We start from the raw sequence: 288358 nt of genomic DNA, 5'->3' as shown, positions 1-288358 counted from the left end.
AACATCACAGTTTGAGTCAAAGAAAAGAAAAAATAAATGCAGTACTAGTTGCCAAAATTTGGAAAATAGGCTGTTCGTTCTTCCTAGATTTATTTTGAGAGGTCTATGTTTATTTTAGTTTTTCCAGAACCTATTGAAGCAACAAATAAGAGATAGTCACAGCTTACTTATATCCAAACATTTCTGGGTAAGCACCACGGAGTCAGTGCTGGCTGGAACAGAAGGGAAGTGGAAAACTTGTTGTAGGCACTGTATATGTTTGTGGCTTTCACAATATTTCCCAACTCAAAGGCTCCTACAAACTTCACACACAAATGGCCTGAGACAATAAGAGCTCAGCATCAAGTCAGCTCCCCTTCTTTGCAGTGAAGTAGCTCTCTAGGAAAACTTTGACCCACAGGTTAAATCTCACAAGTTCAGGCATTAGCTTCTTGGATGTCATTAAGCTAGCTTTGTTTTTGTCTGCTTCAGTTTTGTTCTCCTTTCCAGTACTATGGTTAGAGCGGCAGCCAGTTCTCCTTTCCCTGTCAAAGGACCACATCTGAGCTTGGGTATAGCCATTAGTTTAGGGAACTGTTAATGGGACTCTCAGTTTTCAGTTTAATCATATAACCTCCTATCTCAAGGACCACAGAATTACAGTGCGGCTGAGGCTGGAAGGGACCTCTAGGTCCATCTGGTCCAACCCCAGCTCAGGCAGGAAAAACCAGAACAGTCTGTCCAGGACCATGTCCAGGCTGTTTTTTGGAGATCTCTAGGGAGGAGACTCCACAGTCTCTGGGAAACCCTTGCTAGTGCTCTAGCACCAGCACAGCGCAGATGTGCTTTCTGGTGTTTAGATTGAACCTCCTGTGCGCTAGTTTGTAATTGTAAAATTACAATTTTACTTTTTGTATGTAATCGAAGTTATAGAAATATTTTCGAGAAATAACAATTACGGTATCTGCTGCTCTCAACACCCAAACAGCTCAGTTGTTTGAAATGAACAAAGTACTCTGCGTACAACTTAGGGTGCTTGACAATATCATGTGGGCAGGCAGACCTTGTTCACTGCCATCAGGAAGAGCTCACAATGAACCCAGCTCCCAGCTCCATTCCCACTTCCTAAATAATTCTCATTTCCAGGAAACACCCTAAGAACTAATTCAAATTAGCACAATTTACTATTGCAGAAGAACCAGTAGAGATAGTTATCTCCTTTTAAATGCTGAGGAGCAGAACAGTATGCAACAAACATTACTGTGAAAGAATCACAGAAGAGATTTCCCTGTCAGCAGATATAGTTCCACTTCAATGCTTGAGAGAAATCACCTGCAAGCTACTGCAAGTCTGGTATGGTGTAACACAAAGGGGAACAAATGGAAATAGCAGTATATTTAAAAACTATTTCCATCTATCAGCAAAAATTGTAAAGTCTTGGCAGGGTTTAGACACAAGGTTAGAAGCTGTCCTGCCAATGTCCTCCCTTATTTCTCTGCTTTGACACATACCTTCTCCATTTGGCAGGGACCATTCCCCACCACATGCTGAGATCAAAGCAGGGGCTAGACTGCCGCCCTCTTACTTGTTTTCCTGTTTGTTAAAGGCACCATCAATAATGTAGGCAGATCTCTGGGAATAAGATTTATTATTTAGCTTGTAGCTTTTTTTTTTTTTTGCAACTGAATCCAAAAATTGTAAAACATCATAGAAGATTTTCTGCAAGTGAATAAGAAGTAGCTACTGCCTTCTGGATGTTTTGGCTTAGGATTGAAGCCTCTCTGAAGAGAGGAATTCTTCATTTTTCTTGTGGGGGATAGGGAATGCTTCACACCAGATTAGACAGTTTTAAGGTAAATAGAGATGTAACAGGCCAAATGGTTTAGTCTTGACATACACATCAAGCAAACGCAGGCAAAAAAAGAATAAGGTATATCAGGATATTACACTGTCATATTTCTCAACACAACACATGGAGTCATAGAATAAATACGGTTGGAAAAGACCACTAAGATCATTTAGTCCAACATCTAGTCACCACCATGTTCTCTAACCATGTCCCTCAGTGCCATATCCATTCAGTTCTTGAACACCTCCAGGGACAGTGACTTCATCACTTCCCTGCGCAGCCCATTCCAGTGCTAATCACTATTTTTGGAGAAGAAATGTTTCCTAACATCCAACCTGAACCTCCCCTGGCGCAACTTAAGATCATTCCCTCTCATCGTATCACTGTTACTTGGGAGAAGAGGCCATCCCCCACCTACTTTCATGCAGTTGTAAAGATCAAAGAGGTCTCCCTTGAGCCTCTTCTTCTCCAGACGGAACAATCTCAGTTCCCTTAGCTGTTCTCCATAAGATTTGATCTTTTTGAACTTTATAACAATGGCCTCAACTCATTGATCCAGACTATCCAGATCCCTCTGCAGGGCCTTTCTACCATCAAGAAGATCAACATCCCAACCTGGTGTCATCTGCAAACTTATTGAGGGTGCACTTAGTTGCCTTGTACAGATCATCAGTGAAGATATTGAACAGGACAGTCCTCTATACTGACCCCCAGGGAACACCACTCATGGCCGGTCATCAGCTGGATTCAATGCCATTCACCACCACCTCTGGCCCAGGCCTCCAGACAATATTTTATTTACTCAGTGAAGAGTGTACCTGCCAAGCTACGGGCTGCCAGCTTATTCAAGAGAATACTGTAGGAGACAGAGTCAAAGGTAGTCACTCTGCAAAAAGAGATCAGATTGATCAAGCAGGACGTCCCTTTCATGAAGCCATGCTGGTTAGGCCTTATTCCCTGCATGTCCTGCACATGCTGGGTGACTGCACTTAAGATGATCTGCTCAATAACTTTTCCCAGTACAAGGTCAAGCTGTAATTCCCCGGATCCTCCTTCCAACTCTTCTAGCAGATGGGCTCACTTTGACAAGTCTCCAGTTATCTGGGATCTCCTCAGTTGATCAAAACTGTTAATAAAGCAAAGTGGCTTGGCAACCATTTCTGTCAGCTCCTTCAGTAAACGATGCCAGTTTTCTTAAAAGTCGTGGTGTATCATGTGTTCTTTTAACTCAAAGGAAAAAGGTATTGGAGATGTGGAAAATAACAGAAAAGTTACATTCATTTCAGCCTGAGGAAACTATCTCAATCTGACAGTTTTAAAGAACTGTCTGCCAAAAAGAAGTAGGACTCTCTCAAGCTGTTTGTCACTTAAGAACATGGAAGTTGGCTACCCCTGCTCTACAGCTAACAAAAGAACACAGTATTCACTCAGCTGTGGGGTGTTCGTGGATCCAGTGCAAAGGGGAGCAGCCAGCACCACCCTACCAGACTCAAAAATACCTTCTTGGATGACTGCTACTATTTGGTTCTGTAACAAAGCTGGGTCCTAGAATGCTGAGTTATTGGTTTTCTTCTATCATTTTTTTTATTTCATTATGAAAAGCAATTGAATTGGAAATCACAATAGGATTTGCAAGCATTTTGATTCATTTAGTCTTGACCATTGCTTTGCTAGTATCTACCAGCTGAGTTCATAGGTGATGACTTCCAAAATATCATGTCTTTACCAAAGTATGAGCCTGTGCACCATTAACAAGTATCTAAACAATTCAAGCTTAACTCAGTGTTAGGCACCTACTTCACCTCCCTGAAGCAGTTATGCAGACCCCCACAGCACCCATCGTCCATGAGTGGGAAAAGGTGTAAGAAGGAGATGAGAAGAAACATAACAAAGCTCCTGGCCTTTCTCTCAATCCTGCGCTCAAGGGGATGGCTGTTACCTGCACACAACCTTCAGGCAGGTGCAGAGAATAGGGACTACAGGTCTAGGGCTGGGAAAGTGCCTTGAGTGGTGCAGCCCTAAGTTGCTGGAAGAAATGATGCCCAAGAGTACCATTCTTTCACTGGTGAGACCAGAGATATAGCTATTGAGAAGGTCTTTCTTTGTCTGACTTAGGGCTGCAATTTTGTTGCCTGAGGCAACTACCTAATTTTGCCTATGCCCAAAGACCATTCTGTTTACCCTGGAGATGCAATTAACAGTTTCCCCTGTGCATCAACTATTTGAGTATCAGTTTTTGATTGTTCTTTCTGCCTGGTGGCTTAACATATGCTTTCTTAACCTTTACTGAGTTTTTAAGCTAGCAGTGGCTGTATTCTAACTAGCACATGTAATGCAATTGCCATGGCAGTTAGTACTCTTTGCAGCAAAATTCAAATTATTCTATGAGTAATTCAAACAACCAAACCTGAAAAACTCATCCTAAAGGCTGATAAGGGAACAACACTATTTCTAATAGTCCTCATTCTTGATAAGGATCCTAAAAGCAAATGCAGACAAAATAAAGATTTGAGACCTTTCCTATTCTTCCTCTGGTTCCAATCATACACCTAGCTCAGAGAATATCTACTGAGGTCAGTTTGGTGAGTGCTTCCCCAGCTCCTTCCAAAGGCTGCATACATTTCCAGGGAAGTTCATTAAAACAAGCAGCTGAAATGGAAGCAAAGAGCTACAATAATTTTCATGGACAGAACTTGCAGCTGCAAGATGCTCTGTGAGAGCACAGAGTTGGCTTCCCACAGGCTGCTGAGAAAGGCGCTTTTCAGAGCCAGAACAATATTCATCTTTAGAAGTTCATCTTCTGTCTAACAGGCATTAAAAACAAACAAACAAAATACCTCTCACTACTGGTGTGCCTAAGCTTTTATTCCTCTCACAGAGTAAACAAGAGTATTCAAGGTACAGTTTCTTTACTGCTTGGTACCTTAGCATCAAGAATTTCCCTCTGTTGAACACACATGGCCAGATGTGTGTAGAATAGCATAGAAATTGGTAGAAAGTGATTAAGATAAGCCCAGAATTAAGCTGCATTAGCATACCCAAGCTAAGCCAGGTCAGTTTAGGGTTTTCCTTATACTTCTAAAGGTAGTCTACAAGCAGTAGAATAACTTTCTTCTGAACAAACAGCTGATACAAAATGCCCACTGTATCCTTTACCATGACCCCAATACCACTGTCACCATAGCCTTGCTACCACATGGCAGCTTTCTCCAAATGAGAATGATGACTAAAATGTCTAGGTTGTTAGCAACCTGTATGCTAAGCACGTTTCTCCATGATAATACCAATAGCTAGGTCAATTTGCTTGGTTGAAATGAGCAGCTTTTTCAGGAGTTGCAAGCATCTCATCAAATGTTATATCCTTAAGCAAACCAGCAAAGGTTAAAACAGCATTAACATCGATGACTTTCTTATGAATTGTTTCTCACACACAAAATGTAAGCAATTCAAAATACTCTGCTAATTCAATAACTAGGTTAGCTGGGAATCTTGTACTAGGTTATATTTTTAAATTAATTGCTTCTGCATCAATCTTAAATGTCAAGCACCAGGTTTCTATGAGCCTTGCACCATCCATGAACATAACAGAATTGGCAGATATAATGCATCATATCTTGCACACTAATAAAAATACTGGCTGCTATGTTTTATAAGGTCATGGCTTACTGCTGTCTCTCAACAAAAAAATCTTAATGCAACACTGGTCTCTGCATGATCTCCATAGTTAGACTTAATGAGGAAGAATCACAATTAATGGTTTTCTACAAGCCCATGGATCACAAGTGACAGGAGCTTATTCACAATTTATGAAGACCTGATTTTTCTCTTGGTGGGAAAAGGGCAAGAAAATTGCAAAGCGATAATGAAAAATAACTATTACACTGAATATGGTAATGCAGGTGTATAACCAGAGCCTGCAGACTAGTGGGGGCACTAGCAGGATTCAGCCTCAAAGCTCCTGCAGGGATAAAATTTAAAGCAGGCTGCAACCCAACAGAGAAGTAAGTGGGGGTCCTTGGGGTAGCATTTGAGAGTAAATCACCACTGTATAAAATGAGTCTAGTGGGTAAATAGGGACCTTGGGGCTTATGCAGCCATCCATTCATAGAATGGCTTAACATATAGACAACATCCTTCACAGGACTCCTCCTAAAGGTCATCTAGCTGTGCAAGTCCCTGAGACACAAAGCACTGCCACCCCAGAGCTTACACCAGGAGCCTGAGCTTCTCAGTGCTTGTACACCTCCAGTTCATTAAAATCATGTGTGCCAGAAAAGAAAAGGAATGTGAAACCCTTTATCAGCTTTAGCTAGAAAAAGACAGAAAAATAGCAATGGAAAAACACTGCTGAAGTACTAGTAGCAATTAGGACAAGCAGAGGTTTGCTGAGGTTGAATAGCTCCATTAGTTCTATCAGCTATCACAGTTAGAGAGAATTAAAACACCTAATTTAGTAATTACGACTCACATAAAGGCTCTTGTGCAAGCAAACATCAATGCCTACAGGCTTTTCCCCTCATCACTTACAGACAAAACAAGCTCGTGTTACAGAGGCAACAGAACAGCTCACAGCCACACACAGCAGCAGCTCGAGCGTCTGTACACCATGCCCTGGAGAAGCCTGCTGCACTTCTGGGTGGTGCTGGAGGAAAGATGGCTCATGGCACAGTGCTCCTGAGGGGGTTGATCAATTTACTCAGTAAGACATGCTACGCTTGCTTACCATTAAAACAGAAGCTGCAATGAGCTTGGAAGGGTTTTGTGTAAAACATGGCGTCAATGTGAGCACCACTGGTTCAAAGCTTCCGTGTACTCTCCCCTTTTGTACTTCTCCCCCAAGAAAACATTTCTAGCATACAACGTTAAATGTGCTTTCCATCCTAATATTTAAGTTAGGCAAACCACTGGCTTTTTTGCCTGTCCGAGCCAGTTACCAGGGAGATACAAATGAAGGCAGAGTTATGAAATCTGGCACAATAATTCTAGCTATGACATAGATTGTACACTCTTAGATTAATTATTGAATTGGAGTGATTAGCTACAAAGAGAACTCCTGTTTTCCTTCTGCAGCAATGCATGCAAATGGGAGCAGGCAGCTGCTGACATCAAAAGGCCCGGCCAGCACATCTGATCTTCTTCTCGCATCTGCATAAGCCTACCGACTTCAGGTTTAGACTGGTGTGGAACAGAGAATAATCAAAGCCAGTGCGCGCTATTTGAGTTAGGGTGGAAAATGTCAGCAACCTTAATCTTTATAAGAAATCAATCAAGCAGGACTTTAATCTAGTCTTGATGTTGTACCCAAATCTGCTATTGCATAATGATAAATGCATGGTAGGTAACGCAGATTGAAGGCTGAGAAGAGATAATTGAAATACACGTGTAAACTATTAGGCAATTACTCCCTATGGAGAGGGTGGGAGGGAGCGGAGGCAGAATGGCTTCCAGGTGAAACTCATGGAGCTGCTGAATTGCCGTAGTCCCTGGAGAAGGCACGTGGCAGGGAAGAACAATATGGCTCATTTATTGACCTAAAGTAAATAAAAATAAAGCTACAGAGGCACCAAATGTAGTCACAAATAAAAGTCGTGATGCAGCAGTGGAGCAGATCCTGGTTAGGATCCTGGAGCTGACTGGCTGCTTCCCTTCAGATGGATGGCAGAAGGCAGAGAGAAAGGGAGAGGATGGGAGGAATCAAGGTGTCAAGGTTGAGCAGATACCCAGCTTGCAGCTTGTTAGCAACAAAAGTGATTCTAAACTGAACATAGTCCATACTAACCCAGCACTACACCCCTTCACTCCTTGTAGCAACATGGAGCCCACTGGCTGAGCCAAATATGCTGGTAATTCTGCTCTGATGGGAAGAACCATTATGGCGCCAGTGCAAAGAAATGAAATCAGTAAAACTTAGGCAGTGTCTCATGGATTTTCAATTACCATAAGAGCAGAAAAACACCTTAAAAATCCTCAGTGCATCTGCTTCTATAATACACCTGAGGATCCAACTCTTCATTTTCACGCACATGGTTATTTTAGCCTCCGATGTCTGAGCAAAGGAACTTCAGAAGTCATTCTATAGAGCACCAAGGAAGCCACTGGAAAGCAGATAAGTTCTCAGGGACCTGTTTAGCATTGTGTCTAATTAACAGAAGTGACAGAAAATGGGGCTGCATCTTTCTTTATGCATGAAGATAAACATCAGAGCTGTTCTTAGCTGCCAGAGGATAATTAGCTCAAGATACAAAGCTGGAATGTTCCACACAATCACTGAAATGCGCAAATGGAGAATTTGCTGTAAAACTGTGCACTTGTTGCAATGCCATTAAAAGTAACGACACAGACATAATTAATCTCTGTTATAAATACACAAAAATCTTGTGCATTTACCTGCCAGCCACAGCATATGGTCTGCTGGCAGTTGTGATTTCCTCCTCCATGCTGCAGGCTCAAGCAGATTCTGTTCTTCCCCTGGCCAGTTCCCATAAAACACAGATAAATGCTTGACCTCTCTCAAACAATCATTCCAGCAAGTTTGTTTCTGCTTTATGCCCCACAATGGAAATAGAGCTGAGTGACACTGTAAGTGATGACATCAGCATTAGTATGGACTCAAATTTAGATTATGTATACAACATTTCTTCGGCAGTTTCCCCAACAGCATCTTTCCTGGCCTCTGGTTGCTGCGTCTTAGCCAAAAAAGATTAGTTTCATTGATGCACTTTAAGAAAGCGAATTCTGGAGATTTTAGTACCAGTGATCAGTTGAAGCCTTATACAGTGTAATCCCTCTGCGCAAGGGGACTGGAACACTGCAAGCAAACCTGCCACCTGCTCCTTTCCTCCAGCACCAAATGTTGACATTGATCTCCACAAACCCATTTCCATCCTTCACCTCCAGTTTCTCCCATCCTTCACAGAATGGCTAAGTTTAAAGAAAAGGAGAGACTTGCCAGACTTTCCCCAGTGCTCACAGGATTCACATCCCACAAGGGCTGGCTGCCTCTACTGCAAGCTGCCTATTGTATAGGCAGACAGCAGCTGGACAGCCACAACAGCAGGGGATCCAGCCCCAGCCCATCCCAACTTTCAGGAGCATGCTGGCAGGTTTAATCTGAAGATGTTCTGTATTTGTAGAAAAGTGCTTTTGTCAAGATTTGGGCTATTTGATGCACACATGGTTCTCATTAACAAGGGATGGTTTGGACCCTATGAAATGATTAACTTTGGTGAACTTGCTCATTGGGTAAAAAACAACTTTCAGATGCAGAACTTCTGTGATCCTTACTTACCCAGGATGATTTTATGATATGAAATAAACCAGTTGCAAAGTCAGACTTGCTTCTCGCAGACTCTGGGAGTGAACAGCAATAAAGGGCATATTCATCAAAGGTTGGTGCTCAGAGTGAAGGACTCCATATGGCCTCAGACTGGAGGCGGAGGGGGAAGAGGCCAAAGGAGAGGGAACAGGGGAAAAATTCACTGAGGCCAAAAGCCACAAGAGCTGCTGAATGTCTGAATGAGAGCACTGCATCAGGAGGCCTGAATACTATTTCCAGAGATAAGTCCAACAGACAGCGACTTTGTCAAATACTCTGAAGGGAGAGAGGAGGACTCTCAACATATCTGGTAGGGCATTTACTATGCTCACTGGGGTTGCTGAAGAAGTCAGATGAGAGTGTGAATGGAGCCATAAAGAAATTCTGAAAGTTGAAATAGAGAATATTTTATTTCAAAATATTCTAGTCTCATTATGTACCTATTTCACAGAGATGTTCTGGATTTTGCAAAACTGCAAGAACAAGACATTAAGTAAGTTCAGTACAAGTGGGAGAAACAGTATTGTCCTCGAAGGTTCTTCTAGCTATTCCAAGGTTGTGTAGCCTGTACCTTGAACAAATGTTGAGCATTTTGCTGCAAAAAATGACCTAAAGCCCTGGGTATTAAGGCAGGATTTTAAAGTCAACTGAAGATCATTAAAAATATTTAACTACATAGAAATAAAATTTTCTCACAGAATGAGAGAAAAAAAGGTGCCTGTTCATCTTAAATATGAAAAAATTATATACAGGAACTATGAAAAAGAGCTCAGAAAAGCAATATCTGTCCCTCTTCAGCAGTGCAGAACAAGGAAAAGGAAAAGTGTGGAAAAGGAGAATTTGGCTTTTCTCACTTTCACATGTATTTCTGTAGGAACAGTTCATTACCCAAAATTGTGCTCCCCATTACCTCCAGTGTGCTAGCAGCCTGATACAAACAGCACTGGGACCAAGTGGGTGAATGGGTAGCACCCCAACCACAAAGACCATTGTGTGGTACTGCAGCGCCACTGGCATTCCCCTGTATCTGCTTCTGTCCCAGATAGCACAGAGAGGAAAAAAAGAGTCTGAAATGTCAGCAAAGATATTTATAGGTGACTAGGCTTCAGTTACAGCAGATTGAATGCACGCCTGCATCTTATCAAACCAGGGCCAAGTTCTGCCACAGATCTTGAATGAAAGGCAGAGCTCATGGAGCAGACATGCTTCACCCAGAGCTCCAAGGAGAGAGCCAGACACAGGGGGTAAGGTGAAGTGTCCTTTAACCACAGACATTAAATCCTGATGTCAGTATGTGCCAAGGGAATAAACAAGTGAAGAGGCCTATCTACAGCTGCTGGGTAACTCAATTGCAGATCCACCTCAAGAAGGGATAAATTCCAGCATGCTGCACAGCTGTAAATGGCTTTTCATCATGATGGATCTGATTGCATCCCTGAGCTTCCCAAAGAGGTAAGAGGGAAAGCTTTATGCAGCTAAAAGCAGTGAGATAGCTGATTGCATTTCCCCCATACTGGGGCACGCTGCACAACCAAGACAGAGTTTAAGTTGGCAGAACTGGCATTCCAAGAAGTTTGCAACATACTACCAGAACTCCCATGGCTTCTTTACATTTCCTTGTGCTGAAGTAGAATGGAAGCTATTCCAAAGACTGAGAAAATGTCAGTTTAAAACATTCCTGTGAGAATTTGGCACCGGCTGTGTTGCTGAGCATTTTCACTGTGTATTAATTAGCCCTTCCACAGGCACGTTTTCTATTTTTAACGCTTTCCTCTGTGACACTGATGCTGATTTCTTCCTGCCTAAATATTAGATGCCATCTGTGGGTTTCACATTGTTTCACCTACAAGTCAAACAAACAAACCACAACAAAAAACGCTGCTATCTATGCCTTCAGAAACAGTGCTATTGTTATCTTTTAAGTTTAGTAATATGAAACGGGCAACACGTATACATAGGGAAAGTGTAAAAACCTATGAAAGTGGCCTTTTCGTTATGCTTTTAACTAATTAATAAAATGCAAAATAAATAAAACCTATGGGTAAACGAGTGATAGAACATACTTCGAATCTTCACTTTAAAGCCAAAAGGCAGAGCTACCATGTCCCCATAAATTTCTTGTAATGCTCCTATGGAAAAATGATATTAAAATTTGGGAAAAAAAAAAAAAATTAAAAGCACTGCAGTTTGGAATAGGAAGCTGGTATGTTTCAGCTGAAACACCTATACAAGGGCTTTTTTTTTCCCTTGTGAGAACCTAATTGAGTTCTATCACCAGAAATATGTTGAATAAGACTTAAATACCCTCAAAGAAAAAAAAAAAAGGAGAAAGAAGAGGAAAAAAAAATGTTGCTCATGTGGGGATACTGGGGAAGGTATCAGGAAAAAAGAAGGCCGTGAAACCCTCGGAGACAGGAAAGAGTGGTGAGGAAGGGGTACACCTGAAGAGCATATGTTTCTCTGCAGTGACTTGTAGACTCCAGGGATGGGAGAACCCTGCATGACACATCCAGAAGACTGTTGCTCAAGCAACCACGGAGATATGCACCAAGAGCGTGAAGAAGCCATGCAGAAAAAGCTCTTTTCAGTTTAATGATATTTTCCTTTTTCTAGGGATACTACGATAGAAAACTTATTGCTGATAAGAATTCATGAAGGTATTTATAGTGCCCTTACATAATATGCAGTAATATTTCCACACGTTTAAGATGTGTGAAAGCATCCCTATACCACAAGCACTCAGCAAGCAGCAGAAATTCTTGGAACTAACTGTTCTATGACAACATACATTAAATAAACACTTCTCTATGATGGTTTTTCCTAAAGCTTCATACAGCATCCAAAGATCTGTTTTACTGGATGCTGCTTATAATCAAAACTAAAATCTCATGCCATAATCTCAATCATGTGAGCTCGATTCTATGAAAATATGTCAATTTTCTCTCTTCACATTCTTATCACCATTTCTGATTTAGGTCCAGACAGGAAAAATACACATATGAAACATTTTTGCCTGCTTTGCAAAAGAACTGACAGATTTTATACTTCCCAGTGGCTTATAATACTAATTCAGTTATAACCAATTTTTCATCCTGGCTAGAACACTAGAACACAATGAAGATTACTAGCCAGCTAATGGGTATATCTGTTTCTCTCCTTCTAAAACTGGGAGATGCTAACAAATATAGTCGTAGCACTGAATAATTCGTCAATGTCACTTTCAAAGATTGCACCCACACCAGCTAGAAGCACAAAACAATCTTCTCCAGACACAGCTTTTTCAGTTCTTCAATAACATTTTAAACACAGCTCTCAAGCAAAAGTGAAGCCAGTTTTTCCCCCCAAGAAATCCACTATCAGTTAACACTGCAAAACGACTAATTAAATAATCACTGAGATTGTAAGCAGCCACATTCCAGAGACATTATAAGAACAATGTGCAATTTCTGAAAGGCTTTGAAGCTACAGCATTCATTATTCCTATAAAAATCAGCAACTTTCTGTTGATACAGAATTCAAACTACATTAAGTTCATCAAATTTCTACAAGGTCAATACAAAACTTTTTTTGACCGAATACCTCATAGCTTTTGCATGTTAATACCCCAGAAGTAAAAGGAAGTAGAATAAGGTTTCACAATTTGTTTTCCATTGATATTATCCTCTGTCCCTGGAGATGTTCTAGACCAGGTTGGATAGGGCACTGGGCAGTCTAGTCTAGTACAAGATCTGGAGGTTGGTGGCCCTGACTGTGGCAGGGAAATTGGAACTTGATGATATCTGGGGTCCCTTCCAACCCAAACCATTCTATGATTCTATGATTACAGATCATATCCTTTTATACCAGCTTACCAGAAGGAAGGAATAGGGTTCTTTGGTCTTTATTGTCTGGTTTTGTCTTTTTTTGTGTGTTTTTGGTTTTGTCACATTCTCCCTTTCACAAATAGAAGAACTGAAAAAATAAACAGAAAACAAATTACTTACTGCATAAATATTTTATATAATGTATTTCCATAAAACTTTTATTTATACAAATAATAGATGCAGCAGGAACCACGAAAAAGTTAAATGCCAAATTCCTATTCGATGAGAAGTAGAATGAAGTTTGTAACATGAGTCTCATAAGAAAATGGACTAGAATCACAGGATTCTTTCTATGGAAAATAGTTTCATCATGAGAACGGACGCAGTAATTGTATACAGGTCTTCCTTTGGTGATAAAGTACCAGTCTTGCCCAGACTCAGCTTAGAGTTTGTCTAGCACAATATCAAAAAGGATTGGGTACCCATCAGGTCTCCTAAAAGTCCTTGGTTACTAAATGGGGAAAGCAGTAAGTACAAATAAAAGGAAAATGATGGATCTAAGGAACTATTCTTTTGACATTTATGTTAAAGGTTCTTCCAGAAACAGTTCATATCCAAGCAACTAGTCCTACCAGTGCCCATAGCTTCCTAATCAAATTAGAAAGATTGAGTCATTAGGGTCAAGTGACCAACCACAAAAAGATTGAAGACAGTAATCAAGAAATCAAAACTAATTAGTACCTAAGCCTATTAAAATGGCTTAGAAATAAATTACTTCTACATGAATTTATGTCCAGTGGTCCAATTATAAAAAGTAATAAGAGAAGTTTCAGAAGGCAAAAGGTCACAGTATTCCCAAGTTGAATAAAGTGCACTGGATTTCACCAGGACACAGAAGAATAGGAGTGAGGGCAGCTCGTGGCCTCAGGTCAATGTTTGCAGTTGGATGACCAGATTTTAAAGAATTGAGGCTTGAGTCGTTTTCCACAGACCTTGTTGTTAACACATTTAGATCAAAGCAAAGTATCTTTAAATATCGAATTTAAGAAATTTTACTCCAAAATTTAAAAATAATTGTTCTCGGAAGTTTTGAAATGCTAATGGGAGAAACATAGAGAACAAATTATCTCTCAATTTGCAATTATTGGAAAAGCTCTAAGTCTGAGATCTTGGTTTATCTGAACACCCAGGAGCTTGAGATTTTTTAGAATGCCGAACTAGATGAGGTCATCAAATTTTAATCTTTACTGATGGAAATACTACAGATGCACCCCCTCATCACAATGTTTCAACATGTTTATATTTACTCTCCATTACAAACAAGAAATAGAGAGGAGCATGAAAATTAGAACTTATGGAGAAGAGAAGAGAGAATCATCATCCAACTATTTTACGCCAAGTTCAATTTTGCTTTCACTTAAGAGAAAGATTTGGACTTGCTTTTATTAGAATCATCAATCCAAAGATTTGCACATTCACTATATATGTCATACATGTGCATAGATAGTGTTTTTGGAGACAACACTAAAAAGAACTGTAAAATTAAGCACATTAGTCTTTCCAAAACTGAGGCTTTCTTCCTACTCTTCCTACTCTCCATTGAAAGCTACCTGAATATTTTAAAGAACATATTTTCATATATCTCAGAATATCTTTAAAGTACATTTGCAGAATTTTTTTCTCATGGGAACAAGAGGAAAAATCCACAATGCGAGTAGCTCAGTAATCAAGGCTAATGATACAGAAAGCATTTTTAAGTTCAAAATTAACGGTTTCATAATTATAGTCTAAAGAACAAAAAAAAACAGACTATTTTATTCTCTCCATAGTTAGCCTACTCCAGCACTTTCCTTTCTGATATTTTTCTTTGACGGCAGCATCATAAAAAGCTTTCTCTGAATTCCATAATGCAAACATACATACAGGTACCTACTACTGTTTGAAAGAAGCAGACATCTCCTTTTGTGGTAACAAGAGGCTAACTGACATGATTAATGGCATTGTTTTTCTTTCTGCTTTCCACAAAATGTGAAAACAATGTCCTTCTTGCCAGAAGAGCAAGGGAGGTACAGCAGTGAAAACTGCCAGGGAAGTTGTGCCAGGAACATTACATTTAATTATGCCAATTCTGTTTTATGATCAGGCCACCTTTTCTTAACACCATCAAGTGTTTACGGATGTCTATTGAACTAAGTCCTAAGTCATCATTTTGCAACTCTGTGAACTCACATATACCTGAACATGGATGAGATACAGGAAGTGTGGATCTCTGTCAGAGAAAGCAGAGAATTTCAACTGAGATTATTTTCAAGAAATAACCTACTTTCCATGGAAAGTTGTTGTTGTTTTTTTAATTTTAGATGCATACATACACTTAAAAATATGCATACAATTAAAAACTAAGCACCTTTACAAGAGGCGCCTAGGAAAAGAAGAAATGGTAGATTTTCCCCTCCCTGGCCTGATGATGCTCTCCTCCTTTAGCAGCAGTTAGCAACAGGCATGCATTTCAGCTTTTAAGAAAAGGAAAAAGTTCAGAACTTTTCTCCTTTCTCTCTTGCTTATGCAAAACTTCAGCATCTTTATTCTGCTCATTCAACTCTTCCCTCAGCTCATCCATCAATTCTCTGTGCCTTCTGTATTTATTTGTTGCCCTCACAAAATTACACTAACTCTTTCAGAACTTTGGCTGCAGTATTAACTAGCACCCGTCCCTGAAGGCCTCTCTCCAGTCACTCACTTGGTCTGGAGCAAACAAGGCTTAGTGCCAAAAGAATCTCCTGATATATATTACATTGGCTGAGAGCTCACTTTCATTGGTGCCCACATGTGCCACCATGGTTTGCGTTCAGGTCAGTGATACGAATTACCAAGACTACTTAAAATTTATTTCAAGTGAATTTGTGCAAGCCCATCATGAACCACACAGAATGGTATTCAGTTCTGCCTGATTTCTTACACAAAAAAGAAGAGTTAATAATAAAAATTACATGCATAGCACATTTCTTGGTGTTAGGCAAGATAAGCAGCACGTCTGTCAGTAATTCAGTTTGAGCTTGTTATATTTCTCAATGTGTGCATTTCTTGAGGTTTGGATACCAAATGTTGTACTCTAATTATCATAGCTTCCTGGCGTTCTACAGCCCCTTCGAGAAATTTTCACTGGATGTATTGGGCTATTTGCAGTAGTAGCAGCTGCTCATCATCACCTGGATGCATTCATATCAGGACAGGGCTTCTTAGCACCATTTCAATCATTTATGCTGGAAAATCAGTATTAAGTATACGCAAATCTCTCTGGTTCTTCTTGCTTAAATTAAAGCATTTTGTCGTTCTGGTTTTAAGATATGCACATCAACTGCTTTTTAGCATTGAAAATTTTAATTTGGCTCCAGTGAAAAACAAACCCATGCCTAACCAAAAAAGAAGTTCCATTAAAGTAGTTACAGCAAGCTTCCCAGATAAAGAAGAAAGTATGGTCCTTCATTTCCAGTTCTATAATTAGTTACACATGTTGAATTTTTAAATATTTTTCCATGATCATGGACTATACGCTCTGGGAAAACAAACATCTGGGGGAGGGAGAGGAATTTGCTGAGGAACATTTCTCTAACAGTAGTTTTTTCATCCATTGATTTACAAGCTACTGATTTACAAGCTGTGAATGAATAGTAGCCTTCAACAACAGGAAGCCTTGCCATTGGGAAACCCTATAGCGTCAGGTGGAGCCCGGAGACAAGCCTGTCTGCTTGCAGGGAAATTCACTCCAGGAGCCCCCTGTAATCAGAGCTGTTAACCAGAAGGAAATGTCTTCAGTACTCTTACATGGCCCTTAATCAGATACTGACAGGGTCCTTTTGATCAATGCATTTTCAAAATGAGGGTAACTGCAGTTTATAGTATGTCTGCACAGATTTCACAGCCAGCTCCCAGCACGCACAGTTGGACGAATTGCTCGGACTTCACTCTCTGCTCTCCTTTTCTTTTGCTTGTTCAGAAGACAGAGTCAAAGAGACTTAGAAATTAGCAGCACAGAGTGCCATGGATGCTTAATAGCTTTGCTGGTCCTCTGGACGCAGCAGGGAGGCAGCTTTTGCTTGCATGTCTCATGGCATTTAACAGCCTTGGGGTGGGGCAGCAGGAGGGAAAATCTCTCAGCCAGCTGCTCTTGAAGGTTTCAGGCTGATGGGGAGCTGGGGATGGAGGGTCAGACTCAAACAGCCTTGGACACGTTTAATGTGGTCTAAATAGTATTAAAAGAGATGGTTTTAGATCCCATCCCATTAAAAAAATGTGCTGCAAGCTTAGAAATCATCAAGTGAAATGAGAACATATTAATCAGGCAGTCATTACCCATCCTCTTACATCACCTGGTTGTACCTTGGTACAGCAGGGGTCCGAAGCAGTGGGTGATCGTACATAGCATATGCAGTGAACTGTGTAGCACATATGGTATATACATTGCAGAAACACAAGATAAAAGCTCACCTGCTGTTCTGTGGCTTTCTTAATAGAGTACCTATGCACCACCGGGTGAATTAAGAGTAGAGTAGCAGCTTTAACTCTAGACTTCCTCACTTCTTTGTTAGAACACTTTTCTTGTTTAATTTAAGTTCTTATTAAGTCACTGAGGAAATGAGGAATGTGACGTTAAGGCAGCGTAATTTTAATGGAGAAAAAGAGCCTTCTCAATTTTACGCGGTCTTTTTACATAAAGAAGGATTCCCCCCACACAAAACAGCTATAGTAGGCCTATACATATTTTGCAGATATATTCTGCAATGTTAATAATGTCACTAATTGCATACATGAAAACAAGTGGCTCAAGAGGCTTAAGGAACATTAGTAACTCTTGTTCACAATTGCATTGAGGAAACAAGAGCAAACCTTGCATTTGAATGCCCTGCAAGTCTGCACACCTTCAACAATGAAGAGATGAAAAGATTGAAATATCTAAAATGAATAGTTTTATTTTCAGTTGATTTTGTGCCCATACGTAATATACATATATTTTGTTAGTCTTATTATTCATTCAAATAGCACCAGCATCCAGAAATCTGGCAGCATTTTGTGACTGAGATCTCACCTTGGGCACTTCTTACTCCATTATCATAGAGGGAGGCACATGAAATATTCCACAGATTTTTGCTTGAAAAATTAGGTGGGAAGAATCTGCTATAAAAATATTTTTATGTTAAAGACAAATTAGCTCTGCATCCTGACCTGGACCAGATGTAAAACTGGAGAGTTTATTGGTTCTTATTTTGGTATTTTTTGAACAAAACAAAACAAAACAAACAAAAACCAGCAACTAAAGTCTTTCCCCTGGACTTCTACCCCTGCTCACCATCTTCTACCATACACTGTCAATCATACAATCTTAGTTTAAGAAATACATTTTAGCTTTTCGTTTATATGTAGCTGCCTAATCACTGATCCACACAATGTTGCTTGTTGTAAGGATGTTCTGCTGAATAACTGTTCCTCTCTTCAAGGCTAATTTTGCCATTTATCTTTTGCAACTTTGATGAAAAAAAATCTGAGAAAGTTTTCCATGGTTTCATGAATTATTCCATGATAGCTGAACAAATCCAAAGGTCTGTGAGAACAGTTGTTTATTAATATTTTCTATAACTTCGTAAAGAAATTTTATCCTCATTGTCAAGCATCATAGCCAAAAAATAGTTTTATGAGCTATTGTAAGATACAAAGTAATCCTGCCCTTAAATCTATATGTATAATACATGCTTTCATTCATCCATACATTCCCTCTGCTTATGAAAGAAGAATAAAGAAATAATAGTACAGGATAAAGAGATTCAGCACATGCTTAAGAATGCTGCCTTAGTGATGAGTGATCAAATGTGTGTAGTATACCACCAGGAAGTCCTGTCATGCATCTCTGTGTAGATTCATTGTTCCTATCCCTTGAGTTCTAAGAGTTCTGAATTTGAAAGTGAAGTTCCTCCTTCCTCAAGTTCCAGCCCTTATCTCTGTTAATTCCTGAAGAACTGCATGGCTTCAGAAGTCACCTTGGTGCACACCTGGCCATCAGCAGCAGAGCCAGCACTATGTTCAGTGCTGCCCTGCAGCAAGCAGACCTGCAGGACTGAGCAGTGCTCAGCAAAACTAAAATATTACAAGCTGGAGGGCAAGAACAATAAACATCTATACCTTCCACCCCCTTGTGAGATTTGCTTGCATTGGCGTTCTTACCCCTGATCTTCTGGTAAGCACTTCCATAAAATGAAAACAAAGTTTTTTCTTCTATTTCCAAGATTTCTAGTTACCTCTTTCAGTGAAGGATGTCCTTTGGTCTTACCATAAAGCTTTTTGTCTTTCTTTTTGCATGAATGGACAGAAACATCAGGAATGCATGACCAATTCAAGAAGCAAGATCAATGCATGGCATAAGAAATGTAACCATTCCTCTCTATGCCCATTATATAATTGCCATATTTCATTCAATAAAACTTTTTTGGCAGCAGAGAGGATACCACTCCAAAGTTAGAGACAGAAGGTTTTATTCATGTGTTTAAGCAGCTGGGTTCCTCCTTGCTAGGCAAACACAGCTGATGCAAAATGAGGGAAAGAGAACAACATTCATGAGCCCTGTCAAGGTTTCAGCAAGTTTGATTATGGTTGGAGCTCTGTGCCTGTCCTGACAGAGCTCAAGCGTCCTGAACAAAGAATGAAAGTGGGTATCCTTGCTAGCTGTTGTGTGATGGATGTCAGATGTTAGGACACTACTGTCCTTGTGGATGTTTATACACATACATTTTTAAAGCAAAACATAAACAAACAAGTGAAACCATGGTGTAAGCCCAAATACAAGAGCAACCTTGTGTGCTAGCCCATAGATTGAAAGCAGATGTAGGACTTTGTAATTAGGCCTGATTCAAGTTGCCTGAAGTGCATAAAAGCAGTTGTTTTGGAAATGAAGGGAGGGACTAGGGTAACATAAACACAATTTGTCTTTTTGCTGCACATGGCAAGAGATTAAAGCAATGCAAGTAAATTAATCACGAAGGGAAAAAAATCTTCAGGGAGGGCACTTACACACTGTCATCCTTCAAAAATGAAATGTTTAAATGTTGCTGTTTCAGAGCTAGTATTCTGATTATTTGGATCTGCAACCTGATCAAAATGCAGAACTATTTGTGGAAGTACTATATTTATTGAGCACATGCCTCGGAAAAGTGTAATTGAAGAGACTGAATGCACCAGAAAGAAGTTACTGATGTTTTTTTGATCTGGTCAGTGAGATATCTGCTTTTCAGGATTTCGATTAGGACCTTGTACTTTGGAAAGACTGAATGCTAGCAAAAGCTCTTCCAGGTGAACGACACCATTACAAAATGATGTTTTAAAGAAAGCTCTGTAAATGTATAATATAATTTTAAAAGTTTAGTGGCTTTCTTTACAGAAAATTGGAAGATTTCCTATTCTTTATACAAAGAGAAGTTCAGCTGCAGTACACAGATTTCATAGGTTGCTCCAACATCCTTTCGAGGTGAACTGGACTCTCTGGTGTTGGATCTAATTGTTAAGGCTCCTCTGACACCCTTGCCTGAACATGCAATGCATTGTTTTTTTTAATCTCACTGCAACCCAGTAGATGCTGTCAAATAACAGCACATAAATGCATTACATCAAACTTAATGAAAATGTTACAATACATGCTGAAGTCATGTAGGATAACAATCCATTATTTACAGTATTATCGCAGATGAGAAATCCAATTTTTGAGAAATAAGGTCTGATCTTTATTACCCATCCATAGCTATGCTGAGGACATCAGTATACAAGTGTTCACTGTTCTTAATTTTGCTTGCCATTATCATTGCATAATTTAACATTGCCATTACACAGACGCAGAATTTTACTGAAATCTCAAAAAAAGCCCACACTCCTCTAAGATTAAATGTGTATGCTTTCATAACAGCACTATTATGACTTGGTCTCATATTATACTCTCAGTATATGAAAAAATCTGGCTAGAATAATGCGTTTATTGTTTGATAAAAGTTGATACACTACATCTGCAAGCACAGTATTCCAAGTGTCACCACTGCGAAAGGCCAGTTGAGAAGGCAGAAGGGTCTTCAAGCCCCCTCAATGCAGCAGCATTGTGTCACCAAAGATCAGCTCCACAAAAAACAGTGTTTTCTGAGTAACTCCAAGGAAACCACAGAGGTTAATCTATTATAAGGGGATTACCCTAATAGGCCTTGAAAGAAGTTTAAAAGTCAGCCCTTCATTTTTCAGGTTATTGAAGGTACATAATAGTGGGTAAAATTTAGATTCCCTGCTTTTGTGTTCAGAACACAGGTACCCACCCCCCACCCCCCTCCCCAAAACAAAAAGCAATCATAAATGTTCCATGTTTTTCCTTCTCTTCCCTTCCAAATTTCATTACTTCTTTCTAGAATTTAACTGGTTCAGAACATCATGTCCGTATCTCTGTGTGCAGTGGTTTTTCTGGAAGGGGCTCCTTGACTGAAGTCTCCAAGAATGAGTAACACAAGTAATCCTGGTTTGTGCCACACAAGCTGCTCTCTGAATCCTACACCATGAAACCACATGAAGATTCTTACTGTGACCACAAATGCCAAGAATTTGGATGGAACAGAGAAAGGATGAAAAATAACATATGTAAAGCTCACTTTCCTATAGAATCACTTAATTATTTTTACTGATGTGGTTGGGTGTTTTGTTTTTATTTTATTTTGGCTCAGTAGTGGGGTTTTTATACAGTACTAGACTGAAAGAAAGCTCACAAAAGCACTTGCATCACTGCTGAGCAGACATGCTAACACCAGATTTTGCCCTGCAAAGAGAGACGTCGTATTACATTTTCAACTTCTCTGAAGTTTACATGTTTCATATTAACGAAAAGAAAAATATCACAGCAGCTTCAGTGCAATTCCATTAGAGCTTTAAGACAGGATATTGAGCTAAATATCTCTTGTGATTCATAGAACTGGAAGCTTAAATGCAGTTTGGCACATTAGTGATTTGTGTAGTTTTAGCCTGAATACTGCAGAAGAGCCTATGCGAGTAAAAAGAAATCTAGCAAAGGGAGGAAGAACTCAGGAGATGGCAGGAGCAAGCAGTACACAGCTGTTTGACTGCGTGGGCTCCCTCCATAGCCATCCCTTCCTCTGAACTAACATCAGTTTCTGAACTGTTTGAAAATTGACTTGCAGCATCTATAAAGCACCACAGTTATTTTTTTCTCCCCCACTCACCCAGTCAAAGGGAGCCCAGGTAGTAAGGAGGGGAACTCTCCCTCTGCTGAATAGAAGGCTCTGTGCTCCCTCCCCCCAGTGAACAAGATTACTACAGCCATACAAAAGCCATACAGAAAAATCAAATTTGGAGGCTAAAAATCTAAAAATGGACAGTTGTTTGTTTTGTATGCACTGACATTGCATTCCAGTTTAAAGGCAATTCAAGAATCAGCAGCATCATTTCCAAGTAGTCAGCCTAGTGGTTACAGAAAACAAGGAACTCCAACTCAAAGTGATCATTGCCCTCCAACCCCCCATGTTAGACTATGCATCCCTGCAAGGATGTTTTAGGGGAAATTCAGTGCCTTACATCACCTTTGAGGGGATTTACTCTCAGATTACAGAAGCCCCTGTGATGAGGAGAGCTTTTCCCTGGCAAAGAAAAGGATGATTTCTCCATCATTCCTCAACTCCTCCTGCAAGAAACTGTGAATGCTGCAAGGCTCAGCACCATTACTCAGAAAAACAGTACCAGGCATAAGGCAAACAGCCATTTCCTTCTTTTCAGAGGAGAAAGGGAAGAAAGGAAAATAAAGTTTACTGTCCCAAACTTTGTTTCACTAACTTATTCCCATTTCACTGATATTTTTCTTTCTCTAAATAAGAGGCATTGGATTAAGGCCTGTTTTTTAGTATTTTGCATTAAGTACTTCTTAAGTCATGAGAATATGTCTAAGGTTATGTTGAACTATATAGGGATTTCTCCCCTTCAGCATTCCAATACAAATGAGTATTTTATCAGTTCATATTTTCTCCTTCAATTTAAATGAGCAACTCCAGGCTCCAGAATCAATCCCATCTCAGAATTGCATTACTCCAGAAGATGTCAGTATTCTGCAGAGATCCCCCTAGCAGGCTCAGCACCTCAGCAGTCTCTGAACAGATATTAATGTAAGTTCAGATGATTGAAAGGATTCACAAAGTCTCAGATAAGTTCAGCCACTCTTTCCTCTGCGCATAGAGCTGACCACATTGGTGGGCATTTAGTTTTTCATCATAATCATCATTAGTATCTTAATTTGACACATAAATTTTAGCCTCTGACTACTTCCTGAAGTGTACAGAAAGTTACTTTAAACAACTTTTCTCCTAATATTCCACTGAGGACAAAAACTGTAGAGAAAACTGGTTCTGGGGCAAAGAACGGAAGCAGCTGCAGACAAGACAACAGGCACATCTCTTCTCTGCTTTCTCAACTGCAGTTTACAACTATACAGCATTTCCTCTTTAAGCCCATACAACTGTCAGTGTAGTGAACTCCTTCATGAGTCTGAATGCAGTGTATTAAAATACTCCATACCATGAGAATTTGGAGTTTAAACCCAAATCACCACATTCTTAACAATCACTTCTGCTCATTAAAGAATCCTTAGTCTCAGAGCAAACAGAGAATCCTACTAAAAACAAGCAAACATATATTTCACTACAAGTTTGATGTAGCAAATCCTCAATCTTACTTTCCAAACTGAAAATATTTCTCATCTGAAACTTACTGCCACTATCTCAGAACTTTTTCTGAATGAAAAAACTTGATGTAAGACAAAAAAAAAAAAAAAAAAAAGGCACTGTAAAAGCTCAATTAGTCCAGCCTAATTTAACAGGTACACTTTCTGGTCAAAATAGCCAAGCACACAGATTTGTCATTGACTTAGGAAATGATCTTTTTTTTTTTTTTTTTTTTTTTTTAATTAATTATTCCTTTCCCTCTACGAATACATGAAAAATGGATTCAGCCCAACCCATCCAGCCCAAGTAACATACACTGCTACTTTCTCCGTAGGCTGAGAAATTCTGTCTGCAGAGCCTGACATCAGAGGTGAGAGAAAAAAAAAAAAAAAAATCACCTCACACTATATAATCCCCTGTTCAGCAGTAGCTTCACTGCTGGTCTGGTGTTAACTGGTTTTTTGTCTTAAGTGTCACTCCCTGAAACCTAAGATGAGGTAACAGTGAGGACATGCCTATAACATCTTCATAGCCATATGCCCTCACTGAGCTTTGCTCTGCAGCTGATGAGGTCCTTCCCAAGGAGTGATGAAACTCCTAGAGAAAGCCCAGCTGTAGCTCCTGCACAGTTGACATTTACCAGTAATTATGTTGCAGGACAGCAGTATATCTGCTCTTGGGAAAGAATTGGTACCATCATTCAATGGGAGCTGTGCTAGTGTATGAACATGGGGACATACAGGAAAAGATAACTCAAATGGATTACCATCCTTATGCCCCCTCTCAAATACAAAGACCCAAGATTTGGGGCAGACAAGTAAGTCCGTATCTTTAGATTCCATCACCTATCTGTGCTGCTACTATGTAAGATGAAGTGAGATTTACTGCATAACAGGAAAAGAGAACCTGAGCTAAACAGTGGCATCAGTTTCCTAAAGGGAAATCTAAAGGGACTTCTGTCCTGAGGTTCCCCCAATCTAATTTTAATGTTTTGGTTTATTGAAGATATAACCACATTTGAAGAGGCAGAGAAAGAGGTACGAATGTGTTTTCATGATAATACAAGTATTTATACTACAGACAATTAAGACTGTTTCCATCACCTTGTTCCCCTCAGTGGGCAGTTTCCCAGGCACTCAAACTGCTATTGCTCCACTTCTACTTCAAAGAAAAAAGCAAGCAACCAAAAAACCCACAATATACTCCCAAATCCCAACACACTTAAGCATTCCCTCTTGCTGGGAACTAATCAAAGGCAGAGTAAAAAAGATTTTCTATTCCTCCTTCATCCAGAGTGAATAAAAAGATGAGTAGCCATGGATGAAGATGTGTCACTGAAATGTACAGTAATGTGAAAGGTTTTAAAATTGAAACTGCTGGCCTTTATGTGTCTGTAGATAATAGCTGAGCTGTAGCCATGCTGCTTTTAATCTCACAGTACTGAGTGACAAATGATAGCATGAGGAGAAGAATGAACTTTAGTAAGCATGTTAAGTACTCACTGATCGAATATGAAAATAAGCATGCCATTAACAGAAACTTTTAGTTTATGAAAGGACTTGAAATAAGAATCTCACCTACATACAAATCTGATACAGAAGAGTTAGAAATTGATGAAAGGTGCTCCATCTGGAAATTATTATTTGCTGTAAACTTTTTTTTTTTTTTTTTTTTTTAAATCAGAACACCAAGACTGATGCATAAACAAGGAATTTGGGAAGTCTTTAACAAACTATAACACAGGAGAAGTCAGAAATATTATGTGAACTTTATATTCAAAGTTCACCTCTGTCAGTGTGGCCCTCTAGCTCTAAACATCTTTGAAAGATTTTATTTCAGTACTTCTCCTACTACTTGCCAAACTCCCATGAGATTTGCCTCTGGCCTGTTCTTCTCTTCCTGCCATTCTTGCTTGGTCTCAACTCCCATGGTTCCAACCAGTCCGGTGACGACAGCTCTTTCTGACCCAGATGAAAAATTGTACCCAAGTCTGATTTCTCAGACATCATGCCACTTAATGTTTTTGACTTCAAATTAAGTGTTCAGCTCACACTGTCTTGTATATTAAAATACCAGACTTGCATAGGAGTAGTATCTGCCAACCATAACTACAAAACAGGGTGTTAAATAAAGTTCATGCAACCAAGCAAAGTAAGATTCGCAGAGAAATGTAAGATTTGTTAAGCCAACTGATACAGCTGGAAAAACTAGAGTAGCTTTTTGGTAGATAACCTACAGGGACATACCAGCCTGGGTCTCTCAGGAGCCTTAAGTAAGCCTTGGGAAGGCATAAATTGCCTCACTCCTCCCAGTAAGAGGCTTATTGAGACACTAAAAGATCATTTAAATGAGCACTGAACCTTGCTTCTAGCAGATCTGGGGAGTATACCTCAAAACCATGAGTCTATATTAGATCATGCTGATGCTGTCTACATCTTTCTTTTTTTTTAAAAAAAAAAAAAAAAAAAATCAGTCAACTGATTCAAAGTCATTCCAGCAAAGAAGCAAATGGTGCACCTTCAATCCTCCATGGGAAAACTTGGCTTTCTGGTTTGGCAAAAGAGAACAGTACAGACGTCATTCCAGAGGAAATATCCTGGTCCCAGATGGAGCAAGGACATGCTTCCAGGGACAGAAACCTGAGGCAGGACCCCAAAGCCGCTTCAACTTAAGAAGGTGCCATAGCTGATCAGTGACATCAAGAATGAGGAAAACACCATAGAACAATTCCCACCACATGGGGGTACAGCTGCTGCAGTAGAACAGGAGAAGAATTCATCACTCTGCTCCAGTAAGCACTGCTTTTTGCCACACGCACGATCCTCTACATATGATAAATTGCACTGTCTCAGAGGAAGACATGCAGCTCTTTGTCTGCAGGTACAGTTTCCAAGCATTTAGTGTGCTTTTTCTGCTACAGAAAGGGTAAGTCAAAGCTCTGATTTATATGAAGTTACAGCCAATGCTTTGCTTAGTGAGGGGTTTTCCAGTGTGTTTTAGATTTTCTGTGCACGTGGCAAGCCCAAAAGGTGATGACATTGAGAGGAGCATAAAGGACTCAAATCAGCTGCAATTCAGTGACAGCAGAGTTTGGACACTCCACTTCTGCACAATTCCACCTATGCAGCTGTAGATTAATAAATAAGTAGTCTGTTTGGAACCCCCTGTACCTGGTTTAAATACATAACAAACTGAGAAAAGGGACACTGTTGAAAACTAATACCAAACTCAAGAAGTTTCTGCTATTTTCTACTTTGATTTATTCAGAAAAAAAAAACCTTACAAAATTAAACACAAACTTGCACAATTCACACCAGCTCTGCAGTGGCAAAGACTCAGCAGAGAAGCATTTGAAAGAAGTCATAGGTACAAAAGTGACAGACCAGTCCTGGCACTGGCCGGGACACATCTCTGGAACTATTTTAAATCACCAAAACCAAGCCTTACCCCATCACTGTTATTGAATAAAAGCTTTCATCAGAAGTCATGTTTTACATCCCCAAAAACTGGCCTTGATGATCTCCACCTTTAGATAATCAGCAAACATTCCTAAGGGGCTTAGTTTCCAGAGCCTGGTTTCCTAGTCCCCACTAACATTCCGGTAATGGAAACTTGACATGCAAAAACTGAGATATTCAAAGCCACCAGCCTTCTTAATTAAATGCCGCCTGTCTTCAGACTTCTTTCAAACCTCATTTTTTCCTTTAGCTGCTCCAGACCTCCCTTGTGGTACTACTTCAGTTGCTTCAACTTAAGCTCTGCAGGTCTACCTTTACAAGAAAGTCTATATGGCAAGATTGAAAAAGAAAGCCTATATCTCAAAAGGTTCAATTAGATGAGAAACAGTCAAGACTGATCAGTAGAGCTTAATTAGTATAGGTGAAGTTGTCTCCTAGCATAATCAGCAGTAAAATGTGCTAAAATGAGAGGAAGAAAGGATGGGCTAGGGACAGAGGTGATCATCTTGAGCAACTGTCTAATGATTCATAACCTTGATTTGCAGATATAGTAAATATCTCCTCTTCCCTCTCATCAGCATGTGTTGACACCTACAGTAATTACTCCCAGAAAGTTAACTCTCTGAAGCAATATTTCTATCCTGCTTAATTGCACAAGTACCAAGTTACACTATCAGCACTGATGAGCTGTGACATCCTCCTGTCAGCTAAGTAATTTGTTGGCAGAAAATGCCACAGACACTTTATTCTCCATCTTTCAAAACCTCTCATGCAAACGAGGAAGAGTAATTATCACTGACCTTTGCCTAATACTGGTTGCCAATCAGTGGTGTTTCCCCACTTATCTGTAGAGCTTCTATATCTCACTGAAAAACCAGGAGTACAAAACACACACACGGCACACACAACAGGCAGCAACAGCACTCACAACATGGTTACCATCATGGCATGGGGTGCTTCCCTACTGCTCCTAGGGATGGTTATTGCAAGTGTTCAAGGGAACAAGATCATAGAATCATTTGGGTTGGAAGGGAATCTCAAAGGCCAGACTCTCCTGCACAGGGACACCTACAGCTAGATGAGGGTGCTCAGAGCCCCATCCCACTTCACCTTGAATGCCTTCAAGGATGGGGCATCCAACAAAATTTCATGATGCTCTACACCTCATAGCATTAAAGACAAGCTCTAGACTGAAAACAAAAGAGAACAAAACAAATCACAGAGACAAAACAAAACAAAAAAAAAGCCCTACCAGCCTGAATGTTTTCATCCAGAAACCCTTCAGTGGAAAAAACACAGCAGCTTGAGAATTGAGGAGAGCATTGGCAAACTTGAGTATTGCCACCTCATCTGCCCAGATCTGCTGCTGATCATTGTCTGTCAGCTCCACGGATAAGGTTATTTAAAGCTTCAGAACACCAAGGTTCAACCGTTAGAAGTGACCATGAAATGCTTTGTAATTATTTTCAGAAGTGACTTTCCCAGTGCGCTCTCATGAAGAAGTGCCTTTGTCCATCCACTCCTCCAGCTTTCTAGCAACTATCCTCTCCTTCCACACCTCCAGGACTTAGGCAGAGCTCCCCTGCTACAAGCAAATTTGTTACAGTCGTGTTCACTGTCAATTGAATCTAACCAAAGATAAATCGCCCCGCGTTAATCTTTAACAGTCCACACACAAGACAGAGAAGCAGTAACTTGACACTTGAATCACAGCACCACTACAGGCCCCACTCCCCACCAGGATGCTCACGCCTCCTGTGCTCCAGTCCATCGTTACCAGTCACCCTGCAGCTGTCACCAAGTGAAAAATGCTGTCTCTGGAAATGTCTCTGTCTGTTTGCAAGTATAAAGATTAATATGGAAGTCAATAGAAGTTGCTGGTGCCTACCAGGATGACAGAAGAGGCAAACAGCCCTGGAACTCAGGTATCCAAAGCTGCAAAACAAGCATTCCCCCTCAGTATTTTCAGCTGGCACAGCAGAAGAAAAAGCACTGGAATGGTGATGATCACAACTGGACCGGGGAGCTAAAGGCTCTGTCATCCAACTACCTCAAATACACAGTTCGTTCTGACTCAAAATTAAAATGAAGTTTGACTTCAGGAGGTTATCCATCAACAAAATGCCTCTCTCCATCCCACATCCATGGAGTTAAGCAAACAAACGTGCTCTGGCATTGTCAGCAACTTCAGTTAGCCAAGTACAGCAAAAACATTTGCCCAATAACACACACAATATCTGTTATGGGTGAAGAGAGAAAATGGTTACTTAAGAAATCCATAACTAATAAGTTAAACCACAAGAAAAATATGAAACTAATCCATCCATCAGTGGTCTACACTTACAAATGAGGCTACCTTTACCCCACTGTAGCAACTATAAATTTTGGAATCTAGACATAGCTAGATGGAACAGATTCATGGTAAGCTTTATTAGGGGAGGTCAAATGGAAAAATAAGATTGATGTTATCCTTATTTTATCATTTAATTACACTCAAAGTCACATTCTTCCAGAAGAAATATCCAGCTCAAAGCACTTTCATTAGCCAGGAAGGCAAAAAATGTCTAGAAGTAAAACTGATATAAATATTTTGTTTTTAAATCATGCACACTTTTCCTTGTATATTACTCTATGGAACAACCTGTTCTTTTTGGACTAAATATTCTTGGACAACTTTTCTTTAGTAGATCCTGAGCCAGCAGCTTCCTCTGAAGTCAAGAAAAACTGCAGTTTCTCAACACCTTCAACTACCAGACAAACTCATACATACACACACGTGTAGATCATATACACATAACACACACAGAGCTGCAGGAAGATATTTGAAACGAAGTACCCTTTCTTATTTACTTTACAATCACCATGGGACACAACAAATTAACTGAACTAATCAGCTAATAGAGAGAATTAACTCCCAAAAATCTAGATGTTGTGGTTCCTGTATGTGGGAATTGATACCAGACAGTCTTTAGTCGCTGGCTGTGTTACTGATTATGTCCAATTATGGACAAGAAAAGGAGTCTGAAATGTTTGAGCTGAAGCAGAGAGAGGCATAATTTGTGCCTTATGTTAGGCAGATACTCTTGTGCAGCATTATTCAATTATTCAAAATCTATTTACAGTCAAAGAGACAATATGGCCATGTGCTCTGTACTATTTACCATTTTGCCAAGCTGTCTGTTGCTAACACGTACCGTTAATAGGGTACCAAGGGGTGATGCTAAGGGAAACTGCACTGGAGTGGCTCAAATCATGTTGAGCCAGCAGACAATTTGTCAAGGTGGGAGGTTGAGTTTCAAGCCTAGGATGTAATTCAATTCAGTGACCCAACAAGAGGCAGCGTTAGTGCTTTCTGCACACAGGGTAAGCAATACTCTGAAGCATGTACCAGGCCAGGGATGCGGTTACCCCATGCATCCTCAATACAGAACACCTTCTGTGCCTTGGCACCATGAAACTGCTCCTTCTCTTTGTTAAAATAATTAAATGTGAGATATTTTTACTTTTGTCTGTGTCTGGCATCCATAGCTCTGCCACATACACAGCATACAGCATAAACCATGGAATGCTCCCAGCTTACAGGAGGGATTTAGGCAAGGTGTTACTTGAGAGGAACAACATGAGTCAGTACTTTTCCACTGTAGTCATCTTCCTGCTGCCCAAAGACTAACATCAACCCATCCACCCAAACCCTAACAACTCACAAAAAAGACAACCTACAGTAAGTTAGCTGGCCAGAAAAAGGTAAGAAGAAGCTTACAGAGGAATGAGAGAAGGCTGTTTGATTTCCACAAAGTAAGTAATATATATTTAATGGCATTTCATCACAGCCTTACAAGGATGCTCATTATAAAATTACGCAGACATCATATCTGTAAGCCATACAGATTAAAAGGTATTTCATTCAAGCAAAAACCATCAGGTCTAGGCAACAGGAGGAAGGACCAAGCACCCAGCCCTGGGCATCTCATTCAGGGCTCATAGAGGCACAGCAAGTGTGATACAAGAAAATTTAAGCCTCCTCAACAATTGAGGAAGAGAAATTCCAGAAGGATTAAGAAAGTAAGAGTGTCAGCATGATCAAGAATGGAAGAAGGAGCCAGGCTAAACAGTGTTTTCTTGGCCACCTTCCTGGAACTGTCAGGACGGAAAGTAGGTCCCCAGCTTGGTATCTCCCTACCCATACCAGCCCGGGGTGGGGACCCTAAAGAAGCCTGGGGCAGAGGAATAGCAAGGACAGAGAAAGTTCACGGTCAGCAAAATGAGGAAGGGAGATGAAGGAAGAGGCAGCTCTGTACACTGCTTCATGTTTAAGTCCAAGACAGAGTTGTCATCACAAAGCCAGAGTATAGCGTTATCAGCATTCCTGTAGCATGGTGCCAGACTTATGCCAGGAGCTCAAGAGGAACAGAGACTAGGCAAAGCAACATGAATGGACCAAAAATGCTGAGGATTTTTTTCCCATCAGAGCCAGTTCCCAGCAGCCATAGCATTTACTATGCATTAGACCACATGATGAGGCTCAGTCATCCCATGTTTTAGAAGACATCTACCCAAGCTTTTTCCTTCAAACGCAGCAACAAGCCTTTCACTATCCAACAGTAGATGCTACCAAAACATAAGTTACAATTTATATACATGGAGTTTACACGTGTGCAGTAAGCAGAGAGCAGGAAAAAACAGAGCCATAGGAATCCACAAACCCTCTGCCTGCCTGACAGGAGGAGCCTTTCAAGGACAGAGGCACAACAGAGTGTTGTCACAACTCCTGGTTTGAATTCAGAATCTTCCAGATTCTTCTCCAGCTGTAGAAGCTGTACAGCTCCAACACCATCTCAAGGCACAGGAGGATGCAGCTCAACCTCAGCATTGCGGGGCTGGACACTCCCACCCAGGGTCTCCCCCATTTCCTCAGCTTACCTGTAGTACAGCAACCATACCAGGAAACCTTCTCAGCTACCACATCACAGACCTTCTAACCAGCTATCTAACCTGCAATAGCCAACTCATGCCTTCTGCTACCAGACAACACTCAATTAATCCCACATTTAGAAAGAAGCATCAAGTAAGAGTGCATCAAAAATCATCTTACCTTCGCTGGTCAGCACAAAGCAGCCTTCAAGAAGCCATGGGGTACTTGGGTCCCTGGGACAGCCAGGCACACCTGCTACCATAATGCTTTAAGTACACACAGCTGTGACCAGGGAACCTCCATTTACTTCCATGCAAAGAAGCTGCCTTCAGATTATGTAGCATTTTAAAGAGGTGCTGAACACTATACATGATAAAAGGTTGTAAAAATGGGTCTGTTAACACCAGGTGTTCTTTTCTCTCACTTTTTTTTTTTTTTTTTTAACTGTTTTTAATTGGTTCTGCAGGACAGAAAATCAGAGTAACCCATTAATCCCAATATAAGTTTTTCCCTGAGTAAAAGTTTGGACTGGATTTACTTTTATCCAAATCTGTCCCCTGTGTAATACTGTGGAAGACAATCAAGTTACAGCATGGGAAAAAGTATGCTTTTATATCTAAGTGAAAGCTCTCTGTATTATTCATTGCAGATGGATGCAGGTGTAGGTAGTGGCTACTGATACATGTAAAAGTTCAGCTACACAGCTTTCTCTAAAGATAGGCAGATGTTTAAGGGAAAGGGCTGAAGCTGCATAGGTCAAATGTTAAGCTCGTATCTCATAATAAGAGAAACAGAGGTTCCTATGATAGTAGGGCAAATTTCTGGTTGCTTGTGTCTCCAGAGTTGCTCCGCTAAGACCACACAGTCCTTAACAATTGACTCTCAAGCAGCTTATGCACCAGAAATATCCTTCTAGATGTCTGGGTGAGGTGTTTGGGTCCCCTGGGCATTTGATGCATTTCCCTCTCACATGTCAGTACATGAGACCATGCTTTCTCTATCAGGTGATCATTTTTTAAGTGTTTTTTGGAAGGAGATAAGTCCCTTAACTGCATAGAATAAATCTGCAAGGCATTAGGCATCTCAGGGGGAATAGGATCTCCAGCTGTGCCAGGCTGGAAGGCAGAGCTCCTTCCAGGCTTGGATAAGCAAGAAAATGGACAGTTATCCTTACACCTAAGCCTCAAAAAGCAAGACACAAACACAATACAGTGTGGATCATCTTTCATTTTTGTTTTCATTTGGCTGCAGCCCAGATAGATTTCGTTTGATATGACTTGGGTGTTTTTGTGTCTTTTTTTCCAGTCTCATCAGTTAAAAGGAATTAAACCAAAGGGAAGGTCCCCTTGTGTTTGATCAACCCACCCACACAGTTTTGTAAACATCCAATGGATCTACATGTGGTATCATTCAGTTAATAAATAGAAGCTCATGCTTTCACCATCCTGTTACTATGCAGTGTCCTGAAAGGCAGCATAGTGTATAGTTCTGAACAGGAAAGAAACAGGATGCCCTTTTTGCTGAAAAAAACACAGCTAGTACAGAATTGGAGTTTGAGAAAGCAGAGGTCAGAAATAATGATTTCATCTTTGGAGACACCTTTGCAAATATGCCTTCACTTATGTTGATGCAGCACTTTCTCTGATGTGCCTCCACTTCTCCGTTTCAGAGGCCAGTTTCTGTCCCAGAGCCATCAGGCTGTAAAGGTGTCATGTCCCCTTTGTTTGCAAAACCCAGAGGAACAAAGGAACTTAAGGCTATATAGGAAAAGCTTTGTCTCTGATTAAGTCTTGGGCTGCTTGCAGCAGTTGAATATGCTTTGGACTGCCTCGCTGTGATGCCTAACTGAAAAGGCTGGCTGTTTTTGCTGTGTTTGCCAACATCATCTCTAAAAATGTCCCTCTCCTTACACTTCTCAATGCATCCACCCCAATGAACGAAGAATAAAGTGATAGAACTCATGGACTTGCTAGCAGAGATCCACTCATTTTCTTCATGTTCCCAGCTATCGCAGTGCAGGACATAGATGTTTGTGTGGATACAGATGAAGATTAAGCACAGCAATGGATAAATCTTGAATAGTTGGTGCTCTATGTACTTTCCTGTCCCACCACCTTGCAGATGCATGGTTTTCAGCAGGATTGATTGCTTGCAGTGCTCTTGACAAAACACCTTCTCATTAGAAAATGCTGATTTGCAGAAATTCAAATATTCTATGTCAACCATAAAAGTGTTTCTCCCCAAAGTAATCTGATAAGCAGCTAATAACTTTACAGATGTTCCCACATCAGAGTTTCTATGCTATGAAAACTGCCCCAGAGCTAGGGAATTGAAGGAGCAAGGGAAGTCATATAAACTCCAGCTATGCAGATGGCTTGAGCCTCGGCTCCTGGAAATTGCCTGTTTCACGGCAGATGGGCATGGATCCATGTCTCTCCTTCCTTAGTCAAAGTACTCCTGCACAGTGGCAGTCATCCCAAAGGTTTTTCAAATCCTCAGCAAGGCTGAAAATTCCAGATTTCTGGCCAGTTGTGTTTTCTGCCTATGGACCAGAAATTTCCTGAGGCCTTGAGAATCTAGATTGCCCAAAAAGTCTTCCAGAGCTGATCTGGAAAATGCTGTGGAATCCCCAGGCAGATGTGCTCTTTTGTTCCAAAAACAAGAAAGCGAGGGAAAGAAATGGATTTAAAAACTCCACACAAACTGAACAAAGAGTGAATGTTTTAGTTTCCGATGACTGCCTGTGTTTAACATCACCCCTCTGCAGGAAACAGACACTGATTCATATTTATTTTCTGATCTGGAGCACAAAGTTCTTTCAGAGATCCTGCAGATGCCTGTCTGTTGGACATGTGGTAGCTGGGTCCCAGCTGGGCTTTTCCCTCTTTCAAGGCTGTTGCCAAGCCTTCAGCACTGCCAGAACCCTCAATCAGGATGAGCCCCCCAGCCACACAGACTGCAGTGCCCTGGGCATTTCTGGGCTCTGCCCTGGCCTAAAGAACAATGTCTACTTTCCATGCATGGCTGCAAGACACATGGTCCATCCCAACGACAAAAAAAAAAACACACAACACTTAAGTGCTTCTGTATGACAATGTTCAGACATTGGAGATATTTTCAGCAGGGATTTTCACATGTTTTGGACTGCTGCTTTAACAAGAGATGTCAAAAATGGAGCTAAGCAATCACATGTTAAGAATATTAGTGTGTGTCTGAATTGTGAGTGATATGTATTGATGGCATTCAGTGCATCTGATTTTCTGCACTGATAACTGGCAGCAGGGTATAATACACTTTGTAAGGTTGAATCCATTATAGAGGCCCTGGTTCTAAATGTGAGAAAGAAATGAAAGAAATACACACACATTTTGACCTTCCTGAGTTGTCATCACAATGTCTAAATCATCACTAAAATCTACTCTTGAATTGCAGGCAGAGGTATTTCTGTTAAGATGGGACAATCCAAGCTTGGAAAAGACCTCTAAGTTCATCCAGTCCAACTGTCCACATATCACCAATATTTCTCACTAAACTGTGTCCTTTAGTACAACATTTAAACATTTCTTGAACACCTCTGGGGATGGTGACTCCACCACCTCCTTGGACAGCCTGTTCCAGCACCTGATCACTCTCTCAGAGAAGAATTTCCTAATGTCCAACCTGAATCTCCCCTGGTTCAACCATAGAGAGTGGTTCAACCACAAAAACCCACAATTTCGGTGTTATCAGCACCACAATTAGCCCTCCAAAGAGACAGACAGGTTAAGCCAGGCTAGGAGACTGAGCTTAATGCTAAGGGAAGGCAGCAGGACACAGCGCCCAATGTTACAGCACTGTAATGAGATAACAGGGATTGTAACTACCCTGTGTGGAAAACACCTCTGCCAGTGGAGGGCTACAAGAAGATGCAAACCAGCCACTCTTCCACATAGGCTATAGGCTATCTTCCATTACTCTGACAATGAATAAACAATGAAACCTATTATTTTATGTGAAGTATGGAATTCTATTCAACATCATGCTGCCAGTGATGTCAATGGGGGCTTCCCACAGAAAGCTGAGGTATGCTGGTGGGCACCTTTCCATAGGCCCCTGGCTGAAAGTACTCCAAACAAGAAATGGCCTAGACAGCTTGGGAACCTATGGCTGAGCTCCTGGCTGCAGGCTCTTCATCACCTCCTGAATTTCTCAGAGGGCTGAGGATGATCCTGCCTGGGCTTTAGGCCCACAGCAACATGGCTCCACAACCTCCTGCTGAGGGGCAGGGTTCCAGCCTTGTTGTGCTGCACTCGCAGGCTTGCCACATCCTCTGTCCTCAAGCTGGTTCATGCAACATACATCACCACCATAAAACTCAGAGTTGGCAAAAACAGTCCTGTCCAAAGCAGGCCTCAGAGCCAGATGTGCCAGAGCCTGCATCTCACCTACAATGAGACTTATGATTTGGAAACACTGGTAGCACAGAACCTATTTCTGCTTCTAATTTTTTTTCTTTCACATCATCCCCTCTGAAACCTATAAGATAGACTGTAAGTATATGGACAGAGTGATTTGAAGCTTTAACTTATATCCTCTCCCATAGTCAATTTAAGAGAAAGAAAGGATATGGGGAGTGGAAAGTGAAAAATCTTTTTGCAAGTCATCCTCCACTCTCCTCGTCATCAGTGATACACACACTGTAATGACACTGTAATGACACAGGTCCTTGTGAGGCTATATTAAATATTCTTTAACACGATGTACTTTAAACATGAAGTCAGCAGAAAGCAAAGCACTCAGTGAACAGTATAAAAATACGGTGTTTTGCCAGCACCTGAAGAAATGTGTGTGAAATTTTTAGAGCTGCAAACACATTCACTTCCACTTACAGAGCAAAACTTGCCAACAAAATCCAGTTGTTTGATTGATTTTAGTTTATATTAGGTCATTCAGGTCTGCTACAGCAACAGTTTCCATTTAAAATCTATTGCAATTTAATTTATTAAACATTTAAAAAAATCATGCAAGCAGATGCCATATTCTTGAATTTCTTGAAGCTACAATTGACTTGTAATAAAATCCCCCTGTGCATTACAAAACAGGGCTGTCAAGTCGTAACAGCTCTATTATAGCTTCTGCTTCAGTCTCTGCTAGTCTTTGTACAGACTGCCAAAATTTTCACCTACCCAGGGGAAGTTATATTCAACAACAGAGAAGAGGAAATTGAGCTCAAATGAGTTGTTCTCTCACTGAACAGATTGCACAGGTTGTTCTCTCGTTACTAAAATTGCGAGGATGGAGGGCTGAGAGAAAATGAGAGAAAAGCTACGGATTGATGAGCAGCAGGAGAATAATGTGCAATTTTGTTTTTTATGCACTTTGCAACTCTAATACTTTTTCAGTATTTTATATTAATAACCCTGCAAAGCAGAACAGCCCAGCGGTAGGGGGACCATACTGGGTGGGAATCGGCCACGACTCAGGCATCAACATTAACAACCACCTGAGACACTTTCAGCAGGTCTTAGAGTCCATATGTGCCCAGCACACCAGGAAAATGGGAAGGATGATATTTGTCTTTTACTGCAAGGACTTTTCAAGAGTTTTGGTGGGAGGCGTGGTATTACTATGGGTGAATCAGGCAGGCTCAAGCTCAGAAGACCCAGAGAGGTTTTCTACGGCTCAGCTACACTAAGAGATTTCTGTGAGATCCCATTCTATTACTTCCTTGAAAGACTTTACTGAGAAGGCTTCATAACTCCTTTTGTTGCTGATTTGGTAAAACAGTTCGCATCCGAATGAAATGCTCTGAATTATTCAGTAGCTAAACCCATCATGTTTGCTGTGATTTAATGGAAACATTCACACCTTCCATATAAGGCTGACCTAAGGCTTGTTAGGAATCTTGAACAGAAGGAAAACAATATCCACTTAAATTAAAAAGTAAATAGCTACTGTATGCTCAAAATGCCATGAATAAACAATGAGAACCAAAGATGTTGAACAAAGACTGTGTTACTATCTTAGTTCTCTGGTGCCAAGGCACAATAACCAATATCCAGGAGAATGGGGTTTCAAATTATGAGCATTTTCATTAATAAAACATTCTACCACTGCTCACTATTTCACATTGCCAAACTGACAGTGCCCTGGTGAGGACTGGAGATTTGTTGAGTCAGTGCCATTAACTGACAGGAAATCCTGACACTGGGCTTCCAATTTTGCAGCCTGATCACAACCTGTTCACTCTCCACCATACCCTTGCAGCTGCTTCTTTGGGCCCTCCATCCGTTCCTTCCCCATGGTGGAGCAAAGCCTTTCTGCTGCAGGGAAATCCCAACCCAGCAATAAAACTGGGGCCTTTGGACAGACCTCTAAGGCCACAGCATTGTGGTGTGAGTTGCCACATGTTGTGTTGGCTGGGACTCACTACCAACTAGCGGGACCTTGCCTTTAGCTGAGCAGCCTGCTGGCATGAAGTGGTGCATCTGATGCAGGAAGATCAAAACAAAAGAAAAACCACCCCAAAATTAAATGTGTTCTTTTTTTATATCCTGAGGGGTTGAATATAGTGTGTATGGTCTAAAAAGAAAAATATGTGCGCATTACTCTAAGCTTATAATGGTAGCAATAAGTCTCACGAGTACTTCTCTGAGCCACATTTGGACTTTTACAATATGCAGAACACAATTTTCAGACATTTCATTCTAGTTTCTCACAAATGCAAAGCGCTAGGCAATTATAGCAAAGTTGGAAATGCCACAACCCCAAAATGACACAAGAGTCAACATATTTTTCTTCCAAGAACCTTAAGTTCCTAAGCTCTGCAAAGAGATTTATAATGCACTGTTCCCATTGCACATGCAAGACCATGCAGAGCATCTCTGGAGAGAGCGGTAACTTTAGCCCTGTGTCCGCACTCAGCTAAGGCTAAATGAAGGAAACAGGAACGCTTCCCCCGAGTCTTCTACTTCTGCCTCTGATTTTACTGAGCTCAGTATTTCAGGTACTCGACCAGAATTTTTTTCCTGTCACCCTCCCATTGGAAAATTAATCAGTTCTTCATAAACTGCAGGTGAAATTTCTGACAATCCTCCTGAGCTCTATTGGATATTTTTGCTCTGGAAGCAAAGATTTTTCTCTCTATAGTAGTGGCAATCTCTCCCTCAAGAAAAAGTGCTAACATTCAGCCTAAAACAGTAGGTGTATTGCATGCCTCTGCTGAACCAAGCCCATGTTGTATTTATTGGGTAAACATTTTTAAACAGTCTCAGCAACACAGACTAATTCAACCTGTACAACCCTATCATAGCAAACTGGGAATGCTTAACAATGTGATAAGAATAGTTGCTTCGAAAAAAGTCATATCTATTGATAAAATGACAGAAGATGTGATCTGTTTTGAAAGTTTCCTTTTGGGCAGGCTTTTAAGACATATTTGGTCAACAATTCATTTGGACCTGTCCATGAAATAACTAGAACACCAAGGACATAGACTAGAAAAGCATCTGATCTGGACTTCAGTAAGCTCAGGAAGGAAGCCTTCAAGCTGCTTTTTTCACTAGTTTAGTACAAGATGGATAATACCACTCCATTCAAATCAGAATGACATCTTTTCTTGTGGAACAGCATCCACTATGACCCACAAGATCTTGCTCTTGACACTGGTGAAGTATTTCGACTGTAATTTTACTGCTCCCTTTGCAGGGACAGAGCAACAAATGAATATAGCCAAAATAACTATATGATCTCATTAGGAGGCCATATAAACGGTAGTGATTGTCTGTACTAAAACCCTAAACAAAAAGATTTTGTCCAAGGAATGAGGGCTGGGAGAGAGGCTTCTATAAAAGGGCAACCAGTAGATACCAGTGAAGACTGTCATATCACTAAAGTAGATAAGCTGTGAGAAAAGGACAAGATTCTCATGGTATTGCACTTACAATAGTTAAAAACAGATGAGATACATACATTCAGACTGTTGTTTGGGTTTTTTTTTTGTTTGCTTTTTTTTGCAGATTTTTCTGAAAACAAACAACAACAACAAAACAACAGCATCATATCACACAAAGAAATTGAGCTAAAAAAAAGCCACTCACATCCCTAACTTTTATATTCCTTATGGCCTAAAGAGCACAAATGAGTTAACAGAGCCCAGTCTACTTATCATAGACTTAAGAACCCATTCAGTGGTAGTAGTTTTATCTTATTAAGCACTAATAAGGCACAGTTAGCATGTGGGCGCAATAAAAACAAACAACCCCCACACTTTTTTTTTAACTGACGATTGTATGGCAGACAATATATAAGATAGAAACTACAGGAGAAGGGTGATAATAAGATGTACTTTTGTATGTGAAGGCTAGCAAAACTCTGTGATTTCTTCAGCCCTGTGCTTCAGGTTGCCTTCCTTCTGTGGCAATGCATATGCACCAGGAATATAATAAAACCGTGTTACAAGGAATATGCTACTTTGACTTTGCTATGGTCCTCTGTATAGCTCATGGGAAGAAGGTGCTCATGTGCATGTTCTTGGTGTCTTTGTTATATTGCTTTTACAACAGAATATGGAACCTATATAGAAGTGAATAGCTTACAGGTGAGAAAGAGGAAAAAAGAGTTAAAAATAATTCCTCCATGGGCCAGCTCCTTTTCTTTCCCAAAATCCCCATGGACAATGACAGAATGAAAGGTGGGAACAAAGGCAAGGAAAAATGAGCCAAGCAATGACAGAAGACGAAAGAAGCAACAATGAAACATTTACGCCTAAACCTCAGAAAGAATTTATTTGTTCATATTGTTTCCTATTTCCATTTGGCTTCCCTGGCAGGTAGCCCAGTGCACCATCAGTTAGAGGAAAGGAAGTTACAGTATCACATTTTTGTAGGGGTTGGATTTTATTGCTTTGCTACTACAATTAGGCAAGTATTAACTCAGTTAATGAGGCATAACTATTAAAAAAGTATATACAATTGGGGATTGTGGATTAGTCCTCCACTAAAGCCCCAAACAAAAACTTTATGAGAGTGAAGGAAAGAGATTAAAAATAGTAAAATAATAAAAGGTGATGCAACTGTAAAGTGGAATGCTAAAAGCAGGGAATCATTAGTGTTAATTAGCTGACAGCCAGCCTGAGGGGAGGCTGCATGCTTTCTCAGTGATTAAACCTGCTAGCAAATATCCAGCTAGTCACGCAAAAATCAACCTGGAGACGAAACAAGAGATAGGGAGAACAACAAGGAACCTCACCTTTATGCAGGTGTGATACCTATTCAGTGTTTAAATTTGAGAGGCACTGCCCTTCCCAGTAACCTGGATTTTTATTTATTTATTTATTTTTTGGCAAAGCATCATCTGTTCCTATTAAAATGATACCATTCTCTGGCGAAAATTATTATTCTACCACTCAAAATCCAATGTGTGAAGAAATGTCTACACTGAACATGATTTATGAGGAAAACATTACATGCACATTTAAACGTCTGGTGGGAATCCACACAGTCAAACTTGCATGGCAAGAGATCAGGAATGGAAAGCATAGCAAAGCACGCAACTACCAGGGCAAATGTTGAAATACTGATTTGGTCATCCCCAAGCCTGATTTTTGGGTTCTCTGGCTGGTTGGTCTACAAGCCATGATGGGTGTAAGCCATTCACCCATAGGTTTGTGTTATGCTTGGTGGTAATATCAGGGGATGGGGGCACCAACAAAAGTCTGTAGGAGAAAGATGTGCTTTGGCATGCAAAATGTTTGTGGATCAAGTGGGCTGCTGAATTGAGGGAAGATGGGAGATCTGAGTGTAATGAAAGGACTACATTAAGAGAGCAACCACCCTTTGAAATAGCTTCAACCTGGAAACTACACCCAAGGACTCACTCCTACTGTGAACACAGAGACAGGAAAATTGGCCTCACAGCTGCTTATTCAAATCCTTGGCAAGGGTGTTGTACAAAGGTCCAGACTTCCATTTTCTTTTTTTAATTTTTTAATTCAAACTAATTGCTTTTAACATACATATGTTTTTCCTGGCTTCATCTCAGGGCCTTAAAATTACATTATACTTCAAGCTCACATGAATGCAGTGAGATTAAATACTCAGTTCTCACCCTTGTGGGCTTTGTGCCAGGAGGAGAAATTCAGCCTTATAGGGTTAGCTGGCCTAGGATGGATGCAACGTTTTGGGGTGAAGATCGTGATGCTGACAAGATGGATGCTGTTTTGGCTGGACTGCTAAAGATGCAGTGCTTTCACTTCAGACAAGGCTGTTCAGTAGGCCAGCAGCACATGAACTTTCACAGTGGAGAGGCAGTCTCAATGTACCACAAAGTTTCTTCTGGGAATAATGTATTTATTAGAGGAGCAGCCTACGGGCACTTTACAGCATAGGATGATGACATTTGTGGGTGCCTCAGATCTCATGTCTGGCGCTTTACACCGAGACCTACTTTATCACTGCTGAAACAGTAATTTCAGGTATGTTTCATGGTTTAGTGATGAATCAGCTCACATACAAGCTTAAAATCTGCTTTCCTATTTCCCCAAATAATAATCACGATTCACAAAATTCTCACTTGCACACGTACACTTTTGAAAGGGTATTAATTACAAACCCACGGTGGGTAAACTCAAGTGGGCCACTTTACTAAAGACATTTGAAATGAAGCTTTCTAATAATATTAGGATAAACTGGGTGCAAGCAAAGTAGAGATAAAGGATATTTCCCCCTTTATGTCTACAGCAGCAGAATAAATTAACAGATTTCTAATGATCCCAGACAGTAGATTTTAATTACGCTCATCAGATCCTTGACTTTATCATCTAGCCTCAAAGTCATATAGCAGTGATTTACTACACTTGTTCAGTCTAATTAAAAACAAATAAAGAAATTTGCTAACCAACAAGATGTTACTACGTTTCTTTAATAATGAATCTATGTTGCTTGCTGGCTTGCAAAAGTTCAAGACAGAAGTTGAAATCCTGGGCATGCAGTAAAAATATTTGCCAATACGTATTTTACTTTTATTTTAGAATTAGAAATTCTCCAAGTCAGAATGATGCTTTCAAGTTTTCAGAATCTGTGTGATTTACTATAGTGAATTTGAAGAACTAGTCCAAGGGCAACCACTGCCTGTACTCTTGGAAAAGTCATGTTGAACTGCATAAGGAAAGATGGGATTTCAGCTGACTGCAGAGGAGCAAAGACCATGATGACATTTAAAAAGGGAAGAGAAGAAGAGCCAGGCAATTAAAGACTAGGTATGCTAGCCTCAATATCCAGAAAGATATCACACGATACATTTCTATGCAGCTGCAGAATTACAAGGTCTTAAGAAACCAACTCAGATTTGTCAAGAATAAACAAATCATGTCAAACCAACCTAATTTATTTCTGTGACAGGATAATCTAAAAACTAGTAGATGTGATTTATCTTGTCTTTAGTAAGACTTCTGGTGCTGTCTCACATGACATTCTTATGAGCTAACTGGGGAAATATGGGCTATTATGAAATCACTGTAATGTGAATGCATAGTGAGCTGAAAAATCTTACTTACTGAGTACTTATCATTTATCAGAGCTTTCCTGGCCATCTGAAAAGTCTAACAGAGAAGCCAAGAAAAGGCTGTTCTTCGTGTTTGGTGCTGTTCACAGTTTGCATTAGTAACCAGTATGAAAAGCATGTGCCTGGTTATACAATATGTGCATGAAATAAGGCTGAGAAAATTATTTCAAAGAGAAATATTTTTACATTATGAGATTAAAATTCATTTAGAATTACACAAAGAATTGGACTGAAGACTGAAAAAGATCTGAGACCACACGTACAAATGGGGAATTGCTGATCAGGCAGTGGTGGCTTGGAAAGGATCTGAGGAATTACAGAGGCTCAGAAAATGAAGGGAAGTGTGGATATTTATATTAACAGGAGCGGTATATGTAAGACAGCAGAAGTAATTGTCTGATTTCACTTGGCACTGCTTAGGCTTTTACTGGTTTAGATAACTACATCTGGATATCATCCTTAAAAAGGAATGCTAAGTGGAAAAAAAAGTCACTTTGACATTCCAAAAAAAAAAAAAAAAAAGTATATCTATGTTTATGGAACTGATTATCAGCAATTTACACATCCAGATTTGAGAAGTGACATGGCTGTGGGCTGCAACACATTTTCTTGCTCTGCTCCATTCCATTGAATGTATCCTACTGTTTCAGAACTGGCTGCAGTCACAAATACAGTTTTACAATAAATGCAACCATTATGTAAGCATTAATATCCACTGTGCCCTCTGGGATATAATGCAAACACAATGTACCAGATCATGCTAAAGGGATAGACACACGTCAACCTAATTGCTGAAGTGAGACCTGTTTGTGATGCAAACAGTTTGCACGTAGCATAGATGAGACAGAGCTGCATCCCTGTCCTTCAAGTCTATCATCAAAATTCCCTCATTTAAAATGACAGCGTATGTACCCACTGCAGCATAGCATGAGGCATACTGGTGTTCAGAAGAAAAGATGTCTGTTTAAAGTTAAGTCAAATTTTTGTCCGTATATTTTGGGTAGCTGCTTTTGGTGATTTGCTCTCCTACTGAAGATACCAAGACAAAACTTATACACTCCAGGACAGATATAGTGTTCCTTGTTTTGTCCTGGCAAGCACAATAATAAACAAAAACATGCAAAATCATTCATGGTACACAAAGGCCTGTAACTTTACTCCTCAAGTAGTTTTAACTGGTTTTGGTGAACATTCATACCATTCGTGTTTTTCTGGGAAGATAATTCCTGAGATGCAAAGCTGAATTGTATGTCGGCATTTTCAAAGACACTGCATTTCAGTGAATCATGGAGAAACAACTTGGTAGGGACACAACAAAACAGGAGCAAAATATTATCTAACACAGATACTCAGAGGCAAGAAATGATCATGGGGTTAAACTACTGTAAGTGGTGGGCTTTTTATTTTGTTGAAAATTACATCTTATACTGGATTCAACATAGTTATAAGATGAAAAGAGGTCCACTGGCAAGGGAAGAAAAAATGCAGAAGTTTGGAAATAGTTGACACAACTAAAATAAATGACAACTTTTTCAGTATCCCATAGGCAGGCTGTAGTAGACGAAGTTTTCCTGTATCCATGGAGAAAGTAAAGTCTTTGACTGATGTAAGACAGTTTAGCACAAATGCTTGTCTGTCTTTTTAGAGCCTGCACTACTCATTTCTTTTAACAGATAATATAGGCAATATCTAGCTTTCACTCCGAACCCATGCTTTAACACTCAGAATTTATCCATATTTAATTACAATTTTATCACACTTTTCTAATCAAATAAATTTACTTTGTCTTCCAAGCAATCACCTCAGTATTCCAGTATGTAAAAAATACTTTCATTATGTTTATTATAAAAATATAAATGTTTCCACTACAAATCATTTTACATTAGTAAGAGGCCATCTACAATTGCACAATATATAAACTAAATGAGTAAGTAATGCTTTGAAATACAAGTTAAAGTAAATACATATTGCCAATCAAATCACATCTATACATTGCTTATTGAACGCTAAGTAACAGCACAAAACTAGATATGTTAACAGAAATAAATAAAATGGAAACTATATTTAAAGATACAAACCCAATAATATGGTACGACATTTTATGAGCTGTTGCATTTTGCTTGATGTCAATAATGAATGCAAGTCCTGTACAGGAAGATGGCCACACAAATTCTAGTATCTCTACTCCACAATGAAGAATTGTACACTGCTATGTATACATATGTACATGGGGATAGGGAGTATAGGATGCTTGCAAAAGAGGCCACTTACAGTACAAATCAACATTTGAGAGGGAGAAAAAATCTAAGTGTAGTTTAAAACACTATACTCCTCATAGCAAAGAAAAGCAAAATTGAATTTCTTTTATTCTCAAGCATCAGTAAGATTTAATTTCTTATGCTGAGCATGCTCAAACAGTGGGCAAGGAACATGACATGGTACTATGAGAAGATTGAGAGTGGTTGGTGCAAAGTTTTTGCTTGTAATCTAAAAATCTATGAACCAGCTCTGTATTTTCAGGAGCATTTTGAGATCTATTCCCCCCACCTCAGCCCACTCACCCCTACTCTCCAAAATGAAGCTGAAAAAAAACATCAGGAGGAACATGTTGTAAAACACTGTCCCCACACACATTGTCTGCAAATGGATTTTGGTGAACTTTTAAATTCACCAACAGTGTCTGATAGAGCAATCTCAAACTGAGCAAAAGAAAGATTCTGGATGAACTAAGCAACTGAAAATACAGCTTTTGTATTTAGCATGCTGTATTTCACAATAGACTGTAGTACATAAGAAGTGTTTTTGCATCATAAGTGCTTCCTTTTCATTTTTTCTTCCACTTTTCATTTTTTTATTTCAACTTACTTTAAAACTCCTTCATTTTTTCTTTCAGAAGACATTCTCATCCCGTGAGTGCATTTCAAATACAATCCTTTACAGCATGTTCATTACCCCTAGCTCTGCTTCTATTTATTAATGTGTAATAAATGCTGTTGCTCTGCATCTGAAAAGTCTTGGACCCAATAAAAACAATTTGGAAGCTGATTCAGCCACACAAATCCCAGGGACTGATTTTTTTCCCCCATATTTATGTGCCCTGTGCTCCAAGGAGCTTCAAAAACCAGACTAACACTACAAAGAAAGAACCACAAACTTGACTGCACAGCAGAAGGTGGCATGCCATGCACCCAACTGCCTCGCCTACAGGCTTGGACTGCCAATGACTCACTGTTACTCATTAGAATCAGCTTTAAGTTTAAAAATGGCAAGTTGGAAATCCAGGGGGTACGAAGAAACTGGTCTGTATGCAGCACTAGAAATGCCTCACACAGCAACTTAAACCCCTCATTTTCAGAGGAAAGAGCTATGTCTGTTGAGGACCAGGACTAACATAATCATGAGCTTAAGAACTCACTAATGGGAAGATGCTGAAGATGTAGGAAGACTCAAATCCCCTCCTTTATGTTCCTTTTTCTACTGAAAAACGTGAATGGTCTCCTAAAGATAGGCTTCCTTCTGATTTCTTTCAAGGGACCAAGCACAGCTTATTATCTTCTAAAACAGTACAGCTGGCTTTACCCCAACTCACCTTGCAGAAGGAAGAACCATTCCTAAATACCTTTTGGATGGAGCCTGGTGGTTTTGGTTACACTGGGACATCTACCAAAGCACACCCTTGCGAGTGCTGTGTTTTCTGGACTCTCACATTGCCACACAACTAATTATCAGCCCTGTCTAGACTGAGGTGGCTGCAGCCATGTGGAGTGGCAAACACAGGTGCCCATGGAACATGAACCAAAAAGCAAGACTCCTGAAGAATCACAGCATCTGGACAGAGGTCTTCTGGATCAGAATTAAGCAAAATGACAAGCCAAACTCCCACTGCAGAAGCTTAAATCATCTTCTTCAACTATCCTTGGCTGCCCACATGGTAGTACAACTCCCAGTTACCAGCACTGGGAGCAGAGCCCATGAAATGGAAGACAGAAATGCATAATTCCTCAGCAAGCTCAAAAAGCACTCTCAGATCATGCAGGATACACTCTTACAATTGCTAGGTAATTCTTCCATCTGAACAGCATCTGAAGACAGCAGACCTTTGTGACATGAAATCAGGCCTTTGGGAAGCAAAGGAAATACATACGGTTGGCCAGGCCAAATACTGATCTGGAGATCAATGGGCATGCAGTTCTGCCAGAATTCAAGCCCAGGTTAAAATATCACTCACTGCAAAGGAAAGAAATCTCAGCAAGTCCCGATGCTTTGCCTAGGGTCGGAGCTACAAAAAGACCACCTTTCTTTCCTTCTGTACTTTGTATATGATGTTGTGAGTGTAAAATAATCGAGTAATTAACCCTCACATAATTTGTCAGGTTAAACCAATGAAGTTTTGATAACATTTGGCACTTGTCAATAATGCAGCCAGGTTAAGGTATTTAAGCATAAATATAAACAATAATGGAAAAAAAAAAAAGAAAACAAACAAGAAAGGAAATAAATAAGTCTTTTAAGAATTAAGACTTTTTTTTTCTATTTAAATGAACACAATTAGGGAAGCTAACATAATGGTGTAAATCTTTTGCCAACTAACTCAGTCACTACAAATTTTATTTCTGTATTCCTTTCTGAAGTTCAAATAGCATGTTACAATGACATTATAGTAAATATGGCCAGACAGATTGTGAGGTATAGTCCTCTATTTTCCTTGCTTTTAAAGAAATAAAATACCTGTTACAGATCTCTTCTGTATAAAAATACTGTAAGTCTTTCTTTCTTCTTGTTTGCTGTATAGATCAAATACACAGCTTTTATGTCCTTGGGTTTTTCATGTTATTCAGTCACTTAATATTCAAATGGCTCTAGGTTTTAGTATCACTGTTTTTTACTTGGAAGGATTTTTTACATATTTTTTTTTCTTTTTAAATTTACTATCTGCATTAACAGTCAGTTAAGAGCACCCACCCTTCAGGATTAACAGATAGATAGAAAACAAGTTCGCTCCTATTTTTAAGGCATTTATACTCAGTATTTGAGTGTCTCAGTGGGTTTGAAATTTCAACCATTATGTTTCCAAAACTGCTGCAAAGAACTCCTTTAAACTGTGCCGTTTATCAGCCATCGCTTTTGCTCTTTGATGCGACTTTTCTTTTTTCTGTCCTCAGCAACATCATTTTGGTACTTTACACAGGAACAGGGCTGTTCTTCGTATGAGTTTCTAGAGTTTTGATACTGCTAACGATCTTCTTTTGAGGCCCCACAACTGTAACACCAATTTTCTTCATGTCACTGGAAAAAAGAGAATATAAACTAGGTGAGTCAGCATTCTGCCTCTGTGCTTCCTAGAGCTGATGTGTCAGACAGCAATCAACTCGCTCATCTTATACTGATGCACTGGATGAGCCTCCAGGTACAGAAATGCTGTTGAAACACAAATCCTGGTATGAAGAATACTGAGAGTCATTGTTTGAAGACAGCAGGAGGCTACAAAAAAAAGTGAAAACTCATTTAGCCTTGCTGTGTTTGCATACCTGCAAGAATGGACAATGAAGTAGTGTTTGCCAGTGGTGTACACACAGGGGGCTACTTCTGGGCCAGCTGCAATCTTAAGCCCCTCTACCATCCCCCTATCAACATGATTATTCTTCCTGTCCAGTGGATATTTTGACTTTATGTGCCAAGCCTTCTGAACAGTTGTCTCATCCTCAGAATAAGCACCATGTCTAAGCTTCCTGTGTCTACTGCCATTATCACTCCTTATTTCTTCAGGCAGCTCATTCTCTTTGTTCATTGTGCAATATAGAAACAGTTTAATGCTTGCCAAGGGCTCATTAAACAGTTGCTCACAGGAAACTGGGCATTCCTGGAGGATTTCTGCACTGTCCCCAAAGGGTAATTGTCATAAAAACCCATTATCAGCCTTTTTATAGTTGCAATAATACACTAATTAACGGCATTGATGTGTTTAATTATCAGCCCTGCAGCTGTTGTCTACTTCATAACTGGTCTTGTATCCAGTGAGCCCAACGGGGAGTCAAGATTTTCCTGTACAGTAAGTTCATAATTGTACTTGATACCTTTTCAGGTGCAAAGAGAACACCACCATATTCTTCCTTGTCACGCTACATTTTCATGTATGAACTTTCAAGTTTTAAACCTTCAAGCTTAGAATGATTAATAGTCAAAATGGAAAGCAGGAGGGAGTTTGCCCCCTAAATGATTTTTTATAAAATCATAGAATCATAGAATGGCCTAGGTTGATGAGGACCTTAAAGTTCATCTAGTTTCAACCCCCCTGATGTGTGCAGGATAACCAAGTAGACCAGGCTGCCCAGAGCCACATCCAGGCCTTGAATGCCTGCAGGGATGGGGCATCCACAACCTCCTTGGGCAACCTGTTCCAGGACATCACCACCTTCTGAGTGAAGAATTTCCTCCTAATATCTAACCTAAACCTCCCCTCTCTTGGTTTAAAACCATTACCCCTTTTCCTATACTATCAACCCACGTAACCATTATTAGCATATCGGAGAAAAGCAGCTACATAGTTCTTGCTCTTTGGCATCTGGGTTGATGGAATATGGGATGGGCAAAAAAGGAAAAGATTGGCACACATGACAGCTGTGGGGAAACCACAGATAAAGGCAGATTATAAACAACTACAAAATAACTACTTAAGTGTGACTGAAGGTAACAAATGCTCTTATTACCAAACTATGCACAGTGCTGCCATACCTGAAGAAATTGAAATTTCCTCGACATTATTGAGAAAGACTTATGGGTTTCAGGTTTCAGGTTTCCTTCATGTGTATTACAACTATTACAGTAATTTACATTCTTTTTTCCATTAATCATTCTATTATTTTAGCTTAAAAAAAAAAAAAAAAGAAGAAGCTGAATATTAAAATGCTACCCTTATGCTAAAACGTGAACCCCCAGCTCTAAACAGTGATGAAGGTCTGTGGTTATATTTCAACTTACTCAGTGGAAATCTTGGCTATTGTATCACAGGAACTGTACTCCACACCCGTGAAAATGCCTTTGCACTGTCCGGTTCGAAAACCATTGAGCCAATCACCTGTCGTGCGGAAAGCTGAAATGTCAATGTTACTTTGGTCCAGGAGAAGATTTGATGGCCTGAAATGAAGAAGAATATGGTGAAAGTTGTGGATCAAACATGAATATGGATTCACTTTGTGTCTAAAGTTATCATTCGCATCAGAAGGAGCTCCCAGGCTACATACAGGTTTTTGCTCATCTGTAGAATTTATCTGCCACTGAGGCCAAATGTATTCACACTGACAGCTTTGACAAACATTATGCAGTCACCTTACTTAAGAGCTCCAGCTTCCAAAACCCTAGTTTCACATTACTGATGCATCACAAATTCATGGAGTACAATATTATACCACAATTTAATGTGTTAAAGTATTAGCAAAGGCAAGCCTAATTTAGATTACATTTGTGTGATTCACCTAGCCACAAACAATATACTAGTCACTACAACGATGCACACTCTAAACATCAAGTTCAGCATTTTGGCAGAAGTTACACATATCAAATGTTCATAGTACTGCAGCCCTCCAAAAACTCCTAGGTGGTGCTAAAAAGGTAGAGGCATATAAAATAAGACACTAGTGGCATTCAACTGGCATCAAATCGAAAAATCAGATGTAAGTGAATTGCAAGACAAATGCAACCACATGAGACTTGTATTCTGCAGTTTGCAATTTGAGATCGTGCTCATCTTAAAGCTGAAACCTGCATAAGAATATCATATAAATAATCTGAAAGTGTGAACTGAATCATCTCCTGCCTTTGAAACAAGGTTGGTGCTTATGAAGGATGCTGAACTGAACTGATTTGCTTCCACAGTCATTACTTGGAAAACAACTAAAAAATCAGTCTGAAACAAAATCAAATCAAGGAATCAAACACAAAACTCATCTCCATGTTCCCTTGCCCACTTAAGCCATTTTCCCTAAGTGTCATGCTACCTAGAAGCTACTGAGATGAAATCATCCTTCTGAAAATAAAATAAAGATGAATATATGAATATAATTATAATATGTATGAATATGAATTATATATGAATATATAATTTTTTCAACACAGAAGAATTATGGTAGTTGAATCTGAAAGTTGGATATTGTATATGGTGCAAGAACTGCTCTTAAATTGATCCAGAATTTTTTTTTCTCTCCGATAGGAGGAATCCTGTTTTCACAGTTTTGAAAGTATAACTTCTTCTTTGAAGGCATCAAGGTTTAAAATCAGCTAGCTTTCTAAACCACTTGTTGCAGCCCACAAATAAACAAATGCATTTCCAAGCAGAGGATTTGTCCGCTCTGAAAAAGGCCTTCCAGGAAGGCAGCTTGCATGACACACCCAGCTCTTGTCCTCAGCAATCAATCAGTCCTCACTAACCTGCTCTCTTCCTGGTCATGCAGGAAGCCCCTGAAACACAATTTCTACAAGACACCTCACTAACTCCAATTGCCTTTCTCTCTCAGTGCTAATTAGGGTAACAGTGCCTTACTCAACTAGTCAGATGTTATTAATCAACTCTATTTCTACAATTTTTCCTCCTTAAAAGTATATGCCCATACCACGCATCTTTTTAGCATGCATACCATTTTAAGGTAAGTACCTTATGGGTGTCTGCCTCAGGCTTAAACCTAAGCACGTGTTTGGCTGTGATTTCAGGATGGTGATATTCAGGGGCATAGGAGGCTTACTTAGAGGTCATCAAAAGCAGTTCTCTTTGCAACTTTACAGCCTATTGGTTCCCTAGTTGTTTTTTGTTTTTTTTTTTTTAATTTGTATGTTTGTTTGTTTCCCAGAGATTTCAATGAACATCATCTGAAATATAATTTGACAACAACAGCTAAATCCATCTGAAATTACTTCTGTCACTAGAAAAATAGTAAAAATGAGGGGTGATTAGGCTAACATGATGATTTGAAGATTGTAACAGAGCAGTGTAATGAGTACGTTACAGTTACTGTTACTAGAGAGCTGATCTGGACTTCAAAATACCCTCTTCACTCACCACCCAAGCCATCTCTCAGCACTGGAAGAAAGGCAGAGTTTGTAAAGGGCCCCAGAGAGAACCAAATGTTCGAACACCAATAAATTTAAACTCCCTTACAAAGCCTAGATAATCCAAACAAAACTTTTCAATCCCAAACCATGTCCTTACTAAGTTCCACAAGATCAGTAGCTCTGGAATAACATACTCCTGCAGTTGATCTGCTGTGCACTTGGATCAAGAAATACCACATCAGTAACACCTAGACTTTTACCTTTCACCTTGGATGAATCATGGAATTGTAGAAACACAAAGTTTGAAAAGACCTCCAAGATCCAAGATCCAGCCCAACCACCACCTATCACCAATATTTCCTACCAAACCATGTCTCTCAGTACAACATTTAACATTCCTTGAACACCTCCAGGGACAGTGACTCCACCACCTCCTGGGGCAGCCCATTTCATTGCCTGACCACTCTCTCAGAGAAGAAAAAAACAGTGCAGCTTTGCAATACAGCAGTTATTGAAATTGGCTACATATAAAACAGCACCATTATTTTTGACATTATACCAATCCTTATCAATTGGCTGACTTCTTTCAAGACCAGGAAATGATTTTAATAATTTCTTCCATTCTGGGATGAGAGGACACACCTGAAGAGCTTATCAGGTGCTTGAAAATCTTAACTTGCAAATCACAACTTGTTATACACTTCTGCAGGTCTCAGGGCAGGGATGCAGCTGCTTAAGCACTACTGTTCACTTTCTTTTGTCTGGATCCCAGTCAGGACATGTTCTGCTGCCTCTGCAAGGGACTCTGGAGGTGCCACTGACTTCAGATGCAGACTTCATTCCCACTGGGAAGAGACATGGTGACAGAAGACACCAGAAGCCTGCTCTGGTTGAAACAGACTCCAGCCCAAGGCCCAGGTGGGAAAATCAAGTCCAAGATATTTTTATCCAGTAGCTGTACAGCCTGAATCTCCTCAACTACTGTTTGTCCCACAAAGAGCCAATATTTTTTATTTATAGTTTTCTGGGTATAGTGTCTGGTATCCCAAGACATTTATTAAGAATATTTATGAAGTGTACCTAATGATGAAACACGGAGATTTTTTTTCCAGCCTAGTACATCTTTTCAACTTCAATCTATTAAAATAAGGACTGATTCAAGAATCATTAACGAAAAAAAAAAAAAAAAAAAGCATAAACAAGCTGAGATAGAACAGTTCTCTAGGATTAGGAATTAGAGTGGCCTGGAAGAGCTTTTATGTTTATTACTTGGATCAAAGTATCATCAGGACAAAAAAATATGACCTAATTTTAATGTAAGTGACCTCAGAATAACCAGCACTGTAAAGTATCATTTTTCTCCTTGTAGGATTCCAAACCAAAATTAGTTACTTTCCTCCTCAGAGAGGACATCTGGACAGTTTATCAATGAACTGGAATTTGTCTCACAGCAAAGAGCCTGTGTGTTGTCTCCTTGCATGCACCAAGGGAAAGCTGGGCTTTCAGAGCATCTGCATGCATTGACGTTTTTTTCCCCCCTGACCCAGCCCCTAGACAGAAGGTCTGAACATGAAATTTATGGGCTGGGTGATGTGCGCCATGAGCTCACACTTTACCAGACAAATTAGATGGGTTGCAATCCGTGCAGCTGTAAACGACGTCCTGCAGGGTTCCACCTGATCTTTTACAGCTTTTCATAAATCAGTACCTACTAGCTTCAGAAGAGAGTCATTAAAAAGAAATCATGGAAATTACATGTTTGCTCAGGGGAAGTGAAATAGAACATTTCCCTCTGTCTTGTTTTTTAATTCCTCCCTCTTTGAAAAAAAATAAAAAGAAAAATATCTTTTTATTTTGTTTCTTTGACCAACCACGATACCCTATTGCATTACCTTTCAACAGAACAGGATAGGAAGACTTTCTATCCTGTCCATCTTGACTGTGTGCCTGTCTATAGAGCTGTATTTACTGACATGTGGTACCCCTGACAAAAGTCAGTCAGACTTAGGTTAGAGAGACAGATTTAACAGTGAGATGCCAGTTACAAAATGCCCTGCTGCTGAAAGCATTCTCTGGATGTGCCCATTATGTAAACAGTTGGAATTAACCTTTGAGTCATCCACAGCAACAAGGAGAGCTACAGTTTGTTATCATTAGCACAGGTTTTTGTTGCAACACGAGGAAATGTTTGTTGCACCATGTAACAATGACAAAGACTGCAGAAAACCATATTAGAAACCCTCCTAATCCAGCACAATGACCTTGTCTCTGCTCAGCTGTTGTCTGGTGAGAAAAGGATGCTTGAAAACTTCAGGAACCAAGATAAATAAAAATCAAATGACCAATTACTTCTTCTGCACAAAGGGTGGCACTCTGCAAATGCAGAGTGGAGATCTGCACACAGGATCCTAGACTTTCTCTTGCAGTAGCCTCTCTCTTCCTGTTCTTTTCTCTAAACACCATAACCAACCTATAGTTTTTAAATCTGGACTTCCTCTTCCACAGTCAGATTCATTTAAAGTGGGAAGCATGTAGAAAACAAAGTAATTTTCTGTGGCAAACTTTAGTTAATTATAAACTGATTTTGTAAAGTGAAATCGCTCCCTGGGAGAGAATCAGGACTGGTTTAAACACAAATGCCATGTGCTTTATAATTATGGTAAGCTGAAATGCAGAATTCTGGTCTAACAAGGACATTTCAATATTTCAATAACAAGAGCAAAAAAAAAAAAAAAAAAGAAAAAGAAAAAAAGAACAACTAGCACACAAAGCAGACTGTAGTTTTATCTTCTACAACAAACAGAATTGTAGATACACTAGTGTGACAACAGGAGATTAGAAAATAAGTGACATACCGAGGAGAAGTAGAGACCTTGTATTTACTTGGTTGTCCCTGGACCTTAAAGGTAAGAATCCTTGGAGTTCAGCCCTACCACTTCATGCACATTTTTGATGTACTCTTAGCAAAAATTGTAACTTAGACCCTAAAATAATTTGCTTTACCCAGGGGGCTTCACATCACATTTGCACAGTATGACAGTAAGCAGGTTGTGACTCTTCTTTGAAGTCAAAGGAGAGATGGAGGAATAAAGAAGGGTAATACAAATAATCATCGGGGAAAAGAATGCTGTTAGCCTGCTGGCTTGTAGCAAAATGATGCATCTCTCTACATGTCACAGAGGAATTATTTTCTAGCTCCACATTGTCCACTGGCAAAAAAACTGCCACAGCTTCCTCTAGGATAAGAAGTACATAAAATTTCAGCTTCCCCAGATGTCAGCCCTCCAATCTCTCATGGTCCTTTGTCTGCCCCTCAGAAAAATGGTTTTAAGGGGCTTCCATCTTTTCAGCATCTGGTGAGGGTAATAAATCTGAAGCCTGTATGTATCAGGCTTCACCTTCTCCTCACCAAAATCAGTGAAGACAGTGGAGGCAAAAACACCAGAGTATTACGGAGATATCTTTCTCATAATACAGCCTAAGCTGTGCTTTTAAGCAGGAGAAGTAATATCCCATGGCCATTTCCTGGTATTCATACAGGACCCTTAACAACAACCAGTCATTATTATTTGGACAGTCTATGGGCTCTTTAATAGATGGAGAGAAAAATGCCTTAGAGAGCTTTTAAAATGCTTTTCTGGCTCTTTGTATCTACCATTTGCTTTATATGACTTGCCCTTGTATCTCCCATTTGGCTGCAGTGTGAATTTTGACAGACATCCTCTACAGCACTCATCGGGTCAGGCCGTGGCTTCATGCGGTTCCTTTCTCCGGCACTTCCAGTGCAGCATTGCCATTAACATTAACAAGAGCTTCACATTGTAAACCTATTGCATCAAGCTGAGAACCACAGAGGAAAATCCCGCAGAAGCACAACCGACAGCAAATGCTCAAAATACAGCCCCACACTGATCCATCCACATCTAAATTCTAACTAACATAGTAACTCAGTCTACTGTGAACTCATGTCTGAGTTTCATCAGTACTGTTAAGCTAGAAGTGCGAAAGTGCAAATAGATGTTTTTCTGTATATGTTAACAGTGAGCCCTCGCGATTTTTAATTCTGAAGGAACATCTACCTCAGGCATGATATTAATGACTATGGAAAAAAAAAAGTCAGGTGAAAATAGTTTCTCTTTCTCTAGCATGCTAATTCACTGAAGTTCCTGAAAGTGTCTTCAGTTTAATGCCTGAATTCCACACACAACCCAAATTGTGATTAGACATCAGCAAGTACTGTTTACCAGAATCTGTTGTTTTTCTGTGTGATTTGTGAAGTTTCCCCCATCAATAAATTCTGTGTTTGCTATTTCACAGTCACTTAAAAGAGAGCTAGCACACTGGGATTCCACTGCTTGGGTTCTTTTAGAGCAGTCTCCTTTTTAGTTCACAGCTTATATTGCTGCTGTTTTTTGAGTGGAGCTGAAAATTCATGTGAGAGCTGGATGGTGTTATACAGCATTTGGCCAAGACCCTGTTGGTTACACCTGGACAAGCATAGAGGCTAAACCCTCTCTGAAATGGTCCAAGCAAAACTGACAGCTTCTTCCTTCAGACTGAACATTCCTAAAGGGAAGAAGCAAGCTGCCAGTATTACAGGTCAGAGATACATTTCAAGCATCTGAAACCATCTGACCTGAGTGGCAGAAAAGGAAACTTTTAAACAAAAAGTTTAGCCAAAGCTAATTGACTAAATTTTTGTTTTGACCTGTTTGCTGTTCCAACAGAATTCAATTTTCACAAAGAACCTGCCAAGCTAGCATAGTAGAGACTTTCCACAGAAACACCAGATTTTAAGTGGAACCAAGCTTTGAAACAAGTTTCAAATTTTTAACTGCAAATGATGGCTCTGGTTGACTGAGAGCAAACATTACACTTTGTCTCAGCAAGACCACAACAAGGGCCAACAAAGCCAATCTTGCAATCAACTACTCACAAATAACAAGTAGGCCAAAAACTGCCCACGGAAATTACTCCAGTTAATAACTCAAGCAAGACTTCAAATTCAAGAAAATCAGGGTAGGGCCGTAAACAACTTGTTAACACATGAAAGTATATCTGAGGAATTATTCATGCACATTTTCCAACACTTCTGGGTTTTCATCAGGAAAACCAGCTGACCCTGACCCCTTACATTTCCTGGACTATATTAAAAGAATTTAAACTATGCTTTTTCTGAAAATAGCAAGCTTTCTTGTATTTTTCTTTTTAGCCTGAGACACACCAGTAATAGCAGAACTCATATTTTAAATATAGAACTCCTAATGTGTACCATACATGAAAGTAAGCCTATCTACTAGGCTGAAGTGCAAACAGAAATAGTGCATTTATTGTTGGTTGCTTATTATTATTATTCTTTTTCTAAGCAGTTACAGAGCATTATGGATTACTGAAAAATATAAACTTTGTTTATAGATGAAAACTTCCCCTCATCACAGAATTGAAACCTGGAAGTTAAAGTAGGATGTGAAGTCTGTATAATAGTATAGAATATGTAGTAGTATGCTTCTGAGCCCCTGAGCAATGGCTACTTTCTTCCTGTTCTCAATTAAGGCAATGCAGTTCCAGGGCCAAGGCCCTACATGTGTTATAATGTACACATTTCCAGAACCTCCAATTACATTTTAAAGGCTTTCAAACACAAAGAATAATTTCCAGTTATGTATTATTATTTTAAAGCAAGAATAACTGGACCAACCTTTATGAAGTAGCTCTGGATTGAGTTCTGTATTATGGAAATTTTAAGTTCTACCTATGAAAAAGTTGCACAGTAATACAGATAATGGTCTTCAGTTTGAAAGTAGCATAAACATAATTTAAACATCTTTTTTATTTTGATAGTGGTGTTATTTCTTTAAAAGTCTGCTTTCTTATCCATATTTTAGACTCAGCTTTCCACGTTATATGTCTATTTTGATATTCTTTAATAAGCTGCAAATTAAGGGCAGACTTCTGCACATATTGTAATATGTAACATTTAATATGGTATCTGGAGCATGCTAGTCGATTAACGCGTTTGGATTTACAAAATAAAACTTTGCTTCAGAAGATTCCATGTGCAAGAATAAAGATTCAGACTGAATACTGTGAAAGTCTCTTAAATCCAGAGACTGACTGGAAGTTAGTGAGGTTGGCTGATGCCACAAGCAGTGCTTGGGAGGCAGAGAGAGGAGCCTGCAAAGTTCGAGACAGTCAGCTTTACATCCTGTCTGCTGATGAAATTAAATAGCTTTACTGAAGCTTGATGGCTCTGCTGAACTATCTCTGTCCTTTTCATTTCAGTAACACCTTTTTCTTCAAAGATTTGGGGCAAATTTGCTGATTAATCCTCTGGTGCAGAAGGTACTTTAAATTTTCTGACAGACAGGAATAGGACCTGAAATAGATGATGTTTTGACATTTTTCAGAATAAAGTGAGGACCAATTGCTTCTGCAAGCCATCTGATAGCAGCATTTCCAAATTGGAAAACAGTTTCACAAATATATTTCAAATCATACTGCTGGCATTTCATCACACAAAATTCACCAGATGATTTTACAAAACACTTCTAAGTAGTAAGAAATGATAATTACTTTCTGTAGTAAATGTTTGAGCTAGATACGAACTCCACCAAATTTACAAAGCTAAATAAGTCACTTGTTTTCAGTGAAAATCTCATGAAAACAACAAGAAAATCAGGTGATAAAACTGTCAGCAGCATCTCACAAAATAATTATATTTTTTAGAGGACCATCAATTCCCCATTTTCTGCACTTGATATGATGCAAACCCTTGCCATTCTTGCTCTTCAATATAGCTATTATAACATTAAAACACACACACACAAAATGTCTACAGAGTGCTTAATAAATATCCTCATTTCTCAGGGCTTTTCCTCCCAGTTTGTAAAATAATTTATTTCCTCCTGTCCTAAATATACAGAAGCAAATTAATTATATATTTGCGTGGATTCCTTCCCAGTTTTAAAATCATGCACAGATCTGATAGAAATTCAGAATTTCGGAAAATGATTTTCAATTTTTTTTTCTCTCAAATGATTTCTTGGCAGCGCCATGGACTAACTTGGTAATTCCTGTTTTATCAGGCTCCTAAAGACTAAGTGACTTCAGTTGCACCTGCATCACAGATGTGAGGGTACATAGCATCACATTCACTGTTGCAGCTGGAAGAAGACTGTCACAGTACATGGGCTACCTTAACCCTGTATTAGAACCCTTACGCCTAAATGTCACACAGTCTTCCAACAATGTAATTCACTTTGGGGCACAGAAATTCTTTAAATATATTACTAATTAAACATCATGTTTTAAATATCTTTTTCAAATGGCTATGTAAGCTTCACATACAGTTGCACTGCAACCCTTCAGCCATTATAAATATGTAAATATAGGAGAAATGTTCTTTCTGAAACAAACCGGATAAAATAAGTGAAAAAAATTAAACAGATAAAGACACCAAAAAGCAGCATAAACAAAATATTTTCAGTTGTATGACTCTTGGGTTACGTTTTTTTTCTACACAAATAAATAAAAATGCGATCCCTTGTAGATCATAGCTTCATAACTGGTTAGCAGGTGAGTGAAGTGACTCTGTCTCTCTTATTCAAGTTGGAAAACATTCCATCTGCTTTGTATCTGCATGAAATGCTCACAAATGTGAAGTAATACACAGTGGACTGGAAAAATAATAAGCTCAAGACGAAAAATAATAAAACTGATCAAAACTGGAAGAACTATGAACTCACTTCCACCCTAAAGGTATCCAAACAACCTAAAGACTGTTATAAAAATGAACATAATGCTTAGAAAACAAGAAAGAACAGCAAGACATAAATCAAACACAAATATCATGCAGTTATGCCTTAAGAAACTGCATGACTCGTGCAACTCTGTGTGTACCACGTTCTGCTTCTATGGCTGGATAATTCAAGGAAGGCTGAGGGACACAAAACATCAATGTGTCCAGTGCAGACCTTGTTTAAAAGAACTCAAGGTGGCCACCTAATTAAAAGGACAAGAAAGCAATCAGCCACAGTCTTTTCAAGGAATAGGAAAGGAATTCTCGAGTGAATTAGAGATAAAACATAATGTGAGGTAAGGTATCATGAAACAGTTGCTACGGTGAGACTACAAAAAGCTTTTGTCGAAGCAAGGTTCACAAGCACGTAGCGAGGTCTGCAAAGAGACGATCAATAAGGATAAAAACTTCCCCCAAGGTACCAAGAAATTATTAGATGCCATGGGGTGGCCAGAAGGGATAGAAAACTGAAAGGGAATACAGAAGTGAAGGCTTTGACTCCTCTCCTGTATTCCTATGAGATATTACTATAAAATGTGCTGGAGATACGGCCTTGGAATCAGACACAGAGCTGAGCACATCCTTCAGGTGCAGTCAGTTAAAAGCTGCATACCAGAGGGCAGGGATATCCTGTGCACCTCCAGAAATGTGTTTTCAAATAGGATACAACATCACTGTAACTGTTTTAAGCACCAACTTGAAAATATGCAAGAAGAGACTGGCTTTGCATCTGCAGCAGACGTCATGAAGTTAAACAATTTTCCTGACCAAATACATTTTGAACACTTAAGAACATATGTTGCGCATAAAGCTCTACCACTTTACCAGTAGCAGCATAGACATAGGTAGAAGAGGGACCTCCATAATTTAGATTAATTGCTTACTGCGGGTGTGGAGAGAGGTGCAGTAGGAGTACTACAGACTCAAATAACAATTGAGAGCAGCCGTTAGCACGGATGTAATGCCCTGGGAAATAGTTCACCCTGTGTGTCCCCTGCAGCTAGGCCTGTTCCTGCGTGGTTGCTGGCAGTGACATGAGATTGGCATGGATCATAGACTGCAGACTGAGATGGAAAGATTATGGGTCACATATACCCTGAATGGCATCAAGTGGCTTCCCAGAGGCTAGGAGCTTGGTCTGGACCGGGGCCTGAAGCAGGGTCCCACAACAGTGTCTGTCACCAGCGAGTGAGGTGCTGCAGAGGAGGAGAGGGGCTCAGCTGCTTGGAAAAGCAAGAATGTAGTGCTCCACTGCAGTACTCAGACTGAATGTGGGCTTCAGTAGAGGATATCAGCTTCTACTTGCTCTGAAGTGGAAGCTGGAAATGACAGCTAACACTGTTTCCCACTCTGCTGTGGTTCATCTGACTCACTGGGAGGACAATAAACAGGGAACAGGTATCACTTTCTACAATCGAAACCCCAAACCAAAATATAATAGTCATGATTCCCTGCTCTTCTAACCTAGCAGACCACTTTAGTGTATCTGTATAAAACAGATGCTTGCATCAACCATTTACCAAATGGAGTTGCAGGATGTTTAGAATAAATCTGCTTCATGGAGAAGATAATGCTTTAAAAAGATTTTTTTTTTTTTTCTCCTAACCAGTCACTCAGCAGGTAACAGGAATAACCACTTTGGTAAGCATGCTGATTTAATGTATGTTAGATGCTCACCGATTAAATCATGAAATGTAATTACTGTGCAAGAAGACTTCTCTCATGTATTCCTAACAGCCAAGCCTGTTAGCAAGTCTTTCTTCTTCCTCCCACCTCTGCTTTCTTTCTGATGCCTTGGGAGTGGCAGCAGACAGTTACCACATGAGCAACATGAGCAACACCAAATACACAAAACAGAAAGTGAGGTCCACACAGCTTGCCTAGTGACCCACAGCACCGGTGCAGCCCTCCTAGCTGTGCTGCCTTATCTGTTTCCTTCTGTGCTTTCCTGCTAGACTGCATCAGGGAGAAGGGGGCTGTACCAGAAGCAAAGGTCTGGGAGGAGTGATTTGCCATCTTCATTTGCAAAGCTCATCTCATGGCAGAATCTGTACTCCTGCCCTGAAACACCTCTTGGAGACCTGGGTGTGAAGAATCAGCATGGATTACCCCCTGACAGTCTACTTTGTGGATGGAGAACTCTTCATAAGCATTTGTGCTAAAAATAATTTCACATTTCTTCAGATCACTAAAGCAAAAGTATGATATTTTGCACATTATATAAACCAATTCACTTAAAGTGAAACCAAAGATCTTATTTCACCACATCCATCTTAGGTGTCAATACACTCTTCACTTTCTCTCAGTAATTCTTATTTCATCATAGAGATGTTCCAGAACGTGTTGAATAACCTGTATTATAAATGAATGTTTTTAATGCAATTAGGAACACTGCATGGGTTGGAAATAATTCCTAGGTAAGGCATACATCAAACAGCAAATGTAAGTGCATCTTTAAGACTGTGAGTCCTACTGAAAGCAAACAGGTTATTGATATGATTAAAGTAACTTGTCAGCACAGACTATAAGAGTGTATGCTATGTGCTTGGATCCAATTCTGAAGTATACTTAGGAACATGGCTAGCTGTGACCTATGAAACACTAATCATTTAAAGCAACATCCAAGGTTAGATGAGAAAAAAAGGAATATTACACAATGACCAAATCTTTCATTTTTGTCTCTCTCACAAATCTCTGCTCAGTCCTGCTGTGGGTTACATAATGATACTATACTGGCTTTGCAAAATTTGAATAATAGTGCATCATTAATAAAAATAGCAGGAATGATAATGTTAAATAGCTCTCCCAAATAGACAGACAGAAAGCTCTCTGTCCTCTTTAAGATTGCAAATATTTATGGTTAGAAAATGAAGATGTAGGTAAAGAAATGAAACAAATTCTAATCATGGAAGAAAAAGAAATCAAAGACATTTAGTCACATGCAATGTAGGATCTAATATGTCACCTTGCTGCTGCATTGGTGATTATTTTCAGACTGCTGGGATTACGGATCAGCTTATCCAGGATGCTGACAATCTGCTCAAACTTGGGTCTGTTGTTTCTGTCTTTCTGCCAGCAGTCCAGCATCAGCTGATACAAGGCAGCTGGGCAGTCCATAGGAGGTGGCAAGCGATACCCTTCATCAACAGCCTTAATTACCTGCACAAGGATAAAAGTTTTTGAGAACTTGAAGGCAGTTGCATCAATTTGTTTTTATCAGTTCTGTGAACCACATTAACATGGACATTCAATGTTTAAACAATTGTGTTTATTCACTAATTGTCTTGCAGTGCAATGCTCTTCGTTTATCTGCAAAGTAAACCAGGCAGTAAATTAGGCATGCAGAAAGGGCTGTGGGAGAGTTAAGATACAGTATATGACTTTGAGGAAGGTGAGAGTCTAAAATGAATCTCCAAAACTCACATTTGATTGAACTAGAACCATAAATAAAAGCTATAGTTAATAAGCTGCCTGTTTAAATATGCTAAAATGCAAAAGGTCTTGAATGTCACTTGTCTGACCATCCTTACAAACAGGTGTGTCCCATAGTCTCCAGTGGATGCTGCATATGGCAGAAGACCAACCAACCCTGTCACAGGAGATTGCACTGGTAGGTAGAAGGTCATGTTGAGAAATGAGTCTGTAACTGATCTCATAGTGCCAGAAAATACTTTAAAAACTTACCACAAGGTAATTCAATGCTTCCTGCTATGAATCTTTTATCAGTTGTTTAGATTCAAGGCCAATGAAATCAAAACCACCATATGACAAAACAAAATTTAGCCCAATATTAACACTTTCTAATATAAACTTTTCACAATGTATAATACCTATTGATCAGTCTTACTGTATACATCATAAGTCAAAAAACCAACACATTGTAAGTAGGAAACAATATAGGAATATTTTGTTATCCTCTCCATTGCTTTTTTTTTTTTTTTTCTTTTTCCTGAATCAGTTAGTAAAAAACCAGGAAAAATCTGAGTTAGAGCAGGGATAATAAAAAAGTCCATAATTAAAGCAGCCAATACAAAGAAATAGGTTAATATTTCGGTTTCTCATTTTAGTGTGAACAGTTATTACAGAAAGGCATCCCACTAGTATATCAGCCTATGTAACACAATTAATTAAACTTCACCAACAACTGAAAAGCCTTTATGACTAATTAAAAGATATACATAGCTTGCTGCAGACTTGTATTCCACAGGTACTAATTTGAAAGAAAAACTTTTCTTCTGTTTTTATCTTATTTAGTATGAAGTAGCATTAGCAAAGTATGTCTCCAACTATGTTACATTCTTGAATATAGCACTAAAAATATAATCCTTTTTTGAAAATCTATGTGCATTAGGATTCTTATGGCAACAACAACAAAGAATCACCAAAAAAAAAAAAAAAAAAAAAAAAAAAAGATATAATAGCAATCTTACTTGGGAAATATTATGCTTCTTAAGAAATACTGGGAGAGAAACATTAATCATTTGGACTACAGACTTGGACAGTTTACTAGTGCTGCAAAGAAGCCTGCATTTGAAGTCTTCTAATAATATCACTCTACTACTCTACTTTACCCTTTAATTACTTCCAGAAATATTTTGGTTTCACTAAACTTTTAGTAGAAATACTGTATTTCTATTTTTCACAAGCTTCAAGAGCAACTTGTTCTGCGTATTTGACATTTACAGAAAGCTTCTATGCAGTATTATAGAAGTGGAACCAAAGAGCATCAACAGAAATTCAGAAGAGTTTTCTAACAATAAGCTAAGGAATGTAAAGAGCAATGACACCACTGAGGTGAAACTGTTTGAATCATCCTACAGAAAATCACCAGAGTGATAAAATTCTCTAGCATGCTCCTTCAGAAGTCTGAAATACCTGACTAAAAATATATAAGCTTTCTGTTAAGCTCATTAGAACTTATTCCTGACCTGAAAGACGGAGAAATTTTCATTTCTACATCTTCAATGTCAACGTCAAAAACTCAGAGCCACCTGGTTTCTTCATGCTTCACTTACTTTCACAGTCTGATCCTCTTTGAGAACATAACTCAGATATAACAGCATACTTACATCCTGGTTGGACATCTCCCAGTATGGCCTCTCTCCATAAGACATCACCTCCCAGAGGACAATCCCATAGCTCCACGCATCACTGGCTGATGTGAATTTCCGATATGCAATGGCTTCTGGTGATGTCCATCGGATGGGAATCTTGCCCCCCTAACAGTTGAAGTAAACAATAACAAAAAAATGGCTCTACTGCAATGAATAGAATTTTTTTTAATGGTTGATAACTTTAAATTAATCTCTAAGATTAACATTTTATCCGTGCAAAATGATCTGGATTTGGTTTCCAATGTGACATTTCAAGTGAACTTCCTTTTAGCATGAAACCTGCAGAAAAGACCCCATGTTTTCTAGGACAATTAAGAAAATCAAGGGGCCCCAAATTTGCCGTGTTTCACTAACCCAGAAGGTACTACACACAGATTGCCCTCTCCAAACCAGAAGACAGTCACAGATAAAGATTTGGATGGGGTTGTTTGTGCAGGAAGGAGAGAGCAAAAATATCTGGGGAAGTGGTTTTAAACATTCTTTTACAGTCACAAGAGAAGCAAGCCATCTTTAAATGATTTAAACATGAAAAGAATTAAAGCTATTGTTATAATTAATATTGTAATTCTGGGAACCCTCTCTCTGATTATGGTCACCATTTGGTGCCATAGGTCGGATTAGTAAAATGCACACAAGAAGCCTCAGGCTGTTTCTGCAGTATGAAAATTAGAGAGAAGAGACAGTTTCTAATAGTGCCAGCTATGTCTGAGGACTTTCAGACTCTGATTTGCGGATCACATGTGAGAAAAGAAATTCATCCATGACAGCAGTGCAAAATTTCCTACTTATGATAGGTCTGGACTGAATACAATATTTGAATACAACAAACTGTGACAGTTTCAAACTGTTTCCAGTTACAGGGATATTTTCTTAAGATTTCATCCTAGTATCTAACCATTTAACACACCTCTGAAACCCCCCATTATAGTACAATCTGCTCATATACCTAGCTTCACAATCACCTGTGTGGGAAGGGGGTGATATTATTCCCACTGAGTAACTAGCAAGAATTAAAGCATAAAATAATATTTGTGTACCTGCACTGAAGGCAGACATAAACTCATCAGCTTTAGTTTAACTAGCTTGGTTAACAGTAGAAATGCGGACATTAAGTGTTCATTAGAAACCTAAATACAGCTCATTTTGGCACCTATGTGTCTGCAATTTCTGCACAGATTAGCTTAAATATAGTCAACACAGGTGCAGTTTACTCAGCCTGCAATTCAGAACTACAAAATGTCACCAAATATGTCTTAGAAGCTTGGCAAAGGTCAAAGATGGGATCTAATCTGGCACAGAGATCTGTATGGATCTCATCCTATTTAAAAGACTTCTTACCTTAACCAAAAAGCAAACCTTCATTTCATATATAACCCTTAGAATTAGGTAGAGACTGAATTTCCACATTACTTGTGGAACAGCAAGTAGGACACAGTAATTACATATGGGCATTTCAAACCACTGTTTCATTACAGAAGCCAGGTTGGAGATCCTGATGTCTCTCTGTTTCAGACTTTAAAATCTATAATAAAATGTGCTTTAGTCAAGCAAAGTACATTCTATTTTCTATTCATTATATGTTATTTGTAATTCCCAGTGCTGCCGTACTGAGAGCATAAAAATGATTTTGTTTTCCTCATACTCTATTGAGAAACAACACTATGTGCATTTTACAAAGGTCCTGAATCCCTCAGTGAGCCTAAGGCACAGCTAAGAAATGAGTAAAGCTCTCCCATATTATGGTACTTTAACAACAAATTCATTTGCCTTTTATGAGTCAGAGGTGATAAAGATCTCTATTCAACTTTTTCAGCCTTTTTCTTTATGTACTAGTAGACAACTTTGTTTTCCTCTCCTCTCACACAATAAGGAATGTGAGTGCTATGGAGAAAGTCAACCTGATCTAGTCAGTAGCAATCCTGCTCACAGCAGGGGGCTTGGAAGTAGATGATCATTAAGATCCCTTCCAACCCAAGCCATCCTATGATTCTATTATCCTAATTTAAAAGGAATAAAACTTCACCATCACAAATAGAAACAGTTTCCAAGGCAAACATCTCCCACTCATCCCACTATCTTAGAAATCATCTGCAAATCTGAGCACTCAGAGAGCAGCAGAAAGGCTGCACAAGCAGTAGGTCATCATACAGGAGAATATCAACACTGGTGCTTGGTTGGAGAGGAACAGTGATGCTCTTTTACTTACGTTAGCATAATGGCTGGTTGTGCAAAACATCAAAATGTCACTTTGGAGTACTCAGAAATCTACTCTCTCAACATTTGAATTTCCATGGCTGGTTTCAAGCTCACTTTTTTCAATTTTGTGTTAAAATGTGAAATGGAACCTTCCTTGCAGATTCTTAGAGAAATAATTGTCAGATGTCACAAGGAAAAATGTGTTTGTGGCTAGAACATAAGAACCTTGTGCAATGAAGGGAAATACCATGTTTGATAGAAGGTCTTTACATTTAAAAGAAATGTATACAATTATTACAATTTATACAATTGGAGAAAATAAATTTATACTAAATGATGCTAATTAGTCTCCAAGCATTTTGGGACAGTTTTAGTGATGGGTAAGAAAGATTATTACATCAAAGAAACAAAGTTCTTGTGGTTTTGTTTTTAGTGAAAAGTTAAAGTACACCAACCCTATACTCTATTACAAGGAATTACATTTTCTTTGCTAAGTCTTAACTGTAACTCACTACAAATCTACAGACACATGCAGCATTTCCACAAACAAGAGTAAAATAAGGAGAGTGTTAAAATGTAGATAAAAAAGAAATCAACTGTCACTGAGCAGTCTACAATTTTGCTATTCTGCTCCACAATTTGTCATAAAAATGTCAGTCCTGTCTTTGTTTAAAGGGGGACTTTGATGACTTATTTCATGAATAATTCAGGAGCAAGAATAGGAAACAAGTTCTAGTAAGTATGTTTTATATACACAAGTGTTTAAACATAAAAACAATTCTTCCCAAAGGACTATACAACATGTACATTTTCACAGATGTTCAAGTATCAATATATGTAGGAAATCTAAAGATTCATATCAACCTAAATGCATGCTTTTCTGTCACTGTTACCTTTGAAAATGTTAAGGCTTACTGTGATTTAAAAAAGTCTATATTACAATTCCAAAAGCAGGTGATCACTCAGCACTAGAAAATCCCTTCTCAGCTTCTCTCCGTCATTTTAAAGAATTTCACATATTTTTTAGACATTCATTGCCTCCTCAATTTTTCTTCTTTGTCTGGGTCATAGCTATCTTACATGAATTATCTTTGTACAAATTAAACTAAACGCATTCTCACAGACCACAGACTTGGAGCTAGGAAAACTAGACTCTTCTACTTCTTTCTTTGCCTGTCGCTTGTTTGGTACATCCTTGCCTCAGTCACTCCATATTTAAAATTAATATAATGATTCTTACCCTCCAAACTGTTGTGATGATAGTACTAAGAAATCCTACTCGTATTTTTTTTGCTATGTATTGTATGTTCAATAGGCATTCATACAATTTAGCCTTCTTTATTTGATATTGCTTAATAGTTTCAATATGAGAAAATCATACCTGACGATGGGGTTACAGTATTGGTGGATAAGAGAAGAGATACTGTTGTCATCTACCTGAACTTTTGGAAAGCATTTGATATTGTCCCACATTATATACTTGTCTCTAAAATGAAGACATGGATTTGATGGATGGACTAGTTGACAGATAATGAATTGACTCAATGGTTGCACTCAAAGAGTTGTGCACAATGGCTCAATGTCCATATGGAGACCAATGACAGGTTATGTTCCTCAGCCAGTACTGAGGCCAGTATTATGACATGGACAGTGGGATTGAGCGCACCCTCAGCAAATACCAAGCTGAGTAATGTGGTTGACATGCTGGAGGAAAGGGATGCCATCCAGGAGGATCTTGATGGGCTTGAGAGGAGCCCACGCAAACCTCATAACATGGCCACGAGCAAGGTAATGCACCAGGTACAGGGCTATCCCAAACATAAATACAGGCTTGGTGATGAGTGGATGGATAGTAGCTCTGAGCAATGTGTACCTGCAGCCCCAAAAGCTGACTGTATCCCAGGCTGCATTAAAGAAGTTGAGGTCGCAAGTCAGAGGAGATGATTTTCCCTCTCTTCTCCAGTCTTGTGAGATTTCACTTGCATTACTGCATCCACCCTTCCTGCCCCCAACATAGATCTGTTGGAGAGAGTCCAGAGGAGGTCCAGGAAGATTATCAGAGGGCTGGAGCACCTCTCCTATGAAGAAAGACTGAGAAAGTTGGGGTTATCTAACCTAAAGAAGAGAAGACTCTGAATAGGCCTTACATTTTTCCAAGCATCTTTCTGAGACTTAAAGGGGGCCTACAGGAAAGATGGGAAGGGAATCATTATGAGGGAGCATAGTGATAGGACAAGGACTAGCATTTTTAAGTTAAAAAGGGTATGTTTAGGTTAGATATTAGGAAAAAATTCTTTACTATGAGAGTGGTGAGGCACTGGAAGAGGTTGCCTAGAGAAGCTGTGGAAATTCCCATCCCTGGAAGAAGTGCTTTGAAAGGGCCTTTGGTCAACCTACTCTACTGAAAGGTGTCTCTGTCCATTGTAGGGGATTTGGAACTAGATGTTTTTTAAGGTCCCTTCCAAAACAAATCATTCTAGGATTCTATCATATCTCTGTTGCTTATTATCCAGTGCAAAATCTGAAGGTCTAGTATTATTAGCTCCTATCCTTTAGAATTAGGATTGTTGGGAAGCATACAACTTAGAATACAAATGAGAAAGCAAAACCAAAAAAAAACCCTCCACCATCATAGATATGCAAGGAAAACAGGTTCATCTAAATTTGTTTGACACAGGCTTATAAAAAGGAATTTACATGTGCATACATCATTAGCTATTGGTAATAGGTTTACTGATTATTTTCTGAAGATAAACAGAAATATATTTTTTGTCATTGTCTCCCTTTAAGCACATGCTTAGTGTAAGGTTAGATAAGCTCCCTGAATTTGAGAAGAAAGCAAGCCTTAGTATTAGAGACGGTCAGACTTTGTTATTGCAGATACAAATCCCTGGAAGCCCAGGTCAGAGAGACACTCTCAGGGTTTGAAATTAGTAAGCCAGCAGCAACTGAAGGTTTTATCCGCTCTAGATGGAACTGTGATTCCTACAGTATCTGGCTGTTCATTCTAATTCATCTCAAGCCAACAAAGTCCCTACTTTATTTCTCATGAGCCTGGCGCAAGGCAGCTGTTTCCAGGCCTTCATACTCCTTCCAGCATTGTGATTTATCACTTGTACAGGATGACTGTCACAGGCCGCTCAGCCACAGGCTTGGGGAGAGCAAAATCAAGAATAATTGGTTCTAACAGCAAAATTAGAACAACATTGCAGGAAAACCTGAAGGTAAAAGCCTGGAATTAATGCATTACCTTAGGTCTTGGATTAATTCAGGGGCACCTTACTGGGGCATAGCAAGATGGTCTCATGTGAGTGAGATGAGCCTGGTTTACACTAATAAGCACCTTAAAATTACACAGCCTTGCTGCTTCACCCTTAATAATGAATATTTTATCTTGAATCTACCTCCTTCTCAAGTGATAACAGAGTGCCACTTCTGTCCTATACACTTATCAGGCAAGATAATTTGTCATGGCTTTTTTTTCTTTTTTTTTTGACAGACCCTACAGACGACTAAGTCTGTGTTACTGTGTTTTTTGTATACCAAGGAAATGCAGGACAAATATCTCCTGTCAAGCAGCAGTTGCAACAATGTGCAGTGAAAGAGCTGTTCTCAGCAGAGAGAACATGCTAAGGAGTGGTGCCTCACTGTGTCCACTCTACTCTGACACAGTTATATGGGGACATATTATCAGGACACTTACCACCAAAGCACAATGCTTTTGGAGTGATGCAGATTTAAGGAGAAGCATGCAAATATAGGAACTGGATACACTGAAATGCTATGAACACCACTGATGTGTCCAAGGATGAACTTAAACAGTCTGTACTCATCTACTGATTACCCAAATACTATACACCTGAGAGACATAATTACAGTCCTTCTACATGTGTGATGGTTTAAATTTAATTTCAGTTCTTACTGTTCCACCTACTTGTCATTCAGACATCTAAAAATAATAAGAATAGAAAAGATCAATTTAACAATGAAAACTTTAATATAGCCTTGGCCTTTCAATTAAAATTGAATAGGTGCGGAGAGCGTAGATAATTATAGTACATCCCCTCCAGCACATTTAGTGGGTTTGCTGCAGATGCTGGCTTCTGCTTCTGTAAGCAGGAAAACCTCAGGCTACTTAGGGCTTTCCGTGGTCTAAAGGCAGTGACAGTAACTCAGAAGCTAAAATACAATCCTGTCAGGTAGCAAAGTTTTCTTATAAATCCCAGTTCTTCATATCTCATATCTTGGAATCATAGAATGGCTTGGGTTGAAACGGACCTCAGAGATCATCTAGTTCCAACTCTCTTGTAGGATGATATTTCCCTGTGCTTCAGAGCCCTTGTACAATAGTGCAAATATATTATAGATTATGTATTGAAAAAGGACAAATTATATCATTTAGACAAAAAAATCATACACAGCTTCTGAGAACAGAAAAACATAACATTCATCCAGTTAGTGTTTTATGAAAGCTTGAATGGCTGACTGGGCTTTTTTTCATGTATACCAATCCAGAATTGCAATAATGAATTAAAGCAATGTAATTGTTCTCAGGCTTTGAATTTTACAGGTGGAGAATAGGAGTGGAAGAAGAAGTGAAAGGATGGGATGTTGTATTGAGGGACATGGTTTAGCAAGAACCATTGGTGATGGGTGAATGGTTGGACTGGATGATCCTGTGGGTCTTTTCCAATCTTAGTGATTCTATGATTCTATGAAAGAGAAGTGCAGTGAAGCTGTGAAACATAAGTCTTATGAGGTGCAGCTGAGGGAGCTGGGATTGTTCAATCCGGAGAAGTGAAGGCTCAGGAGAGACCTTATTGCTCTCTGCAACTGCCTGAAGGGAGGCTGTGATGAGGTGGGGTCGGCCTCTTTTCCCATGTAACTGTGATAGGATGAGAGGGAATGGCCACAAAGTTGCTCCAGAGGAGGTGCAAGTTGGATACTGGAAAACATTTCTTTCTTAAAGAGTGATCAGGCACTGGAATGGGCTGCTCAGGGAAGTGATGAAGTCACTGTCCCTGGAGGTGTTCAAGAGACATTTAGATGTGATACTAAGGAACATGGTTTAGTGGGCAGTATTCATGGTAGGTGGATGGTTGGACTAGATGATCTTAGAGATCTTAGAGATCTTTTCTAACTTTATTGATTGTATGATTCTGTGAAATATGTAAAAGATTTATTTCCTCAAGTATCTCTACACGTTTGCCTGCTACCTCTGATATTAAGCAGAAAACTAGGAGTGTGATACATCCTCTTCGATGTTTGAGAGTTTGGAAATTTGGCTATAACTTGCTTTTGTTTTGCTCTTTTCGAAGATGCTATTAAGTAGGTACCATCATTTAGCCACAAAGGCATTTTATTGTTTGTTCTGATGTCATTATTTTAAAAATTATTTTGTCATGGTTTTGTCATAAATGCTCTAGGAGCAGGCCTTTTGCCATTATAAGGCAGCTGCACCATGAACTACCCACCCTTCTGTCAGCTACTCACAGAGCAGTGTCACAGAGAGCTTGGGGAGGTGGTCAGGAGCATGTAAGCATCATCAGGAGGCATGTCAGGAACAGTCTGGGTCTTAAATACAATGAAGCTGTATATCCACTTAGGGGAAATGAACTCTGTGGAATGCTTTCACACTCATGGTCCTCAGTTGTTTAAGCTGGGGCCCAACCATGCAAATGTCCAAACTATCTGGTTCTGTGTACAAAATTCACTTCAAAGGAAACTTGATCAGAGAAACAAACAGCAAATGCCCTTGTCCTTTTCTCAGAATCAATATGTGGCTGAGTTATATTCAGTGACTGTTTTTGAAGGAAATTCAATTGTCCTAGGTTGTATTTGAAGGTTTTAATTATCTGAGCATCTCCCTGCAGCAGTTTGCAAATACACCATAAATGCCAGATGGAGTTTACAGAACACAAATGAATATACTTCGCAAAATAGTTTCTTTCCATCATGCTTCATTATCTAAATGTAAATAGGAAGTTAGACTTAGAAAATAGGTGGCAGAAGGAGAAGAAGAAAAGAATTTCAATGCTGCATTTGGCCACAGACTATTTAGATGCAACACTGTCTAGAAACACTGATGCTGAGCATCCTGGTTGGTCCTAGCCCACTGGGGATATAAGCCATTTATGTGTACTCCATTTACAGCAAAATCCACCTCAGTTATAAAACTCTATGATATACAGCATGCTGGGGACTTTTTTTTTGCCTTTACAAATTTTTCGTATAAGTTAACTAAGACTCAAAAGTGTCTTCAGGTCTTAATGTGAGTACTCCAAATGCCCTTACTAAATTATATTAAACTATCCGTTTGCATGACAGGTGAATTTTGGAACATGAGAGCTTACCTTTGAAGCCTGGCAAAGGCATTTGTCTTGAGGATAAGTTGTGCAAGGGATGGGAGGAGTCCTCACCATGGAGATAGTAACAGACAGGGTACGTATACGAAACAAGAGAGATATCTTATGCGTGGTGCTGAGAATTTGTTGTATAAGTCTTTGAGCTTAAATAGTCAGAAGAAGAACAGCAAGAATGATTAGGTTTGGAAAAAGTGTTTAAAAAAGAATGGAGGGATATGTGTGAAGAGTGAAGAAACTTCACTGCATGTGAGTGGCTGCTTTCAAGAGGAGACTGACCATCTGGCACTAGTCAGTGGTGAAAGGACAGAGGATAACTGCCTCAGCTTGCAAGCTTACATACCGGGGGAAGTCATTTGACAAGGCAACAGGCCTCTGTGATTGAACTATAGGTGATTTGCTTTTAAGGAACTCTTCCATTATATCAATATTTAACTATGAATGCTGCGCCTATACTGAACATGAAAACTGCTTTCTCCTATTAGTGTCTCTTTGTATTAACCATGAGAGAGATCTCTGCAGACAGTTCCTAAAGCAGAATGTATTGCACACTTCTACCAGTGTGCAACATCTTGTCAGAAGTCAGAGAAAGCACAGAAGGGTCAAGTAAAGAACAATGTTCTTATTTATGATAAATTGTGAAGGTATGATTGATAAATTTACATATCAATATGTATATATACATATTCATATGTATATGAATGTATGTGTAAGAAAACAGCTAGGATACCTGTATTTGTTTTTCAATTAAACTACCACAATAATTGCTTGTTCCCATGCACAGACACAGTGATCAAGAATGAAGGAAACCCTAGAAAACCCATATCAAGATTCTGCTGATACATTCTACTCCAATTTGTTTTGTATAGTGAAGAGAAAATGGCTGCTAGGCTTCATCATAAATTTTACTTGAGTATGATACCCTGTGAGCAGCTCTATCAGACAAAAACCTTCTCTATCTCAGACAGAACAAAACAGAAATAAGTCTAACTGACATCATTATGTCTCTAACAAAGAGTACCACTTTGTATATGTGATATAAGAATAAAGCACAGGATATTTTAAAGAAGACTTATTTTTAAGCAGCAAGTATGGGTGATGTAGCCTTTATACAACAGTGATCTCAGCTCCAATCAAAATATAAATAACATCATAGTGTAAGGTATAAAAACAAAAAGATTTTTTATTTCTGAGTGTTGTTTTTTTTATAAACTGTTTAAGAGTTGAATAACCAGTGTAACAAAACCTTCATGCATCAAGTCTTACATCACTGTGTACCAAACTACCTTAGGCCCTAGTTGTGGTATTCATTCCTTGATAAATACAGCAAAAAGAAGCCTAGCCATGAATTTTGAACACTGCAAGGAAATTAATCTACCAACAGGATGTTTTCTTGCCTTCTGTCTTTTCTTAGACTTAAGTAAAAACAAAGCTGTGATGAGTTTATGGTTTCTTGAACATCTGTGGCTAAGGAAGGTTGGAGAGCCTCTGCAGCAAAGAACATAAGCTTCAGGGACTTCCTCAGCTTTCAGACCAACTTTATCATAACAAACAGTGTAATTTTAAAAAGATAAATACAGAAACTCACCCTTGTTGTGTAAGCAGCTTCTGGGTCGTCTTCCAATACACGGGAAAGACCAAAATCTGAGACTTTGCACACCAAGTTACTATTAATGAGTATATTACGAGCAGCTAGATCACGGTGGACATAACCCATATCTGACAAATATTTCATGCCAGATGCGATCCCACGAAGCATGCCTACTAGCTGAATGACTGTGAACTGGGCATCGTGTTTCTGGAAAACATTTGAAATGTCATTTCAGAGACTGTTAGTGCTTCCCCACATACAAGATTTTGATTAAGATTCTGGAAATTCCTTAGGCAAAGAGCTCATTAGTCAGAGATCAAAAGTTAAATGCCACACATGGCACTACTTTGATCTGTAGAGAATAATCTCCCCATCAGCTGAGAGAAAAGGGACAGATTTTCCATTCAGATAAAAATTCAGTTTCCCTCTTCTTGTTCTCATCAGATTTTTAATTTCCTTTATGGGCCCTGTATAAGAGTGGCAAATAAATCTAAGTTGTGCACGCCCCTGAGTCTGGAGTGTCAGGACATTAGAGAAACAGATGTCTAGCTTCACTGAAAGGGAACTGGTAGTGAAAATCCCCGCCTTACCCAATAGACTAATGAGTTTTCTGTTATGTAAGTATTATTTTTTTAGCTGCAATAAATGCTGTTCTGATTCAGTGGCTTTCAAATGCCTCCCAGATTAGAACTCATTTCTCAAAATTTTCCTCAACTTCATGAACACAAAATCACTCAAGCACACTATGGCCTAGAAAATGATAGTCGTATAGATTTCTAATTGTCTACTTCTAGACACATGTTTTAAATCTCTCAGCTCTTACTAATGCTATTTGTTAACACTGAGCTTTGATATTGATATACAGATATATAGACAACAGGATAACAGTATGTCCTACAACAGCTCTCAAATGAATGCCCCAGTGCCATAAATGTATCATCATGGGCAGCTCTCCAGCTCTTCCTGCTGCTTCTTCCAGAACTTTATTAAATACATTGGAGTTGGCTCTGCCACGTGTGGTGAGCTCACACAAATCAGCCTGCAAGACTGATTGTAGACGTTTCATTTCTGATTAATATACTTAGGGGCAATATTAATGCTGTAAACATTAGATTAACATATGGCACAGAGGATGCTTAAAGAACCTTTCAGAATTGCCTTTCATGAAGGAATTTATTAAATTTATTAAAGCCTCTTGGCAGTTCCCTACTATGAAACCTTCTTTAACTAGAGCCTGCCGGGAGGGGATCTATGTAGACCCTGGAAAAGATTTAGCTGGAAATCACAAGAAAGTTTCTAACTCTGAAAGGAATGAGATTCTGAGATAGCCTTCCAATGGCAATAAGAAAGGCAAGCTAACTACCTTTAAGAAGCATTTGTAAAATAGGATATATGACCTGGGTTGCCTGTGATATTAATGACTCAAAAATGACCTTGAGTCATTGCACCTTCCATGCAACCACACTAAAAGAAAAAAATAAATAAAAAATCACACCCAAATGAACGAACAATCTAAACAATTGTTTTCTACAGCCAGAAAATATTTTCCTTTCCCCAGAGCTTTCTTCAAGGATTTCAAGCCTATACAAAATATATATCTCTTGGTACAGGTATATTTCATTCAGATACAGTGACACATTATTTATATGTATTTTACATGCTTCAATGGACATCATAACATATACAGCACATATTGAAACTAAGGTTGACAATTTGCTCCCTTTTGGGGTTAAACGTCTAGTTGAGTGTTATGAATTTGGGGGATAATGTCATTCAACCGTGGTAGAACCAAAGCAGTCTCCCAGACAACATCTGAGTTTGCCCTAACAAATTAAAATTAAACTAGTGTTTCCCCTCAGATGGAATTTTATTTCTGCTACACTTCTTGTTTTGCCACATGTAAATCTTGGTGACACAGGGAGCGTTCAAATTTTTTTAGGCTCGCTACCAACTTTGACTGAAAACAAAGATGAATCAACAGCAGTTGAACAGCAGTATGTCTAAGGTTGGGGAAAGAAAACAGGCTAATAAAGTTTGCTAGCAAAACATTTCAAACACCCTCACGTAAGGGCTATTCCCTAAACTTTTAACATTTAGGAAAATGGCTCTTGGCTCACCATTAGTAGTTTACCAATAGCGTTTCCACAAATCTGTTTGCTTTGGAAATCACTTGCAAGACATACAGGCTGCCAACCAATCAGCACAACTGTATTACAGTGGTAGCTTTGCCCCAAGAAAAACTATTTTTATTTAAAAGTGCCAGAATTATTTTTATTTAATAGACATGACATGCAAATAATACGAAAATGTTTCACGTCTTTTTGGAATAATAGTGGCAGGCAGCAAGCTGTCAAAATGCAACAGCAGATCTTTGCAGACAAACGGTGGAAATAATGAAGTATTAAGGATGCTCATGATGCATCAGAGTGAAGTGGCTACAGATTCATAACAAGCTCAGAACAAGAGCCGGTCACGCCCAATGTAATGATCTATTGCACTCACCCGTAGGAAGCTGTCCAATGAACCGTTTTCCATGTATTCAGTAACAATCATAACTGGTTTACCTGCAAATAGTTTACAAAGGTCAGGCATTTAAAATGACTACAGAATGATTGGTAAAAACGAGGCATTTCAGTCCTGTATCCAAATCTACCAAATCCCGAGGAAGACCTTAGTGTTAAAATAGAAAGCAAAAAGATACATGCAAAAATCGCTGTGCCTACAATACAACTGTGTTTGCAACAACATCAACAGAAACAGAGTTCCTTTGCTATAAACAGGTATGATTTTTAGCAGGTGAAGCATCCTGCATTTTCAGCACACTGTGCCTTGTCCAGCAGGTTGCATTTATGCAGCTGTGCTCTGCCAGGCACATATCCTGATGTTTCTTCCTGAAGGGAATTGGGCACGGGCTACAGAAGAGTCACAGCTTGTTGCCTCAGGTCTCTGCTCTGCACAACAGAGGTGTGAGGTTCTACTGCAGTGGCACAGCCAACACGCTCCTGATGCAGAGGTACCTGAGAGCAGCAGCATGCTACCTTTAGTATTACTCCTGCACCATTGGAAAGCCTCTCGTATATGAAAATTCATCTGGGTAGATTCAGACCAGTTTGTGAAACTGTTCTTTCTACACAAGGGTATTCTGTAACATAACCAAGGTATTATATACGACTTTGACATGCTGAAGAGAAATTAATACAGAAATGAATGTGATTACAGCAAAGTTTCCAAAGGTCACTGCCCTGGTAATATTTCACCACCATATGCAGTTTGTTATTTCATAATATTTTTTAAAGCTTTGTTTATTTTCTCTTTGTGGTAGAGAGAAAGGTGGGTAGGAATATGGAGTTATTTAAGGAGATAAACTGTTATTTCACATATAATACAGGAAGGCTTCTGACCATAAAAGCATGACAAAAGCCTTCATATGGTATAGCTGGTGATACTTCTTTTAAATGAACTTTTAAAAATGAAGCTTTTAAAATTGAGCAGGATGAGGTTCAAAGATACATCTGCTATAATCAAAATCCAGAAAGCCACGAGAAAAGCAAAGCAAATTTTAACTACCCTTTTTTCCATCCCTTACTCCCAAAATTTTCATCAAAAAGAAATTCTTAAGAAGAAAAACACTGATTTTCAAATGATTTGAATTCTTCAATGACTTTTCAGTCGAAAATCTTTTGTCCTCTCTGCATAGATGAAGGAGTTAAAACACCTTCTTCCTGCTGTGCAGCTTTCAGCTGATGCATTATGCTGTGGGAGACACACTAACGGGAGTTAATTGACTGCCATCCATTAACTAGTGAGAATAGACTTTCCATTCAAAACATTGACTTAGAATTATATAAAAACAGTACAAATAAAAGAGCGAATGATGTAAAAATTCCAGAAGTTTTCTGTTGCCTGCTTATTCTTGTTGCTTGCAGGAAATATGCAGTGACAGAAAATGTACCCTGTTTACATTGGGTATGTAATATTAGTCCAAAGGTATTTCTGGACCTTTAAAGTATATGGCAGCACTCTACTGTGGCTATCCAAAACTTTCTATGATAATCCATGCAGTTAGAAACCAGGAGAAAGTAAACTTGTTTTATGTATAAACTCAATTTTATGACACGTCAGAAAATTGAAATTTCAGTAAGAAGATCCATCCTTCAGCTTACTAGAAGAGCATCTTCCTGCCTTGATCACCCAAATTAAGAAAGTCTAAGTGCAGGATTTCACTCATATCCAGTTAGAAACGTGTCTGTAATAAGAAGCATATGCTCTGAAGCAACACCGTGCACTTTTAAAAGAACACTCTGCATTCATTTATCAAAGCACAGCCGTTCATACACGATAACAACTTGTGTCAACAGTGTTGCTGAAATTTATTATACTAACAGGCTACAAATTGCTGTAAAATATTAGTAAACTATGCAGAACATGTGTGCTGGTTATTAGGATTACTGACTACAGCACGCCTGGGAGACTGGTGTAAAGGAAAATTCAGAACTGAAATCAATTTGAAACAGGGGACTGAAGTTGTATTTGGTGAGTGCAACTCCTTCACACTGCCAGCATGTCGGCAGGCAGATCCCAGCCACCACAGCTGGAGAACTTCTCGTATCAAGCAGTCCTGCTGTAGGGATTGCAGTTACTGCAGCTTCAGAAGAGCGCTTAGTATGAGAAGTTGAGTTCACCTATGAGACCTCTCAAAAGACTTCAGCTAATGAAGAAAGGTCATACTGCCTGCTTATCTGGATTAGGAGAGATCCAGAGAGTAATTCAAAGACTTTCTCCTAATGGTGTATATAAACCAGAGCTTATGAGTGTGATTTAATAGTTATCATTACAAAATATGAACACTTGCTAAAATATTATTACAATATAGTGGTTTGGTTTAAAAACAAAACAAAATCAAGACAAAGAAAAAACAAACAAACAACATAACCCACCTTCCTACTCCTCTGAAACTTTACTGGATGTTAAAGAGAAATAAAGGATTATCTTTTCTTGCATTTACGTCATTTAATTCTACCCAGTAAAACAGACAGAAATACTTCCAGAACAGTTTTCTCAGCCTTTGTATTACTATTCCAGCCATCTGGAGAGGAGGCTGAATCCCTGATGCTTATATTGACTTCAGCTGGGAATACTTGGATGTTGCTCTCTCATAGTTCAATGTGATAGACAGCAAACCCTCCCAGCCACCCTTGAGACAGAGAGCAAGTCTGATATGAATACTGCCAAAGAATAGACTTACTAATGCTCTCCTACACAAGAATAGAAGAAGTTGGAATTAGTAATGCACATTTATAAGCAATGCTCAAAATTCTGCATGCAGGGCATTACATTATTTTTTGAAGTGCCACAGAAATACAAAATGTATTAACATAGAAATCAGTTCAGCTGTGTACTGACAGTTTTGTTTCAAGAAATGCAAGGTTTGTAAATGTTATTTTGACTGCACAAAATGAATGTCATTAAAAAGCAGGAAGTAACCTGAATTTATACAGGCAGATCCGGCATCCCTTTTGTAATAGGAACTGCAAGGTATGAGTTGAAGAATAATATTTTTGTTATCTAAATCAGCAAAACAGACTTTCATGAATTACACCTAAAGAAAGAACTATAATTGTATTTCTTTCTAACATATAGAGATTTACACACTTTTTATCATTTTGAAACGTATTTGAATTTATTTCATACACTTCATTGCAGTAAGCTGTGAAAATCTTTTGTGCCATTCTGTTTGTGAAATCTTGAATGACCCACTTTGAAAAACAAGATTGCTTAGAAACAACAAAACCATTTACTAAAAAGAATTAAGAGCTGTACTCTGCCCAGTTAAACTGAAAATGCCCTCTGCACATTTCACACGGTTCACTGAAATGGCAAGGAGATCTTCTTTCTAAAGGCATGCTTTATCAGTAGAGTCCTCTAGCATGAACTAGAAAATATACTACACAATTTTTCCACTCCCCTGAAGAATTTCAGGCACCCTGAATTATCGTTATTTTAAGAATAACTCATGCAAAGTCTAACGGATCTCCTACTTAACAACGACTACAGCACTTTGACTATTAAATTTATCATGTTATTTTGCAATGGAAACTTAATGCAGATGAAGTCTTTCAATTTATGTCTTCCAGAACAAGCTTATATTTCATGCCTATATTTCATGCCTATTTTCTGTTACCAACTATTTCCGTCTTTGCATCCCAAAGTAGAGGCCAATCAGCAGCACAAGAAATGAGGGCCAGAACTCTCCTAAATAAGGCAGCACCATGAGTAGGAGATCCTACCAGCTGCTTGTAAAGAGAAGACCTTGTTGCTCTTGGGAGCTGCTTGGAAGATTGTGAAGGAGGCTACTGCAGCTGACTTTGGACAGCTAGGTAAGGAGCTCTAAGACCAATATCAGCATTCAGGAATGCCTGTTACAACATGCTACAATCTTAAAGTGGAGCTGGAGAAGATTCTTCAAATATGTTTCTTGACCAGGGAGGTACCACGTATGGATGGAGTTTTTAACTATTTCTTTGTCTCAGAAGAGACTGCTTTGTTATCATAAACAGTGACAAAATTATGCTTTGAAACAAAACAAAACAAAAAGTATCCCATAATCCAATGGTAAATTTAGAAACTGTGCATTAGAAAAAAACTTAAACATTGTCAATGAAATAAAATTAATTTTATTACCGACAGCTTAAAGTCCCAAAATTTTTAAAGAGATTTTTACTTAAGCAGTATTAATTCTAGAGGCTCTTTAAAATGCCTCACGCTGGTACATACTGAATATCACACAGAGCATTTTCCCTGCATGAAAACCACGTAGGAAGAAGGGTGGACTTATTTATATACTAGCATCAGTTCCTGTAGCCAGGTAGGCTGTTCATTAACTTTCACTAATGATAAATTCTAATGATTTAGTTGAAGGCAGAAAGTATTGCTTCAGTGCAATTAGGAAACCTTAGGATACCAGACTCCATGACTTCTAATAGATTATATCTGCAAGTGCCTCTTGGCCACTTTGTAGTAATTTATATCCCTGGAGTATTAAAGCGGTTCCTAAAATCTGTCAGCTTATTACTTAGCTGCAATGTTCTTTAGAACTGCAACTTTATTCCACATCATCTGTTCTATTTTCAAGCAGACTGCTTTTATTCCCCATTTTTTTCCTATCTTATTAACCCAGAGTTCTGTTTTTAAGTCCTTGGTATCCTGAGAGCAGCAAAACAGACATGGTCCTTGTCTCTTTGCTGGATTCATCAGCGTAAGTTTATAAACATTTCCTTTCTTATCTCTCATGGAAGGATTTGCAAAGCATAAGCACTGATGAGTCAATGTTTTCCTCTCTTCTTCTCTTTCTTGAGAGATCAGATTATCACAGAATATTTTAGGTTGTAAGAGATCTCCAGAGGCCATCTGGTGATACTTCCCATGCAAAAAATAATCTCATGTCAAATCTTACTTTTAGTCACAACACCCTCCAGTCGGATGATGTTGGGGTGGTCAAACTGCCCCATGATGCTTGCTTCTCCCAGGAAGTCCCTTCTCTGTTTTTCTGTGTAGCCAGCTTTCAGAGTTTTGATGGCTACTGAAATTTCCTTTTTAGAAGGCAGCTTCAGGCGCCCACTGCACACTTCTCCAAATTCCCCTAAAAAAAAGCAGAAAAAAGATGAAAGATTAAATGTAGTTATTTCATGGGGATTTAAGAAGACTCAGTGTTCAGAAGAAGTCCCTCAATTGTGACATCTACTGATAGACCACAGACGTGAACTCAAAGGTAGACTGCAGATCACTACTTAACATTTCCAGGCTTCTGCTCTCTGGCTGTTACACTGGAGAATGTCACCTACTTGCACTGAAAATTCAGATGACTGCAGAGGAGAGGAATGTATAAACATCATCAGAAAATTCTGATTTTCTTTCCTAGGTGATGCACTCAGACAACTATAAGAGGGCAACAAATTAACACAAAGTATAGGAATAGTTGTGCATCCTTGTCAACATTAAATTCATTTTGGCCAGAGAGAATTTGGTACCCAATTATTTTATTTATTCCAATTAAAGATTACATAAATGCCTGATGAAAGTAGGCCATACAGATTACTTTTGTTCTACCATTATTCAGATAGATCTAATTGCGTAAATACATCCTGTCACCATGGGTCTACAGGACATGATAGTCCAGTATGAATATTATGCCCACTGTGAACTGCATGAGATCCTCAAATAGAAAATAGCAAAGTTTGATGAATGTTTACTTTTATACAATATGGTTTATCCATTGCTATGTAACATCCTGGAAGAAACAAAACTTACTTAGTGTTTAAATGAAGAAGCAAGAAATGTTAATGGGCTGATGGAAGAAAATAATTTACTTGGAAATTTCCATCTTTTTTTAATGAGTACACCAAGAATATAAATTTCAATATCTCAATAAATAAATAAATATGAATAGCAATTGACTTTTGATTCCCAACAATTCAACTCTTCCCATACCTAAGACTTCATACAATACAATAACGTGCACAGAGAGCACCTAGGTTAAAGTAACTTTCAGAACATTTTGCTTCCTTGTTTTAATGACAAAATAACTGAAAAAAACAGAAAACACTATACAAAGAAAGGATGACATTCAGGAAAATGGGGGACAGCAAGAATTGCCCTATGTGTTTATACAGGAAACAATTTACTGAATAGAAGTCTTTATAGAAACTACAGGATTGGAGGCTTTCAACACTCATTTTCTGTCAATAAATGCATAACATTACTTTTTCCCCCCTCAGAATATGTGAGATCTAAATGCAAATAGCTTTTCTTATGCTATATTATTTCTAATGGTCTTGTATAGAAAGTTTGACTTGGAAAGCAACAAGCCCTGTAAAACAAAATCTAGCCAACATCATTTTTATGCAGATTGGGAATTTTGTTTGCATTTGTCAATAAAGCATAAGGGAACAGTGATTACACTATTTATATATAAGCTTTCCCCACCTTAATGTATGATAGCCCTAAATTCAACAGAATTGCGACACATCTAAAGAGCAAAGGCTTTTGAAACTCATTTGCTTGCAATGATTCTCTCTTTACCCATGCAGCCAATTGTTCACATTAAGCAATATTTTAAAAAAATAATCAAAAGCATACAAATACAATATTTCTGATAGGAAAATTGAAATCACGTTGTTCTTTGTGGATTTAATGTTCAGAAAAGTATGATGAATTTACTTCACTGTACTGAAATCCTCATGCGTTATTGATTTTAGAGATGATATCACATGGGATATGTTTTAGATTTTACCTTCAACCCATTTATTTATGTATTAATGCATAATCTGCAAACTGAATTCTCCTTTCATCAGTTTGCCACCCATATGGCTGGCATTAGAGTTCATGTCCCATTAGTGGCACTGAGTTCAGGAATGATGAAGAGAATAATAGCAATGACCAGAATCTTAAAAATCTGGCTTGTGTGCTCATGTTCATAACTCAAGGAACTGAGCCTATCAACAAGGACTGAGGAAAGGGAGAGATGATAATGGTTTTGGCATATCAAAATGATGGTTATAAATAAGATCGGCACTGACTTCTTTTTCTATACACAAGAGGCAAAACAAAGAATAAGTGTAAATTAGAATAAAGGTCAGTTACATCATAAAAAAATGTACCACTAAGGATGCTTGGAAAACAGAAAAAATATATTCTTGTGAGTCTGTGAACTCTTTTATCTTGGAGATTGTAAAGAATAACCATCTATCAAGGAAAGTTCCTAACAAGATCCTTTTTTGGTAAGGGCATCAACTTAATGACCCCTATGGGTCACTTCTCAGCTTTGTTTTTTAAGGTTCCTCTGTCAGATAGGTAATTTAACCAAAAGAATCTGAACAAATGTGTCATAGGGCAACAACCTTTCTCTGTTGGTAACCCAGGCTAGATTTAAGTAAGAAATATAGAAGTGAAAGCCATAATATGTTATTATCAGTTGCTGAGCTGCTTCATCCTCTGGGCATGATATTGTGCTATTAATATATTAAACACTTTAAAAAAAAATCAACAGGGTATATCATTATCTAAACAGGAATATACTACTAAAATAGTGCGTACATCCATTCTTTCAACCATTATTTGTAATTTTAAGCTGACATGACAAGCAACAGCTCAGAAAATGAACTGTAAAACCTATTACTGTTAAGTAATGAGTGCTGAATTCTACTCAGAGTTCTTAATTAAAAATATTCAACCTCTGCAAACTAAGTGACCTGTATGCTTTACCTACAGCAAAAACTTCTTCAGCTCAAAAGATAACTCCTGTCCAATACTGTCAGAACATTAGAAAGAGGAAGACAAAAGCATGACTTTAAAACACAAGGAATGGGGAAAAAGGGCTTGAAATAAATAATATGATGTTCAGCTTTGTGTTCCATTTTTTTCTATGCTTCCACAGTCCAAAAAGCTGTAACAAGATAACCTTAAAACTGTTGGTCAGGTAATGTCAATAGAGTGCATCTGTGATTTCAGCAAGTAGTCTAGGCAATAAGCCCTTCAGTTCATTCTAGAATTGTATATCTGATATTAATTTGGCTTTTGAGAAGGAGAAGGTTATGGCTGATGTCCATCAGCATGGTCCCATTTAGCCCTAGCTGCATAATTTAGATCTTGAGTGATTAATTAGATTCCACAAGTGCCTTGAGGCCAGTGGATGCTACAGGAGACTAAAATCAGACCCTTCACAGCAATTAATCTTCCTTTTGCCTGGGAATATGAAATGAGTTTACTTTCTAGAAAAAAAAAAATAATCTAGATCAACATATAAATGTTGCTTTAGTTCCTACTCATAAATGACTAAGTAATCTGGAGAAAGCTTACCAGGTAAACCAACTACTCTAACCTTCAGTTTCCTCATATACACAACCATATGAATGCTACATAAGTTAATGTTGCCAACATCCACATTGATATGCAGTTATACTACATTTTTTGCCTGTAAATCATTTCTATATGGTCCCAGAAGGAAATGGATTGGGTGCATCCATATATAAAGAAACAGTAACTCATCAAATATTGTTTAAGAGGAAAAAAGCTTTGTATATGGGATGGAAAGTGGAAAATCTAGCACTGATTTTAAGAGATGAGGTTGATGGCTTTTTATGTTAAGCCTTTCAGAAGTGCTCATTTTTAATTATGTTACACCTACAAAAACTGTATAAGCTGCCTTGCAGACTGATGCATCTATTTATATGTGGAAAGCAAACAGATATTATTAGTAGGGCTGTTTGTGATATAAAGATCCCTCTTCATGAAATCTTAACTTTTCTAAACAGGCTGCTTATGGCATCACTAAGTGGCATTGGCCGTGCCTTTGGATCCAAGGGGCAAGTAAAAGATGAATTTGTGAAACTGGCAGGTGCCTTAACTGAGTTGTGTTTTGAATGGTGATTACACTGCTTTTGTTTGCTGGAAGCTCCCTCAGAGCTGGAGGGGCAGCTGAGCATTTAACTGAGCATTTAACAAGCCTCAGAAACCTCAGCAGCACTATGGCAATACAATGCACGCCATCGCTGATACACTGCAGTGTTTTGCAATGAAACCCCTAAATGTTTGAAGTATTTTGGCCAACACAGTGCTATGCTACAAGTATGTTTAAACTTTGAAAGGAAAGCACGTGTGTGCTCTATGTACAGCAAGGTACAATCATATGTCAATTCTAAATCAAGAAACCATTTTCCTTAGTATTCTCCTGTGATCCAATTGGATTTAAACTTTTTAAGTGGTTTGTTGAACTGGATCCATAAAAACAAGTGAGTTGTTTTAAAAGAAGGAATTATTATAAAGAAAAACCTGAAAATGTGGCTCCTGACCTCAATTTTCTTACGCTTAGCCTCTCACTAAAATCCCTTGTGTTTTTCTTGAGGTTCTTTTGGATAAGAGAATTTCCTTATTACATTTGAGAATGTTCTCAAAGCTGTGTAAGCTGCCCTCTATTTTCTCAGAGATTTCTGGCTAAGGATGTGAAAAAAAAAATATTTGGAAAAATACCCAAGAATATCAAAATTACTTCTCTGACTTGAAGGTCTTGTTACTTATGTCAGAATTTAATGTAGTCAAATGAATCAGTATCTTTTTATAATTTCATTCACATTTACATTTGTAAAAGAGAGGGGCAGAAAAAGACTAGGTCCTTCACTCAAAGAAGTCACTGACTCAAGAGATGGGAAACGCCTTTCTGGTTTTGGAGCGGAAAGAAAGCGCTTCTGCAGAAGCAGACGCTAGCAGACGCTCACTGCATTTCACATAACTTTCATAATGCTCTGATTACATAAGCTATCACATGTAGCACATGAGGACAGTGTGAAGTGATGCTACAAACTCATTTTGGAAGCTTTCACCACTGCATGAAGTATTTTCATCCGCATTCCCTCTCCCCTTCCCCATCTCTTTTACTTCCTATTGTCATCTTTTGGGACTGTTAATAGGAAATGCTAAATTTAATGCCGTATGTAGCTTTTAAGCTGCATGAATCTGAGTCATGGCCTCATAATGTATACAAAAGTGAAGCTCAGCTTCAGTGCAAAGACCTGTAGGTTTTGATGTTGAACCTGCAGTCACTTTCACTGGAGTGGAATGGAGCAAAGAGACTTGTTCTTAAACTACCTGGCTGTTCTAGGACATTTAGAGCAGTTTTTTTTCAAGCTTCTCTGAAAGGCATTCCTCCATTTACAGAGCTCATACTTGGACAATTTTGGTTTATTTCTCACTCTCATGTGCACTTTTAATTAAAGATATATCCAAACAATGAGCCGTATAATATGACATATCGTTGTTTCTTAGAATTTGCTTTCTAGGTTCATAAACTCCACACAACCCAAGTTAAGGAAGCTTGAGAATGAAGGCTCCTTGAAGTCTTGTAAAGAAACATACTACTCTTGGACTTGGCTTTTCAATAACCCCCTCCTTCTCTATCGCCATACTCATTCCCTATTATGTACAGTAGCTAAGCTTTGATGCCTTTACTGAAGATGATGGAGAACAGTGCACTCTTGTGGGGCAAAATTAAAACCAACAAGAAACAAGAATCCTACCTTTTCAGAAGATAACCTAAATGCATACAAACAGCTGAGTAGCTGCAATGCAAGAGAATTAATAGTATTTCCTTTTACTGGGCTATTCAGTAGGTGCACTGAGCATATCAGCATCATTTCACATCTTTTTCCAAATGAAAATCTTTTGCTGTGCACTAGAAGTCTGTTTCTCTCACATCTCATGATTTTAATTCAAATAGTAAATGTAGAGAGAAGTAAAAAAAAATCAATAATAAAAGAACTAGTAATTTTCAAAGGATTAAAAATCAATAGTCTTTCTCTCATAAATGCTTTAATACAGCAGGAAAGCTAACACTTCATGATCATCTGGCTCAATGAGACAATCTGCCACTTCACTTCAAGGATCAAGCACGCATCCCATCAAGAGCTTCACGCTGCACAGCAACATGGACGACTCAGTGTGATGAGACTTTCTGCTATCTGTTTCCTCTGCTACAAAATCTGCTCATTTCAACAGCTTGCTTTCAGTAAACCCAACAATTTACGGCATCCGTATGCTTCAGACAATTGGTTATCAGATATACTAACCTTTCCTCCTAAATCAATAATTCAAATTCAAAGCAGTGACCAAAATCAATCTAATAGCCAAAGGTCACTGCATTCTGATGGATGTGTGGTGACTGGTATGAAATGAGTTTGTGCTTTCACTCAAAGTGTGATAGTCACCAATCCTTTTAAGGAAAATATAAAAAGCATCTTCACAGTTGATACCATTTCTATGCTGACAGATTTTAAAGAGAAACATACAAGTGAGGTTGAAGTCTCTCTTTACTCCCACGAGTGCTGTGTGCAAGTGTGGGCTGTGGGGTGTCATCTGAAAAACGATCTTATTATCTGCTTTCTTCAGAACGCAAATAGATGTGTGTGCCACTAACCACCCATATGTACTGAAGTCAGCTCTAAATATGATCCAAGAAATTGCAAATCTATGAAGATTTCCTTTCCAGTCACAAGTATAAAGTCAAAGATGCAAAACAGTACATACAGTAAAGGTATTTTAGTGATCATTACCTGCTCCAACAACTTTATCAATTGATATATTAGAAGCATCTAGTTCCTTGGCAAATTCATGTACAGCTTGATTGGGATCTTCGTACGTATGTGGATCTACATAAGTTCTCAGGCCTGGGAGTTTTACTGTATGAAAGCAAATTCAAGAGAAAATGTTACGTGGACTTAATTAATCTGTCTAAAGAAAGCAAATGAGATAACAGAAATATAATCAATAGAAGAAAAGAGTACATTGCTTCTTCAAATCAAATAGCTTTTGATGAGCCTCCAGGAATCTTAAGACAGAGTGAAACCAGAGGCACTCATGCAGTTATTGCATAGAAGTTCGAAAAGCATTGCACTTGTCATATGTTACCAATTTTGAAATGTTAAAATAGTTCCTGACCCTCTTGGCTTGCTCTGTTTAGATGCTGCTTCATATTGTTCCTTACAAGGTAACGAGACCTGGAATTAATGGTTGATGTCACAGTAAACCTGAAAAATTCCTAGAAATATACTAAGGAGAGCACTTAAATTCAACCTGTTTCATTTCTGATTCCTCTAGCAAGATACATAAGAAAAAGAAAATTATATATAAATAAATGCACGCCTTTTCCTACCCTTCTGTTACAAATACACAAGATGGAAGCCAGTCATTCTTAGCATTACAGTTTGGATCTACCCCTAGTACCTATGCTATATTTTGTCCCTTTGTATAGTCTCTTAGCCAAGGATTCCTCTGCTTGACCGAATCAAGCACTAATTCAAATGACTGTATGATTTTAAAGGCACTTTCAAGCTGTTCACAACACATTATCCAGCAGAACTGGAATGGATAACATACTATCATTACCAACGTTTCTCTCCACAAAGATGCTGAAGGCAAAGCATTCCTCCTCCCCAACTCAAGGCCATGCTTGTATTCATACTCAGTAACTTGTGTGTCTCTCTCCATATTCATTTTAGAATATAAAGACATTCTCTATCAAAAAGCAACATAGCCAGTATATCCAGCTTGATGTTTGCTGCTTCTAACACAAAACCTGAGCTCCTGAACACATATTTCAATTGTCTCAGTTGATCATGTAAAAGATATTAACTATTGCTTTAATCTACCCAGGAATAGCCCTTCCAGCATGTAGTATTCTATGGCATCCAATTGTTGACTGCTAGCATAATTAAACACATTTCATTGTGGTTGGGTAGATGGGAAAAAGTGCCTTTGCACCATTAGTTAGAACTTGCCATTGTTTTGTCAAACAATCCCAAGGGTATGTGAAAAAAAATATCAATTTTATGGAGATTTATTGGCCTCAGAATTGACAAAGAAATGATGAAACCAAGTTTCCAAACTAATTGGCTAGAAAACAATGCAAACTAAGAGCCACTCTCTTAACAGAAGGGCTGCGTATGTGCAGCATTAAATGCCGCGTGTGTTTCCTTAAAGAGACTGATGATTACAGAATTACTTGCAAGTAAAACAAAAAGTAATTGGCTGTATATTGCTGTTGGTTAAAAATCTTGTAAATGCTCCTTTCCGTCCATGCTGAATGTACATTACAGGCTCTCTCATACCCTCAATAAAAATAACAACAATTAAAAGCTTCTGCTCTGAGGGGATTTTGGCTGTGGATTTTTAATGCTGACCCCAGAGGTTCCCAAGATCAGGTGATGGTGACTGCAAGGAGAATAATCCCTTCACACCAATAATTAAGGGCAGCTTGTATAGTAACTGGGTTCTGTCATGAAAAACAGATAATAAACACATACACATGTGTTAAGCTGTACTACTTTACAGCTCATTCTGTGCAAACATAATAATTTACATTTTCATTTTACCAGCATGAATTGCCCTAAGGGTAGCAAAAAAATAAAAAAGGTCTAGGCAAAGAAGGCAAAGGGAGAGGATCTGAGGAGGTGAAACACATTTTTGTTCCTTTGAAGTAATATTATAGGATTTGTAATAAGGCTGCTGGGAATAGCTCATGGCTGGTGCCTTTTTTAAAGTAATTCAGAATAAACTGATTGAAATAAACCAGCTGCTCTATTTGAGATGCTGAAACTTTACAACAGCCAGGGAAGTTACTCTACCCTTTTCTAGTTCACAGGAGCTATTTTCTTATTCTTTGAGAAAGACTCAAGTTCAGTAGAATACTGAAGTTTCATCAGCCACATGTGCAGATACAGACAAATTCTAACATAAAACTGCAAAATCAGTAAATAATTTTCAAGAATTTAACACAAAGATCAGATTCATGATCTGTTCTGACTACAACGTGGATCAGCATGGCACTCCTCAGAAAGCAGTACATAAATATCTAAAGCCAAATTAAAAGCAATTTAATCCACAGGAATTTAACTGCACTGACATGCTTAAGAATAGTGATTGCAACTTTCCATTGTGTGGGGGTAAGGAGAGCAAACTCTGACCTGTTATTTGTCTGCAACACTTTTTTTACTGGCTGCTTTTATTTTATAACCTCATTAAATTCGGATGATGAAGCATTAATTCTATGGGCCACATGTACTCATATAGATTTTTTTGCAGGCTAGTTGGTTAGCTGTTGATGGGCTGCACGATGCAAACCCATTGCTACAGTTTGCATATCCCTTAACAATGCAGGGAAGGAGCACACGTGTTTGTGGATACGGCTCTCTGGAGATAAAGAAGGGCTCCAAATTTAAAATAATAATATGAACAGTCAAAGAACAGTTACTCCGTTGCCACTGGGATTAGGAAGCAGTCCTAATTTCCAACTACTGCCAGTAAATCCCTCATTAAAATGTTAATTCAATTATATTTGGTGAGGAGGTGTATTTGAGAAGAGTGACATACGGATACCAATAGCTCTCTTCTTGAGGACAGCACAGTGTCATTGTGTGCAAAAGGATAAGAACAGAAGGAAAATGATTAAGTGTAAACCACATTAACCTTACAGCATGCCAAACAATAGAAATACATGGTTCTACATGGTTTATATGGTATAGCAGCATATTTCTCTGGAGTTGAAGCAGTTTCAAAAGTCTGCTGCTTCTTACTAAGAGCATGCTTATTCAACATCAAGAATTCAGTGGAAAAAAAAGGGAGCACCCAATCTTGGTGTTTATGAATGATATTTATGCTCTCTGTAAAGGAAAGAAAAAATGCAGACATAAAAATTTGTGAAACCTTCTCCACTCCTCATTGGGAATTTTAAACCATCACCTTCTTCTTCCTTAAACTTCTCTGAAATTCATTTATTCCTGCTTTAAAGAGAGTATGAGCAGAAGTTTGATTATGACCTATCTTTCATGATCTGGAACTCCTCTGCTTTGGTAGAACCCTGCCAGGTTATTCACCATGCAAACCGAGGCTCAGAGAAACTGACATATAGCAGAAGGATCTCCCCAGCCAGCTATGGACATAGCTAGTGCTTCCTTTCTGGTAGCCACAAATCACTCCTGGGATGAGAAAATCAACTCCTGCACCATGTATCTCCCAGATGGGACCTTGCTCCATGCTGCTCCTTTCACAGGACACAGCCAAAAGATCCAGAAACAATAGGCCATGTAACCTCATCAAAAATAGGTATAACACAGCTGGATTAGGAAATCTTATTAATTTGGGAGACATTCATTTAGTAGTTATTCTTAATTTAAAAGACTACTCCAAATTACTTTTCAGTCTATGCTTACAATAATTCCAAACTAAATTTGTTAGTTCATCACTTTTGTTAAACAACCAGTTTTCATGGTCCCTTCAGCAGTCATCAAGATTTGTTTCATTGATTTTGTATTTTGCTTTGGAGGGAAAAAAAAAAAAAATCATTGCTTAGATGTTATATAGTTGATAAGGAAGAAATTGAAGTCATACTGTATTTCACTATTGCACAGCAGAATCAATATCATATTGATAACCACATGCCTTATTTGAACACAGCAATGTTTTGCTTATTACTAACCTGAACATAAATGAATAAAACTGAGACAAAGACTGTTTGTTAGGGGAAAATCTGTTTACCCACAAGAGAATAGAATTCTCTTCCCAATTTCACCTTGGTTTAAGTGAGGTATGGCTTATTTATTTATTTATTTATTTATTTATTTATTTATTTATTAACTGAAAATCATACATTATCTAAGGGATGAATTCCACAAATCTGTAAGCATTAAAAGACTTCAGTAACTTACAATGGCCATTCCCAAAATGTAGTCTTTTCTCATCAGTACCATGTTTAGACTTCTTGTATCCACAGAATCTACAAGCAACAGAGAAGAAAAAATGAATATAGAGAATTGTATACGTGAACTGCAGGTGGAAACAGAATTGAATGTTTTTACTTCACAATTAAAGGCCTGTTTGAAAATTTAATGATATTTACATTCTCTCTATCCTATAGAGGCATGTTATGTTCTCAGGGAATTTGAGGAAATTGGCTAATGAGAAGATTTGTTGATTTTTGACCCCTACAGTTTAATTTTACAATTGCCTAAGAATGTGTTTATAGCTTTTTTTAACAACTGCTGCATGATTGGGGCTGTGAATGTTAGCGGGCTCATTACCAAGCAGCTCAGAGCTCTGTGGAAACAGACAAAGGAGAAGGTGCAAACCAGCCACGCTACTGCCTGATGATGCTCGATTTGCCACTCTCATCAAAGTCCCACGGGGAAATGGAAGAAGGAGCAAATGTGCAAAACAGAGCATAAACTAACCTCCCAATCAAGACGTACACAACAACTGTGAGGAGAATGATGGCAACCGCAGCTGAAATGGCAATCATAACGACCTGGCTATTTTCACTGGAAATGGAGAATGCTGGAAAGTTAACACAAAAATATATAAATAACCACACCACACAAAACATTAATTAGTACAACACGACTGACCGCTCATATAGGGAACAGACAGATTGAATCGTCACTATATAGCATTTGGTTTCCTGCCAAATATTTAATCTGTTATGTAATTTTTCATTAGATAAATAAATAAAAGGGAAGTAAATGAAAGACTCTTGCCTTCTTGAAAATTTACATTTGTTGTTGCTTCCACTACTAATTGTTACTTTTGCCAATTGTAGTAATAGCTGTTAAACTGATACTTACATATAAATATGTATATATGATTACAAACATGTGTGTATCATGACATTTAAACAGTTTGTTACAGTCAGTATGAAACTTTTCCTTGAAAAGAAATCCCAGCTAGTCAATAATCGTGAACCTTACTCTCACTTCTGTGTGATGGAAAGTGCTTTAATGAATTAGACTTCACAACTAAGCCATACAGTAACACTTGTGTCAAGACTTGTGAAAAATCTTGGCCCACAGAAGCAGACAGAAGGATTACATAAGGATTCATTGGTGAAAAAGAAGGGCTTCTTTCTGCCTCACTTTGGACACTTCTCTGCAGTGCCTAAGCCAGGTGCTTGGGTATTGCTATATAACAACAGGACATCTTTGGATCTTAAGTACGATTACCCATCTAAAGGTCCCCATTCTAAGGACCCTTCCAACTCAAACCATCTTCAGCAGACACTTATTGATCTTCACTGAGTACAGCAGAGTTAGGTTTCTCAACACAACACTTCACGTTAGTTGTCCAAAGTGAGCTTAAACACAGACCTTCTGCTCCCCACAAACTGGGCAGTTAATCTATGTGACTGTCTGGAAGAAGCCTCCACCTATTATATGCCTACAAGTGCACTTGTGTTGTTATAACGTGACAAGTAATGTGATTCAGTGTTTATCTATATAATCTGCACACTCTTTATGCTATCTTCCACATTTTCTGCTAATCTACTGTATTTTTTTTAACTTCTTTTTTAAAATTACTTTGCAGAGAAAGCTCATCAGTTTCCAAGTTATGAAATCTTTTATAATCAGAACGGATTTTTTTCTTCTTTCTGTACTCCTCTGTCCCATTTTGAGTTCCATTCACTGTGCCAAAGATGCAGGTACACCATAATAGTAATTTGCAATAGTACTTTTTCTTTAAACAAAGAGCTCATTTGATTTCCAAAAAGCTGAAGCTGGGAAGGAACAAGTGGGGATGAAGTACTTACCATACCTCAGAAATACATAGATGCTGCATACAGAGATATTGAAAGACCACTGGATTTACTTACACTAGTCTTCTTGGTAAGAGTTCGTTATTTTAGCAGAATATTTATCACATCATGGGTTCTCAATCATTATAATGAGTACATGAATAAACCTTATGAGCCCATATCAGAATTACAGTGTTGAATTGTTTTACAACTCTGAACAGCAGGTAAAAGTCTCTGTGATTTCCTCACCTTCTGAAAGGTAAGCAGTCTTTAATTATGTAGCACCAGGCTAGATCAGTAAGTGGTTAACTGAACTAAGGTGGACTTTTTGGTGTATTAAGCTACTTTCACCTTCCAGCAAAGAAAAGGTCTGATTTAGTATGTAGTACCAAGAAGTCAGAACATAATATTTAGGATGATGAGCTCCATTAGTCTTTCTGATGTAAAAACAGAACTTGTAAAGAATACTGACAAGGTCATCAGGTAAGCAAGTACGCGTTATTATCTGTGCATTAGAGAAGAGAAAAAGGCAAGTAAATTACTTCCCAAAGGTCACCCAGAAATCTAGCGACAAGAGGGAAGGGAGTCAGACTGCAGATTCCCTTACCAGCTATTTAACTGAGCAACCACCTTGCTAGCCAGTGGGCATTAGTTTCACCTCAAGGCTGTACAAGAAACATCAGCTCTCCATTGCAGCAGTGTGGAGAATAAGGAGTAATAGCCTTATATAATATTAACTCATTTGGGGCACAGTGTTTAAAGTCCACGGGATTCATGCCACAAGCTGTGAATATGGAAATGCACCAGACCTCTGTTGGTATGAGCTACAATCTAGCAAGATACTGATTCTGGCACTAGGTAGTGGTAGGGTATGCAACGGAAGAAAATAACACCTGTGGTATTCCTGTACATTCTTTAAAGCACATTTCAATTTTGATGATAAAACATAAAAGTTATGTAGCAGTGCTATCCAGAAAGACACATAATAAACAGTAATGAATTGCACTGACTAAACTAGAAAGGGAATGAAAACAGCCACTTAAATCAGTCAGAAATTGCCCAAGTAATCAATTTAAACCATTTGAACAAATACATACAATCTGGACTGGTTTCAAATTCAAACTTGCGGCTGCTTGTCCCATATCCAGCTGCAGTTCGGGCTCGAATTTGGAAGACATAGGTGGTATCAGGTTTGAGGCCGCTGATAGTAACATTAGTGCTTTTGGCTCTCAGAATAGTATAGCTTGTCTCTTGTTCCTGCTTTTGGGAAAAGAAATTATCAGATTAAAACCACACCCTAAGAAACAGCAGCAAGAGGTGTTTTGGTACAAAATGACTACAAATCACCTGGAAAGCAGTGGCGTATTTGAATATTTATAGCCTGACAAATGCCTGCACAGCCATTCATTTTCAATCAACTAAAAATCTGTTGATTAGCAAGAAATCTAAATCATTAGAGCTCCTATAGCTTTGCACTGTAAATCAAGTACTAGACATGCTGAGTGTACAACATTTCATTATATGGCTTTGTACCACTTTGTCCATTGCCTGTAATACAACAAGAAAAATGAAGACTACAATTTTATTTAAAAACCATAAAACAGATTTGCCTACTGTACTGAATTGGAAGTTGTAACAGGCCAATTTAGAGCTTTTAGGGCCCTGCAGAGCTATTGCAAGACTTGGTTTTTATTGCCTCATGTTTTACAAGATAGCATGTATCCTTATAACAGTCAGAACAGCAATCTGTTCAGACTCCTTACCCCAGCTCTATGAACAGGCTAATATAACCAGTTTACTATTATGCCATAAAAACTATGAGCCTGATGCGTCAGGCCTCATTTGGGCAAAACCCTACTGAACTTGTTCTTGAACAAGTCTAGGGCTTTAGTAGCCAGGAAGGACGCGTATGCCTACTCTTTATTGCTTATTCTAAAGAATAAGGAGTGCATCCAGTACAGATGATATCCTAACAAGCATGCTCTGCTTCATTAGGCACATATTTCTAATGTACCGACTTTTAATGTAAAAAGAAATAGACTACTTTGTAATTTTGGATACCTTGTATACTGTGGAAAAGCTAGTTCTGATAAAAGCATGTCTCAGTCTCACTCTAAGCACAGCTGAAAATGTTAAGCATGCATTTGGGGCCCGAGGTATTGCTTATTTTACTACCATCATCCTGTACCAAAAAAGCATTTTTGGCTTTCTAAAAATGGCAGCTGGAAGTGCCTCAGAGAAAATCTTGGACTGTAGCCACATGTGGGGAACTGCAAAAATGTCAGTTTCTTCGGCTTGCAATGAAGAACTTCTGTATTTTGGAAGTGGAGATGGTGGGGATTTCATCTGCTGCCCATTTACTTTGAAATACACTCAAATCATTGAGCTATGCCTTGCTGAGAGTGGAATCTAAGTTGGGGTAATGCATGTTGATTGCAAAAGAATCTCACCTAATTCCCACTACATTTTATGGTACTGTATTAGCTGACAAGTTACTGGGCTTTTAATTTCACCAGTGATGTACTGAGTCCTGAGAGAGGCTGGAAAACACTTCATACAGTCTGACTGCCAAGGCCATGTGAGCAGTTCAAGTGACTGGAACTGTTTTAGCCTCTTTGCTTTACAGTGTTGTCCAGAGCAAGAGAGTTAGGTCTATTCTAAGTTAGTAGGTTGGTATCAGAAACCATTACCCTCAATGCTGTCAAAGCCTAATTGACCAATTATTGGAAATCTTTGATATGGACAGAAACAGAAAAGTTTGCATCACAGTTGAAGAAATTGCCAGAACATCTACATAATATTTAACATGATGTACATTCACACTGGGAAAAAAAACAAAAACAAAAACAAAAACAAAACCAAAAACATAATTATAATAATAAGAAGCTAAGCCTATGTCTATAAGTTATTTTCCAGAACCGCAATTTAAAATAGGATGAGCTGGACCTATTCTTCGAAGACTGTCTATAAAAATGCTTATCATGGTCTAGTTTCCTTCCAATATAAGCATAAAAAGGAAATAAGCATTGGTTTTTCTTATGGTTTTCTGACGTACCTCTGAAAAAAGTTTTCTGTTACAAATTCTAGGGAGAAAACTTTTAGGAAGAGATTCTAAGGAGCTAACAGGTTTGCCTAAAATACATATTTTCTAACTAACAAAGGCCTAGTATTGCAATTTACAAGTTTTCCTTATCTCATCATTTAGCTGAAAGTAGGCAACCATTTTAATTTCAAAGGCATTATAATCTTGTCTCTAAAACACACAATCTTCTGTGTATACTATGACTGGACATTCATTTTGATCTCACTTCAGGCTCTTTTTCTGAAATGCAAACATTTCCTTCTTGCTCAGATACATACGTGCAAGAGAGAATATAGTCATGGCCCTGTCTGCTAATAATCCGCAATGGAACTTGCAAAATAAATGTTTAAAACAATGGTATGGAGGATGTCACGATATCTTAGTTTATGGCAAACTTTTTACACACATATTTTGAAAGTCATTTTTTATGTTAATAGTAATCAAATCACTGAAACACCACATAAAAGCCCAAGTTTATCTTTCTTGGGGATAAAGTAAAACTTCAGAGATACAGCGCTAGAGCTGCCATGAGCAGAAGGGATATACAAAGGGGAAAGTCACTCTTTGCCAAGCAGAATTTTAATCAAATGCTCTGATGATAAATTTGAACTTGGATGCAGAAAGAATATTCCTCTTGATCTACACAGTTTACTAGACACGATCTTTACTAGGAAGTAAATCCCACTACTGTTAGTGTCTCATATGCAAATGAAATTTTACAACTATAAACCACGTTTTACAAAAGACATTTTTTGGATCCATTTAACATTTATAGTGGCTGTGCTAGTGAGAGTGAATGGTATGTCCTTTTTCAGATAAGGACAGTAAATGTTTACACTGTACCAGGAAGAACATTTTCTCCATTGGTGGCATGCAGGCAGTAGGGGCCAAACCTGGGCTGCACATCTTCAGGAGGTGCTCTGGCTTCCAGCACTTCCTCCTCTCACTGTTGGCAACAGCTGTCAGTATGATAGCTCCCACAAAACTCATGGAGTGTACACGGCCTGCCCTTAAAACCCTAATAGGAGTTTAAAAGCAACTAAATTCATTTGCATTTAATTTACTTTGCCAACCTCAGAAAAAGCACAAACTGGATATAATGTTTTATTTGTTTGTTTTAACCAGTCTACTGAGCACATTATTCCAACGACGGGAAAAGCGTATCTATTTTAGTAATGTAAGACTGCAATTAAAATTTACTCATCACTTGGAGCATCATTTCGCCCAAATACAGAGTGTGGGATTTAGTTATCATAATTGTTACCCACATATTTAAATGAAGCAATTAATAATTTCCATGTGGTATTTTGTCCTTGCATGATAAAATACTCCTTCCAGAGAACTTAATTAGGTGTGCAAGGACAACAAGGAAAAAAAAAGTAGCTGTTGGTGCAAGAAAAAACTCCTGACTTCTGCTATATGAGCACTTTGTCAGCTGAGACTCTTAAAATCCAGCACAGCATTATAAATGGACAGACTAAAGTGGGGCGTCATTCTGTACTGCTAACATCCCATAAAATATTATGCCTCGTGATAAAGTAAATGCCTAGATGTTACATATGACATTCACTTTTACATCTGAAAGAGGAATTTATTTCTTTAAAATGCTTGAAATAAATAGTAACTGGTCAGATAGCCTCACAATCAAGCTCTGTAGATTTTAAAAGAAAATATAATTCTATTTTGAACAGGAAGTCTAAAGACCTGTCACTGCCAGTTCATAATGTTATGCATAATGCCCTTATAAGCTCATTTCAAAATAGTCTCCCAGAACTGCAAATCCTGATTTCTATAGAAACATCATATGAAGCTCTATTATTTCTTGGTTACTCAAGTGAAATCACTCATGATGAAAACTGAAAAGGTTAATTATACTTGATGAAAATTAATATTTTCCACAGACTTGATGCCGATAATGCATTAGAAAACTACACAATGTCATCATTTAGATATAAGTTCTGTTTCTAATCCAAATCTATTGTAACTTCCTGAATATCAGTAACATTTAGTTGCCAGAAAAAAATCACCTATTCTTCAAGATAGATGACAGAATTGGACTGACTCGCAATAATCTATTAATACTGTGTATGTTAATTTCCGAGAGGTATTGTGAGCAAAAGCAAGCAGGAGGGAAAAGAATGGCTCAACATAAATCATCTTCCAGCAATCACATATGACTTGTCAGGAGAAATACCCAGATTGCTGACTCTGGAGGGTTTATTTCTTAGTTGCTGTCACTTAACAGCAATGGGTTTTGATGAGCATGGCCAAGATGATTTTAAAAAGAGTGGGCCAGTTTAAAAAGCAAGCTCTCTTTTCAAAAGAGGAGAGAAAGGGACCGCTTAGCTATCTCAGACTGAAAAGCAGCATACCCCCAATGAGTCTGAAAGAGGAGTAAAGGAGGTCACCAACCAGCACTGTCTGGCCTGGGCCCTAGGTAAGTTTAACATCTCTAGAGTAGGAACTTTCAACCTTTTCCAATCTGTAGACTTGCAAAGGGCAATGGATTGAAGCCACCTGACAATGGACTTGCTTTTCTTCATTACCTTTCATAAACCCCAAGGAACAGGCTGCTGACTCCCCAAGGGACTACAGACCACACATTAAAAACACCAGTGTCAGAAGGTTGTTTTTTTTTTTTTTTTTAATCCCTTTGCTCTGAATAGTCTGGCTCCTATTGTTAAGCAATTGGCTCTTTGGTTTAAGAAAGCTGTCTGGTGCCTATGAACTCTTGATCACAGACTTCAAAGGGAAGAAACACATGTGCACAATCAGCTCATAAGACTGGTTGTCTCATGAAGCTGTCTTATGACAGCCAGTTGCTCCACAAAGACTGGATATACACAGATTGAATAGTAGCCACGTGCCAGGACTGTGCATACCCTTGTACTGGAGGATGATCATTTTCATGAATTTAAAAAGCCAATTTCACTGCAGAATGATAATCAAAACAGTGGGAAAAAATAACACAAATACACAACTACAACTTGACAGTCATTTAATTACATTGAATTAAATGCTCACAAGCGGAAAAAATTATCTCCCTTTGGAACAGCTAAAACCAAATCTGATACCAGGGCAAGCAACAAACCTGAGCAACACAACCCATGTCTCATGGGACTAGAGAGCTGCCCAGAAAAAGACTTGTTCCTGGAAAGGCTGGAGGTAGAGCTGAGATGTGGCTGCCAGGGACATGTCCTAAATGAAATGCAGGTTAATCACACAGGCAAATAACCTGTGCACAACAGAGTGCAGTTCTGGGATCTCTCAGACACAGGCTCAAGAAAGTACATAGCTCTTCCAAACTTTGCTAAAAGGCAGCATCTGTGTTTTGTTGTTTTGTTTTTTTCTTCTTCCAAAAAAGTTTGAATTTAAGAGAGCTTAAGTAATTCTGCATGCTTTTACTGCTGAGGATGTACAATTACAGACAGTCTGATGTATGAGCTAGTTCTCTTTTACTTATCCTCAAGCACAGCACATGGACTTGATCTTCCTCTCACTGAAATTAACAGAAAAAAACACAAAGTTAACATCTATGCTACTGCACTTTAAGGTGAGACTGAACCAAGATGTTGTGGATGCTTTCTCTTTATCCTTTTATTGGTAATGCTACATTTTTAGAGTTTTACTGAATCTACCAACTTCAGTAGCAATACATTCCGCCTGAAGTTCTCTTTAATCGATCTAAAAATGGCCAATACCATTCTTTGCAGTCTTTGCATAAATTTAGGGTCTTTTTGACTCTACCAGTAAGGTTTAAAAAAAAGAAAAGAAAAACAACCACAAAACACTAGGTTATGCAGATTTACGAAATAAAAATGTTTATATGATGTAGTAATCAACAGCGTAAGTTCAACAAAATGCCAACACAAGGCGGAACATCTTTAATGACTGATTCTCTTTGATTTATCTAATGCAATGTATAAAGAATTCAGTTGTTCATGAAAAGTGGGAACTCTCACAGTGACAAAGCAGTCACTAAAAGCCTAGTCCGTCTCTTTCCAAATCACTTTTGTACCAGAGGGAAGCACTAATGCAAGGATGACAAATTACTCTATGAATATTGACAGCATAATTGAACTTTGTCCAGTTCTGGACTCCTGCATCCAGTTCTGTGCTCCTCAGTTCAAGAAAGACAGGGAACTTTTAGAAAGAGTCCAGCAGAGGGCCACAAAGATGATGAGGGACCTGGAGCATTTCCCGTACAAGGAAAGGCTGAGAGACATGGGACTGTTCAGCTTGGAGAAGAGAAGCCTGAGAAGGGATCTTATCAACACTTATAAAATATCTGAAGGGCAGAATTCAAGTGTATGGGGCTGAGCTCTTTTTTGGTGGCACCCAATGACAGGACAAGGGGCAATGGGCACAATCTAGAACACAAGAAGTTCCATCTGAACACGAGAAAGAACTTTACAGTGATAGTGACAGAGCCCTGAAACAGGCTGCTCAGAGAGATTGTGGAGTATCCTTCTCTGGAGATATTCCAGACACATCTGGATGCTTTCCTGTGCGACATGCTGTAAGGAACATGCTTTAGCAGGGGAAGTCAGACCTGATGATCTCTAGGGGTCCCTTCCAATCCCCATTATTCTGTAATTTTGTCCATAATTTAAATTCCTATTACCAATTCTTTCTACCCTCTTGAAAATATCAGCAGATAAAATCCCATTAACAAATCCTAGATTTGCATTTAATATTGAAAAACCCCTCTCCAACCCCCATACCACGCACTCTGTTGTGGCATGCGGTGAATTAGTAAGGGTGTCTGGACCATTAACATACGCAAGACATAATAACTTCATTACCACATTACCAGCATAAAAACCTCCCCTTCAGAGTTTCTTCCCACCTTTTCATAGTATTTGACCTCGTAGTCCAAGATGATTCCATTTGGGTGCTCAGGTTCCTGCCAAGACAGAGACACACTGTTCCTGGATGTCCGGTCTTTCCTTATCACTGTGATGGGGGATGGTGCTGTAGAAAGGGGATAAATGGGGGGAGCAGGGAGGAGAGAAAAGCAAACTGGTTTTATCTCCTTTCCAATCCTTGGCAAAGAGAATTGTTTCCATTTAAAAGACTCATGAACATAGGTCTGGACTTGTATCAACATTCAGCAGCTGGATTATTGTCCTGGTACACATGCCTAACAGCACGCTGGCCTCAAGGAAAATGAGCTGAGATTTGCTGTTAGAGTAGTGGCAAGGCAGCAGATGGTTTCAATCTGCTACTACAGTGTAAGCAGTGAAATACATCTGATGTACTGAAAAAGAGAACAAAATAACAATACTACCTAGTTTTTGCAATGCTGAAGTATTATTATTTCAAGACTGCAGAATCCTGATTCTGCTTTCATACTCGATTGTAACATAGTCCTGGGATGCACGATGTACTCCTAGTAACAACCACCAGCTTCCTGCAGACATGACTTGGTAAGTTCTCCACATACAAATTGCTCCCATATATGCTTTTCCTGTATCCCATTGCTATGAAAATGAAATTTGAAGAACAAAATACCTTAACTGCAGAACTACCTCATTTCTGATCCATATTAATCATGGTTAGGCATGACAACTGATTCCATGCCAAAGACTCACCAACCCCCAAAACTATCAACGTCACGAAAAAAAATCATAATTACCTAAGATACTTTAACATGGGTTCATCTCCAGACCACCCAGCTTTCTGGGTTGCTCCAAGCCATAGGTTTTCTAGACTGTTTGAGAGTTATGCAAGCTCTATTTTTTTTTTCCACTTGTTTCCATTTGTTTTCAGTTGGTTTCCCACTTCAAATGCCTCTCTTCTATGGTTTTGGCCAAAATTCACCAGATGATAACTTATAGATCACACACTAAAGGTTGTAACTGTCATTTAAAAAAAAGCAGAAACTTTTACAAACAAACAGGCTTTTATCTTACCACGTAAAACAAATGTGTTTATAAGTTCACATTGTGCTATCCTAATAAAAAGGCTCTGGTTGATCTAAACAATTTAATTTCAGTGGAATCCTGTGAAGTTTTATTGTTCATATAAAACTAGTTGCACTTCACAGGCATTACATATTTGCATGCATTACCCAGTATCCTTTGTGTCTGTATTTTCCTTCCCAAAATAGATCTTTCGAGAGCCAGGAAAAAAAAAAAAAAAAGGAAAAAAAAAAAAAAAGGAGCTCTAGTTAAAACAACTTTTGGAAAATTCATGCTGTTTTTGGTTTTGATAAAATTCCACTGAAATGTATCTTCTACTCTTGCATCGTAACCTAAATGGTGATAGCGTTCTTTAACTGAGCAGAGCATCTAGAGAGCTGCATCCACTCACACAAGCATTTGTATGTACACACTTTCACATCACTTCTGGGATGAAACTCATTCTCTGGACAGCTCTTTTACATATCACGTGGTTTACAAGACTAAAATGTTGCAAAAATCCCTTTTGCTTCCCTGGCAGGAAGAATTTATCGTGAATTTCAATTATTTAAGTCATATTTTATTTATTTTTCTAAAGTGCGAGGGAAAAGAGTCTCTTGATTTTATTTAATCTCACCAGCTCCATGCTAGCTGAAGAGCTGCAAAGCACTCGCACAGAGAATACAGGATCAGCTTCTAATGAACATCCTCCAGCAATTCCACTTGGATTGCAACCAGGCACAAATCAGTGCTGAAGCCGAAATGCAAGGGATGAGTTGGTTGGGCTTCTCTGCCATAGACAGATCCATGCTAACTCAAAGGCCCATGTCTGGTGCTCTCATGCTCTTGTAAGTCATTTTTATGTCTTCTTTTTAAGCCAAGCTATTCATCTATTTTTGAGTTTGAACAGAGTGCCAAGCCTCGTATCCCAGCTGGTAACAGTTCCCATTAAGGTAACATTAATACAGTTTTTATGAATAATTAATATATGATTAAAAGAAATGGCTTTTCCCCTAATAAATTACGGTAATTTGGGCTGTAATGCGCTCTTGGTGCAAGCAGGAATATTCTTATATGCACCAATACAGATGTGCCTTAAAAAAAAACTTTCACAGTATTAATTATTTTAAGCTAATTTATACACATCTTAGCAGATGCTACCAGTAACTTATCTCACAGCAGCTCACTAGAAAAGCGTCTGCTCTACCGTAATCAATAACATTATAAAAGATTCATATACCTCTCCTGATCCCAAAGCTGCTTAGAAATTGCACACACGCAGTGTCTGAAAGAGACAGCATCCCAGGGCATGGGAGAATGGAGGGGAGACTGATGATCCCAGAGAACAAAAAGTTTCAGGGACCCTCAATCCCACGCACTGAGCGCACCTGGTTTCTGCAGCACAGTGATGAACTCTGCCAGATGCTGAACCATTGAGCTATGGAAATTAGATATATAAACCCATACATTAAAAAATACATATATATCCAAATCTCTTTAAAATAGTATCTTAATTATGTACATTACAGAGGTTACCTAGTTTTAAGTGCGCTTCAGTGTATAAGGGAAAGGTTTCTTCAAATGTTTTTGTGGTTGACTACCTAATTTTAGAGGACATATCACATCATTTTATTCAGAGTGGAAGATACTTGTTTGTAATTTAATATTAATTTCATAACCATCTTGTATATTTTCTTTCCTTCATCTTATTATCTTATCTTATTATCTATTATTATTATCTTATTATCTATTATTATTATCTTATTATCTATTATTATTATCTATCTTACACACTACCCGAGCATTTTAATTTTGAAGCACACATGATTTGAAAAATAAAGAACCAACATCTGGGAATGAATTTCATCATTTTCTGGCTGTTCCCAACACCTATGTGTGCACACTGGACTTCACATGCAATAGCTGACTATAGTCCCTTCCTATATGTTGTAGGAAACAGAGATCCACAGTGGACAGCCTTCACAGGAGCCTCTCCCAGCAGCCAGCCTGGCCTTTGCCTCACCAGGCTCTGCTGCAAGCTGGGATGGATGTGACCTAACTCTTCTACAGCACCTGTTGCCCTGCACAGCCCATGTATCTACTGAACAGTTTCTTTTGTCTATGTGTAGTTCTAACTCCTCCATTAATACATCAGATCAAGAGAGGAACATGTGCCAATTATTCTCTGGTTTGACCAAAATGAGAGAGAATGCAAAAACGACCTGCACAGCACTTGGTGCAAGCTTGCTTTGCTGGTCTGAAGAATGTGAACTGTTTAAATCTCAATGCAAACTTTTTTTTTTTTTTTTTTTTTTTTGCTGTATCCTTTGGATAGGCATGTTTGAAAGCGTTAGAAGTCCTCAACTCCAGTGCAATAAAATAATAATCAATGGATTTAATATACAGTAAAGTGAAGGTAACCTCTATATATGCATTGCTATGTATGGAAACATTCACAAGCCAACACTAGCACTTTAGCCACCAAGGCCCCAGTTCAAGCCTGTGATGCATCTAGGAGGAATGACTTGACATTTGGACAATGGAAACAATTGTTTTTTGTACACATCCCAAGAATACACTGTAAAAAAAAACAACCAAACAAACAACATCATATAAACAGTGTCCTAAAAAAGTATATTTTGAAATATACTTATTTCCATAGTTCTTTCTTTCATTCCCCTCAAGTACTTGAATATATCCTGCAAAGCAAAAATAGACTATCTCCCATCAAGTCCAGAGAACTTTTTTAATCTCAGAGGAACCATTTCTGGTCCAAAGTAGATGTCAGCCTTAATTTCCATTTTGCAACACAGCTAATCTTCCCTTCTCACCGGCATTCTTCAGTCACTGTGTTTTATCACCAATCTTCTGAAGAGATTGAAATTCCAGCAAAGAGACAAGCTGAAGAAATTTAACATGATAAATCATTGACCAATGAAGATATCACCAAGAGCGACGCTGTCTTTTGGATGAATAGAGAGACGAAGGTCTCCTGTTTCCTAAAGACCGTTAAATAAGTACAGTAAGATGAAACTGGAGTGAAAATCAGGCTACGGAAGCGAGTAGAACTACTTCATACTTCAAATGTCATTTTTTTATTGCAATTCCAGGATCTTCCTTTCTTAGAATTGAGAAAAAAATTAGATGGTGCAAAAATAGATGCTGGAACAGATCTTTTAAGTGGCTGCCACTATCATTGAGAAAAACAAGCTTGCTGTGACAGGATAGTAAAAATTACTGTAAAGTTTTTTTAGGTAAATAGAAGTTTTCAGATATCATGTCAAAGCATCATCTTCAGTCCTACGTTGAATTGATTATCATTTAGAGAATGTATATTTCAAAGCAAAACTTAAGGAGAATACTCTTCTAGACTAACAAGCTGAGTGAACAGCATTTCCGTGAAGGTTGGATAAATTCTGCTGATCATAGGGTCCATGTATTTACATTTTTATTGGTGTTCTGAGTAATGTATTAGTACTCCGCACTGAAAAAAAGTCAGTTTATGTTTTGTTTGTTTGTTTGTTTATTTTATAACTAACACTAGGCTTGTGTGGCCATGCATGGAGAGGTTATGCCTTTTTTTTTTTTCCTCAAGAAAAGGTCTGTATTCTCAGTAGTCAAATACAATGTATATAGAGACATTTATGAATCAAGTGGTAACTATTGCATGAGTACCACAGTCTAACTGGTTTATGACTAGTATAAGCAGTTAATATGAACACTCAAAACTCCCTAGAGTTACAAGGGGAAATGTATTTTGAGTGCTCAGTGCTGTTAGGTAGCATTTGTGACAACTGGGAATGTGGATGTTGAAAAGGTAACGAATGCAATGATCCAGGGAGCTTAGGCTCACAAGTGTAAAACCCTCCTCACTCACAACTATTAAAGGTGGAAGCAAATAACATGAAGGATCTAGCAGAGAGGACAATAAAACTCTGCTCAAATTGATTTCCCAGAGAAACTGACCCCAACAGATCATTTGTTTTCCTCCAGTTTAATAGCAGCTGTATATAAATCTCCTTATTGACTTTTTCTTATTCCTTGGTTATTGTTTTCATATGTGACTGGCCTACAGATGTATACACTGAAGAAAATTCCCAGTTCTGTGACACAGAGAACTCACTATTAACTCTCGAAAGTCATGTGTGTGCATTTGCTGCAATATTTAGAGTTGTGCTGTTTCTTGCTTAGGTCCCTAGATCACAAGTTAAATATTAGGGAAGGATTTGTAAAGTTCTCCAAATTTCATTCTAAAAATGACCATGGTCCACTCACTTCCAGCCTTTGCTTGCAACCAGCTATCAGCATCAGATAGTAAAATATTCCCAGAGAGATGGCGATCACGAACAAAGCCGAGCCAGCAGAACTGATTGTATTTAAAAAAATGAAACTTTTTATGTACTATTGAATAAATGGAAGGCTTGTTTCTTTCTCTTTCTTTAGAAAACTGGTGACTTTTATTATCTAATCATAATGCTGTCATCTGATATAACATATAAATTTTCTTTAATGCCCCTAGGAGGTAATGTGGAACCAGAAGAGTAAATAAAGATCATAATCTGAGAATTAAATCTTGTGCAGGCTCTGACAGCAGGATCTACTGGGACCCAAACCCAAATCTGTAAGCCTTAGAGCACCAGTGCCCAAACCACAGAACAATTGCACAAAGGCAAGCGTAAAGACCAATGTCTGAAGAAATAAACTGCTCTCTTCATTAGAAGTTTCTCTCAAAACCTGTAGTCCCATCCATGAGTGAGGATACATAGCACTAGCCCCGCCACAAGCATGGGGAGCCCATATCCCAGCTACACAAATATGTTCCATCCACAAAACAAAACCCTGGCATTTAGGTTTATGTATTGTCTTTCTAGCTTCACCTTCATCCAACCATTCTGCTGCACTCAATATGTGACAAAGTCCTAAGTAATAACTTGCAAATCAATACAGTGACATTATATTTCCGTGACACAATCACATCTACTTTTATGGAATTCTGCACTTGCCCTTGGATCCTTTACACCTCCAGTCCCTAGTCAGTGGATTAATGTCTAAGTGGTTTATTAAAGAAGACTGCTCAAAGAAAGCAGGAGTTGCATTGCTTTAAAACTTCTAGGGTTGCACTACCATTTATTTTCTTTACAGAGCCCAGTTACACACACTGCCCCTGCTACACTGTTGTGCCATAGTGAGTAGTGGTGGGGCTGGTCCCACCAGTGCATACCAGAAAGGCAAGGCTGGAGTTGAGTCACCAGGTGGATCCCAGGGCAGGAGGGAGAAAGAGGAAAAAGCCATGTATTAACATTTTATAAACCTGGATCCTCCTCTTCCAGATGCTGCTATCCACCTCTCTTGACTGGATGTGCAGACACAGTCCTTTGGCCTTTAATCTCCAGGACACATAGTTAAACCAGCACAGTACATTTATATGCACTCTTGCACCTTTTGCTTGAGCTGCAGCAGACTCAATATAGTTTTATGACTTGCACTGTAAAATGTTACCTGATTCTGTAACACTGTTAGGCAACCATCAGCCAGAACACAGTGCACTTTCCCTGTCAGCAGAGACTGGGAAGCCTATCCATCCCAAACAGGAAGGGGCCCATGGCAGCATGCAGACCATTTCTCTAGATCTTTGTAGTACTCAATATGTATGAAGCAGGTAAAAAGGCCCATCCTGTCTATGAGGTGGGTACCAAGATATGGGCATTCACAGAAGTCAAAACGAGAAAGGGAAATAAAATAACAAAACTTCCAGGTTAAATAGAGGCAGGTTAACTTTGGATGAAACAAAATCAAGTATGTGAGCCACGGATGCTTCTCCCATAAAAAGAAAAAAAAAAAACAACATTTTAGAGATGAACATGTCTGTGATTCTTTTAACGGATGATTTCCTGCATTATGCCCAAAGTATTTGAATGCACCTAAAAGCTGAAGGACTCCAGCCTGTGGTGACAGACTCCAGAGTGGCTGAGGGCATTGCACAGGTGCCTTAAAAGAAATAAGGGCAAACAAGCAGCTCGAGCAGGAATTGCACTAAAAGGCAGCTGCTGGATTTCACTCTCAAGTACAGAGAAAGGCAATCTCCTGGGCAGCAGCTGTCACTGGACAAGTGATTGTCAGAGCTCATTTCTCACTCTTACAAATAAATTCTAAATTAAAAGCAAACTTAATTAAGTGGTGCACATTCATGTTCTCATCTCTCCCTCCTTTTATGAAGAGAGATAGCAAATGCCTTCCACAGGGCAAGCAGAATGTTAGACTTACTCATATGTTTAACACGTGTGTAATAAATCATGGAAACACCATGTCCATTTGGGAAGTATCAAGCTGCACAAGGCACTCACTTCAGAAACTGAAAATTACGGTGCCATGGTGTTCACTGCTGTTATTGCACAGAGGAGACAAATGCTGTACATGCTTTCCTAAGATTTCAGCCCAATGGTACTCATAATACAAATGTTATTCTTTCTGTACTTCGTTTGAGATGATGATGGTAGGAGTTCCTCAATAGTTCATATTTTTCACAGGATGTGTTTAAGACTGTATCAGTTTAAAATAAACAATTTTGCTTTGCCTTTCCCACCCCATTGTTACATTACTTTGTAGGATGTTAGAACCTCAGGCTTCCCGGCGAGAAGTTTTCTGAAAGAACAGTTTATTCCCCATGACTGTGAAGTCAACTGTCAGATGCTGAGTAGACTTCTCTTTTCTCAGGCAGTTATTGAGTCCACCAGAGAAATGCCATTCACAATTTAAGAAGTGTATTTAAGAACTAGTTCTAGAAATACCGGTATCCAGAAACTGAAAAAAAAACCAACACCTGCATTCAGATAAGTAATTTCCGATATAAAATATTTATGTCCTTTTAAATAGCCACCGCAATCTCATGAATTGGTCTATCAATAAATTCCATTAGAGCCTTTTCAAACTGATCAGAAATCACTGTGAGTGGATACAGTATTTCTAAAACCTCTTGCCCTGTCATTCTTTGGTACTTCCAGAGTTAGCTTTGAACCAAATGATTTTGCAAAGGTTAACCAGAACACTGGCACCATTGACGGAATACAGCTGAAAGGTGTTTACATCTCCTTTCATTTTCTTTTGGATTTGGGGCTTTCTTTATGTATGGTAGCATAGTTTACTAGAAGTCTATGTATTTTATCACAATTTGTTTTTATGTTACAGTGCTTGTAAAAATAAATATTGCACTAACAATTAACATTAAAAGAAATGGTTCCCAAACCAAAAGAAAAGGTTACCTTTCTATTTTTTTCTTCCAGCTGTCACTGACTGAAAATTGTCTAAATAAAGGAGCTTAAAGAAGTAAGGAAAGTTGATATTTTTGTTTATAGTCAAGAGAGACAGAGATTATTTCCCTCAGTGATCACTCAGAACGCTAGTGTAGATAAAGGAAAGTCAGAAGTCTAAGGAATATTATATTTAACTGAGTGCTAAGCATCCTGTTTATTTACATTTTGTTATTTTTATTATTTTACCAAACTAAGGTATTAAATGAGAATTCATATGTAGAATCAAGTTAAAGACTGAAAGAAGTGGTAAAAAAAAATCATTATCCACCATTTCACCAATACGGAAAAGCACTAGAAGGGGAAAGAACAGAAAAGCCAAAACCTTGCCTTTGAACTTTCAATAAGGTCACGAGCATTCACATGAAGTCTGCATTTGCACTGAACAGACTGATGTATGTCACAGACTTTGAATCCTCAGCATAGCTTTCTCCACATCCAGGGGAAAAGGGATCAAAGGCTGTTCAGGCAGACTGTCTCTAGCTAATATAAGGCCATGCATGGAGTGACATTGTTAAAACACTTCCCTTTTATATCCCTAAAGGAGGAGTTTTATTGAGTTAAAATGATCCTTGAATAGCCTCTGGGCTGAGCTGTAAAACACATTTGAAAAGCATAAAGTCTTTATTTATGTCAGGAATGTTTGAAACTCAAGAGATAAATGTCATTCAAAAAACAAGCATGTCCTAGGTATTTGGGATGTAATGGGGCACAGCTGTAATAACAGTCAATGAACCAGAGACTCCCTACATCATGTCATTAGCTCACTTTTAATAAGTCTATCTTCGTGTCCTTTTCATAAGGACCATAGGGAAAGAAAGAAATATATCATGCACCAAACATCTGTGGCTTTCTCAAACTGTCTCTCTTCGAAGATACATCTACTTAGAGGATCTGTCTTGGGAGACAGATTGTAAAGTGCACACAGTCCTTTCTAAAAATGGATTTTATTTAGCCAGGGAGCATCACATGTCATTTGGAAGTTGCTGAAGACAGCACAGTCTAGCTTGGCAGAATAAAGGCTGAAGGCAGAGAGAGTATCACAGTTGCCACAGGAAATCAGAGACACATATTCAAGTAAAGCTTGGTGCCCAACTTGGTGCTGAATTTATTTCCTTGAAGCAACAGATTTCAGGCAAGAAAAGCTCTAGTTCTGGGGTCTGAACAGTTTCCTCTGTGAGCCAAATGAGTCTTTGCCTACAACAGAACTGAGAACTTCTGCTGATTTCTTCTTCATTTTGAATGTTTATCCCTCAAGGTGACTCTGAATGGAGAGATTAGAATTTTCAATCAAATGACAAATGTAGATCATGACATACCACCAATCTACCCTTTAAATCACTTATTCCAATGATGTTAATTTCTGTACCTATTGGTCAATTTTGTGCTCAAAGCCTTTTTGAATACTCTTTGATCCTAGCCCCTTGCAAAAGCTCTTTACTGCCTTACTTGTTACCTTCTCCTTTATATAGCTTATTCCTTCTGTGTTTCAAAATTGCTGTATTTGTTAGCTACTTTTTTCAGAGAGGAATAAAAAATAAATTTGATTAAGTGCATGCAACAGAATGGACTGTATGTTTACATCCACCTCATATAGTTCTATCACACTGCAATTCATTAACTCAAAATAAATGAGAGACAAAAATGGATTACATCTTTCTCCCAGAAGCAATACTGCCACACCTAGAGGCACAGGAACAACAACAATTGCAGCTGTCTATTTTCCTGAACCTTTCCATATATGTTTGGACAACTAAGCAAGAACAGACTAAATGAATTTTTCTGCTTTGCAGGTTTCACGACAAAGATAATAAAATAAAAGGAAGATGCCACTTGGAAGAAAAAAGACTACTGCTCTTCTAGAGAACCCTGAGATGATATATACTGTATCTTTTTATTGTTATTCTTCACGCTACAAGCCTGCATAGGTGCCTCAACAGCTGCATAGTGGAGACCTCATTTTACAAAGCCTTAGGTACTTAAGAACTAATCAAACATAAAACTACCTCTAAAGCTGTTACACTGTTACCTTTAGGGATTAAAATAAAACAACCTTATTTTATTATTGAGCAGGCTCATATTAAAGACCTGAAGTATTAAAAATGAAAGTTTCCGCATCACTGTATATGAAAAATACAAAAATCATAATTATTGACATTGAGCCTTCTTGTTCATAATTATTTTCCTGGAATCCTAGACTTTCTGAATTCTATTGGAAGTAACAAAATGGGCAAGAGCTCAGGAAAATACACAAAGAGTAGGGATTTTGAGACAGAATATTCAGCCAGAGACTGCTAGATCAAGGAAACTGCTAGTGGAATAAAAATATCACGGGCAAAATGTCTTGTTCCCATCTATCTTCCTCTGGGTTTTTATTCCACTCTCTTGCTCTGCTCCTGCAGCTCCTATGATCTAACCTGGACAACTGAATTTACAACCCTACATGGTGACTCAAAACATTTCAACTAACGGTATAGCTATACACAAGATCTTTTGGGACAACAGCTTAGTTATCTAGAGCATACTTGGTCCTTGCAGCTAGGAAGCCTAAAGACAGACACAAATATAAATTCTCTCTTTAATAAAACTGTACTAATGTAATGTAAGCTTGTTTATAAACTAATTTTTTTTAGAACATTTCAGATCCCGCATGGGAGTACTCTTCTTGTAGAGTGTCCCAATTAATTTAAAGCAGGAAAAAACTCCTCCTCACGCTACGTGTGACTGTGCAGAGGTTTGCAGCAGTTTAACTGAAATGCACACAAGGGATTTGAAACTGCTTTTGCCCCTTATCAGGCATCCTAATATTCATGTGAAGAAAGCTAGTTAGTGGAAAGTAGGTCTCAATTTACTCACAGCTGACTCAAAAAAGGGAAATACCATCGCTGTTGAACAGAATACAATAACGATGTACAACACATTGAAGAATAAGACTGGATCCTGCAGGCTCTCTGATGAAAACACTTAGGTAGGAGGCATTAACTCACAGGCAATTTATTTAAATCAAATCTCTCCCTCTAAAGCAATGTATTCTCATAGAGGTGTTCTGTAAAATAATTCAATCCCACTGCAGTTTTTCATGCTCATGTACACATAAACATTTTGTGCTATGACAACTGGTAAGAGTTTTGAGGTTATCATTGCTAAATACCAAAACAAATGATTCAACAAGACTCTCCTGAATTTCTTTCAAGCAAGGATATCAGAGTTAATAAACCCTCTGCATGCATAGGCTTACATCCTCTCTAACCTGATTACATGTATGTGAAGTTTACTCCTCTTAAGGCCTAGTTCTATCGATGCAAAGATGAAGGTTAAGAGAAAACAGAAATTAGAAAACAGTCCTTTCTAGCTGCTGCTATCTCTTTGGACAACCTGCTCCATTGTTCAGTGACACTGTGTAAAGAAGTATTTAAAATTTCTTGTATTTCAGTTTGTGCATTTAACTGGACCTCACTGAAAGGAGCCTGATTCAATCTTCTTTACACCTTTCCATCCAGCATTTATAAATGTGTATTAAATCTCCCTGAGCTTTTTCATCTTCAGACTAAACATTCTCAGCTCTCTCAACCTCTCCTCACATTACAAATGTCCCTTAAACATCCTGGTGGCTCTTGGCTGGATTTGCCTTGCAGTACCCACATCCTTGTTGTACTGGGGGGGGGAGGCCAAGCTGGTCACACCATATGTGACTTCACCAGGCTGAGTAGAGGGCAAGAATCAAGCCCCAAAATTGCTGACAATGCTCTTCCTACTTCAGCTCTGGATGCAGTTGGTTTTCATAGCTTCAAGGACATGTTGCTGGTTCGTGATCAGCTTAGATCTACAAGCATCTTCAAGGCCTTTTCTGGAAAGCTGCTTTCAAGCCCACTGGTCTCCAGCATGTACTGGTGCATAGGGTTATTCCTCCTCAGATGAAGGAGGCAATAAACTACAGGAATGGGCATGGCACCGTGTGCACTGGAATACCAGTGGGATAGTAAAGGCTACTTAAGACATGTCTGACAGATTAGCATCTGCTATCAGTGCAGATATCTTCAATCTAAAAGTCTTCCTTGTCTCCTCTAGACTGCAAAGGTCACTGCAGGGAATATGTCTATTTAAAGTTCAGTTAAATAAATTAAATCTTTGGTTACATTTTGCTCAGTATTCCTGAGTTGTACCTACAAACTATATGACATTGTATGGTGCTATAAAAACAGTCTTATGGAAGAAAAAATGTTACTTTCTCAGACAGTATCAACAAAATATATTCAGCACAGATATACTGCTGACACAACAGATGTGCTTTGCATTGGATAACCTACTAATTACCCACTAGCATGACTACGCTGTCCCTATCAAATTTTAGTCTTTTTCTTGAGTGAATTCTACACCCTACACACCCAGTTGTGGGAAGTGACTGTCCCACTGTGTTCTGTGTGGGTGCAGCCTCATCTCAAGCACTGTGTGAGGTTTGGGAACCACAATGTAAGAAGGATATCAAACTATTAGAGAGCATCCAAAGGGGGGATGCAAAGATAGTGAAGGGTCTGGAGGGCAAGACATCTGAGGAGCAGCTGAGGTCTCTTGGTCTGTACAGCCCAGAGAAGAAGAGACTGAGGGAAGAACTCATAGCAGCCTACAGCTCCTTTGGTGGGACTTCTGTGCTTGCAGCAGCCCAAAGTAAATATAGAAATGTTCTGACCTGGGCTGAATGACTTTTTAAGTTCTTTTTAAAGCTGCAAGGAAGCCACCACTTGCTGGTATTACATATTAAAAAAGCAACAACAAACTACCATTTAAAAAAGCACAAACTGTGGTCAGAAAACCCAGTCAACCTAGAACATCCATGCACAGGCACCTGATCACTTCATTCACAAGCCAGGCAGTGTGCCACAGGTGTCAGTCACTCTGCTTGGCACATTCACTATTAACTCACCACCTCAAGGGACACTGAACTCCAGACAATCTCCCATAGTCCTCAGTGACCCTTTCTAAATGAGGTTGATTGGTGTTATTAGCAGATGACATCAGTGTTGGTGGAACACAGTGACATAATGTGAAAGCCTCAGAATGCTTCAAAATAATTTGGAGGATGCCGTATCAAGCGGCAACTGAAGGCATGTATTACACTGCAATCAAGTAGGACAATCTACAAGCTAAATTAAATATGTGCCCTTTCTCTTATTTTCACACCAGGAACAGAAAGAGGTATCAGAAAAATTCCAGTGTTACATCAATCTAGTCAGATTTTGCAAAAGGCCTTTGTTGCCATTTTTTCCAGAGATGCCTTCTTACTCATCTTCACTGGAAGGTAAGGAAAACAGTGCAAAAAAAGCACATTAAACTTATGACAGACAGTTGGAATTAAAAAGCACAATCTATTTCCCAAAATGATTCTGAACTTCTGTTAATGCATGGAGCTCAATCTTGGCTTTACATCAGTTTTGTAGTTTAAAATGTAGTATCTTCCTTGAATTTTCAATACATGCAGTCTGGATGTTTCAAACTTTACAACTGACAACAAAGCACACTTTACTTCTATATCAGCTTTCAAAACTCTCCACTAAAACCTTATTACGGCTTTCAGTTAGAGATTCTAGAGCTTAAAGTCATTGTGCAGGCATCACTGCTTTTTCTGCAGCATCTAAAGTGGCTCTTTGTGTGTGTGTGTATCTACAAGTCTATGCAAATTACAAATATGTGTCTGCATGTGTGTATATGATGTGTTTACATTTAAAAATGGAGCTGCTGTGCAAACTGAGTGACTCACTAACGTATCAGCTGAATTTATTTTAACGCACTCTGGCAGATCTCCCAGCTGCCATATAAAAGAAGGTTTGTACAATGCATGTTCTGATATATTTGACTGGAGACGGATGCGTAGGCAGAAATGCTCATGCGTGTGATGAGAAGCATGGAGAGGAAGGTTTGTTCACTTTTCAGCAGGACTTTGGGATTCACAGTCCCAGCAAACACAATACAACTGATGCTTTTTTGAACTAAGCTTGTGTGAAGTAGTGCAATATAGGATTTTTTGCTACCAAGATATCTGCCACAAACATCTCATTTTTATCATTAGAAAATCAAAAAGATTGTGCAGTCCTGCCTCAAGCTCTTGGAAACTGATGCACTGATACAACGGTATTTTTGTTTGTTTGTTTTTTTATGAGGGTGAAAAACATTTTGCAAAATATTTTTCTCCAAACTGGGATGGACCCTGACAGTGGATGAGACAAACACATGGATATTAGATTTCCAAGATGATTACTACTACTTAGAGTTGTGACTGGCTTTTGGCTCTTCTGATCTCTTTCAGATCCAACTCAACAGTGCTTTAATTAATGCTTTTGAAATGCTCCCATGGTTAAATGCATAATAAAATGTCATCTAAGATCTTCAGACTTTCTCACCCCCCTTCCTGGTTCTTCTGTATGACATGAACATGAACAGAAAGTATCCTCTTGGTGTGTCCCTTTCGTGATCTAAACAGGAAGGGAACACTAGAGAAATTGCTTTCTTGTAACTATGCTTAAGATAACTGATATGCATATTTAAGATCTAGTTTTAGCAACATACATAACTTCAAGGGGAAATCTGAGTAAGTAAATCAACCAGCATGATCAAGAGACAGAACAATTAAACATATAATAAGTCACATCAACTACACTGTTACATAATGTAACAATGCATAAAAGTAGAAAATAAATAAGCAAACTGCTTAAGCAGTCTGTAAGTTGCATTAAACAAAATTGCTCTTTCCAGAAAGGCATTGACCCTGACAACCATGTCACAAGAGTCATGCGTTCCAAAACAAAAACAAAATCCACCTTGCATCCTTTGCAAAGGTTGCAAAGGCAGCCAGCTCTGGGCCCTGGGGAAGCACCTTGCTAAGCAGAAGACCTTTGCAGAGAAATACCTTTCACTGATTCTACAGAATTCATTTAATAGAATGTCCCCAGGTAATTTCCAGCTGCTACACTGATGAACAGACTGAAAGGAAATATCTCTGATATAAAAAAAAATCAGAAGAAAAGGCAGCAACTAAACAAAGGCTGCTCAAATCACTGACAGAAATATCCCCAAAATGCAAATACAACAGTAGCAGGTTATTTGGAATGAACATAAAATGCATGTTTCAGAGCTGAAGTCAATACCTAGATGAGAAAGGGATCACAAGAAGACATTCCTATTGAGCAGATCCACCTCTATCTGCCTACTGCATAGTTAGACTGTTCTTCAGAGCATTTGCAAATACACTGACTGCTGTCAGAAAACCATCTGTTCTCACATTTCTATGCCTCCCACCAAAGCAGATCTGTGATCTGAGAAGAGACATAACCTCCATAGTGAAAAACATTGCAATAACTTAGCTTACCAGGAGAACATCTACTTAGAATTATATTAACTTGGTTTGTGCTTTGAGGAAGACATGTAGGTATTTTTGAGATGTGGTGTGGGATGAGAAGAGGTGGAAGCAGGCTTACTGCATACACATGTGCTCTTAGTACAAAGCATCCTGATTATGAGCAGCCGGAGTAGGACCATTGAAAATTAAGGATTTAGTCTTTCCCTTTTCTGGCAAACATTTCTCCAGTCTTGACACCTAAACAATACTACATACAATACTTGAGAAACTAGAGAAGAGTCCAGATTCTTCACAACTTTTAGATGAAACCTTGACAAATGAGACACAAATGGTAGAATAATGCAGCAGTGACAAAAGCTCTGATCTGACAGTCAGGGCGTACTGCTGTGCTTGTGCAGGGCCTAGATGACTGTAATAAGTCTCACAGAAGCAGAGCAATCCCTTTGCACATTACCATCCAAGAGACCAGGACCTAATTTGGTATTCAGCTCCACACCCCCATCGTGTTGGCAGTGGTTCAGAATTGGTGAGACAACTTGCAAAGGATAAAAATAATAATAAAAAAAAGCCTCTCTAATTTAATGTTAGCTTTTGATGTGTCTAATATCAAAGCTTTTTTTTTTTTTTTAACTTCTATTTAATCAAAATTAATCACTAAGATTACTACCGTAATTTATGTTGGAGATTATTGAAATGAGTGTTTTATTAAAATCTGGTTTTATTAATAAAACACATTCTGGCTACGGAATCATATGAGTCCGCTATTAGGGACTATTAACTGGGGACTGGGAGTTAATCATAACAGCTATGCTGCCAGGTCCTTTGACAGCAGCACATGCTGAGTTTGTTTCTGCTTTTACTTTTATTAGCACATTCAAGTCAATTAGTTACCCTAGCGTATGAGCATTCTGAGCAACTCCTGTAAAAGAGGGAGCAGAGACAAAGGTACATACATCTCAGTAGTTCTGAACAAAGAAAGGGTAATCAGGAGGAGACTCACCAGCCTGATTAGTCGTGATGCTGACAGCAGCAAATTGTCTGGAAAGCGTACTCAAGTCAGATACCCCATTGACCGCATCAATCTCAAAAGTGTAATTGGTATGTGCCAAAAGGTCCACTACTGTCACCGTGGTGTTGGTGAGGCCAGTCTGACGGGGTAAGAATCGCACGTTGTCACTACAAGGCTCGCATATCTTGCTGCTTCCTCCACATTTTTTGCAAATGATGTTGAAAGTGACATCCTTTCGACCTCCTGTATCAAGAGGCCAGCTCCAGTCCAGGATAACAGATGTCTCATTGATGTTAGAAATAACGTTTCTTGGAGCAGATGGTGGTCCTACAAAGGAAAGGACAGGCATTTCTGTACTGCTCTAAAATGAGAGTAACAAGGGCACAAGCACATAAAAGCAAAAACAAATAACCAAACTGTTCTAGTTACTTCCTGTAGAGAATTCTGAAATATTTCACTAGACAGCAGACTAGAGTATCAAGAATCATGTTTTGTTCTAAACAGTTAGTACTCTGAGGGCATAGTTCAGGACGGAATGTCACCCTTCTAGATTTATTCTGTAGGACAACTACTGATAATTGCTCTTGGATTTTGATGGAAATATTGGTATGAGTTTAAAAGTCTTAGCTCTCCTTCTCAACTCTGACAGAGAACTTGGAGAAAATGAAAAGAATATGACACAAATCCAGCCCAATAATTTCTGGTAGCCTGTCCAACATGTATGAAAACATGGCAGGCAATGGATGGTTGACTGCAATGGAACATGGGAGGAAGCAAGCAAGCTGCTCAGATACAGATGGAAGAGCAAAAAACGACAGCCCCAAGCACAATGATGCTACTCACTGGTGCAAGCCATGGATGGAGGGTCTTTCTCAGAGCGAAAGTAATTCTTTTCACACCTGCAGTTCAGAGATGCATCTTCATAGGTGGAGCTATGAGGTGGGCATTTGGCACACTTCACATTGCCAGCAGAAGCTTTATAGAACCCAGGTCGACAAGCTGCAAAATGAAAATAATGAAATTTTAAATTTCATAGAGAGCTCTTCCATTTTAACAGGTGATCTGTTAATTGTCCTGGAATCTTTCATATATAGGTCATATTTTGGAGTGTTTACAATCTAAAACCCACAGTTTTCTCATGAGAAAGCTGACAGAAATTAACTTCTTAGTAGAATGACGTCCTTCATGAATCAGCTTTGATTTATATTGTTTTGCTTGAATAGCAGAACAGTATATTGCAAGAGGAAACATTTTCTACACTGCGTTACAAGAACTTCACTTATTTTTCTTAGCTTCTGGTTTATTTACCAAAACATGTTTCCTAAATTGCATAAGAAACTAACTTTATCCACTTACTGTTGCTGGGATTTGTTTACAAGGGAATGCTAATTGTAAGCTATTCAGTTCAGTGTGACTAAGCCATCCAAAATCAAGAAAACAACCTGAACAGTGAAAGATCTATTCCATTACTGAAAGCCCACACATCAGACTCTGTGAGCTGCCTCTGATACTGACTACAAGAAATTTGTATGATATGTACTGTGAAGATGCTTTTTGTGTTAACACAGTCCTCAAGGGGTAGTACTGGAGCCCACAGAATCTGCTTCTGACAAAGTCTTGGTGGTGGTTTTTCACCAACATTTGCACATCCTTTCTGTTTTGGTTCCTGCTGCATTTCAGACCGATTCAAAGCCACATTTGCATCAGATGAAAATGGTCTTTGAAGCAAGTTACAGAAATGAACAATCAAGTAAATATCTTTTTATGAAAAACTCATGCAATTAAATAACATGGTTGACTTCTTTCCAATAAGATGATCTCACCATCTAAAAATTGAAAAAAAATTAAACCAAAACCAGATAACACTCAGACTCTGCAGCTCAGCTGTGGTTTCTCTCTAAGGCACGCATCCTTCTCGAAATGCAATTTACCCAGTATGGTCATTCTGGCTGACACACCAATAAGACTGTAATCATAACTACACAACAGCTGTACTACAGCAGCACACAGACAACAAAACAAAAGAGATTGCATCTCAAAACAGGTTCACCTATTGCTTCCATTTCACAGGAAGCACCTGCCTAACACACATTCCTAACAACCTTAAGAAACACAATACATTATCATATAATGTTAAAATAATAATAAAAAAGAGCTACACAATCTAAAACACAACCTTTTGTGTGTGTGTGTGTCTGGAGCCCAGACAGTCAAGCATAACTAAAATGGTCATGGACCTGTCATTGATTTAAAAGGTACTTCAAAACGAAAAGAATAGGTTCACCAGACTTAGCATGAACCAAAGCAGACTCACATTTTTCATTTTTGCTTATGGAGGTGAGCTGATTCACAAATGTAGTATGAAAAACAAGATACAAGATGATGTGGTCCTGTCCATTCGTGCACGCAGTGCCCAAACAGAAAAATAAGTTTGGATGAGCAGATTGTGGTAATCAAAAATAATTACAACACTTTCATAAGAGGTGGAGTAGAGGGAAGCTGCAGTACTGGCTATTCAGTTCACAATACCATCTATAATCGTTTCCTACATGAATTTCTGGTTCATTAGCTTTGGGCACGAAACACCTGAGTGAAACACACTGAAAAGCAGAGGGAAACCAAAACCTCACACAGCCGCACATTCAGTCTTGAAACATCTTAACAAAGAAAAACCTCCTGGCACAGCACTGAGCCGGTCTGGAGATGTAAGAAATGTTTCACAGGAAAGTGCTAATCTCAGCCACCCTCCAGCACTTTGAAGCCCTTGCAAATAGAGGCTGCTTGGCTGCAGCTGCTGCCTCCCATGCCACGCTAACAAAACAGCTGAGAAAGTCATCTCCCACTTCACAGAGCCTCCTGCAAGCCTTAATGAAGTAATCCCCAGGTTGAGCCTCTGGTGCTTGGTGCCACCAGGCAACTTGTGAAAGCCGAATTGCTAAAAATGCTTCTGTAGCAAAGCTTGCAGATCCTCATGCCAAGCTGTAGGATTCAGCACAGCCTGACTTTCTGCAGCTGGGACTGCTTTTGTTTCCACCTCATCCCAGGCTGCGAGGCTTTTTGGAGATTTTTGTTTGTTTAACTTGAGGAAAGTAAAGGAGAATTCAACAGAGAATTGGCCTTTTTTTGGTTTATTTCTGGAGTTGTTGCAGTCCTAAAACTCAGCTCTCATCCTTTCTCAACTACTGCCCCATGATAAACAGGTCACACCTATTTGTCTCTATTATCCCTCCTGCTGACAGAGGAGCTTCTGAATATTTTACTGCCTTGTGGTCCAGAATGGACTTTCCTGGCCCCAAGAAAAGAAGGGATAGCAATCCTACCCTTTCCAGTATCAGTAACCAAGAAAGCACATAAAGAAACAAAGCACAACACTGCTGCTACGTATTCATTTACACACCATCTTCACCAGAAGTTCCCGTGGAAATTCAGTGCCAGTTATCAAAAACAAATGGCTTCACTTAACCATATCTACTTAGCTTGAAGGACATTTTCAAATTCATGGAAAACATATAGAAGAGGCATTTCTGAGTACATACATATAAATCTTATATATTTTAATAATTTGTTATATTAGTTTAAAATAAAGATTGGAAAAAGACTAAGAATCTAAAGCTGAACCTTTGCTGCGTGGTTGGTATTCCACCAGACAATTTATGCTCATTAAGCATAATTTATTCATAACACCTGAACATTCATTTATGGGATGCAACTACAGCAAGATTGCTTATTTGGGACATATTTGGAGCCAATGTTTCTTAAAAGACAATGAATTAAACATCAATAAATAAGCTTGCATAAGCAGAAGATAGATTTTGTGGGTGAGTATGGCAAAGGAAGGAATCAAACTTCTTCATTAAGTTGTGCCTTAGAGGGCAGTAAGGCACTGGCACTGTGGCACAGGCTGCCTAGATATTTTGTGGATGTCCCAACCCCAGTAGCATTCAAGACTGGGTTGGATAGGGCTCTGGGCAGCCTGATCTAGTGGGGTGGCAGTCTTGCCCATGGCATGGGGTTAGATCTTGATCTTTAAGATTTCTTCCATCCCAAGCCATTCCATGATTCCATGAAAAAGGGTAGACTCTATTTAAGAAAAGGCGGTGCTTGTGCGGGGGAGAAGAGAGGAAGAAGCAGGAGCCAGATCAGGCTGCTTCTTTTCCAGAGGGACAGAGACATCCCTGTTTCCCTACTGCCACCACAGCATTTGGTAGTGGAGATGCACTGCTGGATCCCTGCTGTCCCAGCACGTCCTAGCAAGGACATCCTGATCTCATAGCTTCCCCTCAGGCTGTCTCGCACTTACTGTCTCTGTCAGAGCAATTTAAGATTATTCAGCACTGCAGCCCAAAGGAGGGGAAAAAAAAAAAAAGAAAAAAAAAAGGCAATTATACTTGAAATTGAAGCTTGGAATGGGAGTGCAAACAAGAAATCATCCGAATGTATTTAGTGTTATTATTCTTTTCTTAATAATTTCTTAATTACTTATTTCTGATGTAAAGACAAAAAGAACTCTTTAACTGTCTTTCCTTCTTTCTTATGTCAGAAAAAATGGATTGCATGAACTGACAGAAGAAAGCTCGTCTTTTTAAGGTGAACACCACAGCTTCTGCTTCAGTCAGGTTGAAAATAAAAGCACTAGCACACAAAGTGTTCACTGAATGTGTAATTTCAGCATGGGAACACCTCTGAGAAGCATATTTTGTTAACATTTTCTTTCAGAAGCCAAGGATTCTTTTTTCCTCCTCAGTTCCATGTGCTTTTGTGCAAAAGATAAGAATGCGATTACCTGTTCCTACAGTTGCTGAAAGTAACATTACTAATAGGTTAGTGTATTAAAAAAAAAAAAAAAAAAATCTTGCATTTGCATGTATTTCATATGAAGCATTCAAAGTCAACAAACCTCTAGGGAAGCAGAAATGAGGACATTGGGCTGGGAGAAGACTTCTCTCCTGCAGCCCCGGTCTCACTACCCTCCCTAGGCAGAGGGCAGTGGGAATTTGTCTCCAGGTCCCTCACTGCTCAAAACTTGCTGGCAGTGGTAACTCCTGCACTACTCCAACCACAAATATTATTTTACAGCTGTATTTGGACTGACTTCCATCTCTTCAGCACGAGAGCAAGCCACATTGGCTTCATTGAAGTTACTTGCTGGTAAGAGTTTCAGGACTGCAGCTGTCTTCGTTATTGGGTAAAAATGAGTTTCCTTAAGCTAAAATTGACAAGTGCCTTAGAGAGTGGTGAAAGTTACTTCAGTGAGAAAAAAAAACAACTCTACGTGGCCATCTACAGCAGTTATTGCTAAAATAAATGGCACTATCTTTTCAAGTAACTGATGTGTTTGACTTTGAGAGCAAAACATAGTCCTAATTAAGGGTTAAATGATTCAATTTGAATTCATTTCAAATTAAAATACTAAACTGTTAAGTATATTTCAGCATCCATACTCTAGTCTGCTATATACAACACTACCACAAACTCCTAGCCATACACACCACTGAACACATGCAAACCATGCAACCAGTCTTGCAGTCCTACCACCTCAGTCCACCATCACCAGAGGATGTCCCTCTGCTCTTCATGCCAAGAATAGACATAACAGGCCTTGGGGCCTGGATCAGTCACTGCAGCACACTGGAGAAGGATACGGCTGCAGCTACTGTGAGATGAAGTGCTCCTCTGCTGCTCAAGTAAACAGCCCAAGGATGAAACATCACTGTGGCACCGAGCCACAGAATTTAGCAAATAAGGGAAGGCAAAGACTTTGCAGCATTGTCAAGTCCCTTATGGAAGCATGTACAACTTTCTTCTCACCACATGTGTGATGATCATAGTCAGGAGATGATGGCAGCTCATTCTTCTTTTCAGCAGCAAAATTGGACCTATATACATGCACAAGAGCAAAATCAGATGTACAGCATTCAGCTTGTGAAAACAGGCGACATAGCCAGCAGCATAAATTAATCTTATAAAACTCTCCAAACCATTTTCCTTGGATGGGTCACCTTTTTTCCCTTCCTGCATGTGTTTATACCTTTGGTAAGCAACAAAAAGGTAAAAACCATGATTAATTTTAAATGAAGGATATTTCCCGACTGCTCATTTCACACTTCTGTCACAAATTGTATTCAGCCATGTGTCATTCATGTGCTATATTAAAAATTACACTGGATAGGGGTACCACACTTTTGGCTCAGATACATGAAGAGTAGGAAATGAAGGTAAAATTCTGCCCTGAATCATCCCATCATCAGTTTCTATTACACATCATTCACTGCACTGAAAATATCTCATTTTCTCCTCTCTTGCTCACTCCGGCACCCTGCTCTGCCGGAGACACTGCATTATAATATGGATTTCCTGCAAAATCCCTCAGAGCAGGGCAGCTCTAGCTGCTATTAGTATACACAGAGCCACTTAATCCATGGCTTTATATAGGCGCACATCCTTTTTTCCCCTGACCTCTAGGAATCTTCTTGCATGCCTACACAACCCAGACAGGCTTCTATAAAGTAGAGCATATTTTCAATTCTTATTTCTATAGGACTTAAGCTTTTTGTCACTGGATCCAAGTAAAGAGTATGACACCACTTCAGGGAGTAATTCTCAGAGCCACCATGCTGTAGGAACACAGGCGGGGGACAGAATAGCATACTTCGATAGGTCCCTGTACCTACTGAGGAGGAGAAGGAGAAAGAGTAATAGGCATCAGCAGCCCTAAAGCTTCCCCACTGGCAGAGATACCCACTATAGGCTACTGCACTGGCAGAGCATCATGTTTTCTCTTTTCTGGGTTATAGTGCTGTAGCGCCCAGAGGAGGAGGGAAATATGTCTGAGAAAGGTTTTAATGAAGGTTAAAATCCCCAGAACCTACCAGAAGATCCCCAGGAAGAGGCACAGACATTGGCTTCCTCCTTCTTCCCATCACCAAATGTTCTCTTAACTGGGGAAATAAAAGCTGCCAGTTCATTCACCAAGACGTAACAGACACCAACTCCACTGCAGTCCTCAGTAAGCTATGTATAATAACTGAAATAATTATCAAACTGCTAGCAGCAGGAGCAACCCAGCCATTTTTGCTGAGCATTATCACCAAATCAGTAATATCTCGTACTTTATTTTCTGTACATGAAACATACTTTTTACTCTGAAAACACAGACAAAATTAGAAATTGCATTTTAAATATTAAAAAGACGTAACCATCACTACTTCCATTATTAACTTTGCAAAATGCAGCTGCTTATTACGATAACTTATCTTGGAGGGGAAGACAAGTGCTGAAGGAAGCATGGCCTGTGTACACTTTCGCATCTATAGATAGGAAAATCACAGCCGAAGCTGCTGGCAGATGTGAAGCACAGCAGCTGTCCACAGCTAGAAGAGATCAACAGATAGCGAAGACAGCATAGTTCCTTTCCTCCCACAGTGACAGGACCATCATCTGAGGGCTCAGGAAATACTCTCTCTCTTCTTCACCTGCCCCTTCCCCTCCAGCCCTGCCCCGGCAGGATGGACGGCATGCTGCACATGCAGCAAGGATCCACTGTGATGTGATGCTGCAGTGCTTCTAGAAAAATCATCCTGGAAATAAGCACTCATTTTTCACACCTGAAAGCTGCTGCCAGTACAAAAAAACACACTCAGTAGTATTCAATCTTACTCATGAAATTTCTGCTTTTTCCTCCTCACTTCATATTTTATAGTGATCTGTGACCTTAATGTATTTTAATCAGATGCTTTTTAAATTGGCTTTACTCCCAGGTCAAGTCATTCAGCAGAAACAATTCCTGTTCTTTGTTTAATAACTGTTACTGGCAGACATATTAATTATATGTACATAAGAGATAGCTTTATCTTGAGGGAATAACACTGCACCTTTCAACCGCAGTCTGTAATAGTTTCATGTTATGCCTTGCAGGCTTCTGCGTCTCCTTTTATGAAGTGCATTATGGTCATGATTGCTACCAGCAGCATTGTTAAAAGTGCAATGTCAGAAACAGTCGGTGCTAAATGCAGCACTACAGTAAAGTTGTCCTAGCTTTTGGGTATGCAAATATCATGATCCAAAATGCATAAGGCATTTCAGCTCATTTGCATGCATTTGTTGGGGGGGGCGGGGGGAAGGGAAGAAATCTTTTGTTAACAGGAAATCACTGAGAACCACAGTCTTGATTTGGAATTTAAAGAAAATAAACACAGCTCTACCTTAATTCCACCCACACTTGGTGAGTCACTTAAGCAAGTATTGAAAAAGAGAATTTAATAAACCTGTGTTTATAAGCAGTGTCTTTCACTTTCCCTAAATAAGATGTTTTCCTGAAGCACAGCCTGGACACGCTGAGATATATTAAACTGTCATTTTGACGAACAAAGAAATCCCATGTTCTGTTTCATCGGAAGCTAATTTAATCCACACTGAGATGAAAAATAACTTCCTAACTTAAGAGGTATTAAAAAACCAAGCAACAGAGCAAACAAACAAAAAAAGCTTAAAGAAACACCAGAAAACATATCCAGTATCAACTTGGACTGAGAGGAAAAAAAAGAGGTTGTGTGAGCATTTCTACAAAGAAATCAGAGAGTTTTAAGTGACCATTTGGCAAGGACAGAATGTCAAGATACTTTTCCCTTGAAGTCAAACTACTCTATGGACTTCTTGAAGGTAAATGAGAGGTAGGATCCTAATAGCTTCAAACGATGGATATTTCCTGACACCAGTGTACAAAATACAGACCTGAGCACCACAAAGGGCACAAGCTCTTGTGAAGATGTTTCCTTTCCAGCTCAGAGGAACCAGTGTGCTGTTGGGAAGGCACTGCCCATGCTTCACTCTTTTCAGAGATGAAAAATGAAGAGTGGCCTCTAATCTCCCCAAGATAGATTTAATTAATAAGTGAAAAACAGCTTTATTGCTTTACATTGAGGTGGTCGTGTAATTGCTCTGTGCCCAGCCCAGGCTAAGTTTGTATGTGAAAGCTGATATAAATAAAGAATAAATGAATTGTCAGACAGATTACACCTAGCCCTAAAACTTAACCTTTGCCTAACTTGCACCTAACAGTAACACCATCTGAAAATGCAAGAGAAATGCAGATAATCACTTGTTCTCATGAATTATTTTATTGTCATCTCTAAAGCCTAGATATTATTTCAAAGACCTAAAGCAAAAGGGTTAGTATAACTGCTAGTTTATCACTAACAAAGATTAATTATGGTAACCCTCCATGTTACTGTCATATATGTGGAATAGGTGATATTTTTTGCTAAAGCCTTGTCTCAATATAAATTTCTCTGACATTCCTGTCCCAGTTGTTTGTGGCAATGCACATATGTTGTTCCAAAACAGTGAATTCAGAACTGTGAAAAGTCTGTATTTTGTCTCTGGCATGGAAGGAAGATGAATTGGCTTTTATCGAGGCTGAATGTTCTACTGAAGCATTCCACCTCTGTTAATGCATGCAGGAGAACATCACTGTCCCCATTTTACAGGTGAGCAAATTAATACAGAATAGGCTCTGAGTCCTTTCTTTAAGTGCCACCTCCTAATCAAAATGCTGTCTCGTGGTTTGTGATTCTAAGAAGAGCTCCCAGATGACACAGGTCCACTACTGCAATTAGCATGAATTAGTACTTTTGTTAGTAGTCTCAGCAGAGCTGTCAAATTAATTGGAAAAGAAATTTAACAAATATCTTTCTCCTTAGAGATACTCTTTCAGGTCAGGGTTGAGGTATGTTGATTGAGCAGAGTGGGGGAAGCATATACTTCTTACGCCCTCACCAAACCTGCTTTGCTGATGAAAATAGAGGATGTTGGTTTCTGGGGCTGTGAATCTGGTACCTGTGACAAGCAGTAGACTGACATAGAAAAGACAACTGATTGTTCAACCCCAGGAAATATTCCAGCTGCTGGTAAAAATGAATTAACTGATTAAAAGACTGGATTAATGGACAGTGGCTAAAAAATCTAAATATTCATTTTTTCATGGAATCTCATCTTTTTACACCTCAAAGTTAGCTCTTTCAGTTTATCTCTAATTTGCACAGGCATCCGTAAATGATGCATTGTTTCCCCATTTTTAACCTATATCTGAACTCAACCACTGCAGTCAAAACATGGCCAGATGCTTACAAGCATCTTGTGGTTGAGGAAGCAAGTACTTGGACATGGTTTATAATTCTCCTCCACCACACACACATACGCACACAAAAAGGAGTTGGCAGTTTTAAGCACTCAGATTAACAAGAGACCAGAATTTAAAATTCTGTGTCTATGCTTCATACAGTGACAGCTACTTGAATTTCTTACTGTTTCACTGCCAACCGTTGACACATTGCTGCTTGAATTCATGAAGAAATGGTGCTGGGAAAGGGAAGCTCTTAAGTGGAGAAGTGGTACATCAACAGCAGGAGTTGAAAACTGTATGAAAAATTTCCTGTGGTCTAAGTCGCTGTTACTACTTGCTGACATAAGTTTGGGACGCAATTTAGTGTGTCAGAACACAGCTGTAATTTGTAACAGCATGTAAGAAGTAGTCATTGTTTTGATGATTATGCTGCTAATGTCACTTGATGGGTACATCTACATAACCATTTTATAAGCATTAAAGTTCAGATCTGAAGAGCTTTCCTAAAGCAAATTCTCAGTTGTTCCTTCTGGTTGTGATTTGCTTCACACTGTCAACTCCAGCGCATACAAAAAGGTAAACTAGGTGATGCTACATGCATTCTATAAGATGAGACTACAGTCAGCCTGGAGTAAAATCTAATGAAATAAATATAGTAACAGTACAGGTATAAATATCATATCAACTTTACAGATTTGTTCCCAATGGGCTACAAAACCTGCTAATGTAGACGTAACACACAATTACTAGCTTTCAAATATCTCAGTGCAGTCAGCATTGATGAAATTGTTACATATTTCTATGAGAAGATTTTAAAAGCTCTGGTAATGGAAATTCACATGACTCTATTAAAGCCATTAAGCATATAATCACAAATAAACAGACATTATCAGCAGTATTCTACATTTATGAGGACACAGAGTGGGCATAAACGAAGGTTTCAGTAATTACTAAAAGTCTTTAATCAGAAGACCAAATCACTTTATCATCTTCACAAACACCTCTCCTCTTCACGTGCCTTTTTCACTGATTGCATTTTCATCTTTCCAAGGGAAAGCCTGAAACTTAACCAGTTACAGCCCTTGGGGAATCTCTGCACTGACAATCTTCTCACAGCTGAAAGAAAAAGCCCAAGGCTTTTGCAAAACTATCTAACCACTCAAGTGCAATATTTACACACTGTATGCTTTAGCTCTTATCTGGGCTTCTTTGGTATTTTGCCATTTTAGAGGAGAACTCTTAATTGCTTAACATGCATTTTCTATGCATGCATTATAAAATGACTTGCTTTGCAGAGTAAGCAATTATCTGAACAACAAAAACCCAACAGTTAAACGTAAATGGAAAAAAAAAAAAAAACAAAGTCCTACAGTTCAGCATTTTTCTTCACTCAATACCTGTGTGAATTCAACAGGAGTGGAAATTCAGATATTCAGAAAACGAGTCATCTCACCTATTGTTACAGAACTAAAACTCTTCCTATACTGGGGAAGCTTTATAAAGAGTAAAGGAAACAAGAACTCAATGTTCTTCAACAGCTTTCCCTTTGCAATGCAGAAAATGTAATGGAAAGGAAAGGGAACTATGTTTTCAGGGTTGCATTCTGTGTATATTTACTCCATCAAGTGCTTCTAAGTACTAGTATAAAACGTCAGGTATTCAGTGGACAGTTTTCAGTTCTACTGAAGACCAATGCTATTAGCAAGTTGGCACCTCTGCATGCTATGGAGAAAAGAACTAAAGAACAGAATTAAAATATTTTTAATGATTCTGCATTGTTTTATACAAAAGCTTTTGCTGTTTAGACAACATCCGTTTTCCAGATTAAAGGAAAAATAAGAAATGATAATGATCACCATTGTTTATATTTTCAGTTTTTCAACTTCTTGACTGAACAATTCAAAAGCTGAAACAAAGGAAGCTGAAAAGACATAAAAACCCCTCAAAAGTCAAAGGCATTAGGGCAAACTCACCAGGAAGTATAAAATTCCTCATCCATTAGTACCAAGTAATGGAAAAGAACGGCTGTGGTGTTTTCCTGATAACAACTTCTCCTACTAGAAATATTCCCACCTACTCTCATTACAACCCTGTATGGCTGGCTGAGAATCCTGAGCTACGCAGTCTGCAGCTCAACTGAAATAACTTTTATGCTCTGTGGTGAAAATAAGGAAATAAAATGGGGCTGGCTACATTTGCTTTATCAAACTCATCAGAGTTCTGCATCTACAAGAACCTCTTTCACTTCTGATCAAACAAGGCCATAAAACCTGATGCCATGTTTGATAACGAAGTAAATTATATGCTGGGATATTGAACCAAAATTAAATCTTTGTGGGTCAGGGCAGCCCACTGCTATCTAGATTATATATGATATACCATCACAGTGATGTATGTGAAACACAGGAAATTGTTGTATATTAATAGAACAGTAGTTCAATCAGCCCTATGAACAATATCCAATATATTCAAGTGCAAATATATCTTGATCTGGTTGTAAAAGTAGTGAAAGGATAGCAATTTATTAATTAATAAAGCCTTCCAACCCTTTTTATATGTGCAAAATTAAAACATGTTACTGCCAGAGAATGGAGAGCAAATATCAAAAGCGAAAAACATTTTCTCCTTTCTTCACTGAGGCATATAAAAAGAAATGCAAAATTTTGGCTATTATTTTAAGAATAACAACAACAAAAAACACATTAGGAAGAAAGCAAGCTCTCCGAACAACCAAAACTTACAAAATAGCACATAAACTTCCCAAAATATCACGTGACACAGCACGCAAAAATATGTTCCCAAGCAAACTGAAAAAAATCGTGTTAAAAAATCCATTCAGAAAAATGAAATATTACTATTCTCAAAATGTTTTTGGCAACGCTATAAGAAAAGCACCCTTACATCCTCTACTGTTATTTCTTCCACCACCCTGTATGCCACAGAGCAACAAACCCAAGCTCTGCCCCAAATCTCACTCACGCATTTCTTTGTCAAGTCTGGGGGATGCCTGGGAATGAGAGGCTGGAGTGCAGCCCTTCACAACAGGACCTGAGGATTCTGGTCGGCAGCAAGTTGAACATAATCCAGCAGCATGCTCCGGCAGCCCAAAGGGCTCACTGTACCCTGAGGTGCATCAGGCCCAGCAATGCCACCAGCTGGGAGGAAGGGCTGTCCCATTCTGCTCTGTACTGTGCAGCCTCACTTCCTTCAGTGGGTGCAGCTTTGGGTGCCACAGCATAAGACAGAAAAAAAACTGTTAACGAGAGCCCAAAGCAACTGCTCAGGTGCAGCTTGTTTGCAGTCTGCTCCAGGATGCTTCTAGGGACAATATTAGTCTATCTGAAGTTCTTTACTCTGAGAGTGGTGAGGTACTAGAACCGGCTGCCCCATCCCTAGAGGTGTTCAAGGCCAGGTGGGATGGGGCCTGGGTAACCATTAAATCTGCAGGTTGATGGCCCTGCCTGTGGCAGGGGGGTTGGAGATTCACGATCTTCCAACCCGGCCCATTCTGCGATTCTGCGAAGTTACTTAAAATGCATCTTTTGGCAAATGCATGGTTCTGCAGATCATGAACACTCATTATAAGCATCCCATATATGGGTTTTCTACCATGTAAGTAACTCAGTTCCTTAGCCAGATTAATCCAGTAAGTCGAAGTATAATAGGAATCTGATAACAATAAATATAAAAGCATGAATGCATCTATATAAAGCACGGTGTCCATATAAATCAATAAAGCATTTATACACTTTTGCTTGCTCTTCTCCTGGCTGCCTGCGCTCAGTGTCAGGTTAGATGTATAGAGTGAGTGATTACAATAGGCAAGTATAGCTGTTTATTTTGAAGGTACTGTCAAAATGCATTAGCCAAATGCCATATTGGAGCATAACTAATCTGGAATGATCTTCCACTGACATGAATTTCACCAGTGCTGTGGTCTGTTGTGCTGACATCATGAAGCAAGATTAAGACAGCTCTCCACAGCTGTAAATCCAGCACACAAGATCCAAGCTGATTAAGCACTTTCAACCCCACCTGGTGCCAAGAAAGTGGCACACAGAACCCCTGAGTTTGTCTCATTATCATCTTATGAATGAACTGTGCATGAACCTCCTTTGCACTACTTTCTGTACTGATAGAATGCCATTGTCTGACAAACGTATGGCTAAGATCAGAAGAGGTAGCTTACTCTAGCACTGTTAGATATTTCTCTGCTGCTCCATGTCACTTGGGACAGAGACTAGGAGCTACTGCATTCAGAGACAGATGGTCCTGCTATGAACAGGGACAGATTTGCAGTGACTGGGAACACACTCACTTTCAGATACAACCCAAGTTAACTTTCTATTGACCCTTTCGTAATGAGGAAAGCTTTGATTCTATAATAGGATGAAGGAATGTTTTGCTATTTCCCCACTATTTCTCTTGGTTACAGCAAACACGTATGGAAAGCAACGAGTAGAAGTAAGATAGTAGCAACTAGCCTTGTTATTCCTATGAATAGTGTAAAGTAAGAGCTGCAATACTTACAACTGATTTAACAGCTGCTTTCAGTCCCAGTTTAGCAAAGCCTGATGCAACATTTGTAAAATTGTCTTGAATCATATTACTTCCTGTCCTGCAAAGCAGATGGAAATGTTTCCACCCTGCCTTCTTGGACACATCCTCCATTTGCTTTGCCTTATCTGTAACAATGGTTCTCAGTTTGTTTGAAATGAACAGAGACTGGCAGCACCATGATCAATTCAGTATGCAACTCTCACCAGTTTAACAGGTGGCCTCTTCTGAAGCTCAGAATAAAAGGTTAAACTTGATGGGACAGAGTAGGAAATAAGGAGCAGCATTCTCCAGAGCTGGCTCTTGTCATGAACAGCAGACAAGTGGAACAGGTTCTATACATCCCTACAATTCCTTCCCTCTGAATCTACAGGGGAAAAAATAATTATCTAAATTTCACCAGAAGAAACACTCAGCTACTGAGCAGCCAGAAATGGGAAATTCTGGACTTGAGGAGAATGTGTACCTATCACACTTTATCACACCTATCAGTCTTTGTGTATGCGCACTTCTTACCGTTGTGAAATAAAACCTAGTTTCAAAGACTTGTAACCTATCAGAGAACTTCTCAGAGAACCTCTTAAGAACAGAATATTGCAGAGAAATAATTTAATTTCAGTAATGGGAACTTAAGATATGCTGTGGAAGTTACAGATGTCATCTCTTTTCATAATTCTTATTGAAGATAGGTGAACACTTGAAGAGAGAGTCATTAAGAAGTGCAATCAAAGCTAACCTTCCACCGGAACAAAATGAAGAGCTGTGATACAGGAGAATGTCATTTCAATCATATTCCTTTTCTGTTGTACATTTGTAAATTTCACGTGTGCCATTTCAATCATTATTTATTTATTTATTTTAACTTTGTGCATTTAGTCAAGCATTCAGCTTGGTTGGCTGTCTCAAAAAGAATGTTATTATCTCAGGGTATTTAGTGCTTACCTTAGACTGTGGGGTATTCTTATGAAATTTGGAGACACAAATTTTCTATTTTAATTCATGGCTGGTTTTATTTTTGTCCTAAATTCAGAATGGCTTTCATCAATGTTCTTTCATCATGTATGCAAGAAAGCAGGTACCATATATCTCACAGAAATAGGAGGACTGAGTGGTTCCTCTTGTCAACTCCTTCTATCCTGCTTGTTTTGCTTTGTAGTTTTGTGATTTTGTTGTTGTTATTGTTTGTTTTTTAACTGACAATTCTCCATCTGCTCTCTGTCCTACCCCCGACTGTTGCTATTTTGTAAAACCTTTGATCAGTTGTAGCCAAAATTCACGTTGATGAGACCAGAATTTTGCAACCTACTCTAGGGAATCTGCTTTAGCAGGAAAGTTGGACTAGATCAGGCATGTCCAACTTACAGCCCACCTCAGCTTGCACTGCAGCCATTCCCTGTCCCACACCATCACAGCAGCAGCTCTGCCTCACCACGTAGCCCAGCCCCACCATACCAATGGAATCCTACCTGGGCTGAATCCAGGGCACAGGATGCAGTGCAGTGCCAGATGAAGTGATGGCAAATAATGTTATGCATTTTGATACACTGACAAAACACAGGCATGTGAACAGAAAAGAATATGCAACATTGCTTTCCATTTTGATAAAGGAATTCTAGAGTAGGTTACAAGATTGACCAAAAAAAAAACAAAAAAAAAAAAAAAAAAACCCATCATTTTTTTGGTTTATTTGTGCCTCCATTTTCAGTTGACATAAATACATTACCTGCACATTTTCAAATGGGATATACTGAGTGGCAATCAAAAATTTGATCATGTCTCCTTACCAAACTTTTATAAGCCCCCTTTTCCCAGAGAGAAATACCCCTCACCTCACAGTCATGCCTTGTTCATGGCATCACTTTCTGATAGCACAAATATTAGTGAACAGTTATTTTCAAGGATGAAGCACAGGAAGAATAAAGTGTCATCAAATCTCTCTGATGAACACCTTGAGAGCTCACTAAGAATTGCAACCACTGCCATCAAACCAGACTGAGGCATTAATTTCACAGAAACAAGGTCACATATTCCACTGGTTTTATGCTTTGTTGCTCTCTCTGTTTTAATTAAAAATATTGAAAATTAAAATAAGTTTTGTTACTTACATACATTAACTATATTATATATTTTATGAGGGCTGCTCTGAAAGTAATACCTCCTATTTTACTATGTTGGCTTACATCAATATCCTCCATCAGAGGTGGACACTGGTGGTACGGCAGTAAAAGTTGAACCTTCCCACCAATATTCCATTACATTTTGTTGCCACACAACAGATGGCAGCAGAGGGGAAGTCTGACACAACAGTGTCTGACATGAAAGGGTGGATGAAGCAAAGATGTGTCATTCAGTTCCTTTATGAGGAAAAAATTGCACCCACTGATATTCGTCGATGCTTACTGAATGTTACAAATAGTGGATGTGAGGCATTGGGGGTACTTTTAAGCAGTGGCAACAACAGCGGGTCATCTCCGCTGGTGCAGATTGTTTCAAGAGTTTCAAGAGTGGTTCAAAAGGCTCTCACTTATCTCTGGTGAAAATACATAGCTAATGTTGGTTACTGTTTTGAAAAAAAGAGTGTTTTGTATCTCCGAATTTGCTCTATTAGACAGTGTTATTGTGCTCATTTTATCAGTTGTAAATAGGAGGCATTACTTTCAGAGCAACCTTTGTAAATGTAGCCCTGGACAATTCCTCTTTACTCAGTGCAGCAAGGTAAGCCAAAAGGTTGGACAGCCATGGGCTAGATGGTCTTCAGAGGTCCCTTCCAACCCCTACAATTCTTCAATACTGAGTGCAACTGAAATTGTTGTTACCATTTTTTTCCACACACTTGGATGCATCAGTGAAGAAAATCCCATTACCAAGTCCTAGATGTATGTTTTATCCTGCCCTCTCTACCCCCATGTACTCTTCCACGTCTCCATAAGATCAGCAGTTTATCTCATTCTTCTCACAGAGTCCTTTCTCTGCAAGATATTCTTTTACAATGTCTCCACCCACAGATGTTGTTCCACAACTGCGGCAAAACTTCAGCACAGGAGTTAGGGCTCAGCTGGCAGTAAAGGGAAGTGCTTTATAAAAAAGCATCTTCCTCCTAAAATGCTCAGACATTAAGAATGTCTAACATCAGTGGTTTAATCATGTAGTAATAATGTTTAAGAAGCCTGTGATACAGCTATCACCCAGTAAAACCAACTCATTTTATCCTTGCATCTAAAACATACAGAAAAGGATACAGCTGGCTCTCTCTCCAATTTCTCTTCACAATTTTGTACTTCAGATTTTCTTATGAAGAGAACTTGCTCACACAAAATATTTAAAAAATACCCACAGCCCTTTCCAAGGCTACTTTTGATTGTGATTTCTATCCTAGAAAAGCACTGTACAACTGTGCATAAGGATGAATTTTCTACTGGACCATAAATGGAAGGAAAGAAATATTTGAGGACCAAAAAATAATAGAAAATAATCACAAAGTGACATCTGTAAGAGACTATTTGTAATTAGCATTTTACCACCTGAATGCTCTCTCACACATAAAGATACCACAGCCCAAGTAAAAAAAGATGCTGTGTGCAATATCTAAGCAGTACACTTCCTAGCAGACCAAAAAAAAAAAAAAAAAAAAAAAGTTAGTACATTTTCATAGCCAAATGTTCCATGAATTCCAGATTACTAGCATAATTTAGTTTTATAAGATATCTTGAAACAGTTCCAACTCAAGCAAAGAAGAGTTGGCCTGGATGAGCTGCTAGGAATCCATATGATCATTCAGTCTTCATGTTCACTAAATTTAATGTTGGCTTTTTGGAGACTGGCTCCCAGAAAGGAGACAGAAGAGGGCCAGTCAAACGCTGCCAGGTTCAGCAGTGAAAACCTGGGAGTGACAAACTGGCTGCCTAATTGTTAGCAGCAGGCAGCAGCAGTTTTAAGTAGCAGTATAATACGTTTGGGGGTTATGCAAGGCAAAAATAATTTACAGAGAATTGGTATCCAGAGCACTTTTAATCAGACACAATCTAAAAATCCTGAGTTCCCATTAAAATAAATTGGAGTTATATTTGCTTCTACCTTGCCTGATTTTGACTGCAGAAATGTTGAGTGGTGAAAACAGATTAGTAAGGGCCTGGCTTTATCTATAGATTTTATCTCTCTAATTACATACTCTGGACTGACAAAAAGAGTGTACAGAATCACTGGTAAGTTATTAAAAGTTTGTTCTATAGGTGCCTACATGTGGAAAATGGGATCTAACCTTGAATCCAAGAGATCCCAAGTGAAGCGTAAGTTCCTGAAGCAGTAACTTAGTTCAGGGATAGGTAAAGAGAATAGAAAATGTAACAGAAAGGGGGAATAAAAACCAATCCTCTGGAAAATTTAAAAGGTTGTTTCCAATGGTGACACCAGTGAACAGGAACATGATGACATTATAAATGATAAATAACCAGTCAGCATGGAAAAGGTAGATAACACTGATCTTGCCTCTGGGGAAAGGAAGAAAAACCTCTTGAGATCCCTGCCTGCCCCTTTGTTCAGCCTGCGATAAGGTCCTTTATCGTTCTCTCAAGCAGTAAATAGGAATGGGAAATTCTTGAACAGGCTTTTGCAAGAAAAATATTCATCAGCTTCATCCCATAGTCAACAGTAGAAGAATTTTCCAAAATGAGATCAGTGATGAGAGCATTCAGAATAATGCAAAGATGATTGCCGTGACAAGGAATTCGTTGGGAGCCACCAGGAGGAGAGTGAATTGTTACACAGCAGGACACAGGGGCCCTTCTGCAAGGAAGGGAAGCTTTGACTTTGCTAACACAGGAACAGAAAGATTACTGCTTATTTTCCTGTCATTTTTATAGCTTGTCCCTCCAAAAGGAGTACCACAGACTGATCACTATCAAAAGGAGGAAACTTGGACTAGAAAGCAATGCATCTCCATCCACCCTACACAGTAGTCCCCACATTTCATAGAATTACACTGGTGTAACTGGCTAAGGTATCTTTATTTCTTTCAATAACTTCTACATAAACTACTGCATAAACATCTTTTCTTAGCTACATCTTCACGCTTACATCTACAGCCTTGCATTTTTATAGCTAACAATAAAATAAGACTGTTCCTACTTTGTGGCAGATGAAACATATTCCTAATGAACCAAGGACTATTTGTAAAACAAAATACTAAAAAAGGCCTTTCAAAAGCTCACCTCAAAATCCTCTCTTATTTTTAATTTTATTTTTGTCTTAAGCTATGTTTAGAGTCCAAACACAACTAACCACACTGTAAGAGATTATCATGAGTAGTGGCAATTGCATTTGTGTATGTTCTTCAGCTGGTGTAAAGCTGAGATTGTAAAATGCACCTGTGTAAGATTCCTTCATCATTTACCATGGGCTGAATTCATGGCCGGTCCTCGCCTTTCCTCCTCACAACCACCTCCCATGCTGCAGTAACACAATGGCCCATCTAAGCTCAAGGAGAACAATGACAAGATGTATTAAACCATTCGAGTAGCTTCAGCACATATAAAGCAACTCAACCATGTGCCCTGTGTGGACATATTTAATTCAATTTCTTTTGTTTCGCTGACACCAACCATGTTTCAGGTAACTACTAGGGAAAGGCGGACCAAGTAAAGGTGTGCATTAACCTATTTTCTTTGGTAGACTGTAAATCTCTCTGCACATCTTTGGCTTAACAGTCATTTGTATCACCTTATCTTAAATAGTTTCTTAATCAATCGCAGTTAAAACAAAATTAGCCTGAAATTAAGCCAGGATCAATACAAGAGCATCACTACCTTAAATAAATCAATTTCAAACAGCAACCTCATCTAAAGGTACACAGCTTGCTGATGCATTAAACAAGAGAATAAGATTAAATCCAAGTAACAGTTTATTAAATCAGAATAATGCACACAAATACCTTTGCAATTATCAAATTAAGCTGTTTTCACTAATCACATACAGTCTATATAGTGGGGAATCTGGATGGGAGGCAACAGAATTTGGTAATAAACATAAATCTAAAATCCATTTTAAATATATATTACAAACAACCAGAAGGCTTTTCAAACACATCTGGGGAAAATACCATCAAACACTTGAAAAGAGGACAAAAAACCCAAAACACTCTACAGTGGTAGTTCAATTATTTAATTCCTAAATATCCAGGACAAGACTGCTCAGTTGCAACTTGTCCTGTTTTTCTGTTCCATTTGTATCTCAAGACTTCTCAAATTTATCTGTCTTTCTTTCTTTAGTTGAGCATTTCTTGGCTCTTCTTCCTCAACTCACACCCACGGTACCATCACAGATTCTGTGATGGCTCTCACTTGGGGGCATCCCAGACATATGAGCTTTGTTAGCTGGTCACTCCAGCATGCAAAATGAACCATATGAAAACACCATTTTTTGTGTACTCATATTTCCTTTTCCTTCCACCAGTGCCATTATTTTACAAGAATTTTTTTCCCAGGACTGCCTAAAGTGCACCCATCCAGCTTTCCTGCCACACTCACAGAAATGACACATAAAACAGTTAATAAAACACAGAAAGTAGCAACTTATTATGAAGCTAATGCTGATTGTACTCTGTTAGTCATCGTCTTTCTATTTAGCACTGTGTTTCTTTCAACATGAAGTTTTGTGAATGCTGCTACTTCTAGGATAATTCTCAATCTGATTGATTCCTTCCTTCCTATTAACTTGATCTATGAGGATCAAAATGGTTCCTGTTAGCTGGTATTTGCCCAGACAAACATGAATGTATATAGATAATTATTTATTTATATAAATATGTATACATTTCTCCTTATGAATAAAAATTTAAATAAATATAATATAAATATATTATTATAATATGAATATATTCTAATATATATATATAAATATTATATATATATAAAGTATAAAAATAAATATATTGATACACATAGATATATATATGTGTGTGTATGTGTGTACTAATAAATAAAAACAGTAACAGTAACTGCAGGATTTCTTATTTTTAGGAAAAACAATGCATATATTCCATTGTTGACTACTTTATATCCCTGAATATAAAACATTAGAAACCTAACACAATCATTTTCAATATTAGTACTGTGACTCCTTTAGCTCTCTGATGTTGAATTAAGCTAAACATTCTTGTTCCAGTGTTTGAAATATGAAGTTACCACAAATTACTGAGAAAAACTTGTGATACTAAGCACAAATCCTTTGTTAGATTTCAAGACTTCTATTGCACAGCCCTCAGAGAGATGTCCCCTCTGGCAGCCAGACTGTTCCACTGTTTTGCTACATGACCTGTCTGGGCTACAGACTCATGGGCACCACACTCAGTGGGCAAGCCCTTTGGCACCACATCCACTAGCCTTCTGCTACTACAACAGAAACCTAGCACAGAATAACAACATTCTCTGGTTAATTTTACTAGTGAAATTCAGTATTCGTAATGAACTTGATATGAAAAAAAGGAGGACAAGATGATCAGTCATAAGCAGTTGAAGTTTTCACCAAGAAGAAAGGATTTAAGATGTGTGAGCCATCCAACAAGAAAAGAAAAGTGGCTCCAGTACTGCAGAAATATAGCATAAGAACATGCACAGAAAATATTTCCTGAGATAAATGGGAGTGTAGCAAAGCAAGCACATGCACTGACAAAGATGAGAGTAAAGACAAACACAGAGACATACTTGAACATCATCTGATCAGAACTTGAATTCCTCAAGAACCATGAGACAACTTGAAGGATAAATGTACTGGGATAATGCTACAGCAGCTAAACAAAAGCAGGTAGTGCTAAACTAAGTCCATGAAAAAGCTGTGCAATAAAATATTTCTGCAGAAGAAAGTTCATACAGAGTCAGTACGTTTAGAATGATGTGTTGCTTCAGGAGTGTACTTCTGAACTTAATACAACACCAAGAATGAAGCTACAATTGGAGCACCTAGAATTCTTATCAAAACTTAAACAAAAATACTTCTGTATTAAGGGGAAGAAAAAATCTCTCTTTTAGGAAAAGTACTGACCTCAGGTATGTCCAATCTTTAACCCAGTATTCTGGAAGAATTTCGCAGATCTACTTGTTACCTGGTGAAGTGCCTGTTCATGTTGTTTTCACTACAGATGCCACCAATTTCATCCAGAAGAGCATCGAGAAAATGTTAATACATAAATAAATCTGTATCTGTTTTAAAAGTCTGATTTACTAAAAGTGATTCCCTAGTAGGGAAAAAAATGAAAATATATATATATATAATTTAACATTATAAATAAAAGCTTAAGAGGAATTAATAAAACGTGAGGCAAGTGCAAGAGAAAAGTGCAAGAGAAAAGTGTCTGTAGTCAAGAAACTAAAATTAACATCTTAAAATATGAAAATAAAACTACTAAAAACAAATAGTGTAACAATTTGGCAAAGGAGTTTGTGAGCTCACTGTTTCAAACAGGGGTTTCAGGGTTGGATGAGACAAAGATCTACCATGGAAAACAAAAGATACTATCATGTTGTAATCCAAAACTAAGTAAAAAACAACTCCCGAAGCTCTTTTCAGCCTTACTATCTATGACTGTTGCTTTCAACCTTTGCCATGACAAGATTTTGTTATAAACAAAGAGGTGTAATGACCTTGCTCCCTGTCAGCCATTAGAAAAGCAAGCACAAGCACCAAGCACCGAAATGTTGTTACAATCCACATCTTGAGAACACGTGTTCTGGGACCATGGAGTCTCCCCTTGCAAAATACAATTTAAATGACTTGAACAGCTTTGTTCCTACCAGCTAAAACTCAAGTGCCTTGGCAAAGTGGTTCAGCAATGTTGTTTCAGCACTTCCCCGTGCTAATCCTGGCATGAGCTACTGTTATTAATCCTTTACTTTTCTAAGAAAGAAATTCATTATTATTTTTACAGTCATGGCAGATGCTAAACTGGTGTTTTCATCCGTATGAATCAGAGAGATGAGGAGGCCCTCTTTCTGCCCAAGTGATGCAATTCTATGACAAGTTAATACCCTTCAATCGTGTCCTTTAATCCTACTATTCTAAATAAAACATTCTGGACTCTTGCCAAAAGATGAAATAGATTTAAAAACAGAGTAAGAAAAAATGAAGGAAAAATGATAAGATTTTAAAGGTAGATTTCAGAACAAGCAAAACATTAACTACAGTCCACTGTTCACATTTTCATGGTGGACAGTAAAACTCTTCAAAATCTTAACTACATATACTAAAATAGACAAAAAGAAGTTGCCAAAACAACAAAAGTTTTGTTGTGGCAGCTTTTTGAAAATCAGAGCAGCAGCCCTCTGTCTGAGAAGCCTTTGATTTATTAGATTAAAATGTTGCTCAGCACTGACAGAGGCAACAACAAAACCTCCAAACTTCACAAACCAGAGGATGCTGAGGGGAGGTAACTTACATGGAACGATAATGAGTTGCTGCCTGTTACTCTCTCAGAGACACAAAATTCCGGAGTAGGTGATCAGCAGAAATGTAGTTGACCTTACCGTGTGTCATTTAGCTGGTATTTTAATTCAAAGACCACTTATATGAAAGACGTGTAGAAAAACTGCAGACTCCAAAATGCAAAGTCACTGCTGAATACTCACTAGAGAAGCAAGAAATAAGCTGGGTCCTATATAGAATTTAGAGTTCTAATACCATGTTCTGTGCAAGAGCCCAAAGAAGTAAGGAGCACAAAGCACTGAGCCAAGATGGTGAGATGCAAATATGAGTGGAGGTAAGTAGATACAATGAGAAGAGACAGCTAAAAACTGAAGAATCAGTTGCTGCTTTCCCATTTCCCAGCTCAGCATATAGAGCAGAAATGTCTCACACTGTAAGAAAACAGTAAAAGGTGGAGGCATACCAGGTTTAGGGTTTCTCCTTAACTTTATCAGATGTTAGGAAAAATTTAATAATCTCTTTGCAATAATAAATGAACACTACTTTGAGTGCTGATTGCTGTTATAGGATAACCAGAGCAATTTAAACATTAGAAAAAAATCGGGAAATTTCACAAGGCTTTCCTTCATAGTGCCCATTACCTCAAGCACTAGAAGGTACCAGCAGTAGTTATTTAGTTTCTCTTCTTTATTTATTTTCAGAAATCAGCCTGCCAAACGTGACTGAAAAGAAGTGATAGTGCAGGCTGCAAAGACATTTGAATTATGTTAGAGGGAAACAGGAGAGAAAGTGCTGACTGCATATACCAACACCTGAGCCTGCTGTGTCAAGTACAATAGTGAGAGGAAATGAGCAAAGTCTGCAAAAGAAGCATGAGCGCTGAGTGAGAAAAGCACTGATTTGTTCAGCAAATTATCAGTTAATCATCAATTAAAAATGCTTATCTCTGGAGGCTTTTAGAACAGAGGGACTCAAATGACAGCAAGTCTTTGCATCCACCCGGGGCCAAAAAAATCAATCACATCATATGCCTGTGGTTCAGCTGGGATGTCAGCACATTTGTTAAGGTTTCACTACCAGCCATCCCCAATTTATCTCCTCTGCCTGGGCACCGAAGCTGTCACAAAGCAGAATGTAAACTTGCTCAAAATACATCAAACCTCTTGCGAAACAACAAGAAGTTCATCAGAAGAAGAGAGGTTTTCATATATCATGCCAGTAGGGCACCCACGTCACATTAATCAGCCCAAACTTTTAGCCACGCAAGAGAAAGTTTCTTTCTTTTTTCTGTCAGTAAGTGACAGAGTTATAAAGTGCGGGAAACGATCCTTGCACATAATCTCATGCAACACTGCACTTCGAGGTCCTCAGTTAGTGGCTTAATAATAACTCGTGAGCTTAAGTACCTAAATTGCCTAAAAGGTATCTTCCACGTGCCATCACCTACTGATCTCATTATTCAAATATTCTGTATAAAAATCTCTCATTTCCTCCCCTTTGTTCCAAGCTTGGGCTTTTGTTCAGGAATAAAAGGGCAGTTATTACTTTCCTTAAACATCTCTGCAGATACATTGAGCTGCACTACATAATTAGGTTCTGCGGGTTAAGAACATCATGACTTTTCTCAAAGCCAGGCATGCCTTGCATGTCTTAAGAGTGCTAAAGAGAGCAGCTTCTTCTATAACCTGGGTGTCTGCAAATGCCCTTTCTTTTAAGGAAAAGTGAGGAGTAGTCTTCTAAGAACAGCAACGTTCAGGGAGAAAAGCTCACCACTGAGCCCTGAAGAGGAACTGCCAGAGATAGCTACTCACACCATGGGATTTTAATTTGCTCCCCCAAGCCAGGCATGTTGTCTGCCAAACATGGAAGTTCTGGGAAACAAGAAAAAGAGCTTTACTATTCAGAAGAAAAAAAAATAAAAAATCAATACTAAATAAAAATAATAATAACAGAGGCTACCATCATCATTCACACAAGCCTGGGTCCTTGGCCAGCCACCTGGTTCCACCCATTTCCCTGCTTTCAGATAAGGCCTGCACATGCCTCTGAGATGTCACATCCTGGTAGCAGAAAGCTCTACTATTTCCTAATATTGAAAGAGCGTATCTGTGAAACACTTTTCTTGTGCATAAGGTACTTGTTAAACTCTCAAAGTTTTATAAGAAATTCTTTCATTTATTTTAACTCTCCTAACATTCGCCTTCATGGTCGAACATCAGAAATTGCACGCTTTCATGGATAATGCAAAAAAAGCATGTATTCCTTTAACTTTTTACCACTTTGTAAAGTTACAGAACTATGTACCATCCTGGGTCACAGAAAATCACTCAAGTTTCCAAAAAAAATTAGCTTCCAAAGCAAAATCTTGTGCCGGTAGACTGCACTCTATGTCACACTTTATTCCTTAAAAAGCAAAAGCATTACAAACCTCATGTGGCCAGAAGTTGAACTTTGAGAGAAGTCATTATCCTTTTATACAAAACAACTTTATCAAATCCCATTTGATCATACACGTATGCCCAAAAATGCTGAAATATGACTTTGGACATATACAGATAAGATTATGTAAATTATACACAGATGCAGAAAAGAAAACCTACACCCACCAAGGAAAATGCCTTCAAAAATTTCAGAAATAGTTCATCCAAGTCTAGTATACAACACTGTGTGGGGATAAGGCTGACATCCTAGATACAGAACATTTTTAGTGATAAATGTGCTATTTCCCTGGCACACTCTGTGTGCAGAGGTAAGGCTCCTCATTTCTGCCAAAGATTAAGGTAAAGCTTAACAAACCAAACTCCGCCCCCACTGCCAAATTAAATGTATAAGCAAGAGAAAAAGGGGCATGAAATATAATCATTAACACAGAGCTGTTGAGAAAATACCTCCAATGAGAAATTTTCAGAGGGGAAAATGCCTTCAACACCACAGTGCTTCAATGAGATGCAGCCTACTTTTCTGCTGTAAATGAGCTCTGGAACATTATTTCTAAGAAGCAGAAGCCAAATCTCCAAGGGTAGAGTTACAACTATGTTGCCATGTATGCATTTCCACAGCTTTGCAAATCCCACGTGAAGAAAATGCAGACTCTGTATTGCACAGATGTTGAAAGCAATAGTCCATGCCTGACTTCTCACCGAGTTCCTACCCTCTGCCTGTATCTTTCCTAATAAGGAAAAAAATGATTATATTCTTAGCCCTCTAAAGGCAAGGTTGCATTTCAGCAGAAAACCAAAAATCCTTATCAGCAAACCAAGCAAGACTCACAACTTAATACGGGCATACACCTTTTTTTTTTTTTTTTTTTTTAAATGCATTCATATTTAAGTCCAAATTGATCAAAATCCCTATCATTCTGAGAGTGTAAGGATGGTAACTAGGTACCATCACAGCATCTTTATAAATGCTTTAAAAGAAAAGAAGAGGTTAAAAGCTTTTCCTTAGTCCATACCAGCAGTCAATGGTTGAAACTAGTACAGCCCCCTTGATACCATGTATTTTACATCTGACACAAGGACGACTACTCTGATGCTTCAGCTGAAGACTTAATTTTCCATCAAGCATTTACATCAGAAAGCTCCTGGAGCCCTCTAAAGAGTCGGCTGGAGCAAGGCCATGTAAAATATAAATTTAAAGACTTCTAAAACATCACGGTTTCATTTCAAATCGCTTTGCTGCTTCGCATATACCTGCATGATAGTATCTGTCCATGTGGCTATTGGGTGCTGTGCATGTCTACAGAAAGAATAATGATCAACAGCACTCTCTCCCATAGGAACCGCTGCACGGTAAGATACTTTTCAGATGTTTTTTTTATTATTTTTTTTTAAATCAGCGTTGGCTTTTCAGGAAAAGGTATGTGATGACACGTGCATAGAAAATATGTGAATCACCATGTTCCAACTAGGTACCAGCTATTAAAATAGAGTTTCCACCCAGTTAGGCTACTTAAAGAGAATTCCACTCAACTGCAACCTAAAGCAATCTATCCTATATCGATGTAGTTCAGGGAGGGGATAAAATGTGGTGCATGTCCTTGTTACATTGAGAGACTGAGAGAGACTGCCAACGCAACAAATCACACAGTATAGTAAGATCTCAGGTTTGGTGCTGAAAGGAAAAAAACAGTAATGGAACAATGAAACAATGTCTGTTTAGAAAAAGGGACCCAAAAAGACTGATTCTTTTTTTTTTTTTTCCTTGTCCTCAGGTCTCTATTACCACTGCGTTGACATAGGTCTTAAAGTATATCATGCAGAGGAAGAAGTGCACATAATCTACAGCAAAGCATCCCAACTTTTTGTCAGATTTATAAAACAATAGTATTTTTCTTCTGTTAATGAAAGAGACATTTTTCTGAACAGTCACAGAGGAAGATGGATCTCATTCATAACGTGCTTTTCATTCTAAACATCTGTTGAAATCAATGCCAAATACAGATTCTGAGTAGGTTAAATATTTAACTGGTAATATGCCTTCCCTGACACAAATGAAGTACTATGGTGATATACCATGTTGGCATTTACAGCCATTTTTGTAGATTGTATTAAACCGCTTTGGAGACTATGTAGTCTACTGTACTGTGGTACTTCAATGCAGACAAACACAAGAGTCTTTATCTGATGAGCACTATTATATTATTGGCTGTGTTAGTAACATTTATTCTGCAAGGAATTGAGAGACAAACAAAACTTGCACTTCATGGAATTCGGTGGTAAAGATCTACATTTGTATCTGAACAATGCTCTAGTATCTCTAGTCTGACATAATGTCCTTTAGTCTGATACTAAATATTGCTATTCTAGGCCTCTTCACACTCATTTAAGCATATCAAATGCAACCACACTGTAAAAGTTACAACCATATTGACTGCTAGAGGCTGTTAAGAAATGTGTCTTATCAGTGGAATTTATGCAAAGTAACTATTTTTGACCAGCATATCATTTTTGAAAATGATCTCAGGAACCATCTGCTTTGGTAGGATAGGAATCTGCAAAAGCCCACAAATGTCAGATCATGAGCCCCTTCCAAGGCAGAGGCTCTTTGCTGTTTCTCAGCTGGGGGAGCAAAGATAAGGATGCTAGCATACTCTCTCTGGCAAGGCCACATCTGAAGAAGGGCATGCTGTGTCTGTATGGCCAAGCTGAGCCATGGCTGCAGCAGGCTTGTGTGCAGTGCTTGGCAGGAGCCCTTCATGCAGAGAGGCAACCACTCCGCCCTAACAATGGTGTGTTCAAACTGGGCTTGGGCACAATTACTTCTTCCAGGAGGTCACTCTCTAACTTCTAATCTAACTCCATCCACTCCTTCCATCAGGAAAAACAGATTGCTTGGATATTCATGCCAGAGCTGAAATACTGAAACTCAAGAAATTCAAGATCTTCTAAAACATTAGGAATATCTAAGAACATTAAGATTCAAATGTCAGAGGCTGTCAAGCTCTAAAGATTAATATCAGTCTCTCCAAACTTGCTATAAAGAATACATCCAGAAGAGTTCAGCAGAGTTGGTAACAGGGCTGGAAGGTATCTCCTGTGAGGGGGGACTGAGTACATGGGACAGCTCAGGCTGCAGGAGGCCAAGACAACCTCACACTGCTCTCTGTAGTGCTCAGAAGAGGGAATGTAGAGGGAAGTGCCATGCTCTGCTCCTGGGAACTAATGGCAGGGTGGGAAAAGCACAGAGCTGTGCCAGGGAGGGTCAGATGGGCACTGGGAAACATCATAAGGGTGGTCAAACACTGGAACACATTTCCTAGAGAAGTGGTTGGTGCCTCATGCCTGTCAGTGCTCAAGGGACGTTTGGATGATGTACTCATTAAAGTGCTTTAACTTTTGGTTAGCCCTGATGTCAGGCAACTGGACTCGATGATCTGTGTAGGTCCTGTCAAAATGAACTATTCTAATTCTGATGAAGATGATTTGTGGTGTATCATGCACACGAAGATTGAAAACCGCCTCAGTTCTAAGTTAGGTGAATAGCTTTTCACCAACGCAACAAGAACTTCAACATTTTGGCTTCTGAAAATGAAGATAACACCTGCATAGTTACAGCACTTTCTAGAATCATAGAAATTTTTAAGAAGCTACGCAAGGTGGCTAGAGCCAGGACAACTGGTAAATCTACATTTTATGCAAACCACATATGGAAAGAACATGCTCACATATCCACAGAAAAAGCGAAAGAAAACAGAGAAAAGAAACAACTCAATATTATTCACATTAAACGGAATTCGGTAACAGCATGATTTATTCTGAACCTATTACCATCCCCAAGATTTTAGAGCTCAATGCCACAGATAAGGAACTGAGGAAGAAAGAGAGGGATTCAGCTCTTACACAAGGATCCAAGAGAGACATGAAATCAACCACAGAAACCTCAGTTGGAAACTTCCCCATGAGACTCATGAGATTATTACTTCTCATCTTTAAAAGGAAAAAAAAAATTAAAAATATTATTTCAACCATATAGCCACGTATAATCAAAATAGGCATTTTACCCCCAAATCATCATCCTGGCATCAGAGATTCCTCATGTTAGAACCTTGAGCAAACTACCTTATAGAAACAAAGCACAGAAGATTTACTCTGCTATGAATGAAAAAACCTAATCTGAATCACAATAAATGAGAAAGAATGTTCTTAAATCAAGCAAGATGCTGAAACCAAATATTTAAATCTGTCATCAAAAATGCCTAGAAATATGCCAACACAATTTTCCCACATTCTATGACAAGCCTTAAAAAGATTACAATTAGACAACAGTAAGAACTACTTCCTTCTTAGCTTTTTAATTCCCACAGGATAACCTGGAAATTAAGTTGAGAAAACTGTGGAATGAGTGCTGAGAATCATATACAAACAGACTTTCAAATTTGCTGAAAACTGTTACTGTTCATCTAAACTATTACTTACAATTTAGCCTTTCCAAAACTGAAGACAGGACTTATTAAAAAAAAAAAAAAATCTGTAAAACCAAAACCAACCACAAAACCCCAGATTTATGTTGACTTAGAAGATTCCCTCTTCACTCTTCTGGAATTATTTATCAATGGGACCACTGAAAACTGAAGTGAAAAGATGCTGCCCAAGAGCAAAGGATAAAAAATATATATTAAAATACTATTAAATGATCTTGTTTATAGACACAGTCATAACTGACAATCACGTTAATAGTATTTAATTATCCATTAAACACTGTTGAACATCACTGGGAAAACTACTGGCTTATTCACTTTCTCTAGGGTGAGACACTTCTGATGCAAAGAAATACAAACTCTTGTAACTGCCCTCTTTCCAACAAGCAAAAAAAATTCCAAGGGTGAAAATGTCTCTCTCCCAAAAGAACATATTAGATATAAAAAAAGGATTCTCTTATTGAATAAGGCTTTTTAACATTCCAGTGTTAAAATTAGTCATCTGTTGCTATTCACATCTATTCACTCATCAAAAGACATTCATAGAAATTTCATTAGGATATTGATGTCCTAAGGTATCTTATTATTTTACACAAGTCAGAACTAAATTGGAAATAAAAACTAAATATAGTTTAAATGACTAAGTTATTTGATTCCATAAATAGTTTTAAATTACATATTTTATGTTCAAATAAAACTCAGAAAAAGTAGATGTTATAATCCTTGGGATCTCCTTTTATGAACAAGTGCACTCTTCTCTACTAGTTATTTAAGAAAGATTAAGCAGCATGTGTGTACAAACTTCATATCTAAATTTCATCTTATTAGCATGAGTAACAAACATTTCTGAATCTAGTATATCATAAGAGAGTGATATTTAGAAATACGTAATGAGGTAGCACCCAGGAGAGGAGGTTTTACCATCCACAGCTGCAACCCAGGGCATCTTCTTCTATGTGGAATCTCTCCCTCTAAATCAGTAGCGGGTTTGTCCCATACACAGCATTTCATAAACAGCCACCTGTTTGTCTCTCTCAAATCTGTGTCAAGGGAGTGACATTTTACCCTCAGCTTTTTACTGGGAAAAAAACAAAAAACAACAACAACAAAAAAAAAAAACCATGAACTGCCTGAATAGATATCTTAAGGCAGACAAATTTAAAGGAATGTCGGAGAGAGAATGATTTTGATTGCCATTACAGAACATTAGTGAAACAGCAACATTTTTAGTTATTTTTCAGTAAAGAACAAAGAGACCATCACAAAAGCTTTAGCACTGAAGACAGTGACTAGGCACTCACTGGAGCAGCACAAGACTGCTCAGATGGCAAGTACCCTGGGGCTGGGATGAGGCTTTCAAACCTGCAACCATGGAAAATAAATGGGAAGCATAAATAATATTACATTCTGTTTTCCGTCACTTTTCATCTACACATCTGTGAGATTGATGCAAGTGGGTATGCTGTATCTGTGGTAGCTGGAACAGCAAGTGGATGAATAATGAGCCTAAGGTTAAGCAGGGAGTCAAAGATGGAGCAAGGAAGCTGAGAAGTCTCTATTCGCACTTGCCAGCTGCAACTTAACTTTTCACTGCCTTCTCTTTGTCATTTATACATGCTAGAGTTTAAACTGAGTTTTTGGAGGCACTGAAAATTAGCTACACAAACCTCTGGCAATAGGTTAACTTCTTATGTTTAACTACCTAATGAAAATTAGCTTAGTGCACATAGGAAATAGCAAAGTGCTACATGCACTTAATACAAGTAACCAATAGAACTGAAGTGATTGCGTAAAGTCAGTCAGTAAACATACAAACAAAGAAGGGAAAGATTCTTTGTTCTGACTACAATTGGAGTATGCTGATGGAAGGAAGGATGGAAGGAAGGATGGAAGGAAGGATGGAAGGAAGGATGGAAGGAAGGATGGAAGGAAGGATGGAAGGAAGGATGGAAGGAAGGATGGAAGGAAGGATGGAAGGAAGGATGGAAGGAAGGATGGAAGGAAGGATGGAAGGAAGGATGGAAGGAAGGATGGAAGGAAGGATGGAAGGAAGGATGGAAGGAAGGATGGAAGGAAGGATGGAAGGAAGGATGGAAGGAAGGATGGAAGGAAGGATGGAAGGAAGGATGGAAGGAAGGATGGAAGGAAGGATGGAAGGAAGGATGGAAGGAAGGATGGAAGGAAGGATGGAAGGAAGGATGGAAGTCTTTAATGTCTGTGTCCTGAAGGCAACATGTTATCAATGTCACCCAACAAAACAGACATTATTAATGGAACAGACCATGCAGTTTATGAGACACATACTTCAGCAGAATTTTGCAGTCTTAGCACAGATACTTTGTTCAAAAATAGATTTACTGTGACAGATGTCCTCATATGCTTCAAAATTCAACAGTTCATATCTTTCAATTTCAGTGATAGGAGTGAAGAAGAAATGGTGTCAATCACACACTCCATTTCAGCTATTGTAAAACTTGCAAAATATACAACTATCAGTTTACTATGTTATCAGTTCTGAAACTGTATGTAGCAGGATCATTTCTGCTTAGCACTGCTGGTATGTAAGCTGGATTACTTGTGCTGTATGACATGTAGCAATTTAGAACAGTGCAAAATGAATGTAAACCAGTATAAAGTACGATTAGCATCATACACTTCACTCTCTCTTCTTCCACAATAACTACTTAAATTGCATGGTATGTGAATGTCTTAGTCCCACCTAGATCTCTGTAGGCCAGTAGAGTGTTGCGTTGTTTTGTTTTGTTTTTTCTCCTTTCATTTTCCTAAAAGCAGGATTTACAGTGAATGAAAATCCTGATGACTTAGGCAGAAGATAACCGAGCAGTTTAATCAGGACAGATAGATCTGATATTTTCAGATTACTCACTGTGGCCTCAGCATGAAACAACACTGTAAAAATGTTTGGAAAATTTATCAGTTTTATGTAGACAAGTTTCTATGCTGCATAACCTACCAACATTTAAATAAGAATGTTCAAGAGACTGAAAAAACTAAGACATAAAATTGTTTCATCATCTTATTTGTTCTCTGGCTAGCCTGTATGGAAAATTGCACTTATTTTGTCTATCAAATATTAATTAGCCCCTTGAATAAATATAGAACTCCATTCTTCTTGGCTGTTAGCAAGCAGGAAAATAAAAGACCAAATGTCTGTCTTCCTTGCCAGCACATTACAATACTCCCTACTATTCCTCCTCAAAACACCTGAAATTGAATAACAAAATTGCCATTATTAATTAAAACAGAAAATATATTAAGGTAACAGGCAAATATTCTATAGAGCTTCTTCTTATATGGGTTGGAAACTTGCTCCCCACTAGTGAAACTTCTTCAAAGCAGATGCAGTGAGCACAGGTGCCTGGCAGCCTTGTTCTGCCTTAGCTGTGAAGGATTCAAACAGCAAAGTCTGAGCCCCATATGATCAGATGTGCCGGAGAGCTGCTACTGGGAAACTGTGCCAGGAAGTTTTTGAGTCAGTCACTATTCAACCTCAGCTTTGACTCAAGCTGTTGCAGTTCAATTTTTGTGTGAGAAAGAGAAAAATCAGTTGAAAAGATGTTTGATTTGAAAAAAATAAAATAAAAAATAATAAAATAAAATAAATAAAATAAAATAAAATAAAATCTGCTTACTGCCTGTAATGGTGAGACTAACTGACCTTTTTAGGATGCTTTCCCCATGCACCCTACTGCTGGCAGCAGCTCTGTAGGAGGTGTACTTGCTTACCTACTTACAATATGAAGCGCGTCTAGAACATCATAATATGTAACATCTGCTAATAAATAAATCTCTGTGGAGACAACCAGCTGATACAAGCCAACATACCACTTCCAAAAGAAGCACAGCCTCACCATTTCCCACCTTGAATTTTCCCAGTGTGTGTGTTACTTTAACTTCTCCAAATTTGGCTATGCTGATCAAGTGGCATATATGCCTTCAGGCCACATGGGAGAACAAAGGGCCAGACACACCAACGCTCAGAACCCATGTGCAGCTTCCCTCCCAGCTCCCACCAAAGCAGAAGTCTCAGCCCAGCCTCTGAGCACTCCCACTGTCCATACTGATGGAGCTCATGATGTGTCTGAACCCAGGCACAGGACACCCGGCTCTGGAAAACATTGATTTCCTTCAGGACTGTTCACTCAGCTGAGATCGATAGGAATAGAAACATCACTTGTCACTGTCCCAGTGCTTTGATTTGTATGAGCTGTACAACAGGCAGCAGAGACAAGACGACAGTGTGTCCCCTGATTTCCTTCGCCAGACCCTGGCAGCCTTCATATTGATCTAACGTGAAATCTGAGCTCTCCTACACCGCTGTCATAAAGATGCCGTCAGGCTGTCTAACACAACACTTATCCTTAGTCAATGTAAAAAGGCCTCAGCTTTCTAGACATATTTTTTTCAATTTCTTAAGAACAACCTACTGAGACTTCTGTGAAATATGATGTTGTACTGAGAGAAAATCAGAGATTTTTCCAGGGACAGACTGGATAACTTGCTACTGCATGTATTTATGGATCATGGGTACCCTTTAGATGCTTTCATTTGCCCTTTATTTCCCAAAGAATGAATCACAATAGGCTCAGGCATTTAGGATTGCAGTTCCCATCTTACCAGTCTTGAGGTGGGGAGTTTATTAACTCCAAATAATATATAGTGAGGAAGGGAAAAAAGTTTTCTTTAGGGATGTTGTGAAAAACAGTAGTTATTAATTTCTGTTTCTCATATATTAAAAGAAAATACAATAAAATAAACTAGAGGTAATTTACATCCAGTAAACAGTGTCACTAAAGAAAAAGTTGATTTGTCAGGGATTACATGCTTGTATTGTATTCAAGCTGTGTGTTCTTCTCTTTTAAACATATTCCAAAATAGATTCATCAGAGGGTATTTTTTCAGTCTTGCACGTTACTATGCTGAAGATGCTAAATGGTACTCCTCGCAGACTCATTGCTCAGTGTTCATGTATTGCCATGTTATCTAATTTTAAAAGGCTTTAAACCCAGCCCAAGATAAAAATTAACGAGGAGAAGGAACAGTACCTGAAGGATTTAGCACAAGTTTACCTTAGCTGTAATGTAGACAATGTACCAAATATGCATTTTTATAGGACACTTCAGAAGATGAATGCACTCATTTAAGAAACAGTGGGCTATCGCTTGTGATCAATTAATCAGAATCGCATACAACTGGCTGACAAACCAGCTTATTCTTCTGAAAACTGAGCAAATTGGGCCATTTCTCTGAGTTTTCAGCTCCATTTACTGTAGGCATTTATTAGACAAATCTTTAAGCCGTTAACCAATTATCTATAGACAGCAGCTTAAAAGGAAAATATAAAATTAATCATGGATAGCTCATGGTGTTTCTTTTATAAATTATGTCTTATCTGGCACTTTATCTGTAAATATAACAGTACAGCAATTGTACCCCATTGACCTTTTCCATCTTCCTCCTGAAAGGCAAGTGGAGCACGGCTATTGTATTAGCCAGAACTGCACAACCTGTTAATCATATTGCTTAGTGCTCAAAGAAGAATCTATACCTCACTGATAACAGTGAGCTTTTAAGTGAGCAGTGGCCATTTCTAGCTTAACAGAACATTATACTTTTCATTAGGAAGAAATCTTTTGGGTTACAAACATATAAACAAATAATGATGGAAAGAAACCTGCTCTTTTCAAAAACCTTTTTAAGGAATGATTTTTTTTTCCCAGGTGAAAGGAAGTCAACTGACTCCTAATGAATGCCCATGTCACACAAACAAGTATTCAAGTGCCCTTGAAAGCCTGCATAAATAGTTTGAGTTTACATGGATCTATTTTTGATAATACTGCTGACAACAAATTGGAAAAGGCAAGAACACTGAATGAGCACTTCTCATAGCAAAGACTTTCCAAATCGTGCTGTTGCAGAGCTAAACAACAGCTATGATATGGTGGGCCAATGCCAGATCCTGCAGTCCTTCCTACTACCACATTCTCCCATTCACTAAGGACTAGCACGTGAATGAGGAGGTGGAAACAAAGGGGGCAAAGAGCAATGAACCAATGATAAAAGTAAAGAGGTAGCAGATTTCAGTCCCTTGCTGTCAGTGAGTGGAATTTATAATGACTCCAACCTGTGGAGCTCCTTAGCTGCTCAAAATAGTGAAGGACAGCAACATCTGGAGCCAGAGAGATCCTTTTCATCAAATCTGGCACCATATTCTGGAAGGAAGATTCTTGTGGAGGACACAACCCTTTTCAATTGCAAATGTCACATATCTAAGTAGGTATCATTACTCATTTTCTGTACTGAGTTAAAATATCTTAAGGGCAATCGCAATAGTCTGACTGGGATATTCTGTTACACAACAGTCTTCCACATTTTATCCAAATGCCACTTTATGCATATACCCAACAGCAAGAGAGCAAGACAAAGGTAAACTGACAATACAGATACTATATGTGACACCAACAAAATCACAGAATGCTTTCTGGTAGAGAAAATCAACGGGAAATCTGGAATGTCCTCCCGCTGGGTCTGCACATGGTATTCTACTCAGCGAATGAAAAACTGGATTGTTTCACTACAACAAACACAGTGAGCAATGGGAACCCAGAGCTGCAAAAGTTTTCATTTAATGAACTCTGCAAACTAATCATGTTTCCATAACTCAGCCTGACAGGTTGATTTCCCACCTGAAAGAATGCAGCTTCTTCAAGCTGAAGCCACCTACAGAGCTCACCACATGCTCACAGATGCCTTTATTCAAGAGAGATGACATACTGCATACCAACACCGAACCAGCCAAGGACTGGGATAAAATCATGTGATATGCCTTGAATAGTGCTCCGGTATACGTGAGATTAGAAAAACACCTTCAAAAAGGGGAAAGCAACCAAGTAAAATTTTCACAGAGGTGTCTTCAGCGTATTCTTCAGTCAGCAGCAAAGCCACAGGCATCCATTTTTGAACTTTTCAAGTACTGTTTCAAAGACATCTTGTAAGAACTACAAATTCATTGAGAAACTTCTAAAAGCAAAGTCACATCAACTGTGAACATCCTTTTTATTTTACCTTATTTAACAGACAGCCAAACATGACCGTCTACGTTGTAAAATGAGACGTTGCCAGTCTTCTAATAAATATTAAAACTTTGTCAGCTGAGTTGATGTGTCAGCCTGGCACAAAATTTCCAGAAGCAGCATTGTGTGAATATCAATTGTATTTAGCTAGAGAAAAATCAAGGTGCGCTGACTTTCTTTTCTTACATTTAACAAATGTTCAGGTTTTAATCCGCTCCTCAACTCCAAGCTAATTTTCAGTTAGGAGTCGCTGCCTTTCCCAGTAGAAAAAGACAAACAGAAACGACATGTACTGAAGCTGGATCTAATCTCTGAAAACTTGAACCAGCAAGATTGGCTGTTCTTTGAATATAACAGATACTATTCATAATTTAAAAAAAAAAAAATCCATTTCCTCTCCTGACTTCATTATAGTTTCCCTATTTTTCCAATCTCCTTTCAATCTTTATTGTATGCACTCCATGTTTTGCTGTCTATAGCTCTGAGCCAGGAAATGTATTTAAAGTACACTTTAATCGAAGTGTGTACCTACATTCTATAGGGTGAGCCATATACTAAAGTGCTTTCCCAGATAAATACCTTTTTCCTCTCTTTGCCATTTTTATCCTCCAGAGGGTCTTTGCAAGGTAAAACACATCTGATGTGTTAATCCAAGTAATTTAGGGTTTATTTAGAATGGATCAAGGCAATTATAAAGCCTTTACTGGTTCAAAACTTAACTTCTATCACATTAATAGTGCAAATTGGTATTAAATGTAAATGAAATAAACTTGTATTCAACTTCTGGTCTCATACAGTTGGAAATTAAGGTAAATAGCACTGAACATCCACTGTTACAGAAGGAAAATGAGAAAGACGACCCTTTTTGATCAGAAGTGAATCAGGGAAAAGAAAGATTCATATTGATGTGCGAAAAGGTAAGAAATAATAAAAAGCTGACAACTTATTACCACAAGATAGAAAATCTCAAAAGATATGAGGAAAAGCTTTAGCAAATTAAGGACATTTACTGGAAGATAATAATTTTACATTGAACAATTTAATAGCAATATTAAAACTTCCTGAGATGCAGTCTCACTCGTATTACCATTTCTCTGACAAGTATATATGGGCAAGCACTATTTTAAACAAACCGTTAGCTATAATTCTCTTTTCATCAATTGCTCCTACTTCAACATCAAATCAGAATCATAATACAATGGACAATACAACAACACAGATAAATGTTTGGTATCTCTGACGTTGCTTCTTTCTGTCCTTTCTGCTAGGGAAGTGGGTACTCATATACAGCTATGCTACATACAGTCTATCTGCCCATTTTCAGGATATTCAATTCTGTATTCTTGCAAATTAAACAAACATTGTTTAATTCCTCAAAGATAAACCAACCAACCAAAACAAACAAACAAACAAAAAACAAAACAAAACACAAAAAACAACAAAACAGTCACTTGAACACCTGAAACTTTGAGAAGGCTATTCAAATCCTCTAGAATGTAGAGAACGTAGCCCACAGCTGTAGCTCAAGAACTCCGTTTTATTCACTTCTCTGTTTTACCCACTTTCTTAAGAGGTTTCTATTTTGAGTCTACCATTCGATGGACAAAGACACATGAAGTAGTAAATTCACTGAGGGACTTCCCTCTCAAAAAATTAAGAGCTGGGTCCTCGCAGGAACAGATGGCTCTAAGCTGCCAAGCCTGTTTGCATGCTGTACAGCAAATTCCACATTATACAATTTTAAGGGAAAAAAAGGTTATTTCATAGGACAATTAGTTAAAAAATGCTACGGCATTAAAAGCTATTAGTTTAATCTTTCACTGCAATGCTTACAAAACGTAAGCAGAGAGAAATTAGAGTGAAAAAAGTTACTTTACGGTTTCCAGCCAAAACATGATCTTCTGGAATTTCTGTAACAATATATGTTCACATTTCGTAAATTAAAGAGTAACTATGAAAGCAGGCCTGAAATAACAAGTCTCAAATCTGAGTTTCTGTTCTAGGTGCAAGATGAGAGTTTTGTCAGACATTAGGAATGGTACATAGACAGAGACTGCAGCAGTATGGCAACTGCACCCAGTAAAAACCACAGCAGTAAACATTTAAGAAGCAAGTTTTTCAGATCAAACACTGTACCTCATTAAAAAAAAAAAAAAAAAAAAAAATTAAAAAAAAGAAACCTAGAGAAGTGTTGGAGGGAAGAAAAGATGAATAACAATTCTGTTAAGTTACAGATTAAAACTAATTGTCTTGTTTGAATCTTCAGTTCAGGGAAAGAAATTTGGCAAAGACCGTAAGCTCATCTTTGACTGTCTTCTATTTTTATAGGGAGCAAAATGACAGTGGTCTGGATTACCATCCCAGCTGCGCTCCCTCGGCACATTGGTGACTCACAGATACGCCTTTCAATGCAGAATGCCTGCTTCAGTGTTACAGAAAAATACATGATTTCCTGCGTGCTGTGGGAACTTTGGCTTCCTGAGAGCAACAGTCAGCTTTTTCTCATAAATCTTCCTACCAAATGCAGAAAGCTCAGTAAAACTTGCTCTCTTACTTAATCAAACTTACTTCACGAGGCATTTTTCAAACAATGTTTAAATAGTTAAACCAGAGCTGTAACCTTTCTCTGCTCCTTTCGGCTCCTGTATTTCTTTTTAATTTATATGCCCAGCTGAAATTGCTGCATTAAAAATAGATGAGAGCCGGTTATCTTTGCATATATTACTATCGAGGCTTTAACTGGGCAAATGACATAAAGGATGCACAATACTACACTCCCTGCAGAAAGCCAAGCATTTAAGAAACCTTTCAATTCAGTCATCTCCCACCCTGCCTGCAGACAGCAGCCTGCGGTAGGATGAAGAATCACTGACATACAAGGGTGAGCTGCAAAGTCTCAGCATGGCACACAGCTCTTCCTTTGCACTGAGCGCTCAGTTGAAACTCACTGAACAGCCTTTCAGATAGCACAGTATTTTCATTGCTATAGGTAGAGTTGTGTCAGCATTACCATAAGAAAAGCCCATTCTCAGTAGTTTTGTTACACTGACAAAGATGGCAAAGTTGCATAAGGGATTTTGGATTTGTAGATTACTAAAGAAATTTATGATGGTGAGTTGACAGCACTGTTGCAACAGAGCTCCACTGTTCCCAATACAAATTCTCCAGCGTTACTTTAAGCAAAACACTGAAGGTGGAATAAGACAACTGCCAGAAAGCAATGGCCCATTCATTCTTCTGTGGAAATTGGTCAGGTATGAAGATTACTCTGCCCTGTTTTGTGAGGTTCCAACTGGACACATGCTAAAATCAGCAATGCATAGGAAAATTTTAAACATGCTTAATTTATGCTAACAAATATATTTTAAAATAGCTTTAAACGATTCAAATTTATGCTGCCAAGCAAGAAGAAAAATGGTATCAGGGTATCGGAAAACATTCAAGTGACTCAGATTGATTTTGCTCAAAAAATGAAAGTTAATTAGCAAACAGTAGCTGCCTAAACAAAATTCAGTGCTGTAAGAGATATTACTAATAAATTTCTGATGTTACATTTATTCTTCTCTAAGTTGGTCATGAAACAGACTTTGCATCTCGCTATGCTTCTCACTCCCTAAAACAAAACGTTAACTTATATTTCATTATAAGCAATTCTGAAAAGAGATTCTTCACATTCAAGTCCAGTGATTCTCAAGGGAATTTTCTGCAAGTAAGATAACTCATTTTAAGCCCAACTTTTAGCAGCTGAAGTATCCTATTAGCCTTTTGGAAGCCTTGTTATGACTTCCAACAGGGTTTCTGGCTACATGAAAGCATCACTGTGCAAACGCTAAAGCTATCTAGAACAATCATCATATTTCTATCTTACTTAATTTTTCTCTTGGTCTGTGAGATTAAAAAACAAACTTTTAATATCAGAATCACAAGTAATGCTTTACTAATATATATTTTCTTTTTTCAAAAGCAGTAATGAAACTGTTTCTCATTTGTTTATTACATAAAATTTCTTTTCTTCTCATTCCAAACATGATTTTCCTAGAACTTTGGATAGAGCCAAATGTTACATTATTCAGTACAAATGATTGTCTGACTTTTACTTTCAAACACCATGTTCCCAAGGAAGGATGACTGTGATTTATTCCACACGCCCTCACCCCAGACAGATTGCAGTTCGTATTTTCTGAAACAGAGCACATAGCTATGTGAGCAGAGAAAACTTCAATAAGTTTCCACCCGTACACGAGTTGCCTACTCGTAAGCTTTGTCAGTTCTTCTGGAAAATGGCACAATAAAAGACATTTTGTCACAGAGGAATATTACTTGTTAACATTAACGGAGACGTTGCTCAGACTTCCTCCTTTATCTCAGACTTTATTAACTGAAAGATGCATCTAATGTCCAGATGTTTGTATGGAAAGGCAATATAGCAGAGTTGCTCAAACCACTGATAACTGATAAGGTATTTTTCTTTTGAAACAATAGCAGCTTGGCTACTGGCATTTCAGCACAAACAAAAATGCCTAATTCCACACCATTCCTGGAGTAAGAGGCAGCAGGCTTTGGCAGCCTTTTTCCTGACTCAGCCTAGTAAATATGGGTAATGGGAAGGGATTCAAGGATTCGAGTATGTTCCTTGCAGAACTACTGCTGGCACAGAAAGTGGCATTTTTTGCGAAGTTCTGGCTGCAGTGAAAGACAAGATGACAACCACCTGCTCTGTTTCAGTTCATGCTTGTGCCCAGTTTGTAAGCCTTTTGTATTCACAGGAAGAGCTAGAGAAGATGCTCAGAATCTGAGGAATAATGGTCAAGGAGACATAAAACTAAGGATATTGCAGCAAAACATTAAAAATCCAAATAAGAGTTAGAAAGCCATGGATATTGGCTGACTCTGCACAGACAAAAAATGGAAAAGGAAACAATATGGACAACAATGTAGACAAATGACCTTATAGAAAACTACTCTAACAGTTTATTAAAATAATTTCTTCCTCAAACCCTTTCAGCAGCTTTGTTTGGGCTGATTACTTTAGCCACAGCTGTACTGGAAAACAAACCTGTTTACAGCAGCTCTTATTAAAAAATTGAGTCTGTGCTTGACTCAATGTCCCATACTCTATCAATATTACACAAACAACACTCAGCTTTTTACAGTACCAAACACTTCATTTCTGTGACCATCCTCTAATTTTCCATATCTGAGAACTAAGTGAAAGGGGCAATCACAAAAAGATGGCTAAGTAATTGCAAAGGAAGAAGAGGAACAATAGTGCCAGCAAACACCTCACTCACAGCACAGAAAAACTAGAGAAAATCACTGATAACACCATGGCCTGGTCATCCACATCATTTGAAAAGTTTTGCAATCTTACATTTTCCTCCTGTTCTGCTCTGTGGGAGCAGAAGAGGCTCAATATGTACTTAACATATCAAAAAGATATCACACCAAATAAAATGAAGGAAAAGCAAAAATGTTGTATTAGCTGGAAGCGAGGGATTGTAACTACAGGGAAAAGATTTAATGAGTTCCAGGGGAAATATATACGTGAGACTGACATATGTTTGATCCCAGAATAACTTCTCAAAAGAAACAATGGAATTCAGCCCTTGGGATCTCTTTAGGGTAGGAACAAGCAAAGCAGAAAAAGACCTTTACAGCAGGGAGCAATCCCCACTGAAAGAAAGAACCAGTAGGTTTTCTATCATTGTTAGCTTAGATACTTCTAAATTTGTCATTACCAACTTTTGCTAGAGCTCCATTTCATTTAGGAAAATGCTAAAATCTCTTAATAAAGTCTCTATGAATGCATATAACAAAAATAAAATCTTGACACTGACATTGCCTGGTAAAACAAATAAAATCTTGTGAAGAACATTCCTCACCTGCTTCAACAAAAAGGAAAGCTGATCTGTAGAGAACCCATGTTCAGCTCTAAAAAGCTGTTAGGAACAAGGCTGTCTGAAATGCTTCTGTCTCAACACAGACCATATAAACCTCGTGCTGTCAGAGAGTTTTTCCAACCCAGTTTCTGGTTTTATTCAAGACTCAGGATTTGGAGTTCTTTTACAAAAAGATCTTGAACCTAGTATAATAAGTGACTTCACATGAAAGTCATGCCCTACTTTCATACCAATGCCTTTGCTGAAAATGGAGTAGTATGATACAGGTGCAGAACCAACACATGCAATGAGTGAAACCTGACCACTTTGACTTCTCATGTTCCTGATTGATGAGGCTTTGGGCAATTCATTTTAACCATAAGAAGAAATCAGGTGGAGTCCAGAACCATGCAGAGCTTTGCTCTTAGGGCAAACACAGCTAACTGGCATCCTCCTTTTCCTGCAGGTTCCCTCATGCAATAAGACAACACCTCTCTGGGTCTGTCACCACGTGTCTTCCATTGGGAGAGGACAGGTGGCCTGGGGCACTTTGTCCCAGGGGAAGGAGATAGATAGATCAAAGGAAGGTGAAAACTATGGTTGTTTTCAGCTGGGGCAACAGGAGGAGAAAGGTGAACATCCCAGCACAGCACGTCATCTATTCTTGCTTTCTTAGAGTGACCTTTGTAGACCTTTCTCTACAGGTACAGAGGGTACAGACCCAATAGAGAGTACTGAGCCGAAACACAGGGCAGATCAATGAAAATAATGTACTTAAATAAGTACAAAAGCTGCCTTTTGAGGTCTAAGGTGACAGCTGGAGAAGCTTCATCAAAGCTGCAAAAAGAACAAATAAAAAGCGCCATAAAACAGGCACAGCCAGCAGACTGGGAGACGCTTAATTACAAATCTCAATCATGAAAAAAATCCTTACCGACACAGGAAAATGAAATGAAATGAATCAGAGAAAGGAAACCACATTTCCAACATATTTGCCTGATGTTTGCCATGGCAACTTTTGAAAGCATTTTGGATTGAGCCAATACAGGTTAAGTAGCAATGTTTAGCTGATACCCTTCCTGTGACCGGTTCACCAGCATCTGAGCTCAGCATTTCCTGACACTTATTTCCTCTTGAATCACTCCCCTCCCTGATTTCCAGAGGGAATTGCAGTGTGGTTGCTCACTCTGTACATCTCAGCAGTATTTGCTGATTCCTCGTTTTTTTAATGAGAATATCCCAGCTCCCATATAAGCCAATTTCATAGATTCATAGAGGCTGAAGATGGAAAAGACCAGGGTCATCCAGCTCATGCCTTCACTTCCCCTCCCTCCTTCCCCAGTTTTGCCAGTGTGCTAATGTGACATTGTTTCTTACAATATATGCTTCTTTCCTGTTTGCTGGCCCAGTAACGTCTGATTTATCCACTGCATAAAGTAACCACACATAATTAATTACATGCTTTCAGTGAATATACAGTAGACTGCCTACCCCCAAACTTGAGCTCCCCACCAGCAGCCAGGCAACTGAATTCATTTACAGAGAAAACAATAATGTTGTTCACCAGCTCCTTAAATTACTTCTAGAGGCCTTGAAACATATTCTGTAGCTTTCAGAATTTGGCTTTCTGAGGATAAGGTTACTCTTTCCCACTGATCCACTTCGATTTCTCCTAATTTTCTGCTACATGTTTTATTTGGTTTCATTTACAATTTAGTTACCAAGAAAAAGAGCAAAGTCTCAGGGTCTGGCTATTTATTTTTTTTTTCCTTCAGCTTCTACCAGCAAGCCTGGCTGTGCTGTAACAGCAAGAGAGCATAAAATGTGTCCGCACAATGAATAATATCCGGGAAAAAAAAGGATGTAGGGAAAAGAGTTTCACTTAAGAAAACTCTCATTTGGCATTTTGTTTTAAATAATTTTTAAAGGTCAGCTACTCTTGAAGGACTTTAAAGGTTGAGTAGGAGGATCTCAGTATCTGAGCAAAACAGAATATATCATAAGGTACTGAAGCAGTACGACAGTGTTATGCATGGGGAGTTTGACAAATTACGAGGTCAGCGATCATCATACTTCACCTGCTTCCTTTTTGCACTTACTATTTACTCTCCATATTCCATAACATATATAAATCTTTCTTACTTTTTTTTTCCTGCCTCGCACACCATCCTCTTTCTTTCCTGTATATATATCGGTCAGGAATGCCAAAGGCACAATACTTTTGACTCACCTGCATTTGCCCCCAAGGGTACCCCAGCTTTCTCAATAGAGTCATCTTTCCTTCCATCAGACACAGAACAGAAGAGCTGTAAATGAGGCAGTTCAGCAAGCACCTACTGAAGTGCCATGTTGCTGGCCAGCTCTGTTCTGCACAGGCATAGTGCCATCAGAAGCAATGGGCTGCACTACATTCTGCCACCTACAGTAAGGTGCACCAGCCCTGCTTTGGGCTGCAGGCAGCTGGGATAATGCTGACTCCAACCCTGGGGAAATCATCCTACCAGCACTGACTTGGAGCTGTTAATTCCACCTGGAAATCCCAGTGTTTCCCAGCTGGTGTTTGTCCCCTCTGTCTCACTCCATTCGTTGGCTCTTCTGCACCATTTCCTTTACCGACCCTTGTTCCTTTTCCTACCTTCTCCTCTACTGCAGCCTAACTGTAGACACTAGAATAAGTGGCACATGGGACAGCCAGAAAATAAATAAACCCACCTCTCCCTTTCCCATCGTTGCCTTTGTTTGATTTTCTGAGAAATAGAGGAGGAGATGGCCCTCTGAACAAGAGGAAAAAGCTCAGAAGATGGTGGGGGAGATCCCACATTCCAGCAGCCTGAGGGCCGATGTGGGCAGCCTGAAGAATGAGCAGAGAACACCAGGTTCCCTTCGATGCTTCTGTGAACTCTCCCTTTAAGCCACACAGGAAAAGATGATGACAGTCAGCAGACCGAGAGCAGGGATCAGATCCTGTAGCAATAGAGAAATGTCTGTTCTCAACACACCTCTTAGGATTTCATGTCTCTTAAAATAATCGCCTTCCTTTGTGATTAGGGGACTAGCCTGTTTATCGTGATTACAGGACTCATCTGTTTCTTATTAAAATAAGCTGTGTCTTAAGCTTTGCCCTTCGAAACTCCAAAGGAGAAAGAGCCAGCAGTAAATGAGGTTCGGTCCAATAATTTCCCTAGAAGATTGGCAGTGGAACATCAACTGATCTATCTCTGGGTCTCACTATCATTTTGCATCAAGAAAATAATTCTGTAGCTTTGCATACAGACCACTGACACTTAAAAATAATCTTACTACCATTCAGGTGTACGAAATACTTTGATACCTTCAAGATGTACCCAGTGCAGCTGAACTTCCCTTCAGAAGTTTGCTTCACTCAGATCTCTTAAAAAACCATTCACATCCAACTCCAAAACTGCAAAGTTAAGCCTGCAAACTGTTACACAATGCCATGCTTTCAACATTAATAGGAAAGGACATCTGGAAGATTTAGGGGCAATGACACAGCAACTGCCAGGCTTCTCAGAGGGCAGCGGGAGAAATCCATGAGCCCCTGTGATTTTCCCTAGTGTTTCTTTATGATATTTTTGAAATACCAATACCTAGCCATTTGAGCTTAAAAGATTTTTCAGTAAAGAATTTGAGAAGCTTTATGCAGTAAGTGCATGGTTTGGGATGCTAACAGAGGACTCAGCTTTCTCCTTCCTTGTGAATGCAATCTGTGCAGAAAGGCCCCATTGCTGTCCACACCATCATAAATTGAATTTCTCCAGTTGTTGAAAACAAACAAGATACAGTCACTACATGCAGCCTTGCTGTCTTGCTTTTGAAACAACTGAGAAGCAGTGTAGTATGACTGCCATTTATTTTTAAATGCTACTGGAAAGAACAGCTGAAATTCAACTATTTCTTGAAGATACACATCATACCTCATTCCCTAAGCAGACAGACCAAAATTTTATGATACACTTGATGGCTTTTTTCTTCCAAGAATCTCCCTGCTATCAGCAAGGGCTTTTGAAGCTCATTCAAAACCACAACTATTTGGAAGTACAGCCTGTGCTTTACTAATCAAAGTAAGCGCTCATTTATAATGTTGCTGCTTGACTTGGGAATCTCCCCCAAATCCTACTCCTCTTTTCTTTATACATGAGACCTGAAACTGGCCTTTATTTTTAATACACCATGAAAATAGGACCTGATCTCTCCACATTATAACATAGGGTCATTTCTGATATGCATTCTCTTTTTGATGAATTCAATACATGTTACAGCTCTCAAGAGACAAAACTAAGTTAGAGCACAATCACAGCAAGAAGGGCTTACTCTGAATCCTTAAAAGTTTTTATTCCCTCTTCTCTCTTTGTTTGCATAAGGTTTTATAATTCCCTCACTTCTTAAAGAAAGCGGTGGGTAAAAAGAATAAGAGGTACTCAAACTATTATGTGATGGTAATTGTTCTTATTTCATAAGCCTGAAAATCCTCTTTTTTTTTTTCATACACTAATACCCTTTCAGATCCTCTGAGCACAAATGTACTGGATTAACTATACTGTTATGCACCTCAGGAATCTCTAGGCCAGAAGAGGTGACATTAGCTTCCACACAAAGTCTCCAGAAAATAATTTATGGTTATTCATGAGGGGAAACTTTGCAAAATCTTCCAAAAATGTGAGCATGCCAGCGGCTCCTGCTGGGATCAGGAGTATCACTTGCAGCGCTGCGTTAACCACTGTTTCACCTCCACACTTGTCAATGCATAAATCTTTTATTTTCGCTGGGAATAACTGAATGACACCTGGGAACAGTACTTGGGAAGGATGAAAAAACACTCTGAAGACTCCCACACATCCTTGAAACAGATGGATTTGAGAGGAGATTTATCCAAAATGTGATGGTCAGACTCATTTTAAATATATTCACTTTATTTTCAGAGCATTCCCAAAACTGGATTTGAGATAAAGAAGGCCATGCCCTACAGTTAATGAGCACAGTTGGTATCATAATTAATAGAACTGAACACACTATTGGGGCAGGAAGAGGCCACTTACAGAGAAACCACTTCTCTCATATAAAAATATTTTAACTCTCTTTCTAAATAGAAAGAGATAAAACTCATTAGTTTCCAGAAACTAGTCTAGAGGCTCACGATAGTGATTTGCTAGAGGTAGCTGCAGCTGCTACAGATGGGCTTGTACCACTTGTGGATTTTACTGTATTAGTGTTTAGGATATTAAATAGAATTTAATAGAACAGTAATCTCACAGCATGGTTCAATCTCCTTTCCAATACATCATCCGACACATGCTTTGTGGAAGAATATATCTTAACTATTGAGATTATTTTTGAAGTCTCATCTGAATACCATTCCCATACTCAAAATGAACTCATCCTTTTCTCAGACACTCCTAATAATGTTGTTTATTTAAATTGTTGTTGCCTGGCATGAATACATTAACAAAGCAATAATTCTTTTATCAGGTAAGCGTAGAGAGAATCTAAGAGTATCAAAACCTCACCATCAGCTATCAAATTCTTGCAAAGTACAATCTGAAATAAAAACACTTATGTATTTTATTTTCAACCTAAAGTTTTTGGATTATTTCTAAGATATTCTGCAAGAAGTTAATTAAGAAACGCAACCTCACAGTCAATCTTACATTCGTTGTACAGGTATCTGCTTTTTCAATTAAAAACAAAAATCAGGATCTGAAAATTCAAATGTTGAAAATGACTAATCCACAGTGTTGCAGGATTTCTGTCAGACCAGAAAAAAAAAATTGGATGCAAGGTCCTCAGGGAAGCAACCCATGTCTCTCTCTGTTCACAAGTTATCTAACTGTTAAAAGCACACTAACTGTCAAAACAAACATTAAGTTAACAAACTAATAAATGTCAGTGTCATTAATGGCAAAAATATGATCCTACCAGACAGAAATGCAATCTATGTTTCTCAAAGTAGATCAAAGATATGTGTATTTGCATTTAAATAATAATATATGGTGACATTTCAAGTACATACTTACTCGTAAGCCACTCCATTAGACCTGTGACATGTAACGATGTTGACAGATACACACCAGGATAAATCTGTATGAGGTTTCTAATGAATGCTCTGTACGTGTGCACTGCTGGTCTTATTTTTCATTTTTATTGAGGTTTAACAAGTACCCTTCCTTATAACTGAAAACATGAGAAGGAAGCTGGGAAGGTCGCCCTTTGCAGTACTGTCCACCCAATGTCCCCTGGGAAACAACACCAATCAATTCCCATACACCACATGTCCTGCCCAAATGACATTCTTAGCCTGCTGGGTCACATTTCTGTAGCTTGCAAAGCTGGCAGCTGAAGATAAACCTACTCCACCTAGACAAAAGCAAATGCAATATTTACCAAGTATTACTTTGGGGTAAGTTATGAGTAAGTATACTCACAGGGAAAAAATGAATCCATTCCTCCTTATTTTTTAAATACCTCCAATTTCACATTTTGGTACTTTTATTTGACTATTTGCTGCTGATTCAATATTCAACACAAGGTAAAATTTCAAACATGCAGATTCATATTTTCCACATTTCACTCCACTTGAAACAGTGTTTATGGTATAGCATGTTAAAAAATACTTCACGTTGACATCTCTGTTGTTTTCTTTTTTTTATGCATAAAACCACAAGGGAAGGAAAGACAGTTTTTTCTAATATCAGTTTTGCTCCCTGTAACCTGCCTTCCATCAATACAAATAAAAGCTGAGAACAATTTTAAATAAATTAATCCATGTGCACATATATACCTATATATCTATGTGCAAAGACCAGCATACGCATCAGTTGACATTTTGGCAATTAGGATATTTACAAGGGGATGCTACATGAGAGTATTTCTCTATTCTTCTTGCTCAGGCTAGATTTCTAAATTAATAAAAGAATGCTGTACAATGTGAAGACATGCTTATTAATAATAATATTTGTCCTGAGCATTCAAAGAATTAAAGTGATCTTCAAAGCCAGTCAGCTAGAGACATGGTCATCACAGAATCACAGAATGGCCAGGATTGAAAGGACTTCAAGGATCATGAATCTCCAATTCTCCTGCCACATGCAGGGTCACCAACCTCCCCATTTAATACTAGACCAGGCTGCCCAGGGCCCTATGCAATCTGTCCTTGACCATCCAATCTGGTCATATTCCCACTGTCGTCAAAACCAACCTTGAAAGTTTAAGATTCTCACTACTTAGACATACTCTTTCTAGATGACTCAGTGTCATTTTGAACAAGATACAACTAAACTGATTTAAGGTTTATTCAAAACAGAGAACCAAATCATGGTCTAGTGACAGAAGGAAAGATTGAAATTGAATCCATTCCTCCTTAATTTTTTTTGATGAAGAGACAAGTTGATAAGTAAAGCACTTATGCATAGCTCAGAACTGCCTGGTATCCACAGCCTTATACAGACTAATGCCAGCAGACATCTTTCCAGTGGCAGTAATTGTCAAACAATTAGTCAGTACTTAGTCAAATATTCCAACGATGGGTTTGTTCCAACATCAGTTGTAGTTTTTGGTGGGTCTAATTGCTGCCACCTTAGTTCATTCCTTTTGTTTGATTTTCTGTCAAGTACTTGAAAACTTTGCTGAGTAACTAAGTTAAAATAACCTCAAAAAAGGTTTTTCTATTTAAAATTAAATGGAAATTTTAACACATATTCTGTGCAATCATAAGGCTTGACCCAGCTACTGCCTTGCTTTGATGGTTGTACTGTTTTCATATGCAAACAACCATCACTTTGCTTCCTAAGCAAAAATGGATGGCTAGACAATTGTACAACATAAGAACCTAAATCATCTAAAAGTATGTTGAACAGCACGGGGTTGAAATGGCAGAACAGTGGGCATGTTCTCTATGCATCTTGCTACATTGGGGTCTAAATGCTCATCTTGCATTTGAATACATTACAAATGTGTTTCAGAAAGCAATGCCTCATGATACCAGTCTCCAGTATTTTCTTCTCTCACAGGAAAATGGAGAAAGGCTAATGAAGAATTAGTGCATCAGGTCTCACATGTTCCCTTTTTGACAGGATCAGCTTGCAGGAAATGATCTCCCTAAACACAAATTGCTGTGAAAGAGATAGTTTTTATTTCTCTTGATTATTTTACAGGATGGATTCAGCTGTGTCAGGTTTATGACATATTCCTCTATAGAATGTTTCACATCACTAAACATTTTAGAGATCCTTTTACTGTTGACTGAATTATTTTTAGTTATTTTGCCCTGAAAGAGGTTGCAGTTTGCACAGGGGAGAAGGAAGCACTCCACAGTATCCAAATATCTTCTACACTTTGAGTACACAGCTCACCTGACCTTTACAAACATACCTTTCCCAAAGAGGCTTCTGAAACGCTATATACCACATGCAAGCCACAGGAAGGACCATATTACTCTTTCAAAAAGCCCTTTTTTTTTTTCAAATGTTTCCACCCTCCAGATCAGCAGATCACCTAGACTAGTGCTTCCAGGTAAGCAAAACCACAGTACTGTTCTTCAACCATTCAAATATATAGAGACATTTGCACAGCAGAGGGCCATGGCAGATACCAAAGGTGCACAGTAAGGTTTACTGATTGAAGCATCCCTCTGAACTGTTGTACTAATGTCTTATTTTAAATTAGGCTTTCCTCCTTTAACTGCAATGGGGCCAGGAGGAGCCCTGGCCCCATGCTGCTCCTGCCCATCCCTGCTCAAATGCTGGCTTTGTCTGTGCAGCTGCCCTGGGCTTGGGCAGTCAGCAGTGGGAGGACAGGAACAGAACTATTCGCATCTCCACAGCTCAGGCCAGTCTGTTCAATTACAAATTCTATCAACTTAATTAATTTTTAATTTCATACCACCTCTGCTATTATAAATCAAGTCCAGGCCAGGGCAACATCTATGGAAATATGAAACTGTCTGCCATAGAAGTACCTGATCATAGATAGGTTCAACTTCAACAATCTGTCACTTGGGAGACAAGAAGGAAGCAAATTACTTTTCACAGAAATTATCAGAAAATATTGCCTTGATTAATTATGCTTTTCAGAAAGTGCACAAAGGGGGAAAAAAAAAAAAGTATATTAGATTCAATCTCTGTATTCCCAGGTTTGGTATTTTCCAGCCCTTTGAATGTCTTAGTCATCTAGCAAATCTAATTTAAAAGAACAACCCCTAAAAAATTAATGAAGGAGTTAAGACTCCTTTTTCAAAACAAAACTAATGCAAAACAATATAAAATACTAACATTGCTGCATCTCCGCAGATAATAGCTAGGCTCTTTCACAGACAGTTCTGTTTTGCTATCCTTTCATTTCTCTGCCACAGTTTCAGGAAGAAGGAAATATTATTAATATAGATATTGCTAGGTGATAAAGATTCACTTGATTGCCTTCTCCCTGCATTCTGGTGCTTTGTTAACAGGAAGCAGTTATTTATCAAACACACTTCTACAACAATAGAATTATACCTCATGCAAGATATACCGCTTTCTCTCATCAATAAAATCCAGGGAAGGTTGCTGCTTTTTCCAGTTTTAAAGTTCAGATCTACTTTGTTGAAGTATAAATTCAGACCTTGGTTAGAGCTGGCCTGACTCTACTGGAGTAAACACAAAAATAATTACTTCCAAAATTGCAGAAGAATGTGAGCCTGAGTGGATCCAAATATTCTTCTCTTAATATTCATGTATCAGACACCACTAAATGCTAACACAACAAGTATGGCACAGAATATAATGCATTCTGTGAGCATGTAAAATATCAATTTTAGACAGTAAAAAAACGGGACTGAACCTGGAAACTTCCTACACTATTCCCTTCTTTTCTACTCAACATGCACTTTGCATTCCTACCTCCATATTCTGAATGCCCATTTACTGTAAATTAGGTGACTTTGCTTCTTAATAATAAAACTGAATCACCAATATCTGTACAACTGTGAACATGAGACCTCTATACCAAGTAAGACCACAGTCCCAGTAAGGATTCTGGCCTTAATGGAGATCATCTCACGCCTGCTCATGTCTCATCTGAGTACAGCAACAAGACAAATGTTTTGATATAACCTCAGGATATTTTTCTGACTCCAGTAGTTTGTGGCAAAGGGCCTTCCTTAACCAAGGAAGGTGCCTTTGTGCTTAATAACACAGATTTTTCTTCCATAGTTTTTTTACAGTCACTTTTTCAATCCATGTACATTTTCACCATTTATAGTCTCCTATGGCAAGCAGCCCCATAACTTACAGCGCAACAAGAAAGCAGTTTAAATTAAGGAAATAACTAGGTGCACCTTCTAGAATTGAAACTATAAAACCACTGTTCCCATGCAGTAAAACCACTGCCCCTGCACAATACATTCTGCATCATTTGCACTTGTTGGTAGCGTGGAGGAGTATAAAAAGTTTGTCGTTATATTCTGTATCACATCACTTGTAAAAGCACAAATGTTCATTACTGAGATTCTAAATAGCCTGAACTTGAGAATATCAAATAAGAAAAAACAATAATAATAAAAACCTTTCTAAAGATTAAGGTCACTATATGACTATTCAGGACTTTTAACACATATTCATGAAACAAACTGACTCTTTTCTGTATGTAGAACAAATGTCATATTCACAACCCTAACCCTCATCCACAACAAAATAAAAATTATTCAGTGGGAAGGTAGGAATTTTCTCTTCCCCGGAGATAAAACTCTTACATCAAGGTCTGCTGGCTGTAGAATTTAATTTAAATTTCATAAACAGTAACACCTTCACTAATGGTACCAATCACACCAATATAAAATATTTTTAAAAAGAGGGAATTTATCTCTGATGGAAATTTGCTCATTGGACAAAGACATTTTTAGGAGTACTCAATATTTGAAGCAGGAAGAGTATTTCCTTTCCAAAATCAGAATGACTTCAAAGCTATTCAGACACATAAGATTACAGCTGATTGAAAATCCTTCCCCAAACAATTTTCCGCTCAAAAATACTGCTGTATCAAGATTGAAATCCCTTCTTAAAAATGACAAGATGCATGCATGTGCATACACATTGGGGTGACTGAGAGAAAGAAAATGAAGAACCTATGCTTAACCACACAAATCCAAGAATGTCACCTTAAAAAATATGGTTACTGGGAACTTATGCTATCTGATATTTCAAAAATACTCATCTTTTTGAATGTGCTTAAATCACTGATGCTCATATTCTGTTTCATATTCCATACTTATACAAGCTTTATATTAACAGCTGGCAAACTCTGTGCTGTTGTGATAATACAAGCACAAAGCATAATCCACTTGTATGGATGGAAAAGGAAAAAGCAGAAAGGCTGCTCATGACTGCCTACAGTATTTCATTGAAATGACCATTCTCTGCCCATATTATAAACTGCCTAGAGCAAATGTTTGCAAGTGGATTTCATAGTCATGCCAATTACTTGAATGCTGCATCTATGTAAATATGGCTCAAACACTCAGATACATGCTGCTAATATAGGTAAATATTGCTCTGAAATGCATACATACAAGTTCGGACACTCAAAGAGGCCACACTGATGCCAACAAGTTTATTAGAAAAGTATTCTGAGGCACCATCATCTTCAGAATGCTTCCTGGTAAAGTGTACTTGTTTTAAGTTTGATGTTCTTCTCGAGGAACATTCCACAATAAGGCATTTCATCTTTATGTTCTAAGATCTGATGACTGGGAGAATACAACACCACATCTAAAAATTCCCAATTTGAAACTTAACCTCAGAAATCAAAGGCCAGTTAGGAAGTCTGCAAAAACACAAAAAGTGAGATCCTTCACTGATTTTTTTAACTTATTTTGTAGAATATTAATTAGGAATAGATTACATAAATATATAAAATACGAGCAAATAAAAGGCAATATCGCTTGTATAAGTCACCAGGTAAATTAACTATAAAAGCAGATTTGCTAACTGATCTCAAGGAAAGCAATTAGGAGCAGTAAGTCAGCCCACTTTTGTTGTAAAGGGGGTGTTTTCTCATATGACCTCATCCACAGAGATCCTGCCTATATTCTCTTTCACTCCACAGAAAAATATTCTCACTTCTGATTTGCTTCAAGCTAGATGTCTTCCTCCCCTGAGAAGGCTTAAACACATTATGAGCTCGGTCTAGTAATCACTCAAAGCAAAATTCAGACTCAAGCCCACAAGAGCTTTGTCTGCATAAGGACCACAGGCTCAGCCTCTTGCGAATACTTTCACTTAATACTGAAAGGCTTCATTGTTTACTGTATTACCAGAACATGTATATGTGCTTGTAAATGGGAGGTATTTATCATTCTCAAACAGTGATGAGGTGGCCACGGTTCATGAAACAAGCAGAGAGATGAGACTCAAGGAACCTGGGTTCTGTTTCTCACTGGTGACAGATTTATATGACCAAGCAACTGCATCTTTTTCTATTTTAGTACTCCATTTGTAAACTGTAGTTAAGATTTTATTATGCTGCAGAACACTTTTGGATTAATGAATTAAATTCCCTGATTGATCATTAAACAAAAACACTTCTTAGCAAACATAACCATTAGCACAATGAAATATGAATGAGAGCATTCAACAGGATGCTGGGGAAGCAGGAAATCTCTCATTTTAACAGAGCTAAAGTAGCTCCACAATATCAGGTTGTGTTTTAGCCCCCCTTCACTTAAAGACCACTTTCTGCAACAATAAAATGTTGTGGACTTTTATATAGAAGGACAATTTTATTGTATTTACCACATAGAGAGAGAAAAGAAGATAGGGATTTAAGCAACTTGAGGCCTTATGGGGTTGTAACATCTCACGACCCTTTTGGGGTGCAACACACCAACTCCAGTGGCCATGCAGCTCTAGTGCTGGGAGCTTACAGAGGTTTCTGCTTTAGCAGGACTACTGCTTGCCCTTTGCATGGATCACACCTTCACAGCCAAGGCACTCCCTTCTCTCCCACATGCCAAGCTGCTGATCACCTAGGCTGAGGCGAGCACATCTGACAAGATCTCCTGCTGCTGAGAAGTGATCTCTCTAGAGTCACCTGTGAACCACAAAGCACATAATCTGAAATCAGGTCTGAAAAACAGCAGAAGGACTGGTTTTGTAGCCAGAAAAATCTGCTCTCTGAACACCAAGGGATGTTTTACTAAAGCAACCTGCTTAACACACACTTGAATCAAAAAGAGAACGTGGCAGAGAAAGAAGTCAGAAAGTAATAATTCACATCATTCTTGGAGAGCCGTTGGGATCATATTTACCAAAAATGCTAAAAGAAATGATCTTCCTGGGTGACGAGGACAAGCTGAACTTTACCAAGTAATCACCTCTGCTTAGCTTGAATCCAGGCAATAAGAAGAGGTTGCACCAACAGCCAAGAAAAGCCATGCAATATAGGCGAACTACAAAACCACTGAACACTGAAGAATGAAAAGAAGAAAAAGGAGACCGACTGAACTGGGTATAAACACAAGAAAGAAGGTGGGAGGCAAAGAAAAAGTAGGTAAGGAGAGCAAGTCATGGAGCAGCCTGCAAGAGAGCCCAGGAGATTCACCCCAAGCCAAAGGCTGGGAGCTGGGAGCAGGGCCTGCACAGCACATGCAGCTTGTGGGGACTGTCACCTCTGGCCATATGCAACTTGCAACAGGCTATACACGTATAAGGCAATGTTAGAAAGAGAGATTCATTACCACCCTCACAATAAATGCCTCTCACTTACGGGCAAAGCTGAGAAGATGGGAACTACAGCCTATTAACAAAAGCCACCCATTCAGACTGCAATAATTTACTGCATTATTTGAATAATTATTTTTAAACAGCCCTCTATAATGAGTTATGAGCTTTCCTCAGGGTAAGCTAGACTAAAACAGCTGTTGCAAGGAGTAAGAAACTGAATCACAGCACAAATTAAGCCTGGCCAGCAAATGCTTTTTTGGCTGCAGCCACAAAAGCGACTTGAGGATTTAGACAACACTAATACTTAACTTATGCATCAAGTTTTGATTCTTTTCACTGCATCCACCTCGAGAGCTAAGTCTTTGAAACAGCCCTCCCTGCCCTAAAAGCATTAATTATTAATAATGTCACATTTGCCTCTATACATCAATTCTGTTACACTTGTGTAATCCTGACTTATTTTTGCATTAGCACCATGTGTTTCTAAAAGAAGTTTCTAATGCTGATTAGCTGCCTTTTAACATAGCTTATATGAGATGAATCCCCCTCAAGCCTGTCTTGATGCCTGGCATCACTGTACAAGGTCATGCACTACATGGCAGCTGTGGCCAAACACTACCCTGGTCATTCTGAGCCAAGTGCTGCAGAGAATCTACCACAGCATGGGGCACCCAACCCCATCCCAGCAGCTTCTGTCTGGGCTGAGACAGGGCACCCCATGCAGGGCGCCCCATGCCTCATCAGGAATCACCCCTATGGCTTCCAAATGTTTGCAAATCAATCTCCCTGTCTCGTGTTTTTATAAATGACTCTCTCAAGACACGTAAAGCAAGTGAAATCCAGATTTCAGTTTTTCTCTTTCTGGGATGTATCTGTGTGTGTATATGTATCACTGCGACAGAAAGAAAATACATGTCAATACAAAAAGGGAAAAAAGACCAGTTATTTTTTTAAAGCACCGAAAGGACTCGTTTGCATCAGAAGATTGGACCCAAAGCCTCCAGGCACACTGGAAGTTCAGTTCTATGACTGATGCAATAATTCATGCAAAGTTCTAAATTATAGGGTAGGAGCATGATAGTTGCAAACTGTTTCAATATATTGCTAATTGAAGCACTTCTCATGCACACAGCTCCAGCTATAATGAAACTGTGATCAGGAGAACTTTACAAAATACAAAACCACAAGAGCTAAAATCAAAGCCTTCACAGCTCCTCTGCAATAAGACATAACAGTCATCTCCAGCTGCCTGCACGTAACTAATGACAAATTTGGTTTTTTTTAATAGCCATGATGGACAAATGCTCCATTAAATTTCTTGCCATTACTCAATATTCAGAAAGCTGGCAGAACTGGGCTCTGAATTATTAGAGCTACAAAAAAGAATATGTACCTGTCTACATCATAACTTAAGTTTCAGCTGGACCAAATTACGCCCACAAATACATCATTGTTCCAAATATTTATGCTGGTGATTTTTTTTTTTCCAGCAAGAAGCTATTTTTAGGTGGGATATTTGCTAGAGAATCTCTTTAACTGTGCATTTGTTTTCAAATTGGTCATCTGAAATTTGGATTCTATGTATTAGTAAAATCATACAGCTAATTGTTTTTGTTTTCTAACCAGAAAATTTATGCACTAAAATTAGAATCACATAAACATCATATGGTTAATTGAAATGTTGATGAGTGCAGGCTCGCGTTAGTTTTAGAGACTAGCCTACTGGAATCTAAAAGAATATCACCAGAGTTATATCAGCACCCAAACTGAGCTGTATTTTAAATTACAATTTAAAACAAAGCAGTTTTGAATAACTGGAAGAGCTAAAGATCTTCACTGTGTGAACGTGCTAAATAATTGATTCCTACCTTCGAAAGTTTCATAATCTGAGTTGTAAGGTATTTCAAAAATAAAAGGATACCTATTCAGTGATTTATTGCAGTGCTTTCCCTAACTGATAAGTTGCCATTTAAGAGGAACAGCACATAATCAAAAGGCCACATGTTCTCAACAGTCCAAGAGCTTCTCATTGTTCATAACACTTGGCTCACTCCCATCAAATCAATGGGAATACTGAAATTGATTTCAAAGATGACAAGAGCATCAACTCCTTGCTCAGAGGCTTTGTTCATAAACTGTAAATGCTTTAAAAAAAAAAACCCACACCAAAAAAAAAACACCAAAAAACTCCACCAGGCAACCATTCCCCCTTAGAGAAGGCAAAAAGCAAACTTTGCTGATGAGGAAAGCATTCCTCCTCACGCAGTCACTGCTGCTTCATCTGACAGAATCTGGCATGCCATAATCTGTCTCTGTCATGGGTTCCACCAACTCCTGCTGAGAAGCAGCAATGAGCATCAATCCTGAGCCAAACAGCCTGCCAGCTATTTGCTACGGGAAAGCTGGCTTCCCCTTACCCACCCACACTCTCACCAGAGCATGAATGCAGCAGACAAGGATAAAAAGTAGCCCTTGCAAAGGTCTGCAGGTCCATCACAGCATGAGAAGGTGAAACAAAAAGTTATGTCAACAACAACAAAGAAAAAAAGCACTCTTTGATGTTATGAATAGCTGCTGATGCAGACGGTGAGGCATGTTGCATGTACCACAGCCCCTTCCTCCTGTCTTCTCCACACGTCCCCACTCCTCAGGAAAAAGTAGACACACAAATCAGTCATTTTTAATGTTTTTTTCTTCAGCTGAATTCCTCCAGAATGAACAAGCCTTTTTTTCTTAGGAACGTGTTATTAGAAATAATGAAAACTATACAAGTGTAATCCTAATGACTTTTCAGAGGGACTCATAAACCTTTTTAAAACATTTTATGCAAAATCTTGATCAACATACCTCTTCAGATGTTATCAACACAACGTAAAGGGAACTTTTCAGTCATATCCCATTGCATCCCAAAATGTCCAGTATGTAACACTCAAGTTCCTTTGACTCCATATTTCTTCATTACAGTAAGAAGGAATGAATAGTACATTTCCTTCTTCACCAACTAGAAATCTCTTCAGATTAATGAAGAACATGATTGCTATTCAAGAAGAGTAAGTGTTTCTAAATGGGTTGCAGAGGCAATATGCAATCTTGCATTCATTGTATGTTATGTTTTTAAATCAATCCTTCTTGGACACATCCAGATTTCCAACTCAAGGAAATAGCCCACAGAAAGTCAACAAAACACATCATCATACACCACAAAACAAGTTGCAGTGCCCCAAAACATATTTATAGTTCACAACAAAAGACCAAAAGCCACAGTTTTATTAAAACATATCATCTCTGAGATTGGAATTGCTCTTGACTAAGTCCCAGAACACAAAAATAGCGAAGAATTTTTTTGAGAGTTTCAGATGACCCCCCCCCAAAAAAAAAAAATCAGATATATCCTACTGTACAGTAAATGCATAACCTCATGTCCACATGTATTTGGGTAGAGGTTTGGGAACCAGAGCGATTTGCCAGAACGACTCAGGGAAAAATATCCTTCCTACTCAATCTCAACTCTAGAAAAAAGAAAAAGGAATGTAGACGGCAGGAGGAATGGTTGGCATTCAAGGTGCCTAGGAGAAGTCAACAAATCAGGAGAATAAGTGTCCCTGAGCTGCATCTGACTGCTAGCTGCAGCCAATCAAGTCCTTCCAAGTAAAGTGAAAAGCAGCAACAACTCAGAAGCAGAAATCCTCAAGTACAGGACAAAAACAACAAACTGGGAAAAAAAATTATCTGAAACAATATCTGAATCAATCAACTTCAGGCACTTATATAAATATATATATATATTTAGGTACTTATAACTACAAATTTTTTTCTCTAGTAAACTACTTAGAGTGCCATTTATGTAGTCATAAAAGCATATGTTTCTTCTATACTAATACATTAAAATATTTGCTGCCATTAAAAAAAAAGACAAGAAAACACCTGTATGGTGGATGATTTTTCAATCTGGTGGATGTGCAATCTGTGGATGCACATCTGTGGATCTGATGCTAATGCAAGTGTGCAGTAACAACATGCTTGTTATGACTGCAAAACAGACCAGGAAGCTTACCAACAGATGGATAGCTGACAGGCTATAAGATAATCCCTAATTATAAAAGAATACGAGATAGAAGGCATGCCTGAGTTTTAAGGCAGTAATTTAAATACATTGGTCCTGGAAGGTAATTACTGCACAGATAAACAATGTACTCAAATCCAAAGAAGCCCCTAATCCATCTTTAAACAAACTTTATACCAAACACACTTCTGCTTGAACACCTGCTTTTACCACAGGATTTGAGTTGCAGGGTTTTTTGGTTTGTGTGTCCATGGGTTTTTTTTCTTATTAAGAAATAAGTATACTTCACTATTGAGGGAGCAACTGAGAATTGAAAGGTTAGGTTGTTAGTACATGCAAATATGAATCAGAACTATTGAAATTCCATCAAATAGAAATTAATGCCATTCATATCCCAATTTCAGATTCACTGTGGATTACAACAGACCAGCAACACCAGTGTGCAAGTGAGTAAGGGTTATCTCTTCCTTAGCCCCAAAAGCTCTGCTACATTCTTCCTCCAACTCTTTCTCTCAGGAAATCATCAGAAGGTTAATCAGATAGATAAATAGGCACAGTGCCTACCGTAGACCCAGCCTTTAAACACTCACTACTCATTCAGTTTTTGTAAAACTGAATGTCATCTTTGGCAATTAAGCATAGAAGACGACTGACATGGAGATGTTTACCTGCTTTTCCAAGACACCATGAATTCTTACTCCCATCCCAACCCAAATTAACGCTTCCCCTTCTCATCACAGCCTCTTTTCAATTATTTATTTTCTAGAAACACTAACAGAAGCATTTAGAATTTAATGAAAGAATTACACAGGTCTATTTTACTTACCCTGGCAACATCTTCCCTCCACTCTTCTCTCTTCCCATCCACTTTCCTGTTTTGACTCTTTCAAAAAAAAAAAAAAATCTTTTCTTCCACCATCTGCTGTACTTAGTGCAGGCAGAGAAAAGATACGGTAGGCGATTCCCCTTTTGCAGCTCATTTCACTGCCAGTTCATCCCCTCACACAGCAGGAGAAACAAGACCGCAATTGCTTATTAAATGGTGCACAAAAGGAGCAATTAAATGCCTTTCTACTTCCACCCAGTGTTAACAAATACATATTCATACAGCCTTGCAGTGTATGCTCTGGACACTACATCTTCACAGTCAAATTTGGCCCTGAAATCACAGAGGTTATAAAATGTATAACAAGCAGCTTAACAAATGGCCTTAATATATGAAACAGAATGTTCATTAGCCATGGTTAACTGAGATTTCTGAACGTTTTATTCTGCTTAATATGACCTGCTTCCTACCCAACTCCTGTATTTTTCAGGATGAGTGCCAGCTTTACAGCTGGAACAGTGATCTCATGTTCATGATTAATACACCTTGACTTCACTTCAAGTCACAATCCTGCAGTCCTGTTTTAGTTTTCCACATGATTCTTAAGGGAGCAAAACTTGAAATTCCTAGAACAGATTTGAAGAGCAGCTTGTTAAAATAACTGCCCATACCTGTTATCCCAGTAGTAGGATCACATTACACAAAAAAAAAAGTGCTGTTGAAGCTTGGGAGAATTCATGATCTTCTGTAGTCTAAAAGAGAACACTAGAGATCCAGTGTTCCTCTAGCAGCTAGAGATGCCCCTCTTAAACTGGAATGACACACAGTTGAATAATTTGTTTGTATTTCTTTGTATAAAAAGAATAGTTCTTATTGCATCTTATGGCTTCCAGGGAATAATGTAAAATTTAAAACTCCTTCATAATACATTTAGGCACGCATATCTGAATCTTAGAATTAGCTCTATAGCTACTAAGGGACTGTTCAGGTTAGGTCAAATCTCTGTACAATGTTGCAAAACATCAAAGAGCATGTTTAATATCTGACTTTAATATAATGTTACATAAACTTTATGGCCTTTCTTATTTCAGCTGGGTAACAGATGATCACTAAAAAATGTTTTACTGCTTTATAATAACCATCTTAGAAATTGTCTTTATTTCTTTCCTAAAAGAAAAAAAATAAAAATATTTAACATATTCCTATTATTTAATGTCTAGCAAAAAAGAAAAAAGACACATTTTTAGACAAAACTAGACAGCCAGTGGAGGGTTTTTAGTCACTTGCTTTCAGCATTTCTTAGAGCTAAGTATTGAGTACTTCTAATTTCTTCTATTATTCTCCTCCCATTAAAAATCTGTGCCAAATCAAAGACAGCAGGGAATACGCTTATTTTACTTAACATTAATTTTTATGAAAAGCTGTTCCTTCAAATTAAATGTTCCTAGGATTCTGAAGTCCTGATGACCAACTCATTCCTACATGTGAGCTGACCACTACCGCTTCAGCTAACCACAGTAAATGACTAATTTCATTAGGTTTCCTGTTATTCACATGCTCAATTTACAAAAATTTAAGCATGTGTATAAAGGCAGTGTGACGTAAGTGAATGCTTAAATACTCTGCTAATAACAAATGAACTCACCTATTAAACAAAGTATGTTGTTATGGTTGAAAACTGAAGAAATTGTTCTATTAAACTTTGATATATTTTTGCAGTACAAAGACCGTATCTTTTTTAATCCTACAACCTTCTTCTGTTACTGAATCATATCCTTCATTAAAAGATACTATTTTAAAATACCAAAAAAATACTATCACGGAATAAGGTATGATTCAAAAGAAGCATAGCAACTGGAAGTGCTGAAGGTAAGTAAAAACGCATTACTTCAACCGTATTGCTTAGAGAACCGTCCTGCACTGCTTCTGCGGTTACTCAGGGTTGGCATCGTGACAACTTATACCATATGTTTTTTTCTTCCCTTGTCGAAAGTGAATCTTTCTGTCAAAGAGCAGCTGTTCTAAATTATCACATCAAATTTTAACCTTACAGTAGACAAACACTGAACCCACAGATTCATGACAGTGAAATAGTTCTCTTCCTTGACCTGTAATGGATTTGTCCTTGTTTAAGTCTACTTCTGCCTTAGCACAACAGAGATGCCAACTGCTATGGTATACTATGTGGATAGGTACTTAAAGGTGAATCCACAAAGTCTGAACAATGAACTTCTTGGTTGTTTGGGTTGTTTTTTGTTTTTTTTTTTTCCCCCTAAAAAGATCACGTAAAATCCAGGTTATAACACTCATGTTATCAAGAATAGAACACAACATCAATGAAAAGAAAATGAAAGATCAGGAACACAATTAGTCTTTCCATTTGCAATCCAAAGAAAGAGACAATTTCAATACTTCTACAAACTAAGTCAGGTATGTTCAACCCACAGCCTGGCTCAGCTAACACAGCAGCTGCCCTCTGCCCTGCATCAACATGGCTATGGCTCTAGCCCACCAAGCAGCCCAGCCCAGTCCCTCAGCACCAAACATCAGCGTGCTGCTAACCCCACCTGGGCTGAATCCAGGGCAAAGGGTGCAGCACAGTGCCAGCTCAAGTGGTGGCAAATAAAGTTATGCATTTTGATACACAGTCCTGTGAACAGAGAAGAACATGCAGCCCTGCCTTCTGTTCTGATGGAATTTGAGAGTAGGTTTCAAGATTGCAAAAAGAAAAATCATTTTTTTTCATTTGTGACCCCATTTTCAGTCATCATAGTTACATTACCTGTAAATTTTCAAATGGGATGTACAGATTCGCAATCAAAAATCATGCCTCTTACCCAGACTTTCATAAGCTCGCTTCCTAGAGAGAAATGTTCCTCACCTCACAGTCATGCCTTATTCAGATGATCACTTTTTAGCAGTATATACATTTGAGTACACCCGTTTTCAAGGATAAAGCGTAAGATAAAGATTTCATCAAAAATCTCTGATGAACCCTTTGAGAAGTCTCTAAGAATGGCTACCACTGCCATCAAACCAGATTAATACATTAGTTTCACAAAACTAAGGTCAAATACTTCACTACTTTCATGCTTCTATTGCTCACTTTTTAACAAAAAAAACCTTAAAATAAATTGTTATTTATATACATTAACTATATTACAATGGCTGCTCTGAAAGTAATGCCTCCTGTTTTATTATGTTGTGCCATGTCAACATCCCCTAACAAAGGTTGAACCCTCCCACCCATATTTTGTTAGCTTTTGTTGCTACGTGACAGATGGCAGCAGAGAGGCATTCTGACAAAACAGCATCTGACATAGAAGTGTGGATGAAGCAAAGGTGGGTCACTCAATTCCTCCATGCAGAAGAAATGGCACCCATTGACATTCATTAACACTTGCTGAACGTTAATGGAGATCAAACAGTAGATGTGAGCACACTGAGGCAGTGGGTGATACATTTCAGCAGCGGTGACAGCAACAGTGGTCTCATCTACTGATGCAGATTTTTACAAGCATGGCATGCAGGCTCTTGTTCACCGCTGGCAAAAATGCATAGCTAATGGTAGTGACTATATCAAAAAAACAGTATTTCGTAGCTTCGAATTTACTTTATTGAAGCATAATTGTGCTCTTTGGGTCTGCTGTCGTTTCTATTGAAATAAAATAGGAGGCATTAGTTTTCAAGCAACCTATTTATAAGTGGCCCAAGACAACTCCTCTTCACCCAATGTGGCCCAGGCAAGTCAAAAGGTTGGAAACCCACGGTCTAAGTGTTTCCAGTGAAGTCTGATATCAATTACTGGTTATTTAGATGTCTGCCAACAGTATGTTTTGACAACATGTGCTTCACGCTGAGGAGCAGCAGACATACATATATTCTTGTTTTCCTGTACTCATCTTTCAAGATGATTCTTACTTTAAGAGCATATTTGTTGAACGTTATCAAAACTTGCAGTTCTCACTACAATTGCTCTCTATTAAAGCCTAGTGCCAGCTGTCAGTTGTAATACAAACCCCTGTTAGCCTTTACAAGCTCTACGCTGTAACTAACAAGGGATTGTCAAATAACTCTATGCACAGGCAGAGAAACCGATGGATAAGTGTGTGCTCAATGACTTCACACTGACAATACAATCTTTGTGCCACTCTAAGCTAGGCTTCTATTCAAAGTCACCAAAGAAAGTACAAGTAAAATACATTCAGGATGGTTCTATTAATTTAGCTTTATATCTTTTGAAAACATCCAAAGAAGCAAAGCCATTAAAACAGTAAGGTTGCAGAAATGCCACGTAGGATTCTCAGTGACAGAAGTCAGTGAGATACTTGCAGTAAAATCCTGTGCAAAAATTCCATGGTAGCATGTAAGAATCAGAGAATTAAGGTGGAAATTTCTGTGTTAAAAAAAAAATATATCACATTTACTTGTTAAACTGGGGACCCTGGATCTATACCCAGCATATACCAAAGCCTTATTTCATGGGGTTTTTTGCTGCTTGAAAAGCAGGCATGGAATGTACTCTCAGACACAGCGAGCACCAGCTCTAAAGAGATCTGCAAGAGATAAGACAGTGCAACAGCACTGCCTTCAGTTGTGCTTTGCATCACTAATGTTTGTGCAATATTCACTGAGCAAACATTTCCATTTCCAGACTAGTTTCGAATACACTCTGAAAATTCAATTCTGAAGTACCTACTGATGCAACATGCTAACACACTAGCATGGAACAACTTGGGGAAAAGTATTAAAAAGTTTTAAGGAAAACTTATTTTATTATTTTGTTAAAAATGAATAAAGATATCTGCAAACATGCTTTTGTTTAAATATGTCTGCCACAACCCGCAAGAAATATAATCAAGTTTCTTACGTAACTACAGAGCATCTGTGTTTTAACTTGAGAACCTGCACAATGTCATACCAAAAACTCTTGTTTCGAGCAATTGTAGAATGTTCTTTTTTTAATTATAGCTTGTTCAGGACATGTGACAAATATGTTCATAAACCACAACATTTTGTCCAAGTAAGTTTCAGTCTAGATCGCTTATGATGTACAAATCGTGAGAATATTTTCCAGATTTGTAATAGAAAATATTACATAAAAAGTTGGCTGTGATCTTTCTGAAGATCTTAGAGAAGAATTAATTTTGCCAATATGAAAAAAATCTACGTATCTCTCATGTAACTTTCTAAGAGTCAAATAAATTCTAAGGAGAAAGGTAAATCCCTCAACCATGTGCTCTGGTTATGTACTTATAGAATATAAAGTGAATGAAAACAATGAATATTTTACAAATAAAGTGATTTATAATTTATAGCTGCTGTCGTTTTAAGTTTACTGGCTTGAAAGATTAAGACTCCCTTTCTTAAAAAAAACACTCTTAAAATTGAAAACATACTTCAAATCTAAGGAAAACACATACCTCAAAGCTCTTCTTCAGAAAACAGGAATTCATAAGCTTTTTCAGATTTCACATAAAAGAACTAGTAAGAGTTTTCTTTATTATATGACAATCTCTATACGATCAGTTCCTATACTTTATTTAACACAATTGTTCCTACACAGTTTAAAACTTAAAATCACACACTTCTGAAGTACAAGCAACACATCCTGAGTCACTTTGCTATTTCCAAGGGAAAATGTTATCGTCTCCGCAGATGCATCAAGGATGTGTGTCTTCCGTCTGTTTTCACTTGCACAAAGCTAAACAGTTCCTCACAGTACCTTTTTTCTCCTTACATGTGAAGTTTTTATCTACTGCTATAAGCAACTGAAATGTATATTTACTTATCCAAAGACAAAATGATTATTAAAAGCATAACCAAAAAAAGAGGAATGTTTTCCATCCTAAGTATTAATGATGCTTTACATACCTCTGTTTCATGTGCAGTACCCATTCTAGTGAAAGAATTAAGCAACGAATGTAATGGTTTGGATTTAGCAGCCACAGATGGCATTCCTTTCATATCGCCAGAAACTCACAGAGAGAGAAATATGATTTGGGATATATATACACAACTTAAAGCACTGAATAATTTAGTGTTAGTTGAGATTTCGTGGAGTCTTTTTTTCAGTAACCAGGCACGCTTAACCTCTCCCTCCCTCACCCCTTGCTCCCTTTCCTCCTATTCAGCCCACATGATTAACTGCTAAAAATGATGTACACAGGGAAGGGACCATCAGATTAAAACCTCTCTTTTTCTTCTGGCTTTGTTATAGACAATGTATCAGTCACTTGAGGTTAAACTTATGATTTTATTATATGGCATCACAAGAAAACGTACAATTCAGATTTACTCAGTTCCAGCAACTAAAATTTAGAACTAACGCCTGAAATGATAGTGTGCTGAAAACATAATTCAGTGCTTAGTGAGCCATTCCTTTCAGGCTCACCAATTTCATCTTCCACTTGACGGTGAGTCACAAAGACTTTTTCAGTTAAAGCCTCACCTGTCAGCAGTGCTCAAAATATACTATATAATTGCCCACTGCATGCTTGCTAATTATATAATAATATCAGTGTAAAAAAGGTTCATGTCCAGCTAGGCTTTCTAAAGCGCATGAAATAAATCAACAACAGAATAGACACATTTGGGATGGAAGAGGTTTATTAGTCCAACCCTGCTAGTACAGGATTTCCTTTATCATCTGGTTACTGCATTTAAAAAAAAAACATCTCCTGAAATGAGTCTTCCAATATTTCTCCAAAGAGAGTTCCAAATTATTACAGAACTAACAGTAAAGACAATTTTTCTAATGTTTATCCTATATTTACCCATTTGTTTTGATACTATTCCCCCAAGTAGCCAACTTTCACATCATGAAGTCTGTTTCCTCTATCATTCAAAACCCAACAGAGCCTAGTGTCTCCACATACAAATAACTAACTGGACAGGTGATGTGAATGCTCCTTTCCAAACATTATGCCACTGCATAAGTTCTTTGTGTATTTGTAACTTGGATATTGCATGCAAGCCTCATTGTCCTTTTCATAAAGGCTACATTATTTTGAGTAGGAAAAGGGCAATCAAAATGAATAACTCAGTCAAAAAAGATGAGTTAAAGTATGGAGAAATTAGCCTGTCCTCCAATTAAGAAGGCACTAAAATAGACTGAGAGCTGGAAAAATACAGAACAAGTAGCAGACAAGATCAAGATTATCATTAATATCCAAGCTAAAAAGGCAGCAGTTATTTTCTCACTATAAAAGGATATGGAAAGCCTTACTTAACTGACTTTAAACATAAGGCTTAGACACAGCAAGAAGGTATGCTTTCCTACACATGACTAATTATCACATTTGTGGGCATAAAAACTTACAGATGCCCAAAATAAGTGAGTCAAAAAAGTAGACAAATTAACAGGTGGCAAGACACTGGTTCCTATTAAATAGTATTTCTTACAAGACACATCTTAATAGTGTGCAAGGCAAGAGCTGATCAGTAGAAGATGAAAAGTGTACTCAGTAAAGCAACACTTCATACAGTTGTGTTTGTTTTTTCCCCTTAAGAATCTGCTTTTAGCCACTATCAGGGAAAGAACACTAAGGCAGACAAACCTTTGGATCTAATTCACTATGTTTTGTGTTTATTTTGTTTTTTTTTAATGGATAAAATGGAAAAGATGAGTTATCCCTGTTGACTGGGATATCTTGACAGAAGAATCTCCGAAAAAGTAACATTCACTATGTACCTCTGACCAGATGTTCTTTTTTAATTGAAACAAGTTAAAACCGTACTTCTAACAGAGAAGATGTTATAAAGGATCAGGGTGGCATGAAGACAATTTAGAAAAGATATTGTGAAGAAGTTGTTTTATTCAAAAAGAAAATATTAAAATATAACTTGTTAGGATGACTATGAGGTATGTGCTAACAAAGCTTCAATAATGAATAGTAAGCAAGGGATTATACGCACCATATTTAGTTATAATTAGATAACTAACATAACCAACTAGAAAAAAAAACTATGAAAAAATGGCTTATCCAAATGGTCCAAACATCCATTGTAACATCTTATCTAACTTCTCTGAAACAGCTTCCTCTAAAATAATTAACAAGTGTAAAAATATTTGCTGCAAGGTGTTAATTCTCATGCTGTTAACTGACGTAGATTATGAAGACCAGAATTCTTCAGGGTGAGGTATACAATTAGCTTTGGATAAATCATTTTTCCACACACTCACAACAGTGAGGACAAGTGTGGTAATGACAAAATGTGTCCCAATTCTTTAACAAGTAGATTTCCTACAGCTGAACTTGTAAAATGGGGATTAGTTGGTAGGATCAAGAGCATAACAGCAACCTAACCAACAAGAACCAAAATTCTTAATGAGCCCAGTAGTCCAGCTTAGGTTTTTCAGAGCCAAATGAGGGTATGTCTGTATCACACCAATGACAAAAAAGGCTTGTGTCATTTGAGAGCATGACTGTACCTTCATAATTGCTCAACTACCAAGAGAAACTGTTCTCAGCGAAATCTAAATAGGCTGATGGCATACCATCAGGGCCCTGAATTTTAATCATCAGTGATGATCTCCTACTAATGCAAAATAACACTGCTTCTGAAAACAACATTCCAGAAACAAACAAAAATTAACTTCAAGAAATGAGATCAAGTAGTGATGGCCACTGTAAGTTGGTGAATGCTGCCGACTACAATAAAAATAAGAATTTCTATCTGTTGGTACTATTTCAAATTTCAACTGCATAATTTCTTTTTTCCCCAATAAGGCCTTGATTCCATCTGATACCTGCAACTCTACATTTTGGCTCTTCTTCAGACTGAACAGTCCTGATTACATTGCTCTCTTGATTATGACCAAAAAACCACAAGACCCAGGCCAAAAGGGAGGAAGAAAAGAAAGAGTGAAGAAAAAAAAGAAAAAGATGGATGCAGGAGTAACCATCAGCCTGAGGTTGAAACATGTTTAAAACTGAACTCTTTTTCTGAACAATTCAACTCCTGCTGGATTACAGATGCAAACAAATCAGAGGTTTTGGGTTACTGACTGCTTTTAGAGTATCACTTCCATCACATCACACCAAAAATATATGATAAATATGACTTCCAATAAAAGTTAACAGAACATTGTATGTGAAATCAGAATAAACCAGAATGACTTGTCACTACTGCTAATGGTTTCATCTTGCATCGCTCCCTTGATCAATAGTTGGTGAGGAAGTGGAGCAAAAAAAAAAAAGTATTTCAATGGCCTGATTTTATGTCTTCAAAATCATGCATGATACACCCATATATGTCCCTGGTGACTCACTATTACTCTATGTCATATACTCACTATTACCCTAATCTCTGGAGAGCTGAGTACGATATGTCTTGCCTTCCCCAAGCACCTGAAAATCTGTTCTTAATGAAATGATTTATTTTATGTGTTCTATTAAATTCCACTTCTATTTGCCCATTTTCAGTTTGACACTTTCTGCAGTGATTGCCTTTTTGTGATCATGTGTAATTTAAATTCTAGTCCAACAGCTTTCAACTATTCACAAGACAAAAGGTTTTGTAGTTAACAAGACTATACGCAGTAATTGGAAGAGTATCACCAACTTTTCAACATTTTTAGCTATAGAAGGCCCTAGCTGAGGCATTTCTGCACAATAAAATATCCTCTCCTCATTTTAGGTCTTAGCAGTACATTTTTATTCGTTCTTAGTACCTGTATTTAAATGCAGAAAAACAAATAAACAACTCCTCAAGTTACTCATATTCAGGGCAAAAACAAAATCAAATAAAACACTCATACTCCTCTCCTATAAATCTTACCTGTCCTTTTCTGAAAAAGTCACCATAATTAGAGGAATACGTTTTGCAACTACATGGCTATACCTACTCTGGCTTGGTCAGACCCTAATAGCCCTCCAGCACTGCTATGTTTTATAGCAAATTGCCTTCAAACTAATGAGAAAGGAAAAAGCTTTTCTCAGCCAGGTTCAGAACAGTAACATATTTTGAAAAAGCTTTAAAATTTCTGCTCTTATGTATGTGCATATCTGCATACATACCTTCACACCACACAATAAATATCTCAGCTATTACTCCCTCCATCTATGACCTTTCCAGATATTTACTTTTAACTTCTACTCATTTACTTAAGTAAGACAATTTAACAGAGCCAGGCTCTGTGAAACGAGGTTAAAATTTCAACTAGTTAAAAATATCCACCCCATATTTCTGTAAAAAGCAAAACGTAAACCACCAGTGTTTTGATTAATATTTGAAGTTAGATAAATACATTGTGTATTTTTATAATATCTGAAAGACCATTTCTGGAAAAAAAAAAATCAGCATCTCTGGTTTAAGTCTCTGTTCTTGGGAGCATTCACATAACCACAGTTTTCAAAAATCAGTAAGTACGAAGAAAATAATTTTGAGTTGAATACATGAGCATTTACATGAAAATGCAATTTTGAAATTCAAACGTTAATTTTTCCAAATGCATCTGCATTTAGGGACTACACCACTACCTGAACAAATTGTATATATTTTTTTCTGATCAACCCCAACTAATCAGTGCAGCTCAGCAGTAGATATTAACTACTTATACATCCAGACACAATGTTAAGAATGCTCACAAAAAAACAACACATTCCAACAAATGCATGAGAAAGGTATAATCTACCAAAAGGAATTCCAAGGATGGTAAGAGAAACTACACTTGCTACATAACGTATCGGCTAAAAATCAATGTTTTAACCTTGTCAAATATTTCAAAATCAAATTACATTATTTACACAGACCAAATAAGCCCCATTTCCATGGCAATTTTATGGACTAATTTATTTCTCTCAAGAGTTTGCAGAAAATTAACATGACCCAATACATATAGTAGGGGCATAAAGGGAAAGCCCTGTTAATAATTGAGCTATGAACATGGAGTGCATCGTTACCTTGGCACGCAAAGCCTCTTTCTTCATAGCCAGCATTACACAAGCACTTCCCTATGGGCACTAGCCATTCTCCTTCCGTGCTGCAGTACATCTTGGGTGGCTCTTCCTCCTTGGAATGATTGACACAAGAACCCCGCACCTCCACCAGGGACTGGGAGTCCATAGGAACTGTATCTGGAAACATGGCGAGGTTCTTGACAGTGAAAGGGCACTTCTTGAAGTACACTCGCACCGAGACTAAGGCAACACATGCACCTACATCTTGGAAAGCCAAGTAAAAGCCCTTCTTGCTAACAGGTCCCACCTCGCGGACTTCTGTATTCAGCTTGAGAATCCGGTCCCCAAGATCCATCTGAGTGAAGCTCTCATCAGCTGCAATGGTGTCAATCTTTGTAAATTGGTGCTCTCTGAACTTTGCCAAATGGTCATCATCGGATTCCATGTAATACAGATTGAAAGTCTCTTTGCAAGTGCCCAGCACTAGAGGGATACTATTACAGTCCCTCAAGGTAAATTTGAGCTCCACATATATCTTCTGCGCTGAGTTGCGTGGAATCCAGTTTGTTCGCAGCCAATTGTTTTGACTGTGATCCATAACATTGCACACTTGGTAAGTTCTGATTGGAGTATAATGCTCATCAACACCACTAATCTCTTCCCACTGGAGAAAAAGAAGAGAAAGAAAAAAAGGAAATTTTGAGATTAACGACCATACCAGTAAAAAACACATTTAGAGACAAATACTGCTAAAAGCGAAAGTCAAAGGATCTGATCATACTTTGGACATCAATAAAAAGTCTGTCTGAACTTGCACTTCATATTTTTCTATAAAAAACATAAACATTCAGTGAACGGAGAACTCATTCTTAAGAAGTCACTTTTTAGCAAGTTATTACGACGTGTCATAAAAGAGTTACTACAGCTGTTTTACACTATTAAAATCTGGTTTCTTAGGCTATAAGCAGAGATGTCTCTTTGATCGTGATTCAAATGCATCCTTATTGCAACCACACTCACCTCAAACAGTAGAGAGTCCTCACTACAGCCACATTTGCACTGTTAGAATCAAGCTGTACTTCAAATATTAAGCAAGATTCAAAGTTCAGCTAGTGTTTAAAAAAAAAGGCAGCCCACTGGCTACAAGTGAAATTGCATTTAGTCAGAATAAAATGTTACAAGCTTTACATTTCTTTCAAACATATCTCAGGCAAGATCAACTGTTGTAAGCCCCTGGGAAACAGAGCCCAGCTTAGCCTAGTTTCCAGTTCTCAAAAATTAATGCAAACTTACCTTTAGAATCTTAGTAACTATAAGTTCTTCTGTATACTCTACAGGCTATGACACTAAAATACTTTTTGAAAAATACATTGTTTTAAAGCTGACAAGCTTACTTGACACAGAAAATGAAAGAATGAGTTTTCTATTTGCGAATTACTCATGGACCAGTCCTACCTGGTTTCTGAAGTCTCTAACTGAACAGAAATATTTGCCATTGGGAAATGGCATATGGGAAAATATGAAATCCTACTGGTGTAGTTACAAGTAAACATTTACTATTAAGTCATTCACCGTACACAACTGAGTGACTTAAAAGCATTTTTTTTTGGCTCTCTCCCTGAATGGATGATTATGACCACTTGTTTATTTTGTTTTTAAGGACATTGTTCTTCAACATCTGTTCACAGAAAAAATTGGCAGCCATTCTATATTCCATCTCATATCATAAAATGAAGAAGCCTTAGCACTAGAGTACTAGAATTAAAATACTTCTTACTATGAGCAGTACCTACGGCAGGATCACAGCATCATAAAGGCAGAAAGGCCTTCCCCCCCCCCCCCCATCTAGTCCAACACCAGGCTCAAGTAGGGTCATTTGGAGCAGATTGCTTATGACTGTGCCCAGTCAAGTTTTTAAACGCCTCCAAGGTGGACACTCCACCACCTCTCTGAGCAGCCTGTATCAGTGCTCGGTTATGCCCAGAGTAAAATGTTTTTTCTATGTTTAAATGGTATTTACTATATTTCAGCATGTATCCACTGCTTCTCACGTCTTGCTGGACACTGGAGGAAAAGTCTGGTTTCACAGCCTTTGTGCACTGCCATCAGTCACCTATACACACTGCCAAGATCTCACTGAGCCTCATGATCTTCTGTTCTATTCTTAAAACTTGATTACACAAACAAAAAAGCTAAACTCCAATAATGATAATGAAGCATATTCTAATAGAGCATATGCTAGCACAACAGCAACGGAAATCTTTGCTTCCCTATTAACCACATATACATCCTCTGAAAAAAAAAAACACAACAAAACCCACAGCACAAATGTTGTCCCACAGCAGCAGTGCAGTGAGCTGGAGAGCAACAGAGCTTAAAACTGAGCTACTGCTTGGTAAAAGTACTGGAGTGAGATGTGAAGTAGACAGAAATACTTATGTTTTAAGAAATCACTGCCATCCTCAGGGAAAGCACACGAAGATTAATTTCTTCCAGGAAAGCATTTCCCCTCAAAAATCACATTACATCAATGCTATATTTAAGGTCTCAGTTCAACAATCATTCATTTTACGTAGGTACCTTTTGCTGACAGATCTACATATACTGCAGAGAAAACATTCAGAAAGAATGTGGCCATATCATAGTAATATCTGAGTGCGCTCAGTTCCAACTCAAGGAGGTCTGAAAATAACTACCCAGAGCATAGAGGGTGCAGAGCTGATCTGCACAATGAAATTGTCCACACACCCCTGAAGATGTGACTTTAAAAAATGTTATTAAACCAGTAGATAAAAGCAGTATAAATACTCTCCCTTTAATTGAAACAAAGTTTATTTTAGTTCACTTTATGGAGTTGACTATACACAAGTTTTCTCTCTTCCTGACTAGTTCGGCAGAGTTAAAAATCACAGCCTCTGCATAAGCATACAGCAGCTAAAACACAGCAGCCTACATCAAACCAAAGAGCCAGCAGCACAGGGACAGCAGCACCCATGGCCAACAGAAAGATGGGCACCATCTAGCTGCCCTGCAGGCAAGGACAAGCTCTTGCCAGGCTTTCAGCCTCTGCTAAGTTCACAAAGCTCAGCATGGGACCTTCCCCAGGTCATCTATCCTTATCCTTGTGTAGGTACAGCCCCTGAGCCAGCAATGGTGCAAAAAGCCATTTGGATGCCATTCTCACCTCTCACAAAGCTGGGTACATCTACTTAACTGTCTGGACTAATACAAATTAATTTACAAAGTTCATCTACTAAATGAAACTTGACAAGATTACAAAAAAGCATTTTACGAACATTTAAAACAGCTCACACTGACTCATAAGTGATCTTATTCTCTCTTCCATGTAATTTCTCATCATCATTTCAACATATTTTACACATCCAGTGAGATCCAGAAGTTATTCTTTTGGAAAAGTCTCACTGCAATTTCTGTTCATAGCTTTCTTATTTGGCGTGCCTATGCAGGCAGCTGAATTACTTGATAGAGGAAGTGCCACATCCATGTTCTTCATCTACAGATCACAATGCACGATTATCACTTCATTAATTTGTATGAAGACCAAATTGCTTGGAAACTACTGTAGGTTGCCATATCATTGCCACTTACATACACAACAGGATTTCAAATCTATCATTGAATACTGAAGCACCACTGAAGGGAAGGCGCAATCTCAGATTGTGCTAACTTGACCAAATTACTTACGCTGCCAGAAAATAATCAATATTGGAGCTAATGCTTTAGAAAGCAATAAGGTGAAAAATAAGTCACTGAAATTCAGGAAGAGTGCCTAAAATCAGAAAATGAATCAAATTCATGTAGATTGATGACTTCAGTAAGACTGATGATCAAACTACAGAAACAAGCAGTACTACATCTATGTTGCTCATACTCCACAACTATTCCCAGTAAACCACCACACTGCCATCTCCAAGTCATCTTAATTCTAAACCAACTATGGGTCTGGATTCCTCTTCATAACCTTCTTTAGATACCTAAGGCAGGAGCCAGGAGACTGCTCTTCACAGCATAGAAAAATATCTGAGATCCTCATGTGATCTAACTCACATGCTGAGGTAACGCTGAGAATTGGGGGCAGAAAGGATTTTTATTTTCAGAACAAATCCATAGCAGTGAGTATTGGAAATCTGGTTTTGGTTGTGTGTTTTTTTTAATTTCCTTTTCTTAACGAAAGGGAATGGAAAACTCCTAAGAACGGAGTTAGATTATTTTTTCAAAGCGCTTTTGTAATCCAGGCAGTTGTCTTCTCCCTGCGACTCCACTGGTGATCCGAGACTCAATGATACTTACCTACAAATTTATTTTCTATTAAGAAATTTGGTGCGTTATATTTGGCATGATTTGGTGCAACAGCATTTTAAATAACATAACTCAATGATTCTAACTGTGGCTAGATAGGACACGCCTTGAACTACACACTCACTGTGCACTCTGGAACACAGGCTGGGAGAACACTGCTGAGAAATCAGAAGAAACATAACCTCATGTGAGCATCTTCATGTGGTAGGATATCCCAGTCCTGCAAAGCAAATTATTTCTAAACAAATAAAATACATCTGATATTTTTTCTTGTCAATGCAGTTGCTCTTCTCCCTCTGCAAGCTGTTCATATAAGCCACTGCAGAACCATCATTCAAACTCTGCCTGAAAACACTTAACGTTCTAATACAGAAAACTGACCCCACTCTCAGCTGCTGGCTTTTAGTATTCAGTACAATCCCTCAGCCAGAAAAAACACTATCTTTATTACACCTTGCTTAGCAATGACAGAAAAGCATGCCTTCCTATGCACACACACTTTCTGTCTTCTGCTACTCATTCAAGCAATACCCTTTCCAAAAGAAAAGTTCATTCCAATAGCAGTCTCACGTTTCAGATACTGAAATGTTAAGAATTTACATGCCCAACAGAATACTAAAGACTAATAATGTCTTTTTTTCTTTTTCTTTTTCTTTTTTTTTTTTTTTTTTTAACTCCCTGACTGCCAGGCAATTACAATAAAAAGAGGTAATCATGCATGACAGAATTAATGAAGCTCAACATCCTACAGACCTATGTCTCATGCTCAGTGCTCAACACAGACTCTGGTGTCTAACAAGAGGTCAGAGTGAATAAAAGTATCTTCCTCACTGGGAGCACTAAATGCACATACTTGCTCTCCTCTCCCTCCCTCTTCTCCTATTGCTTATTTTCACAAATCTCATAGGAACTTCAGTCTCCAAAGAACTCTGCTTCCCTGTGAAGTTGTCGAAATCCACCTCTGGGCTCTAAACCAGTAAGTGGCATCTTCTTCCTTGTATACATCTCCCAGAGTTTATGCTAAAAAGAAGCCAAATATAGGCCACAGTGTTTAAAACCGTAATATTAGTGCAGACCCTATGCATTTCTCTTAAGTTTTAAGAGAAAAAAAAAGTCTGTATTTTCAAGCAGAGAATCAAAACAGTCAAAATCAGGGTTTCACATAGTACATGGAACACTGAAATATTCTGAAACCGTATTACACACATTCAAATCCACCAAGTACTGAGATCAATAATCAGCAAATACTTGAGACATGGCACTGTTTTACAATACTGTTTAGAAATGGTCTTTGCTTCAGTAAGTAATTTTACATGAAATTAATTTTTTTAAAAAAACACAAGGAGGAAAGTTACAGCTGACAGGTCACAAAAAAAACCCTGGTGAGATTAAAGGTGATATTCATAGAATCATAGAATGGTTTGTGTTGGAAGGGACCTTTAAGATCACCTAGTTGCAACCCCTCACTACAGGCAGGGGCACCTCCCTCCAGACCAGGTTGCTCAAAGCTCCATTCAGCCTGGCCTTGAATGCTTCCAGAGAAGAGGCATCCACAACCTATCTGTAGGCAACCTGTTCCAGTGTCCCACCACCCTCACAGTAAAGAATTTCTTTCTGATAACTAGTCTAAATCTACCCTCTTCCAGTTTAAAACCATTTCCCCTCATCCTGTCACTTACATGCCCTTATTGAAAAGCCCTTCCCAGCTTTCCTGTAGGTAATTTCCTGATGAAAAGTTAATTGCACTGAAAATAAGTGATCTGCATCACAAACAAGTATTTGCATAGTGTTTTGGGGTTTTTTTTTGTTGTTGTTTGTTTTTCCTCCAGGAAAAAAAAAAAGAGCAGATATATTAAATGTTAATACATCTTTGTCAAAAATAAGTTCGTTTTTTGTTTTGGAAAAATCAAAGTGCTATCAATAAATATGTTCTTAAGCAAAAGAAATTCAGGTCCTATTACATCTTTGTCAAGATGATATTACAACACATTTTTTCAAGTATTTGTCAAAGTAATAGTGATGAATAGTTATTTCAGTATTACACAGTACTGTTGTTTATCTTAAGTATGGGAAATTAATTCTCACTGACAAATCTTTCATTTGATTGTTCCACCCAACACTTGCCAAAGAATCCTTAATCCTGCTTTTGAGGGACATCAGCCATTAACTCCGAGTATGAGCACTATCAGAGTTGAAATACTGAAATATAACTCCATGCATCTCCTATGAAAGATGTCTTACGATAGGCAAGGCTTTCACAGGGGGCTAAAAACCAAAGAAATCCTTTTGGTTAGGGAAAAAAATTCAGTAACAAACCAAACCTTTAAGCTCAGCCATTGCTACCACAGACATCTGTATCATTAGAAAAGAACTCAAATGATCTTCAAGCCACTTCCTAACAGCTTTCTGCTTGTCCTTCATAAAGTGAAAATATAATTCATGCTAGGTATGAAACATCTGATGTACTTGATATCATGACGACATAAAAGGTAATATGAAAGGTGTTAGGCATAGGAGTATTCACCACTCATCTAATTAACAAAAACCTAACAAACAATAATCAAAGAAAAAGAAAATCTTACAATTTGTTATAGTTTGACCTAAAAATCCTTCAGCACGATAAAAAGGGAATTAAATGTGTACTTAATTATCACCTAAGTTAATATTTATCTTTCTGCATTGCATGTTATTCAGTATTCAGAACATTTGTGCCTTGCTGAAGCACATGTTTAGGAAATGCTATTAGAATTTAGAACTATATGAATAACATTTCCTTTAGTTTAATCCTTAGATCTACAGACTTTTTTTTTTTTAACTGTAATGTTAAATACATCCATATTCAGATCCTTAGCATAACCACACTTTATATGCATTGACCATGGCTTTAACATGTTGGCTGTGAAGTTCAGTAGAGTACATATAGGAAAACTAACTTCTCAGCTCCTTGAAAGCAGAAAAGTATTCACAGAAAGACTTCTACAGACAACAAGCAAACTGTGAGGAGCAAGGAAATCAATCAACATAAAAATTAGCATACATTTTAGGGTAGCTTGAAATTAGAAATAAAATAATATCCAAATAACAAGTGCAATTTTCCCAAAACAGTACACTGAAATTTAACTGAATAGAAATGGGAAGCAAGAGCTCTGAGAAAAACTCTACAGTGACCATATCAGAGAAGAATGCAGCCCAGGCTAGCTCATCAATATGAAAACACTGTCCTCATAACATCACCGAAGGCACTGACACAAACCCTATAAATACCACTCAGCTGAGATCAGAGGACAGATAGATAATGATCAGATTTGGGAGTTTAATAAATTTGGGTAGTAATCATAGTAATCTTCCTCTATACTTTCAAAAATCAATGAAATTACCCGCTGGCAGCAGTGCTCTTCCACTACTTTTAGTGTTATCAAAGTTACAAATGAAGAACATACACAATGAAACTACCTTTGCCAAACACACAGATCTAAGCACAGACTATGGTAAAATTTTCCTTAATGCTATTTTAAGACTTTATCATTTTTCATTAATTAGTCATACTTGTTAAATGAAAAGGCTTCAATGGGATATGAGGAAGGATGTAATGTTTCAAGGAAGCTGTTTTGGAATAAAATTGCATGCAAAAATATTCAACCTAAGATTCACTTCACGTGTAGTCTCATGTGTTATTCCCCCTTCTGCTGAGTTATATGCTAACCTTCACATTTGTGGGAGCAGATTAAATATATCCTATGGCACAACATTGTAATTAAGAGATTTTGTTTGTAAACTCAAACTGTAAGTTATGTTTTCCTTATAACTAAGTAGAACGGGCTCACAATTACAACTAATTCTGACCAAAAAAAACACCTTAATTTCTTGCCTGATAAGAGCTCAGGAGATGAGAAACTCCTTAAAAGTACCCAGATATTACATTTGACCAACACAAATTTTTGCTATGCAGAACAAAACAAACAAAATGCGTTAATTCATCTCACAGTAATGCCAAATAATGTTGAGTATCTTGCAAGTAGCATATTACAATCTATTCTAACACAATTTACATTTAGGAGGGATGTCAAGAGGACCAAGATGACTACTACTTACTCTTCCCCCAGTATTCTACTCTTTCTTGTCCTCCACTCAATCCCATGAACAGCGCAGATATTTTGCATATTTGTAGCTGCCATGCAGAGCTAGCAAGAAGCTAAAGTAAAAAATGCCTCCATGCACTGCAAGGAAGCCCATCTCCTCTCCACAAACCTGGGGGTGGACTGGAGATGATCAGTGCCCCACAATATGACCAGAGTGAGGTGGAAAGGACCATCACTCCCTCCCTCTGCCTCCTGCAGCTGCATCATCCTCTGCTACCTGCAGCACTGTCACAGTGGTCAGAATCTTTCAGAATAAATAAGCCTCGTTTCTCCAAGGCACGACAAATACATACAGAATTTAGCACAAATCTCAACTCTCTTCTCTCAGCTGGTAAACAAAAACACCAAAAATAGTGTTAGATGCATTAATGCCTCCTTTGCTATACAAAATAACAAATATTGCATTAATTGGATTTAGAAAAGCGTGCAACGCTATTTGTTGATACCAAGCACTGACAATCACCTAGTATTTAAAAAAGTAAGAACACACACACCATCATGGCAAAACCAGACTAATAATTAAAACAAACTGCAGAAAGTAATCATCTTTTTTTCCTCCATCTCTAATTGCTGGACAGCTGAGTACCTTGTCTTCAGAGTTGTGAAGACAGCTGATTCTCACCCTTCTGCAAGCAAAATTCCCTAAGTCACAGTGAGGTTAAAGGGTCACTCCAATGAGAAAAGCATCTGACTCTCTAACAGAGGACTGAAGCCAGCACTCAAATGCTGGTTCAGAACTTGGGCAAGAAAAACCTTCATAACTTTATTTTCTCCCGGCTTCTTGTCTCCTTGAGAAACAGACTTCAGTTTAATCTATTCTGCAAGTTAACAAGATTTGCTGAGTTCCTCACTCTGCAGTCCCATCCCATGGTTGAAATCTGTACTAAACTACCATTCCCAAAACAGAGCCTCTGATCCACATACATCCCATAGACTAGGGAAGATTCACTCTACACATAGCTTTTTCTGGGATGGAAATAAACAGCTGTTTAGTACAATGAGTATTTCAGCAAGAAGAATTTTATCCCAGATGGAATTCACCCAAGACCGTGGACACAGCAATCTGGTGAAAAACTTTGTCTTAGGTGCAAGTAGAGATGATTTTACACTTCATGTTATACATAACACTTCCAGTTAGATGAATGCTGTTATCAATTAGGAAACATTAAGCATAAAAGCATTAGGTTCTCCACCATTACCCTCTGCTTCCCCTAAAGCACTGCAGATCTTGCCAGACCGTGTACTGACAGCTTTTACGGAGAACTGACAGTGGACAAGCAATTCAAGAACAGAAGGAAACCAGATCTCCTACGAACTATTATTTGCTGGCCAGGTAAATCTGAAGATAGCCCGTGTCCACGCTTAGGTCACAGTTTTCTGATTTGTAGAATAGGAAGTAATTGGAAGTGAGATATAATACTTGTAATACTGATGATAATTCTTGAAAGATCTTTAAAACTTAAGCAATTTGTTATTTAGTCATGCTTTAGAGTACACCAACATCATTAAAGAAGCACTCATTACTGTAGAGATGGTGACTGTTTATTACTGTTTTAGTGATTACTTGAACTATGGTTCACACAAGAGAGTGATCATGCCTACGAAAGAAAGCATACCGAAAGTAATACCTATTATTTTGGCCCATGACATCAGAGGTAGATGGCGGTATGGCAGTAGAGGTAGAACCTTCTGACCAATGTTCCATTTTACATGCAGATCTTACGAGCGCATTACGCAAGATTTGTTCATCAGTGGTGAAAACGCATAGCTAACAGTGGTGACTATGTTGAAGTGTTGACTATAGCTGAGAATTTGCTCTATCAAGTAGTATTATTGTGCTCTCTGTAGCTGGAAAATAAATTGAAGGTATTACTTTTGGAGCAATTTCTAGACTTTCTCTTTTTTATTTTTTTTTCCCTTTTCTTTAAAGCACTAGAACATGGGTTCTGAAGCAGCACCAAGTGGGAATTTCTAAACATGAAACCACCACATAAATAGAAAAACACCACTGCAACAGTGGAAGTGAAAAAACATTTGTGGTATGCAAACATTTAACAATTTATATTTTGAAAAAAATCTCTGCCATTTCTTGATTTGTATTTACCGGAAAAATAATAAACACAAAAATATTTACATCAAAATGCACAGAACAGGTGCATAATGTATCATTTATTTGGTACAGCTGGTCTTTCAAAACAACATATTTTTACACAATGGTATTTCCTAAAGAAATTCCAAACCACTCCATGTTCTCCTATTGTCATTAACAGAGCACTGACTGTACAGTGGAATTCAGTAGTGTTGTGCTGAATGTAACTGTAAAACGTAGCAGCTGGCTGTATTAGAAGTGGCATTCTTCCAGGTCTCAAATGTCTTATTTATATACAGTGGAATCCTGCCAGCTGTTTAATATTTAGGGCTAATAAATATAATTGGCAGTACTACTGCACAAGCACAAGTAACAGAAATACATACAAAACTACTTCTCAACAGAAAATCTGATTTGTTCTTCAGTGATTAAACCAAAGTTGGAGAGAAAGTTCTGAGCAAGTTTTATATAGCTGCCTTTTTTTTTTTTTTTTCCTTTTTCTTTAATCCGAACAATATTTGCTTGTTTTTTAAATGCCAAACTAAATGGGAAAAAACTATCAGGAATCTTAATGCCAGCTGCTCTAAGACCAGAGCCTTCTACTAGGGTTTTCCAGAAACCATTTAGAGAAATTGGCAACGAGAGCATGCTGGGGTGGAAAGAGAGGAGACTGTCAGGGCAGGTTTCCAGGGATGACTGACTATTCACAGAGAGCAGTCCAGAAGGGATACACATCCCCATGAGCACGTCCATGGACACACAAGACCACTACAATGTCCCTCAAGCAGATAAATCCACGTTGACTGGAAGGTAAGCACAGCTCATCTGAAACACAAATGGGACAGAGCTGCCCTATGAGTAGGGTCTAGATTTGTTTGGTATCGCCACTTCTCAGGCAGACATGATGCTAGAGTGGGCACTATATCAACAACTCAGTACCAGAGCAGTAGGTTACCATTGGGTGTAGCACTCTTCCTCGGCAAATCCAAAAAGCTGGCCCCTTTTGCAGGCAGCCCCATGAACCAAGGATAGTTTCAGGCTTTGTGGCCTCCAACATGACCACTGCGCTTTCAAGGCCCACCACAGAAAAAAGTCCTGCACAGCAGAGAGCTGAAGGGAAACACTGAGACCTCTGCAATAATACCTGGCTTTCCTGGAAACTAACTCCAACTCCTTGGCATGATCTAGAGGGAGAACTAATCTAGAAATGGGGAGGCTTAATTTGTTTAAAGGAATGATGGTTAATGCCTCATAAATTCACATGATAGAACAATTTTATCTCAAAACATCAGACAACTTCCATGACAGATGGAATCCACAGTCAACTCCATAAAAGGCTGTCTACTGTAATTACCATCAGATAGAAGAAAATGGCTGTTGGCTTTTTACTTAGTTCACATGCTAATTTCTGACATTCCTCAGCTAAGCAGCATTCCACACTCACGCACCTCCACGTGCTCATCTTAATATCATTTCTTAACTTAGGGAGTCATCCTTTCATTTGTCATTTCACACTTTCACTTGAAACTGCATTTTTGAGTCTAGTTAGTTAAACTATGAAGTTCACCATCATGTCTACCAGCAGAAAAATGCTCAACAGGCATGTCATCCATTAATGTCATATACTTAACATCCACTTCTTCAATTTCAGCTCAGCTGGTGCAAACAGCTACAGCAGCCCACTGCCTGGATGTTTCCTCTCACACATCTTTATTCAGCGTCCAATCTCATCCCTCCTACTACCCTGCCACATATTTCAACCATGGTAACATCCACAGACCGTATCTCCTCCCTTCCCTTAGCTGCACTGAGCGCCTTCTCTTTCAGTCTCTTTATCTGGGGAGAGACGAAGGCTCATATTCAAATCCAGCAATCACTCTCAGTGCAAGGCTTTATAAAGGTCAGGTACACAAATGTATTCCTAGAAGGAGTACTGTGGCACCCACCTCCCTGATAAAAGCTTACAGTCAGCTATGTGAATCTGCGACAAAAGGTTCATGATATTAAATCAGCAGGTCCCTACAATAAGCCAAGAAAACTCAACATTTTTCCTCCTAAGATTGCCTTATTCTTCCTGTAGAAACCAACACACACATGCACACACAACCTTCTTATAGGAAACAATATCTGAAATCCTGTCTCAGCCACTATAATTTCTCTTCAATAGAGTTAAGCCAGAAGCAGTTGTGAGATGAACCTGAAAAGCTCTGACAGTTTCCTTGAACTCCCTGTTTGGGCAGTGCTGCCAAAAATGGCAATAAATATAAATAGTAAGGGTATTACTTTTTAAATTTGGATATCACATAGGGTCTTGAAATTTAAGTACATTTTGAAATCAGACAATAGTCATTAAGTTCAAAATGCTAAGTAAGTTAAAAGTAACTTTTAAAAGATTATTATTCTTTTGTCAACTGCTGGGTCAAAAGAGTAATGATAATTTTCACATTCTTACTGTAATTCTATGGAAATTAATTTTCTCACCATGCAATTAGGAAAAGTTAGTGCAGTGCGCATATTTCTGCAGTTATTTTAATTGAAAAATGTTTAATACAGAAACTCACATTTAATATTTTCCAAAGACAAATTTGCTTCAGTTCAACAAGAAGAAAGTAATTAGACTGGGAATACTGGAGATAGTCCAGATATCTTCTCAACCTTTGGCTAAGTTGCTCTTAATTTCTCAAGGCTCTGAAACAATTATTAAACAATTACTTTTCATATGACAAGCTGGGAATGAAAGACGAACTCATGCCTAATTTAATATGAAAAACAAACACAAGTATGTCAGCTAAGCTTTTAACATAAGACTCTTGAGGAGCTACAGCAGTAGCTCATCTTCATAGTTCTACGCTACAGGTAAATCAGAGACACACTGGTTCTACAAACTTTGTTAATTATTTGAGAAACCCTACACATTAGGAACCGCAAAAGTTAAGCATGAAAAGAAATACATAGTTGTACGTGTAGGATACGTGTAGGAAAAAAAGTAGTGAACTATATTCAGGTAAGCTATTGGGCAGCATTCCAATTCAATCTATTTCAATCTTTGGTAAATAAACTCATTAGATAAAATAGTTCAACACCCCACCACCACACTTAAAAAACAAAGAAGCCACCTGTTGCTCACACAAGGTTACTCATGTCTTGCACACTATCTGTGTACTGTAGACCTAGCTCACAAGTCATTGCAAGCCCAAGTTGTCAGCATCTTCTAGGAATTGGATAAATGCAATACTAAATGTATTGTCATATTTTAGGGAAGCTCCACAAAGTACCTTACATCTAAATCTCATTCCATATGTATATTTACATACTTACTGTGTGGGGGGTTGAAAGACACCAGCAGGAACACAAACTTCTGACCTATAATCACACTAACAAAATTCTTCCATAAGACCAAGTATGTAAACGTGAGGTGTATATTTCATTTTCTAGCTTGCTATGGTATAGTGGAACATGATATGTTTTAAGACACACAATTCACTAATCATTATCCTTACTAGCAATACTTTACTGCAGAGATAAAATATTGTACAGAGCCTTTCTCCAAATCTAAACAGTGCTCATTAGCTGTGGTGCTGAAAATATTTCTGTAATTTACTTTTAATTATTCACACTTCATTTCTTTGCTATAATTAGCTTGCATATAAACATGCTCAATAGTACAGCCCTGCAGTTTTTATATTCAGATAGTCTCATTTTTAGGTTCTGTGGTTAAAAAAAAAACAAAGTTAACCTTGCACCACTCTCAGTAAGACACTGATTACATACTGTGACAAACGCAAAATGAAAAGCACTGCACATGGGAGATGTTTTGTTTATGCTCCCTCCTCTTCCTCCCCAAAAAACACAGCACTAAACAAATGACAGCCAGCTGGGAAGATGTATCAATAAACATGAGTGTGTTCGACTCTTTTCTCTGCGGTTGCAATAGCGTAGGAAAAAGTTCAGACAAGAATTTCACTGTTTTATTTATTTTGATGAATTGTAGCTTTAGAGGTTAAAGTTTATACAGAACCAGAACACAATGAAACCCTCTATTTGCCCATGAGGTAGCCCTTCAGTAGTAACCATATGGCCTTCCACAATGTCCTGACAATGACCCCAACACTAGTGAGGGAATCACCGCTCAAAGGATAAGAGACAGCCTAACCTTTACGCTATATCTCATTCCCTGGGCTCTTCCTGCCTAAAGGTCAGAAACTGAGTTCCTGTGTCAAATTATTTATGCTTCTGATAAAGAAGACTCAATCTCAGGCTGTGAGATAAGACCACCACACACTTTCTATTTAAGCTAAGCCTTTGAAGTCCTGTAAGCCAGAAGATAAAAATTACATTTGAATATACGCTGTCAGGAAAGCTACCATGTGTAGATAACTGCCTTTTTCAATCTTCGGCCTTAGTCATTCACTTCCCAGTGTCCATCTGAACATATTGAGAAAACAAAATTCAAAACCCCCACATTTCTGAGAACCTCAGTGCCAGGAATCCTTGCTGCTGCCAGGACCAGAACACTTTTGTGCAAGATGGATAGCACCTAGTGAGAAACCCATCACATGAAAACATTTGGAATGTGCTACAAGCCACAGGAAACAGGAAAAAAAAAGTTGATATCACTACTGATTTATAACCCATGAAATACAGCTAGTAATGCAGATTTGCTGATATGCAATAAAGTTCAAAAGTGCATTTCATAGTTATTTCATATTCACATGTCCCAGAACGTTGCCCATTAGGATGCTGGCTCTGGGACATGAGAACTGCTACAGCTTGGGCTCCATACACCACTTACAGCTTAAAGCAGCAGAAAATGAGAGACTGGACATAGGAACCTGATCTAAATTCCATTTTTTTTGAAAGAATTAACAAACAAATTATTACTGATGAACCTCTGCAGTACAAGATCCAAAACCAAAGGAGTCAGGAAAAAAAAAGAAATAAAACTACTGTTAATATTCGTTTTTCCTCTGATAGCACCAAAACTCATATTTCACATACCAAAATTTCAAGTGGTAAGACTAACAGTTGTCATGAAAATTTTATTTTCCCCTACAGAACAGCCCAAAAATACACATTTATCTGCCTATAGTACAGTTTGGCAGGCATAAAAAAACAGTTTTAGAAATAAATTAACCAGGATTTCCAACTAACAACATACAACATAACTTTGAATTCACTGAAGCATTCAATGCAGGTGAGGCTAAATGCCCGACAGTTTTATAATCTATGCATTAAGCATTTTGGAATACTATGGCTTGCCAATTTTAAATGCCATCTCATACTAAATGAGGAATTGCTTCCTGTAGTGACGCTGTACCTACTGTACTCCACAAATAAGGATACTTAAAAAGGAAAAATCATTCTATTGCTGTTAATTATTAATTTCCAAATATTTATGGAAATTGAGTCTTAAAAGCCAGTGAAAATAGTAAAGTATGCTTTGATTGTCCTGATGAGAGTGTATCCAGATTTAACTTTAATTCTCATTCACAGATTTGCAGATATTTTGAAAATAAAATCAGAAAACATTATTTACATATGTATTTACACGACTTTATTAAGACATGACAAAATAGACTTATGTGGAAGAAAGCCCAAGTAGATTTAAAAAAAAAAACTTTTCTTAAACACCAGGGTAACATTTTTCATCATAAAGCACACCCTGTATAATCCACATATACATATCTTGTACTGCAATTTCTTTGTTACTGAAACATTTTGAACTATGAAAATTCAGTTTCCCATGAAAAATTGACTGAAAGAAGGACAAAGCCTTTTGCTTTTAAGAGACATGACAAGACAGTAAAAGCATGGCTAAATTATGATTTATACTAACTTTCACATATACGGGTTCTTGTATTCAAGCATAAAACAGTAATTCACATACTAGTTTTAGGAAAGATTTTATCTTACTTCCCACAAGTATAGGAGATACAGGTAAGGGAAGTAAAGAAAATAGTTTTTCTTTACTTGCTTGAAGGTTTGTGTTATCTTTGTGAGGAAACAAAAACCATCAACTTGCAACATAGGTGAATAATCACACAGTGCCATCAGGAGCCTCCTACAAGCTGAAATTCATAAAGAATTCAAATGACTTCTGTGAATGATCCCCATTTTTACTGGGATTTAAATGCAGAAATCTAAGTGCAAAGAATAAATTGGCATGTTGTGCTTTTAAGTTTAAGCAAGAGGAAGAAAGAAGGACATTAAGTGACAAGAAATTTAAAAAAAGAACATTTTGGTCAGAAAAAAGAACAAACAAAATCCAGTATAAAAGTAGATACAACTCAGAAAGAGCTATGGTCAAATGAGGTGAGGAAGGCAAGCCATAACTGAATCAAGTGAGAGACTTAGACACAAGCAAAACATGCAGTGCAAATGAAGATGGCAGTGCAATCAAGAACTACTCCCAGCGACGTGGAGGTGTGGGAAGCAAGCAGAAAGACCCTAATCTGCAAGCATATATAAAAAAGGCCACTGAAGACAGTGAAACAATTCCATGCAGTATTCCAAAAGTCAGGAAAGCAAGTTCTAACTAAACCTAAAGGCTGTGAAGGTTACAGAATACAGAGGTAATGCACTCACATTCTTCAGAGCCAAACTGTAGTCTGATTACAGAAAACTGGATACCTCCACACGCAGAGCATGTAATTCAGATAAGAATGAAGACCTTGCAATTCTCAATGTGGGACATATTAGACATTAAGTTGTTCAGCTTTTTTTCCAAGATTGTCTCACACGGCATTTTAAGGGATTATTTAAAATTCAGTTACTTCCAAGACACTGTCCTTCAGAGATAACAATTGCCTGATTACTTCAACAGCAAGCTAAAATTAAAATGCACCAATCAAAATGCATTTCCAAAATACCTTTCATCTGATGTTTTTCTCTGTGAAGATCATAGAAATGTGTACATGACCGCCATGTGGAAAACTGACCAAACTTGCACAGTAAATAGAACTGTGTTCTCACCTACAACAGCTTATCTGCAGCTCCTACTTTGCCCTCATCCCATCTTTTCTTATTCAGGAATAGTTGGCATTAATTCATCCATTAGAAGTCATTCTTAATCATTTTGATAAACATCTACAATGAAATGACTGACTTGGTATTCAAATTATGTAGCTGCAGGCTCTGTACGCTCCCAGTCACATAGGACATGACAGCTCCTCACCCAGCTTTAGCAGTCTGAGCTGTTAGGCTCCCATTAGGTGTTCAGAACAGCCTTAGCTGGGACTTACTGTTGCACCTGCCTGACCTTTTTAGGTATAAAAAGATAAGACTGGGATTTGCCTATTTTAGACTACTACTCCTATGGGGTACCGAGCATTTACACATCAAGTAACCAAGAACTTCACTTCAGCAGCCTCTCTCCTCCCCCATACCCTCTCTCCCCACCTGTCCCTATTCATGATCCCACCACTACTACAATACTTTGACAGGGACACTCTTGAACTGAGAAAACACTGAGAAGCTGCTGAATAGCTTATGCAGCAGAATTTGAAGCTGAAATTACATTACAACCAGCCACTTCAGTTTCGGAGGAATAACAAAAAGTGATTCGGGTTTTTAATTGATCATTTCCTAGAACTTAATTAACTGTGAGTTTACTGAATTCCCATCATCACAGTACTGGACCTAGACCTGAGATAACACTCGAGGTGAAATCTTTTTGAATTTCCAGTGCCAAGACATCAGTATCATCAAAAGATCAGAAAAAAATGCAAAATGATAGGAGCAAGCAATGAGAAAATTCCACAACGCTTTCATGTATCATGTACATCATAGTTTAAGGCTGGATTCACAGTGTAAAAGACATAAGGAAAGTCAGCTGAATCAAAAGAAAACTACCATCTAACACTGTACAAGTTGACCATAGGTATGACACTTGTTAGATAGCCAGAGGTCAAACTAGTGAACAGCTTTAGCACTCTCTAGTTTCAAAACACTCATTATAAGAATTTTAAATGAATTTTAAAATTCACTTGAAATTGTAATGGCTTACAAAACATCATCAACAGCAAGCATTGTTTGTAAAATTCAGCGAACCTATTAGGAGAATGAAACAGGAGAGCTCTAGCAATAATTTGCAAGCATTCTACATCAGAGAACAAGGGGCACACCTTATCTGCTCAGAGACAGTTAGAGAAGCTGCCCTGAGGTATGGTAATCAACACTTCATGAAACATGCTTGGAACTTTCTGCAAAACTTGGTTCCCCCATTCATCACCAGTTCAGCATGACCCAAACATAAGCAGCTAGCTTTGGTAATACACATAGGTCCACATACTTCCTTTCTGGATTACTTGCCCTTCCACACTGATCTCTCTCTATACACAGCAGTAAAGCATTGATAATGGGTCCAGAATTGCTGGTTTCCTGCATAATTTAAAAGAGCAACCTCATTCTCAGTCTCAAAAGAGCATCCTGTGTCTGACACAAATCATTTGACCGTGCAAGACAAGCTGTGGGGTCCACCTCATCAATAGCACCAGCAAGTACAGCACCAATCTCAGTAAAACAGTACCAGACTGCAGGTGATTTAAGGTTAAATTTTTAACTTGGTAGCTGCACTTTACAGCATCTGTATGCATACAGGTCACAAAGTTGTTCCTTTAAATTATGATAAGAGAGCTGTGATCTAAATCATGGATGAGAAACAAGAGTCTGTACAGAATACCTGTGCAAGGCCATTTGTTATTGCATAAAAGTACTTTCACAGACACCTCTGATCTCTTCGCCCCAATCACTAACATTTTCTCTTCCACAAGTATGTACTTTAAGGTTTCTGTGCATTTTCAGGGCCTCCACTCACTTCATTAGTAGGGCAAGTATTTTCACTTCAGGGTACAAAAGTATCTCTTGACTTCTTCCAGGCAGTCATTTATTCAAACGGTGCTAATACAGCAATCTGGGGTGATTGCACATGTGTGATTCAAGTAAGGATGAATGAAAAAAGACCTCGTTTAACAACTCATCCACATCTCTCAAGTATAGGCAAGCACACGTCCAGCTGTTCTCTCAACTAAGTCGGTTTGGTCTTTAAAAGATCTCTGTGGAAACCTGCATATATGGGAAAACTGAGATATGTAGGAAAGACTCTAAAAAGATACAATCAAATAACTGTTAGCAATAAAAAGAGATGTTCCCTGCATAACACCAGCGATGAAGATCATATCAATTTTGGGATTGCCAAACTCACATCTTCAACACTATACAAAGCCATCTGTTTTGACTGAGAAAAGTTCAGAGACAAAGGAGATAGCTCTGCGATGAGGAGCAGACTACTGCTCATCGTGGTGAAATGCAGCTGAGGTCAGTACTTGGAAAATAAACACTTTCTCAACTATTTCTTCTGGCATATACTAGTTGCTTCTGTGCTTCACATCTTTTAACAGACGGAATAACAACCAAACAAATCTTCTGCAATACAAAATGTAAACACACTATCATGAAGGTACTCTAGTCAAACATTCACTCCTAAGTTTTCAAAACGATCCTATTCTACATGACTATGAGCTTAAGTATGTATTTGTACAAAAACAATGTCTCCCAGAAAGGGCCTAAGTTCTATGTTATTATTCACAGTTAGTCCTCACAGAATATAGCAGTAGGTTGAAATTGAAGATTTAGCTAAAATTAAAATGAATTGCTACACACTAAATGGTAATAGAAACAGAAATTTACACAATAAAGAATATAGACAGATGGTCGTGGAAAAAAAAAGGAATAACTGCAAGAAACATCTACCCTACAAAGTAGGTCATGGAAAGAAAAAAACACAAATGTTCCCAGCAGTGAGATAATGGTACTTTCTTTCTGTAAGATAAATTCAGGAAAAAGTATTTTCACTGATATATTTATTACTTGAAAAGTGGTAGCACTAAGAAGGAGCAATCCCATTGTAGAAGGTATAATAGGAATGACATGCTTCTGCTCGGGAAGAGCTTTCAATCTGAATAGTAGATGCCATTTTATAGCATAGATTTGAGAAAGAATCCTATGCCTTTTCTAATGAATTATCACAGCAAGAATTATTCAATATATCTCAAAACAGAAGTTGAGGTTTTATCAATTTAAGTGTCCTGATTTACAGTAACTACAAGTCAGAAAATTCAAGTGGACTTGAATTTTGACTTCTGTATCATTTGAATGCAGAGACTAGCACATACAAATGGACAGTCAGTTTTTATGCCACTATTTTCTGGAAATTACCCTACATCTTTCCTATAGGACAAAATGAAATTTTTCCCTCAAGTAACTTATTGAGAAAAAAAAAACAGAAAGGATCAGCTTTTAAACCTACAGTTTTTAGGAACCAGCTTTGGCTGAAAGAGCAGAGAAAAGTTGAAAAAGAAGCGTCAAAAGAACGTTTTTGAGAAAAGCATCATTTTGTCTTCATTTTTTCAGGTGAAAGTACATTACAAAAAAATGAGTTTTCTTTTCTTGCACTTGCTAAGAAAAATATTAAACATGGCACAAAATGCAGACATATGAAATGTTAATTTGCACTTTTTAATTTAAATCATATATTTTGGTTGGTTTTACATTAGCCAGAAAGTTTTCATCAAAGCGCCCAAAACCTGACTCTTTTCCTGTGGAAGTAAAATGCATTATTCAGCAATCGTGTGAAAAAATGAAGGAATACATTGAACATTCTGAGAGTCAGTCACTTCTGTGCACCATACATCGTAACATAATGCAGAAAATACAGGAAATTTCTTTGCCTAACAACTTCATTTCACACTGCACTTTCACTGTTCTATTTATTTCCAATGAAGAAGAGTTAGCTTTATTAGCAGTAACTGCTGTTGGCGTTCTGTTTTTTCAACTTTGCTTTGTTTCTCTGTGGCTGTTCCATCTCTAAGGAGGGGAGAGTGGGCTTTGCACAAGCCAGCAGCCCTTGAGTGATACAAAACATTTGCCTGCTCCCTCTGCCAGCAAAGCCCCTTTAAGTACACTTTGCATAAACAGACCTCTAACAGCCATGCAATTATCAGTAATTTGAATCAAGTCACCAACCGAAAGGTGAACTTGGAGTAAAAGAAAGCATGGCAACTAATTAATATGTCAAAGTAGCACTCTCTCTTCCAGAAGAGTTAATGAGGCCTTCTCAGGACACACGCGTGCCTTTCATCATACCAGCCAGGCAGCACAGCATGGCACGTTGGCCTTGTCCTGCCAACCTATGTCGCCCTCCTTGGCCCTTCATGGCCCGCCCCTGAGCTGAAGCAGGCAGCACACTGCAGCCTCTTTGGAGATGGGCACAAAGGGAACATGAGGTTTGCCTTTATGCTTCCACTCACACCCACTGCAAATAAAAAAACAAAACAAAAGGCAAAACAAAAAAACAAAAAAACCACCACCATCCTCGACATCCACTACAAAGAAAATCATTTTATATTCTCCTTCTCAAAGAATTTTCTTATTTACACTAAGCTCGTACCCTGAAAGACCTGGTAGGCAGTGCCAGCCTATTGCCTCAGAGGAATTACCCTCTGCGCATTCCTTTCTGGAAAATAAGTGTACTGCACTATAAAATATTATCTAGTAACTTCAAATTACATGAAAATCTACACCAAAACATTTGCCTCCAGCAAAACAAAACCCACGTGAAACCCTGCATATATAGATGCAATTTGGGGACTGTAATTTTAGAGCTAAGGAGTCAATTACTCATATTTTCACGACTGTATAAAACCTAGTTAGTTTTAGGACCACTGAATACCCTTACCAGACTAAATTAATTATTTAAGTTTGCTAATATTCCCCACTTCTATTGAACTGATTTTATTTTTTTAAATGTCTGCAGAAGAGAAATAGTAATTCTCCCAAGCTCAGCATCCGTTTTTCTCCACAAAGAAAACTAGGGCTCTACAGAAGTTCTGAGCTATCAAGTATTTGCAATAGCACTCCTTCCACAAGGGAAAAAAAGCCTCAAGAACATAACACTCATACCATGAAAATGAACATGCCACGCTTTCACCTGCAATTGCATTACTTGAGATGGCAGACATTTCCAATACAATCTTCATGTTCTAAGTACTAGAAGTACCAATTGGTCTTACTAGTTATCAATAAAGAAATCAACATTTTCAAGATTCTGACTCATTAACAAGTTAAAGAGAAATATTCATCAAGACTCAGCTCTTAGCACAGCAAGTGAATCTGCTATGAACATGCGCACACTGGAACCTGACTTAGGAGCACATCTACCTAGAATCAGAGTCTCCTAAATCTTCTTTTCCTTAGCTAGAATAAACAACAGCAGAACTGAACTGTTCTTTAAGTAAGGGTAATAGAAAAAGAAGAAATTTGAACTTCCTAGATCCTAAAACATCCTTTTATTAGGCTAACTGCATGCTTCATTAAGAGATCCTTAGTAAACTTACCTAGAAATCGGCAGAACATTACCAAGGTTGGCATTTGTTCAGACATTTTCTGAAGAATGCCTCCAAAAAACACACTCAAAGCAAAATGCTTTTAGGCTTTTGGAAAATATATTTGCATGCCATCTAAACTCAGTAGAAAGGTTAGGGTGTCTAGGGAGGTGACCTTTTACTAGCACAATATATTCCATGTAACTTCTGGTATAGGTCCTACATGAACCTCACCAGACACTTAGGGAATAAAAAGCTACTGAAAATCATTTCACACATCTTTCTGTTCCAGCCAGATCTGCTTGCGAATTTGACACTTTTGCAATCAGACAGATACACTCTGGAGAACTTGAAGATCACAGACCAGCAGAAAGAATTCTGCAATTCACACAGTACCTCCTCTGCAAAAGGCAGAAATAAGATGTTCTAGTCTGCTTTCCATAAGAAACAAGGTTTATATAATGCCAACTGCCCTTGTTAACTTTGAAATCACCCAGCCAATTTCAACTAAATTTTAGGGGCTGCAGTATCAAAGGATGTCTACAGGCTTTGTAACTCAGTGGACAGATAAAGGAAACACAGTGCCCTTTTTGAAGGCTGATTCAACAGCTGCCATCCCATTACTGTGAGTACACACACATCCACACTTTTTTTAAGTCAAATCTGATGCTCAGGAGGATTCAGGGGGCAGTGAAGGAAAATGACAAGTCTAAACTGAGGAAGTCATTGCACACAGGGATCAATCTGAAACACAGCAAATAATAGCAATGGATGCCAGAGTAATGGTGCTACTATGAAGGACATCCACGGGGAAGCAAGAGGTAGAAGATGAATCTGGAAAAAAAATAAAAATGGCTTTGTTCTGACACTTGCAAACCAAGCTGCTAAGTTTAATTGTCTTGGTATAATTCAGTAACTGACAAAAATCTGAATTTCATTATATTCTAAGCCACTGTGAATAAGAAAGCTCTAAGATGAGTGAATAAAGGCAGGCAATGGCATTTCAGAACATTTGGCAGCATTTTCAAAAGAGTAAAAACTTACATAAACTTCATAATTATAAACAGTTTGAACAACATATATGCCTATAACCTTTTAAGATATTATTACCATAATAATAATATCTCTTATTATTTTCTTATTTCTTTCAGTTTGAAAAACCATTTATTCAGTACTTTCAGCATACTCTTAAAAATTACTTCATTATCAGCTAACGCTTTCACCTAACAAGAAAAGGCCAGCAACCATGCCAGATCACCTATGTAATGCCCAGCGGTCACAAGAAGCAGGGATGAGGCAAGATGTTTGGCTTGCCCTGAAGGTCCAAACATCCTGACAACGTAGAATACATGTAGTAGGCTTATTCCAGAGCTACGAATTCTCCTAAAAAGCTGCTAACTTCTACTGAGAGAAAATATCTCTACCAGATCTTTAAAAAGACAGAAATGAAGAAAATAGCATCATTTCATCTCATTCTTCACAAAGCCACTGATGTGAATCAATTGTGTGCTCTCTGAGATACGGAAACCTAACTGCTCCACTGCACATATGCATTAAGATACAGCCTAATTAGGTGACTATATACCCCCTATCCCCCCCCTCTCCCCCTCAACACACACACACAAAGGACATTTGTGTTCCAGAAGAGTGAGAAATCATGCTGAATGTAAGACCTAGTCTGGATTCAGATACTTCTGGAGACAGCCAGTTCACAGACATCCAGAAGCTGTCTTCCATGTTCTGGCCACAGGACCAGAAATCCCTAGGTATGATACAGTAGATATGGAACACACACACAAATACACTCAAAGATGCTTGTTCAGCAGAGAGCTGAGACTGCAGAGGCAAAGCCTGAGCAGGGAACCATTGTGAGCTGGGAGCAGGAGCTTGTCAGCCATGTTGAGGGGTGTAGTTTGGAATGAATGCACTAATAAAGGCTCCTACATAAAGTGATCCATGCTCATTTTGCCTCAACAAGTGTACAACCTCAATGATGCTTATCCAATGAGTCAGCATTTAATATTTTGGATTAACTTTTTACCCCTCTTTTTTTAAGGTTTCCTATTAGCATGTTAAGAGCTCCAAACATTGGCAATGTTTCCTTTCCTTAGTCACTTTCACACTACTAAATACACAGAAGCAGGTCCAGGGGCCACTAAGATTGAAGAACAAGCAAAAAAGCAAACAACCTTCCTAATTATTTTGCTTAGACAGGCCCAACATTTCTTATACCTATACTCTGCTCACAGCATTAACAGCATGCTAAGCTCTGCATTGGCCACTGTCTAGGCAGATGAAGGCTCTTAGGGAAAAATTCAGATTCTCATCAACAGAACATCACTAAAAGAACAGACAGAGTGCAGACAGAAACAGAAGATGAAAGACTAGCTAGAAGCTCTTCCTATTTGAGCTTTGATGGAGTTTAAGAAAACAACCAAATGAATAAGTGGCACCAAGAAAACCCCTTTTTGAAAAAGGGGGACACGCAGCAGTAGTTAAGGTGCAAAAATTAAATTCTTACTGTAACAGCTTTACCTGAAAGAAACAAGAGAAAACACAGCTCTGCTTCCAGCTTGTCAGCTCTTCTGATACAATTATTAACTCACAATTTGGTCTCAAAAAATTTTCATTCACAGACACTTTCTTTCAGAGAACCTTACTTCCAGTGTTACAATTTCAAAGTAGCATCTTGAAGCAATGGGGATATACAGGGGATAGCCCAGCCATAGTTAAGTCATTATGTTACTGGCAGAAATGCTACTTTGCACCCTCGTTTTATTCAATTCATTATTATTACTTCTCAAATGCAAAACTACAAAGTTTTTTCACTCATCCAACGAGATAAAAACGAGCTCAGGCGCACTAATTGAAATGCATTGTTTCCCCTCTTCATTAACCACTTTAATTTAAAAAGAGCCTCATGCTTATCCACATCTAAAACCGTGTGAAGTTGATTGCACAGAAGAGAAATAAAGCACTCCAGCCAGAAAAAGAAATAAACAATCCTGACGACTCCAGAAGTATTACATAAGTTATAATGCACAAATCAGAACAGAATCTTTTTGTTTCTGCTTTTGCTTTTCCCTAAGTAATGATATACAGCTGTATTTATGCTGCTAAATATTTATATGAAATGTGCCTGAACGTATGTAAGATAAGCAATGCATTTCATTGTTGGAACATTAACATTTGGCTTTTCTGCCCTGCATGTTCAAAATGTTCCACCTTAATATCCCCTTCATTCTCTCTGCCCAGAATGTTTGTGCACAGTCTGCAGAACTGCTTCGTGTTTGCAATGCTAGAATTCCTTGCTGCACTTTGATCACGGAACAGTGAGTGGTAATTTTCTACCTTGAGCATGTCAGCCTAATAAAGTGAACAAAATGCTCCCAGTTTCAGAGACTTAAAAACAAAAAATCCACAGTTGCCAAAGTTATCTGCTTCTTATCAAGATCCACATTTGGCACCAGATGCATTTGATTCATTCATCATTGTCAGGGCACTTGCACACTAATTATTTCAAATTGTTTCCTCAGGCAGAGGTCTAGGACAAATGCAAGCAAGCCAAAAATAGCAGTTATGAATAATTATGCATAATTTACCTCAAGGTCTGGGACAGTCTACAACAAAAACTTCTTGCCACCACTGATCTGGGCTGATTGTGGACTTTAAATTAGTTCAAGATTCAACATTTAACCTTTCTATTAGTAGTCTTCTGATGTGTTAAACATTTCTAGTGAAATGCCAACAATGTTCCTCGTTTTCCTTCTTTCTTCTTTTAAGATGCCTTCCCATTTCAAAACCTGACAACAAGTTTGTTAATAGGAAAAACTTCAGAGGCAAGGTCAGTACATGCAAGCTAATTGCAAAGCTGACTGAAGAACAAGATTCTTTGCAAAGCACGATTACTCCTCCATGATGTCAAAGTCAACTCTGATGCTCCAAAATGTGACCTACTTCAGTCCCTAGAAGTTCCCCTGCTACTCCTTGTGGAGAAATGAAGAGAACTACTGCAACACTAGTACTTCAAGAAAAAAGAATTACTTGATAAAACACTTCCATCTGCAAATTCAGAAGTATACATTTAACTGTATAGAACCCATTCATTTCAGTGAGTTCCAAAGTGATGCAGATACAAAAGGTTTTTCAAAACAAAGTTTTAAATAAGCTGCCCAGAGAAGCTGTGGATTCCCCATCTCTGGTTGCATTCAGTGCCAGGGCTGGCAGCCCTGTCCATGGGTGGGATGCAAGGTCCCTTCCAACTCAAGCCATTCTGTGATTCTATGAACTAGAGCCTTATTTCACTCATTGTACATACCACCTTTCTGTACTGCTTTAATCATCAAAGTTAGAGGTTTTAATAAAATAGCTGAAAAAAATCCAATTTAAGGAATTTCTACCATGACAAGTAACATGAATCATAGCAGAAACTGAGAAGAGTAAGTTCTACTAATAATTCTGAAACATTACCCCCACTGCGTTGACACAGTACAGATGTTTTGCTTCTAGAGATGACTAAAAATATTGAACAGCCAAAGCAGCCTATACAGAAATCAGAAGTACTGCTTACTCAGGAAGAACCAACTGTTTATTCCTCCAACTCAGGTATCAATACACAATTATCAGCCCTCTCAGGGACAAGAAAGACCCCGCTGCTGAGTGAAAAGCACACGAAATGCCAGAATGAGTTCTGCCACGCTCCAAAGTTGTTTAAATCATGTATTTAAGACAAGAAAAATATCAAAGTCAAGAAATTCAAAATATATAATAAAATACATTAGCAAAATTTAAGATTTTTTAAAGTTATTAAAGTTATTAAAAGATGAAAAACCTCACAGAAAAATCTGTGTTCAAGCTGTCTTCTGGATAGCTCCTTAAAATATTAGTTACAAGTAGCTGTTCTATTAAAATCAGATTCATAAGGTATTAATGAATGAAGTTTACACAGCCTGAACAGCTATGAAGCTTGACAGAAGACAAATCCTGTTTCAAGTTGGAGCTTACTGAGCTTCTTAAACAATACAAGGCAAAAGAAGTTTTCTTTCCTGCCACCATACACAAAATCTACAACTGACACATACATGTAGAAACTAGAACCTAAGTTATGTTAGAACAAATACTACTTTTTAAAAGTTGAAGAATGTTATTAGGAAGAATCTGCATCACAACTGAATTAATACAAAAATGAACGCTCTGAGAAGAACCGATTTTTCTTTCCTTTGTCACATTGCAAAGTTAAAGCAGTAAATATAAAAATACAAGCTTCAAAAAACAAAAGAAATATGAATAATGTTGAAGTTATTTATTTAAATCTTAATTTGGCCTAATCTAATTTTCTATATAAAATCACAATTTGCAAGGTTAAGATTATGGTGCATCGTCCTTAAAGTGCTTATGAAAAGCAAGTCATGAAGTTTCCTTTTGCTCACTACTTCAAGTACTCTGGAATTGGATAATCAATATGAAAAAGAAATTTTCCCTGTAAGTGATAAATAGCACCTAACATTCCTGATTGTCGTGTAAAATGTGATTCTCCTTTCACCAACTCTTTCATCTAGCCCATCAGAGATCAGCATAACTTCAGTTTTGCATCCAAGTAAGATGCAAGATGCAAGGAATGAACACACAACAGTAGCAATCTATAATTTTCAATGAGAACAATTACTTTTGGAAGACTTTTACATTTCACTGGATTCACTTGAGCAGTCCCTCTGCAACCACTGTTGATTCGTACACTTCCGTTCTCACAGATGTCATTTGACTTTCTACTGATCACTGTGGACATGTTACAGGTGAAACATTTTTAGTCTCCAACAAATGATACCTGTACTACCATCTGTTCAAAAATTGGAGACTAACCAGTAGATTTGCTTTTTACTGTTAATAGAAGGGAATGGATAATGGGAGAAAACCCATAGTGGGAAAAAAAAGGAAAAGAAATAGGGCAGATTGTTGCAAGAAAGAGGCGTTAGAGAGCTATATATTTTTGCTAAGTAGAGTTAAACCAAAATGATCACATTAAACTAATTAAAGAGCAAACATACAAAAGAAGTTATTTCATATGATTCACAAGGGTAAAATTCATGAAGTAGTCATTTTTTAAAAGTCCCATTAAGAAACATTAGACATTATTAGCAAATAATTCATAGCAGCAAGACATATAAAGGAGGTTGCAAAACTATCTCCCAGAGGAAATTCCATTAGCTGAAATTTTAAAATTAGGTTGAACAAAGTATTAGAACACATACTTTGGGGATCCGAGCCCGTTCATTCATCAAGGGGATAGAAATGTGTCCTTTTATACCTGCAACTTTCCTAGTTTAGTTGGGTTTAGTTTGCTTCTTTGTGCGATAGATGGTTATAAGGGCTGTAGGTGCTGACCTCTGCTGATGACCCAAACACAAAAAAATTGCTGGTATTCATGCTCACAGGTCCTCACACTGTCCCTGCAGTACCATGCTGTGCAGCAACTCCACTGCAAGGCATAGTGCTTCTCCTGTTGTACTTACAAGCACATTTCCCTCCTGGTTACAAAATTTTAAGTCCAAAGAAGGGGCTGAGTCATGAGCCTTTGTACTGATCTCTAAAAGCACTTCTGCTCCTGATCCACCTGCTCCCTTTCAATCTAATGCTGTATCTTACAGCTCTCCCTGTGCTCATTTTCATTACAACAGTTACCAATAAATATTTTATTCTTATTTTATAACATCCAGATATTGTTTAGGAACTAGTGAAATCTTACTGTGAAACAGTTTAACACAGAAAACCATACTATGAACTCCACTGTAACATCAGAGCAACCTAAGTAAACGCACTGACTGCTGTCAGTAAATTTCACCATAATAACATTCTGTCAGCTGAATGGCCTGATACTACTGGGATATTTTTTTTCCCCTGCACAATCCTCATTTTTTCCTTGAATACTTCTCCTCTCAAAAGGCTCCTCTTGTCTCTTCGGTGTTACACCCTCAAATTCTTTGTCACAGAGTATCTGCTTTGAGTAAACCAGTATTTAAAGAACACAAAATCTTGTCAATTGCTTTGCACAAGCAGGCTAAAAACAAAAGGAACAAGAATAATTGATTATTTACAACAAACTCTGGGACAAAAGGATGCTGTGAAATACAGCGTCAGTTACAGGGACCTGAATGGGTATAATTTAGGGAGAGACATGGCTGATGGTACAACAGAAATGGACAGAGTGGCCCAGAAGAAAAGGAACTGGGAGGCTGCTTCATCTCAAGACCTTACAACAGCCCACAATCCAGTTTCCCAGGAAAGCTAGGAAGATCATGTATCTGACTTTGCATTGTACTGTTGCCACTACCAGAGCCACAAATATATCTAAAGAACGTCCTAAAATAGGGCTAAGAAAGTTAGTCTCAGCATCCAAGACCAGTGGGCAGTAAGTGCAGAGAGCAGAACAAAACTGGAGGAATGGATGAAGCCCCATCTACCACTCACATGCAAGGTTTGTCACTGTTTGATCTTTACTTGTCCCAGGTTTTCCCTATTTTAGATGAAAGTCATTTCCAAGCTAGTTTTCCATGTTAATTTTTCATATCCACACGGCAGCTTCTGAGTACAATAAATATCTCTTTTTCCAGATTTGTAATCTCTTTTAATATCCTATGCCCTCTTATCACACCTTTCCTGCTAAATACTGTCTATGAATTTTTCACAATATAAACTTTAACAGTTACGGATATGATTGAAATACAGTGTTAACTACTTTTATCCTGCAAAGATATTGTATAGATGTTTATGCTTGTGCAAATTTAAAAACAGCAAGGAAATTATTCTAGTGACAAACTCCAGGTCATAAAAGACAATACCAACAATGATATTTTTTCTATTTTCCTCTGATGTTGGGTATACAGTTATTGGATCTTGAAAGTAGATGCATAATCATTTTAAATCAAAATTCATACAAAAAAGCTAAACCTCTAAAATGCAATGTGTCATTGTGACAGCTGATAAATATATCAGTCATAAACATATCGTGAGTGCATGGCATACAGATCACATTTCACGAATTAAAAATAAATTTAAATACAGTTGTGCAGAGGATTGCAAGGTGTTGCATAATACTGAACAGCAATCTTCAATTCTCCATGTTAAAACACCTTTTTATTCCCCTTCTAAAATGACCTCCCACCCTCTCCCAATGAAATCTCTTATTTTTGCTACTTTTTATAGCTATTTTGCTAAGAAAATTCCACTGAACTCTGAACACTGAAAAATGCTTGCACTTCCTGAATCCAAAATCTACCTTGGGACAATTTCAGTGTTGTGCTAAGTGCTAAAGCATTGTGATATCTTTTGCATCTTGCAACTTATTCTTCCTGTCTCCAACTTTTAAGGACCATAGTAATTCACACTGTGGTACACTCTGCTTAATTTAGATAAATAATGATAATTTGTCACAGAAGCTCAAATACATGGATTTTGCTGTAAATTACACTTCTGATTCCTGGAGAAGCCTCAGGATACAGCTCACCCATGTTTCTGCACTTGTATATCAATGCCCTATTAGATCGATTTAATGATTCTAGTGAAGAATCCTTTGACAGTTTTACTAGTAATTCTCAACTAGTTAAGCTCCTCTGTTACCCAATTTACTATTTACAAGTGATAACACAATAAAAAAGATATCTTGTAGCTTAGAATGTATCAAACCACATTAACAAAAGATTACAGAATGTCTGCTGAAAATGACATTACAAAATCTGAAAATCCAGTCCAGGAATACAGAAATAATGGGTATACACATTACTTCTAAATATTAAGAACCATCACATTTTTTTAGATGAATGGTAAAAAATTCATATGTCAAAGTACAGGAGCTCAGATAACACAGTAAATTTACTTCTTATGTCATTTAACTTATTTCACTCTTCAGCAATTGGTACAAATCACCATAACGAAAAAGGTAACTGCTGTCTCCTTAAAAATGATTTTCTTACTGTCTCATCTCTACCCAAAAATTATTTTTGTGATTTTTTTTTTTTCAGCCAGAGGTTAGCTGGCATTTTGATCTCTTTTCACAAAGAAAACATGTTAGTAAGAGTCACAGAAGCTTTGCAATCAGCAGATTCTCCTGTTATTTGTCACTAAATAATAAAAAAGACTAATCTCACTTCAGAAAAGGAGATACTGCACATTAACCAATGATGTGCCTGTGCTTAAAAAGAAAGGGGAGGCAAGGGAAGGGGACAAGATGTTTGTTAGTTGAAAACAAAATTGCCAAATCAGCCTGATATGATTAAGTACCATAACAACAGTTCAACTTCATTAAGGATTCTAGCTGTTATTGTACATTTGCTCACTTCTGTGCAGTGACTGTCTGAGAAGAAAATGTGATTTTATTAACAATACTCTGAAATAAGCACCTATTGTTTTGCTGTGGGGAATGCATGGCGTAAAATAAAAGAAAACCAATAAAATCGGAAACTGCTTATACAGGGATAACTGCAGCACTTAAGAGCTATTCCTCTGAAACCAACACAATAATGCTATGTTTTTTAGTATAATTGAGAACAGAGTTGCATCCAAAGTATTTGCAATTAATATTTAAATCAACAAAGAAGAAAGAAAAAAAAGCGCTGAAACGCACACACAGACACACTCAAAACCCTTCAGACACTATGATTATGGCTGCTACTGAAATTAGCTGCAGCCCTGGAAAAGCTCATTGCAAATTACCTGTCAGTCACAAGCACATTCTGTTTTCATGACTTTGATATCATAAATGGAATTACTTCAGCACCACCAGAAGACTCGGTGCTGGGAGCTCACAGAACGGTCAGTTGGGTCAGAACCTGAAGAACCACCATTCTGTTGTCTATTGAATCAGCTCAGGTCAGACACATTATGTCAGTGGATGGATCAGAAGAATATCCAAAAGATCTGAACAATATCTACAAGAGTTTTTGTGTGCCTATTAGCACCAAATAGCTAGAGGTACTTTCATTAATAACCAAGATTAAACCGACCACAGCTGTCATGTCTAAATGTAGCCTACACAGCAACTTGAGTTCCAAAATTTATAAAACAAAAAATATTTATGTGGTTCAATGATTTTCCAAAAAAGTAATTTGACGTTATTCAGAGCTGTGGAATGACAGTAATAAATTTAATGTTAACTGACTCAGAAGAATTTACCACGTAAATTTCATCTCTGCATGCATGACAAGAAATGGAATCACCAAATAAGTCTTATTTTGTTTTGCAGACTTCTGAAACAAAGCATTTGATGAAGACTTAGTTTCTCAAATGTAAGTTAGGAAGAAAATAGTCCAGACCAAATAATCTAGTGCCAGTAAAGCCAAATGCATCATTCACAACAGTAAGGAAAGTAAGGCCAGCAAGCTTGCTTATCTCTTCATATTAAAAAAAAAAAAAAAAGAAGTAAGAAGGAATAACCTTTAAAAGCAATAAGAAAGCAGTCAAAATCTGGAAGACAGATATCACATTACACATTGTCAATACATTACAGTACAAGATCAATGACTATTTAATTAATTTCACATTCATTCCAATACCATAAATCATAAAAAACTCCTTATCAATACGTTGATCTGGGCCATAGCCTTCATTTGAATTATTCAAATAGGGTTGTTTTTTTTTTTTTTTTGGGGGGGGGGGGTTGGGGGGGGAGGGTGCTTGTACAGAGGCGTTTAACCTTTTTCCTGCCTGGGCCATTCTGAGTGAAGAGGAATAGTCTCAAGCCACATGTGAAATATATAATATACATCAACTAGAAATGGAACCACAAATATACCAAAACATTGAGGATTTCTCTTTTGTAAACCTCTAAACCTATTTTCAAATTCCTTTTATCAGAACAGAAAGCGCAGCTGCATATTTTCCACTGCTCACAGGACTGCGTTTAACCCATGTATCAAATGCATAAAATTATTTGTCATCAGTTGAGCTTGTCATAATTTAATTTTTAATGCCATTACAGCTTAAAACATGCATAGATAAGCATGATTATTCAAGGTGAAAATCAACTCATTTAAATGAGAAGTCAAATACTCAAAAAAACCCTAAATCTGTGAGCCATTTTTCATTTTCAAGTTCAGACACAAATTTTTCTTCCAATTCCTTTATTAAAAGTTCACAATTCTGTAAGTCTATGTTATTAGCTGTGCTAGATCACATGTGGCCCACAGGTTAGATGCACTTGATCTACCGTAACAAAAATTATCTTATGAAAAAAAGTACCCATACTTCATGATCTTTTAAAAGGTGATTTTTCGCTTGCATATACTTAAAAAAAAAATCCTGCAAATGTTTTCATGATAAAAAGACATATGTCATCATAAAACTCTTGATGTGTGAAATATCTTTGTATTTAGCACCATATGCTTCAGTTAATAATTATAATTGAATGCCATAACCTATAACCATACTCCCAGAGTTATTGGAGGGGAATGTTATTTGTTGTTTCTAAATGACTGGTAGCAGCTTCTACCCCAATAGGAAGCTTCTAATCAGGAAGTAGAGTTAATACATTGGCATATGGCACCAAGACCAAGAGATCAGATGAGCAGCAGCAAGTTCTTTGTAATACAGGCTTCTTTCCTGTCATAAAAATTATTAAAATACTCTATTTTCTTGTTATCAACGTAATTGAATTACAGAAACAAGTAATACATTCTCGCTGGAGCTTAATTGTATTTCTAGAGCAGAAGCTTAAAATCCTGTTCTTAGAGCTGCCCCTTGCTACCAACACCAAGAGTTTTTTTTATATTGGCTGCCAGTCAAAAGAATCACCACCACATAGGATAGCTTTTTATATCTCTCTTCTAGACAAAAGAGAGACGAAACCGAAAAACAGACTCAAAAGAAGTGCACAAATTGCAGAAGTACTGGCACCTGAAACTCTTCTTAAATGCTAAATGATACTTGCTGGTACTCCTATCCTCAGAATTCCACAGCTGAGACCTTGCACTAGCTTAGCAAATCAGAACCAAAAGCAGAAGGAACTAAATAACACACGTGGCCAAACTCTCCTTCCAAAAGAACTGGCCACAAATGCTTGAATCCAAAGGCCTGAATTGATAAACTGTATTCACACACGCACAAAATAAATAAATAATCCTAGTAAAAGAGCCCCTACAGATCAAGGTATTGAATTCTTCAGAAATTCAATAGTGTAAACTTCATCTCCATTTCTGTCTGGGGGACTACATAAACAAGAAGAAAAAGAGTAAGATGAGAGAGAGAGAACTTTAGTATCCATATAACATCCACAATAATTTTTAATGAAGAGGTAAATCCCTCTCAAAAAGTATATACCACCATCATCTCATAAAGTAAAAAGCTGCAGAGAAGTAACTCCCACAGCACTCAAATATTAATACTGTTTGTGCAAATTCCTCAAAAAGGCAGCCAATATGTTATTAAGCTGCACACACTCTTCCTTCCTGTATCCCCAGTTCACACTTTCTCCCTTCTTTTCTTATTGCCTCCTACATATGTATGGAGGCCTTTGCTCCCAGCATCTTTTCCTACTTGCTGTACAAGCTGCATTTATGAAGCAACAATAATGAAAACAAGCTACTGGAAGTTTCAGCGTGACAAAATATGCAAGGTAACTCAGAACTGCCACGCAATTCAGTTGGAAATCTGAATAAGGAAAACAAAACAAAAAAAACGTACAAAGATAAATGGACAGGCTGGAAAAATCTTGCATCCAGAAGAATGCAAGCTAACACTTAATATGTTTAAGAGCGAGGACCAGACTAATATGACCAAGCTCTCTGACCTGCTGTTAAGACCTGAATTCATACCAGTGGATTTTAGGAACCCTCCAAAAGCGATGCAGTTGCATTTTTTGCATTTTTCCCCTTTGGGGAAAGGAGACATGATATATTTTATGTGAACAAAATGCTTTATATTTCTTCCTTAAATTCACAGAAAAGCCTTCTCGTAAACAAAGCAGAAAGAAGGCTAAAAATTGCTTCAAAAATGCCAAAAGAGCAATTTTCCATAGCTACTTCCTGGATGAATAGATGTAATACATATTATACTGCACACATACATGTTCTATGTCATAATCTGACATCCAGCCCTTTTACAACTGTGACTGTATCATCTTTTTGTCTGTCAGAGTCAATTTGGGCAAAAAATTAATTTTCACAGCATATACACAACATTTAATTAACTATTTTCTTTTAGGATTTTTCTGGAATGCTGCAGAGAAAAATCTGTGAAACTATGTCTGAAAGCACCTGAAAATTAATTCATTATACAAACTCATTATAAACAAAAACTGTCAAAATCTATGCAGCTCACAGATAACAAGTATGCACGATAAGGCTATGCAATGTGCGTTTAGAAAAAGTGCATACAGTATTGACTGTATGCAACTTTGCACATCCATTATGCATGTTTTCAACCACTTCATCAGGCAAAAGGGTCAGCATATGGATGACTATAAAGCTATCCACTGAGTGCAACCTTCATAGAAAAAAAAAAAACTGAGAGCTTCTACTATGTTGTTAAAAGTGCAGACAAATAGCTACTATAATTTTGCTACAAATCATAATACTTTTGGCCAGGATTCTGTACTCATTCAACCAATTAATATAACTGCTAAGACTTGGAATAGAGCAACTGGGGAAAAAATAGAGACAATTCCCAGCAGAACCTCTTGTTTGGAGCAGTACAAGATGTCCTTCTTATTTTTATTTTTTAAAATAAAATTTTTTATTGAGCAACAAAGAAAACAGAGCAACACAGACTGTTTTAACAATACTGAATCTTAAAAATCAGAACAGACTGTAAGTTTATACTTCATCAATGAAATTAAGATTTCCGTGGATGCCACAAGGGCAGTTACAATTTGGGCCCGGCATTACTCAACAGCAGCTACCCATCTACCTTCTTGTCTCCCTCCCATAGTCTCCACCACTCTGATCTTATCCCTCAGTTACTCTACTCCAGGTCCAGCCAGGATTCAGCAACTATCCAGAGAGTAACACCATAATGATACAACATGAGGCTGCCTACAGCTTCTGGAAGAATCCCAGGAGGTTGTCACAGAAGGATACTCCTCTCTGTGAGCAGCCCATCGGTCACCTCCACCTTTCAAGATCCCAGGAGCACAGACAGCCCTTTGAAGAGAAAGGACCATGTTGCTAGAAAGATCACAGGGCATGAAGCACACTTGGATTCTATTCTACTGATTTAACAAACAGCAGGAAAAAGCTGTAAGCCATATGTCTCCCTTTCTCAGTTTATAGGTTGCTCATGCATAGCTATATACTTTAAAATAAGACTGCTTAGACAAATGCAAATGCTCTGTTTTCTTCAGCTTGGAGCTTGACTTTTGTTCTGAACCCAAATATTTCATTTGGTAGTATGTTAATGTGCCTTTCTTTCCATTTTCTATTTTCTCATCCCTCAATCCACAAAAATGGATGCTTTGTTTTGCTTTCCCCCCCAACTCTTTCTGAATTTATTCCTCGTCTCTATTCCTCCTTAGTTTCATCTTCTGCATAACATTTGTGACACTACATTGGTAGCTAATGTTTTCCCCCTTATCCTGTTCCTTTCAATGCACAAAATGACAAGGGTCACCCAAACAAGCTGGAAGTAAACTATTCAGACACTCAGCCCAATATCTTTTTTGCACCACTATTAGTTTACACGCTTTTATATATTTGTGGGCATTGAAAGAAGCCTTTTATTTTCATTTCATGCAAATTCCATGTTAATTAAATTATCCTAAATTATTAGGGTTATTTCTAAGATCTTTCACTACCATCTTCTTAGCCCATTCTCTCTCAGATACCACAATATGCCCTTATTACTTATCTTGACCTTATGGCACTCTTATTTTTTTTGCTATTTTAATATTACTATTAACTATTCCATAATCTTCCCAGGATCCCAGCATCCGCTCACTCTATCCATTGCTGACTGCTCACTGCAATCCTGTATTCACTTTCTCTTCACAGCAAAGGCATTTAATAGTTATTTTGAACCAAGGATTACTCTTCAGACACTTGTCACCTCTGTCCTTTCCAGCCACGATTTCTGCCCACTGAATGTCCTGCCACAAAATGCACTGTTGAATTGTAACAGTTTACATTAATTTTAGTTCACTGTGTTTATAAAACATTACTCATATCTAGGAGGGCATAGGGAAAAAATAGACAACATTATTTAGACTGTCATGTTTTCCCACTGATTGGAAAAGGGAAAACATAACTCCCATTTTCAAGAAGGGAAAAAAAGATGATCCAGGGAACCACAGGTCAACTAGTCTCACCTCTGTGTGTGACAAGATCATGGAGCAGATTCTCCTGAAGGCTCTAAGACACATGGAAAATAAAGGTGATTGTTGTTAACCAACATGGCTTCACCAAGGTCACGCCTGACAAACCTGGTGGCCTTCTATGACAAGGAATGGATAAAGGAAGAGCAATTGATGTCATCTACCTGGACCTGGGCAAACTGTTTGATGCTATCCTGCGTGATACCCTAATGACCAAATTGGAGAAAAGTGGATTTGATGGATGGAGCACTCACTGGATAAGGAATTGGCTGGATGGTTGCACTCAGTCATGGTCAATGGCTCCATGTCCAAGTGGAGACTGGTGATGAGTGGTGTTCCTCGGGGATTGGTTCTGGGACCAGCGCAGAAAGTTTAACATCTTTGTAGGCAACACAGACAGTAGGATCAAGTGCACTCTCAGCAAGTTTGCAGACAACACCAAGCTGAGTGGTGCAGCTGACACACTAGAGGGAAGGGATGTCATCCAAAGAGACCTGGACAGGCTCAAGAGGTGAGCCCGTGTCAACCTCATGGAGTTCAACAAGACCAAGTGCAAGCTCCTGCAGCTGGGTCAAAGCAATCTCAAGCACAGATACAGGTTGCACAGAGAATGGCTTGAGAGCAGCCCTGAGGATAAGAATTTGGGAGTGTTGGTTGATGAAAGATTTAATGCGAGCCAGCAATGTGCTCTTGCAGCCCAGAAGGCCAACCATATCCTGGAGTGCATCAAGATAAGTATGACCAGCAGATTGAGGGAAGCTATTCTGCCCCTCTACTCTGCTCTCATGAGACCCCAGCTGGAGTGCTGCATCCAGTTCTGGAGTCCCCCAACACAAGAAGGATTAGTGATAGGAGAAAGAGAAACAGAGTTAAACTAGGAGAGGGTAGATTTAGACTAAATATTAAGAAGGAATTCTTTATTGTAAAGGTGGTGAGACACTGAAACAAGTTACCCAGAGAAGTTGTGGATGCCCCCCTCCTTGGAGGAATTCAAGGCCAGACTAGAGCAACCAGGGGGCTTTGAGCAACCTGGTCTAGAGGGAGGCATCCCTGCCTATAGCAGGGAGGTTGGAACAAGATTATATTAAAGGTCCCTTCTAACCCAAAATACTCCATGATCCTATGCTTAGTGCAGCAAATTACTTGTATGTAGCTGTATATCACTCTTAGTGTAAATCCATCACAATTTCTGTGATTAAAATGGGCTAACAAATGGGTTACTAACTTCAATCAATGTACTATAGACACCAGAGCTCTATCCAGCCTGAACTTTGTCCAGTGTGATAGACTTGCTATGATAAAAACCATTTTGTCACATACTAAGAACCAAATTTAGGCAGTTTATCTGGGTCACTATTCAAGACATCCTTTTCACTACTCCTCTTTCATTTTTCTATGTAGATCTTTTCAACTATTCCACACTGTCTAAACCATAAAGATGGTAAGTTGACTATATCAGCTGTCAGAACAGTTCTTACATTCCTTGTGAAGCCACAGAATAAAGACCACCTAACATCATCTTATTTTTAACCTAAAAAGTCCATATATATCTCTAGAAGCATCTGGGCACTTTCCACCCCAACTTCCAAAATCCTGTATCACTTTTGCCATTAATAGCAGATATTGCAGAAGTGGTTATTTGAATGTAACTTTCAAGTGTTGTTAATACTCAACACAGGGCTTTTTTGACCTTTTTTGTTTGTTCCACTAAGATGCAGAATTACATTTAAGTGAACTATAGTAAACATGTATGTACATCCCTGAAGTGCTTCTCTCTGAAGTGCAGAATCACATGCTTGATATCCACAGAAGGATATTAATTGCTAGAAATATAAGAAATGACTTCCAAGCATACACATAATTCTGAAGCTTTTAAAATTCAAGTTAGGTACTACATTTTCAAGCAGTGAGGTACTCAAATTGTATAGAAAGATATCTATCACTTACCATTGCCCCTTACATACCACACCTTAAAACCCAGAGAAGTGAAGTCTACTAAAACAAGCAGTTTCTACATATATGAGGAATGAGAAATTGACCTTATGCATCTTATTTTTTATTAGTCTGGTGCTCAAACAACCAGGTTTAGAGATGCAGAGCTTTATTAAAAGGCTTTTCTAAAGTTGGACATTTACAATGGCTGCCCTCTGTGTAGATACTGAAATGGTTAACAAAGCGCAGTATAGCTTGAGTAGGACTGCTCAAAACAAGTCCTTCCCACATGACACAAGTAGGAGTTAAATATATCAGATTTATGTTCCCCTCAACTTCCTCAGCAAGTGTGATTGAAATCAGGAACAGCCCTCACAAGTTAAGGTTGGATCAGAAAAAAATAGAATTTGTATCAGGACTGCTATTTTCTGATTAGGTCAAGCTCAATGTGACAAGATTCAATTCTAACATGGTAACTGTGTAATTAGTATTTATTATACATTTTTAATTGTTTTTAGACATACAGCATATGTGAGTGTGCATCTGCATGAGTTCCAGAGATGCACAAATAGCACCACATTCAGCAAACATCCCTGCATTAGTGACATTTTAGGAGACCTTCTAAGATGACTTCAAGTCAGGTGAAGCTTTGACAGAAAGTTGTCAGCAACTCAACTCAAGAATGTTTGTACCTTAACAGGATGGCTAAAGTACTGGATAATATCACTAAAATTCTTCCTCCAGTCCACAGAGCACTGGAGAAAACAGCCTACATTGTCCCCATCTCATGGGGATGTCAAGAGACTGCAGGTCTAACATTCAACTGTATTCCTCAAACTGCTCCCATACCATGGATAGAATGTGGACATGTGTAACAAGACAGCAGAATGGACAGATAAAAGCTTTTTCTGGCAAGAAATATGGAGACAAAAATTGGTTTTTTCCTGTAATGAAAGAATAGGAAAATTTAACAGCAAAAAAATTGAATGGAATCAACTGCTTTTATTTGCAGTTTTGTTTCTCTCCCCGTTTTTGTTTTGCTTTTATAATTAAAAGGAATAGAAACTGTAAGTAGACTGCTTGTCTGTTGTCCTGGTTCTTACTGGATGAGTACTTTTTATGGAAATTTAGCAAGCAAATAAGAGGAAAATGATATAGAAGGTTTTAATTCAAAATCCCCGTCTTTACAAAAGAACACAGAAAGACTTGACCCTGTATGTTTAAATCAGTTTTCCAAACTAGGCACAACTAAATAGAAAAAAAAACAATGCCCTTCTTACTAAGTGAATTTGATTTCTATAAGATGTATTGCAAGCGGTCATGCCAAAACATGTTTTTATTTGGTCACAGTTCTGCCTTTAACTCAGCTAGTAAACTAGGTTAAACAAACACACATCACGTTTGACCAGTGTTTGTAAATAACTCTAACATGCACCAGTTAAAAAGCATATGGTTTTTAAAAAAAGCACTTCCAAACATGCCAGAAATAATGAAATACATGCAGCATAGAATACAATGGCAGACATAACACTGCAAACTGCTGCATATAAGTCATTGCAAAAGAATCTGAGGGCATACCTTCAGTTCAGATGCTTCCTTGCCCTTCTGTTGAGTCCTGAGTTTTTAAAAAGGCATGAATTTTAACAGATTATATGCTTAATAGCAGAAATACTCTTTTCCACTGCTTATATGGAGATCTGCCATTCTACTCATTGAAACACAGCTCCTAGTCAAAACCTCAACATCTTTGCTCAATCCTCGAAGTCACTACTTTTCAACATAATATGAATTGCAGATGTTTCAATTTGCATCTCTAATAATAAGTGCTTTAACAAGTTAGCTCTGAGTTCAATGCTGCCCTCCACCTTCTAAACCAAGACATTGCACTAGTGCAATAATATACAACTGAATTTTCAAGATTTAGCATGTCACAACTTCCCTAAAACCTTCAGAGCACCAACACTCCCATTTATTTTTTATTCCCAGAATTTTCTCAGTTTGTTTCCATTTTATTAATTGATGCTTTGAAAACACAAACTTCTCAGGGACTCAGAAGTAAGGTAACCCACAATGCAACTTCCGTTACAGCATGAGAAAGATGATTCACAACTTTACTTAAAACAGTATGTAAATGGAAGATTCAGCAGCACTGAAGTTCAGTAACTGGTTTGTACTAAGATCTGCGAACAGTTGTTGGCACATACAATTCCACACTTTTTTTTTTTTTTAAGGTCCTCCTTTTCCAATTGCATGGGTCAATTCCCAGTCTACAAGACAAAATTATGCAGAAGTCATAAAGCCCTGGCAAACCAGGCATGCAGTTAAGCTTCCGCAAGGGCAGCATGTTCATTCTGTGCGCTGACTACTTCACCACCCATCTGTCTTTCATCTAGGCAGTACTGTTCTCCTGATCTTTTTAATGTTCATGCCTCTGGATGGTTTCATTGTAAGAGGATGTTCTAATCTGAAAACCATTTACTTCTGAATATACACTGCTAAATTGTAGTGCCAGCAGGAGAAGCACAGCTCAGCTTCTCCTCTAAACATTTCTTCAGGCTAAAACGCTTCTACATAAATGCTCTGCAGTTCAAACATTTATTACCAGATTTCAGAGTAAAATTAAATTACTGTCATGGACATGTTACATTTTATTAATAAAGTGTCACAAAAGTATTAGCAAAAGTTAAACAGGTAACACAAGGATATCAGGGAACATAAACGCTCAAGTTCCAGTAGCAGTGTTTGCTTTGCCAGGTTACACATCCCGTAAGTTTGATGGAATGCACTGCACATTATGGATGAAACTACACAGCCACAAAGAAAATTAACTTCTGAAGTCCTGGTTGGGATTTTAGTTTTGCATTCTGCAAAAAGCTGAAAAGAGTACTGTTTATTTGAACTCGTAACAAATATTTACACAGACGTTTATAAAGGCAAAGCTTTGAAAAGACAACAGGCACAAACATCACTGCAGTACGAAGGAAGGAGCCAGAGTCACAGGGATGCTAGGAGTTAATCCAAACTGTCTCCCTTCCACAGAAGCCAAAGGCTTTTGTGGCATCTTTATTCCCTACTGTCACATGAGAAAATCTCCACATCTTCCAGATGGAAGGCAGCAAGGAATAGCTCCACAAGCAGTTTAAATGCAAGTTTCTTTCTACAGATTTCAGTCTAGATTCTTCACTCGCCCTCACACCTAACACCTCTCTCCACATATGCTATGACTGTTTAATGTCATTCTACCCAGAGTTATCACTTTCATTTCAATTTAGCTTCTATGATTACCTCATCTCTCATTTTTTTCAAGCCTTGTTCACCCTCAAGAAAAACGTTTGCTTTTTAAAAAAACAAACAATAACCACTTAAATCAAAAAGGTATTGGCCATAAAGCAAGCTCCTGCCACTCAATCATAAATAAAATCTCCCTTTTGGGCAGAAAACATGAGCTTAAAATTCTTGGCTCTTATGGAAAAAGTTAATAAGACTAAAAAAATAAGAGGCTTAGAAAACACAGATTCTAGACAAATTACTCCTTACAAGAGGTTTTGGAAAACAAACTAGTGTAGGCGACATTTCTAGGAGTTCTAGAGACCTAAGGCACAGCATGCTGTTACCTTTTCTTCTTAAGAAATCTTAACTTCTGCAGAACCAATTTCTTGTCAGTTATCTGGGTGGAAAAGGGTATGTAAAATACAAGCAATAACTTGTGAAGTGCTTCTAGACTGACACACCTAATCAGCACACAGATGAGGTACCTATGCTCCTACTTCATCCCATTCTCAGATCTTCTCCACTACACTCACCGGGACTTTTCACATCTTCACCTCTTCCAGCTAAGAAAGGTACTGTGTAGACAAGCATAGCATGATGATTAATACTCAGAGTTAGGGGACAAAATTATAGGAGGTGAGGAAGCAGGACTTGTTCAATCTTGTAAAGAGAAAAGCTACACAATGATGTAATTGCAGACTGCAGCATCTTGAATGGGACTTAACACAGCAAAGCTCTCCTCAGCAGCAGCAGATGGTGTAAGAAGAGAAAATGGCTACAAATTGTGTCTTGAAAAAATGCAGACAGGTATCAGGCAGAATTATTCCCACACAAAGACAGTGCAGTACTGGAAAACACCTGCCCACAGAGTCTGTGGTATCCTCACCACAGAGGCTCCAAAAGGAGTTCACTACACAAAACTAAAGCTGATGTTGGCAGTGGTTCTGTAGGGCTAGAGAGCCTCCTCGAAACTGTACCAAATAACAGTTTGTGATTTCTAACAATCAGCACCTCAGAAACTGAGACAGATTTCAATATGAAAGTTTAGAAAAAGATTTCAAATGGAAAGTAAATCCTGAATTACACCACTTTGCAGCCCAATCTATAATAAGCACCCACATTTTCAACTGTAAAGGTATTAACTTTAGGACAACACCAGAATCTGCAGCAAATTAATTTGCCCTCTCCCCACCATGTTTTTTTGATGTTTGATGTTTGTATTGATAATGTTTAAGTAGACTTTAAATAAATGCTGTTGGTTGAAATCTACCTGTAACACTCGCAGTTAAAAACAACTGATGAGGTACACAAAATGCAAAAGCCACAACTGCTGCTGTTCCAAACATTTTCTAACAGAAATTTCTATTTGCAATTGTTCACATCTAATTTAGAAAATAAGCCTCAGGGCTACAGCTGCTGTAAGCAGCTACAGTCCTGTAGATTTAGAGACTTCACTTCGGGCTTTTAATTTATTAAGTTGCTTTTGAAAAAAGAATACAGATGGAGCAGTCCCTGCTTTTCCCTGCAACCTAAAAATAGAGATCAGCCCCCTGAGGAAGGGCAATATTGACCACCAGTCGTTGCCCAGCACCATAGCACACAAAGCACACAGCAACCCACACAGGCACGTGCCAGCAGACAACTCACACATCTTAATTATGCCGCTGAGCCTCTGCAGATGAAAACACAGTTCTGGTGTGAGAGCCATCAAGGTAGGAAGGGAGAAGTAATGCTCAGACTAAAGGACCAAGAGTCACCCAGCAGAACTCACACGTTTCATCACCATATTACACATAAGATCATATCTAGGCACAGTGCAAAAAGCCCTTAACCCCAGCGTTCACAGAGCTCAACCACAGATGAAAGGCAGAACGCAAGGACGTGACACGCGCCCCATCACAAACAGCTTCTGCTTCAAAGCCTCTCGACCACTGCAACCGCTGCCACATAGCCCGCTCGTCCTATCCTGAGCGAATACGAAGGGCAGCACCACAGCCACATGGCAGACCCACGCGGGCCAGGCAGAAGGCGCAGGCTGCAGTCGGCACGATCCATCCGTCACGGGGCCGGGGCGCGCCGCACCAGACAGCGCCGCCTGCCGAGCCGAGGGGCGCCTGGGGCTGCTAACGGCGCCACCCACACAGCTCCGCCCGTCAGGCGCTAACGGCCGACGGGCTCTGAATAGAAGTGCGCCCGTCGCTTCCCGCTTCGGGTGGCCGCGCTGTGGCGGCGAAGGCTGCTCTTTGGAGAAGCGGTGTGGAAAAGTGAAAGCACAGTCATAAATAAAATCAAGTGCATTGCTAACCAACGCAGCGTTCCATGATAATTACTGTGCTTTGCTTTATGCAAATACGTCCAAGCACAACAGAGTTACGGAGCAAGCATTTCTTTACGAAGGGAAAAATAGCTAACGGTGATCAGGTCATCAGGGAGCTGCTCACAAGTGGCCCGTTTGTGCTGACGGGGCTGACAGAAATAACACTGCCCACGAGGGGAGTAACGCTGTTTCTGAGCTTGGAATGCTAACAAGGGGAAGCTGGACTCCGCAACTCCCAAACCAAATGAGATCTTTATTTAAGTTTTGGAACAGACGTTAAAACTTGCCCTTTTCCTTTCTTCTTTCTTTTCAATTTGATACCACAGAAAACTGATGCTGAAACTTCAGCAACCATCAGTAAGATGACTGATGAGGCAAATATGTGGGGTTTTCTCCTCAGTAATTATCACCTTTAAAAATGGAACATCGCACTTACTGTTAGCTTTTTGGGGTTGTTTCTGTTTAAAAAAAAAAAGAGAAATGCCATCCCAGTTTGAAGGGAGATGGTTAAAAAAATAACAAAACCCAATTTTAAAAAGATGCACACAAAAAAAGCTTCCCTCTCCCTTAATAATGATATCACATCATGAAGCCTACATTAATGCTAGATACAAAATTAAACGTGTGCTCATTTTTACAAGTTAAAAGCTATTTTAAAGTGTGCTGCAACACAGAATTGGTATGATCATGATGGATTTTTCAAGTGACTGGACTAGAGGATGCAGTTATCAAATATCCCATGGACATGTTCATTTTGTTCACTATTTTAAAGCAGCATTTCTCTTGTAACGAGGACTAACAACCGACTGCACAGAAATCATAACTTTGAGCTAACCTCAAGCTTTTTCAAAATATTTCTGTCATTTGTTCAGCCAATTCCACCTAAATCTTTGCATTTAAGCTCCCCTTTTAAATGCATTCTTAGTGAAACCAGGTGAAGATAGAGCACAGAAAGTTAAAGCAAGCTAAAATATAACCAGAATATGTACTGATGAACATTCGTATACTCTTTCTGTAGGCATCAAAACTGTCACATTATATTCAGAAAGCGGGACTAATAAATTTGTCACCAGTTTAACAACATTCATAGAATAAAATAATCTTGCATCTCCTTTTAAATCATTAATATTAATTGCTTTGAGAAAGGGGAAAAAAAAAAAAACAGCACCAGCACTCCCTCTCTCATGTTCAGATTTAGCATTAAGGAAGCATCCACAGACTGAGGCAGGCTCCAAATGAGAATTAATAGATTTTAGTTCAAAACAGGAAGATTTTTAAATGCCTCTCTGCAAAGCAAAATCATTCACATTGTATTTATGAAAGATATATACTTCAGCAGTTTTATTCCAGCAGGGGAAAAAAAACAGCATGTCTACAAAGGAGAAAGAACATGTTTGATAAAGGAAATGGGAGGTGAAAGGAAGATTTTATGAAAACTACAGTACAGTTTCTTAATACACGTTATTTTGAAGAGAGGAGAATAAAATGAAAGGAATATATTTCCCATGTACACTAAAAGCAGATATTTTAGTTAAAATCAGTGTACATTAACTGAAAGCATTTATTTTTTTTTCAATCATCTTTTCAGAGCAAAATGAAACAAAGTCTACAATTCACAAAAACAGAATCCCCTGTGGTTAGTTTGACTTTCAATCATCAAAATAGCCTGCTTAAATTTCAGACCTGATACACAAGTCCTGAAAGGCAGAGCAACAGTAGGAAATACATAAAGCTGTAAGGAGACCAGACCTCAGGCAAAACATGTATAAATCCTGTTTGTGACAGAATGTTAACAGAAGTACTAAGGAAATACCACTACTAATGACTAGGGAAAATGTAATAGAATAATATGCCTGCTTTCATTTTGAAAAACAAGCACTTGAATAAGAAGCACGTAGAATAAGAGTATTTTTCAGTTTCAATTCTTCTGTCTCACACTAATTGTTTGATATCATTTGTTTCACTTTGACACATGTTTTCACAACCATCTGGTAAGTTTAGTAACATCCTCCACTTAAAATACAGTATCATTTAGAAGCTGACAAGTTTCACATCCTAGACAAAAAAAAACAGACAAAGATGTCAATCAGCATTAAAATTAAATTTAGGTCATGCTCATAGATTTATGTATTTGTTAGCTAGATTCAAGTTCAACTGAAGGATGAGCTTTCCTTAAAATCTGCAGCCGCATGAAAACGAGGGACTTTAAGGTCAGAAAAACTTTCTGCACATCCAAGCTCAGGGAAAGGCTACAGCATTATACAAGGAAACCCAATGGCATTAAGGACCCACTGCAAGAAAAGCTTCAATTGCAGGGACACGATTAACCACGAGACATAAAGCTGCAGGAAAACAAGCCACATTATTTCCAGTACTCTTGGAAATACTTATTAATCTTGAAAATCTGTCATATAAACAGAAAACTTTGTTCCCAAAGGCCAAAATAACTGACTACTGAATGCAGTTTATCTAAGCATACCTTAATCGCAGTCAAAACGTCATTACGCCCACATTCTTCTCTACTTTCATCTAGTCACAAGCAGTACCCGAGTGCTTATTTATTCAGACTTTTCTTCAGTCACTGAATCCATGATATCCCCCCCCCCAAAAAAAAAAGCCAAAAGATTTTACAGTGCCACATGTTAGATTATTGCAACCAGAACAAATGCAGCCTGGGAGACTCACTTTTGTGGGCAGGCGAAGTCTAATGCGACAAACTACTCTCAGGCTTTTGAAATATAAGAAAGGAGACATTTTCCTTATTTGTACTCAAGATCTTCGATTCTAACCCAATTTTGGTTCATGGAAAAACTCTCAATCTCCATAATGCATGTTTTGGCCCTCCTCACACAACACAAACTATTATTATAGAGACAGGGAACATTATCTGCTCCTCCACTAATACTTAATAAAGTTTCCATTATTGAGAGCAACAACTTGTTTTGCCCAAATGATTATGAGAGTGAGCACTAAGAAGTGAATTATTCACAACAGATTTTGAAAGCACTTCAGTGTACAGACAGCAGCTCAAGTATGCACCCCAGAGTTTATGGTAATGAACATGCCTAGTTCTCAGGTCAGATGGGTCTGAAAAAAAAAAACTTACGGACTTAAAAACTTCTCCAATGATCAAATGCCATACCTGTTTCCCAATCAGTATTTTTTTTTAATTTTGCCCACTATTTACTGGTTGTGTACAGGACAGGGTTGGGAGGGAGGGGTTAAACAATTATCTATCTTATAATAAACACCAGAACATTTTTTTTTCCAAGTTGCAAAAGAAAGATAAACAATTTCTTCTTCTACTTTTCAACCAACTACCCAAAAGAGGACCCAAGAACTATCAAGTCTATCACTATTTGCAGTTACCACGTAAAGATCATGTCAGAACTTGGGTGACTGTAGAACAATGCACTGTTGTTATGACAAATAATTTTCCAAACTTCCCAAAGAACAGAGAACTAATTTAGTTCAATGTTTCAATTTAGAAATGTTTCAAATTAGAAACATCTTTCTTACTTAAAAATCACACTGAAACCAATACAACTACTCACATGAATATGCAGAGCGGGATTGAGACTCCACTCTTTTTGTCCTGTATGAATTATCCATCACATTTCTATTGTACATTATTAAAGTGACTTGCTTTTTCATCCTCCCAACCCCCACATCTGTGCTGCTATAATTTACGTGAATTGCAGTTAATGATCACTCTCTTTATGCTTAATCAGCATATCAATAATATACTCTGTACAGACTAAGTAGCTCTTCTTTCTTCCCCCTTTAATGAAACCTATAGAAATGGAGCTGGTATTTGGCTGATTGGCATTACAAAAAGGTTGCCTAGGCAGGTGCTGAAGATGGTAGCAGAGGATATGGGCCTTATGGCTGCTGCCAATCACACTCAAGCATCAGCAAAGCTAACTATTATATTTTTAATTCAGTTGCCTTGCTATCTAGAGGGGATGGTGTTTTGTACTTAAGAGATTTTAATAAGATTGACTAAGATCAGTGTTCCTGACACCAAGGCTGTGGCTGCATGGGATGATTCAAGGAGAGATCACATTCTTGCAGGATGATATTACTAACCATAGTCTAAAACACTGCCGCCAGAGGGTTCTTATGCGGGACACAGAAATCACTGAATACAAATGAGCTATAAACCTTAACATGAATATTCAGGAATTTCTGGGAAGCTATTATTATATATGCCCAAATCAAGTCAGACTTAAAAGAAGAAAGAATAACACCATTGAATGTTGAAAGTGACAACCAACCAGTTTGGATCATTTTGCTAGAAATCAATCAATATCATGTATAGATCAGATAAGATGACTAGCCTTCTAACAGGCATTTTAAACACTTGGGATAAGTTATTTTTATAAAATTTCTGTAAGTCACACTCCTCCATACACTGACATTTTTGACTTCAGATGAGAATGCTGCTGCACTCTGAAGAATTGGCACAGCACCAGTATACTCATTTGTGAATCACAGCCTCAAGTGTAGCTCTATTAACTTTACCCTGTAAATCACCACTATGCTATTAGCAATCTTTCAGTGTGATGTGACATCTTTATTATAATGTTTTTCCACTAAAGTTTAAGTTCATATTTTAGTTAGCTCAGAGACAGATGCAGCCATATTTACAAGGTTTAATTAATTGACTATAAATAATGGGCTGTAAAAAGAAGAGATCTCTCTTTCATATGGTGTTCAAGTTGTCAGCATTTTACAGAAATATTCAAATAGGGTATTCAGTTGGATACATGGCAGTATTTTCACGCTTTACATTGATGTTTCAATAGGTGATCTTACAATTTCACAGTACTTTGAAGGGTACAGCTTAGAGCCTTAGTTTTTCTACAAAAACACTCACAGTACACTATCTACATTAATTTACTACTATGTGATTTTTAACAAGGGATTTCACTACCTTCTAAGGACATCAGTAAAATTCCATTATTTAGTTTGGCTTCAGTGTATATGGATATTACAGTAAGTAGGAACAGCATACAGACAGACAAGAACAAGTTTTGCTAGATTTACCTGACACAAACTTGCAGAGGCTAATAAACTTGTTTTGAGAGATCAGGAGGCTCTTTCTGATGGGGGTAATGCAACACATCTGTTTTTCTTATAGCCCTCAAGATACCTCAATTCCCTACCAACTGCTTTAGGCATTCAAGGCAAGAGAGGCACAGCTGCAGGGAGCAGAGCAGTAGATCTGCACAGCTGCAAGATGAACAGAGCAGAAGGGTAAAGCAGAGAAGGGCAGGGCAGCTGAATGAGAAACAAAAAAAGACTCTAGAAAAAAAAAGTTAAGACAAAAAAGGTTGATAAACTGTGGAGCTTGAAATTGTTGGAGAGTTCCCTCTTGGACATCCTGTTTATAAATGTTTCTTGTTGGGAAAAGTCAGCAGGAACAACCACTAGAAAGAAACTTGAACCTTCTTCCCCATGAGAATGGAACAAATCGTTCAGAGACACAGTGAGAGATGTATAAATTCCGACAGTAAACCAAGACTTCATCTTTAAGTACTGCTAGACACCTGTATAATAATTAATAATCAAGAAGGTACTACTTCAACTTTAAAAACTGAATCCCACAAGGCAGACATGCAGAAGCACTGTTATCACTGGTATCTGTAAAAGCAATACAAGCAAAGTAGCAGCTTGCCCAAAGCCACATAAGAATCAAGAAGTGGATGCTCACAGTCCTATAGATGTGCAAATGAGCAAGTATCTGCCAACACTGAGAGTTTAAAAAACAACCTGTTTGGAAAAACAATGAGTTTATAGCTAGAAACTCCTCACCCACATCGTGACTGAAAACAGCGTTTCCCAAAGACGTAAGGGGCACTATGCCCTGGCAGAGGTTTATTTGTAGGGCAGGAGACAAAGGCAGAAAGACACACAAAAGCTTCTAGGAGTTATCATTTGTAGATAGAGGACTGAAATAAAACTACCAGAAGAGGAAGGAACTAAAGCACCACCATTCGTGCAACTATACAAGTTACAGAGCAGAAAGAGAAGGAGCTGCAGGTCTTGGAGCACATTCTTTCAGAGAAGGCTTGAAAACACAGCCTTTTCCAACGGCAAGGGAAGATTCAGACACTGAGGCTTCAGCCTACCAGGCAGGTTTTTTGGTCAAGAGACAAAATGCAGTGACTTGGGAGTCTCCTTCCATATCTGCACTATACAATGTAGAAAGAAAGAATAATGGGTTTTTCCTACACACCAGAACGCATATACATTCCACAGTAACACAGTAAGTTGAGGAGTGAACAAATAACAGTGCTACCAGACAGCTAGGCACTGATATTAAATTGGCAAAAGATGGTGGTAAACGCTGTCTTAAAATAATAGCATTAACAAACATTAAAGTACAGATGATTTATGACTGCACTAATCCAGACAGAATGCACAGTTTCATTAAATCTAGATACAAAGTAAACATACAATCAACAAATTGTATGTTTACATACAGTTTGCAGAGTGGCATGGTTAGGCTAGAATTTTACAGGCTGTATAACTAGAAAGATTATCACAGTAGAAAGAAATAAACAAAAATAAATGAAATGCTCACCTGCACCCTAGGCTCACAGTAAGAAAAAACTCCAAAGGGAACAATCTCCAGAAAGAGAACCTCCCCCACTGGCAGTCAGCCCTTAAATGGGGTCTAGGAGAGGTGCAGCCAGGCTCCACGCCTTCCGGTCACCCAGCTGAACTGCCTTCACCTGTGCTCCTAGGGCTGACTCAGTGCATGGCTCAGGTGATCAATCAGTGGCTCAGGCTGTGACTCAACAGTTCCCATACAGTAAATAAAGAGAAACCCTCAAGAATATGATTTAAACATTTCTTTGATAATGTTATAACTAATAAATAACAATACCTGAAAAATTCAGCACAGGTTTTACCAAATTAGTACTTATATCACACGGTTATTATTCAACCTTCCGCCATCTCCATGTGACAAAAATCATCAAAGCACTATTATGAAACAGTTCTGTGGTATCTTTTAGAAATATGCATTGCAATAGAAGAAGGAATGGTGCTTAAACACAGGTTTGTTTTTTGTTGTTGTTGTTCAGTGCACTTTTTGCTATCATTTTCTCCAAGAAACTCTTCATGGGGATTATATACAGTGTGATATATATTCTAGAGAAAAGGTTCCATAACTTTATAAACAGAACATTTCAAGTTTAGAGCAGACTATTTTTGAAGCTCCAAAGAACTACAGCTATTGCACAGTGTCCTCTGAAGAGGAAACAATGGTTAAATAGCACATTGGTCTGCAGAAGCACTTTTCCATTTCACAGTCTAGTGAACTCACCCCATGTGATGGGTAGGAGATCCAGCCCAGCTCCCCTTGAATTGTTTTTGAATCCAGCAGATTAACTACAAAAAGATAAAATGAAGAAGAATGAGTTTCATTTGCCTCTGTCCTGTTAACCTCAGTTACTTTTACTAAAAGATGTGTTTATTTGAGGATCTTGTGAAGCATTTGATTTGTTCAGGTGGCCTGGCAGATAGCTACAAAGAAGAAAAAGACAAATGAAAAGGATTGCCTTGTTTATCTTAAAACATGGTATGAACAGCAGACACAGGAACTTTTCAAAACAAGAAAGTGACAAAAATAAACAACGGATCTTTGTCCAAATTAATTACAGCAGGGGGTGGGAACAGAGCGGTTCCATCAGCTGCACAAACTACAGGGTTTGCTCTTGGATGGATAAAATTTGGGTCAATGCATCTCAGTATGTAGGTGAGATCTGAACATTTTAATCATTTGATTAAAGGCCTGTATTTGATATATATAATATTTTCAGAATAAAAGAATAAATAACGAATGCAGATTAAAGTCTTTCCCTTTAGCTCTCTCTTCCTTCTTATTTGTTCTCAAATTGTCTTGTAGTAGTGAACTGTTTTCTGAATGTCATGTTTAACACCTTAAATGCAAAAGTAATTATTTACAATGTTTCAAGTTCAGACAAAGCAACTTAAGAAGTGCCATCAATTATTCACCATTATCTTTTTTGTTATTATTATTTGATTTAATTAGATTTTATTTGCAAGCAATCCAGCCCATCCAATCACAACATTTTAAAATCTCTTTTAAAATGTGACAAGTAAAACAAACAAACAAAATATGGTGAAGGATATTCTTTGCTGTTTATTTTTTCACAAGCACAAACATAAATTCCATTCCTTATCCTGGACCCAGCTTCCAAGTGCTTAATTACAGTTTCCTAGCTAACCATTTATTCATTCACACGAAGCAGAACAGGTGAGAATTGATACATAAAGAATCTCTACAAAAATACAAGCCAGTGTAAAACACAACAACATTTTTCATGATTGCACTGATCAGCGCACCTTCAATATTTATTATCTGCAATTTGGACTCATTTTTTTCTTTGCTAGTTTGGCTTTTTTTTTCTTTCAAAATGGAAATTACTGGCAACAAGGAAAGAAATCCCACCATACTCAAGGGAATTTTAACATCTGAGCATGATAGTTCTGCTTGAGGTGGCCACTCTAACAGCTCCTACTGACAGCAACGACCCTTCTCCTGACAACCCTGAAGGGCTGACACTGTTCCCAGATGGTCTGAGTATTGGTGCTAAAAGAAAATAAAAGAATAGGACTAGGAAAAGAAAAATGAGGGCAATTAACTATGAATTTGCTAAGTTGACCAATTTGTATCCTATATGTATTATTTTGGCATTTTTCTTCTACTGGTTGCTTAATTTTGGTTATCATTTACAAAAATCAAAAGCTTTTTTTTTTTCCCTATTATTGAGATGTACAACAAAATACACAGTAAGAAAATACAGCAGGCATATAGTATTAGAAATCAGTCCATGTCATCAACAATCATAAATATATGCATTTGTCTATGTATATGAATGTACCATATGTATATTTTCAGTGCTACATTACCACAAATGAGCTGCTCTTCCATCCAAGTGAGGGAAAAATATTTTCCCTGCAGTTATACATCACTTTAAAAAAAAAGGTATTTTGATTTTTTACCTATATCAGTAAACAAAACATCTTTACTAAGCTACAGAAATAGCATAATCCAACGTCATATATTTCTTTAGCTCTGATTTTTATCACTTATTAAATTCTCAATCATCTACACAAAGAAAGAAATCAGTCAGTCTCATGTTGAGCATGCAGGGCCCAAGGCAGACATCTCTGAAGCAGGGCTTGCATCTCTAAAAAGGAAACACTAATAAGAATTCAAAAGGAAAAAGTGCAGTTCTTCCTTTTGTGACTACAAATTCCCACAGATTATGGATCTCCTGGGACAAGATGCTGTGCATTTGAAATACATGGTGATGAAGGAAGTATGACTTCTGAGGTAAATTACTTGGCAGGAAGTTGCTCAGGCAAATCACTCAGGAGTAAACTTAAGTAATATATTTATTCATTAAGAATGAGCTTCTTGAAAACATGATTGTAGCCACTCTGGAATTTATGAATTCAGTCCAAATTCATCAATCTCATCTGGAAAACTACACAGGGAATTGAGCCACAACCTGGTGGTGGTTTTCCTCTCCAGATTTACCAACCAGCCTAGCAGAGAGAGCATGCCCTCAAGGTGCAGATCAGCACTCAGCATTACTGCCCACATCTCCCTCTGCCCCTGCAATGTCAACTCCCTGCTGCTCTCCGAGAAGGTTCAGCAGGTTGCCAAGTACTCCTGCACAAAGTACTCGCAGGCAGCAGAATAAGGACATGGGTGCCATTCAGTATTCAGTGTGCCCACAAAAGGACTGTGTTGGTCTAATGCCAATAGGTAGCTAAACTCCAGCATGGCCCCCAATACAGCTGGATGCCCCAGCTACAGGTTCAGAGAGCAGATATCTGTCACCATGCCCTACTATCCCTCTAACAGATGAAGCTTACAGAACAAGCGAAACAGACCTATGACAAACACCCATGCCAGCACACACTGACTTAAGAAAGTTTGTAAACCAGAAAACAAAGTTCAAGCTTTTTCTCATCATGATTAAGGGCAAGAATTTTAATTAGTTCTGTTTCCTAGCAAAGTAAATGAATCAGTAAGAGATCTCCTTCAGTCCTCCATCATGATGTTGCACCTGGGATCTGAGCTTTGAGAACAAGAACAATTTTTCAGAGTCCTCCTTCATTCCACTTTCCTCAACTTATTCCAACTGACACCACTATGCAAACTATATGTACATCCATATCCATAGAATCATAGAATGGCCTGGTTTGAAAAGGACCACAATGCTCATCTACTTTCAACACCCCTGCTATGTGCAGGGTTGCCAACCACCAGACCAGGCTGCCCAGAGTCACATCCAGCCTGGCCTTGAATGCCTCCAGGGATGGGGCATCCACAGCCTCCTTGGGAAACCTGTTCCAGCGTGTCACCACCCTCTGTGAAAAACTTCCTTCTAATATCTAACCTAAACCTCCCCTGTCTCAATTTAAAACCATTCCCTCTTGTCCTATCACTATCCACCCTCGTAAACAGTTGTTCTCCCTCCTGTTTTTATGCTCCTTTCAAATACTGGAAGGCCACAATGAGATCTCCCCAGAGCCTTCTCTTCTCCAATATATCTTCATATATACTTCACTACATTGTAGAAATATTCGAGACAGAGGCTTTCACACTGACCACAATAGGCCTGTGGCTCAGATGTGAGTCAAAGAATACAAGTAGATACCTAAAAAGAGTGGCATGAGTATTCCCTATAGTGACAAAAATCAAAGCAGAGCTATGCTCCAGACATGCTAATTTTGTAAATAAGTACTTCTGTGCTAAACATACTTATCTGCTTTCGTACTGGAGTCTTCAATTTCCTCAACCATTTTTACTTGTATGAGAAGGAACAAAGCTAGCCATGCCAAGTAATTATTTAGTATGTAGCAGAATAAAACAATGTTATGCACAAACACCTATCCAGCCACATGGTCTTCAGTGATTAAAACGACTGCTATTTCCTGTCCTTTGGGGGATTTATTTATTTATTCACTTCATGACATGTCAAGTAATAAAAGAAAAGAAAAAGACTCAGTGAGAGAAGACATCATTATACTGACCCTCTATAGATATCTGTAACTGCCTGGTATCTTTATCATTGGTCTCATAAGAATCGTATTATATGCAAGCAGAAACACAGCAGGCTGCCTGAGTGCTCAAATTCTTTAGAATCCAACTAAAATTCATAAATGCGATACACTTTCTTTTATTAAAAGATCTGGAAAAAAACATATTTTCTACCAGAAGTATAGAATATTTCATAGTATCCAGAATGCAAAATACATTTATTTTTCAAGTAGTTACCCAAAAAAAGTGTCCTTTGCATCCTCCCCCCACCAAGAAAAAGTTTCTGCGGCACTGTTTTCCTGTGAATTCAGGAGAGAGTTGAACAGCTTGATATCTATTAGTACAGACCTTACAGGCTGCAATGATCCAAAGGCAAAACAATAGGGAATAGTAAAGCATTACCTTTTGTCATTACGTGGCCTCAAAATTGCCTATCATTCTAGAAACTGAAGGAGAAAATAACATTTTCCTGCACTGAGACTGAAGTACTACAGAAGTAGAAAAAAGGTGGAAAAAAAGGAAAATTACAAAATACAAAAGCAACTGATTCATGTAATGGTTACTCATTTCAGTGTGTTTCAATTCTGTAACAAAAGGCAATATTTGATTCACAAAACTGACCTGACCGATTCACAAAGTGTAATGCAGAGTGATGCTAAATCAGATCAACATCAGCAGGCATTTACCAGCATGATCCTAACAGACTTTTCCACACACAATTAAAGTTAAATGAAAACTGATATTTACACATAGTATAATTGGTAGTAGCCATATCTTGAAAAGACACAATTAGAGAAAAGAGATTTCTGGCTTCCCTCTCCCTCAACACTCTCCTCTGCAAGATGTGTACCTCTAGCATGACATGAATTGTAGAGCTTCAGAAAAGGCCCTTAAAAAAAAAAAAAGATCAGATCAGTACTGGGTGCTGCCCTGCAGCGTGGTTCTCCATAGCACACACTGCAGCTGCTACTGCCAAGCAGCAGCATACCGGCAAAACGTCTATTGAGAACATGTGCTCTCCCTCTCTGCCTGACACTTCTGGCCCTCAGAGCTCACAGCTTCGCTAGAAAGCATTTTTACTTTCCTCAACGTGCGTTAGTGCCAAGATGACTGCCTTCCTTCCCACAGCTGGAGCAGACACTTGGATGTGAGATGCAGAGTTCACTCACTCCCTTCATCGTGGCATCATGAAGAGGATGAATGAGGGCTGGAGTGGAATCTGACATTCAGCCCTGCTCACACTATCAGGAATTGCTTCCAGTCTGAGTGATGGCAGAGGGCCTGACTCCAGGCTCACTAACAGCAGGCTTTATCAGGAGCCATGTCAGCAAAAGAAAAAGAACCATAAAACTAACAAGATACCTGAATGCAGTTGGAAGGCAGCAGCAATTCCAGAAAAACGTGGAATACTGGCTGCTACAATGATATGAGCATAGTTTAAATTCAATCCTCAATAAAAAATGAACAAATAGATGCTGTGCCAGGTAGAACCATCCTGAGATAACCTTGACTACCTGAGAAGTGGGGAGGAAAGCCTGCTAAGAGACAGCTTGCAACAGCTAAGCAATAATCTACAATCACTTCCCCACTGCAATATATTTATGTATTTCCAAATCATATTCCATAAAAGGAAAATGCAGAATAGCGGCTGATGATGTGAAATGTGTGAATTTTTTTTTTCAACTAATTAAGATTTCTAATTGAAAGTTTCAAAAAAAAAAAAAAAAAAAAACCACTCTATTTTGTCTCTTCTTGTTTGGCCTCAAACTGTCAGTTTAGAAATGTGCTAGTTATTTAAAAACATGCTAACAAATGGGAAAATTTACCATTTCTCTGCAACCAAAAAGAAAAAAATGGTGAATGCCCATAATTGAAATGTGTCATGTAATTCTGAGCAGCAAAGAAAATACTTTGCGGCAGGAAGTCAGCCAGATCTTGGTTTTGGGGTGGGACAGAACGGAGTCAGGGCAGACACAGATACAGTTTCAGAAGGGCAGTCTAGTTCTGACAAAGGTTGTACCTGGATTTTGGTGCACCTATGAGCACAGGTCTGAGTTCTATCATTCTTTCCTTATTCCACTAGTGGGGAAAGAGAAATACAAAGAGCTACAGCAGATCTGCTTTTATAGCTCTGGTTTATTCTGAAACTAGAGGAAACATCTACAGACAGTCTGGGCCCTGGTTATGCCAACATCACACCTTGATGTGCTCACCATGATTACCAACTAGGATCATGCTAATATAAAATCTGCTGAAAGATACTCTAAAAATCTTTGGGAAGGAACAAAAAAAAAAAAAAAAAAAAAAATCCACGAAGCAACAACACCAATGAACTCAGTACTTTTCTCATGGAATCATGTTCACCAATGAAGCCTGCTTCCAAGAAGCAGATTTGGGACCTGATTTTCTGCTTGTTCATTAATAAAAAGTCAAGTCTCCTGTGATTTTATGGTCTTAAAGTGTTGCAGTGAAGATTTAATTATTGCTGCAAATGCTCAGAAGGAAATGACCTTAGCATAAGAGACCTGCTAAGGGCTCACATTTAAGCTCTGCCTTTATAGCTTTGTCTCCCACAAGCCTGGGGCACTCTAGGAAGCAAAGTAACAATAAGCAACATAAAATAAACCTCCTAAAAGCAGGCAGTAGAAAATCTTTGTAACACAATTCAATTCAAGTGCCAACAAAGCTTGGTCCATTCACCTGACCATTCTCATCCATACAGGAGATTTCTCAGCTAGATTCCTGCTACAGCTCAAATCCAGACTAAGGTCCTGTGAGAGGCACAACACTGTGAGGTCTGCACTTTCAACCTTTCTTGCCTATGCCATTATACTGTACAATCAAATATGATTTTGTGCAGAGCATTCCAAATTTGGCAACTGTCATGTTCAATCTGTGGTTAAATTGCTGAGTGAAGAACTCCACCAGGGTGGGGGCAAGAGACGAACAAACAAGGGAAAACCAAAATTAAGTTAAAAAACAGTCGCTCTAAAACTGAACACAGGAGTCACAGGAGAAGGACTCTGGGTAGCCCGAGCCTCTATTCTTTTCATTTAAATATTATATAAATAACTTACAAGCTACTTCCAAAATTAATATATTGTTACAAATTTCAAAATAAGTTTAAAACAAACAAAGAACAAACAACAAAACAAACAAACAACAACAAAAACCAGAAGGCTAGCAATATGTGCCGAGTTACTCTATTAATTATTGCAACTATAAAACATCAAAACTTCCTACGTTAACTTGGATAAGTTCTATTTTTACAGCAGTATTCTCTGCCTTGCAAGAGGAAGGGTGTCATTTTCCCCCCAGATCTCACTCTCTTCATCACACGCTCCCAAAGAGCGGCTGACACCAGATTTAGGCGCCTCAGTTTTTCCTACAGCTGAACGCTGAAAGAGCCAAAAGGGGAACTTTGTTGCAAGTTTCTCTCAAAAGGCTGCCATAAAAGAGGGAAGGCAGCACAGCAGTGAGCAGTGCAGGAATGCCTATAAATAAAAGCACAGACTGTAAAGGAAAGCAGGAAAGATTTCAGAAAGCAAGCTGGCAGAAGTACACTGTTCCTTAGCAGACAAAACTGGAACTAATTTCAAAGTAGAGTAGAAAACTACTGAGCATTTTGCTGCTAGAAATCTTGGGAGGGTTCACATAACTCAAGCCCCCTGCCCATCCTGCCTTGGAGGGAACTCAGGCAATAGTTATAAGGCTGTGCAGCATAGGTGAGCTCTGATCTTACCCCATATCAAGTCTACAGGTGTGCAGACACGCTCAAAACCTAACTAACGTGGCACCTCACAGAAGCTATTCTGGCTGCTGTGAAGAGAAAGCAGAGATAGGCAATTTTGCACAGATGAGGATGTGAATTTTAGTAGGAGTGAGGTGACAAATATGTACGCTGCTTTTCTCTGAGAGTACCTGCCTGAATTATGTTGGCAGCTGCCTGTTTTGTAGGAGAACTTCTCATGGATGAACACAGACAAAATAGATTTCCCTTCTTTTTTATTACTTTGAAACATGAGAGTTCTCTTGATATTGTTAAAGTGGTGTAAAGCTCAATTTCCAAGTATGCAAAAACATATGACTGGTGGGCTGGAATGCAATGTTTATCAAAAGGGTCTAATAAGATTTCGGTTTTATTAGGCTATTTCCTGTAAGCTGATACATGCCAGTTCTTTTCATTAAGACAAGGATATCAAAATTAAAAATGGATTAACCTAATGGATTCCAAATTACTGTGTTGCTTTCACTTCTTTGCATCCAGTTTTTTAAACCAATTCCAACTGGTCTTTTTCCAACATCTCGTACAAGAGGCATAAACCCTTAAGGCATCTGAGTTACTGTTCAGCTGAACTCATGCTGAAGTCCAAATCCTCTGAATCTCATTCTAGTCTACTATTATAGTGTTAAATCTGACATCAGCCAAGCATGGTGTTAAGCATCTAAATGCAAAACAAGGGTCACTGTGTTAAAAAGGAATTTAAATGTTCAAACCCAAGTTCAACTTTATTGGAAAAAAATAATAATAAAGTAAGGGTGAGGTTCAAATACATACACACAGGCTCCTCACACCTTTCAGCAGCTGAGAATTCAGTGGCTCTGTTCCATGGTGGAAGACCAATCCTGCAGGGCTTCCCAAATCCTGAAGCACCACATGCCTAGGTCTGAGCAGCCCAACCTAACAGCAAACTAATTACTAAAATTATTTTAAGGAGATCTAAAGCAGGAATCCTGTTTGAGAAAGCTTCTAACAACTTAAAGGAAAATATACATATATATGTTGCAACACAGTATCCATGTTTATTTTAGATGAAGTGAGAATCTCAAAAACTATTTCGACATGTTCCATTTTTGGAAGTTTAGACACCGAGAAGCATCACAGCAAAGATATTTGACCACAGGGTACAAAGGACAAAAAGTTTCTAAGTTCTCACAAATTTGACTGCAGTTCAAACACAATGAATGACCAAAAAAAAAAAAAAAAAAAAAAAAAAAAATCATAGCAAATAATCAGTAGTTCTTTGATACAGGGACCAGAGCACAAGTCTGGTGAATGACCATTTATTTTTTTACAACAGCTGTGATACCCCCAAAGCAAATCAGGTGGCTGCATGCCAAATCATAGGGGGAAAAAAATTGTTTCTGTGGAATTACTCATAGGACACAGAGAAAAAAAAAAAAAAGAAAGAAAAAAAAAAACCTTTCAAGTTAATATAATTTTGTTGTTCAAAACAGAAATAAAGACTTTTTTTTAAGTTTCTGAAAGCCATGAAATATGACATTCAGAAAGCCACCTACTCAGGTGTACCTAGATGGAGTTTTGTCAATCTTTTCTTCTCTATTTACATGAATCAAGGATGCCAGTTCACATGAGCTATGAAATGCTAGAGGCCTTACACAGCCACTCCATAGATAAAATAAACCCACAGAACAAATGACTAAACATCCTGGTGCAAACTGGGGGAGTAAAATGCCAATAGCCTACAAAATCTCAAGTGTCACGTTGAGAAAATCAAGATGCTAAAACCAGTTTTATTTTCCAATACAGTGATGTCACCAACATGATATTTTCATTGTTTGCCAGGTTAACAGAATTTATGGAGGTAATTAATGCAGAACATGTGTGCTGAGCTATCCGTATGAAAAATGGAATTGCCCCTGACTTCATTTGCTGCCTTTGCAACCAAAATCCTGCTAATGTTTTTTTTCACTATTTCCATATGTGAGAAATACAAATATTTATAACAAAGGTAAATGCTTAAATGACTGTTCTATTCCCATCTATCCATAAGCCACTTTTTTCAGACCTCTGTCTTCTGCTTATTCTTCTGCTTCCATTACCTTCCCACAAAGGGCTCAGGTTTCCATTAAGCTGCACAAACTAAGCATGTAGCTCTCTTCTCCAGAACAGTTAACCAAGAAAGCATGGATAATTCCTACCTCAGTTTCTTGAATACCCTCTGTCCAGATCTAATACAGCTTTAAGGACCAAAACAACCGACTGTTAAAGGCAGTGCCATTAAATACGTAGTCCTGCACTTCTCCTGTGGTCATCCACAGGACTGAAGCATCTTGCTTCTCCTGGAAGACATGATTTGATAAGAAGGAATGGACATGTCCTCAAACCCAGTTGGAAAGGAAAAGACGTTTTCTTCCTTTAATTCTGCATGGCTGAATGTTGATTGAAAGTTGATTGAATCTTGAATTCTTGGTGTTAAGAGGGAAGAAATAGAAGAAAAAGGATGGGCACGTGAGAAGGGCTACATGGCAGTGTGGGGGGAACAAAGGAGATCAGTGATGTTTTCCTACAGTTGGGTTATCTCCAGACAATTTGGGTTACCGCGTGATATTTTCCATAACTGAGACCCTCTTCACCAGGTAATCTGACTTCTTCTCATGGCTAGGACATTTGTTCTCTGAGGCAAATTATGTGTGACAGAAAAGTTTTTGCAAGACAAGACCCTAATGTTCTCAGAACCTGTTTAAATATATGTCTCTGTGTGTCATGAACAGTAAGAATGGATAGACAGGAATTCTTCTTCCTTTAAAACAAAATAAAAAAGGAAAAAGAAAAGCACTGTTACAAACAGAGCAAATGGAATGGTACTGTTTCTAAACTGCAGTCTGTTGAAATTCACCACTGGTAAATCATAGTGGTGAAGCTTACTAATGTAAACAATGCTTAGACTTTCAGGGCGGCAAGGAATTTCTTAATTTGTGCTTTGTTCAGTGTTCAGATCACTGCCAGCACTGAATTTTGGGTGCCTAATGGTGTCACTAATTTGAGAGAAAGTCTGGACGTCGGTCTGATTCAGCTCAAACTTTCACTTCAATTTCTGTCTATTTCTCCTTCTACCTTACTTTTTTTCTCTGCTCCAAAAGAGATCCTTCAAAAAGCTCTGTCCTCAAAATAAATAAATAAATAAATAAATAAAAGCAAACAAAGCAAAACCTCTGCCTGCTTTCCAGCTCCTCAACAACTAAATCAAGGGACACCGCATCGCTTCTTGCTATTTGTCACTGCAGAGTTTGTGGGAAGCCTTCCGTGAACCAGAAGGTTTTCTGTCGGTTTCATTATTTAAACTCATTGTGCTCAGTTTTCTAGAAAATTCTCCTTCCTGAGGCAGAAATTTAAAAGTTAAAAAAATATATAAATAAGATTGTATGTGTGGAATCCGTGCTTTAGAAGTTTGAGCGTTTTTCTTTTGTTGTTGTTGTTCTTTTCACTATTATTAAAAAGCAAACAAATAGAAAGAGACCAATGCAACTTGAACTTCTCCTTCCAAATACAGATATAAAAATGTTACAAGAAACCATCTGGCTAAAAAGAAATCCCCATCCCTACAGCATATGACACTAAACCACCCTGACTGCATCTTACCATTCACCCTATTGTTTGCTTAATTGCTAGGAAGTTTCGACCACTGTTCCTTCGGTCTGCTATTATTCTTTCATCAATATTTCTCCAGCAGATTAATGGGATTTTCCTCCATATTTTGCCTGGAACAGCGGGATACAGCAGTTTATGAAAAAAAAAAGGAACATGGTGCTAAAGTTTCTGCTTACAGTGTGCCTAGTTTAATAACGTCTCTGCACATTTAGGACTGTACGCGCTGGTGGTTCATTCATTCCGCCCATCACTCACATGGGCTGGGACTCTTTTGTCACTGAACTAAGATTTCTTTCAGACAGGATTATCTCTATTCCTATATCTTTATTTCTTCCATTCATTCGCTGCAGAAATTTCAAAGGAATCTTCAGTCCAAGGGACTGAATTTCAATTTTACATCAGTTGCACACTGCAAAATAAGCACTTGCAAGCACCTAAAAACTAAGCAGCATGAGACTGCCAGTGGGGAATACGATCCTAACCCAGCAAATTACTGCCACTTTCTGTTTCCAGAAATGCACCACAGGGAGTTCACATCTCGTCTTTTGAATTAAACTGAACTAAACTCTGTCAAGTTTTGTTTCTTGTTTAGAAAAATTTAAATGCATATAGAAAAAAGCTACAGCTCAAAGTTTACGGAAATAAGAAGGGCTACATCACTTAAATGAATGTATAGCAAAACAGAGGACTTAACAGCCGTCATATGCATTTGTACACAAAATGTTCCATTTACTTTGTCATCTCTTACTGCAAGATTTTCCTCCCTCATAAATAGATTTTCAACAATTCAAGAATGTTTCAACAAATCAGTCTCCTTTTTGAAAAAAAGAAAATGTTTAAAAGAAGAAAGAAAAAAAAAAGAAAAAAAAAGCCCCACATTTCATGGCAGGAAAGCAACTCTTGAGATGCTGAAATTATCTGTAAAGAAAGTGATGGGCTTAAGAGATCTCTCAGCTCCACGTTTGCAGGTTTATCTAACACGTCTGCAGAAGTCCAGTTCATTTTGCACCTTAAGGCAGCAACAGGACCCATCTGTGTTTCAATACCACTGAGAATACCTTTGAACTTTAAGCAAAAACAAGGACATGATTTTATCTCTGCTTACTAGCAGCATTTAATTGTTGGATTGAAATCCAACAGCAGCCACAAAGCGGTGGCACCTCCCTGAATTGCAGGTGCCCTATGGAGCTAACACAAGCCCTGCACAGAAAGCGACAAACCGTACGACTGGATTCGGTAACAGCTCTGTAGTGACCCTCACTGGTGATAAAATCCAGAGCTCTGAAAACAGGAAAGCGAACACCTGCATCTGTACGTCCAAACTTTCATCAAGCAGGGATTACAAGAACAAGAGCCATTACGTACGCTCCTGGAGGAAAACCTACAAGTTCTGAAACAGAATCAGGAGTAAGTACACTAATAGCAATTTACCCAACTCCCGCAAATAATAAATGAATAAATAAAACTAATCTGCAGTTTCCCCAGATGGCAGGGAAAAAAGTTTAGGTTCAATCAGAACGCACACCTGATTTGCAAAGATTTCTTGCAAGCAACTTCGTGTGCCTATTGTCTGGGTAATGGCTCCAAAGCCTCATTTCCTACAGAGCAAAGTGCAGAAAAGAGAGTTGTAACAAGTATGTGCCATTTGACTGGTTCGTTGGGCAGCAAATATGTCGCATCCAAATTAACTGCAATAAGAATTAATTGCTGTGTCCAATTGAACATCTCTGCGCTTCAGACATCTGCTTTAAGTTTGTCGTGGAGCATGAAGCGATTTTCCTTTTTAGTGCACTGCACTGACATCAGCCGTAAGACAAGTTTCAACCATAGAAAAGGAAATAAATTATTCCATTTGTGAGCACCCCCTATCAGAAATGAGGGACTTGCCCAACTTCCTTCTCCTGTTGCACAACTTTTAAAATCATCACCGTGTGAATTTTAAAGCACGATCGTTATTTTTCTCATCGTCCAGCTTAGGATTAAGCGCAGCAGTGCTGGATAACAGCTGTATGAAAAACAGCTTGCTGGAAACCCACCAATCTGAGCTTAAATTTAAGAGGCATCACGTTAAGGTTTCTAAACTGACTTCTGACATCCTTTGCAGGGCAACACTCAGCAGCGAGCTACGAGTGCCAGCAGGGATCGTGTCACCATACGGGAGGACTCTCCCTGCCCTAACAATACCTAACACACAGCAAGGCGAGATCTGCGCAAAGCACTGCCCTGCGCCATTCCCTTTTGATCCAAAGTTTCAGTGCTCCCAGCCCTTCCCCAAATTACACGGAGAAGTTGGTCAGGCACTTTGCTCCATGTGCAAACGTTGCGTTTTTCAAAGCCGTGCCAACGGCTGTCACTGCTACGAAGGCGCAGTGTGCTGCCTTCAGCGACTTTAAGTGCTAACAGATAAAATGGTGAACTTAATTGCACAGTTACGCAGAGCTCTGAGCTGCTGGTGAATGAATAAAAGCTGAAACCACATCTCCGAAGCCAATGCAGACCGAAAGTAGAGGCTGATTGGAACCTTCTTGCTGTTAACCAAAACAGACACTATCTGAAACCACGCACCGTAAGCAGATTTACCATATCGATCGTTTGGGAGCTGTGTTCTCAAGAAATTAATTTTATGCTAGATTGAGAGGTTACAAGAAGTTTCCTGTCTGCACAGTCAAAATATTATTGAAGCAATTCGGGTTGTCAGTAAAAGCTTAAACAAATTTGCTGATAATCCTGTTAATGACCTGGGTCAAGTGTTAACTGTTGTGGGTTATAAAACAGCGAAATTAAGGCTGCTGGTACCCTCGGGCAGGCAATATAGTTACCAGAGAGACTGAAGAAAAATTATTAGATTACCAAATGACAGAACTCAGTCAATTCCTTGAAAGCCTAGGAATTATTCATAGACAAATTGCTTCTTTCTAGGAAAAAAAAAAAAAACACCCTCCACCCCACACGAAAAATATTCAGCAGGACGGCACAGCAGAAATATGCGCTCAGAGGGTTCTGCTCGTGACTTCAAACCTGAGGATTGGATGTTAAACCTCCCCGACATCTTTCTGCCCCTCAGAAAATGGCACACGTTTTGCCTCCACACGCAGACAAGCTTGAACTTCAGAGAAGCTCCTTGACTACATAAGGAAAGAGCACACCATTTGCAACGAGCTTGGCAGGGTGGTTAAAAACAAACTTGCTGGAAAATGTGTTTTATCAAGAAAAAAGCCTCAAAACTTTTCTGGGATGAAGTAAGTTAACAAATATTCCAACTATCCAAAATAATAATTTAAAAAAAGGGGTAAAAAGAACTGCACTTACTGACAGAATGTAAAGTAAGGAAGTAAGCCAACAACTCGCCTTCAGCCCCTTCCATCCTTTTCTCCCTTTTTCCCATCCACTGAAGCATCAGCACTAGCTCAAACAGTTGTCAACTTTAATATTAACTCTAAATGTTAACAGACGTTGCATTTTCAAAACATAAGTAATTCTTTCAAGTCAAATAAAGGTAGGACATCTCCCTGATAGCCCTGAGTGTAACCCTTTCAACCTACCCATTGTGACATTCACATCCCTCAGAAGTTACAAGAGCAGCAAGAACACACCAGAAATGAGCTTCATCCTTTGTTACAATGATCCACGACAAGTTCCACAGCAGCTTCATATTAAAGCATATGAAAAAAATGTGTGTGTCCTTCGCCACAAGCCTACATTAACAACCTCCATTCAAAGGATCTGGTTCCTTCTCAGGGACAGAGAAAGAAAACTTTTCTAAATACCCCACAGAAACGCAGAAACTTCTAACTCGAGTTTGGGAGGGGAAGGAATTAACACTGACAGCAGAAGTGGTGAGAAAAACATTACTTAAAAGAAGAAAGTAATCTTTTGGCATTATTTAAAGCTCCATGCTAATGCTTGACTTGTTAAACAAATTAGCATCAGCAAATCATAATTTGGATTTCTCAACTCACATGATCAGCCTACGTACACTATAAATAAAGTAATTAGTGCGCTTTCCTTAGCAAAACAAACAAACATTGAAGCTGGTCCCATTTTTTTAAGAAATTGTCAGTGTTCTATTTTTTTTTTTTTTTTCTTTCTGAAAGGAATAGCAGAACCCATCCCTCAAGAAAAGTAAGCCTGCAAAGCCAGTCACCATCCCATCACTGCATGCATGTTGCTTTTTGCAACCCAGGCTAAAAACATGACGGATGTTTTCCTCAAACTGAACACAGAGAGCAGAAGCACTACCTACTGAAGGCTGACTCAGACAAGATGCTTAACATGTCTTCTGCACTATTATTTTTTTTTTCCTCCTCTCCCGGTTCTCAGTGCCAATGGTTTTAAACAAAGACACAAAAAGTATCATTAGCAAAGCTGAGTGCCCAGCTCCCGTTTTGGCAGGCTTTGCTCAGTGTGTGAGCTGAGTCCGTGTGCCGCTGCTGCGGAGGCAGAGCTGCGCTGCTGGCTGATGGACCCCCAGCATTCCCAACCCGATTTTAGCCATGAGATAAGGGCATCCCCCACCATTGCTCTTGCTTTCCTTCTTGAAAACCATTGCTGAAAGATGACAAAGCATAACAAAATATTACACATATGTGAACTTAGAAGTAAGCAACCGCTACCAGCATCTTCCTCTAGGTACTCTGGAAAGCATTGCCCGTGCAGAACAAATTTACATAGAGCATACAAACAGACACGACATTGTTCTGCAGGCACGACGGGACCACCGCTTCCTCCCAGCAATAAACTGACTGATTTCGGATTGCCCAGGGTCCCTAAAGTTTTGGTCTTTCCCTATTTGTTGTATGCGATTTTATTTTTTTTTTCCCCTTCCAGAAATCACTTGAACCTGTTATCTCACTGCCAGCAAAGAGCCAGAATACCACCAAGTACCTCAGCATCGTTTGTACGGGAGAACTGGTTTCAACACAGCTTTTCTACGTGCTTTCTTGTGGATGCCGCAGCTCGGGCAGGTGCAAGCCCCGCACTCCCATTGGGCATCACAAGTTCTCCGGAGCTGCAGGCTCTATCCCAACAGACTCTATCCGCGGATGCGATGGCAGCGCGCACCCTGGGCACACAGATCGCATCCTGCGGGGCAGCGGCCGCATCCCCCTTAACACGGGGTCGGGGCAGCCCGACCTTTCCCCAAAAGTATTGCGGTTACTTTCCCCAACAACGCCCGGCGGTCATCATTTCTCTCCGTGACCCAGCGTGCGCGTTCATCAAATGTCACCTGAAAAAAAAAACCACCACAGCGAGGGAGAACAAAACGCCCGTGCATCGCCGCTGAACACTCGCGCACGTTCACGCACGCACACACACCATCAGCTCCGAAACCGACGGGTGAACGCCGAGGAACGCGGAGGAGGTCTGACGGGCTGAGCGGCTTTCCGCTATTCATGAAAACTTGGGAAGCGCTCGCCGCACGCCCGGCACCCGCACGCAGCGCGGCGCTCGGGGCGAGTCGGAGGGGCGCAGCGCTGTGGCACCGCTTCACCCGCCGAGAGAGCCGCCACAGTCCGCGGCGGGACCGGCACCTGCCGGGCGGGGGTTCCGCACTCCGGCGCTGCTCGGGCTCTCCCGAGCTCTGCTTGGGGAGACCCCGCTCTCCGCTCCCCAACTTTCCTCGGGGGCCGCCGAAGCGGCTCCCTCCGCGTCCCCGCGTCGGGCGGCGGCCGCGCTGCCGGGCGAGAGCGCTCCCGGGCCGAAGGGCGGCCGCCGCCCAGCACCACCGTAACGCGAAAAAATAAGTGAATAAACAAATAAAAATGTAAAAACAAACGGAAAATCGGGGCCCGCCACCCCGCGGGCCCGGCTCACCTTCGTTGCCGGGGCGGGCGCTCAGACGCCCGGCGGAGCCGAGGGCAGCGCAGAGCAGCAGCAGCGGCAGGCGGCGGCGGTCCATGTCGGCGGGGCAGCAGCGCGCGAGCAGAGCCGCATGTCTCCGCGCCGCATGCCACCGCTCCGCGCCCGCTCCGCTCCGCGCCGCGCCGCCGGGACCATGCCCCGCGCCCGCCCGCCCGCGCCCGCCTTCGCGCGGCGCCCGGGAGGGGCCGCCCCCGCCCGGCCCCGCTCCGCCGCCGCCGCCGCCCCGGGCCCTAGCGCCGCCCAGCCCGCCCGCCCACCGCCCGTAGCGCGCTCCCGCGGGGCCTGCGCGCTCCCGGCCCGGCCGCCGCGCTGAAGGGGGTCGCGCACGGTGGCGCTGACCCCCGGGGGGGGGGCAAAGAGGAGCCCCGCTGTTGCTCCTCACAGACGCGTCCTTGGTGATGTGCAGAAGTAACGCGCGTTTGAAAGCAGTCCTTGCGCAAAGCACTTTGCCTCGGTCCTCTCTGCCCCTTGCAGGCTGCAGGGTGTGCGTCCCAGCATCCCGGGGTACCGGGCTGCCTCAACTGCTCTTCCCCAGCGAATCGCCCCAGCCCTCCAGAGCCTCTCTTCGTGTCTTAGCCCACAGGACTTGAACCTCTCATTTCACAGCCCAGTGTGTTAAACACCCACACAAACCACCCTCTTGTTCTCCTGTGTTTTAGGGGCAGCTCTGCCAGCAGGACAGCGCTGACTGAGCTGTGGGCTGCAGCACCCCAGCTCTGAGCTCAGCCCCAGGCATGCCACAGCCTCACAGCAAGGTACCCTCCTGCCCCAGCAAAGCAAGGGCACTGGCTGCAGGGCTGTGCCAAGGGAATGCTGCTACTGCTCAGTTACACTGATGGTGCCCCAAAATCTCCAGAGTGGCTCCACCAGGCTTGAGCTGCACCAAGAGACAAGGCCATGAGAAGCCAGCCTTGTTCTGATATTCTAATCAAGGGAGTGCAGCTTAGGATGTGAGCATCACTTTCTTTCTCCATTCCTGTTTCAGGTTTGATTATTAAGTTGGACTAAAGTACGGTCTTCATCAAATATTGTTACATCTGTTGCTTCATTTCTCCAACCCTTCCTTTTGCCCGTGCTTGTATTTAACACTGACCCTACCTATTTAGGTAAGGTAGGTGAACAATACGAGTGGTGATGCACTAGAACAAGTTGCCCAGAGAGCTGGTAGAAGCCCTGTCCCTGAAGAAGTTCAAGAAGAGGCTGGATGAGGTTCTGAGCAACCTGATCTAGCTGTAGCTGTTCACTGCAAGGGAGTTGGACTAGATGGCATTTAAGGGTCCCTTCCAACTCAAAGAATTCTATGATTCTATTTTCTTTCTGGTCAGATTTTCAGGAGGACCAAGAGGGCAGCCCTGGGCCCTTGAGCAGGTGTCTCATCCTACTCAGTAGGTTTTGAAGGAGATGAATCTTTTTCTACCTCCTGAGTCGCACCTCCCCAAGTTAGCAAGGGGCTGCTACCATGTCATGGTAGTCATGGATGTAATGGATGGAGTCATCCAAGACTCAGGGAAATAATATACATCAATTCATTGAGACCTTTCTGAACAACTAACAACTACTTGGATGTAAACTTGGCTAATTAGCTAACTACAATTAATAAGCTTCACGGGTAAGAAGAGTAAAAGAATAAGAGAAGATAAAGGGAAAAGAGAGAAAACGGGGAAAGGACAGACAGATCTATAAACACAGCAAAGCAAAGCGGTTCACCACTCCTAGATCCGGGGATGTCTCGGTGTCAGCTGCTGATCTTCAGTCTGATGGGTCGTCAGAGATTGCCTTGTTCAGTTGAGGATGACTAATGATGACAGCACAAACTCTTCTTTATAGTCTGAGTGGTCAAGTCAGCTCTTTCAGAGTGACAGCTTCTGCCTTTGGGATCTCAGCAGGAACTCCTTTGTTCGCATCTTCCAGGCCTTGCAAATTTAAGTCAGCAGATAAGAGGGAGCAGGGAGACGCCTATCTTCACAGGATACAATGGTACACTCTGAGCACTCTCTTTCAAAGGCAAACAGCTCCAGAGAAATACTTTCAGGTGTCCACAAAGTGATGTTGATTGCCTCAGGCTGATTTGGGACAGTCCTTACCAGCCTCAGGCAGCAGGCACCTTCCAGGGCAGAAGGAAGAGCAGGGTTTTCTAGATGTACAGATGTACAGCCACCTGTAGCCCAGAGAAGCTCATCTCCTATCCCACTTTGCCTTCATCAGATCTCACTCCATTACACTTCTAATTTATTTGACAAAGATGTGTTTCCACAGCAAAACATCCAGGAAAATCACTTTCCCCAGTAATAAAAGCTTTTGTTGATGTTGTTGTTGCAGCCCACTATCTAACCATTTATACAATTCAGTTGCCTTCCTTGAGTTCTTTTCATATAATAGAGGACAGTGCCTGATGTAAAATACTACCACATTCTCATAACTGCTAGTTTTGACCTGTATGGAGCTACATCTTCATGACTTTAGGTTAATACATTTTGAAGGTGGAAGAAAAAGTGTGCAGGAAGATTTCTGAGCAATAAGTGTGTGTATGTACTATATATATGTCTGTTTTTAGTTAGTGGAAAAATTAATTCGGAAGAAGAAGATATTTGTTTTTCATTCTTCCAGTTGTGTGTATAAAACATTTGCACCTTCCAGCTGCAGCACCATGAGAGAAGACCCTACTTCATTCTGCTCTTTTTTCTCCTCTAGGAACAGCAATGTGAACACCCATCACAGAATTATAGAATCCCAGAATCACTCAAGTTGGAAAAGACCTTAAAGATCATCGAGTCCAACCACGACCTGACCTAACCGTACTATCCTAACAACCCTCTGCTAAATCATGTCCCTGAGCACCACATCCAAATGGTTCTTAAATCCAAATGGTGACTCAACCACCTCCCTGGGGAGCCTATTGCAGTGCTTAACAACCCTTTCCGTAAAGCAGTTTTTCCTGATATCCAACCTAAACTTACCCTGGTGCAACTTGAGGCCATTTCCCTTGGTCCTGTCACCTGTCAACAGTGAGAAGAGACCAACCCTGCTCCAGATCTGTAAGCACCTTTCAGGTATTGGAAGAGAGCAATAAGGTCCCCCCCTCAGCCTCCTTTTCCCCAGAATAAACAGCCCCAGTTCCTTCAGTCTCTCCTCGTAGGGCACATTCTCCAAGCCCTTCACAAGCCTTGTTGCCCTTCTTTGGACCTGCTCCAGCACCTCAATGTACTTTCTGTACTGATATGCCCAAAACTGAGCACAGTACTTGAGGTGAGGCACAACAGTGATTCTCTGGAGAAGGAGAAAAGAGAGGGAGGCAACCACATGCCAAACCTTGTTCTTCTTCTCTTGGGAAGAGCACCTGCCATCATTCTGCAGCTAGTTCCTGACCACAAGCATCAGAGGCTACAGCATAGCCCTCTGCTGATGGCACAGCACATGCTTCTCTCAATCTTCTGAGCCACACACTAATGCTGCCACAAGAGGCATACAACAAACAGCCTGCCAGGGAGGGACAGAGTTCTTCAAAGAGTTCAGCCAGTGCCTAAGCCCAAGCAGAACATCAGCCCATATTTCCCCACCTTGTATCACCCAGTGAAGCTTGAAGTAACCAGCATCCCTCTGAGTTGCACTGTTTCTGAACTACTCCCAAGCCGACAACTTTAGGACTAGGATTGTTCTCATAACTCAGGAAACTCGCCTTGATTTTAGCTGCACCTTAGCTGCTGTGATGTCGTTTTCTCCAGGTAAAAATTGAAGCTAAAAGAAAAAAAAACCTTATTGAATTGGTGCTGTGAAACTGAAGCAAGATGATGAAAAGGAGCTGGTAAGAAAATATCATGGAAAAGACAATGCAGGATACAAGCAACTGTCCTCAAAGTATTAATGTCATTGCATTAATGTCATTGCTCTCACCTTCACTGGTGGGCTGTAGGAAAACAAAAGATGGATATTAGAAGTATCTATGTGACTTTGTCCAAGATAGTAATGCAGTTATCATATAAAGAATTTGTGTGGGGGTTTTTGTTTTCTTGTTTTTGTGGGTTTTTTTTTGGTTTTTTGTTTGTTGTTGTTGCTGTTTTAAGAAGAAAAAAAGTGAAAGAAGGAAGAAGGGGAGGAACAAATTAAAATCTATACAGTAAACAACAGATTGTGAATTCCCAAGCCTGCCTCATGACAGTGCAAACACGGATGTGCACACACACACATACACGCATGCACACTTTGGATTGTTTTCACCATCTATGCCTTCAAGTGCACTTTTCAGCCTTTTTTTTTTTTCCCCCTTATAATAATAAGGATTATAAAAGCAGCATACAATATCTCAGCAGCACAGAACTCATCCAGGAACAAAAGAATACCAAACCACACCAATGTGACTCAGGCTTTTAATATTGAAACTTTTCAAAGGACACCTCCAAAGTTAAAAATAAATAGCAGAAATAATTTGGAAAGAAAATTGAAGCAAAGAGTGCATTTCAGAAAACTGCATGTTCTGGGAAAAAATAATGGAGAAGAAAGGAATGATAAAATTCATTACTAAATTCTCATTCTGTTTTTTCTCTCTCTGTGACAGATAACCTGAAATGCGTTGTGTTAGCTTTGTGCAAATTGCATGTTTGCTCTATTAAGAGTAATTCCATGTTAGCTTAAAGGGCACCTTTGAAGAAAGAAAACAGCCTCTTGTGGCATTTCTGCATAACCAGAGCGCACGTGGTAATATCTTTGCCCTAGCATCCATAAAATCGTTCGAGAGAAACACATAACCATGATTTATGATTTTCTGCCAACCCTGGACTTTAATTTCTTTAATATATTGAAGATCAAAATCCTTACTAAACACAAATTTTATCTCTTACATTTTTCTTTCATAAGAAGGAAGTGACATGTTCTGTGATTGTATAATGGAAAAAAGAAATCAGAACACATGGGCAGAATGCTCCGGATCTCACGTTTGCATACTAAATAGGAAAACAACTTTCTGTCTAATGAAAAAATGTTACAGATTATTAGGAGCAACCACAGACGTAATCAATCAATTTATCCAATGGAATGGGCCATGGTCTGCTTTCAAGAAGGCTTTTTAACGTTCACAGCTCTCGCGTTGCATTGCTTAATTAATCAAATCACACGAAGCTTCTCCTAATCTGAGAGATTTAGAGATAAAATATTTTCTTTAAAAACAAACAGAACAAAGAATTAAAGAGAGGTTCACTACTCACAAAGAAAGGTGGCCTGACAATCCCCTATTTATTCAGGGAGGAGGCAATGTGCACAACGGAACAATGCTCCCCATCGATGGATGCCTCCTCTGTGACTCGATGGGATTGTTTGGAGGCGTGAGAACATTTCCTCCTCAATTTCTGCGACTTATTTATGAAGGGTCTTATTTGAGAAGTCGATCCCCCTTCTTGGGGGGATCCAGACCTGGGCTGACACGGCACTGCCACATAAATCACACCAGGGACAGCCTTCCCAAGTAGCTCAGCAATCATTTAGGCCTCAAAATAACCGCGTATCTTTTCAGAGTGTCAAGTGTTGAGCTCAAAATATCACAACAGGAAGTGTTGCTACTTGAGCTCATCGTAAGGCAACAGGCAGCTGTCAGCCAGTCCTGGAATGGTGACCAAGCTGCAAAAACTCCCATCACCCTCCCACCAGTCAACAGTAAACATACACTTCTTTGAAGCACTCTTTGGGATATACTTTACCTTATGTTTTCCTAACGGACCACATTGCCCTGAAAACGCAAGTGGATGAGAAAATACAGAAAACTGGGGAATATAAGGCAGGACATAATAAAAAAAAAGTGATAAATGAAGTGTGAAAAGTCACTTTAAGGAAGTCAGTTATTTAAAGCTAAGCTATAGCTTTTTCTAATCAATACTTACACAATAATTAGGTGAAAATCTGAAAAAAAAAATGGATTAACGATGCAGCATAAGGAATTCAGCTTTGAGCAGCAGTGTAGCTGTAATTGTAATTATGAAGCAACTGCACACCAATTCCACAATGAAAAAAGGCATTACTTGTTATGAAAATGGAAAAGAGAGGAAAAGCATGGGAAATGCAAATGCAGTTTAGCTGCATTCCTCGTAAAGGCTGAATCGTTTGTTAAGAATGCAATAAAAAGGTGACATTCCAAGCACTTAGATTGAATTTACCTATTTCTAAACAAAAATCTATAGAAGCCATAAAAGAAATGCTTCTCCAGCATTACTGCTAGTTTTCAGAGAGAGAAGCAACATTTATATGCAGGAGAGAATGTTACTGTATCATGAAGCAGCTTGCCAAATTTCAGCTTAGGCTGAACGTTTACAGAAGAAATGTATGAATCCTGTAAAACCGTGCTGTATTATGGAGACATTGGCAGACCTCCAGTGAGGTACATAATGACAAGTTTGATTTGTTTAATTTTTTTTTTTTTTCAGGTCACAATGAATGTCCAAAAAACTAAAAAAAGAAAAAAGCCACCAAGAAATTAAATTATTTGTTCTCAGATATTTCAACTCACCGACGTTTTTTGTCCTTTCAGAAGATAAGGTCAGGAAGTATTGGACAATAAACACGGATACACATTTTAAAATAAATAGCCCAGTACTTCTAATATTGGATCAGGATCCAATTTAGGGAATGCACTTGAAGAGCGCACAGGGAGATTTCTATGATTTGGCTGAGCTGTATTTGAAGTATTCCCTTGTCTGTTCAAAGCCAAGCTTGCACACTTGACAGTGAAATAAGTCCTCCATTTTTGCTGACTAAGAAACTAGCTGCATAAATATTTATTGTAGGATGCAAATTTAAATAACAGTGCAAATAATTTGAAGAGCCAGTGTCCACAACATGTGAAAATTCCTTAAAAGCTTAATCTTCACTGAGAACAATTGATTTGGTATCTATGACATGCTTTTTAGCTACAGTAAAAATTAAAATAATGCAGGTGGAATTATCATTGAGTCCAATTGCCTGATCACTTTGGGACTAACCAAAAATTAAAGCACGTTAATGAGGGTATCTTCCAAATGCCTCTTGAGCACTGACAGGCACGAGGCACCAACCACCTCTCTAGGAAGTTTGTCCAGTAGTTTAGCACTCTCACAGTAAAGAAATGTTTCCCAATACCCATCTGACCCTCCTCTGGCAGAGTCCTGTGCCCTTTCCACCCTGGCATCAGTTCCCACAAGCAAAGCCCAGCACCTCCCTCTGTGTCCCTCCTCAGGGCCCTGCAGAGAGCAGTGAGGTTGCCTCTTAGCCTCTTTTTCTCCACACTGGGCAACCTGAGTGCCCTCAGCCTCTCCTCACAGAAGACGTCCTCAGGCCATGTCACCATTTTTGGTGCACTCCTCTGGACACATTCACCGTTACATCCTTTATATATTGTGAAGTTGGAGCTGTATATAATATTCAAGATGAGGCTGCATCAATGCTAAATATAGGAGCACATTTTTGAATGCCTGGCTATGCTATGTTTAATGTACCCTAAAATACTTGAGATCTTTAAATAAATTTGATCTGTTTACATCTTGGTGGATTTTCTGGGCTTTGTTGTTGTTGTTGCTGTTTTTCTCAAATTTCTCATCTCCTCCCTCTCTGTCAAAGCTGGGGTTTTCTCCTCTTTGCCCTCTTGGAACAGACACTGAGTTTTGTTCATGATCCAAGATAGCATCTGAGGGCAGAATGAGATTGGTAAAAGGCCATAAGAAACATTATCTTAGAGTATTCAACTTCACAGCTAGCACAATGAAATGAAATCATTTCACTCCTTTGCTCAGAATGGTAAGCTATATATATATTTGATTTCACAGTGTACTTGTAATTAGCACTTCCCAACTAAGTGCCTCCCCTAAGGAGAAATCACTAAAGGGGGCAACCTTTCTGAAAAGATTTGTTTCAAATTCTAATGACTGCATGGAGACAAACAGTTACTACAGTGCATTGAAACTGCTTAGTTCAGGTTTCTGGGGAGAAGCTGATTAATTTGGAGACTGACAACATCATGGAGGATGAACAAGTATTATGTAAGTTCAGAACAAGTCCTTATTGGGGTACATGTGTCTTTTGGAACTTCTTTCAGGGGATAAAATGTACAGGTCAAAATTTAACCCAAATTACCGAGCCTCCAATCAAAACACCTCAATAGAAATACCATAAATGTCTGGGAAAACCCCTAATCTTAGACTACAAGCCAGGCTTCTCCCCAGTTGTAGTCAGCATCATTTAGGTGCACAACTTGTCAGTAGTCTTACCTTTGTCACTGAATGTCTTCAACTTCTGCCCAAGGATAGGAATCATCCCCATCCCCATTTCATCTGTGAGATATGCTGGGTGTTCTGGGAAGCTCCTAAACCTTCAGTATTCTCTTCTTGAATGATAATGAGTTTATCACTTTGCCAGAACAGATGAATTAGCTTTTTATTCATCCTCTATGGCCACTTGGGCAACAAAGAATTGTCATTTCTGTGAAAGACTAAGCTAATATTATCTAAATATTATTCTTCATAATGTGATCGATAAAATTATTATACAACACTGGCAATAAATAATTACACATCATGAGTATTCTCCAAGCACAAGTGGAAATGGATGACTTGTAGTAGGACAATCTGTCAATCTCAGGTCAAGGAACTCTTATCCATTAAATAGTGTACTCTGCTGATGCACTTTCCTCCTATGTTGTGTAGCCAAACGCAGCTCTGCCTTGAAGGAGCTCCTCAGTGGGATTCAGAAGGCCCACCAAATAGGCTGTAAATTCAAACACTTCATATTCTCTGCTGCAAATATGCTATCTGAGACAGGAAAACAGAATAGAAAGATTTGTTTTCCTGGATGTGACAAAACTGCTGTTTCCCACTGCAATGTTAGATTTGATTAATCTGAACTAAATTTTCTATCTTCAAAATGCCTTTATCCACCAGAGGGTTTTTTTTCATTATATAAGTAATCCAATGCTTACTAAGACAATTAGCTTAAGAATTTGTATTAGAAGCTTCTTTTTTTTTTTTTTTTCTGTTTTTGAATCATCACTAATACATGGAAGAAAGATACTGCTATGTTTTCTGAAAAGGAGAAAATTTTATGTTTGTTTCTTAGCCATTTGTATTACCCAGATTAAAAAAAAAGTTACAAGAAAATGGTATATCAAAGTTGAAATTAGTTGAAATTTTGGAGGGGATTTAAAGAGAAGACAAAGGCAGCCAATATTCAGTCATTTCAGTTACACATCTTCTGCATCAAATTTGGAACTGGGAAGCAACAGCAGGCTGAACACAGATGTGACAAATAATTTGGACGATATGGCCAGAGGACAGAAATTTATTACAAATAGTTGCAAGCTTTTCCTAAATTAATGCAGTGTTCTAGCTCAAAAGGAAGCTGTGGGAAGCCTACAGGAAAGGGATCAGAGAAAGATACTCGAGAAAGCTGGGGGCAATTAACAGCAAACAGTACACATTCAGAGCTGACACTAACCTAGCATCCCGCCAAACTGCAAAACTATTAAAAAAAAAAAATAAGAAAAAAACCCACCACTAGCAAAAACAAAAATGAAAACAGTCAAAAAACTTTGACTGTTGAAAACCAAAACTTTTTCTTGAGAAAAGAGGTCACTCGTCAAAATTGGCATAAAACAAGAAACTAACATAAAGAAGGAGATGCTCTGCAGAAGGCCTGTGAAAAAGATTCCAGGGACTTGCCAGATCTGTGGAGAGGAACGTTTTATTGAAGCACAAGTCATGGACATAGTGTACTCTGCTGTTTTTATGGATATGCTTTCTCCAATATGACTTCATTTTAAATAATACTTTGCATTAAGAAGGCAGTTTGGTGACTTATTATCATTGCCCAGAAGAGAAAGGAACTGCAGGATATACAGAAGAACTGCTGAAATAAATCACAGAAATAGCCAAGACCGTAACCTCCGTCACTGCTTAAGGACGGAGAACCATGAAGAGGAATTCAGTAGCTTGAGATCTGAGAGCCAGAAGGGAAAACATTCATTCAAAGACAGAAGATAGGGTCACACTGTCTGTAGTACTGACTGTTATTGGTGTGGGTTTTTTTTTTTTTTCTTTTTTGTTGGAAAATTGGTGGAAATTATAATATTACCCATTTATAAAGAATTTTCTGTTTTATAAATTTCAGATCAATGTATGATGGGGCATCTTCCTTAAGAAAGCTGTGAGAAGTTCCAGTTCTGGAATAGTCAGATAATTAAAGCAATATCTTCTATTATTTCATAGAAAATTGAGCATTCTTTCTCAGATTAAACAAGATTTTGCCAAGAGTTTTTTTTTTTTTTCAATGCATCCCCACAGGATTTGTCAGATAAGCAAATACACTCATATTACTGTCAAATATTTCATTTCAGAAGCTTTGCAAAGGAGAAAAGTTTTGTAAAAGCTTTAGAAGTGTAACTCGTGGCTCCCAAGCTCTTACAAGAGGAAACAAAAGGTTGCTTACTAAAATGTTAGAAGAGGACTCTATTTTTAAAGGATGTTATTATTTGTGTTTGGAGTTGTAATGGAGCTGTGCCACACCTACATAGAGAACTGGGCCAAGCACTGCTCTCAGTTACAGCAGTTTAAATCCTTGGAGGCCTTTATTACTAGGAAAATGGAGTAAGATTTCAGTAAAATCAATTTTTAAAAGCACTAGGAGTTTGCTGTTGACCTCAGTTACAGTAATCTCTGCAGCTTAGCAAAAACACGCTCTCTCTTAAATCTGACTGACGCCATTGATGAATTATGCTGTAAAATTTATTGCTTCAGTCCCTTAATACACAGAAGCTGCTGCTTATGTTTCTGGACGATGAAGTAACCTGTGAGAAGAAAGAATATCTCAGGCAAGAGAGCAATCTTTCCAAACTAACTGCAGAATTGCTTGCACTGGAATACTGCTATATTGCTCGTGTCTGGCATCTCTTTGGGGCAGATTGTTCCCAGCTCTATACCTTTGCAAACTATTAAGCAAGCAAAAAACTGACCACAAAATAATCTGGTTCATTCTCATGCAACTGGAAACAAAATGACCACCTTTCTGTGCAATATTGTCTTTTTTCTTCATACTAAGTCATCATGTGCGTTATTTCTCTTGCTTTACATGTACTACTCTAGCTCTTCGGAGTTTTAATGGTGGTGGCTATTTTTTGTTTTGTATTATTGCAAAAAGAGATATTTGCCCATGACTAAATGGTACCATAATATACCATGGCCAGACAAGCAGGAATTATTCCACTCCTTCAAACCTGTTTGGAGCATTCTTTGAGGCTCTGGAGCTTTTTCACTGAGACAGAGAAAGGCAAATTTTTGTTTCATGGCCTTCTAGTGTTCCAGTGCAGTAATGTTATTTCCACAATATCAGTGGATTTCCATTTTGCCTTTATTTGTTTTCTCTCTTCAATTTTTGTCTCCTGTAAGGATTGTCCTTGATGGCACCTCATACCTTGAGAATCAGTGATGATACTCAAATAACTTATACAGTGCACACATATTAATAACATGCCTCTAAACTTCCCAAGTTTTTTTATTTTTACCATGTCTTTATTTGCCATCAAGTCATCATGTGCACTCTGACCCTGCACACTTGACACATTTCAGTAGACAGAAGGAAGAGAACTATCAGTTCTTCCTGGTACCATCTGGGGTTCTTTTTCAGTTACTTTCTTTCTAACTGCCTAAATCTGCTTTTTTTTTTTTTTTTTTTTTTTTTTTCCCCACAGCATCTTCCTGATCTGCTTCACTCAGCTCAAAGATTCCGCATCTTTCAGTCCTCCACCTTTGTCACACATTCCAGACAATGCTTCTGTAAAGCTCGAGAGGTTTTTTTTTTTTTTCTCCTGCTATTCTCTTTCTGCTTCGAGTGCACTGCAATTACAACAGGATATGAACTATCCTCCACTGTTATAGATGTGTTCAATTTTCTCTCTGTTAGTAGAAGTCTTTTCCCATCACTTTGGCCTGACAAACGTGACATTCACACATTGATTGTATATGTCTGCTTTACACAGCATAGCTAATGACTTTCTCTTATCCTGACTTGAATTTTAGATTAGTTTTTTGCACTACTGAGTATTCCATTCCATCAATAATTGCAGAACAATTTATCTCATTTGTGATTTTTTCACCAACTGCTGAAATAATCCATGAATCTTGTATTTACTATACCATATACCATAAGGTTTTAAACTAATACTCTGTTCCAGAGACTTGCCTCACTGTGTCTTTCAGCCTCCAGACACATTGATGACTTCCAAAGGGCTGCATATTCTCAGAAAGAAATACAGTTTGCCTTGTGTCTTGTCAAATATTAAGTTCCCTCTGAAAGTAGCTGTGGTTTTGTCACACTTAATGTTACAAAATTTGAATCTTAATCTCAAAAGCCAAGATGGAAAATAAGTTTCTATCATAAACTTCGTTACCATTTCATCTGATTCTTATATCACTTGCCTTACTATAAAATGCTTTACAAATCATGCTATTTTTTAAAGAAAAAGGCCAATCCTATCACAAATGATTTTCCTTTTATCCCATGGGGATCTCAAACATCATCTCTTTTGTCAGCTGCTATTTTGGGCAATAAATCATACGTACTCTTTATTGTATCACACATCTCTTCATGCTGGAATTTCCATCTTGAGTGTAAATATCAGGTCTCACTTGAACTCACTTGTCCATTCCTGCCATTTTAAATTTTTTTATAGACTTTGAACTAAAAAAAGAAAATGGTAGTGGCACCAGTCTGATTTCAGGTGTCAGAGAAAAATTGTCTGGAAAGTTCCTTTTCATTTTCTATGGACTCCTTGCCATTACATGTGCTGGAAAGCTAGCCTAATTTCTTCTGACTGAAGAATACTGTGAGATCCTGAACATCAAGGGAGGCAAAGCTATCTCTGAGTCATGCTTCTTATTTCTAGACCAGATAATTCTAACTTTGAACAGATCTGATTTACAAAAATTAAAAAAAAAAAAAAAAAAAAAAACATGCAGAAATCAACTTGTGATAGTAAGATAATCCTACTGTCTTTCTGATTGGAAAAAAAAAAAAAAACTAAAGTATATTTAGTGCAGGCCTTTACCAATTAATTCCATATATACAGCTTTTTCCTAAAGAAGTATGTGATGTCAAATTCAAGGTACATGATGTCAAATTTGAGGATAGAAATATGACTTCGTTTCAAAATTTGGGAGACATGATGTTGTCTTCGATTGAAATTTTCTATATTTCAGATGCCTTTTTGTTTTGCTTAACTCATTTGTTGCATTACATTTTGTGTGCATTCAAAAAAAAAAAGCAGATTAAAAAATGAGAATATTTAAATCCTCTTCACTTTCAAGCATTCCTGAAGATTAAAAGGAGAATGTACAGAATCCACTGAAACTTAGTTTACTTTCATCATTTAACAAATAGAACAGGAGAAAAATTGAGTTATCGAGGCTTCTTGTTTTCATATTCAAACATAATTGACCTCAGTGAAAGACTGAGGCAACTGTAATTCACTAGTCATTTTTCTACTTTGTGGTTAACAGAAAAATGAATATAGTGACAACATGACAGAAGGTTTTCTTTTGTAACAAAAAAGAGGGGAATAAATACATACGACTGAGGGAAATCAGGGCTGCTGTTTTTCAACGCGTATTTTGAGAATTGTAGCTTTTATAGTTTAAGGCAGCCATTTCAATAGCGAGGACAAAACTTATTCTCCAAAAGAGTCTACTGGGTCAAAAAGATAACCAGCAGAAGCAAGAAAGTGGTTACAAATCCACTACGAAAGTTAAAGGGCACGTTGGAACAAAGAACACTTAAAATAAGTCTCCTATGAAATATGACTATATTTCACGTTTATCTCCAGTGGAGGTTGCGAAGTGATACAAACATCTGTGTGTTGTTCCTCTGTCTCACACAGTTTTATTGTCGATACTCTACATGCATAACTATATTCCTGGCAGTGCTTTAGCTATAGATTTTTCCATTACTGCTTTTCAATTCCTTCTTGTGCTACTTTTATATAGTCCTAGTCTTTTTCACTGTCCTCCTAGGAATTATATTGGTGGTGTCAGATTTTCTTATTTCACAGAAAGGAGTGACTTCCCTACCTAACATTTTTATCATTTCACCACAGCTTCCCACCAACACATCTCTACAAGCACAAACATGAATATAAGCAACATATATAATTAGTTAATCTCTTTTTGCATTATAGCAGTACCTAGAGGTACTAATCAAGAGCAACATGCTTTGGAGCTGTGATCTCTGAGAATGCAGCCCTTAACCCTGAAGTCCCTGCTATCAATCCAATAAGATAAACAAGGTGTAGGCATGAAATGAAAGAGAAACAAGACAACAGACACTTGCTCATTGTTAGGGTGAAGACAAACTTGATTCTTAAAAATCCATTCTCTGTCTCATTTTTCATTGCTAGGTCTTCCTCTCTTAAAAAGAACAGGTAAAACAGTAGCTAATTAAAGAAGCTCAAGTTAGAAACATTGCAGAAAAAAAAAATGATATCTTAGGCAGTATCAAAGGGCAAAACTATCACTTTGATAATGTCTCAGAACAAAGAAATAATAACTAAAGTTTTGGTCTATAAAATCCTTTATAGCAGGGTTCCCCAGTTAAGCATGGGAGGATTTGATGAGATGCTACTACTCACTGTATAGCAAATATCACCTTTCAGGTGATGACTATCAATCAAAGAAAAAATAAAGTTTTGAAATGTTAATTAGCAACATTATTTTTTATAGCTCAGCTATCACTGTTGTTAGAGGGGCAGTGGAAAGAAAGACAGCTTGATATCGAAGAGATTTTTTTAGAGCTTTCTAAAAACTCTGCACTAGCAAGTAATGTTTGTAGCTATTGGCAGAATTGCAAATAATTGCAGAAGTAATTTTGCAAGGAAGGTCAAAGGAGGGATTTGCTGTTTCTGTACTATTGGTCAATTCACTCTTTTCCTTCTTTTATACATCCTTGAATCTTTTCTGAAAATTGTGAGCTTTCAACAAATATGTTGTTTGAAGATTACATTTGGGGAGTGTGGTTGTCTGCACAGACATTCCAGTTTTGCAAGGCATCTATGTGAGACTGCTGAAGTAAATAGGGCCAGGTAGGCTCCTGGCCTGAGGGTTTTCAAAATACCTTTTCAATCTTTGAGCAGCCACTTCTGGGAGACCAGAAGAGCTCATTGGGAAGTAGGATACTTGCGATGGTTGCTGGTACAACTTGCACTCAGCATATCCAAATTCAACCAGTCAAAATGAACAACCCTGAAAGCATACCATGAATGTAGCAAGCTCTCTTGCCCCTACAATACCTAGGTGCTTTAGGAAAAGTAATCCAAAGCTAAAGCTGCTATTCTATTAGCAGGTAAACACCAAAATTAGGACCTATACTGCAACATGCTATGCATAGGATATTTATGTTACCGTAAGCCCTAAGACACAGCTGTTAGGAACTTGGCAAGCATAACATAGACAAATTTTGTAACACAGCAGAATTATTCTGAATAAGAACTCAAAAGTACTGTTGCTTGAAGGAAAATCTTTTTCAGAGAAAAAGAGAGAAAAAAAAATTAAAATGGAATAGTAAACAAAAACAATAACAGGTAGGACATTATTTCTGGCACCACTCCTGAATCTTCCCTGTTAATTTTTTGGTGGGTCACTAAAGCAGATACTCTTACCTCAGAAGCTATAGCAATAGTCAATCCAGCAATTCTATGGCAAACCAGCTGAAAACACCTGCCCCAGAAAATAATACAATACACTCCTAATGGTGAAAAGAAGTTAGCTATGGAGATTTCATAGCTGTAGAATAAAGGAACAGAATTCAGCCAATCATAACCACTCATCAAAAAGTAACCAGCTAACTCCAAGGAGCCAGCTTTGGTCCATTGACATTTGGTTCTCAGATAAACAAACAGCTGTGTCATCACCTAATTTGCACTAGTGAATACAAGTTAATACAGTGAAGGTAATACCCAAAAACACTCATGCTGGGAGGCAACAAAGCCCTATCAAATAGCCTGCTTTAGCTGCACTGAAGGACATAGTTGAGCCTGGCCTGGTACTCCCTGTAGGCCACACCAGCCCAGGCACATTAGATGCTCTATAGGAGTGTACTGGTGGGCTTCAGGTTGGCTGTCTGAGCAGATACGTGAATGAGCCTGTATTCTTCCTGGGACTGATACACTTCAGCATCTTTATCAGTGACATAGATGATGGGATTGGGTGCACCCTCAGCAAGTTCACTGATGGCACCAAGCTGAGTGGTACAGATGACACAAGAGAAGGGAAGAATATCATCCAGAGAGACATGGACAGGCTTGCAAAGTGGGCTCATACAAACCTAATGAGATTTAACAAGGCCAAATGCAGGGTGTTGTGCTTGGGTCGAGACAATCCCAGATACATGTGCAGACTGGGAGATTAACTTTTTGAGATCAGCCCTACTGAGAAGAATTTAGGGGTCCTCGTAGATGAAAAACTTAACATGAGTCAGCAGTGTGTGCTTGCAGCCTGGAAGGCACATTTATACTGAACTGCATCGAAAGAGGGGTGGCCAGCAGGGAGAGGGAGGTGATCGTCCATCTGTATTCTACCCTCCTGAGTACCTATTTAGACTACTGTGTCCAAGCCTGGCACTCATAGCTCAAGAAAGATGTGGAACTTTTGGAACTGGTCAAAAGGAGGGCCATGAAAATGATTAGAAGGCTGTAGCACCTCTTCTACAAAGATAGGCTGATGGAGCTGGACTTGTTCAGTTTGGAGAACGGAAAGCTTAGGGGAGACCTCATTGTGGCCTTCCAACACTTAAAGGAAACTTGTAAGAAGAAGGGGGACTGACTTTTTACATGGTCTGATAGTGATAAGACAAGGGGAAATGGCTTTAAACTAAAAAAGAAGAGATTTAGATAAGATGTTAGGGAGGAATTTTCCACCGAGAGGGTGATGAGGCACTGGAACAGGCTGCCCAGAGAAGCTGTGGATGTTCTATCTCTGGAGGCATTCAAGACCAGATTGGATGGGGACCTGAGCAGCCTGATCTAGTGCCTGATTAAGTGGTTGGTAACCCTGCCCATGGCAGGAGGATTGAAACTAAATGATCTTTGAGATCGCTTCCAAATCAAGCCATTGTATGATTCTATGAGCTTGTTTCCCTTTAACATCAAAATCCTTTATATGCTTTTCTGCTGTTTCAACAACAACATCAGTGCTTATTAGGAAAGGGCACCTTTTAGGACTATGCAAATAGCCACATTTCTGTTTCATGATCCTCTTTCTGTACAGTTTAAAACACTTTTGGTGGGCAACTTGAGACAACCATCCACAGATGTAATCTCAGACTACACAGATTTGCTGAATCGATGCCATACTGAGTCAATACCTGAACTATTTTCCTTAAAAAGATGAAAACAAGGTGAAATTGCTAGAGTTTAGGCAAGTAGAGCAATTTTCCCCACAGGGAATAGGTACAGAGAGCTTGAATATATATTCCTGAAATACAACAAAGGTATTCAATTAATTTGCCTAAGTCAGTATCAATTTCTAAACTTCCATTGAGATACCATAAATAGCACTTTGCAAGCCTATTAATTTAATAGCTCTGATATTTGTTCTATTTCATCATGTGTTTCCTACGCTTTTATTCATTTTGATTTGTTTTTCCCTCCTCAGATGTTATTTTAAATAGCTTTCACTAAATTGCTGCATAATGAGTGAAACATTTTATTCTTTTTCAAGGAAACTCAACAGAAGTATAACAAATAATAAAGCTGATAAAAGGATACATGACAGGCATACCAAAATCCAGGGGGGTTATTCTGATATCTGTACCACTTAACTTCAAGCTTAGAAATGAATCTCATCAGACAGCTTCTTACCAAGGTCTTGGCCAACGGATTAAGGCCAGCATCAAAGCCTTGTAAGTATTGGAATTCTGTTTTTACCCTCTTAACTGTAAGCATGCAACATAGTAATGTGTTATTTAGCCATCTGGATTTGAAAGGCAAGATGACTGTTTTATGGCTTTCAACTTTGCTGGGTGAGTTAGAATTAAAATTAGTTGTTAACAAGAAAACAGAGAATATAATGATCATGGTAGAGTCTAAAATAAATTATGAAGTTTATGTTCGTGCACCTATATTTGGGAGAGTGGATGTGACTGAATAAGGCAATTACCTTAGTTTGGAGGGGCTAGAGTCCTGTCATTAACTATGTCCATCACAGTTAGTTAACAATACTGATTAGAGAGATAAGAAGCAGAATAAGACATTCATCCCTTGAATGATGTTTTATAGATTTTGTAGTGAATTCCTTTAGCGTATTTCAAAAGTAAAATAACAGAATTGGTGGTGAAAAAGCTCCAGTGAAGCAAGACTTCAAAAGGCCATTCTGAAGAACATTCTTCAATCAATCTGCTTTTGTTAATATGGAATAATTTTTGAGCTAAATAAACATACAAAAACATTCTGTGAGCGTGTCTGACACACGCAGGAAAAATATTCTTTGATTGTTGAAGGAAAGGGATTCCAGGCCCATACTTTTCAGGACTGAAGAAACAGACAAATTAAAATCTGATTGAATGCAAGTGATTAAGAAATACGCAGACTTGCCACAAGGAGTTCTGAACTAACATCAAAATGGTTGTCTAAAAATGTCTCAGTGTAATCCTGTTTAACTCAATAACTGACAGTGGAATCAAAGTATAAATTATTCTGTCGTTCAGATATTATGAAAGAGAAATACAAACATACACGTGTTCCCTCTCTTTCACTCACACAGGCTTGCTCCTTGCTGTAGACAAGCACTCAATCATTGAGTGTCTTACTATTTTAAAAATAAAACTTTTTTTTCCCCCTTTATTCTTTTCTCTCCCTTTTTTGTTTTCTTTCTACATAGTCTCATAACATAATGATCCATCATCACGTTCAGTGGCAAGCAACCAAGTGGATATCAAACATTTGTGGTACTTCTAAAGCCCCAGAGCCAAACTGCAAATTGGAAATGCACTCCTGGTTACTCCATCAACAAAAGAGATCCTTGATGTGCAATTCTACTCATCATTCCTCTTAAGTTATTATCAGACAGCTGAGATGAGACAACAATGAATGAGCATGTGCCTGATCATTAGCATGTCAGACATACATTATTAAAAACAGTAGGGACAAGAAAAAAGATGAGAGGAAAGGCATTTGCTTCTTTGCACAGACATTAGAAAGCTTATTTTGGAAGAAAAGAATTATAGGAAGGACTGACATAGATATAAGGACTTTCTGCAATGAAGGCACCCAAATCTTCAGCATATTTTGGATAATCAAGTTTTCAAGGATTTTCTGGTCTGTATTAAAGGAATATACATGCTTAGCTCACATGAATTGGAAATATACTCTTTCACCCGGATAATGGTTCCTATATCTTGATATTTCATTTTCTTAATGTTATGAGCAAAGTAACTATCCCACACTTAAACAGCACAAAAGCAAACATTCTGACTCTATCTTTAAAACATAAGTCGTTGATCACAAAGTCATCTTCTCATGTTCACTACTTAAAAAGAGGCATGCCAATCTTCAGAGTTTTTAGGATATAAAGCAACCACAAAATGCTAACAATAATATTTGCATGGTTCTCTTCTTGAAAACGTTTACCAAGCATTTATCTACACAGTTTACAACAAAAATAAAGCTATAGTTGGGTTGACAATATCTACTATCTTCATTTAGAGAGGAATTAGTCTCTCTCAAACCACCTGCTTCAATCCACATATATAGTAGAACAAATAGTATAGATACATTATAGACAAATATAGTAAAACTAATGGGAAAAAAATATCTCTATGCAAAATGCACAACTTTTTTTCTTTTTTACCCCACTAAAAATGTGTTGGGTTTTGTTTATTTGTTTTTGTAGGTCCAGTCAAACTCCTCAGGAAAATTTAGCAAATAGGTACACATTTAACATGTAAAACAGCAAATGTTTACACCAAGAAAGAGTTGTGTGACATAAAGTCTGTTAAGTGTTTTACACATGTCAATACCTAGAGAAAAAGATGAGAATTGACTTTTGTCAAACACTGATACTGTTATGTTCAAAAGGTTCACTGTAACTCAAGGCTTGGCAGCAGGTTTCCCAACATACCACTTGTTTGCAAAATTCTAAAATCAGTAAAATATGAACAATTTTAAGCAGGCTGGATTGTATGCTTGCAAACATCCTAACAATGAAATGACATCTCAAAGAATGGTGCTTTTGACAGTGTTACTGACAAATGTCTCTGCCTAAAGCATCTGAGAAAGATCCAGAATGGATAGTCATTGAAGTTGCTTAAGTAGTAAGGACAACAGAATAAGTTAGAGTGTGTCTCAGTGCCGTGAAACTTACAATGTGGATCCAACATGACTCTAATATGTTGAGTGAAATATAAATCAACACATACCTTTGTCCTTGAAAGTAAACAGATAATAATAATAATTAAAAAAAAAAAAAACCACACAAATAAAAGGCAACAATACAGTTGCTGTCAAAACTGTAAGAAGTTTGGTGCAGCATGTTACTCGTGAATTTCTAGAGACTCAGACATGTTGGATAACACAGGATATTGAAGCCATTAACATTCTTTTTTTAAATGCACAAGTTCCAAATGACTTAGTAAGCATTTCTAAGCCTCGAAAATGGTTTTAGAAAGAAGAGAAGATGTACTGGAAATCATCCCTTGATTCAATGTTATTTCACAGTTCCATTACTTGTTAATACCCATTGTTAGAGGTGCTCAAGATACAGAGATACAAAGCCTGCCATGCATTCTGTGGTCCCCCAGCTAGGATTTGTCTTTAAATGAGTTTCTGAAACTAACTCTTTTAAAAGTTTATGGAGAGCAGAAGGATTAAAATTGGAATGTAAACTATATTCATCATCATTTTCTGGTGTCTGCACAAGATCACATGAAATATGAGATACCATCTCAGAGTTACATAGTGGAATGACTCCTGTTGATATCAAAAGGCTACAGCTGAGGCTATGTTCTTATTTACCAACAAACTTAAGTTCACATCAAAAACAGTTTAACCAATGGAGAACTATGATCAGAGAAGCGGTGATCCCTGTGGAGACTGTGATATGCACTGGATTTAACTGGAGAGAACATAGTGAAAGTTAAGGGAGCAAATGAGAAAAGAGGAACATTGCCAGAAATTTGGGAACTTTTGGAATAATTCTGGGAGATAATTGTAGCACTTGATTAAACCATGCTATTGTTTATACATTTTAATGCTTTCAGCATTTCAAAAACAAAGCACAACTTCTGATGTCTTTTTTCGCTAAGCACAGAAAACATGGTTTCTAACCAAATTATTTGAATGCCAGAAGATATAAACTACAGTGTAACCATACTCTTACTTAAATTCACAGTATATCCACACTCTTTGAACTTCCCAGGGATGGACACTCTCCTGTTGACTTCTGTGGTTGAAATCAATAAACTGTCTCATTGTCTTGTTTGCGTGCTCCCTCTACACTATGCTTTTAAAACAACCCTTATCCAGTATACACCTCTGCATCCTTGTAGCTACCAAGACTTTCCTGACAATAGAGAGAAGCTTTGAATGGTATTGAATGTAATCAGTCAATATTTTTATTCTTATAACTACTAACATTTATTAAGGAAAAGCAAACATCGTAAGATACTTTTTTTTCTGTTAAAAAGAAGTGGTACCTTTTATTCTAGCTATGAGGCACAGGTATTTCTGCTCATATTGCAGATGTCTTGCAAAAAAGTCAGATTTATCAAAACAAGTGGAATTTCTTCTTTCAGATGGGTGCTCAAAGGTCTGTGCTTTTCTGTGCCAATATGCAGTTCTCAGCTTCTCTAAAAGCACAGATTTAAGATCCAAAGAGGAATTAGAAGCAAAAAAAAAAAAAGCATATTTAATAAATTCAGTAGCATGCCAGACCTCTTACCTGTCTCATGATACCTTCTCATAGATTAAGCAATAAGCATCTTGTTAGGTGAGTGCTTATCTGCAGTTGCCAGACTCTTTAGCTTTCAGTTATCAAGCCCTCTGTTTCTTCCTCTTCTCCTTCATACTCCTGTGATGTCCCTCCTGTGCTTCTTAAGGGCTGTGGCATTTTACAAACAATACATGCTGGTGACAAATGACAAACTGCATTGTTATGCACTTATTTTCATAATCTGTTTCTTCATAGAAGAGCAGTTCTAAATGGTACTAATCTCTCTATGCTGGAGTTTGGTATATTTAATTCTGACTGCTGCCATGTGGTTGTGGTTGACTGTTTGTGTCCCTGTTTCACCCAATTGCAATAGAAAAACTTAGTCAAGTGGAAGAATTAGTTGCCATAAAGGAAGGGTGCAGAGCTGTTGGAGTGAGTCTAGAGGAGGGCCGTGAAGATGATCACAGGGTTGGAGCACCTCTTCTGTGAAGAAAGACTGAGGGAGTTGGCTTTGTTTATTTTGGAAAAGGCTTTGAGGAGACATCACTCGGGCCTTCCAGTACTTATGGGGAGCTTACGAACAGGAGGGAGACCAACTTTTTACACAGTCTGATAGTGATAGGACAAGGGGGAATAACTTTAAGCTAAAAGAGGGGAGATTGAGTTTAGATGTTAGGATGAAATTTTTTACTTAGAGAGTGGTGAGGCATTAGAACAGCCTACCCAGAGAAGTTGTGGATGCCCCATCTCTGGAGGCACTCAAGCCTAGGTTGGATGGGATCCTGTGCAATCTGGCCTTATGGACAGCAACACTGCCCATAGCAGGGGGGTTAGAACTAGATGATCTTTAGAATCTCCAGCCTAAGCCATTCTGTGATTCTATGAAAGTCCCAGCTCAGAGTGGGCCATCACAACTGTAATGTCTACATCCTTAATAGGGATTGAAGGTAAAAGATGGTTGCATGGAAAAAGAGTTGGTATACCTTTGCTATCACAGAGGTTAATCTAGACAGCGTGCAAAGCTGTGGAACTCAGTAGATATCCATCTTCTAAGTCCCAAATGTAGGTTACACTACCTGAAAGTAGAAGGACCAAAAGAGTGTTTTAGTAGCTGAGCTGCACTATGATGTCAGGACCAAGCTTCTTTACAGCATCATTAAAACTAGGAGTTGTCTGACAGCCTCTATGAATGCTGTCACACCTAGAAATGGCATGGATATAAGTAAACATATAATCAAGGCCAACAGGCAAGCTTAAATAAACTGAGTCACTTAAATAAACTGGCCCAAGGCAGAACATAGTTTGTTGGCTCTAAGAACCCTGGAGTAGGTTTTCTAATTCTTTGTTCCACATCTCCCATAGGTGAAATATGAGATTCTGGTGTACTGAAACAGAGCCACAAAACTGGACTTCCTTTGCTCATGGGAACTGGCTGTACCCATACTGATAGCCAAGGACCTACTAACTCTTGTTTAATGAAGCCACAACCCACTGTCAAAATCTAAGCCTTATGCCTAAATCTATCTTCGACAGTGCATTTGAGCCCACTGCTGTTGGTAACAACTCAAATATTCACATTTCACATATGAGAATAGATATTGCTTGTGGGACATAGCCACAGGGTTTAAAAGAGTCAGAATTCACATAATTTATTACTCTACCTTTTTTGCGCAGACAAAAGCTCAAATATACTAGCAGTCTCTAAAGGAACTGCAGTTTGTTTTCATCAGTATTCATCAGAAACACAAAAGATCCCAGCAAATTGGCAAGTATGGCAGAATACTCTGATTGCAATACTTAGATAAGGCATACTGCAATGCAAAGATACTAGCAAGTATATTTTTGATCAATTAGAGACTAAATACAGAGGCTGCTCTGAAAGTAATACCTCCTATTTATTTCCATGGAAACTAAAATAGTTAGAAAGATCACAAAAACACTATTTGTCAGAGCAAATTTTCAGCTACATTGCACTATTTTTCAGCATAGTCACTACCTTAAGCTATTTACTTTTGCCAGCGGTGAACAAGAGTCTGCATGGTGCACTTGTAAAATTCTGTGTGGCTGTCTGAAACATCCTCCACCTGGACACAGAGCCATTGACCATATCCTTCTGGCTGCAATCATCCAACAAATTCTATGTCTATCGAGTAGTCCAGCCTTGAAATCCATAACTCTGCAATACAGAGAGATAAGGAAGTGGTGTTGGGCTGTGTCAAAGGCCTTGCATAGGTCCAGATAAATTATATCCGTAGCCCTTCTTGTCCACTGCAAGAAATTTTTTCCCATAGAAAAATCTTTAAATACAAATTTTCTTTGTTTTTAAATTAAAAAAAAAATACTAAAATAACTTGGAATTTAAGAAGGTTTAAAATATCAGAAGAGACATCAAGTGTGCAGTGAATTCTGATGATCCCTATT

General features: G+C 38.5%; 1 protein-coding gene across 2 annotated transcripts; it reads right to left on the bottom strand.

Moving 5' to 3' along the window:
- Nucleotides 1-46423: 46423 nt before the first annotated feature.
- EPHA3 (EPH receptor A3) lies at nt 46424-264165 on the bottom strand. 2 transcript variants are annotated; one of them, XM_031589995.2, is made up of 17 exons: nt 263976-264165; nt 247013-247077; nt 193941-194601; nt 121299-121454; nt 120447-120782; nt 103735-103859; nt 96901-97063; nt 94470-94572; nt 93948-94015; nt 89799-89924; nt 83153-83338; nt 78202-78263; nt 75697-75906; nt 65506-65655; nt 63402-63595; nt 50575-50730; nt 46424-48882 (listed from the first exon to the last, which is right to left on the bottom strand). In XM_031589995.2, exons 1-17 carry the CDS (start codon nt 264058-264060, stop codon nt 48777-48779), a joined length of 2952 nt encoding a protein of 983 aa, XP_031445855.1. In that variant the 5' UTR covers nt 264061-264165; the 3' UTR covers nt 46424-48776. The 2 variants fall into 2 exon arrangements, with proteins under 2 accessions (XP_031445855.1, XP_090008433.1); XM_090152307.1 differs by lacking the exons at nt 247013-247077; nt 263976-264165 and adding an exon at nt 246266-246333.
- Between the last annotated feature and the right edge of the window lie 24193 nt (nt 264166-288358).

This window comes from Phasianus colchicus, chromosome 1 (genome assembly GCF_987193195.1).
Source record: "Phasianus colchicus chromosome 1, bPhaCol1.hap1.1, whole genome shotgun sequence".
Classification (NCBI taxonomy): Eukaryota; Metazoa; Chordata; class Aves; order Galliformes; family Phasianidae; genus Phasianus; species Phasianus colchicus.
This window is presented reverse-complemented; position numbering and strand designations above follow the sequence as displayed.

Coding starts and splice junctions, on each gene's coding strand:
- EPHA3 (XM_031589995.2), bottom strand. CDS start 264,060: ATGGACCGCCGCCGCCTGCCGCTGCTGCTGCTCTGCGCTGCCCTCGGC. Junction 121,455..193,940: donor AAGAGGCTTTGCGTGCCAAG/GTAACGATGCAC, acceptor TTCATTTTGCAG/CTTGTCGACCTGGGTTCTAT. Junction 94,573..96,900: donor ATTTGAAACCAGTCCAGATT/GTATGTATTTGT, acceptor TTAACTTTCCAG/CATTCTCCATTTCCAGTGAA.